Source organism: Paralichthys olivaceus, chromosome 8 (assembly GCF_024713975.1).
Source record: "Paralichthys olivaceus isolate ysfri-2021 chromosome 8, ASM2471397v2, whole genome shotgun sequence".
Taxonomy (NCBI): Eukaryota; Metazoa; Chordata; class Actinopteri; order Pleuronectiformes; family Paralichthyidae; genus Paralichthys; species Paralichthys olivaceus.
Window position 1 is genome coordinate 7,188,140 of NC_091100.1, and position 288,358 is coordinate 7,476,497.

The 288,358-nt window shown below is 40.5% G+C and overlaps 6 protein-coding genes and 1 long non-coding RNA gene across 11 annotated transcripts in view; 3 read left to right on the forward strand and 4 right to left on the reverse strand.

The window, feature by feature from the left end:
- The first annotated feature begins 1,684 nt into the window (after nt 1–1,684).
- nr3c2 (nuclear receptor subfamily 3, group C, member 2) lies at nt 1,685–69,882 on the forward strand. 3 transcript variants are annotated; one of them, XM_069530130.1, is made up of 10 exons: nt 2,100–2,228; nt 2,812–2,893; nt 3,871–5,679; nt 40,037–40,164; nt 47,841–47,957; nt 52,011–52,355; nt 53,973–54,117; nt 59,480–59,610; nt 67,513–67,670; nt 68,477–69,882. In XM_069530130.1, exons 3-10 carry the CDS (start codon nt 3,890–3,892, stop codon nt 68,630–68,632), a joined length of 2,970 nt encoding a protein of 989 aa, XP_069386231.1. In that variant the 5' UTR covers nt 2,100–2,228; nt 2,812–2,893; nt 3,871–3,889; the 3' UTR covers nt 68,633–69,882. The 3 variants fall into 3 exon arrangements, with proteins under 3 accessions (XP_069386230.1, XP_069386231.1, XP_069386232.1); XM_069530129.1 differs by lacking the exon at nt 2,812–2,893 and having other exon boundaries at nt 1,685–2,228; XM_069530131.1 differs by lacking the exons at nt 2,100–2,228; nt 2,812–2,893 and adding an exon at nt 3,187–3,324.
- Nucleotides 69,883–76,034: 6,152 nt separating this feature from the next.
- Nucleotides 76,035–116,736, reverse strand: arhgap10 (Rho GTPase activating protein 10). Its single transcript, XM_020101341.2, has 23 exons — nt 116,048–116,736; nt 105,996–106,091; nt 105,741–105,802; nt 104,574–104,645; nt 104,274–104,375; nt 103,274–103,384; nt 102,972–103,076; nt 102,298–102,427; nt 101,817–101,923; nt 101,581–101,675; nt 100,859–100,940; nt 100,664–100,706; nt 100,497–100,565; nt 99,910–99,984; nt 96,899–96,983; nt 95,257–95,315; nt 93,508–93,613; nt 91,445–91,604; nt 88,919–89,060; nt 86,526–86,694; nt 81,323–81,418; nt 79,929–80,020; nt 76,035–77,499 (listed from the first exon to the last, which is right to left on the reverse strand). Exons 1-23 carry the CDS (start codon nt 116,199–116,201, stop codon nt 77,411–77,413), a joined length of 2,301 nt encoding a protein of 766 aa, XP_019956900.1. The 5' UTR covers nt 116,202–116,736; the 3' UTR covers nt 76,035–77,410.
- Nucleotides 116,737–118,899: 2,163 nt separating this feature from the next.
- Nucleotides 118,900–129,484, forward strand: prmt9 (protein arginine methyltransferase 9). Its single transcript, XM_020101247.2, has 13 exons — nt 118,900–119,238; nt 119,981–120,180; nt 120,579–120,727; nt 120,875–121,111; nt 121,222–121,389; nt 121,512–121,614; nt 121,975–122,084; nt 122,204–122,396; nt 123,228–123,411; nt 125,529–126,219; nt 126,344–126,497; nt 128,168–128,290; nt 128,807–129,484. The coding sequence occupies exons 2-13, from the start codon at nt 119,983–119,985 to the stop codon at nt 129,038–129,040; spliced, it is 2,544 nt and encodes an 847-aa protein (XP_019956806.1). The 5' UTR covers nt 118,900–119,238; nt 119,981–119,982; the 3' UTR covers nt 129,041–129,484.
- A 1-nt stretch (nt 129,485) lies between these two features.
- Nucleotides 129,486–135,853, reverse strand: tmem184c (transmembrane protein 184C). Its single transcript, XM_020101248.2, has 10 exons — nt 135,239–135,853; nt 134,383–134,513; nt 134,248–134,284; nt 133,872–134,077; nt 133,010–133,084; nt 132,804–132,897; nt 132,307–132,419; nt 132,091–132,190; nt 131,776–131,947; nt 129,486–131,665 (listed from the first exon to the last, which is right to left on the reverse strand). Exons 1-10 carry the CDS (start codon nt 135,362–135,364, stop codon nt 131,355–131,357), a joined length of 1,365 nt encoding a protein of 454 aa, XP_019956807.1. The 5' UTR covers nt 135,365–135,853; the 3' UTR covers nt 129,486–131,354.
- A 4,003-nt stretch (nt 135,854–139,856) lies between these two features.
- Nucleotides 139,857–151,329, reverse strand: ednraa (endothelin receptor type Aa). Of its 2 annotated transcripts, none has more exons than XM_020101129.2 (8): nt 150,999–151,329; nt 149,559–150,047; nt 147,264–147,391; nt 144,912–145,110; nt 143,388–143,540; nt 142,515–142,648; nt 142,304–142,412; nt 139,857–141,838 (listed from the first exon to the last, which is right to left on the reverse strand). In XM_020101129.2, exons 2-8 carry the CDS (start codon nt 149,988–149,990, stop codon nt 141,701–141,703), a joined length of 1,293 nt encoding a protein of 430 aa, XP_019956688.1. In that variant the 5' UTR covers nt 149,991–150,047; nt 150,999–151,329; the 3' UTR covers nt 139,857–141,700. The 2 variants fall into 2 exon arrangements, with proteins under 2 accessions (XP_019956688.1, XP_019956689.1); XM_020101130.2 differs by lacking the exon at nt 150,999–151,329 and adding an exon at nt 150,670–150,693.
- A 27,869-nt stretch (nt 151,330–179,198) lies between these two features.
- The window catches only part of LOC109638256 (uncharacterized), a 178,336-nt gene continuing 69,176 nt past the window's right edge, over nt 179,199–288,358 (forward strand). The window contains exons 1-5 of one of the 2 annotated variants that reach the window (XR_011243928.1): nt 179,199–179,558; nt 180,710–180,910; nt 250,773–250,870; nt 281,852–282,161; nt 285,568–285,670. This is a non-coding gene — a long non-coding RNA (uncharacterized lncRNA). Of the gene's footprint in view, nt 179,559–180,709; nt 180,911–250,772; nt 250,871–256,923; nt 257,846–281,851; nt 282,162–285,567; nt 285,671–288,358 lie in introns of those variants that run through there. The other variant, XR_011243927.1, reaches the window with a different exon arrangement.
- Nucleotides 232,256–236,460, reverse strand: pou4f2 (POU class 4 homeobox 2). Its single transcript, XM_020101156.2, has 2 exons — nt 234,961–236,460; nt 232,256–234,640 (listed from the first exon to the last, which is right to left on the reverse strand). Exons 1-2 carry the CDS (start codon nt 235,174–235,176, stop codon nt 233,714–233,716), a joined length of 1,143 nt encoding a protein of 380 aa, XP_019956715.1. The 5' UTR covers nt 235,177–236,460; the 3' UTR covers nt 232,256–233,713.

Consider the following 288,358-nt stretch of genomic DNA (forward strand, 5'->3'; position numbering starts at 1 on the left):
TTGCTCATGATGTGTTTGACGGGCAGCCATGGACAAGTGGGAGCTGCGTGAGTAAGGGTGGGAAACATGGGATATATCTCAATTCTGCTGCTTTTTATGAAGCAGGTCCCCGTTCATGGGTGATTAGCAGGCAGATCAGGGAGGTGGGCAGTGTTGCTTGGATGGCTTTGACTAATTTAACTGCTGCTGCCTCACTTAGCTACAGGCTGGCTCGCAAAACCCAGACAAGCAATGAAGAGTAGCAGGCATACAGCCAAGCAGAGATCCGCTCTAGATGTCCACAAGTCCTGCGTGCATCTCACTAAGCCACGTGAAACACTGCAGAATGGGACTCGACTGACTGACAACTCCACAGATTAAACTGATTATTGGACATTGCTGGAGTAAAACCAAAGCCTACACCCACATCAACGCCATGAGCTGTCGACAGTAAAATGTAAACACCTTAATCCGAATGTTGGAGTCACAATCATCTTTGTGGTTGTCACAGATAAACACGCGCACATTGTACTTTTCTCACATCCAAGCATATCTCAGAACTACACTGATATCACAGAATGACAGTTTGACTGTTGTCTGAGCAAAATGTGTATGAACATCAATTTTAGAATTGTTTCACTTCCGCCAAGGAGGTGATGTTTTCACCCCTGTCTATTTGTTTGTTACTACTCCACCAATTTCCATGAAGTTTTGTGGAGGGTGATCCAAGAACGACCCATAAACCTTTTGCTGGATCCAGATCAGGGGGCAGATCTGGGTTTGTTTGTTTTTTCACGTTCTTTGACATTGAAATATTGAGTGTTTTAAGACATTTACACTAATTTTGCAGGGAATAATTTACAGATCTTGATTTAATCATGCATATTTAGGGAACTGATGTCTGTAGGTGTGCACACTTTGGTGCAGATTGGATGAATTTAAGGGGACTGTTGGCTGAGCTCTGAGTGCTCCTCTAATCTATCCTTTTAAACAGTATTCATTTTAATGGTGTGTTTCATCAGCTCACAACACATGAATGTGTTTTCGCTTCACCTTATAGATATGAGCATCATCATCCTCCAAGTAATTTTGTGTTTGATGGTTGATCATGTTAGTTATTTGTACATTATTGTATGTATTCATATGAGTTTATTTGAGTAGTTGTGTTGTGAGTGGTGTGAAGTGAAGTAGTTTATCTCAGTTTGATGTTAACTAAAGTGACATCTCCAAACCTTTAATACATTTTCTTTTTGGGAACAGCAATAGAAATATTGCTCCACCTGGTGGAGGCAGTCGTCACAGTGACAGGGCTCCGTCGTGGCTGATCTCAGTCTTCGACAGCAGAGTGTTTGCAGGGGTCTACATGCTCCTGCGTGTTGCTGGTTGTAAAGTGACGACCCCCCCCCCCCACCGTCCCCTCACTCACACACACACACACACACACACACCCTTATGCAACTTGTTAGGGGGGTGCGCGTGCACGTGGCCCACATGGAGGAGGGCTTGTCAGAAAATGAAATGAAGTGAGAGATTTGCAGGAGAAAGTTGCAGAAGATGTTTTATTCAAAGCCCGAGCAGAGTCTGAGACTTTTTTATTTTTTTTATTTCCATGCCCTATTTCCAGACTGTACCTGCGCCCTGAGCCCCTCCCCTCTGCCTCCCCTCCCTCCCTCCCTCACCCACCTCCCCCCGCCCCCTTCCTGGGAGTTTGTGTTGCACTCGTTGCAGTGAGGAGAAGAAGAAGAAGAAGGGTCCATGTGCACACGATGACGTCGCACTGACTCCTGCGCCTCTTTCTTTTCTTTTCGTTTTTAAAAATCATCACTTTTTCTTTTATTTTCATTTTCCCTCCTCCTCCTCCTCCTCCCCCCCCCCCCCCCAGAGATAATCCCAGAGAGCCGCGCGCTGTGCAGAATCCTGCGGCCATAATGTGAGATGATCCGCCGCTGTCGTCCGAGCCCGTCGCTGCCTGCTCGTCCTGTCAGGAGCAGCGGCTGCGCTGCCGAGGATTACACCGGTGATAATACGCAGCTAAGACTTCTCTCCTCCTCCTCTTCCTCCTCTTCCTCCTCTCCCAGCTGTCAAGCCGAAAACTATGAATTAGACTGACGCGTGTCTCCCTTCTGACATCCACTGACTTTTTTTTATTTTTTTTGGTTGCTCTGCGTGTTTTTTCCTCCTTGTTCTTCTCTGGAATACCGCTGCCCAGCAACACACCCACCTGACAACTCTGAATGTCGTTATCAAAGGTAAGGAAGCTCCATGTGTGCCAAACTGTGCGTCTTTTTTCACGCAAACTCCTCAGGTCCCGTGGCTCAATACTTTGCATCCTCCTCCGTGTCTATTTGCAGCGGAAGAGAAATGCAATAACTTTCAACCGGGATCTGCTCCACGATCAAACTTTGTGCAGACTGGGTAACGCACAAACAATAATTACGCACGACAGTTTATTAACAAAAGCGACAGATCTACATTTCTCTGCGCACCTGCGATGTGCGGAGAGATCCAGTGCGACCAGTTATTTAAAAAAAAAACACCACTCAATATGTATTTTCTTCCCGTTGCACTTCTTCCCAATCATAAATCCGCTAAATGTTTTGATTTGCACCCAGAAAAAAAAATACTTCAACTGCAGCGTCTTTAGTTTTAATTCTGCGCAAAGGCAAAATGGAGAGAGATGCGGAGAGTTGCATGTCCAGACAGACAGAGGCAGGACAATCACGGCAGGAGCGCAGGAGCAATCGAGCTTTTTAATATATCATCATTTTACATTCAAGCATGTGCACGTATTCAGGCCTGTGTGGTTTTTGACAGTGCGTAACTTTAACGCAGATGTCCAGGGAGGAGAAAAACAAACACTGGAACATGATCTGAAGAAGACGCCTGATCGTCCTAACTGCTTCAGTCAAACGTGGTAATTATCGGCTGTACATATATGTGTATTATTGCCTCTGCACATGACGGGGCTGCTCCGGCTGCTAAAACAACATTTCAAGTTATGTCGCAGCTATGTTGTGGCTGCAAGAGCAATAACTATTGAGCGACAGCTGTCCGACCAATCCACGCGTGGCCTGCTGGAGCCTGCTGGGTCTCTGGCTCAGCTGACCAATAGGAGCGCAGCAGAGGTGGGACGTTAACGCAACAACAAAAAAAAAAAAAGTCGACGTCACACAGACACATTAACTCTTACGATGCGTCTTTCCTCAAGTTGTCACTGTACGTCCCCTGTGGAGCAGCGAGCAGAGCTTCACTTGAGACAGAGGAGATACTGTACTGGACTTTTGAGAGAGAACAACTCATTTAACACACCGTTGTTGTCAGTTTTTTGTCATGTGTTCTGAAAAGGTAAGTCATCTGATATCCAGATCATTTAAAATATGTTTAAAAGAAAGATTTCTACTTCTTAACTCTTGCTTTTTTTTCTGTCCTGCCTCCTTTGACTCATCAGTTTTGCCTTGCAGCTTTGCCGTGAAATTAAAATGCTAAATTCTCACTGTAGATTTAAAAATAGATTTTCACATTATCGAACACATGATTTAATCTTACTCTGAAAAAAATGTTTAACAACTTGAAATACTTCAATTGGAAACAAGCAAATAGTTATTTTTGAACTTGTGAATTGTGTTAACATAATTTAATAAAACTTAACTTAACTCTAACTTCAATTTAAACTACAGCAACTTAATTCATTTGTGTTATTTTTATAAGTTGGTACAACAGTTTTCTTTTTTCAGTGTACATAAGACCTGCCTAAAGGCAAACTGCCTACATCTCATACACCTGCCACTAAACTCATTATTGTCATTAATCCAATGTTGTTGAACATTAAATAATGTATGGTGTACTTTTCTCATTCTTTTCTCTTTTTTTTCATCTGCCTTATTTTACCAGGTGAATCAATGAGCCAGCAATGGAGACCAAAAGATACCAAAGTTTCTTTGATGGAAGCGATACAGAGAACAGATGGTCTCAGGTCCCCGGCACCATGGAGTACTGCTGCAGCACAGAAGATTTGAGTCTGACGAGCACCGATATTCTGATGGACATAGTCAATGTCAGCTGCCCGGCTGGAAGTGCAGCCACCGACAGCAAAGACACCAACACAAAGAAGCAGGAGCAGCCAATGCTTCGGCTTGGCCAGAACCAGCCATTTGTTGTCCCACACTTCAACAACTCTCTCCACGGTCATAAGCAGGAAATGGACTCCAAGGAGCTTTCCAAGACTGTGGCTGAGTCCATGGGTCTGTATATGAATGCTGCCAGGGAGGCAGACTTTGCTTTCAGTCAGCATGGGGGCAGTACCAGCCCTGGGAAGATGTACCCAGTGTGTGGACGGTCTCTAGATGAGACCCAGAGTGGTACCACTAAGAGCCCCAAGATAAAGCCATTTGGTTTTCAGCAGTCCAACGCCACTCCCAGAGAGTGCACCACTGGGACTCCTGTTAGCTCAGCATCTATGCTGGTCTCATCTCTGTCCTGCAGCCCCCAGACCCCCGGCTCCATCTCCAGCCCCGGGGGCAGCAACAACATGGTGTCATCAACCACCAGTCCTCCTACATGCTTTGGAGCAGGGTGTTCATCCGTCAGTAGTCCTGTTAGCCAGACTTCTTGTGCTGCAACTCTGGCCAACATCAAGCGTAGGAATTCAGCCACATGTAGCCCTGTAGAGTCCACCACTGTGGGCTCACCACCACTAACCAGCCCACTTAATGTCATGAGGTCTCCGATGTCCAGCCCCCAGAGTATGAGCAGTGTGAGATCGCCTCCGTCCTGCAGCACTACGTGTAACATTAGGTCGTCCGTCTCGAGCCCCACAGGTGGCAGCTGCACCAGCACTGCACACAACTGCAACACAGCACGGCCTTCCATCTCCAGTCCAGCCACAGGAAGCACTATGACTGTCAGCAGCCCACAGAACCCGTCCTCTGGTGGGTTTCCCGTGTCCAGTCCTGCAGGTGGACTGGGTTTGGTACAGAACGACACCAACAGCCCAGAAGAAACAGCTCTGACCAGAGACACAGACTTCAAGAACTTTGAGTTCCCCAAAGTAGAGATGGTTGACGGGGAGGTGTTCAACGTCGGCTTAGACCAGATGGGCATGGTTAAGTACATTAAGAACGAGCCAGGAACTGACTTCAGGAGCATGTGCTTAGGTAGCTCTAAATGTAATGTGAGTAGCACACCCTTTATTACGCAGATTAAGAATGAGCCAAACAAAAATGAGGGATGTATGAATCCACAGCCCTATGGCGAGCAGTCACCTTCTCTTGGACTCTTCTCTGCGTCTGAGACCACCTATTTGTCCCTGAGGAATAACATCGATGAATACAGTCTTTCTGGTATCTTAGGACCCCCTGTCTCTATGAATGGGAACTATGAGCCTGATGTGTTCTCCAACAATGTCCTGTCTAAAGGGGTTAAGCAGGAGCCTACTGATGGCAGCTATTACCAAGAGAATAACAGCATGCCCACATCGGCCATTGTTGGAGTTAATTCCGGTGGACACTCATTCCATTACCAGATTGGAGCCCAAGGAACAATGTCTTTCACGCGGCATGATGTGAGGGACCAGTCCAACCCTTTGTTGAACCTAATTTCACCCGTAACGGCGTTAATGGAATCGTGGAAATCTCGACCAGGCATGTCAGCCCGAGGTGAAGGATACCCAGGTCAAAACTGCATCACAGACAACATGTCAAGGTAAGGACAATGAAGACGTCTCCATACTGTCTGACTTTCAGTGTATCTCCGCCAGATGTCCCGCTGAAAAACTGTGATGTTTTTTATGAGTTGTGATAAGCGTGCAAGCTTAGCTTTACAGAGAGCAGGAGGTTTCAATTTTCCTTCATGTTTTCTTTCTATGACTGTACCTGTAGAATATCCAGCAGCCTGCCTCTTTAAAGGATCAGATAAATGAAGAGCCAGTTTGTTACAGTTAGACTCATATTACAAAAGGGATTTAGGGCGTTTGCTTTGAGAAGTGCTAAATAACAACAACAGCAGAGCTTGGGAAAGGCAGCGGGATGCTGGCTGGGGGGAACAGGAATTAAAAGACGAGGCCCAGGTCATTGTTATAGTAGCATGTGATCAAAACATCATCTCTGCTAGCCCTGCCCTGTGTCCTACTGTAATACAGATACAAAGTTTACCTCTTATCAGTGGCTTGTGTGTATGAACAGCCACACAATTAATTGGTCCGTAAGACCTTGTGTAACGCAAATATCTGTTTTTATGGGCCCTGGGCCACTGGCAGCAACATAAATTATGAATGATTGATCACATGCTTTTGTTGCCAAACTGATTAAATAAACAGTTGCTTTTGGTGAGGGTGGGGGCTGAAAGAAAACAAACAGGCCGAAGGGAGAAAAATCTATAATAGCCGCCAATCTGGCGAAGGGCAACTTTGACACAGTTGTGCTTCTAATGTATTCTGGTGTCCTAGTTGCATGTGAAGTTGAATTATTGTCAGCGTGATTAATAACGCTGAATATCAAAGCCACGATCTGAAGATACGTGTGTGCCTGTGTGTGCACTGTATTCACCCGACAGTGAGAGACGCTGCTGTTTGTTTACAGTAAATCAGAAGAAAGGTTTGTGGTCCTGTAATTTGGATGTGATGTGATATTTATGTTTTTAAATAACAGCGGCTGTCTATTGGGGTTCTTCTGAAATACATTGCTATCATCTATTTATGCATGGGACGTCATAAATTCGCAGCTTTTATGAGCTGGAGCAAAGAAGCACTAAACAAAGTCATAAATGACTCCCTGCTTACTCGGCTTTGATAAGAGTCAGACGCTCGCTGTATGAGAAGTATTATACAGCACTATTTTTGACATTGGCGGGACATTGGTGTACGTTTGACTGTGTCTCGACCATGACAAGTCCAGACTGAGTTTGGGCAGTGATGTTGCGCAGGATCTTAAAATGGAGATTTATTAGATAAAAAAGTTTTCCTGATTGAATTTGTAGAAACTGACTTTGCTCTGATTGCGCTGCCATTTTCAGTAGTCTGTCGATTTCTTCAGCTCAGCTGTGACAGACAGCCGGGACATGTTGGGAAGGTTTTGGGGATGTCTTTTCAACACTGCATATTCGCACAGCTCATCAACATCTTATTTACTGAAGTGCACAAATGCAACGGAAATTTGAGTATATCTAAATTTGTTCTTGAGCCAATCTGTGTATTTTTCTTATTCTGCATCTCATTTGACCCAATTATCTTATCATCAGTCATTTATTGTGTCTCCTGCGTTCGACATATTAAATCAGGTTTATGTGTATGGTACACACTCTTCTAGAGAGTAGATACTGTGTGTGTGTGTTTGTCTGTGTGTGTGTGTGTGTGTGTGTGCTATAACAAGGGTTGCAGCTCTGAGGAGACTGATACAGCCGTTACCTTGGAGGCGACCCATATGGCAGGAGCCAAAGCGATGTTGACGGGATCACTGCCACCTTGGTCCTAATGAGATCCAGCTTAGCCCTAATGTCAGACAGGATGACAGTTAGAGATGGGCCACATGGCAGCCAGCCAGGCCGGCAGAGCAGCAGACAGGCACAAACACACATATAAATACATACAGTACATACAATTAATGCTAACACACACACACAAACACACATACAGGGATGTCTTGGCTCGAATGTAGGAATGTAACATTTTTGTAGAGGTTGCTGCCTACTTAGAGTGTCCAGTTACACCAGTACTATTGTATTGATTGACAGCTATACTGAGACATAAACAGAAACTTATTGTATCCTGCCTGAAATCTGAAAGTGCCCTGCAGGGGCAATCTCTGATCGTGTCGCGCCTTGGGCCAACTGCACGGTGCTCAGGCCCAATATCTCATATGCAAAAAAAAAAAAAAGGATTATGTAACCAAAACCATTAAAAAGCACAACCAAAAACTCTTTGATCCACTGGAGCCTTGGATGACGGAGAGTAAAATCCCATGGCTCCTTTTTTCCCTTTCACTTTGGTTTCCTCTGTAAATGGTTTTAATTAAAAGTGGCTGCTCATCTGAGCAGTCTGGATTATTTTTTGCAAAATCGTTTTGACTCTGACTTACGAGAGAGGAAAAAGAAGTAAAACTAAAGACTCATTCCAACCAGAATTACAATGTTTATTTATTTGACCTTATCGTTTATTTAAACCAGGCGGCCAGTATGGTTGACTGTAAAATTCAGTCTTGTTTTCTTTTCAAAACAAATAGATTTAATGCCTATATTTTATATCTTGACTCTGTAAGACCCTTATAGAGAAAATCGAATTCATATTAAATTTATAAATGTGGATATTATTATAAAATGACCTACATTAGTGAGCTGGATTATATTTGCTTGCTGCCTAAATCTCCAAATCTCTTTTCATCCTACTTAGGGCATTTTTTGTGCTGGTTTTCAAAGTACTGTTTCACCAAATAGAATTAATCTAAAACTTTTCAGTCCTCTGACCTCATAATTTCATAATCTAGCAAATGGTGGAAGTCAACAATGCAGACATTTGAACCTTTCCTATAGCCAGTACAAAAGTAATGTATTCCTATAGTTGGGCATTTTCCTCACGTTAAGCTTGTAGCCAGTTTCTATAGATGGACAGAATTGCCGTCGACTCACGAGGAAGCACCAGATTTAAGCGGGGAGAAGGCTTTGCACTGGACTCTGGCCAACTCTCAATGTTCTGCAGAGGGATGAAAAGGCATACTCCTGAGAGCACACTAATAAGGCTGTAATTGTATGTTCCTCCACTAAATTAATGGATGAAAATGATTTGATTAATTCAGACACTGCTGGATACTAATATCCAATTAAATCCCAACACCAGGCATGCACAGGGGCTCCTAGTGCATTATGGGCTCCTGACTGTATGAGGCGGGCAGCTGCTTCTCTAGGTTGTTAAAAGGAAGTTACAGGTGAAGCTGTTGGGGAATGGTTGTGTGTCTCGTCTTTCTATGCATTAATTGGTGCGTTCTCCTGTGTAACGTCGTTACAGTAAGAATTTAATGAAGAATTTAATAATTTAATTCTGCTACATTTTTAACGAACACTGATACAAACTTGCAGGTTTGTGTTTTTCTACCATTAGTGTAAACAAAATGTATTGAATGTCAGGTAGCCATCATGTGCTCAGTCAGTGTACAGCAACATCCACAAAGAAATTAGAATGGACTTTAATAAGAAAAAATATATTTTATCAATAATCACTATCACTGTGTTTAAAAAGGCATTTATGATACATCCAAACTGTTTTAGAATGAATAGATCATGTTTTCCACTGAACGATAAATGATCGTCCAGTGAAGGATGCTGGGAAAAGTAGACAAGTGTGCAGCACATAACATCAGAGAACCTTTCCCGTACGATTGTGACATTAAAAAGTTGTAATTGGAAATGAAAAAGGTCAATATAAAGACAGGTGAAAATGATACCCTTGTCCTAGATACAATAACAGTATCAAAGTTTTATAGTTTTTAGGTCATGCATATTTCATGTGCACTGAAATATACTGAGATGTACTTCTGAACTGTTGTTAGAGCACTTTGGATTAAGGAATGAATGAATCAATGTCTATGTATGGGGGTCAAACAGTGATTAATGATAATAGTGTAATAATAATAAAAATGATAGTGAACTTTATACAATATACATAAAAATCATATGATAAATTAAGAGTCTGAGGAATAAGAACACTGAGTAATGTTGATTATTTGAGGTGAAGTTGGCTTATATGTATATGAAGTTAAAATCTGTAAATAAATACAAGTCAAAAACATTATGAAACAAGAAAAATGTAGTGAATCAAACTCACAATTAAGAGAATAAGTCGCAGTTGTGCTCAAAAACAGGCTTTAAGAAGCCACCCCACCGACTATTATAGAGACGGAGAGAATGGAAATAATTGAATAATATTTTTTGAATTAAATAATCTTTCTGATATTTTTCTCAATATTTCCCCTATTTTGTGAATTGGTCTGAATATTTATTCACAGCAGGATAAAACAACTAATGTCTGCTGGAAAAAAAACTAAATGAATAAAACACCTGAATGGAAAAAGAAAATAATATTAACAGAGCCTTTGAGATTCCAGTTCTTTTTATCTTCTGGGCATTTCATCACTTGTTGGTGTGGGTGGATTGGAGGCCGTGTAAAGAAAGAGCGGAGAGGAGGTTTCAAGGTTTGAGAAGCAAGAGTGAAATCTTACTTCCAAAAAAAATCCTTAAAATGAAGATGGGAGCTCTTTTTGAGGCATTTTATATCTTGACTGCAAAGTAAAAAAACCTGTAAAGAGAAGCATTCGTGGAGATGTTCAGGGAGTTAGAGAACCATTTAGATGGTGCACCATTAGTGTGAAGACCTTGTAGCTTCATGGCTCCATTGTGATTATATTTTTGAATGTTGCTGGCCTTTGCTGCATGGCTGACAAATCAACATTGAGTGGCTCGATAATTGTAGTTCTTGCTATTTGTTTGTCTTTCACAAAAAAAGAGGATCTAAAATGACTGCCTCACGTTTGTACGCCTCTTCCCACCTGTCAAGTTGTAGTTTACATCCATGTCCAGTGTCTCCCACAGAATAAGATCCTTGTAGCCAGTAACTGAATAATATATACAGCTCTATATCTGTGTTTGCTGTCAATCTCAGCTGTTGCTTCTGCCCGACCTGGCTCTCCCACAGCAGCGTGTTGGCTGCAGTCCTCCTCCTCTTCCTCTTCTAGGTCTGAGCTACAGATATCTCTTCTGGACCTGCTCAGTTTCTGCCACAGCAGCAAAAGATGAAGCTGGGATATATTCAAAACATATTCATTGGATGAAATGCGCTTTTTTTTTCTCCGTGTGTTTAGTTTTTAGTAACCTGCTTTGGACTGCCTTCATGCCTCCCCACAATTAGCACTTTCCAGTCTATGTCAATATTTTTCATTTATCCATCTGGATAAAGAGGGTAAATAATCAGTTTGAGAAATAAAGATTTAACGTTATCTACTTGCAAGACAATAGATATTGTGCAGTGGCTATGCTAGCTGGCCTCTCAGAAAAGCTAACAATAATCCTTCCTGCTGTGCATGATCAGTTTTGATTCTGAGTGTCCACTATTCATAGATGAGCTGTCGGGAAGACTGAAACATTTTTCATGAAAGATAAATAAACCTCAAGTGCGGAACTTTAGTATCTAGTGTCCCCCTTCTGGCTGTTAAAGGCATTACAGAAAAAAATTCCATGGTTCCAAAACGATAACCGATTATTATAAAAGTAAAATGTACACATTATTCCTCAAACATTTAGCAATATTAATTAATAAATACCAACCCTGACGTTCATATATACACCAGAATACATTTGATGAAATTCCTCCAAGGCATTCATGAGATGTTACATTTACAAGAAATCAATATTAAATCAACATTTTAGGCAATAAAACATTTTAAATACAGAGCAAGAGGAAGTTGCAGATCTAATCTGAATGTCCAGTAATGTGATCTTAAAAATTAAAGCCATGTGGGCACATGAATGGATGTTTTACCTTGTGCTACGAGAGCGTAGGAGACAAAACGCCTGCAGTGGCTGTAATCTTTTTAAAAGAACCAGGATGATACAGCGTGGCACAACGATCGGATGCTTTTGTTACACAGAGGAGAAACCCTGCAAAAGTCTCCACTCTGCGTCTCCCACGCAGAGCCGTGCACACACACACAAGCGCACAACACCTCCGCCATGGCCGCCAACAACAACAACAGCACACATTCTAGGCCAGACTTGACACCCCAATAAAAGTGTGGTTACTGCTGGCCGGGGCTCCTGGGATCTGAATGCTTGTCTTGTCCTCATTTGAACTTCTTCATGAAACACAGTCTGGTGACAGAGGGCCAGATTTCCGCTAGGCCAGGCCTGGAGTTGGAGATCTACTCTCAATTACCTACCGCTGACATTCCCTTCTGTTGTTGAGGTCATTACCAAACTGCATAAAGGAGGCGGAAACTGAATACCAGAGCTGCAACAAAGCATACTGGATGCTTCTTTGTAGTGATGAATGCCCTGATTTTTTATAGCGTGCTGCTTTGTGAGGTACTGTAGCTGAATGGCGGTCTTTTGTGGACAGGCTACTTTGTTTACCTAACAGGCAAGAAGTCTTGAACATTTCACACAAGTGGTCTAAAAGATCTCATGAGTCATGATGCTTGTTGGTTGCTTTTTGTGTGAAGGAGAGCTCGAATGAAACGCACCCTCATCCGAGAGGATACAACAGCACACCGGGATCAATAATATACAGTAGAGTGATTACACGGAAACATGTGCATAATAAATCAGAAATTACAAAGATTAACTAGTCATAAGAGCCTATTTCCACTGTCATAAATAAAAAAGGATTGTTTGTTGGGCTAAATACAGGCGGATGTCTAATTCATTGGGTGGATATTATTCATTCTGAGCTATAAAAAGCAATGAGATCTATATTTCAGGTTTGGTGGAGAGGATGCAGACAGAAACTACTGTATCTCCACTCACACACTCAGCTCATGATTGTTTTCCTCCGGTATTCGGACACATCTGACCGAGCAAACAAGGCATGCTTTAATCATTCATGTTTAATTAGGGTTTGCCAAAGTATTCATGCCAAAGTGCTTACATTTGAAAACCCTCTGTTTGTCTTGTCAATGCCTCCACGGAACGGACGCCATAAAAGAAGACCCTTGGAAAAGAAATGTAAATTCTTCAGCTTGATAGGTTCCCAAAGTAGGTCATACATATTTGGCAAAACTAAAATGAAGGGTGTGAGTTTGTGTGTAACTCAGGTCCCTTTTACATAACACACACACACTGCACATCCATGAACACTTGTATGTCAACAGAGCCTGCGATTCAGAAAATTGCTGCCGCCCACAGCGACTTTAAACCTCAATAACTTAACGTTTTTAACTTAATTCGTGGCACAAACGACCAAACAGCAGAGTGAACAGTGAGAAATGAGCCGTGTAGCGGATGGAAAAACTATGAAGACTTTTTATAGGTTTTCTAAAACGTTTAGAGCCCTCTAACGCACTGACTTTCATAATTATTTTTTCAGTGATGTTCTTTTTTCAGTAAATGCATCTATTTGGTCTGCTGTCGTTTTTAATTATTAGGTCCAATTATAAGATAGGTTCATCTAAATTGAGTATGCCTTTAAAAGGACACACGATTCAATAGTATTTGAAGCACAAATACTCTTTTTATTATTCTATGTTCCACCTAACACTGTGTAGAGCCTTGTCCATATTAATGTTTAATGTAACATGTATCTGACATTTACTCATATCCCAGAAATATACATCACTTATGTGTTAGCTTTTTAAATGTTTAATATTTAATACATGTTATAATAAATAATATGCACAGTCATTTTATGTGGGAATTATTTCATTGACTTAGAGAATACATGTTTATTAGGTGTCCCCTCAGCTCTGGATACTATGGGGAGAAAATAAATGATTTGCAATCTTTGTCAAACATAAAAAACACGTTCCTATGGAATCCCTGTGATTTAGGATATGGCCTCTACAAGTGCACAAATCATGTATGTAGCTCCGTGGCAGCCGGTGACACACTGACCCAGCAGGTAAACGGAGGCTCCCAAGGATCAAGTGGCAAGTCGAAGAAAAAGACACCATCACTGCATATCACACTGAACCTGTTGGAGGAGATCAGTTTGGTGGCTTGACGCTGCAAAAGTGTAAACCTGTTTGGCAGGAAATGCAATATGTTTTCTGTTTTCCAGAAAAGAGACAATAAATTCATAATTGAAGGGGGATATGAAAGGGTCAGCATTCTCAAATTACACACACACACACACACACACACACACATGCATGCACATGCACAAACAAAACACTTGTTCCTGCGTTACCTCAGGTTGTGTCTGGTCATGCAGATAGTTTTGGTTTCAATTGTCGAGTTTTTGAAATGTCTGTCTTCTTAACAATGGAGGCGGATGGAGTTTTACTTGTGGGACTTAGAGGTAGAACAGATGTCTCCATTACTCTGAACAATCATCGTGAACAGTTTTCATTGAAAATTCTTTCTAGGCCCTATAAAAAAACTTTTGGCAGTATCTTTTGTGGATTGGCAACAGTGAGATTTTATTCACTTACAATGTGTTAGTGAGGCGGCAGAAATCTCAAAGACTGGTGGGGCTGGACTTCCTGACAACATATTTAGGTGCCAACCAAAATCCAACTGTAGTATCGAAAACTGTCAAGTACTCAGAGCTGAGACTGGGACTGCAGGGTTAAAAGTACTTGGACTTGGTTTATTTTAGAGATCTTGTGATACTATTTTTCCTTCCTGATATTGACTCAGCTGATTCAGAGTACTGATCCAATACCAGTGCATTAAAAAAAAACATATTTTCTTCTCACCCTGTATGGAAGTGATGATTTATGTTATTGTTGTATGGTAAAGCTCAGGTTAAATTCTATAAAATACAAATACATACAAAGAAGGTAGAACTTCTTTACTCTCCATTTTGATAATCATACCGAAAAAAGAACAAAAATAAATAAATTTAGCAATATACAACATTATTTACTTCAAATAGAATCGAAACTTCATTCTGACATATGGTACACGTCGCTGTTTTACTTGAGGATCATTGTAGCTTGTTCTGGCTAATGCTGCACCGCTGGAAATTTCTCATGATGAAGAAGTAATTTACAGTAAAAAGAAAACTGCAGTTTTATGTGGGTGAACCTGGTACGCTTAAAAGGCGTGGTATTGTTTCAGTATGACATGTGCACTTGCCAATACCCGACCCAGCATTCTCAGAAGTATCAGAGGCATTTCTGATGCTGGTATCAGTTCCCTTAACACGTCAGATTTTCTTTTTATTAAGATCAAGGAACTATTTTGTGAATAGTGAAAAAAACAGTTGCTGGATTTGCCCCTTTTATGGATCCACATCGAAATTGAACGTATTCTTTCCCGACCCATACTGCATTCTTCCACCATAATCCTGTAAACTGACAACGACCAGGGGTAACAACAAAACCTCAGTGGAGGTAATTAGCCCGTTTCAGCAGAAAGACACTGACTTTTGATGGGTCACAGTAAAGGCATCACCTCAGTACTGTCTGCAGTTCTGGGAAATGCACAAGCAAACACTCTCCTTTTCAGTGTGTGCTGTTTGTTTCGTCTGCCTGTTCAACTTTGTTCTGAAAGGGACAAAGTCTGGGGCTTCTTTTATTTTGTAGACTGTTACAAAGGAGCTTTCTCTTTTATCCACAGTCATGCTCAGCTGCTGGGCCTTGGAGGAAAATCAAAAATCGAATGCACCAATGTGCTGTAATATTAGACTGTGAGCAGAGGAGTGGATGAACACGTTCATACCTTGATTCATTTGTTGTGTTGAGCCACACATGAAGAAATGATCACAGAGTGTATCGGCCTCCTGTTGCTCTACTCTCAGAGTTAGGTTGGGGAGGATGGTGAGAAAATGTAATGTAGGTTAAGATTGAGATTAATCAGGTTCCATTGTTTCTCAGCAGCTCAATTATCTTAAATTTCAAATCAACCAGATGTGATATCTTAATGCTTTAGCCTATAAACAGTTACATGCCATTGTTACTTTAATGACATGATGCTTCAACATAATGCAGCAGGTAAACCTGCTTTCCCAAGAGCGTTACATCCTGCCGACCTAGATTCCTGCCTGATTAAGTTGTGCATTATTTGGGTTGATTCACCTCGATAGACTTGTGCCAACTGGTGAGAAGACAAGGCCGGAGGTTGGGCCTCCTCCCCGGGGGCGAACAACATCTCAGCCAAGTTACATCAATCCGGATTTACTTCTCAATCTGGAAACTAAACACCTTGTTGTTCCAGAGAGGTGATCTTCTCCAACACCTTTTCCCCGTCACACCATGAAGTCTATGGATATGATGCAGAATTTTAATTGTTTATATTTATTGTTGATATATATGAATCAGGTGTAGTGGGCGTATGGGCTTAAAATTACGTTGTTTTCTCTAGCGTTCGTTTTTCTGTGGTTAGACTACCTCGCAATTTTCCTACGGAATAATTGATAGACCTAGATGAAATGAATCAGCCATCAGTCGACTGGTGTCTATGAGTGTGTACAGCTTGATTGAAGGGGACAGTTGGGCCTTGGCAGCAGTCTGCATTCTACTGAGTGCAGATCTTGTTTTTGTTAAACTTGGTTTTGGAAAGTCTTGTTTCTGCAGCCTGAGAGGAGAACCAACCCTCCGCATCTCGTTTCCCCTGAGTTGGTGGAATGCGGCTGACATGCCTTAAGATCTTCTTCCATTCCAGTGCAATTACACCCACTCGCACAAGTTTCAGTGACATGTGCACCTTGTGGTATAATCTGGCTCACCAGGAGGATGTTCCTTATTCAGGTGTGATGCCAACACGCTTGAGTGGATGGGTTGACAGTCGGAGTCTAATTGGGAGTGATGACCTACTTATGCATATAACCTACATTGCATTGGTCCGCCACGGTGGCGATGTAGGTGACTTTATTATCCACACGGATGCACATGGAGATCCCGTTCATTATTAATATATCCGTATTACATAAGACACATGACTACACCTCAATGCATCTCTTTAAACAGTTAACATTGTACCAGGGATTTCCAGTGTTTGAACACGTAATGTTTAAAATAGTTTTTCTGCCTGTTGAGAAGGTTGTTTTCTGAATATACAACATAGAACATAAAACTTCAGTTTGACTTTCTAAGTGTTTTGAATTCATCATCAGGTTAGTATTTATTTTTAGACTCTTATGCATAATTGACAACAGGAACATTAACAACGTCAATGTAAATGTGTTGCAGTTAGCACCTCAGCTAATTCACACCCATTGTCCCGTCACATTCAAAGCTTATGATTATGTCTTGCCCTCTTATTTTGATGCTTGATTACTGTGAGGGAACATGTCAGGTGGTTGACAGTAAAGAAACTTTGATTGACATCAGACAGGTACCTCCCTCATTAGAAGTATTCTTGCAGGAAAGGATTCTCACAGGATATTTCTCAGACGTAAGTCTGTTGTCGGATACGAGCACTGGTGGTTTCAGATTGTCGTCATCATGGTAACATTAACAAACGCATGTGAAACATTGTGGTATGATTGCGTCAGGCCAGCCTCACCCAACTCCCCCCCTTGCTGCCACTATTATTACAAACACGCGATTCAATAATTTCAGTGTAATAGCCGAGGGATTAAAAAAGGTATTTCTGTGAGGATTACAGTATCAGCAGGTGCAGCTGCCCCATTTACTGAAATGTTCCATGTCACTAGTTCACTAAGTGTCTCTTACTGAAAGTATCCGTCGTATATACGGTAGAGGTCCCATTTTGTCGTCATCTTGTTCTCTTGGCCGTGGCGTTAGTTATTAAAGGACCCATCTGTGGGTTGTATTAGATAAGCTCTGCTGACAACAAGTCATTTCTTCCATCCTCTGTGAAACAAAGCTGCATGCTCATTTCATGCAATATGAATTAAGGGACAAACACTCACGAGTGTTGGAAGGGGGGATTTCCCTTCAGTGATTACACTGGAGGGGCTATTAGACTAGAGTATAGAAGAGCAGTCGCTGAAAGTAAACTAATAGTGATAGATTAATGTATTTTAGAGGGCTGAAGATTGTGAACTTCTAGTCACACAATTCTTAGAGAGAGTGGGACTAAACCTTTAAACGTTTCTCTGTAAAAGAGCTCTTGGAATATTTGAGATAATTGGCATGGAATCACATTTCTGAGTAGTTGCTCTTGTGATCTGCACTGTTTTTAGTTTTCTTCTCAGAGAATGTGGCATTAGATGGGGTAGCCTACTTTGCATTTGTGTGTGTGCCAAAGAACTATTCAGTGTTTTGGTTCTGACACGTCAGGAACCAGCAACAATTCAAGACTGGTTCTTGCGTAAGTGTCTCTACTTTGGCATCTACAGTCGGACTTGTTTGGGTATGAATACTTTGTATTAACTTACTGATATAAAGGAACTTTTTGAAAGTGACCTGGTTACTTTGGTTCTTTTTACAGGTGACTTTTGTCACATTTACTTTTTAGAGAGTTCAGGGAAAAGAACTGCATCTCACAATAGGACATTAGGTCTAGTTAAACTTGATCTTAATTTATTTATTAAAGTGGTACTACTCACTTTCCAAAGAAGTCCACACTGGCTATTATGCAGCAGAATAACGTAGGTTGCTTTAGTTTAATTGTAGCAGGCTACAGTTGTTAAGTTATAATTATTGTGTAATATCTCTGCAATCTTCTACAAAAAATCTGAGAGGAATTAAATTGGCTGTGCCCCAGTTCATAAGTAGTGGTGTAAGTGTGAGAAGGTGCATCTTCACTTCTTCACCCGGCGATGCCCACGCAATTTACGCAGCCTCTATAGGTGAAAGGAAACACAAAATGCTGAGTCAAATGCTCAGTCTACACATTTCACACGCGAGCCCCCTGTCCCCCCCACCCCTCCCCATCCCCCGCGACAGATTAATGGGGTTGAAAATGAGAGCGTCACATGTGCAGACGCAATGGGAGAGGCAGTGGTCTCAGCAGAGCTGTAGCCCGGAGGCTCAGTCGCTGTACAAGCTGCTGTATGTGCTCTCTCATCATGACGCACCGTCCTGCTGGTAATAGATGTGAATAAATATTCACTTTATGGTCCAAACCCACTATGAAGGAGCTTTTTATGAGGACTGACAGCTGTTTGCAGAAATAGTCAAAGGCACCAACACTTGTGAGGATAACCCACTGGTTTTAACACTTGACTTTCTGTACAGATCCTCACCTTTGTGAAATGTAGAGCAGTTTGCAGAAAAGGTATTTGAATCATTTTATTTCTGTTTGTAAACCCCTTATCGTCTATTGAGCAGCATCACAGTCAACTTTTCTCCATAACGTCCGTGCCAAACGTTTCATTGTGGTGTTTGTGTAAAGCTTACTGTCCTCCTGCTGCTTAGTTTACATCGAAACGCAGACTGACACGGATTCAAAGATTAAAATCCACATTTGTCTGATGCATGCTCACGAGTGGTCAGACAGAATTTCACAAATACCACGTCCACACAACACTTACTGCCCCGTCTTTTCTGTCTCGTGGTATTTTACAAACATCTGTGGGCTGCGTGATTTAGTTATTCCTCCTCAGTTGGCTTCCCTTTGGTTTTTCAGTTCCCTTTGCGGTGAACACACTACACACACACACACACATTCACTATTTTAAGTGTATTGTGTATTTGTGTATGTTAAATAGAGCACCCCTGAATAATATCCCAATAATAATACTTTTATATATCTGCACTAAAGGGGCTAAACCTAATCACATACCTTTTGTAAGTGTGTACCTTCAATGACCATATTAATGGTCAATGATATTTGGAGGATACATGGAAAATAAAATTTCACACAAAATTAGAGTAAAACCGACAATTAAGCCCCTCTTGGACTGAGGGCTCAGAACTCCACTGTGCATGACAACAGATTTCTTTTTTTAGGTGGCTTCGATCTATTTTGAGATGGGTAATGATACAGGACAGACACTGAAGGACATTCAAACCTGTCAACTCGTCTTTCTTCACACCTCATTGGTCAGGGGGAAGATGGCATTGATGAAAGGTCGTGGGGGGCTGTGATTAAAAGAGAATATATTCAGCTAATCCACACCACCAGTGCAGTGCCGGGTGGCTCCTGCTCGCAACTTATCGATGGATCGGGTAATTGATCTGATCTGTCCCTCGCAGAGTGTGGAGCTCGCTGGCCTCCAGCGTCTGTTAACCCTGCAGTGTATGCAAATCAGGTTAGAGTGTCCACAGAGACAAGCATGCCCAGAGGAGAGTTGATGTTTGTCAGTTTTATGAAGTTGTGTTGACACTGTCACCACACCTCTACAGGTGTGTTGACCTAGTTATTGAGGTGCAATACTGACAAAGAATAAAGAAAACCCTTGTTCCTTTGTTTCAGTGCTCACTAAGTATTTCCTCTGTGTAAATAAAGGCTGTAGAGGCCAATAAATATCAGACAACGTAATAATTTCTGTTATATATCACTATGATCAAATTATAAGCTAGTTTAACTGGAGATTGTGGTTGAAAAAATATATTTTTTACCTGCTTATAACAATACCGATCCATTTCTCCACAATTCAACAGCTAATTTAGTTTGCTAAACTTTTTCACCCATGTTAAGTGACATTATAGCGTTTGTGACTGCGAGAAAGGACGTGCAAAGCAAGTGGAAAGTTTTAAATGACAGTATAACATCACCTTGCAATGCATGACACAGTATACATGCAACAAATCCCCAAAATCCTCACTTAAGATTACAAAAATGCTCGAGCAGAGTTTATGTTCCATAGTCGTAAGCAATGATAGTATTATGTGTGTCCTTGACAAACAAAGTACTGTGTATGTAGATCTGTTTCTTGGAGCTACTGCAACCAAAGGATTTTCCAACATGATAAAATGATGGAAGACTTTCTTTGGAATTGCTGTGGTCCAGTATTTATTTTACAGTATCTCTCATTCACTTGATATAATCAGATTCAAAGGCCTTATAAAGGCAGCATTGTAAAGTATAGAGTTCTACCGTACAGTATCTATATGCACACCACTTGAATAAGCAGTCATTGTCATGTTGTACTGAGGCTAAACTAAAGCACTGAAGTCCTTCTGAGAATCTGAGTTTTACAGTGAAAATAAAATAAAAGGAAAAGAGACAAGTGAGGCAGAGACAGATAAAGAGCTGCACAGCGGATGGACAGATGGAGGGAGAGCTGATGATCAGAGATAAGCAGAGAGAGGAACAAAAGGGCAGAGGGAAGAGGCATGTCTAAGTACCCTTTCAATTTATTCTATATTGTTCATCGCAGATGACAGATTTCCGAGTGGAACGTCTCAATAAAGGGCTACATGACCACAATTAATCCCCACACATCAACCCACACCTCATTAACTTATGCTCTCCTTTTTTAATGATAGAAAAATGAGTTTATTGTTTGAAAAATAGTTTTTTTCTCTGAGTATGAATGATTGCATTTGTTTTAATGGGATAAGGTTATATTCAAATTGTCTGAAAGAATTGTTGGTTTGTTCTCTGGGTGCTTGTGTAGAACCAATACAAACTATGTACACAATGCCTGAAGGGAGGACGCAATGTAAGGTAAACACTCTCGTGCTCACTGTCATATTTTCCTTTTGGCCGGGAGCCATTAACTTTAGAGACTTTGTCCTTAAGTTACTGCATCAGACTCGGCCTTAACGTGTTTTAACCAAAGTCTGGTTTTCAGTCGCTCCAGCTGAGGCAGAGCAGGAAAATATTTAGTTATACAGCAAAAAAAAAAAAAAAAACACCCCTCCAGAGCAATTGTTAAAATGCTAGATATTTAATTTAACTACTTTTTATCTGGGTCTGACCTCCTCTAATATCATTACAAAGAGACAATAAAATAGAGTGATACACAGAGCAATCGCAGCTCTGCACATTGAACAAAGAGCCCAGAGAAGTGACTCCGCTTCTTGGAAAGGAAGAGTGAGTAGACAGACCAGACAAACTTGGCAGGAAGACGACGCTCACACAAGCACGTAGAAATTTGTTCCAAAATCAATGCAGCCTACTAATATTTGATTCTCCTAAAAAAATGAAGGCCTCCATTGGCAGACACTGCACACTCACACCAACTGGAAATGCTCCTGTGTATATATATTGGCATTTGCATTAAAGTGTCCAGATGAAATCACTTCAATTCAAATGATCTTAAAACCAAATTTATTTGTCCAACTACTCCTTCGGGAGAATAAGCAGGTGTGGAACCTGTGGAGGTTTATTAAAAGGAAGAAGTAATGCCACCTCTTAAAATAACATGTCAGTTTCTGGAGTACAGTCATGAATGTGAAGATCCTTCTTTTGTCTCACTGAAGAACTGAAACAGTGCTTCCTCATTCACCATCATATGTTAATGGATTCAGAAATAAATGATGTGTTGATTGTAGCTTTCATTTAGTCCCTGAATAAGAGAACTGTTCAATGAAACAAGATTTTTTTTGGTTCGGGTACAAAAATGTTTCATGGTAATATTTCCTGTAGTTTAATCCTGCTTACTAACAGAGAAGCAGCCAAAGACATAACTTCCTTGGTGGAGGTGTTAAATAATACTGATATAATAATGTAAACGTTGACCCATTTCCTTCTAGCTCTAAATTCCTCCCTACAGAAATCGTGTCACTCTTAAACATTCCCTGACTTCTTCCTTTGCTTCACTGCGCCAGAGGGCTTTTCTACTTTTACATAAACAAATGTCCTTTTGGTAACTTTCTGGGACACTGCATCAGATGAGGGGTTTCCTCATCAGACCGAGACATCATTCTGAAGTGTGCCACATCGTTCACCTATCAGACAGAGCAGGAACACAGTTCTTCCTCGTTTTTGTGAAAGAAGAGGAAAAGTCAGCTGGTTCCCGACAGCCAACGAACATGCATAGCTGCAGTGGAGTCACCAGTCACACCTGGCTCAACCTGCAGCATTATGCAACAACACTGAGTTGGCTGAGTTCTTGATAATTGCCACTGTGATTCAGCATCAAACTGTCTCTAGTGGTGGAAAGAAACATCAGTATCACCTGTTGTTTGCTATTTCTAAGACGTCTTTCCTTTGACAAACGTGGTTTCTACCCAGGACTTGGTAGGGTGGTGATAAAATGGCAGCATTTACAAGACAAGAGGTTTGAATATGTCCTCTTGGCACCACCACTCCATGATAGATAGATAGATGGATGGATAGATGGATAAATAGATAGAAAGATACTTTGTTGATCCCAGTACTTCAGTAGTAACCTGCAAAATACATAGTGATTTCTGACATTATATCTAAAAGTCTTAATTTTTAACATTCTGTTGATGCTTTCAGTTAATTCATAGCTACAACTAAAATAAACTTGAATGAATAAAACAGACTAAAATAAAAGGTAAAATTCTGTATGAAGCTAGAATGTATTTGGCTGTCTGTCTGTGGCGTGTAGTCGCCAGTAAGCCACAGAAAATGATAAGAAAATTACTGCTTTTAAGATTCCTTGAGACTGCCTTCATTATGGCTAATTGGATTGAATGGTGCCCACTCATTGGCCTACATTTATACATTTACATCGTATTTAAGGCGCTTAATCTGAGTGGCACTGATATCATGAGACTGACATTTAAGCTGTTAAATCCGGAGGATGTTATAAGGGTTTTAGAGAGGGAGAAAGGGTGAGGCGGGGGGGGGGGGGGGGAAGCAGAAGAAAGACACCAGCGAGAGGGTCTCAGTGACTGTGAGCTCACAGAGACAGTAAAGCAGAATGACAGTGCAGGGCTTTTGTTGGAAAGACTGCCAGCATGTCAGTTCCGATGTAACATTTTTATCGACACCCTCCTCGCCGCAACCTGACAGGCGGGCAGGAGCTCAACTTTTACATTCCACACCAGAAGTTCAGGGTTAGTGAAACAGGTTGCCTTGGCAAACTTTGGAGGAAATCTTTCTTTTCTTTTTCCCTGTTGTTTTCTGCTGCTCATAAAAAAAAGTATGCACGAATGGCAATGTTTATTCACTTGACCTAGAAAAAGCTCTTGGTATAACAGCGCAGATATTCTGAATTCACAAGTCACTTCTGATTTTATAGTGGAGCGGTATACTTTGTGTGGATGCATCATGTACTGTATAGGGTGTTTACTGCTGGTGTTTCACTGAATCAGGAGGGAACTTGTTTGTGCTTGTTGGGTTTGCAGACTACATCAGACTGAAATATGTAGTGAAAGGATGATGCTTCCAAACTATGAATTAATAATAATCTTTAACTTCCCATTATTATTTCCTCTGACCGATGCATCAGCCCAGTAGCAGATCTAGGATTTTTCTTAATCAGGGGCCATAAAGGGGCCACAGTTCCTTATTCAGTAAGTTGCATATTGAAGTCGATGCTTGTAAACTGTTAGCTCCATAGTTTTGAGCAAAGAAACACATTATTGAATCACAAACTTAAAAAAACGTAGAAAACTACAACAATTGTCACATTTTTTGTTAGTACTGTTATTATGTGACTAGTTTATAAAGAAAAAAAGACTACTGACAAGACAGGGGCATCTCAGGGACCAATAGAACCACCCCTGCATGAGCCAAATAGCAACTTTTACATCACAACATTTTGTGTTGAAATTTCTCTCAGTATTTTACATCATTTTATTCGCAAAAATGTTATCTGAGATGAATACAAACTGAGATAATAGTCATTTGGGTGCTAACATGAAAATACATTCACACAGTGTACCTAAAAGGTGTTTGTACGAGCAGCGACTGTTCACAGACAGTTCTTCTATTGTGAACCAGTTTACTCTCATATAACAGTGGAGGATTAAAAGTGGATTTTGCAGCACAACTGTATAATAAACTACAATCTGGCTCTCTGCTCCCTCAAAGGTCAGCGCTGTCTAGACAGTTTACACAGATTTACTTTGCCCCCCCATGAGAGAATCCAACAGTTGCTGTGACTCAATGGAAATTAACAGTTTTTTTTTGCAGAATTGCAGAATTTTGCAAAACACAACCTTTATTTTTTTTAAGATAGTGTGATGGGCCTTCAGTCTTTTATGGTAACAATAAATGAGTAAATATGTATGTCTCTATAGTTTTGGACTGTTGTTGATAATGAAAATATCTTAAGTTGAAGTCATATTAAAAATAAGTCACTTTACTCAGTCTTTCACTTCAGTAGTTCCACGAACTGGTTTCACGCTCTCTTTAAATGTACCGTTTTATAGCTCTACCTAGCCATGAACAGGAAGTGCAGCAGATTACTACACAACTGTCCATCTGGACATTAATACACAACAGAAACCCAAATCTATTTCACTGGCCAGACAGACTGTGTTGTTCACTGCAGAGCTCAGTCTAAGCCTCGCCGCATAAATTCATCCAAATTCACCAGACTGAGCAGGACCCAGAGAGTCTGTGTGGAGGAGAGATTCTTTTGATGTCTAATAAACTTGTATTGACATCTTCCCACAATTTCCCCTTAAACTCACTAATCCTGAACAGTAAGTTGTTTTGACGACTTTATTCACCGCTCGTGCTTTGATTGCCTTTGACCACCTCAAATGATGCTACCGTTCCGTATTGATCGGCCGCTTTGTGTCTCATGTTTGTTTGCCGATTGCTCAATAATCCAATTATTGCAGCACAGCCTTCTCTGAGCCCCCGTGATGTGGAGAGACACTTCCTTAGCGGTGCGGGGGAAAAAAGAGAGTGAGAAAACAGAGGAAGGAGAGAGAGAGAGAGAGGGAAGGAAAGTGAGAAAGAGAGACAACTCGGAAAGCAAGACAGACTGTGTGCGATGAACTTTATGTGGGAGAGGGACAGAAGAGATGAGAGGCAGAAGGGAGGAGTGAACGAGCAAAGTAGAAGGAAAGCGCTGAGGGACTGTGTGGCTGTGTGTGTGTTCATGTGAGAGAAAGGAAAAGACAGAGGGGGGAAAACACAGGAGAGAAGGTCGCAGGCGAAGCCAAAGTTACCTTTCTGAATTCACTGACCCTGTGCACTTCACATTAACCTCCTCCTCCAAGAGAATTAGTCTCTATCATTTACACTCTGCTGTTTCTAACTGCACCAATTGATTTCAGTGGACCAGAAAAGGGTGAACTGAATCTCCTGTTACCCTGACCAAAGACCGAGGGGAATTCATGCTAATGCTGCTCGGACAGACTTGAAATAACAGTCTATGGACTCTAAGTCCTCAGTTTCACTCTCTGGGTAGATCTGGTTGAGCTAGAATGGCTCTCTGAGGTGTGAGACTGTTGGAACGACTTCACAAAGGGGATGGCTAAACTCTTGTGTTCTAAATGCAGGTAAGAAAAGAGGTCACAAGAATACAGAATGGGGAACAAATATTTTTGCAGTGACTGACATGTAACATTATGGTATTGTACCGCAGCCATTCTAGCCCTATTAAATCAGCAGTGAGCATATTACTTCTGATTGATGGCCGAGGGCGAGGAGCTCAGACAGATTCATTTACACAGCATTTGCTCCTCGTTAATAACAACTGATGTTATCGCAACAAAAACAAGTTTTCAAATCGTCCTCTGTATGGTTAACCCAGGCACGAAAGGCTTTGGGGTGCAGTGGGTTTTAAAACGCACAGTTCAACTAAGCATGTATGGATTTTTTATTTAATTCCTCTGCTACATAAAAGAAGCTGCAAGTCTCCAGCATGAGGCTGATGTTGATGTTTGGCTCCACGATGGCTCCTCTTTGCCTTCTGCAGTGAACGGCTCTAATCCACATAATTTGAAGACGTTTCTCAGCAGGAGGCAAAGATTACAGGGATAATGCACACAGTTTGTACATCTCAGAAAATAAGGGTGATGTGCAGATGTAGAAGCTCCGACGAAATCTGGCTGAGGAAGCAGAAGTGTTTACAGAGGCCCGGTGAAAGATCAGCAGCCGGGGTAAGGACCCGTCAGCAGTACACCAGAGTTAGGTGGCACAAGAGGAAGGTTGAATCAAATCAGTAGAAACTAGAATGACACTGTAAAGAGCATACCTCCTCCAAGGCACCACATTTCAGTCCCTCAATTGGCCTGAAAAATAAAATCTAACAATCCATTAAAATCAAAATGCAGAATTATTCCCTGGGAAATTGGTGGAAATGTAAAAACTCGTAGATATCAGTCCCTTAAATATGCTTGTTTTAAAAAAAACAAAACAAACAAGATCCATCAGTTATTACCTGGGAAATTAGTGAAAATTCTTGACCCATCCTATCACCAAGTTTCGATACATAAGCTTTAACTTCTAAAAATGTATTGTAAAATATGGTTACATCTTTTCAGACCAGGAAATCATTTTTGCTTTGCTGGGGAGGATCACAAGTCAGACACAGTGGAGTCACAGGGACACAAATGAAATCCAGACACATGAAAAATACCAAATAAACACAGCACACAAATCCTCGTTTCTTTGTACGTCCAACAGAGTCAACACAGTCACTGATTTATTTAGAACCGCCGAGTGTCATCTAAAACCTCAATGGCGACATAACTGCAGCACTGCAACAGGCCGTCAGGTTTGGGCCTTTTTTGGATTTATAGGGCTTCATTATGTTTGTCTATAAAACACAGAGAAATATGCTGCTTCGAGATGCGGCACTTTAGCCAAGTCAGGCTATAAACCGTGACATGTATGTGCAGGAGCAGTAGGTGTTAAGTGGAAATTATGACCTCTGTTTCCCAAGGGGATTTGGTGGTGACAGATCTATTCAGGGCGACATGGCACTGTGAATTTACAGTAACCAGGGTTTGTATGCTTTGGCCATGGATCCCAGTGAAAATGGGCGTACTTCACACTCAAACATGGCTGTTATGACAGGCTTTCTCCCATAAAGTCTGTGTGGACTGACAGACCCCGGGGGTAGAGTACATAAAGAGGAGTCAGTGGCACATTGAGAGCCCATCAACGTGCTCACACTGTTCACAGTGTCAGAAATCTAGATGTTTTGTGCCACTCAGGTCTCGGTAGAGAAAGTCGATGCTTGATGTGAGATTGACAGATGTCTTTCAACATCCCACCCCTTGCATCCCTCGGAAAAAAAACTCAATTATGCTCTATTTCCTCAGATGTAGCCGCTCATTAGCGCTGACAGGTTTTGCGTCATGAAGCAGAACAGTGAGTAGATAGAAAATGTGGAGCTACAAGCTGCTTTTCTGCCGCACATATCCGTTGTTTCAATGGGGAATATCCTTTGTTCACAGTATGAATCCCAATGGCCTCCCTTTTAAAAACGCTGTACATCACATGAGACTAAACTCCTGAGCAAAAAGTAATTAGAATATATTTTTAAAAACTCCACTCAGGATGGACCACGAGTCGTCTCCTTTAAGAAGGACGTGATTCGCGGATCATGTGGTGTTTTCAAGCATCATAATAAAACCTGCTTAGAAAAGATGCTGTACATACACTAGACGTGCCCCCTCCCCTCCCCGCCTCAGACCTCGCTCCCATTCTTAAATATTTATGCGATGAGCTGTAGATGTCATGTGTTTACCCTAAAATCTTCAGAGTCTCACACACCTCAAACAACGAGACGTATTGTGTACACGAGGCAGCGAGGGGACGAGCAGCAGAGAGAGAGAGAGAGAGAGAAGAAGAAGAAGAGGAGAAAACCTCAGAATCGACAGCGTTTCCCTCGGAAAATGTGGAAGATATTCTGAGCCTCAGGAGTATTTGGTTGGGCGAATGTTTTATTTGAACAGGGCGTCTTAGTGGCAAAGCCCGATGTTATTATTTATTAAAAGTGCAGCGTGAAGGGAATTACAACGTTGTGGGAAATGTGTGTGTGTGTGTTTGTGTGTGTCTGTGTGTGTGTGTGTGTGCGCGCGCTGATGAATATATTTGTGCACATGTGACCGCTAGCCTGAAGAAAGAGGACAAGGACAGTTCAGTCAGATGACTGTGTGTGCAAAACATTAATGTCTCCCTCGCCGTAAAGCAAATAACATTTATGAGTAGAAACATGTGGAAGTTTGACAATAATCAATCCAAAATATTATTCATCTTATTTCTATGGAATTATATTGTGATGATATGATCTATGGACACGGGACTGAACCAATAAGTCTACAAAACAATAAGCCAACTGATGGAAAGTTATATTGTTTCAGTTTTAATATATTAATAATTTGGTAATTGTTAGATTAATGGTTCCTTCTGTGACTTTTTCCTGCCATTGTCTTTTGTTAAAACTAATTTATTTAATGTACTTACAGCTGGGATTGATGGTTGGATCAAACAAGTGACCCAAATAAGTCAAATTGGGTTCAAGGAAATTGTCATCAGCATTATTCATCATTTGGTCAATTCTGACATTTTATACACTAAGAAATACAATAATTATTCAACAAAATAATTAGATTTCAAAGAATCAATAATGAGCTGGTTTGAAGTATTGATTATTCAGTTAGATTAATGATGAATGATGATTATTTTAATAGAGTTAATACTAATGAATAAACAAGGTCAAATGCCCATCACAAGTTCTCAGGCCCCACGATGTAACCCATCATTTTTTATCCTATCATATTCATGTTTCTTCATTATTTTTCTTTTACTTGAAAGTTTTCAGTTCAGACACAGACAGGGAACACAGGGACACTGAGATCCCTGAACGCAGCTCGGTGCAGCTCTTTGACATTTCTGTGTGCGTGTGTATTTGGCAGAATTGAGCCTTGGGTGGTGCGGTTGCATCATGCGCATCTTAACCGCTAATCCACTAGGACGCTCGTCAATTCCTTATTTTGTCTAAGCTTATTTAAAAAAGCCCAGAGGGATTTAGATTTTAATATGAGATGGAGAAAAATGACAAATTCTCTTAGTTAGAAACTACAAATGTTTGTAAAACAAATTAGGTAAAACAATGAATCCGTTATTACAGTTGTCGATTAATGTTCCGCTAATTAACAAATTGGTTAATCCATTTTTTTAAGCATTCATATAATCCTTTGTGCTAACAGTCTGAATCATGACAGAACTACAAATAAATCGGTATCTGTGGATGAGAGAATTCAATTTAAACATTTCATTTCTTTCACTCCTGTCTCACTCCCTCTATTGTCTGTGCTCGTCCCGTCTGCGTCACCACTGCTGACATCCCTGGAAGTTGCCGGCCCAAAAGGTGACATGGGCGCCCGCTGTGAAAGGGCAGCCACATGCACCACTGCGAAACTTTCACCCTATTAAATATACATCAATAGTCAGCCATAGTCTCCCCTGAGCCAAGGTTGCGATGACTGATGGTATTTTAAACCTGGTGTTTAGAACAGGAAACTGTTCATGAATTGTGGAGAAAAACCTGTCTATATCTATTTTCATAAAAGTAGTACTCACTGATTTCATTGTGTTTCATTTCCTTTTTGGTAAAGCCAGTCTGGTCAAATTTCATGGGATATATGTTTTGTCTGAAATGAAAAACTGTAGAAAAGCCGATCAGGTTTGTTGGGTCTCCTCAGATGGCGCTGCCAGAGCTGGCTGACTTTTTCAGTTTAGAATAGTATTATTTTTAATAAAACCGGTTGCAGAGGTTTTTCCACAGTTTCCCACATTTCTCATCTTTACCATCAGTCTCTAAAATGTCCGTCCAGGAGCCATCTGAGATTATTGATGCTCCTTCATCAGTGACATTAATGAGTGGTCATACAGAGACGGAGCTGGTTCCAGACTCCAGATGAATCCATGTTGTGCTAGCCGCCCTTGCCAATTCAAACAGGTTGGGAGGTGCCTCACCATTGTAGCACCGCAACACACAAGGACAGGAACGACAAGTGTAAACAAGGCTGCATCTGTGTTTCTTGACTTCACAAAACCTTTTTTCATAAGAGAGAAGAAAACATGCAATGAGAAATTTCAGAAAACCGCTGATATCCATCGTGTCCTTAAAACAGCAGAATTTGATGTGATATGGATTAAAGGTTTGGGTTAAACTTTGCTGAAATTAGTCGGCACATACGTGTTTTATTCTGAATCATTGTGTAGACTGGTGTTTTCCTTTTTGCAGTGTTTTTTTTAAGGAGAACTTAATTGCGCTATGTCTCTCAGCAGGTGTTGCATTGTTCATCCAGTGGCCATCTGGGCCTGTAATCCTTTGGAGGTGAACACACTGAATTTGAAAAAGGTCATTGCACAGATATTTAGTTTGGCCCGACATTTTGTGATGTGTGTACGTGTACGTGTGCATGTCCTTGCCCTCTAACCTTTTTTCTCTTTTGCATTTAGTGACGCATGTGTGGGACCTTTTGTACTTGTGAGGTCAGAATCTTAAAGTTCACCTTTTAGGAAATTGCCGGACAAACCACAGTCATCATCCTTACTGTTAATCAAATGTTTGTCATTCTGTGTTTACAAGGAAGAGTTTAAAACCACACGTTTCACTCAGGAGCAAAAATCAGTCTTTAAACTTACAAGAAATAAAAATGTGACATTTATTGTGATAACTATTGATATTGACTGATATGATCATTTTTATATTGATGTAATTATTGACCGTCGACCCGAAGTTTTTATCAATTTCTGTTTGCTACTGCTTCTGGGATTTTTGTGCAGATTTGCAAAATAAAATGAGCAAAGACACAATGCAGAAACCTTCTAAATGTCCATATTCCCATAGTTGATACATCATCAACTTGTTTTTGTTCATTGGTTGGATCCTGATAGACGCTGTCAGCAGCACTCTAAGCGAAGTGGGTGAGCGCAGGCAGGACTTCTAGCTGGGGATACGCCTGCTCTTCTGCTGTTGAACCTGTCAAATACTATAGAGAGGCTGACTGGAGAGCAGCTCTCAGCAGTTCTGGAGCGAACATGCAGAATGTGCTGCTGTGGTGCTAACCACCTGGCTCTCAGCCAGCCACAGACTTGGCTTTGGCTCCTCTGCACAGCCCACTTCTTGGGGTTGTGGTTTCAGTCCTTCTGACTTTAGTGAGCCACTTAACTATATACTATATTAACTATACAGTACATACAATAAACACCCCGAGCAGGTCCACTTGGCTGCCCTATAGCTAACTTTAGATCTCACTATGCATGTTAATGGACCATGGTTAGTGTGTGCAGCATTCCCACTTTGCTCACGCTGGATTCCCAGCCCGCTCTTCCTCCATGTTGGTCCCAGCAGAATTGTAAATGACTGGTGGGTGTTGAAGATAATCGCATGTGACAGCTAATGCGTGGGGTTGCTGGCAACATGTGTCAGCGTCAGTGTACATTAACCTACATTCAGAGTGAGGCCTTTTTGAATAACATGGAAATGGAAAAGGTCGCTTTTTGAATAAGATATTTTTTGGCACGTTTAATTTCTCTGGATCCTCAAGCTTAGCTTATTTTGTTTGTACGGTTTGAGCATTTACATGTTAACCTCCTGTACATCTTAATCTTATTGACCAGACCCTTCTTCTACCTAAGCAGGTAAGTATAAACAGGAGTTGGCTGTGTGCTAACTGTTGCTAGAAAGTGGAGAACAGAGGTAAGGAGTGTGTGGCATGGAGGTGGCTCAGGTCAGGGCTGATCCCTGAAAGATAATCTCCGTCTCCAGGGATTTGTTTTTCTCATTTGTCCTAGGGCCTCTAAGCTGAGATTGGAGGTCACCTGCTGCACAGGCAACCAGACACATTTGTAAGGAGCGTGGTATTGCATGGAGTTAGTGGGAGAAAGCATAGTAAGCAATAAATGGAGCTGAAATATGAACACGAGGGGAGGCCAGGTCCAGAGTTCATCCATGCCACTGAAATCAAAGGATTTGGGTCTATAACAAAACCAGCGTTAGCCGCGTAGCTTTGAAGTGGTCCGTTTGTGTTGACGTTCGTGGCAGTAAGCTAGATTCGAGCACATTTTGAGCCATGTCTCACAAAGGTGGTGAAAACAAGCTCCATTTTTGTGTATTTAGTTAGATTTGAGCCAGCTACCATGCTTGCTTTTGTTGTCATCATGTAGGTTTATGTTCAGGGGGGAAATGTGATTTAAGTCACTGAACTGGTATTTCATGTTTTTTCATGTGTTGGAACATTTGCTGTAGAACACCAGCCTCTTGTTTGCATTGTTTCTCTCATTCCCAGGCCTGGAAATCAAGCCCACGATGCCCAACAATGGATTTCTCAAACATGTCAGCTGAATTTTGTTCCCAGCTGTTGTTTGGGCCACTGCTGTTTTTAGCACAGGATTTTTTGGAAACTCTGCTCTAAAATCAGAAACTTTGGGGATCAGTCACAGATCAGTGTGAGGAGCACGTGAGAACTTCTTCTCCTGAAGGCAGTAAAGGCACTTTTGTACAGTCGATTAAAACTGTGCTGCAGGACTTGGGAGATTTGTCGAGGCTGCTACTGAGCTGCATAAATGAATAGTAGGCTTGTTTTATGGGGATGAATAAGGAACAGTAATTACTACAGTAACTACTGTTGTAGTGTTGTTTTATATGTTTTATGTGTTACATAAAAATCATACAAGACTGTAGCATTTCTTTACATCTTGAGCTGGTTTTCCCATTTCCATGTCTTCCAGTTATGGAAAATCTGTAAAGGCTGTGGAAGTAATCAAGCTAACTTGTGGGATGTTGCACCCATAAACCTACTTCTCAGCCTTGTACAGATATGTTATTTCAAAAGTGTGCCCCTTGGTATCGCAGATCTTTGGCCTTGCTTATGCTTTGTGTGTATATTAACTCTGTGGACTGGATATAGTCAGACACGAATGAGTGGGTGTGTTGACCTCATAAACTGTATAGGCAATGTTTCTTGTTTTGCAAAAAGCTTGAATGTTAATATGGCTGAATTTGAGTTTCTTGAGTTTTTTTATGCAGTTTGCAAAGCATGAAAAATCTGCATACCAGCAATCAAGTAGCACATGAGCACCCGCACAGACTTCAAGTATGTTGCGCTGCATAGAAACCATGGAAAAAGCTTTTGGCACGCCGTGGTCTAATTTCTACACTGTATAGAGGTGATTGGCCCCTTGCTGCCTTTGACAGGCATGAATAATGGGAGTTTCCAACCGCGATTAACTTATTACCTAACAAATAACAACACCATTGCTCAGATTACAGTGCTGTGATTCATGCCTGCATACTTCCGCTTAGCCAACACTTCTCAGGAGATAGACATTGAATAACGAGGTGAAGTTAAGATGGTCAAACAGCTCGGCTGGTTATAAGCACCTGAGTCACACACCTGCTGCACTGAAGTGTTTCAAAAAAGCCCCTGAGCCATCCGGCTGCCGGAAAAAAACAGTAACAGCAAAGTTGAGGTTTATAAGTGTTTGTGGAATTTAAAGACGGGTACAGCTTCAGACATTTTGAATAAAAGCTAAATGCTGTGTGTAGATCTGAATGATACTTTACCTGCCCAGAGATTTAGGCCCCCATCAACTCGAGCGTGTGCGTGCTTTTCTCAACTCGCCTCGCTTCTTTTGTTTACACTGAAAACAGTGGATTTATAGAAAGATAATCATGATTCGCTGTCATGGGGAAGGTCAGTCAAAGTTTGGCGTAATAAGCCTTGGAGGGGAGACAACACAACAGCTTGGAATTTAAAACAAGGAATGCAATCGCAGCTGGGACACCAGACTCCATCAGATGGCAAATTTGTCATTTCTGTGGTGAAATGCATTTAATTTGATGGCGGGGACGCCTCATTTGCCCCTTTGCTTTAATACCAGAAAAGAAGAAGAGGAGCAAATTATGAAAGTTTGATTGCAAATGACCATTCGTCCACTCTGGACTGTTTAAAACGTTAACACAAAAATGTTTTTAAGCTATTTTTTTACAGCAATATGAGACCGCCAGGCGGTTGATTATAGGCTAACCTTAACACAAGTGTAACACAAAGCTGCCAAAGAGGAAATCTCATATTTCTGTATGCTCAGGTACTCTTCCCAATGCCAGGGTCACCTTCACCAGGAAAAATAAATCCCCGGTGGCTCTCTAACACTACCCATAAGACCTCTCTCCCTTTGAGAGGCGGTGAGTGGGTGTCAACCTAATGTTTATACTGTCTGCTCATGGTTATGTAAGCCATTTTGTCCTCTTTCTCCCTCTGTCTATGTCTGTGTCTATCTCTCCCTTAAACTAATCTACCTTTACTTTCCCCAAATGCCAACTTGTGCGTTACATAAATATTCTTTGAGCTGGTCAAGCTTTGAGTTTTTTTTCTTCCTCAGCATGCCAAGGTGTGTATTACATAAATATTGTAGGCCAGACTGTGGAGAAGTACTGTACCGTGGAAGCTGTGTTTTTCCCCCAGAGTCAAGGATGCTTCTCTTTTATGAAGGGCAGGTTCAGGGAGGCTGTGGTACTTGTCTGAACTATCCGTGTGATAACAGCCTCTAGAATGAACGAGTCAGTGTGCCTACTCGGGCACACACACAAACACACACACACTTATCTTTGCAGCGGGCAGCTCTACAGCAGTGTAAATACAGCACACTAAAGCACACAGATGTGTGTAGGGCCGACTGTGCTTGACGCCGCATGATGAGGACATTGTTTTTCTGTTAGGAGAAAATAAAGCGTATCTATACTGTGCTTCAGCTGCTCGCTCACAGACTCTGTCATACTAATGTACTTATGCGGGTCACAGGGTTCAGTCGCACCACGTGGGCCCTGCTGTCCTCCATCATACAGACATCTCACGGCCCATTATTCACCCATAATGATGTTATCTTGATAACCTCGGAATAGCTACCCCCCCCCCCACCCCCCGACTTCCTTTGTGTCCCTAATTCATCAGTTCTCTTCAACTTCACGCTCTGTTCCTATGGCAACTGATTGTTGTAGTTATGTCACACTCAGATGACTTCTGACCTTTTCCTGTGACCCACATTGACTTGTTTACAGTCCAAGGATTAAGAGAGAGAGAGAAAGAGGGAGAGAGCAGCTTCAATTGACTGTGATTATAAAGTGTTTCCTGATTCTGATAAATCTTTGGCTTAAAGAACCGTCCCTTCTGGTCTTATCGCCGGCTGATTTAGCATTCCTTCCGCAGCTGAGAGAGGGCGGAGATACTTGAACCATTCGGAGAATGCTCCCAGTGTGACATCCAAATTAGTCGTAGAAAAGTATGAGGCCAATTTGAGCCCAAACATCTGTCCTGCGGTTTGTCCTCAAACATTTTTAGAGGGCACAGTGGGCTTCGTCTGGCTGTACAAGCTCTCACATTTCCCTCTCCACTTTGTCATTTCATTAATACCTTCCCGAAAGCAGCACGTCGTTCCGCAGAACCAGGACAGTCGGGCAGAGATACAAGTTTCTGGCTTGTGCATTTCGGTGGGAAGAATCAGGGACTGTGTACCCGCACTCATCTGCGTCCTCATGGGAAATAAACAGCGACTAAATCTAGTTGTTGGCTTTGCGTGTTATCTTTAAAGATGAAAGGACACTGAAAACAATGAAACCGCTGCCCTGGGGTTTTCTGTAGGAAGGAAAAAAAGCAACAACTGGAGCGAAGAATGAAACCTTTGATCTGAGCAGTCCCATTGAGTTCGTCTGAGACTGGACCCAGAAATAGAGGAGACAGGGGTCAGGAAGAAAAGCCACAGACCCTGTTCACAGAAGTCGCCTCAAACACTAGCTGCACAACTTTTTTCACAACAGTCAGCTGTTACTGTGGAGACATTTGCGGGAATATTATATTGTTCATTGCATATCAATGAGTCAAACTTTATTTATATACCAACTTTCAAACAAATCAAATGCAAAGCAAAGCGCAAGTGAGTCACAAAACATAGGACATTAAAAATAAATTAAAATGAGTTGATAAACCAGGGGATCCAATTAATTCAAAATACATTCAATCATGGGTGGCTTTGCTCAAAGCTATATACATTAAATGACTTAAATGTGCATCATATTGGATCAGCAGCTGAGCATGGATGTTTCTCATAGAATTGGCCCCTCTGTGTAAATTGTGGCCCGTGATCAAGACAAAAACCAAAATCCGTCACTGAAGCAAACATCCAGATTAAGAGACTAATGCATACCAAAGACAACAATAAAAGCAAGTTCGAAAACAACAGTGCTAACTAACACACCATCGTGCTGCCCATTACACAAAAACAGAATAGAGTAAATGTTAATAAGATATGAATATGACTCATAAAGCACTAAAAAATGGTTTTTAATTTCAATGTTTTCAGTTCCTCGCAGATGGTTCATTAACTGATATAAGTCTGTGTCCTGCCTCATTAACTAATCAATAGGAAAACTAATAGGTAACCAGTGTAAAGGTTTTTAAATAGTATACTTTAATAAAGTATTGTCTTTCAATCTTAAGCAGATCAGCAATGTTTGCATTAATAATATATAATAATATCAAGCTTATCCCTTAAAAAAATATCTGTCAGCAATATCTCTTGTAAATGTGCTTCTTGTGCTCTGCGGCTGTGTGTTTTCAGTGTGTGATGAAAGGTGACACTTGGTACTGCAGGCAGGTATTAACAGTTTGAACTGCCGGCCTTAACAAGATGTTACTTGCAGCGGTGCATTATCATTTCAGCCATCACTGAAACAGGCATGAATTACGTCCGGGAGAATATTTCAAGCCATAGAAATAAGAGCAAGAGAAGGAAATTCATTTAATGTGTCCTTTTGTACAGTGGGTTCAAAACGCACACAGCTTAACCAGTGTCCAAATTCTGATTTTCAATTGGTCTTTCAACCTCATTAAAACATATTCTCAACATTATTTTTGCACGTAGTGCGCTGATAAGCTAATAAGGGAGAAATCTGTGCTGAACCAGCAGGATTTTGATAATGATGTCTGTTCGCTTGTGTTTAGTTTTGGGCGACTGGCAGCCATTGGTGCACAGTCACTGCAGCCTGGCCCGTCTGCTCTGGTTTCATAAGCAGAGAGAGTGAATGACCTATATACTCCTCTGAGGGAGGGGAAGTCACCTTGTTGGTGGACAGGCAGGCAGGCCCACTGGTACACAGCGACAAGGTTTTAATGTGCAGCACTGTTAAAGGGTTTACCACTGCCTCGGTATTAAAGCTTTACACTGAGTTGTTCTTGGCCTTAAACTTTCCAGGGCTGTTTTGCTTGGCTTGGATTGTATAACTTATTCGAACTGATGTGAATAGGCCGATGCATAGGACGAATATTTAGTAGATTAACAGGCTGAACACAATAAACACACCCTCTGGACACACAAACACACACAGACACACACGCTGGTGCTTGCATTAAATGAAACCGTGGGGCCCGGTGCCAGAAAGATCCAGTCAGACAAACACCTCACCAGAGACTCCTCTAAGCGTCCTAACAAATTGAATGTGTGTGTAGATGGACAAGAGGGAATTAGATCAGTGGTCCTGATTGTATCTGAGTGTGCCGCTGCTGTACCCCTTTCCAGCAAGTCCCCTGGAGGAAATGTGTGTGCATGAGAGCGAGCGAGGCAGAGAGACACGGAGGCGGCAGGAGAGAGAGGGAGCGCTTGGCAGCTGGTTTGATGAAGGATGTAAGGAGAATGTTAACCAGACAATCACCTTGCGTGTTATTGATTGAGATGGGAGCGAGGTAATTAGCACAGAAAAGAGGGGGAAGCTGAGGCCACTTTTAATGTTTTGATACAAGGTGTTCTGTCTTTGTACCCGTCTACACGTTGTGTTCTTTTTGTTTGTGCGCACGTTTTAGGAAAAATTTAATACGTGCGTCCTGATTTGTGCATCGCCCGGGCCGCACACATCTTTGAGTCGGCTCTAGATGTAAATGTAAATTTTTCTGACATGTGAGAGGCAACTGATTCTGTGTCATTCCACGAACAAGTAGCATAAATAAATAGCATACCCAAACATAATGAGCCTATTTATTCACACCATCAAGTGACATGTGATGTGTCCTCCTCCACACTACAAACTTGTTCTATACAATCATCAAACCATGTCAGGTTTCACACTGAACTGTATTTCATGGCCCGTTCAAACGTCCCACTTTGCCCTTCTTTTGCTTTACATCTCCATTAACTCGAGTTTGGTTTGAGAGATAGATTTGGTCGCAGTGTCCTCGGGGCGCGCACTGGACATAAATCCTAAAAAGCTTAAAGAGACACGATGGAAAGTTTGCTGAGCAACAGCAGCCTCTTCAGCCAGGAGCAGAGATTCAATCTCCGAGTCTGAGCGGTCAAGTGGTTTTCATGTACAGGAAACAAAAAAGACTGGAACTCCGATTGTGGGTTTGCGTCTCGGAAGAACAAACCGAACGGTGTTTTCTTTCTCACGATTCCTGGCTCCTGAACCAGGAGGTTGTGCCACCGAACTGCAACGCTTCATTACTAATCAACCTGGGCCTGATTCCAGTGGTTTTAGCCACTAACTATCTCTTAGTAGCCCGCTTCTCACAAGAGATTATTTGTGGTGACTGTTTTTTAGATGACATAACGTAGATGACATAACATATCTTTGACATTTCTTTCATGCGATATGATTCATTGGCCGACATCAACACTGACACACATATCTCGGAGACACAAGCATTTGTCTGATTACGTTGACCTGTTAATTTCAGGGCCGTGCTCTAAACACCGATAATACATCTGCCGTGGTTTACGCACAATAAACCACGTTATCAAAATCTTTCCTCCTTGTGTTTTGCTAATAAAAATGAACGTCTTAACAAAACAAGCCGTGAACCAGAAGTGTGACACCAACACAACAGGTATTCAGGCGATCCCACTGTAACTAAAACAAACATATTATCATCGTCAAGGTTAAACTGATAATTTTCCATGATTTAGATTTCAGGTCATATTATCCCTCAATGTTTTACATATCTTTTTGCTTCATAGTTAATTCTTAACTCTCAAGTACCTGAATTCATAATTAGACAAAGACATCATTCATTCTTTTTGCCCTTTAACACTCATTAACCTGACCCACACGCACGGTTGCGTTTCCAGAAAGAGGTGAACCTTAACCGATTCCCTCATTAAGTGCTGCATGAGTAGGAGCGTACTGTACATCCCGAGCTGTAATGGTCACTGTAGAAATCAGTCAGTGGTGAAAGGAGGAGATGAAGATGCCAGAGTAAACAGCGGACACTTGTCATTTCTGCTGACTGTTGGTTACTCAGAGTAAATCACGACAGCAGTGCAGCACACGTCAGGGCCGATTCTCACTTTTGCATTTTTTACACCGTTACAGGAAAAAAGTTTTTTTTTAGTCCAACGTTTAATCTCACTTTTCTAATGCCAGTGTTCAAGGTTCTGCTTCAATTTAGATGCTGCTATACGTCTCTGTGCTTATTAAGTTCAAATGATCTTCTGTCATGCCTGTAAAGCTGGTGAAGCTGTAAATTTCTCCTGGTTGGCAGACATCTTTATGGCTCGCCACATTGCGCTGCTACTGTACTGAGGCTCATAAAAGAACCAAAGAATGTTTCCCAGCGTGTATCAGGCTGTAACACGGGGAGAGAAGGGACACTCTGCTCTCCCTGGCTTTCTTGTTGACTTTTTAAAATTCTTTGTGTTTGGTAAAAAAACTAAAAAATGTGTCTGTTTGTCGTTTCAGTTCGCCGCTGAGACAGCCGTCGTCCACAGTCAAAGTGTGCCTGGTTTGCGGGGACGAGGCGTCGGGATGCCACTACGGCGTCGTCACGTGCGGAAGCTGCAAAGTCTTCTTCAAAAGAGCTGTGGAAGGTACGGCACTAACCCACTCTCAAGCAGGATGTCACTGTTTAGGGTTTTGTTTTTTCCACGAGCCAACGTAACGCGCTGCATGTTCAGAAAATACGTCATCACCACTTTGAGGAGACGTGGAGTCTGTGAGTAAATAGGACACAAGCAAATCAAGACAAATCAACAGCGCCCAGGCTGCACCGCAAACACAGAAAACACAAGCAAATAGAGAAAAGCTGCAAGTTTTACACAGTTACAACACAATCAATGTTTTTCTTTTGGCGGCAAAAGGAATTCTGCACATGCTAGGAATTATTGCAATGTCCAAATATCCTGTAGAATCATAATCATGCAATCTGGGTGTCAGAACTAAAATAAACATCAGCTTTCTGCAGGTTTTCTGTATTTGCAGAATGTTTATGTTTTGAGATTGGGTGAATTTGTTGCTTAGTGTCCTGTTTATTCTGTAAATGCTACAAATGTGTTGTGGTCAAGATGTTTTCTTTCATCGTTCTCACAATGAACATTATTATTCTTTAGAGAACAATGACATTCAGTTGTTGTGTTTCAAACATTTAAACATTAATCTTATGTCTGGCCGCCACTGTGCCAGAGTTATTCTGTCATTCAGCAAGTTTCAAATCACATTACGCCAAAATTAATACTTGCAGTCGGTTGAGTGAGTATCAAATGATTTCAAACAATATCATCTTCACTGACAACTGCAGCCTCCTCCAGAGCTGTTGGCAGACGTTCTGCTCAATTCATTAACAGTTGTTCAGGGGGAAGAACTTTGTGCCAAGCAAGTTTAAATTTGTGGTAAAAGCTTCCAGCTTTTCCAGCTGGGGAAATGTGTGTAAATACAATAACTTCTTACAATCATTTTCAGATAATCAGCCTTTTCTTGATACAAGCATGGTGAAAACCACTGAAGCAGCTTGTTCCTGTTCCATTCACACAGTATACAGATATATTTCTGAAGAATTATCAATCAAATTGTTGAAGCTGGTTTTATTTGCACTACACTGTTTGTTTTTTTCAACTACTACTGTTCAATCTCAATATATCCTTTGCATATTTATCATTTCCAGAAGATAATTACCAAAAGCATCACATTTATAGACTGTGGCCAAGTTAAGTGGCACATGAGAAAAAAACAACAACATTCAGAAGGTAATTCTCCTGCAGCCGCCATTTATGTTATATTTAGCTGAGGGAAAATCAGCTGCACCATAATGTGCTTTTCATTTTGTGGCTGTAGCCCGAGGCGTGCGTCTAACTCATTTAGATGAATGTTGCATAGATGAATGTGAAACACACTCTTTATAGACCCAAAGCAAAAACAAACCCACCAGCCAGCCAGCAACTAGACCGGCCCCCCCTCCAGATATTTTCCTGACCATTGGAGTTGGAATTGCACTTGTCCCCCCCCCCAATCAAATCATGCCTTAATTTGATGATATTTACACACCATCATTGTGGAGACCAGAAACCAGATTATGTGTCTGGGGTTATCAAATCAGACGCGCCGCTGTTCTTGCTTCAAGCGAGGCCGGCAGAGAGCTGGTGGCTGATGCTGGAGATGTGACTTTGTGTGAGGGGCGTTCAGGAGACGCTGTGGAAAACTCTTGATGATTAAACTGCTGAAACCCTGCCCCTCATATGATATACAGTATAATCACCCTGACTCATTGACTGTGTAATAGCCTTCAAATCTAATGCAGCTTTACTTTTTATACCTCTGAAATATCACTCTTTTTTTATTGGCGTTTCCTCTCAATTGTGCAAACAACCAAACAGCTGCGACTAAAAGCGTAACACACTGTATCGGCCATACAGTGTTTTGATGCCACTGGGGTTGCGTGTGACACGTGCACTCTTCCTCTGATGTGCACAGCGAGCCGTTACCTTACTCGACCCCCACCTCTACAGCTCCTGCCGAGGTGAAAAAAGAGAGAGGCAAGGGTGGAAGGGAGGCGAGGGATGAAAATAGTGAGAGGAGGATTTTGCAAAGTGAAGAGAGATAGAGGACAGTGAAACAGATACAGCGAGGGAGGAGGGGGGGGAGGAGGAAGGACAAAGAAAAAGTCAGATGCAGACAGAGAGATAAAGAGAGGAGGAGCGGAGAGAGGGGAGCAAGACAGGGAGAGAGGGATGGAAAGTGATGTGTCAGCAGCGAGCCCCTGAGATGTGTAAGTCGGGACGTGAGGAGACGTATTACTCCTCCCCTCCACCAGTATTTCCTCCTCCTTCCCCCTCCCTCTTTTCTCTCAAAGTTAAAAACTTCGACTCAGTGTGTGATATATAAAAGCAGACTGCAGAGAGTGGGCATCTGTACAAGGGGAATAATCCAGCCCATGCTTAATTTCTTTTGGCACCGCCTGCCTCGGGGGACACAACTTTTTGGTCGGCTGTAGCTCATTAGACGACTAACTGGCTCACAGCCCTTTACTACAGAGCTAGTTAGCATTCTGCAGCCATCAACAAATCAGAAGGAGTCCTCTGACTGTGGAGGGTCTGATCCCACCCCCCCCCACACACAACTCAATCCAAGTCACTGCTAGGTAGCTTTTTTTTACATCACCGGAGCTTGGCACAGTGTTTCTTCAGAGTCTACATTTCAACGTTTACGTGCAGACCATCTGTTTGGAGAAGCTTTTGGCCACAGGAGCCATTTACTTTCCAAATCTGTTCACTTACAGTCCTCCTCAAGTGGGCGAATATTCATTCCACTTAATTCTCGTCATATCTACCAGAAGGCACGGCCAACTGTACACTATAAACTTTATCACCACGGTCTCTGGAAAAATGTAGAAGTATTAAATTAATTGCAGAGTATATGCTACTGCAAATACACTTTTTCCGTGGAAGAAATATTCGTCTTCCGGCTCCTCCTATGCACTTTATCTTACACCGTATGGCAACGCTTAGCGTCAACAGTAACAGTATTATCGTGATGGCTCGCTCTGATTGAAGGTTGTGGGGGGGGGGTTACACAGTTGAGAACCAAACCAATAATCTTGGTCCCGCTTTCTTCTACGTGAGCTCGCCACAACATTAACTGACACGTTTTTAGATGTCATCCAATATTGAACAAACACTGAAGAGTCACAAGAACACGTATGAAGTTTTGCTGTTGTGTAGCTACTGTCGAAAACTTTCACGTGCAAACATGTCGCTAATTTTTATACTCTAATGAAATATATACAAATTCCTCAATCGGCAGAAAAACGCCTTCTGAGACGCAAAACTTCATAAATGTGTTTTATCGTCTCTAATGAGAAGTGGAAATAGCTGCATGCTGCATACATGCAGTTATGTGCTTCTCCCCTGAATCCACTAAAGACTCGTCTGTTGATACAACACAGCTGCACTCAATAAACGACTCCATGTGCAGCGCATTTGAAGAGCTGAGCGCCAGCTTATTATTCACATGTCATCAGTGGCTTGGCATGTCTGCTCTTTGTAATAATACGAGGCGCTCCTTTTAGCTCACTAGCTGTGTTTTCGCCGGTTTCTTATTGAAGCGAGAGGTTTCCAAAGACTTAAGTCAACCTTGACGTGGCCTCACTCTGCTGTTCAATGTGACTGGGTCGCAGTTGCCATGACGTTCGCGTCAATCTAAAAACCTGTTCTTGCAGCGCTCCCTCTGTGGGAGAGGTCACCCGAGGACATGTCTTGCGCTGCTTCTGCTTGACTGGCAGCCCCGACGTCCAATCACATCGCGCTCAGATTAGGTCGGAGGAATAAAGGCGTCCCTCCAGCGCTGGAGTGAATGCTTCGACTTGCGTGTGTGTGTGTGAGAGCCGTGTAACAAAAGGCGGGAGAGGAGCAGTGTTGTCCTGATCCCAGCTCCTCGGCACATGTCTCACATCAGATGCTCTTTGATCAGAAAAACTATGCAAAACATACAAACACAATCGCAGGCTCATGCTCACTATGCACACACATGCACATGCACATGCACTCACTGTAGATAGAAATTAAATCTGCAAAGCTTACTGTAAGCATGTGTGTGACCCACATTGCTAATAGGCATTTAGGCTGCAGCGTGAGGAGGGGTCTCTTTCTAATGCAACCTAGATACATTTACTGTTACAGTGTGTGTGTGTGTGTGTGTTTGTGCCTTTTACATTCATACATATGTATTTCTATTGATTCATGTATCATTTGTGGCTTCATTGATGACTTAAGTACTTAATAATTCCAGTGCCATACACGTTGGGATTTCTCAACATGTGCAGCCTCTTTTTACAGTAACAGGTTAGTTTGGTGCGTGATGATGTAAGTCACACACTACGCACACTACTTCCTCACTTCACCTGACCCCGGCCACCCTGTTGGCCTGACGGATCTCCAATGGAAATAATCTGACCTTCATCTCTATCTCCACCCTGGTAACACAAAAAAGTGGGTTAAACCGTTCACGTTCACCCAAAGAAACGGTGCCAATGCACAGGGTTTTATCGGTGTCTGCACTGATGATTGATCTGTTTGAGTGACAGAGTGTTGTGGCATTGCATTTTAACCTAAGTAGACTGTAAATGTGCATATCAGATGCCTCTAGAATGTATTATCAGCAGATACGAAACTAAAGTTACGCAGACGATGCTGTACCAATCAAAATACCTCGTATTCCATCTAAATGTGAGTTAGAGGTAACGTGTCTCTATAGAGACTTCAAACACTGGATATTTTAATGTCTAATCGGTGTTATAATGAATTGTATGAGATCATTGTAAGATAGATTTATAAACACTTCCACAGCTGACTGCTTTTATACCTGAGATACATTCAAATACAATACTACAGGCTAGCAACAACTAAATGCCAAATAATGACTAAACACACTATGTCTAGTACAAAGGAATCAGGAGGAAAATGCACAGGACAACTGTTTGCAACAGAGCACATTATTATTGTAGAAGTGGAGACATTAGTAAGCAAAATAACAGCTTCTATTTACATCCTATTTGATCTCCGGCAGCCTCTCTTTATAATGATCCTGACAGGGAAACTTAATTGAGTGGATTTCCATCCAGCACAGCTGTTTGTGTGTCGTCCAAAGCACAGGCGTGGCCAAGCCTTTGCAAGGCAGTGATTTGCATATTGCTGGCAAAGTGTTTACAGCAATTACATCTCAGAGAGGCCGGACTTTTGGTTGTCTGGATATTTTTGGTTATGCAATTTTGGTTTGCATAAATACCAATGAATGGCGATCAGAGAATTCACCAAATGCTACGCTAGTGGATAATTAAATGGCGTTAATCCATGAGACAGACACAGATTTCGGCTCGTTCCTTTAGTTATATTCCATCTTCTGTGTCCAGTGCTGGCTTGAAATGAAGAAATGTGTTTCCTCTGCCAAATGCCTTTCAGACAGTGACAGTGGGATTATTGATGTGGGGCAGCGACTGTATCTGCGAGGGTCTGATCACTGTGGGGTGGGTATTTAAATATGTCAGGGTAAAAAGCCTGCGGTCTGTCTGTGTGTCGTCTGGGAAGCACATGCACCATATTTGTGGCAGTAGCAGGAGGTCCGCAGGGCAGACCGCTCTCGTTTAAGTGGGGGTCCCCACAGGAAAACAGTGTTTCCTCTCTGAAGAATTCCCTCATAACTGATGTATGCTGGAGCTGACAGACAACAGAGACAACTCAGCGGGTTGTTGCCAGTTTGTGAGATCATTAGCTCAATGTAGACGTGAGTGGACTCCATTAAAGAGCTCAGAGGGTTGCCATGTACAGAATGATGTAATGATTAGGCGAGTTCAGAACACGCATTGATGCTTTTCATACTATTATATGTTAAAATATCTGCTGTGAAAAAGGCCCCTGCATCCAATTCACACAATCTGAGGAATCTTTATCTGTTTTGTGGATTATTATATGAAAATATGATAGGATTTGGCGTTAGTGACCTATTTTGACTGTAAAAAATCAGACATGAAAAGTAAAGTTACGTTTTTCAAGGTAACATTGAAAAAGGGACATTTATCAGTATGGCCGCCACGCGACGTGGTTGATAAGCACATGCACATATTCAGGGGAAAACACGGTGTGCGAGTCCATGTGAGCACATACACACATGGGTGCATTAATAAACAACTTCTCCCCCCCTTCACACACACACACACACACACACACACACACACACACACACACACACAGTTTGGCTGTCTCATAAAGTGAATTTCACTCCAACAATTATTAACAAGATTCAAGGGAACGAGCAAAACAGTTGACAGGAAAGCTCCAGAGTTTTTTTTTTAAATAGCCATTTGATCCGGGCCTATCCAAGTGAGAGCGTGTGTGTATAAGTGTTAGTGTGCAGTAGGGGGGTGGGGTGGGGAAGGGGATGGCTGTGTTGTGTTTCCTGTGTCGCAGTTTACTGTTTTTTAGAGCAAGAAAAATGGGCTTATGTAACGGTCATGTGATTTAGCCAGAAATAGTGGTGGGGCTACAGCTGCTGCCTCTCCTCCTGCAGCTCGGTTCCTTGGCTTTTGGCAGCAGCCAGACAGACACACTGCGCACTACTCCTGCTAGCTCAGAAAACAACTTCTGCTCAGTGCTGCACAAACACAAATACTGTACCGTGGATGCAACAAAGCCGATGCACAGAATGTACGTGTGCGAGCAAAATGCAGGGAAACACGATGCACGAGCTTACTCTCGACAACACGTAAAAAGTCTGTTCCACAAATCTCCCTAAAGCAACAAATATTAAAGGATGAACATTTACAGAAACATGCGCATACAAGCCAACATGTATGGACAGTTAACACCAACCCTAATAGAACATATCCATATACCGGGGTCACTGGGATCACAATACCTCACAATATAGCTCTCCAGCTGGGTTGTGTATCCCTTGTTTATTTGTTTGTGGAAGCAAATACAACATTTGCAGTTTTATTTAAAATTGTCAAGTGGAGCAGCTTTGGCTGTGTGTGTGTGTGTGTGTGTGTGTGTGTGTGTGTGTGTGTGTGTGTGTGTGTGCGTGTGTTTGTGTGTGTGTGTGCGTGTCTGTGTCTGTGTGTGTGCATGCAAATGTGTATGTATATGTGAGCTAGCGAGTGAATGACTGTATGTGTGCACGAGCATGAGCCGGTCTGTGTGTGGGCGTATGGCACTCTGAGGCTGGCGGACGTGTGGAAAAAGGGAAAAAAAGAGGGATAGAGATGCAGGCGAGGAGGAGGAGAAGAGTGGAGGAGGAGAGGAGCTGTACAGTGAAGAGCTAGTGGAGCGGAAGGAAGCGCTCTGAAATGGGAGATCATTGGGTTTAGCTGAGGGCTAGGCAGGAGGCAGGAGGCAGGAGGGATTCTCGCCATGTTAGCATCACTGTCAGGAGAAGTCTAGCTGCAGCCAGTGTCCTAATTCCAGAGAATTCTACTACCCTCTTGCCATATACTCTATAATACACCGTAAGTCATGCGTTATCCAATGAGCGAGAGGAATAATCACAATTTCAAACATTTTCTCAGTGGCAATCATGAAATGTAGATCCAGGATATCGCCTGACATTTCACTGGTGTCTGCGTTGACCTACATTATGATATAAGAATAAGTGGAAAGTCGAATTCTCAATCACCTTCCTTTCTCTCCTCCATTTTCATCTATTTGCTGCACATCACTTTAAAATCGTCAAACTGTTCATGCATGTTTCACCATTAAACTGACGTTGTGCTTCTCCTCCGTAGGTCAGCACAACTACCTGTGCGCCGGGAGGAACGACTGCATCATCGACAAGATCCGGAGGAAAAACTGCCCGGCGTGCCGCGTACGGAAGTGTCTCCAGGCCGGGATGAACCTCGGCGGTGAGGAGTCACACTCTCGTTAGAGATTTGCTCAGTCATGTGTTTCAGATTTGACATTTGAGTCAACCTCCGCTCTGCTTATTAAAAAAAAGTAGGTCTGGCTGTAGTCATAAGAGGCGCAGGGATGCTGAGTCATTGGATGTTTGTGTGCTGTCATGCATATGTGTTCTCATATACGGGGCCTAATATTGACAATGCATACAGTAGGTGTAGATCGACTGTGCTCCAGTGAGGCTCTCTCAGGGCGAGCCAAGAAAACAATGCTTGATGAGTTCAGACATATATATGAACAATATATAGAAGAACAAAACTAACCTCTCCTTATTTCTCAGTGTTCTGTCCAATACACGATTAAATATATTCCCTGTTTGCTTTCATCCTGTAATTTAGTGACCTCTTATGGCCATAGTCGGCTATTGTCTGGAATCTGGGTTTATAACCAGCCGACAAATCTGTCGTTTCTGTCATTCTGCGTGGGTATGGCCCCGGCCTGGTCAAGCAGAGCAGGCAACGTCCAAAAAACATCTAACATCTAATGAACATTTCCACAAAAACGTTGTGAATAATCCTGGGATCTCTGACGGGTGCCTAGCTATGGCTGCAGGCGGATGAGATCGTAAAGCTGCCCTCGCCCCTTAATTCTGCGAGCATACGATATGATATTGCACAGATTATTATACACATGCACAGACGGGTGTGGAAACTGTACTTTTGACACAGTAGCAAGTTAACAAGGAACTTACACTGTAATTATCTCATTGCAACATCGATAGTAAAGTGCGACATTTGAGGCAGCATATTGTTGCGCAAGTAGCGTAGCTGCTTTAGCTCAGTGTGTGGGTTGTGTGCGTAGCAGACGTGGGTGTGTGACAGTGAGGCTGCAGTGTGAGAAGCAGAAAGTTAACATAACATATATAAAATATTGAGTCAGACAATAATGGGGTTTTACATTGTCTGCATTTACATCATGTTGGTATTTAGTCTGTATTTTTGCATGTTAAAATATTATATTATGAGGAAAGACGACGATGTAGTTCATAGTGATGTGGGCGATTTAAGGAAAATGTGAGTTATTTATATTTTAAATATATTGATCATGATGCCATACACAGGGCAGAAAGACAACGTTCGGCTTTCAGTCCTTTGGAGACATTTGAATTACAAATGTTTTTCAATTCTATGAAAAAATTTACAAATTCTACTTGTAGATAAAAGCAATGGACAGAGGAACACAGTACAGGCCATCAGGAAATCTTAACAAATTAAAATTTGATGTATCTTGTTCCACTGTGAAGAATAATTAATGAATGCACATAGAAATCCACTAAATCTGACGTATAGAATACAGCAACCCTGATATGACCTTATCTAAAGTACTGCACTGGTTTATGAAAACTGTCACTTGGAAACGCAGTAGAACTGTCCGCTGTCATCTCAAATAAACTTTATTTATAGCCCAGTATCACATAAAAGATCTAAATGGGCTTTACAGGCTCGAAACAGCAACAGCTCCCACCCTGGCTCAAAGCTCTCCATGGCTCGAGTCCTTCATCAACCTTGCGGTGGTTCAGAAAATGGCTGCTGGAAAAAGGAATTTAGTAACATGAGAATAATAAAACACGTGTTATTATGCACAGAGAGAAACACTGTTAAGATATTCCTTAAAAATAGAAATATTTATGAGGTGACATGGACTCCATTTATAAAGCGCTTTCCTAGTGTTAACAACCACTCAGCGTTTTACATTGCAGTTCACATCCACCCATTCACACACATTCATCAGTGCTTCTATATCTAGCACCTTGTCCACCACACACACATCCAATTCACACACTACCAGTACAGCAGTCAGGGGTAATTTGTGGTTCAGGGCAAGAGCCAGGAATCGAACCCCCGACCTTCTCATTTGCAGACTACTTGCTTTAATTCCTGACAGCCACCCTGTAAGAAAGCCCCGTACGAGGGAGGACTGCTTATTGCAGCAGTATGAAATGAATTTAATTTAAAAGGGTCTAGAACAGAGGTAAGATTGTCAGCAATCAAATAAATTATACTACAAATGTGGGCACTAAAAATGAACCACACAGAATGAAGGCAAAACGAGTCAACTTTAAAATGTGAGAGGTGAGGATAATCTTTTTTCTTTGGCTCCATGACTGTCTTTAAACGTTAACATGTGGGGAATGATAAAATAATACAATATTAAAGAAATGAATAGGAAAATGAATCCCAGAAACACAACTAAAGACATGTGAAAGTATCAGTGTATACAGTACATCCCAAGCAACAAGACAATATTATTATATAATTATAAGTAGTAGTATTAAATTGATTCATTATTGAGTGAACAGGGTAATTTTTCTGCTTTTTCATCGTTGCCCTCTAAAACACTAATAATGCTCATGCACAGAGGAGACAGGTTTGAAATAGACTCGTCACAGGGGAACAGGAGTCTGCATGATGAACACTGGGGTGAAGGTGGGTCCTGTGACGTGCTGCATGAACAGCAGCAGAGTCGAGCTGGTGTCTGCAGATCTATAGCACAGAGGTCGCAGACGTGCAGCAGCAGAGCAGAAGAGTCAACAGGAACATTTGAAGAGGCTGTCCTGTGTTACTCATTCATGTTGAACTAAAGTATTATGCAAGTATAAACTATATAGTGTGGCTACATCGCCGGCCTGTGGTGATGCCGGATGTAGCTTTCTTTCTGAAAGCTGAACGTAAATGAGTCCCATCTGCTGCTGCCACAGAGCTCTGGTTGTCTGTTTATGCAAATTTGATGAATATTGAACGTATCACGTGTCCAAATCACTGACACTTCACTTCATTGGGTCCCTTATAATACACAGGGCGAGTGTGAAGATGAAAAGATGAACGGTGCTCGAGATATGCGAGCCACAGACAAACAGATGTTTCTTGAATTATTAGACAGATTATCATTCCTCCCAAATACAAGAAGCATAAATACACAGTGATTGACTCCAAACATGCTCCAAGCACAGATGAGATTGGGGAGTGAAGCTTTGAAAACCCCATTAGATACATCAGCTATTCAAATGTTAGTGTGAGGTGGACCTGGGCAGAGATACAGTGTGTTTCCCAGCAGATAATTTCCAACTGATACACATTCAACCCAGAAAAAACACAACTTGAAGTGAATGCATCTCTGTTGAGTAAAACAAACAGCAGATCAGACAAGTCACAAGTCATGAGTAAATACACAAGTCATGAGTAAATACTTGAAGGTGTCAGGAGTCTGATATAGACATGGAGACGAGTGAAGAAAGCTGACAGACGTCCGATCGTAAAAGACTAAAAATATTTTTCATTGCTTGCCACATAGGAAATATGTGGAAAAATGTGTGACTGTGACCACCGACGCTCAGCTACCATTGGATCTAATAGTAGGAGAAAATCATTTCATGCATCACAGTTTGATAAAACCAGTGCAAATAACAGCAGCCTGAGAAAATACTACTTTAGCACAGGAGCTGTTACAGTTCGAGTTTCTTTGTGCAGCAAAACACCTGAGTTGATTTTTCCCTTGAATGGCATGGGCATGTACACCCAGTTGATGGTCTGTTAGGTTGTGCTACATCCACTGCACAGTCTAATGCAACAGTGATGCAATGACTCTTATCTCCACTCTTTACTGAGCCTGTTTTATCGAGGTGTTGATTCATCTTCATGGTCGTTTTTGAGATTGTGGTGCTGCTGGACTGTGTTGTGTTGTATGACAGTTGTTTCTGTTTTGTCCACCCTATTTATATGGCTTCTGGGGTCATAAACATCTTTATGTTTATTGCAATACAGTTCATGTAATATTCATAAAGGGAGGTTTATTGTGATTATTGCAGAACTGCAGTAGATGGATCTTGTTTTTACTTGTTTGTCAACGCTCAATCCTGATTTTGCTGGACTTTTGTCAAAAAAAGACACTGATCCACATCCCAACATGTACAGTAACAACCTCTGCAGTCTCTGTCCGATGATGACTGTAAAGAATGCTCCCATCACTGATGTGTTAATAAGAGCCGGTTCTGTTCCCCACAGCACGAAAGTCCAAAAAGTTGGGAAAGCTGAAGGGAGTCAGCGAGGACCTGCAGGGCTCTAAGGACGGCCAAACTGCCACAGGTGGCGTTGGAGGCGGTTACCTGTCCTCAGAGAAGGAGCTGAACGCCAGCGTTGCCAATGCCCTGGTGCCCCACGGGCCCGGGGTGGTCACGCCTTTTCTGCCGCCCTCCATCTGCAGCGTGTTGGAGCTGATCGAGCCCGAGGAGGTGTACTCTGGCTACGACAACACACAGCCTGACACCACCGACCACCTGCTGTCCAGTCTCAACCGCCTGGCCGGAAAGCAGATGGTGCGCATGGTGAAGTGGGCCAAAGTACTTCCAGGTTAGTGACCACCGGAGCGATGGACTGAGGCCTATATGCTCTTTATGAGTGTGTATTTGAAAAGGGGTTGAAGCGGCGACCTCAGAAATATGTCTAAAGGTGTGTAAATCACGGTTTTTAAAGGTTTTAATTTAATGGAGACAGCTGCAGTATATAAGGTTGTACTGTGGATGAAATATCTTTTTCTTTTGCTTTTAAAAGTCAATAAAAAAAACTGCAGTTAGTTAATTAAAGTATCTTAAAAATCCAGTAAATTTCCAGTGCGATATGTCTTTGACCAGGCAGATTTAAATCATAGAGCGTCACATTTATAATGCTATATAAAAAGTTTTTAATTTAATCAGTTTTATTCATGGCTCAGTCAAAGAATATTAAAGTTATCAGTCTAATAAATATTAGGGTGTCTGTTCTGTGATTATTGACTGGTTTTAGTAAAGATAACTTGGCATCTTTACCTTTGATCTTGCATAACACCCGACACACAATTTAAATTTATGAATATTAGGTCAGGAAATTATTCTGCAAAGCTTCAAGAGGATTAGCAACGAATCCTGTTTTACCATTAAATAGAATCGAGATTAATATTTCCCAAACAGAACTCATTTACATCAGCATCAACAGAAGATCTAATGTCTATCTCGTTCATGTTTGTGCCGAGAAGAAAATAAGATAAAATGGTTGAGAAGGGGTAAAGAAGTTCCCCTAAAATGTCCGTCAGTGAGAGACATGTGGAGAGATACCTCACAGGTAGCTCTTTGAGGCCGTTTAATTTGCTGTATTGCAAATATTTGATACCTCCTCGGTGTCTGCTTGCCATATCCGGACGTATAAATAGAAGGGGAGCCAGACAGAAGGGTCAAAATGAGTACCATCGACTTTCAGATATGCCACCGCCTGCATTCAGCTCTGGATGTGGCGGGGCTGACACGCAGGGCCGCGTGAACCAATATTGTCAATATCAACGAAATGTTAAAAAAAACGTCTATGATCCTTCCTGTGTCGGTCAATAAAAGTGAGGTTTATGGAACATCATTTTCCGACGACTAGTTACCTTTGAGGTGACAAATAAAAAAGTATTGAATATGTCATCTACAGAAGACTCTCCTAAATGAATAGAAACAGCGCTAATCCAGGCTTTTGACGTACCTTTGCTACAAAGTATGTTTTAAAATGACTGTTTTTGGCAGACTGACATGCATACAGACAGAAATAGTCCCTAAGCCTTGATAAGTCACTTGTGTGTCCTCAGTTGGCCCATGTTTTTGCATGAGAAGTTTCTTGCCAGAGTATGATTGAGAGTTTGGCAAGTTTCCTATTCCACTCTATTTCTGGTGCTCCGTAGACAACACACCAATAACTGCAGGCCTTGTGGGATTTGCATAAAAGAAGAGCGCATGAATACTTTTCATTCTAAACAAATATTGGCACGAAAAAGTAAACCATGACGTACGATCACGAACGAGATGTGCACAGGTGCACAGTGACTCACACACAAGCATGAAAGTAGTTAAATAAATTCCTCCTAAATTGATGTGTAAGAGTAACGTCAGCCACATTTAAATGGTGCTTTATTTCCCCCCTTTCATCTGTGTGTGTCTGTGTCTGTGTGTCTGTTAGGTTTCCGGGGCCTGCCCATCGAGGACCAAATCACCCTGATCCAGTACTCATGGATGTGTCTGTCCTCCTTTTGCCTCAGCTGGCGCTCGTACAAACACACCAATGGACAGATGCTCTACTTTGCCCCTGACCTCATCTTTAACGAGTAGGTACACACACACACACACACACACACACACACACACACACACACACACACACACACACACACACACACACACTCATATCTGCAGAACACGGCACATACTTCTAACATTAAAGTCACCGGTGACATTTAGCAATGGTCCTGATATCAAATATTATTTCGTTATCTGGACATAATTTATACAATTTCATCTTTGAAGACAAAAAACGTATAGTTTGAAGCAAAACATTTTTCATCAACTGATGTAAAATACATCTGATGTGTGTGGCGTCTTCTACACACATGCATTTCTATTACATATGTGAGTGTAAATACTTTCTGTGAGTAGATAATTAGCAGATACAGTAATTGGCTGTACAGTTACTCTTTGACTACTAACGCTTACTGGCTTCTGCTTGTTTCAGGCTCTCATTAAATGCAAATTTATGCACAAACATTAGTTTTGCTAGTGGACGTTGGAGAGTGTATTTTCCCCGCTGCTCTATTTTAGGCGTTCCATTAACATGCCTGAAAACCACTGAGAGGGACAAACTTGAGCTTTTGTGGTGATGACGTTGCGTGTGCGCTTGACACAAGGTCAGATTTCTTGCACCTGATTTCTGCCACTTCACGAGGAGACGCGGGCCATGGAAGACGAGCAGGGGGCAGCTCGCCGTCCCACTTAATCTGCGTTAATGTATTTGAACAGGAGAGCAAGTGGTGAGGAGGTGCATGTGAGCCGCGGTGCATGGCTGGTGATGAATGGAATGTTGTAGAATGAATCAAAGAGGAGAACAGCAGCCTCTGTAGGCAGCCGAGAGGAGGGGAGAGGAGCAGGGTCATGCAGGGGCGGGTTTAAAAGCTCCGACTAATAGCTTGTGTAAGTCAATGTTAGTGGGTCAGTCTGTCCCAAATAAATAAATAAACAGCCGCACAAATGACATTGTTCAACGCAGCGGGGACGTCAGTGTGTGTGTGTTGTGTATGTGTTGTGAGGTTTACTCAGTCGGTGGAGCAACAGTGGGCCACACCACAGATCCCCTGATCCCCTAATCTGTTTAGTGCCAAGTGGCTTACAGTTTTATTAAGAATTATGTGTTTCTCTTTGAGACAGAACAGTTTCTGGAGAAAATCTCATTTTGTGATCAAGACTTAATTGTTTTGTTATTTGGCGAGTCCAGTTAAAGGCCTAAAGCTTCTACAGTTAACAAAATGGGGCGACAGAGACAATTTAAGGCCTTTACTCAAAGCGGAGCCTACCCACTCCCACTATGTCATGAAGTGTAACTCTCAGATATAAATACAGTGGAAAGCTTCAGAATGAGCTTCCCTCTCTCTGGCCAAAACGGGCACTGTCGTAACTTTTAGTAACCAAATAAAACACACTGTGTTTTTGTAAACATCCTCTGGTTTTGTAACTCTGGCTTTCATAAACTGTTTGGGTTTTACAACCAATTCATTAAAATGTTACAGTACGGAGCCAAACCCCAACATACATCTCAAGGTGCTACACAAAGAGAGGTCGAGACGAGACCAAGAGTTCCCACAACGAGCAAACACTTGGAAACTGTGGAGAGAAACCTCCAGCAGAACCAGACTCAACCATTTGCCTCGACTGGTTGGGGTGAGAAAAGGGGGAGACAGGAGAGAGGGGGTGTAGACCAGTGTTACGTCCCCAATAGTTATGTAACCGTCATATTTAAGTAATTTAAGCTCCACCAGACTAATAACAATGATAATGATGATGATACCATTAGATGTAATTATGTTATTGATGATAGCACATACTATCTATGTAACATAAGGGTGTGTATTTGTGTGTGTGTGTGAATGTGGGGGAGAGATTAGTCTCTGTTTGCGTGAGAAGAGCCGAGAGGGGTTAATTATTCCTATAAGAGGAATTATGAGGTTGAAGGCAAATATTTATTGGCTGACAGTTGGTATGATTTTAAGAGGAAATAGTGTCTAGCATCAGAAGCCAAGAGAGGGTGTCGCCAAGTTCAGAAATCTTTTCTAATGAGATGGTTCTTCAGATAATAAGCAGTTTCAATCACTGGAGTTGAAAGGTTGAAGAAAACAATCAAACCTGCTCTTCTCGTTTGCAGTTAATGGCCCTAATAGAATCCACTAAAAGTGTAATTGTTATGACTTAACATAAATGCAAATTAAAACCGGTTCGGCTTTTTGGATTTTGGCTCAAACACTTCCAGGTCATGCCACTCTTCCCCTGCTTTGTGTCAGCCTTCATCTCACGCTCACGCTCACACACACACACACACGCACACGCACACATACGTGTCAGTAATTATCACCCTCTCCTCTGCTGTGCCACACCCACTCCCTCGCAGGTGTTAGCCAATCACACCCTATTCTGTGGAAAGGAGGAGTCTGCTGCATCTGTTTTGAATCGATGCTGCAAGAATAAGGTTCAGACTCAGGCCACTTTATCAATATATTACATATACATATGTACTGAGTAACATACAGTATACCACGGACGTAGAAATATACTGAAAAACTGCTTTCAGTTCCACCTGTTCATGGATAAAACATGTCCCTGATCTTTTTTAACAATGACATCTTCACTGCATTTGTTCTTGACAAATTCCCCAAAATGTCATGATTTCTGAATCTGACCCCTTAAATCAAACCAGTCCAAACTTTTACCGAGTTTCAAGAAAACCTGTTCTGTAGTTATTGTGTAAAAACAGACAAGTACCTGATGGAAACTTTTCAATCTATAGTCTAAACTGCAGTTGCAGTGACGGCTGCATCGCTGGCTGCCATCGACACAGACAGGAACCACATGTGAGCAGTGAGTTTGGAGGCTGGACAGCTGAATTCTCTCAGTCAGCTGTGGCAAATTAAACAGCCTCAGATTTTCTTTTTACCAGAAAATGTCAATGTCACTTATTTCAGATGCTTTGTGGTCTAGTCTTCATTTGTCAATAACACCGTCTGTCCTTGTCTCCAAACTACAGTTAATTCCATTCAGTTAAATTCAATTTTCTTTGTGTAGCGTCTAATCCCAACATGCATTTCTGCTGCAGTACAATTTATGTCGTGTCACTGTTCCCCTGTCAGTTCAGCTGTCAATCAAACACATGCGCTGGACCACCCACCAAAAGGCTGAGAGCTGAAAGTGCATTTTTGATGAATCTGTGAAGATGTTTTTCCTTTTATCGCTTAATATTATAAAACATTATTATTTTTAAATGCTGTAAAATAGGAAATAAGTGATTTTTATTTCAGATTTGTTTGGACACACTTTCCTTACCAAATAAAACCGCATCAGCTTCTGGTTTCCCTCAGCCAAAGGTGAACCTGAACCTTTTCCTCCCCTCGCTCCTCGCTCCCTCCTGAATCTTTTACCATAGAAACAGACAGAGAGGGAGAGAGAGAGAGACAGAGTTCAACACTGAGAGAGAGAAAGATGGAAGGAGAACCAGAGTGAGGGAGCGAGATAGAGAGATGTAGAGAAGATGAGAAGGAGAGAGCGAGAAGGAAGGAAGGAGAGAGACTGCTGCCAGTTTTTTTTTTTTTTTCTTGCCCTCCCCAAACCAGCAGCTCATTTTGGGAAGTGATTCAGCAAAATTGATTTCAGGAAGAGAGTGCGAGAGGTGGAGGGAGAGAGGGAGAGAGAGAGAGAGAGAGAGAGAGAGAGAGAGAGAAAACGTGTGGAGACTTTAGAAACTCTAGCTCAAAGTTGCATTGGATGATGTTATGCTGCACTTTGTGAAACTGCTCACATACTCTGCTGAGGACACAGGTCCACTCAGACGTCGTCACCGTTTGTCACTTATTTATCGAGCTGACAGCTGCACAGTAAATACTGTAAATCTTTATCCTGTGCTTTGATGGGAACATTATGCACTTGATTTCAATCCCCTGCTCCTCACCACCTTTTACAAAATGTTTAGTCTTGTTGTTGTTGTTGTTGTTGTTATCGGACTGAAGTCTCCGGCTCCAGCGCATGCGTGTAATGATGCATGTTGTTGCTGTTTCTGTCTGTGAAACTCCCCACCTCTTTCAAGTCGAGCCACGCCACTTGCATCCAATTACTGTGGACTTGAAGTTGTGGTGATTTATGGGAGGGAAGATGGCACCTAATGCCAGAGATTCCCTGGAATCGGTGCCATCTGCAGAGCACATTCCTGATTGGTTCGTACCATGTAACCGCGCCAGTGTTTCTTTCATGTCTTGCAACCGAGAGATTGTTTCGCTGATAGAAATGTGAGAGACAAACGGGCGGAGCAAGAACGTGTTGAGTCACTAGAGTTTGGTAAACGTGTTCATATGGTAACATGCGCTCATGCACGTGTCATTTCTGTCAACGTGAATATAAAGAAAATTGCACGTTCTTCTTAGACTGGTTTCTGTGGGGACTGGAGTCGGATATGAGGGTCTTTGGTTTGCCTCAGTCTTGGAGAAGTGGTGCATCTGTGCTGTGATACTGTACGCAGCACTCTGCAATCTGGGGGGATTTTGTATTCTGCTCTCAGCCCAGATTCGCAGGATCCTCCTCTGCACTCTGTGGAAATATTGTTTCACTGGGCTGAACTCGTGTGATAGGAATAGAGTTGGGGAAGTCAGTGAGGGTTTGTGGTTTGAACTGGGAGAATACTGAGCATGGATTAGAGCTGGAGGATAAATCAATGTCAATAAAATGTGATTTGCATCATTAGCAATATAACAATAGTCCAACATGTGTTGATATATTGCTTCTGTGTTGTGTAGAGCAGTGGGGAGACACTGCTCTACGTTATTTTATAAAATGAAACTGAATTTGCTTTATCACTGTTCATGTATGTGGCCTATATGAAAGTTTGATTGATTGACTGCTGTTTTTTATACATTAAATGTCGATTTCAGAGGTTTTTTATTAAGAAAGTCACCTTCAGGCCCAAGTTCAAAACGTTTCAAAATAAAAGCTTTGTAATTCAGCTCAATATAAAGCAGAACATCTTGAAAATTAACATTCTTCTTTTACTCTGAAGACAAATTAAGAATCCAGAAGTGATTCTATGAATCCTGTTGCCATGACGGAGATCAGCACCCACGACTCCCGTTCGTGTCTTAGTCAGTCCGATTAAAAAATACCAAAAAATTAAATTAAATAAAGTCTCCAATCTGGTGCCAGATTTAACCAAGTTACCGACCACTGCTGTAGTTTATCCGAGGACTTAGAAGAAGATTCTACACTGTGCACAGACTGAAGGCACATCGCCACGCCCACACTGACTGCTACAGACCTCTGGTGATCATATCGCTCTGTGCAAGCATAGATTTGACCAATTACTAACACAATCTAATAAAAAGCCTCTGGAAGAAATTGTTATTTTTGTTAATTCTAAAAATTATCGCCTCTCCTATCTTTCTCCAGGGACCGCATGCAGCAGTCGGCCATGTACGACCTGTGTCTGGGCATGAGGCAGGTGAGCCAGGAGTTCTTGCGGCTGCAGCTCAGCTACGACGAGTTCCTCTCCATGAAGGTCCTTCTGCTTCTCAGCACAGGTAGGCAGCGAGCTCCGGGCCTGCACTACATCTAACAACCCGCTCACTCCGATTACGTTTTGTGCAGAATTACTTGCACCTCGTGCCAAAACCTGCCTGCAAGCACAATTAACTAACTATAATGAAATGTCATTTGAAAACCATTTATTGAAAAACATTGAAAACTAAGTGAAATTGCAAAGTGTTACTGTTCGGTAACACTGTGTATTATCACAGCACCAGATAACAGCTGTCACATTTTATATAAGAGACGCAACAAGGGACCAGTGGTGCCCTAGTTCAATCTGACCATCACACACCACTGCTTTCGGTAAACGCTGATGGTTGATGAGTCGATTAATGATTCTTTGTATTATCCTACATGCAGTTTCAGGTGGATGATTATCACGTATGTTCTCTCCAAGCCACCTTCTAGTTTTCTTCGCCAGGGATTTTGTTTTCATCTGCAGTTGTGTGTTAATGTACGCAAATAATTTGTGGATGGACTTGATAACAATTTTTTTAGGGGACTGATATGAATGAATGTGTGTAACTTGGTGCAGATCCAAATAAAGATCTGGATCTAGAGAATTTAAAGTTGGTTTCATATGTGGACTGTTGGCGGATATATGTGCCCTGCCATTCTAGTTTTTCTGATTTCTATGAAATTTTGTTGAAGCCTAAACCAGGTTTCAAGGAAGAACCCTTTCAATTTAAGAGCGGATCAGTATAAACGGGTGGAACCAGGTTGAGCTTGGGCGTTAACTTTGGTGGAGGTGTGCACAGAGGCAGGTTGTTGATGTGATTTCATCAGATTGTTCCTCTGTTGAGTGATCGACTGCTTTATCTGAACATGTCGCCCATTAACAGAGTCACCAGAGCCACACTGGCTTCTATTTCAATAAGCTTCAAATCTGTGCTTTGTGACTGTGATGCTTACGCTGCACCATGAATCATCCATTACAGCGGCACCGTCGGACGCAGGATTCACCAGAATCCACGGTGCTGATGTTTACAGGTCACTGATAATTGGATAATTGGAGGCGTCTCTGTGTTTGTCTGCTCTTACAATATGATGCCTTTTATATTCCCAATCTCCCACATGAAAAAGTATTGAGAGGGTGTCTCTTCCATGTCCCTTCCACGTTTTCTCTCACATACATGCCTTTTTAAAGTCTGTTAGATTATGCGTTAAGCTCATTCTTAATAATCCATTAACGTGCATAACAGGCGTGGAGACAGAGTTGATGTAGCATGCACCTGCATAGTAAATCTCCCAGTGTTAAATATTCAGTGTCAAAGTATTTGGACTCAGAGTTAATACAACAACAGCAAGAGTAAGACGCCCCCCAGAGCCTCCCAGTGATAAAAGATATTCAGAGTTAAAAGATGTGGTGTACAAAATATTCTTCTGGTGTAAACTATTCGGTGTCAAAGTACGCAAACTCTATGACAATAATGAAAAAGGTGAAAGGCTCCGCCCACCTCCTCCTCATTTCAAGCGAAGCAGAAGTTTCCAGACGCCATTTTCTCCTGGAGGAAAATGCGGTAAGTCTCCTCTCCTACTCACATTTTAAACATTTCCTGCCAGTTTAAAAAAAAAAGCACCATTTTAGACCAACTGCATTTTGTTGTTTCACTCCAGCTGGTTTTGTGTTATGAAATAGAGAAATTACAAAAGGGCCGAGTTAATCGCAAGCAAGACTTTGCTAATTCAAACTAAGTAGGTCAAACTAGATGATGTCAACAAGAAGTAGCGTTAACTGCTTGAAGATTGAAATGGGAAATTGCTTGTTGGAAGTTTAGTTAATTACAAATGTTTTTTCCTTTTGGAGAAAAATGGAAAGTTGGAAGAACTCTTCCTTTATCTCAGTTGTCTCCCATGTATGAAATTATTGTGGTGCAAAAATATTTTCCTGCAAAATTGAATCAACTGATACTCGTATATGTTTTAATCCTGCTCCTTTTATCCTCAGAGTGACACAAACATCCAGGAGCCAGTTGACGCCATCAAAAACAAAAAGAGGAGCACAATCCACAGGTTCTTCAGCTCGCACCATGCAAGTCAAGAGCAGAGTTGCTTGATGTTTTCAATTCTTTATAATAAATTAAGAAATGGATAAAATGGTGTTTGTTGTTTTTTGAAGTTGTATTTGTTTTACATGTAAGTGGAAAAGTAAAAACTTGCAAATCACTACATTTCATTTAGTTAAGTTCAAAATCAACTGGAGGTTGGAGAAATATCTTTAAACCCAGTTTAGTTAAAGGGATAGTTCACCAAAAAGCAGTATATTCACTCATTATCTACTCACCACTGTGACGATGGAGGAGTGGGTGAAGGGTTTGAGTCTCAGGGAACCCTCCCTTTAAATGGGTTTAGCACTCACCGTGAGTAAATAAGTAAGAATGAACACAATGGATGTTATTTTGCTCACAATGTAAAACTCGATCACCACTTTGCATTGTTGTGTCGTGTAAATAATAGTAACACAATGTTCAGTCTAACTTTAACACTATGTAGACAGGGACCATATATATTCACTGACAAACCATTGACTCTTAAAGTGTTACATGAACACTGTGCAGCCACCTGCTGTGACTTCATTTTCCCATATTCTCTGAATGAAGACTAATCTGTTTTTATGTTTTATTGTATTTTACTTCCTACAGCCCATGGATAAACAGAATACTTCTATCACTCACTACAGAAGGTCTCACACTGTTGCCACTCTCAGCCAAACTTCGCCTGCAGGCACTGCAGCCTCACAAGTTGCTCAAACTGAAACTGAAAAGCACTTTTTTTTTTGCCAGCACCACAATGCACTATGAGCTGCTACGATTAGGATTCTGTGATGGCAGCCGCGTCATAACTTTACTTTCCACATCCCGAATTACTGACAACCAATCAAAACCATAACCACGACACTTAAAGAGCCACAGGGACATCAAACCTGCCGCAGGGGTTTGATGTCCCCGCTTGTATTTTTGTTTACATGGGGCCTGGTTTGTGTCGATAGAAGTTCAATAGTTAGACAGAGACGGAGAGGTGAGGATGGGGGGGGGGGGGGTGTTGTGGAAAGGTATTTGAGGAGTCTGCACCCTGGCCAGACTTCTCTCTCTCTGAACCTCAGCACCAGTGCCAATCAGTGGAAATATTCATTGGCAGAGTTTTTATTTTTCAGTAAGTGAGGCCTCTGAAAGCGGTGCATGAAAGCTGGACTCATGAGGGGGCTCGGAAAACTTAATTCCTTCGTGCATGATAGTTTTAACCTTTTTTATTGTTTTTATTGTTATTGTTTGTAAGATTTTTTTATATGGGCTCAAATTAGGGTCTCTTTATATAATAATATATTTTCTACACATTTAAAAATATAAATTTATCATACAGACTTATTTCAGCGGTTTAGAAATTCTGATTTGATTTATATTTTGAAATTTCCCCAGTGTGGGATGAATAAAGTCGATCTTATCTTATCTTATCTTAAAACCTTTGACTTATTTGGACATAGCTCTAATTTGAGACCATAGTCACCTGTCAAAACTGTCAAAACTGATTTGTTTCCTTGACTTTTAACTAATCATGTGTTTTAATGAATACAAATTCACTTGAAATTATACTTGAAATCAGACGGAATAATGAAACTGTTTTTATTTTATTTTCATTTCATTTACTCCACTTTCAAATTAGAATTTATCCCACTAAGAATGTTACGTTGGCTCTTATTCTGATTCAATTCTGATTTATATAGAAAAATTGAATCACAGTTTCCTTAGAAAAAGCAAAGGAAAGAAATAGCTGAATAGCAAAAAACTGCCCCACAACATTGTTTGACAAGTAGTTTCTAATTAATTTGAGAGTAGATTATACATAAAAACAAATTATGTCAAGAGAGATTAAACCGTTGGCTCCACACTTTTTTGGTTCATTAATCCTGCAAAGAAACAAGGTTCCTCTTGTGTTGTACTAACTGTAGTACATACAGTATACAGGGAAGTAAATATATAACATCTATGAGTAGAGATTTCCCATAGCGATGGTATCAGGTTGGTTTTGGCTTTGTAGTACAGTGACATATGGAGGAGGTGGTGTGAAAGCATGATATAGAGTAACCTCAGTGTTGTTGAGTCATCTGGAAACAGGGGAGCTCCAGCTGGACTTCAGCTATTGGATGCTGGGAGAGATGAGGAGAGATGAGGGGAGAGAAGATGAGAAACCAACGGGGGAAAAGGGAGATTTAAAGAGTGAAATCAGACAAATGTTGACAGTGAGAGCTGGTGTTAGTGAGAAAGAGACAGGTGCATAGCTGTAGGGAGAAAGAAAGAGGAGACAAAGGGGTGGGGGGTGGGGGTCAGAGCTGGTCCTTCTGTTGCTGTGGCCTCGCTCTCCTCCTCTGGAGGTTTTCCAGAGAGCCCTGCTGTACTTAATAAAGGCCAGTCAAGCACCAGGCAGCGCTCCAAGACCTGATATTTTTCTCCACTTCCTTCAAAACCCCGAGCTGGAATTTCAAAGGGGAGGTGGTGGATAAAAGAAGCAGGTATAGAAACAGGGAACTCGAGGTACTTCAATCTGCTCTGGTTATTGGATTTAGTCAAAGTATATAGCAGTGAAATGTGAAGGAAGGTTGGTTTGTAATGTGTAGCAGAGAAGTTCCTGCAGTGCCTGGCCTTTCCAACGTCACACGATGGAGCAGGCGCGCTGTATGGAGGCTCAGAGACGCTTCAGAGAAAAAGCACTCGTGATTCAACACAACAAGCCGCACCGTCTGTGGGTTTTCTGCAGCGCTGTAGGAAGCTCTTTTAGTTACAGTCATTCAGTGATAATGTCAGGGCCTCGTGGAGCAAGCAGCATCAGAAATGTTTACATAGGAGTTGTCAGGACTTGTCAGCTGAGCAAGTACTACAGTGTGTGTGTGTGTGTGTGTGTGTGTGTGTGTGTGTGTGTGTGTGTGTGTGTGTTACACAGAGAGAGGGGGAACATGTGAAAGAGAGAAAAAGGAAGGAGGGATAAAGAGAAAAGAGAGAAGGGCTGTTATTCCTCTCTGACCTTGGCTAAGGTTTCACTGAGCCTGCGGCGTCTCATGACCCTGTTTGGATTTGGCACAGGAGCGGTGGCCTGCTCAAACCAGTTGCACTCCTCACCTCTGCACAGAAAGTCAACAGTGTTCATTTGATACTTTACCCGCTTTACGCCGGCGAGCCTCTTTCTGATTGGGCCCGACTGAAATGCTGTGATGATGGGCGCGTGTTTCCGTGAAACATCTTACACTTAATTAGGCAATTAAATTCAACTCCAACTGATCATTAGTCTTTTTTGATCATGTTTAAATTACAGTTTCCTGTTTGCCAACACCCTAAAGCTTCGCTCACTCCACTCGTCACTGTTCGTCTTAGTATTCCCCAAAGAGTAGAATCAGATATTAAATCAAACCAGACTGAGCCATCCTGTCAGTCAGGTATGCAGCAGCACTCCGAGCAGGAGGCTGCATGTGCTTCAACAACACACGCTAATAGCATCTCCTGGCTGCGTGAGCTATGTTTGCCTCTTTATTATATGTGCATTCTGAAAAAATAGAGCTCTCATGGCCTTGTGGTGCACATAATAATGCAGGTGCACGCCACAATAATAAATATGGCCTAGTTAAAAGGACTCCATACCTGCAGCAGAAGATCCTTTCGACACTGATTACGGGTGTTTAAATGCCCTATTTTTTGGGGTTATGGTAAAACCGGTAAATGCCAGGTTAAATTCTATACAGGACGCATGTGGGTCAGTGGGAGAAAAACAAAAGGTCCGTACACGGGTGTGGATTTTAACACGTTCTCATCATGTCAGCTATGAAATAAAGCAAAAGAACTCGTGCCCCACACACAAGGGTCCAATCTGTTTTCATATCTGTTTTTCCTCGGCACGTTGTGTCACGCCCGAAGGTGTTTTGCATAAAACTACAATGAAGAAAATGAAATGGAAAGAGGCAGATAAACACACACACACACACACACACACACACACACACACACACACACACACACACACACACACACACACACACACACACACACACACACACACACACACACACACACACACACACACACACACTCCGAGTTATTGACCTATGCTCTCTTCTCAAAACGATGCAATCCTAACTGACATGAATTAGGCTTTTGCTCGCAGCTATTTGTTCTATACAACTCAAACAGGTCCTGTCACTTACTGTTTTTTTACACTGGTGTTACGAGTGGTTTCTGTATCTGAGTATTTGAGGCATCATGGCCTCACAAGTCCTGGAGAAGGAGTTTTTTTAAGAGCTGATTAAAATATTCTGCTGTAAACTGTATTTTTGAAAGTGTGAACAGTAGCTTCTCTAGCTTCTCTGTTGTAACAAGCTGTTTTTCAAAAACAAGCCCATACTGGATAGATGGATAGACAGATAGACAAATATATAGATGGATGGATGGACGGACAGATAGACAGATAGATAGATGGATGGATGGATGTCGTCATATCTTGAATATGTTTGTTGAAGGACAGTTGAAGGCCTTCCCTGATTATGATTGGAGGAGCGTTGTCTCTCTTTTCTCCCTCAGAGAGGTGAGGTTTCTTAATCTGGTTGCCAGCAGCTGAATGTCATTGTCAAGAGCGTTGGCAGATTTGCAAATCTGTGACTTTGTTCTCCTGCACAGGGAGAAAGATGTTGTAGACATTTTGTCGCACACTCGCCGTATCTCATCCCTCGCATCTGTCTGTTTCCCCACCTTTACTCTGCCTTTTATCAGAATAACACGAGTGAGGATCGCAGTTACTTAACAGCTCTGGTCATCGAACAAACTTCTTGATGAATGAGCTCTGGTTGACAAAATGATTAAGCTCTCTGTCACACAGAAGCACTTTCCTTCCCCGTTTTTTTCCACTGTCACTGCTGCTGAGATAACTTTTAATCGAGGCCTTTCAGCATATCAGTCGTCTTTAATGAAACTGTGGCCATATGAAAACTAATCACCACTTGAAACAGTGAAAGTGGCTGTAATGAGCTGCTAAATAGGCTAACATGGGAAAAAAGTCCAAAACAGGCAACAGTGTGGGAGTGTAAACCACAGAGTAGCTTTAATTACCATCTACTCACGTTTGTACATTTAAGAAACATACAAGTGGTTGTACTTTTCATAGCCATTAACTTTTAATCAGAATTTGCATTTGTCAGCCATTTTTTAAAAGATACCATAAAGCTTCAGACTAATTACCTTCATTACAGGTGAACATTTAACTCAGAGGGGCTTGAAACTTTTGTTATCAATGCTTAAATGTCTTTTTGAGCAACTCATGTGATGTGATCTGATGTTGATTTATAATATTTGTGGAAACTAGACGAGAATGTCTGTTTAGTTCATTCAAATACCCATGCAACAAATCAAAGTACTTCATGACATTGAAATCTCTCTGTGGTTAACATATCTCGAGTACCGTTCATATTATCGGCTTCACGCTTGACATGCGTGCTGTTAAGAGCCCATTTAAGTGCAGTGTCAAATATGATGTGATTTTGACACATGGTTCATTAATGTTAATAAACTTTGAAACAGTCGCCCAGCAGCAATTTACAGTTTCAGAACGAAAACTGCAACTAGCAACACCACGGGCTAACAAACAGCACAGTCCAAACAGACGAGATTATACTGCTCACTGTACTAGTACTATTAAAGTGATAACTACATCAGTATAAAAAGTACAGTATATTTCTCTATGTGAATTGTAGACTTTGTTTTTTCCTCCCTGACGATCATGTCACTAAAACAGTTTCTGGTAATCTCCAATAAACCTGTTCATTAAGCATGAAATCCATTTTTAAATCAGTACCCTGACCAGTTCATCCTCTCATTCAATCCAGCCGATGACAGTGCAGTTTGTCTGTATTTGTTTTACAGTTCCAAAGGAGGGTCTGAAGAACCAGGCAGCGTTCGAGGAGATGAGAGTTAATTACATCAAGGAGCTCCGGCGTTCAGTGGGAAAAGCAACCAACAACTCTGGCCAAACCTGGCAGCGCTTCTTCCAGCTCACCAAGCTACTGGACGCCATGCATGATGTAAGTACCCTCGCCCAACTGCCTCTCATGTGCCAACTGCCTACAGTACAGCACAGGCTTCCCTTGGCAGCATCTCCGCATGCCATGCCTTCACACACAGAGCGAGGTGTCCAGTGGCACTTTGGGGATCTAATATCACTGGAAATGTTTTCAGTAAAATGTCAGCATAGTGGATTTGGATGAGGCATGTACTTAGAGATTCAATGGTGCTGTGGCTTGGAATATAGGGATTACTGCATTCCACTCCCTCCCTGGGGGGGGCTGTTATTTTGGAAGAGGCGGTGACCAGGCTGCATCGGTGAATGGAACAGAAAGGGATCGATGCCATTTTGGAGTTTATTGGATCAGAGCACACAGTGGTCACTGTGGCAAATGTGCTGCATCACTGTTAGTTTTACTTATGCATGGGTCAACTGGAATATGGCATCAAGACAAAGTAGGCAAAGCCCCAAGAGGTGAGCATCAGCAAGCGAGAGGTCACAGAGATAAATGGCCAGAATTCATTGACCCCAATGACTGAGTGAATGGGGTTAGTGCTGAATGGATGACCCTTCTTTAAAGGAGGTTTGCCCTGAAAAACATCTGTGGTGCCCCCAAGTGGTGAACTGAAAAAGAATTAAAAATAAAGTGTAAACGCACTCATATGAATACACAGAACTGAATTTAAATCTTCTAACTTTCGTATTCAAGTGTGAATATGACTACCACTGTAGAGAGAAAATATGACTAACCCTTTTGACAGCCTTGAAATGAATCTCAGAAAACTGTGTTTCTCATTGTATCTTGTGTGTGTGTGTGTTGTCCAGCTGGTGGGGAACCTGTTGGACTTCTGTTTCTACACCTTTCGCGAGTCCCAGGCGCTAAAGGTGGAGTTCCCCGAAATGTTGGTGGAGATCATCAGCGACCAGATACCAAAGGTGGAATCGGGCCTCACTCACACAATCTACTTCCACAAGAAGTGACTCGCTGACAAACAGTTGGGACAGAAGCGACATTTGAGAACTGGAAGGTGGTGAGAGAAGAGAAAACGTGCACAGAGGGCCTGAGCAGTTGGCCTGCGCCCTGTCACCTAGTACGCCAGCGTCCTCGTCTCGGAATGGGAAAGTTAAGTGACGTTGTGGCGGAAGTGGAAAAAGGGGGAGACGGATCCGCAGTCACCAAGTGCAGGTCGGAGCTGTGAATAGTCGTGGAGCCAGCGTGACGCGCTGAATAGCACTTGTGACAAAGCATCCCGAAGTACCACCCATGTCCCCTCCCCCCCCCTGCTCCCTGCCCCAAAGACAATAACAGTATTTTCTATGGAGATGAAGCCATACATTTCTTAGGATGCGCTAGATATAGTCACCACGTGCACACACACCCACCCACACACATAGAGGGAAATTGATACACATGTTGTCCACATGCATTCACGCAAACGCACAGATGCACTCCACATGCACTAAAATCAGATTACCTGACGAATAAAAAAAACTTTTTAGCAAATTTTTTGCATATATTAACTGTGGCTTATGCAGTCTTTCACAAATAATAGCACTATTAAAAAAACATGCCAATACTTAGATTTTGCTTTGCAGTGGAGCAACAGACTGCAAGACAACAGGAACATTACGACGAGGCACAGAAATTATAAGACTGTACGGCAAAATGTCTATTTGAATATATTCCAAGGGCTATACAAGCGTCATCACAAGCTTAATAATTACATTCAATCCAACAAGTCCAAGTTTGAAGCTTGATCGGTGTCATAACAGCCATCATCAACATCCACATACTGAGTTTTTAAATTACAATATGTAGGAAAACAATCAAAACTAATATGCAAAGGTCCAAAGCTAACTCTGTTTTGAAATGAAAAAATGTCTCTCTTTGTAAAAGAAAAGCTTGCACGTGAAGCTCCCATGTCATGAAATCACTATTTTTGGCATTGTGTGGAATTAAGACGATATTGACGAGCAATTTTACCGTAGTGCAGAAATGGTCAGGAGTGCTGCAGGACGGGAAAACATGGCGCATTAAAGGAAATGATTTTGGTCGAGTCCGCTGGTAATGGATTTGACTGAGGTGCATCCATAGTAATTGCTGTCATTTGTGTTATCTCCAGAGCAGCTGTCCAAATGTCTGTTTTTACTCGCAATGAAGCAAAACCAGCCCTTTGTGAATCAATACTTATCTACTCTTCCCAGAAATAATAAAAAAGCATTTTATAAAAGTGTGTTGCAAAAGGTTTAGTTTTTGACAAGCCAGTCATTTTACATTAAGGTGCTTCATTTCTACAAAAGCCAGACAAAACATAACATGTACAGTAACTTGTAGAGCAGTCCATTCAATTCACTATATGGATGGACACACAGTTTAAAGACACATACTATGTAAAGTTGATATAATCCAAAATGGAGCATTACTCTACGCAGTGCTTACGGCAAACGGCTAATGTATCAAAACCAGGCAAAGGTGTACAGGTATTAACTTCTTAAACACGTTCTCTTCAGCAGATGTTGTACAGATGTTTCGAAGTACATGTTGATGAATGCTTGATGAAGAACTGTCGGTATAATCACCCCTTTCGAATTTAGTTTATTTCCTTTCTCTTAGCCTCGGGCCAAGTACTTCTATTTTAGGTATAGACCCAGTCATCTGGACCATTAACTCTGTCTCGCACCCCACTGGTTTCTGGGTGGTTGAGGAACACTACTATGATGCTACTGAAAGCGATAGAGCCGCTGGGGGAAGACAAACAGTGTGTGTGTGTGTGTTTGTGTTTGTGTGTTTGTGTGTGTTTGTGTGTGTGTGTGTGTGTGTGTGTGTGTGTTATTTTCTTCTTTCTGTGCCCTGTGAGTGTGTATTTACATGCGAGTATGGAGCGAGAGTGTGTTTGTGGGTGTGTGGTTTATTCAGTTTTTTTTCATGGCAAGCATGTGCATAGTTGATCTGCTCTTTCAGCGTGGGTATTATGCATTTATGTTATAGGATTAGCCACATCCTATTTCCACATTTAGATTTGCACAGAGGAGATACAATGTGAAATGAGGCATTAATGCAGCTAGCAGAAATTGTCTGTGTTGATAAGCAACTGTGATGATCTGGGGAAAAGACTTTCTGCATGGTCAACCAGCCTGAAGTTAAACAACGTGACATCATTGGCGGAGCAGGGTGGGATGTTTGTTTTTGCGGCCTCGGCAGTCGAAAAGACGACACTGTGCTAAACTGTGAGGTCTCTCCTGTCGGGGGGGTAACCGCGTGACGGTTGATGTACGAAACCAGGATCACAACTATCATTCGGGACTGTGTGACAATTATTAGGAGGGAGCTGGGGGCGAGAGAGGGGGCAATGTTTTGCGGTTTGATTTTTTTGTGCAGGGGAGGGTAGTGAGGGCGACTTTTTTTCTCATTCCAAATTCAATTTTTCTGAATTAATTCTGGTGTGAAAAAAACAGACTTATGCTTCATCTTTTAGCAGACTTGCTGTATTTTCATAGGTTTTTTTTCTATATTATTTTTCAGATACCGGGGCAGGGTATTGCAGATATTTTCTAACTACAAAATTAATATCACATTCCACCATAATAATTTTCATACAGTCCTTTATCAGAAGGGCCTCATTTTACAATCCGTCTATGTCATGCATTATTGTGTTCAAGTTGTGAAGGACCCTTAAGCTAATCTCTCACTGTTTCTTTATTTTGCCCATTTTTTTTTTGTCCTTTTTAAAGGATAAAAACTGTCTAAAGGTTCATAGGATGACTGGGAAAGTATTTTTGAGAGAATTATATTTTGCTGGAAAACAATATTTAAGTACTTTGTCTAAAAATGATATCCTTTTTGTAAAATGAAATGTTAATGCATGCTTTTTGATGAGATGTTTACATTGTATTTAAAAAAGGGAAACTTGTGCCTTTTTATCTCACATGATTTACAATTTTACAGTATATATATTGTAAATAATACAGCAAGTCCTTATGTTGAGTATAGTATAAGACATTTCTACTTTAACCATCTTGTTGGAATATTGGAAGTTTCCCACTCGCCATGTTCTGTGTGTTGCGTCACAGAGAAGAATTTACAATGAGGGTTGGTGGCTGAAAGGGCCAAACGGAGAAATGAATGTATCATACATTGTGAGAGACTTATGGAACTTACTACCTGAATGTTACAGAGAGTAAAAACAGTAAAAAATTAAATAAATACATGGATAAATAAAAAAAAATAACAATAATCAAAAAGTATTTCTTATTTTGTAACAAGATGTAAGTGATGGATCATTGAGTTCTTGCTGTTGAAATTATTTCCTAACCCATGACGGTATTGTTGTTGAGCACCACAATAAAATCGAGAAGTCACAAACTATTGAAACTGGGATACGTGATAGAAAGTTCTTGACTTTTCAGTGTGAAAACACAAAACAATGGATTCATACATTGTCATATTTTACTGTTTTTGACCAGTTGGACCAATTTCACTTACTGACAAAATAAATTTCAATCTCAAAGGTCACAAAATTCTCCCAAATGTAAAAAAACAATAAATCTTAAACAGTAAATAATGATCCAAATACAAACATTACAATCTCCTGTTTGATCCTATGCCCTCCACAAACTGATGGATAATTCAAGGAATAGTTCAATATTTTGGGAAATACATCTTTTTATTTTTTTGCTGATGTTTGTTGGATAATCGTAAAGACTGGTCGCTCAATGAAACAGCTGAGAGCTGCACAAAATCAGATTGGCTGCAAGTGACGTCACCTGAGTCAGCGTTCTTGGATGAAGATGAAAAATAAATGTGAAAGAATGAAGTCACAAATGAAATTCACCCCCCCACCCTGTTCTTATTAGTGGCTACAAACACAACACAAATAAATCACAAACTGAATGGTTGGTGGCATTGACTGTATAAAAAGATGGACAGCATGACTGCTGGCCACAAGTCGAGGAAAGTCACCTTGATCGCCACCTGGTGGTTGGCTGCAGTGCCTGGCATACACCGCACCTCCTTCACGTCAATGATGGGACATGGGTCAAATTTAAGAGTCAAACAAGTGTCATGATTGACAGCTCATGACTCTGGCTGCAAATGCGCAAGATGGCGGCATTTGAGTCTGGGGTATGCAGCTTCATTTCTGGATAGAGGGAGGAAGTGGTCTTTATAAACCGTCTGTTGTTAGGTCAGTTGATCTGAGGGGAATGTAGACACCACAAGAAAGATGAATACAAACAATGTGACCGTTCTGCTGGCTTGCTGCATCAATGTAGATTTTCTTTGTCCATTGTGAGTTTAAAGATATTATAAAAGTGAAATGCTAAATCGGTGGCGTACTCTTACTCTTCTCATCTTACCTTCAGTAAAAAGCGGACACCTGTTCAGTGTATCTCCCAAAACATTGAACCAACCCTTTACTGGAATAATCAACAGTTTATTTAATGGTCATTCTAATGAACCATCTACTGTAAACATACATAAAATAAAGTCCACTACTTGAGGAAGCAATGTTATCTCCTTGTAAATGAATTCTCCCATAAGCATGAATGACTCAGAACGTGTCTAACTGCTGTTTGACAGGACACTACTGCGTCACCGTGTACGGACTCACGTCATTGTCATTTTTCTGTTCACAATGATGAATCGGGTGCAGAGAGACTAAGCCATATCTTAAAAATATAGATTCAAATGCTTTTTTTCCAGTTCCAAAAATGACTTTCTACTAAGATGCTTTGTACAATATTTCTCGATCCAGCGAACATGCAGTAGACACCCCTCAACATGAACCAGTGAAACATCTTTGAAACCAGTTACTACTGTATATCTTGATGCAGATATTGCCATACGTGTGTTTGCAAAACAATTGCAAGATTCTAATAAAATTGTTAAAAATTTGATGTGATCTATCTGTGTGTGTCTGTGTGTGTGTGTGTGTGTGTGTGTGTGTACGGGCTTGTATATGTGTGATGAAAATTACACCCTGAGACAGAAGCGAGGAATGGTGCCCCAAAAAACGCTGTTTGATCTGGATGGATTCGAAACAGCTGCATTTGGTGTCTGGGGAAGATAATGAGCCAAGAAACACATGGAAAAACAGAGATGATGTGGAGCAGCAGCAGGTAGAGCAGTCACAGGGAGCAGAGATGAAGAGAACTACGAGGGGTAAAAAGTGAGGAGAGTGAAAATGACAATGAGAATAAGCATGTGAGGATGAGACTTTTACAGTAAAACGGTGCCTGTGGAGAAAAATCACCATTAACCTTGTTAAAGGCTGATCTGAAAACACGCCAGACTGTAGAGCAGACAGTATTACTCTTTTGCTCTTTTTTTCCCCCTCCGAATCCACAGCCCTCTCCAAATCTCCCCCAGATTTCCAATTGCTTTCACTTGTAGTCGTGCCAGATAAACAGAATCTATTGGATCAGGCTGATTTCACGGCTGCGCCCGCGCACATGGCGGCTTCTGTGGCCCACTTTCTGGGCTGAGTTTTCTTTCTTTTTTTCCCCCTCCACTCTCTCTTTTCATTTGAAATTCACATTTCTCCAGATTCCCACTCAGCTCTCAGCCCAACTACTACATCAAGTCTTATTATGGTTCGTTTTCAGAAGCTTTGCCCTCCGAAGGAACCAGATGAGGAATCAGGAAAGAATGAAGTCAGTGTAACCTCTGCTTTGGGAAATTCAGACACATTCAGGCACTTAGTTGTGTCATTATTTCATAGTTATATCTGCTGCGCTGCGTAGATCGAAGCTGAGTCATGGTGTGGGACAATGTTTTGGGGCTGAAGGACACTGCGTCATGGGATTTAGAGGACAGCTGGCGCACAGCCAGGATTCTGGGAAATATGACATCAACACATCTGTCTGGGTTTTATTAAAAAAACACCCACATCTAGTCTGAACTGACACAGTGACACTAATGTAACTCAGTGTGATGTACAATGATGCATGCAGAGACAGAAATCACCACAAGTGATGCAACATGTATCTCAAGTGATATAAAGGCTGCACACAATCCTCAAATATGAGTCTGACCCGCCCAGATTACCGCTGGGGTTCGTTACGTCACATTCCAAAGCTTAGGAGGGGCAAAATAAATGCAAAGAGCTTAACTGATTTCATGAACAAACTACTATTAGGGCAGCAGAGTAGAACTGGAGCAGCGAGTGATGATTGGAAGAGGAAGAGAAACAGGAAGGAAGGTGAGGAGGAGATAGACAGAGATTTAAATACTCCAGAGACAGACAGGTAGGCTGAGCAACATGGCACGTTTTCTGACAGACAGTCCAAAGCAGAGTGAGAGGCAGGCCGGGCGGATGTCTCTATGATTCAGCAGCGTTTTTTGGCAGAGGGGCGATGATGAAGGGCCCCCGGGGGCGGGTGGTGGAAGTGACAGTGGAGGGGGTATCTCAGCCCAACGCATCAACGCTGCCCCATTTAATTATGTAATCACCACGTCTCTGGCCGCTTCGGGGAACCGGTGGACATACGTGTTTCACTGAAACCACAGCACCAACCTTTATTTATTTATTTCTTTTCTTTAAAGTGGACAAAGTGTGTTTACTTTTAAATGGTGCATCTGCCCACTTACACTGCAGGTCTGCATGTGGCGGAGGACTGGTGGTAATTATGTAGCTGAGGCCAAAGCAGCGGGTCTGGAGGCCATTCGGTGAATTAATTACACAGACGTGCTCTCAGAATTAACATGCGTGAGGCGGAGATGTTAATGGATCAGGAAGGTGGAGGTGGATTAGCGCGTGTTTTCCTCTGTGAAAGATTACCATCTATTTTTAATCCCCTTTTGGAAAAAAGTTATTTCGGAAGTAGCTTTTAGTCAGATGGACCCGTGCAGGTCAATATGAAGAGGAAGGCTTACATTACACTACACGGCTCAGTGTGGCTGTGGAATGAATCCTCATTTTACCAGTAACTTTATTCTTAGTCTGTGAGAAACTGTGGGCCTTCTTCAGTGACACAATGAATGAGTCATCAAAATGTAGAAATAGTGCTGGATTTCATCGAGGTAAAACTTATCCTGAAATATAAACGTAAACAGTAGACACCTGTTATAACTCAGAACATGGTCGTAAATGCTTCTCTTCATTTTCTGTGCTCCAAAGTGTTAATATTTATCAGATATGAACCAGAGATGTTTGTAAGATTTTCTCGATCAGGCTTCATACGTCCATTATCTTTATGTTCTTATCTGAATGACTCGAAGAAAAACCAACGCAGAAACACGAGAACATTAAAACTCTAAACATGCTGGGATTCAAACCAGGAACCTTGAGGCATAAGTACTAACCACTGCATCCTGAAATCCCAGGTTTTCAAGCTTTAAGAATTATTTATCACATTTATTTCATGACAAGAATGCACAGTATAGTAAAGAACAAAAAGAATCTTTATTTGTTTAACATTGATCAAGAGGATACCCAAAGGTATAAAAATGAAAGAAGTCAAGGCCCTTTACAAATGGCTTTAAATTATTGCAACCGCAACTGGAAACACAAACAATGTACTGAACCACAGCTCTCAGGAAAAGTAAAGTGTCTCGTTGAAGAGCTGAGGGATGAAATATAATGTGATGTGCGTACATGCGAGAACTAATCACAGTGAAAACTTAACGGAGATTTTTTAGAACTTACTCGGCAGTCATGACTCTTTTAGGATATATATGTAGATATTTGATGATAAAACTTCTGATCAACTTCTTCCACAAAAGTTGAAGATAAAATTGTGGTAAAATTCAAACAGAAATTCCAACTCTGTGAGAGTGTCTCATTCCTGGGCTCAGAGAAAACTGAGCAGCGTTAAAAAAACAAAAAAAACAAGCTTTAAAACAACAGATCATTCTGACATGAAAAATACTTGGTTTTCATCAATACAATCTTTTGAAATCTACCTCTGTAGAATGTGTCAGACGCTACTGTTCAACACAAAAGGCTTCATCGGGCATCAAAGAGGCATTTCACTGTATTTCTGTAAAGGAGTGCACCAAGAACAAAACAGCACAAAGTGAATTTAAAATTCAAAAAAACATGCAATCATTGTGCCAATTACATAAAATAAAATTGCAGTAGCAATGTGCCTCATTCTTGAATATCTAAATAATCTTAAAATAAATGCAGCATTTTTATAAGTGAAAGCAGTAACACTCTCATTCAGTTTCATACACACCTGTACATTTACAGGCGGGGCTGCGGTGGTGAAGGCACGTAGGTATGGCTTATCTCTCAACTAATGTGTGTGCATCATTTGTCAAAAAGGGTGAAAAGCTACAGTGACTTGAGTGCTGACAGTGTCTGAGAATCACTCTTTGACTTGAGAGCTCATGGATACCATGTATAATGGGGCAGAGGGGAGAGCGAGGCCTTCGACAGAGAGAGGCGTCTCCGGTGCTGCTACAAAGTTACCTGGATTTGTAGAAGCGACAGCATCTTTGTATACAGCAGAACATCGTAAGTGCAAGCCCATTTTAGAACTACGAAGCTGAAATTCATGTGAATATTAAACTGCAGGGAATTCAAACAGAGAAACACGCTTGCGCACATGCATCACAAAGTCAACTTGCCAGCGAAACACAGAGTAATGAGTTGTCTGCCAATGATAAACATCACTTGCAGGGAGAATTCAGGGTTTCAGAGGGTTTTTGGATAAACAACGCTCTACTGTGAATGTCAGAGTTGAGGCACATGCATACGTCTGCATACTTTTCCCAGTGAAGGTGATAACTTGTCCATAAATATTTCCATGTGGGGGCTACAGCATCTCCACATAGTTTTCCGGGATGAGGCCCCTCTTTCCCTCCAGCTCCCCCTCCAGCCAGCCCGGCTCTCTCGACTGGGTCACTGCAGGAGAGGACACAGCGTCACCGGGAGGACAGCGCCACAGGGAGGGAGAGGGTGGGGGACACACAGAGGACACAGAGCGGCCAGTGAGTGTATGTGCATGTGTCAGGGTGAACAGAGCAGAGGGTTTAAGGGAGGATGCGGTAACTATGCGGTTTCACCAAACCACAACGTCTCTCATTTTTATTTCTGCTGTAAATCTACAGCCTGTTTCTGAATCCAGCTTCTCTAGAGTTTCACCAGGAGCTGAATCTCAGAGCTCTCACTAACTGTTTAGTATGAAATGTGTCAGTGCACTAAACATTTCTGAGATGTTCCTTTTCAAAATCCTCCATTGTCTAAAAACCGAGCCAATATGAAAATTTCTGTGCATCCGCAAGTCAATAGATTTGTGGTTAAATAGTCAGTGAGAACTTCGAAGGACACAGTCAAGACATCAACAGACTGAATACATAGTTTTCCAGTTTTTATGAGTCATTTTGGCTGAACACTGAATATATGAATGAAGCTTTCAAGTGGGAGCAAAAGAAAATTCACTGCAAAGGATTTGAACCTGCTGTCACTTCCAAGTTGACTGGTACTTCACCATGAAACAAATACATCTGAGTTATTAATGTTTTCTGATGATGTTAAAGGCTTTAGGTGAATATATTTTTATATCTGCAACATTTAGCCTCAATATAATATTATTAAATACAGCTCAATACATTTTAAATGATGACAAACAAACTAACTGCTCGTGTACAATAACACACAAAATGTTTTATACCTTTCAGGTATAGGATAAAATTGTAAGTATTTTTTCAAGATCCCTATTGGAAAGAGTAGCTTTTACCGATTTTATGCATTAGTCAATACGTAGTAGAAAACCAGTGCACATCCTTAGATGAAACGACAAAGTTTCTCAACATTCATTGCACTTTAAGTAGAAGCACAACCCGAAACCTTTTTGGTATTTTATTTTGTACCTGCTTTTTAATGTTTATTTTAGAGGCCGACCAATTTATCAGTTGGTTGATAAACATCAGCCAATATAAGCTTTTCACAGACATATCTGCATTTATGTTTGGCAAAATAAACTTTAGATTTGCAGAATAGACAATACAGAAAATATGCCCCCCCCCCCTCCATTCAAATACTATATATTAACTGTGAATAAATAAGTGAGCCAGAGTTGCTCTCTCAATGTTAAAGGTGAGAAAACATCAACATATATTGAATTCCTCTTTTTTCCTACCATAGTACATAGTAAATATTCAGACCTCTTGACATTTTGCACATTTGTGATGCACAGAACTCAGACTAAAAAACAATTTTGAGATAACTGGCTTGTGTAGCAAAATGTGCAAAGTGTCGAGGGTCTCCGGGATACTGTAGATGTTTAGTTATTGAGAATCTCGTCACGTAACATTTGTAACATGTCAATCACGCAATTTGGAATGTGATCACGTGCTGAAGGACAAACAGTATTTAAGCAGAACTATACCGAACCCAGGTAACTGGAGACTCAAGCTGGGATCCAAAAGAAACACGTCATTGTGCGATAATAATACTTCTAATAAACAAAACGCTTCAGCTCCAAATGAAATACCAGAATGAGAAAATGGGCTTTAGAACATGATTTAATTTCATTTATGAAAATGTGATACTTAATTCATTTAATGTTTATTATTTCAGATACGAGTTCATCTTTATGAGGTGGAAATCAAGCTTCTATTAAATTCACTTAAATCGTAAGGCATTTATCCTGACACGAACTCATCCAACACTTAAGTTGTGATACTGATGTTATTAATTTTAAAATTCTGCTTTTCTCTCTCTCTCTCTCTCTCTCTCTTTTCCGCATTTTAATAATGATATTATATATAAATTTGTGCCCCTGTTAAATAAATGAATAAATTTAAATGCTAAAATATGATTAAGGTAATGCATCAGTCATCCAATATAATCTATATATATTGATAACAGCTTTCAGATCACAACTTTAAATGATAATATCTGTGATGGGAGTTAGAATGCGAAAGAGATATGAACTTTTTAAGTTCTAATAATATGATGCTTGATCATAATGACAAATAAACTGGGATTCATGCAGGATATTATCAAAAATGTCACGACATATCCCTGTGTAAAGACTACACAATATCTATAGTGTCTGTGTCTCACAAAAGAGGATTTTGACAAAAAATAGGAACTACAAAATCCTCATTTCCTCTGAGAGCGATTAAAGCTTAGTCAAGCCTCTTCCCAGACACATGGAAGAGCAAATCTGTGTCTCCTGCTTCCCTCCCTCCCTCCCTCCCTCCCTCCCTCTCCTCGTCTCATCTCTCTGTTCGATTGAAGATCAGATTGGGTGTTCAGTTTTCCTCCAAATCCAATATGCCAAGGCTGGTTCTGAGTGAGCGACTGGTGTAGGCGATAACACTTACCGGCATTGAATATTGCGCCGACCTGGAAGGAGAGCTCAGAGTCGTGCTCAGCCTCACATGGGTACACAGCCTTGGCTTTCCTGCTGGTGACACTGAAAAATGAAGGCAATCAGTGAGCTGGCTGAGCTTTGAGGAGGATTACTGCATAGTTCAATCTGGACCCAGGGCCTGCTTGTTCATTCACTCACTAGCCTGAAACAGCAGAAATGGGCCAGGCTGGAAAATAAGCAGAAGTACTGAGACAGGAGCCGGGCCACTACACACTCTTGTCTCGCTCTATCTCCAGTCTAGACAGACGAGCGAGCGAGTCAAAACACACCCACACGCGTTTGTGTGCGCGCACCAACAAAATGAGATGCAACGCTGTTTGTAGCAGTTTTTGTGCAGCACAAAAAGGCAGGGACACATCAGGTTTGCATAGCAGACAACCATCTATGGTGAGATAATTAAAAAGTGGTGGGGGGGATTGTGAAGTAGGTCTGCACACAAACAGAGGTAGAAAAGAATTCTCCCTCAACTGTGCTTCAGCTTGTAAATTCACATTTGAGAGCTAAGAGGCTGCATTTTAAATCAGTTTGATGTGAAAGAGTGGCGTCAAAGGAACCACGTCTAGCGCTCTGCAAAGGTTAGTAAAAAGCCGTATTTATGCCACTCCATTCCAGAAAACATAAAAACTGCTTCCACAGAAAAGGTTGTTTTGCCCACCGTTGCAAACGGTTATCTCGAATGCCAGCAACATTACCATGTAGAAATTGTGCCTTCAACACATGATGCCCTGATAAATATTTCATATTCTTTCTGCCAAGCAGCAACAATGTAGGATGAGAGGAGAAAGAAGACATACAAACTGGGAAAAAAAGTTTGTGGTCACAGAGTTGTCAATACTACAATGTTCAGCCGAGTTCTTGAATTCAGAAATTTGGAAGAATGCAGTCTTGTGGAACGGCATTCGGGGAAAATAAGGGTTTGTATTTATATGAAAATAACATTAATGGATTGCCAATAGAATGAACAGGCTGCTTGCAATTACTTTAGCAACATCTGAAAATGATGGAAATGAATTCATCATTTATTCTGAAAGGAGCAGAGCAATAGCTCAGTGTAATGGACAGATCGTCTACACAATTACATCCAGTTCACCCACATATTTGTGCGTATCTGGTGTTTGAGGTTTGCTTCTCCTGCCGAAGCCAAAAGTTGTGCTTCGCGTGAATACACTGAATTAAAAAGTGAGGAGAAACTATTGATGTGAAGGTTTGCATGTAGATATTAGACAAAGGAATGTGTGGGATTCAGTTGAGCAAACATGCAAGATAACATGTAACTAACGGAATAAGGGTATGAAAGGAAAACAGTAAAAGTAAGGGAAAACAAAGAAGGGGATGCTGCCTTACTTCTCCTCTGGCTTGTCTTTGTCCGAAGCAGTTGTGGTGGCTGAAGACTGATTCTCTCCAGATGCTCCAGGTGTGGGCCACGAAGCTGCTAAAGCTCTGAAAACAGAAAAAAAAACAAAATACTAAGTCAAACTAGATTCTATGTTGGTTTCTATTCCTCTTAAACATGTATACAGTAAACTCTGGTAGGAAATGCTAAAGTAATCAGCAGATTTCCCTCAGTTTAAGTGTTAATGTTAAGGTATTTTTCCCCAACTGACAGTGCTTTTAGAAAATGTCAAAATAACTACACAGAGTAAAGGGTGAGCTAAAGCGAGCAACCTGTTGTTATGGAGACAGTGAGAGAAAAGTCTTTGTCTTCCAGTCGAGTGTTTCACAAGAGCAAGAAGACAACCTAAACGTTATTAATATCTAAATGCAGAAAAACAATTAAACCAGACTTATATATCACACACCACATTTGAGTCACCTTGAAAAATGTCCATCTTTTTTCATTCTACGACACAGCAGCTACATAGTACTTTTTATCTACAGACGTCTACAGCCTGCACACATGGGAATTCAAAGAGAAACAGGTTTTCATAAATTAAATCATCCCCTCTACCCCATCTGCCAAAAAGCCTCTCGAAGAGAAGTGACTCTCAATCACTGCCCACATGAAGCTGAGAGGTAAATTTTAAAGAGCAGCTTTGATTCATTTCTTTGAAGGTCTGATGTTTCAACTAATGCAAATAAACTTATCTGCCCCTTATGAACTTGTGCTGCAGTTTGGTTTCAGGTGCAGCCATCTTGCATCGCGCTGTTGTTGTAATCGATGACAATGGTTCACGAGAACAGGACAGGATGAGCAATTGTGGAGAAAGAAACAAAGAAACTAAGAAATGAAGAAAGAAAACTCCATTTACACCTACGATTTTTTAATTTAAATCTAATTTCAGCCGACATTTTGCTGAAAATTTCTGTAAAGAGTGGATGTGAGAATGCAAAGATCTGAGTCAGCTGCTCCAGACATTTTCAGGAACTTTTCCTACCAGCCCCCTCATAAAATTTTGGAAAACTGACGCCAAACAGAGGAAAACCAAAAGAACACAAAATCTCACGTGGAAAGAAAACAAGATTTGAGAGATTTTGGTGATTTGTACCAATGTCCTTAAACAGGGCTCTTCACCATTCTTAACAAAACGCCAACACTGAGGGAATATCGCTGGGGGAAAAAAAGGTGTTCATGTTCCAAAGAGTAGAATCGATGCCAAGGACCATTGAGGCTGTTCTGCCAGATTTCACTGGCGCACTTCATGTTGATTTTTACTTTAATTTGTCACCCATACATGTAGATTCAGAGCTTCCACAGCAATGTATGTAACTGCTCTATGTGTAAAGTCAGAAAAACACTTCAACCACGAGCTCTATCTGTTAACAGTCAGAGCTGTGCTTTACACTTGCTGTTGTCAAGGCCAACAAGTCTATGGTCGACCTACAGCATAGAGGTAGGGGTCCTGGTAAAGGCAGAGTGGAGCAGAGGAGAACAAGAGTCTTAGCCAGGCATCCCTCTGTGTTCCATGCCTGCCCCAAGGCCAGTGCTAATACAGCACATAATGAGCAAATTGCTCCTAGCTGCCGCTCCCATAGAGACGTTAATAAAGGCAATTAGAGGGAGCAGCTGGGGAGGGGCTGGAGGTTGAGAGGATGTTGTGAATAGTGGTTACTGGTGGAAGAGAGAGAGAGAGATGGAGAGAGAGAGAGACATTGCCTTAAGGGAGAACATGGTGGGATCTTATGTGGACATAGGTGGAGGTGAGCACACAGCACTGCGCTCATGTTTTAATTCCCCCTCTCTGCATTGGTTCTTCCCTCGATTTCTTTCCCTGCCTCCCTCTCAGAGCGCTTGTCCATCCCCAGCAGTGGCTGTTCTGTTTGGGCCTGGCCTGACTGTGGGTGATTTATAGCTCTGCAGCAGTGTGGGGCCACTGTGGTGCTCAGCTGCTCCACATCAGCATGGGGGGACAGTGCGCTGCAGTGCAGCAAATCCACTCATTAACCTGGGCCCAGGCACAAACACTGTCTGCCTGGGTCGCAGCCAGGAGGAAGGAGAGCAGAGGAGCACCAACACTTCACCCACCTGCAGGTGAACCCACTTACACACAAATCCCCTAAATAAGATGACAAAACAAAAAAATGCACACGCACACACAAACCCACACTTGAGAAAAGTTATCAACAGTCATCTAACTGCTTTCAGTTGGATGAGGATTACACGGATCATTTAAGATTTTCTAGACAAACAGATCTAAATAATTATATTAAAGAAAGACAGAAAATCAGTGAATGCCACACGCCTGCCCTAGAAACTTGTTAAATGTACCAGAGGTAAATGGATTCATCCCAGAATTGCTCTCACAATTACAGCTAAGCCAAACCGAGGGAAATCGTTTGCCATTTCTCTCCAACAAAAATAGCATCAAGCTTTGAATTGCTCATCCGTTGTTTTCACCCATCAACGGCCCAGCTAAGCTTCTTCTGTAAATATGATTAAATACAGTAAATGGGGACTCGAGTGAAAATGCATGTATGTGGAGCCTGAATTAAGATCCCAATCCAGATGTTGGTTAAATATATAACAAGTTCTTAAGAATTTTAAGTCTGGAGCTGTCAGAATTTTTCATAGGCATAAACACGTTTGTAATACACTTGAGAAATTATACCTTATTGAATAAAAACTATGAAAAACTATCAAACAACACCATGAACACCCAATTTCAAAGTAAATGCAACTGGAGGTCTTTTGGTTTATTATTTTAATGACGAGATTTATCGCAAATTATCATACACTGCCAAGTTAGTAGCAGGGAGAAATTCATCAACAGAAGCAGACTGCTGTTTCTCATTATTGCAGGAATTTCACCCTGCAGCATCCAGGCCTTGTTGATCCTGGCGTGGAGCTGACAAAGGGATGAGCAGGACTATCAACTGTCTTTCTACGAGAGGAAGAAGGGCTGCAGTGGGATTTAGTAGTGTTTCTAGTAGGAGGTGGGATCAATCCTACAGCCAAGCTGCCCGCTTAGCCACCACCAGTTTGGGTGGGCAGGAAATAAGATCTGATCCACCATTTTATGATCCACAGCTGTCTGCCAGAAAGAGACATTGAGGACTGGGGTTGGAGCTGGGGGGGAGAGGAAGGAAAAGAGGCCAAAAAAACAATGTAACCTCACTGGGCAGGACATGGGGCAACAGCGCCACTGGGAGAAGCTGTGACTGAATTTACGGAGAGGAGGAGTAATGAGGCGAGACATCAAGGATGAGGTAGATGATAAATCATGCCACAGTCCACATAGTGTTGTTACATGACATGGTGACTCAGGATGCATTTGTGTGTGACCAGGCAGATTCCGCTGCAGCTATGCTGCAAAAAAGGACTAAGATATGCTGTTTTCCAGGTGCACCTCCGAGCTCACCATAGTGCAGATAACATATTTCTGAGAGAAGCTGGAAATAATCTGGCCAACGCCACTCCTACTGCTCTTTTTGGCCAGGATTGAACCCAAATCCCTGGGTCACAGGCCAGAGAGGTGCTGTGCTAACAGGTCTCCACCATCTCACATGCTAAGATTTATGAGTGAACAAAGCCAGGGCGACACCCTGTGACATATGGCACAAGTCTTCATAAAGGGACAGCGGCTATAAGGGTAAACAAGACGAATATCTCCCCAACGTCAATACGATTTACACGGCCAATGCGTGGCCACCTGTCTCCCAAACAAATAAGAGCTGAGATTTACGACCTCCTCCTGATTACTCCTTCCGTCCTCCAACATGATGCCACATATGTGGGAAAACAGAGAAAGAGTTGGTTACATAACTATCGTAGAGCTGTGTCTGTCTAATCCTGCAACTCAGGGAAAAAAAGCTTGGTACCAACAAGCCTACACACACAGGCGGGCAGGCACCCACAGAGGTCAGTGTGAGAGAATCACATTGTCCTTCCTCAAGTTGTGAGGTAGATTTGCTTTTATTTCACAGCTCCTTTCAGCTGATGGAGAAGGAGAAAGGGACAGTGAATGAGAAAGAAAAGTCGATTTCAAGGTGAATGTGCAGACATGACATAGCAGAGTCTAACATCTGCAGCATAACACAATAATTCATCTCTCACATCAGCATTCAAGACAAGTCATGGGTTGGAAACAACAAAAAGGACCAAGGACTTAGCAGATAAAGTAAGGACAGAGAGGAGAAGCCAGGGAGAAGTACAGCAAAGCATCCCACTCTCAAATCATGTTCCATCTTTTATCATTTCAAAGACAGAGAAAGAAGTAAAAACAGTAGATGACACAAAAAATCAATTTCAATATAAAACCCAATTAACACTATAAATAAGAATTGTGAATCTTATTTTCTACATGTATCCATCCACAATGTTGAAAAACATGATTTTTGCTGCATTTACCTTTTACTGAGTGGAAAACACAGACCTGAGCTGCAACTACAGTGTAACTGCTCCCTATGATGCTATTCAGGAGTACAAACTTACTGCCTCCACCACACCCATTTACATACATATCTATCCAGACCCATAAAATATATGAGTGAAAGAATAAGCATATGAACTATTGAGATATGGCCAAAAATGGAGATATTGTAACGGTTGTGAGGTCAGTGACCTTGACCACTGAACTCTGACTTCTAAAGTCAAATCTCAAGTCCAAGTGAAAGTTTGTACCAAATATGAAGAAACGGCCTCAAGCATTCTAGAGATATTCCATTCACGAGGCAAAGATCGTATTTTTTAAAGTCACAGTGATCTTGACAACCCAATTCTAATAATATCCTTCTCAGGTCTAAGTTATTGTTGTCCCAAATGTAATGAGATTTACTTTGGGTGTTTCTGATAAATCATGTTCACAATATGTGAAGTGTGAGGACTATAAAGTTAATTTTTAAGTCTGTGTGAATGTATCTGCCAGACGCTCAAGAGAGTGGGTCAGACGGACAGATGGACAGCTATGCTTTCCTCTGGTGTGGAAACAAAATGAATCGTATTTGGATGCATTTCTGTGGGGGAAGAAACGTGACTCAAAATGTGTGAGCCACAGTTTTCAGCCTCCTATTGCAGTGTGCCGCTTCGAACTTCACTACACAACCAATGCTTTTCATTTTGAGTGGTGCAGTCATATACACATTTGGGAGTAAAGCATAGTGAACAACTCACCTGGAGTTGCTGCCTGAGCTAAAGCTGGACTTGGGTGGGGGATGGTCACTCCGCTCTGTAGGCGTCTCTGAGGCCGACGCTGACGATGACTGGGACGACACTGACTCATTGCTGCCCATTGAAGTCTCATCTGTAGCTAGGTTGGAACTGTCTCCAACTGCAACTGACGCTTTGATTAAAAACACAAAAAGAAACACACGTTAGTTTATTTTACATATAATTCTACTGTTGAAGATTCAGCCTATTCCAGCTCACTGATGGTAGCCTGCTTGGTAAAACAGCCAAATAATTTATCAATATATAAGAAGATGCTGCATCAACAAGGGACTTTATAAATCAACTGGCTGTCAAAACAGGCGAGATTCACAACCAAGTTTTTATTGTTCATAATAATACACTCCTGCACTCACAGACAGGGACCTGAGATACACAGTCTTTTATTTCAATTTTACAGACAAATACAGATCATGCTTTTAGGAGAAAAGCAATGTAGTGTTGCTGTGTTAAAATAAGTTTGTTTGGACCAGTTCTTCTATCTTGTCAAACATACATCAAAGCACTTAAACCGCAAGTCCTTGATTGATTAAGGCTGAATTAAATTGGTGATCTGATCTGTGTATATTTTATAAAACAGTTTTATGTCACCAAACTTCATGTCCAAAGTGTTATTTGTTCCACCCTTACAAATACAAGTGAGTGGAAGAGACGTCAATCAAGCACATCTGTTTAGCTGTCCACTGCAACCCTGCTGCATTTAATAATATTGTATAATAATATCTATAATAATATCTATATGTTGTTTTCTTTTTAAGTAAAAATGCTCTTAAACTGACTGAGCTTGATGTGTTCAGCACCAATCATATAATAGATAATAACAAAACAACTAAGAGGATGAGTTGGTGGAGATGAAAAACAGAGCTAAAAGAGGATGACTGTTGGACTTTACCCGGTGGCTAGAAACACTACTCCAAATAAATGATAATAATGTTGCTGTGTAAGCACTGAATGTGAACATGTAATTGGAATTGTTAGCTTTGCCATATGAACATAAAGATTAAGATTAGGTCAATATTGTGTTCACAACTTGCTTCCGTCTGCCCTCAAGCAGCAAAAGCAAAAAGCTACTGTAGTTCACTCGGATTAATGCACTTTCCTACGCAGGGTATACTGTTACATACTGTCAGGTCTGCAGGGGTATTAGACAGTGTGTGTCACACAAGAGTCACAGGTTCACATAAATACTCGCCTCTCTCCTCCACTGCGTCATCCTAAATTTTGCATTTACCCTGTAAATGCTGAGACAATTTACTTTAAATCCATTATAGGGCCATGTAAAAGACACAAAGGTTAAAAAAGGATTACGCCTTTCATCCCTGATATTAAAATACTCCACGGTAAAAGCTGGTGCAAGGGAGGCAAAGAGAGGCAATCTGGTAAGCAGATTTAGACTCCTTTGGTATTGTGGAAGGGACGGGATTTGACTGGCTGCAGATCAGAACTTGCTGGAGCCAGATTTATTTGGGTCAAAAGGTCACATGATCAACTTGCCTGATGCGCAGGACTTCTAAGTATTTGAAAATAAGTACACAAAGGATACACAAAATCACCAGAGTAGCATTTTACATCAGCATATTTAATGTGCCTCAGTGTGTGGTATTGCTGGAAGAATTTGTCTAATAAGGGTAATGGGCTCTTTTTTACAAACTTACAAAGAAAAATGATATTGTCATTTCACCCCATCAGTGACTAAAAGTGAGTTCAGTTAAAAACACAAAACTTTCCCACTGATGATGCACTTCCACTGGTTTTCAGCAAAAACAACAGCAAGTTAGAAGTGAATTGCATGAGAAGGATTTAGTATAGTAGGATAAGGTGTACCTAATAAACTGGTTGTGTTTTTTGTATTTTAACTAATTCAAATATTGTGCACAGAAAGTAGCGATTTATATCTCGGAATTATCCTAAATTTGTTATGTCAGTAAACTTTAAACCACTGTGTAGGATTTAAAAATATGACGGTGCCCCAAAATGGTTGTATGACAAAAGCCACAATAGTCTCAAACCACCTGATGAGCAGATGCATCTAATATATAATAATTTAACACAAACCTTTTTTTTTTAATGATAGATGGACAAGTGTATATACTTTTGACCTTTTTCAAGCAAGTTACCTAATTATAGCTTCTTAACTACATCTTTAAAAAAAAGAACCACCTGATACATGTTCGGGTCTGTCAATGAATGAATAGATATGAAGTTAATTCCTGGGAAACTTAAGTACTTTACATTTAAGAGGGAAGAACAGTCTTATTTCTAAAGCTCCAAAATTGTATTTTAGGTACATATAATCATTTTATTGAAAATAAACAGATATATACTTGTACGTCTCTTACCATTCTGAATGTCTAGTGCTTGTGGATTGTAGACAGCCAGGGGCCGATTCTGTCGATTCTGTTTCTTGGACAGCCTTGTGGGAGCGGAGAATACTGGGGCAGCAGGTGAAAGAGGGCATGACTCGGGTGCATCTGCAAAGATCTGAATACAGGGTGAGTGAGTTAGTCTCCACCAGGAATAAATGCACAGACTCCAAGACTGTTGAGCAGCAGCAGAATGTCCTCAACTGACCTCACTCTAGTGAACAGGTTTTGAAACTCACAGGCTTGTGTAGCAGTAGATGAATGGAAAAGGGCCATTTGCAGCCACAGCATGTGCTCCTCGGAAAAGCCGAGCAGCTCATTGATTGGACCTTAAAAACTGCATGTGAGAAGATTATGTTTGTGCCAAAATAAACAAGAGCAGCTCCACATGTAACGCAATCACATCCCATCCAGAAATGTGGGTCTAAGTTAAGGTGACACCTCTCCTTAGAAATTGACCTAGTCTCTAAAAGAGTGGAGAGTAAAATAAACAGAGTTTGGGCTGGAGGAGGGCTGGCCAACTGGCGCAGCCTGTTTACACTGGGCCGTGTTTACATATAAACTTCAGATGTGGAGTTAAAAGAGAATAGGGCTACAGAGGAGAGGAAGTCTCAGCAGAGACTCCGAAAGGATCACAGAAAAGAAGAGGAGGGAGGTAGGGAAGGGAAGGGAGGAGGGAGAGAGAGGGAGCGAGAGAGAGAGATAAAGTGGTAGAGTAAGTGAGACAGAGTGTGAACAGGAGAGAAAGACAGAGGAGGGGGCATGAGAGAGAAAGTTTTTAGGAGAAAGGGAGATAGAAAAAGTGAGAAATCTGATATGGCTGAGAGTTTCTGCTCTCGCTCTCACTCTCACTCTCTCTCCTCTCTCTGCAGATGGAGGTGAATGTAAAACAGAGTCTACTGTTGGTATCTGGGGGTATCAACAGTCTGGAATGGGACTCAGCTGTGAGGAAAGTTAATGCCTGTCTGTCTGTCTGCTCAACTTTTCCCCTCTAACACGCTGTACTTTCCAAAACGCTCGTGCTGCATTCTAACACTACATCCTTTATCACCTGGACGGTGTTGGATACCTCTGGGTAGTCTCCGACACTAGAAGCATACACTGTGCTGCTGCTGTTGTTGTTTTAGCACATTTGTATACCCTGTAGGTTTTCACTCCTGCCTCTGTATTCTCTCACACCCTATTTTAGATTTGCGAGCATGGGTGGGGATATTATTCACAACACACATCATCTTCCATTAATGAAGCTGGAGGAGGGAAAAAAAAAATCACTAAAAGCTCCCAGTTTCATCTGATTCTACGCAGAGTGCAGTGCTGCGCCAAACAGATTAGGAAACTAATCTCAAACCTTTTTTGCTTTTGACACGGAGAATTATCCCCCTTTGAGGACTGATACCGATTAATGACATTCTGTGGAGATTACATGATCTCATGAACTACAGGTTATGAAACAACTCATAAGCAAAATTAATATATTGAGGCAGTCAAAAGACCTCCCAAAATTATAAAAACCTATATGGTAATCTGCACAATAACCAACCTGGTGAAAATGAAGAGCATACCATGTGTTGAGAGCTGGTATGAGCACTAAGGGTGCCCCCTACTGGCCAGATTAAAAAACTCTGGAAATGAAAAAAAGTTTGAATCCTCTGCACCATAAAAAATAGGTGAAGTCTATGCTTGTATCATCTCATTATCTGAGAACTTTATATCTGCTTTTTATTTTTGCAGAGCATGTAATTAATACAATATATGTTTATGTCCAAATCTACCATAAAGGACCCACTATTTCATGTGACACATTTTCATCACTAGAATATTTGTTCAGAGAAGCTGACTTCTTGGCTTGGCAGGGTTTAAATGTGAATAAAAAGACATCTGAGCTGAACTGCCTTAACAGGACCCACAGAGAGGAAGAGCATTCACCCTAATTGAGACTCTCGCTCAAGTCCTGGTGTCAGGTACAGCACAGTATGTGCACTCCTCTGCCAACAGGAACTACCTAATTAAATCTTAAGAAACAGAAAATTCAAAAAATTCAAAACAATAGTGGGAAAACACTCTTTGCCAAGTAAGCAGGATCATATGCTTCACTTGCACATTTATTATCCTTCATTTTCAAGTTATTACATGCTACCTAGGGTTTGCAACCATAAAGGCGCTGCGTGCGGCTCGCTGTTGTCATGTCACCTGGTTCAGATTTAATTTGGCGCTATCACTGTACCTTCTGTTGCTTAGTGTGTCTAGCATTTAGTAAATGGCTTTGGATGGTGAGATGAAGCATACTGTATGAGCAAATGATACACGAAATGTTGCAGTGACAATGAATCATATTCTAAAATCATTGCAATTAAGATTTGACCAACAGAAACAAATACCTGGGGGGAGAATGTAATGGAATACAATAGAGAATGTTTTTCTCTGTTTCTAAAGACATTGTGCTGATTATCTCTGCTGAAAGATGTAGTGTTATGAGTTGGGAACCACAGTTTGGAGTGTTACCTTTTCATTGTGTTCAATGAGGATTTCCACCACGATGTTCTGGAACTTGAGATCCATGATGGCAGCGACCGTGTCCTCCTGTGGCCTCATTAATGTGGGGCCAAACACCACGCCCAGGTTCGCCACGGTCATCAGATTGTGTTTGCTGTGAGCCGCCACACTGACAAAAATAACAACACACCTTATAAATATTTTACAACAACTTACTAATGCAACTCCACCGATGTGAACTTTTGAAAGAGGGTACTATAACTGTATAATATTGTCATTTTTTCATTTTTCCTTTAAGTTATATAAGGAAAAAAGAAACATAAATAATGGAAAATGTCAGACGTGACCACTGCCTGAAAAACACCCTGAACTCACAACAGATTTTAAGTGAAGAGTTGGTATTGGTTACTCATCTAGATCTATACAAAACTCATCTTGTGACCTAAACATTGTCCATACTCGTTTATGTCAGGCCTTTTCTAATGTAAAACTGTTTTGTTTCATAAAAGTGTAATAACTTTATAAACTACAGACAGCTGTGGCTCAGGAGGTAGAGCTAGTTGAGCTAGTTAGAGGTTAAATTTCCAGCTTCACATTCCAAAGTGTCCCTGGGAGAGACAGCCACTGAGCTTGGAAGTGCCTGATGTGTATAAAGGGCTGAATGAAATTAGAAAATTGTAATCTGCTTTAGATAAAAGAAACAATATAAACAATATAAATTTTAATAGCTCAACCCTTAAAATTTTTACAATAAGCAAGAATTCAAAATTGCTCTAAAACTACAAAGAGATATTAAAATCTTGATGAATTACTTTGTAGCCTCAATTAGTTATGAAGTCTTTGTGTAATGCTTATTTGTTTTTCTCATTTTGCACGATCCTTGTTGATATTTATTTAAGTTTCCCAATAATATTTGATAAAAAATGAAATAACTTGAAAGTTTTCCTTCCTTCAAATACCACAATTAATGATCCTGACAGTGGCTTTTCTACAAATGGGTCAGGGCTGATCTAACTCACCAGATAATGTTTAAACTGAGGAGCCATCAGTGCTTTATTAAATGTCTTCTCGTTCCATTTTTAAAACTGGGACACCTTCCGCAGATTAAACTTTATATTAAGGGGTCAAAAAAGTGTAGAAAAACCATTTATTTGAAGAGAAAGTTTTACGGACAGGTGATGAGATTTCACTCTCAAAATATGATGATACGCAGTGCATCTGCAGAGAGACAGCTTAAATAGCTTCAAAGGATGCCTTTGAAGACAAAAACATTGGTGACAACTCACATTTATAACATCTCTCAAACCATTTCAGATAGGAGTGTGAAATTCTGGCGTTGCTTCCTTCCCCTGCAGGACATGCACACACGCCAGCTTCAGAAAAATATTCAAGTCTCTCCAGTCTGGAGAATTTCACGCTGGATAATCCAAATTCAATTTCAATAGCACTGCCTTTTTACCAGAGCCTGATTCTGCTGTGGGTTTCTATGAAATAAGATCCACCAGACTTTCACTGCCTCGGGGAAGAGGGATTATTTACTTATCTTCAATTTGCTCATATTTAGTTTATAAAAAGCTTGCTGAGGTAAAACCCTGTAATGTTAGCTAACATTATTTAAATCTTTTCTCCTATCTAATCTCACAAATGGAGTGATGCACAATAGTGGTCTATCCAAGGAGTGTGTAATCTCAAGAGAGAGCTTAATTTGAGTGGTCCATTTTCATTTCACTTCACTGGTGGGCTGCAGAACCGTATGCAGGTACGGAAGGCTCCACAGTCCTCCTCCAACCAATTTAAATATATGCCAAAATGACCGAGGAAAAGGCGAAAAAGAAAATGTTGCGATGCTGGCAGCATCAATTTTCTTACCCAGCAGTCACTGAATAGACAGAGAGGAGATGGAGTGACAGCAGGGAAGGGGGAGTGAAGAGAGTGGGAGTGAGGGAGAGCGAGAGAGAGAAAAAGCATGTGGAGTGAGAATGAGGAGACAGACAGGAAGAGTAGAAAGAACTGAGAGGAAGAGAGGGGGTGGAGATTGGGTGAACTATGACCAAGGAAGTATGAACACTCACTTGGCCAGATGCTTCATAAGCAGCCCGAGGACTAGTCGATTCTTCTCTGGTAGTTTGTGGACCAGGCAGTGGACAGCTTGGATGCGAGACTCTGGACTACCACCCTCTGTTTAAATGCAGAAGCAGCCATAAACTTGTGTTAAATTACAAAGATACCTCTGTGCTGCTAAAGTGGCAAAGACACAATACAACCCGGGACAGAAAAAGGAGATACAGACACACCAAATCATTCATTTCGAAGAATATCCCCCTCTTTTTGGACGATCAGAGACTATGATTCTCAAGCACAAGGGGTTAAACATTTGAGGACGATAGATCACAGTTGAAACAAGTGAAGAGGTGTGAGGGTGATATGTGATCCGAAGCCTCCCAGAATTTGGCAGCAGGGACCACTATGCTGGCAGAGGAGATAGCTTTACGTTACAGTTGCTACCATATAAAGGGGTTGTGTTAAAACCCCCAAGATCATCTCTTAAACATTTCCTCACACATGGGCATCTGGCCGCCCACACGAGAAACCACATACACACTTCCACACAGACACACAAAATATCATTACTATGGGAATGACAAGGATTTAAACATGGAAAAAGCTTCTTATGGATGCTGTCACCCATCAAAAAATATTCACTGCTAATCCACTTTTTCCCCCCCTTGTTATGAGGGCATTGCGAGCGCCTGATAAAAATGTCAACCTGATCCAATTATAGCACTTGTTGTAATAAGATTCAAGTTTGGCTTGCTTTGAAAACATTTCATACAGAAATTATGTTATGTGGGTGAAACACTTTTTAGCTTATTTTGCTGTTTAAGGTAACTGGACCATTTGAGGGCATGCAAATTATAGCATATTTGGCATTTTAAATCTCTTAGCCCCAACTTTTAATTGCTTATTTGGCCACATTTTTTTTGTAGCACTTAAAAAACAGACGTAACTTGTAAAACATGAGCAGTAAGCTCACGCGTTATTCTTAAATGTCTGATAAATGTCAGAAAGATTTATATAAAACAAAAATTTCAAGGGAGACTGTCTGAGCCAAAGTCAGCTGAAAGGCTCTTTGGTAAACTAGAAATCAACAACACATATATTTAGTGCAGAAAGTAACAAGTTCCTGAAACCAAGTAAGAAATCATAAAGCTACAGCATAAAGAAATATAAAAAGTACCACGTAATGACTATGAATGCCTTACCCCTGCAAGATGGTTGACTATTATTACCCCCACAACCTTAAAGAAAACTTATTGTACTTTTTTCAGTGTTTCCCTTTCTACTTTTTTGTGTTTGTAAAAGTTCTGTAAAGTTATAAATACCAAATTCTGTGGTAAAATGGAGTTTCTCTCCTGTACAGAAAACACAGAAGCTCCTGAAATGCCTTATCAGTTTCCAACGGGAACATGTGACATCAATACCCTCTATTTGAATAAAGACAGGTAAAGTGTGAGTGGAGGCCGGCATTTCCTACATGCGGTTGACCAATCACAACAGAGTGAGCCGACTGGCCAATCAGAGCAGACTGGGCTTTATCAGGAGGGGGGCCTTAAAGAGACGGGAGCTAGTTTTATACAGAGACTGTTAAGAGGAGCCGCGGCAATGACAGTATGAGAAAAAAGTTATGTTCAGTAGCTCATTGAAGAAGAACAAACTGTTAATATTCCACTGCCTAAAGCTGATGAAATGTTCATTCCTGGCTGATTTGTTTGTTTTTGTCCTGTACTCCGATGTTTGGTATAAAGGGTGGTCAGACTTACTCGCGGGGCTGATGAACTCTTTGTAAAGTCCATAGGTCATCAATGGCTCAGGAAGGCTCCTTCACAGAGAGATAGTGAGAGAAAGAGACATGGGTGAGGTGGGTGGAGAAGGAGAGTAGAAGTGAGCGAGGGGGGACAGAAATAGCCGGCGCACTGTTTTATAGGGTCTACACACAGCAATGATTAATGTGGCTGGGCCAGGGGGATGGAATTAGATGGTGCACGCATTGAGATAACCAAGTTCATCTGAAGGTACTTTCACACTGCAGCTGGCCAGTGGCCAAAAGGTACTTAGCATCAGAGAAAACCGAGGAGACTGAACTTGCTTTACTCCAGCAGACCAGACAGAAAGTAAAAGACAGTAAGCATTGTTTTATATTGCATAACAACAGCGATATGCCATGTTAGATTCAATAGTATGTTGAAAGTGGTGACTGAATGAAAACTGTAGAAGCTCAAATAGAAAATCCTGTGTGTAGCAGAATCCCACAGCTGTGAACCAATTACATCAAAGTGCTTCCTGCAAAGCTTAAAATGAGTTAATCACAACACAATCTTGATCTGAAGGACTTGTCATGTATATCTTGATACGAATACTGAATAGATAATAGTGCAGTTCCCACGCAGCAGTGGACAGTGAACAACATCAAAAAACACAGATTCGTATTACATAGTAGCACTTTATCTTATCATTGTGAAAGTAAAAACTAAGAAGAAATGTTAAAGTCATTAATCCTTGATAATCTTTTGGTGCAGTCAAATTATATATAATTCAACAAAACAGTGGAGGTTAAAAAACTGAAAAATGAGAGAGACTCACAAATGTAACGGTTCACATTTACCGCAGGTCAGTATCAATTTTTTGTGAATATTCTTACTGTGTATTTTAAGGAAAAACAAGCACATTCAAAATTTGTGTTTCAGACTTTGCTTTCATTTAAATAACCAAAGCCAATTTAATCTGCTGCTAACAGCTCGCTTATTAAAAAAAAACCCTGGCCTTTAAATGAAACTGCATCAGCGTCTTGCAGTCAAACTTAATTTTAAATCTTTGAACTTTACCCTCACTATATCCGTCAACCTGGAAGGAGCCAGTGGAAGTGGGAAGCAATGTGACCTTGCGAGGAGTTAATTATGCAAAGTGCATAATGAATCCTGTAGCTATTTTATAAATGACAAGAGTTGACAATGGGAGGGGGGGTATGTTTCATATTCAAGTCAACAGAAAGTCTCTGTCATGGCCAAGTTTTTTTGAATTTTGTGACAATAAACATTGCAATTGAGGGTTAAACATTTATTAGTGGTTTCTTTTTTAACACGGTTCTTGTGGTCTTGAGCATTAAATGACTGAAATGTATTTTGAAAAAATAATAGTTTCCAACAGTTCTAAACATCATCTATGAGACAGTGAAGATTTAAAAACTTGCATCTGAAATTTGCGGGACTAATAAAGGACTTCTTATTTTTACATCTGAGAAGCAGAAAATATGGAGATTTTGCTTTAAAAATAACAAAAACTACTAATTAGCTTCTAATTAACTGTCAATGGACAGGTGATTAATACAATTATGCAGCTTTAAATGGTTGACAATGTGTTTGTGTGTCTCAGTGTGTGTGTCTCTTTAATCACATCGCTTCTTACCTCAGATACAGCTTCAGTGCACTTGTTATTGTCTTAACGTCCCAGTCTTCGCTGGCGGACAGATCCACCTCGTTGCTCTTCTCATCTGCATGAATCCCAATCATGCAACATATCATTACAATAACATTCACTGACTAAGGAATTAACACAAAGGCACCGACTAACTGTTCTTCAGTTATTATGAAAAGAGAAGGACTGTGTGTGATTTTGTGTGCAGCCTGGAAAGCTTAAATGTGCAATATAAATATGTAACTTGTAATTAGCCATATGAGGATAAAAGCATTGTTACTAGCTGTGGGATTGAGCCTGGCCCCAGTGGATTTGGAAGGAAGTTACAGCTTCTGTAGACGGTGGCTGGTTCTATACTCATTACAAGTTTAATTAATCCCTTACTACCTCACTGGCTCCACAGGGACTCCAGGGCTGTGTTGTGCTGGAAATTCAGGGGGCTTTAGTCACACCTTGAGTAACCTCTGATGAATTATAGAGAATGTAGAGGTGCAACGTGCCAGTGAAGTTTTTTTTTTTTAGTCAGACACGTACTGTACAGTGTCAGGGTCACCACACAGACTTCAGCTTCGTGGGTGGCAGGTTGTCTGTTACTGGGAATTTATTTTTTTGATTTCTTCAATGCACTGCAGCCAGGATGACTGTTTTTCTCTGTCTGCTCTCGTCCACAAAATGGCCTGTCCAATATCAACTTCTGAGGGCAAATGTTTTTGTAATGTTTTTGTAGCCAAAGGTGTGCTTCTGTGTGAGCAAAAGACTGACTGGGTCTGCACAGGCTCTGTGGTCTGCTTTAGGAAGACAGGCCTGGCATAATTTAAACCAAAGGTGTAACTCTTAATTATTTTACCTGTGTTATCTAAATAAAGCCCTTGGAGACATTACAGCAGTGTGGTGACTTGAGCATAGTGTTTAAAGCAGGAACTGCAGCAGAAAAGAAAGAACGTGTTGCTATACAAATTCATAACCACAGAAATATCTATTAAAATTAAAAAAAACAGATCCAAAACATGAGTTGCGTGGATTTACAAACAGTCCAATGGTAGTATCAGAAAGTAAACACAACAGATATACTCCAAATGTCACAAATTAAACGTAGCCCAAATAAAAAGTAGACATTTAGAAATTTGCAAAGACATTCATGAAAGGCATGTTAGAGTACCAGTTAAACTGCATGTCTCTGAACTGTGGGAGGACGCCAGAGTACCAGGAGAAAACCCACTCAGACACGGAGAGAACATGCAAAGCCAGATCTTCTTGCCGACAGGCAACAGTGCAAACCACTGAACCCCCATGACATTATAACAGGTTTTAACTGAATCTTTTTGTAGAGGTTAAAAAATACCTTGAATTATTTCAACTAGCAGAAATCAAAGGAATGGGCTTTCTTTACTAGCTCAATAGTGATCCACTGGCCTATGGGACCATTGCTGACCATTAGCATTAGATCTTCTCTAATTTGGATTTTGAACAAAAAAACACAATCAATCTGTCCCTGGACTTTAACTATATTTCAATGTGCAATTTAGTTTTCCCTGGTTACACTTTACATATAATTGCTGCTATTAAACGTACTTGTGTTTATGTGTATAATGTATGTCTACTTATTAATTACTTTGTTTTCACTGAAGCTTCTATTTTGCCATACCCTTTTGTTGCAATACAGCAAACTTTTCTCTTGTGGGACTTACAAAAGAATATACCATCTACAAGCACAGACTGGGAAGCTATATTTTTGTAATCTCAGTGACATAAACTTTAAATGAATCAATAACTGATATGAATAATCCAGTAGAAAAAAGACACAACATTCATGGTCATTTCAGCCAGAAACCATGAAAATGCAGTAGCTCTCATATATCTCATAGCATTCCTCAAATTTATCTCACTCTGCAATTATATGTATAGAACTAAAAACTCTAGTTCAGCAACTTTCGTTGTCAGATTCCCACCTACACCAAATACAAATTCCTTTATAGGTCAGAGTGAAAGTTGAGCTCACTTTTACACTCTTATTCATTATATTTTCGCCTGACACCCAATGGGTGACGCTGCCATTGTTTCTTCTGTACTAAGATGGGAGAATCATTTTCTATCCCTCTGTCCTCTCTGATTGGACCGTAGCCACGTTGGCGGGTGAGAAATGAAAAGGAGGAGGAGTGGGAGGATCCGAACTCTCTCTTCAGGGTTTAAAGCTTGCTTCACCCACACATAGTGAACTGTTGTATGCAAGACATGTTTGTGAATGCTTAGTGGAAGTACAACTATCGGCATATCAGTAATTTTCAAGATAGAATATAAATAATAATAAAGCCAAAGTATTCTATGTGGTCAATCGGTAAACTAACATTTACTTCAGCTTCTTAAGAGAACTGCAGCAGAGTGTGTTTGGAGTCTATAACATGAGTCAGCAGGTTGGGTGGCTGGAAGGTTTCGGAGAGGAAGCTGAGAAAGGCTGGTGGCTGCCTGAGTTTGTTGTCATTCTGAACACAGATTGGAGAGCGAGCTGCTGTCTGCTGGAGACGACAGGAAACCAAAGAGCAGACAGGGAGCTTTGGAAAGCAGAGAGGACAAGATCTATAGAAAAAAGGAGTTGAGTGAAAGGGTTCCAAGACAAGTGAGAGGCAAAGGAAATTGAGAAAGGCAAATGACAGCCAACAGCCAGCTGTGAGCATTTGAGGGGCCGTCTTTGTCGTCAAAAAGTGCAAGCATGTGGATGGGAGGGGCCCCTTCAGGTTGTCTGGCGGATATAAAACTGAATGGAGACAAATATTCACACTGCAGGCACTTGTTGCACTGTAGCGAGTCTTTGTACAGATAAGCTGAGTCATGGGCTGATTGCCAGTCACTATCTTTTTAATATCGCCCCAGCAGATACATCCATTACATCAGCACATTCAACTAACCGGCAAATATCACAAACGAGAGTGCAGTAGCATATAAATAAAAACTTAATCCAGATTTTACCAGGAAACTTGTTCAGAAAAGGATGAACTTTAACTTACCGATCATTAATGAGAGGAGCTTCTGGACCCTGGAGCTCACACCAACAACTCTATACAGTCCCTGGTCATTAATACCTGATAAGTAATAATAGTAATTATTAAAATTAATTTATAGCATTTTCGTCATTCAAGTTGCAAAACACGTTACAGGGACAACAACACACAACACAGGCAATAAAAATGAAATCAATGAAAAACTAACAATGGAAGAGTCTACAATGACATCCCTGCATGTAAAAAAATATATGCAGTCCAAACTGACATGAGTATAATAGGTAACAATTTACATAGAGAAATACTTTTATTTTATTTTATTTATATCTTTTGACTGAAGATGTCAGACAACCAAGTGAAGAATGGGGATTTTAGTGCAGTGCAATGGCAGCCATTAATATCAACATAATGTTAATATGCTGCCTGCACTACCTACCACTCAGCCCTGCGTCAATATTGGAGCATGACTGCCACCTTGAGTGCATATAAAGCACCTGCACCCAAGTGAGTCATTTCTTCATTCATTTCTCAAATTAAACAACTTTAAAGTTCTCTTCACTGAGATTTTATATATTTATATATCTGAAGCTCACCTCTCGTCTCTATGGCGCTGATGGAGTTCTTCACAAAATCCAAACCCACGTCATCCAGCTGGGCATCAACTGCAAAGTGTAAGGAAAAAAAAAAAATGTTTTTAAATATGATGAAGCACATTATATGTGTTTTGTGGACACAAAGTCTGGTATCATTATATACTTACTTCCTCTTTCTTTAGAATAAGTTCTTCCAAGGTAGTGTCCAATCTGTTAAAAGAAGAAAAAAAAGCATGTTTACAGGTTTCTAAAAGTGAATCAATCCTTATTAAAACACGGGTAGTCTATATGGAAGTATAAGAAATGAAAATATTATTTTTCAAAGAATGGCAGTGATGACACATTAGAGGAAGTTGACTCACAGGTTCCTTCCCACCCATGGCCTGCATCCAGAACTTGTGGTCATCCTCTGACAGGGCTTGTACTGTTAGCACCGTCCCAGGCCTGTGAGAGAGTCATACCGCATTAGCAGTCGGCAAAGCCTTAAGGTCAATTCAGTAATGAATTGGTAATGTCTGTCAATATAAAAAATGAAACGTGCTCAGCAGTCTTTGAAACAAAAATCCCCGTCTGACAAGGACACATGCACCTTTTGATTTCCAGTTACAGATATCAGCCCTATTTGTCATCCCAGTTGGTTTATGAGAGCGACAATCATGTGGCACCAGATGGATATCAAGTTACTCATCACAGTCCGAATAGGATGTGTGGACTCGAATTTCCATACTAAATCTGGGGTATTGCTTTTCTATTAATACTACAGAAAAGGGGCAGGGCAGAGTTAAGATGTGTGACAAAATGAGGTATCTATTACAGGAGGGCAGAGCAGGGTGTGTGAGGGCAGTGCTCCAAGACAAATCCTGCTGTCCTGCCCCCTGCGATCAGCAACACGGAGAAACAAACTTTATGGGGCGAAGATCTATAGCCAAACTGTTCAATGAGGAATATCAGATCAGTATTACTATTGTGATACATGAAGAAAATTCTCATATACAGTAACTGTATCAATTTTGGGCACAATGTAAAGTGATACCTGCACCTCACGCTCAATTTCAACACAGTGTCTGAGTGTGAGGTGACGTACCGATCGGTTATGTCGAGGTCTAAGCAGAACCTCCTGTCCAACATGTCCGTTGTTTTACGGAGGCAGGATTTGAGCGTGACGGACTCTGTTTCACCCTGCGAAAAAAAAAAAAAAAAACATTATTAAAAAAGTTGTAGAGATTAAAAATCTTTAAAAGTAGTCAAAATGAAAAAAGAAAGACTGCAAAAAATATATAAAACTGTGTGGCAACTGCACTGTGTTCTATGACTACTCACAATCTTCCCACCAGATCTGTGGTCGAAGGTCACCATGTGCAGGATCTTCTGCTCTTTGACAAATGTGCAGTAGCGTTTGACCCAACTTGAACCAAAGGGAGGTGGCCCTAAAACAACAAGACACACATGTGACACAGGCATTCACTCTATCAGGGTTAGAACAATTACTCATACTCATCCAGGAAATATACTGACAGACAATGTTGTGAAAGAGCAAAATGTGGAGATATGCACAGGAATTGAGGATAACTCATCCGTCTAAACTTTCCTGCTGTAGCAACACATTACAGAACATCACTGATGACCTTCGTATACGATTCTGAAATAATTTGTATATTAAGGAAAAAGTGTAAAAGTTCTTTTAGAGTACGCTTTTATATTTGCGGAGTTTTCCATGTTTTTCTTGCATTGACTCTGTGTAATGAATGGGTGTATATTAAAACCCATAGTACAACACATTTAAACCATACAAAGGTCTTACGTTTTTCCTGTACATAGAGGTAGCCTTCACAGCTGATCGGGCTGGTCTGTCTGTATTCTTGGGGTGTGTCCTTGATCCTCTTCATTAGCTCAAACACCTCTGACCGTGCACCCTCAAATCGATTCCTTGTCTGGGAGGAGAAAAATAAGCAAATGCACATTCCAGGAAGTCACTTCCTGATCCTCAATCACTGGGTAGGACGACCCTTCTAAAGAGAGGCCACTGCCAATTAAAGTTGATGAGCTTCCCCCCGAATCGCTGCAGTATCTACGTGAAATCAGCCAGACTGAAACAAGGCTAAGACTGCAATAGCATTACAGAATAGGGGGAACGACATAGGAGGAGCAATGAAATTACAAGTAGATGAAGTAAACAGAACATAAGGCAGTGCTTTTGTTTTGTAATATGTTGGTAGATAATTCAAGACATAAAGACCAGAAAATGTTGGACTATGAAATGATCGGATAACAAGTCAGACACAAGAGGAGTTAACTGTGGGGCTTTTCTGCCACTTAGTGGCCAAATTATTTAGAATTTACATCTGGAAACAATTATAAAATCTTTTCTGTTCGAAGGGAAGAACAAGAAGACACAAATACAAGTGTTTGTTGTTGTGGTTAGAGTTGTCACTATCCCAATTTTAAATATAATAATAAAACTTAAGTATTGCTTACATTCTGAATATTGATCTGCAGTGCCCTTTTATAATGGTCAAAGTCCTTGGCAAGCTCAAAGCCCTGGTGATAAAAAGTGAAGACTGTCTGAAAGAAGGCCAGCATCTAAAAGAAAAATCACAAAACAGTAAGAAGCAGATTAGAAATCTTAATTTAAAGAGTCAGCAGGCGGAAGAGAATCTCATTGCAAAACATTTGTCACTTTAGTTAGTCACTTTCCACTAAGACAGAAACTAAAGCCCTTGTGATATCTTATATCCAGCCACATCGCTGCTGACATGCCCTGGAGGCCAGTCACTCACCGGCTCCACACACTCAAACTTCTTTCTCTCCTGAATCTCCTGCAGTTTGCACACATAGTCCAGTGACTCGTCCTGAAAGTGCTGCCTCATGCCTTCCACCTGGCAGTCTGCCTAGAGAGGTGGAGAGCACACAGCATGATGATTATAGTGACACAAAGATGCATGGAAGCAAAGAAATAACCATCATGATCTTTATGATACAGGGCAATTTAGGAGGCCAGAGGTTTTTCTGGGTATAGCATTAAATTCTTACAGACTGCATACTGCAGTTGGTGAATAAAAAAGAAATGATGATACTCAAGCTAAGTTCATTTACAGTAAATAGATCCAAATGACAAGTTTTTCTCAGAAATTAAAAAAATATATATATATATAAAATGTAAATACAACTTTGCAAATAATCTTTAAGTGTAATATGCTGCTTTTCATTGAGCTGAATTAACAAGCGATGCAGTGTTGATGAAGTTCATGACTGCTGTGAACGAACCCTGCAGTACATTTATTAAAGTCTGACAGTAATCGGTGTTTGTAACAAAGACCCTTGTGTCACAAGAGACACAGAGAACACACTGAGCAGAACTGCATTCATAATGTCAACATTTTCAAGTGCCTTTTCTGCCTGGTGTATACAATGTATGGGTAAGCCTTACATGGCCACATGAAACATGTGAGACAAGAAGACAGAAACAAATTTTAAATGTTCATGTCATCGTACTGCAGCGTGGCTTATTCTACAAACGACCGCAGTCAGGGCTGACCTTGGTAGTACAGTACAAGTGAGCACACATTTCCTTTACAAGCACGCCAGGAAAACTGTTACTGCAAGGCACGTCAGTGGAAACTCACATGGTCCAAGAGGCTTTGCAGTAAGGCTCTTCCCCGTGGCACAGAAGAGAAAACCCAAAACAGGGATTCTCATACTAAACAAAAATATCTGTTTCTATCATTTTTGCTGTCACAGCTGTACATATCTGTCAAGAGTTCAGACAAGGATAAATACCTCTTGTAGCTGTGGCTCTTTCTTCCTCGCTGACATGTTCAGAAGCTTCTCCAGAGAGCTGTAGTATTTCTCTGTCTCTTTCTCGTACTTCTTTCTTTCCGCCTTGAGAGTGCAGTGGAGTGAAGCAGAAGCACACAAGAAAAATGAAATATTTGATAATAAGTAGTGTAGCCTCAGTGCTTAGTACAATCAGTTTTCTATTAGCAGCTATCTGTAAAATATATGTTTTTTTACAACCATTATATTAAACCAGATCTGCTAAACGCTATTGGGTAGAGGAAATAAACCATTATACATTACCCTTACTGTACCGAGATGGTCTTTCCTAAACTTCTCCAGGGGTTTCATTAAAGTTTCTGTGATGTTTCTCATCTAGGAAGAAACAGAAGCCATAACATATCATATAATAATTGCACTTTTACCTTTTGACCTACATGTGTTTATATGCAAAATTACATAACTATTTAACTTACAGTATCTTATTGCTCCAATAACATATTAATAGTAAAGTCAAGTCAATCCACTCCTGCTGTGTTTCTGCAATGCTAACTGCAGGGCATGTCTGTACCTGCATGTCTGCCCTTCTTCCCCTTACTTTGCACTATGATGTCATACCAGCATGCTGAGCAGCGTGTTTAATATTATGGTCTGAGTCTATCACTAAAACAGTCATCCACTGGTGTCCACTCCCTAACCTCAGACACTACAGACAGATATTACATGGCAACTACTGTTTATAAGAAAGTCACACACACAAAGGAAAATGGGCATCCCTGTGCAAAGGAGAGAAATGTATCAGATATATTTCTCAGGACGAGACTGTGCTCTATCTCCAGTTTATTACATAGTGTGACACTTTAACATTTAGGGGAGCAGTTTATATAGAGCAATCACTGTCCTTTAAATATGTTGTTACTTTCTTTATAGTCACATTCTGCTTGTGAGGTTTGTGGTTTATAAATGAGCAACTTTAACAACAGAAGCTAGATGTGTGGCTGAATGAGCTGATAGTAGTCGGTAGTAGCTTATGCAATCAGTCTTGGTATTTAAGGCTTGGGTGTAATAACGTGGATATGCACTCTTGCCCTCTCTGTGGCCACTCCCAGGCAGGCACTGTGACAGTGACCCTTAGACAGGTACAAGAGGAGCAGCAATTCAGACACTATCAACACTAATACACCCACACAGAAACTGGTTTGCGCTGTCTACTGGATGCTGGAGAAAATTATATTACAAATGTCTGTCTGGATCCCGGGTGGATGACGGCGTCAGACATTAATAGATGAGAGTACCAAATATGGGCAGTGATAGGTGTGGGCTGGAGGAAGGAGGTTAGAAAAAAGCAAGCGTATAAGCATAGTACAGTTAAACAATTTGAGTGCAATACACCACACACACACACAGACACACACACACACTCAGGTATTTTCCCTGGCTTTCAAGCAGGTTCTGACTGGTTGTTCTCACCATCAGCTCTCTTTGGTCTTCTAGGTTCTTAAGGAATACGGAGAACTCTTGCAAAGACTCATCTGAAAAAAGGAATAGAATAAATTAAATAAGTATAATTCTCAGTTGTTCCCACCATGGGTGCAAACTAAAAACTGGTTTTAATTTGCTGGTAGAGAAAGAACCATAAACAAACATTTATGGTGCATGTCTGTTTAGTGGTAACAAAACTAGTGGTTAGTTTCCATTATGCAGGGAGGCTGAAACCACACTTACCAATACATTTCTCATCGTCTGTCTTTGCATCTCCGATGTACTCAAACTGAAACTCTCCCAGGCACTGGGCAAATTTTCTCTGTGCCATCCCAAGCTCTGAAAGAACATTTGACAAATAAAATGATTAATAATGATAAATCTAAAAAACTTTTAGACTACTATACAATTAATCTTTTATTACAAATGTCCAAAGAACGGATTTATTAAAAACCCACACAATACTGCTGTCCTAAAAACTAGGTCTGATGCAGCGCACACACTTAACCACGTTTTTAACATCCTGTTCGTCTGCAGCCTGTTACATCCTGTTGCACATTCAAACCCTGTCTAACAAGAGGGCAGGTCCCAATTTAGAGGTGAGAAAAAAAGAGTGCAAACCTTATTTAATTGTGTGAGTATTAAGTCATAGCTTAACCAAACAGAATAAAAATAAACAGAATAATGCAAACAATGAATTGTTCAAATACTGAAGAGCAAGAGAAAGAAAGGTTGTAAGGTCATACAATTAAAACATCTTTTCTTTATTTTCAAAGCAGCATCTATTGCACTTCTGTCCGTCCTGAGAGAGGGATCCCTCTAGTTCTTTACATAATACAGGCTATTATCACTTATCTTGTAACAAATTCATTCATATTGCCAGTGCAATATCTAATTTTGTGCATGAATATCTATTTGTAGCACTGGTGATGATACTCTGATATGAATCTGGATCTGAATTAAAACCATTTGATATTTTGAGAAGTGGATAAGTGCAGACTGCTACACCCCTGCACGTCAGATAAAAAACACAGCAGACCAAATCTCTTTCCAAACAGTGAGGAGATTCCCAAAGGTGGGATCTCTGACCCATGACCGTCCCTTAGGGAAACATTACAGAATGCAGCAGCCTGGCTATTTTTAGACTGCAGCTATAAGCAGTGCACTGAGGAGCAGTGTCATCAGCTCGGGCAGATTGCTGCGACTCTATAGGAAACTATTATCTGAGCTACACTACTGAGTAGAGGCCTGCACTGAGCATCTGAAGCTGCTACAAGACGTCAAGTCACAATGAAGAACTGCAAATTATTATTTGTTCCATTAATGTGGACTCTTAGTTTTTTAAATACTAAAACTCGTGAAAAACAGGCATCACAATTACACCAGACAAATCTATGGTTTCCTGTTAGTGATATTAATAGATTAACTGATTTTTTTCCACTGTGTGAAAAACAAGCGTGGTTTATAGCATAAATAATGGCTGTATCCTAAGAAGAAAAACAGTGGGAGAAAGAGGGGAGATATGTGACAAAGATCACTAACAGGATTTAAAGATGTTGCAGTAACGTGATATTCTTCTTAGTCCTCAAGGCTACAGTATCCATGACCCCCAAAATAGGTTTTTGCTATTAATGACTCAGCAGAAGTCTCCAAATATTCTCTAAAATGAAAAAGGCTGAATGTTTGAAAGCTTTAGAATTACCTAGACAAAATAAAGCACACTCTTATAGCACAGATTATAATAAAATATTAGAAAAACAATCCAACACTTTCACCTTCTAACATCAATTATTTTTGCTGTACTGTTTCTCCTCATTGGTAACCTGCTGCGTACGCACCTCCACATTCTCTGTGCAGTTTGTGTGTGTGTGTGTGTGTATACTTCGAAAACAAATCGTGAGGTGTTGGACAATGTCTGCATTGTACAAAGAGTATTAGCTTCTGTCTTGTCTTGTTTATTTCCTACAGCTTGAAATCCACTGCTTGGTTGCTCTTCAGCTCAATCTTACATCTTTACATTACACAAAGAAAATATGGCTCAAACAAAACATTTGTCATTGACTTCTTTGGCCAATTTGTCCGAAGTACTGAACTACAGGAAGCTAAGGGATTCACACCAACAATGGGGCAGCTTGAGTATTGCAGTATTTATAATTGTTTGTTCTTTGAGAAGGTCTTTAAATAGAACCTGGAGGAAATGGGATTTTACTTGTGGATGAGGTAATTGTTAAAGAAATCAAAAATGAAAACACAAGACATGTACTTAAGAACATAAAAAGTAATCTCTAACCTATACACATGAATTCAGCAAATATATTCTAATGGTAAAATAATTATTGGTTAATAGCTAATTTCTTGGTTCTTGAAGACAATGCAGAGGCCAAACTTTAGCCCATTAATCAAGTCAAGAGAGGCTCTTTGTTTACTCTGTCTTTTCTTCAGACACCAAATACGCCACTGCACAAGTAACATTAAGAAGCTAACAAACAATAGCATTGAAGTGTCAAAGGCAGGATGAGTCATTATTGCCAGTGTATAATCAGTTGTGTGTTACTGTATGAATGTATTACACAATAGTTTAGAGTAGAGAAGTTTTATTGTAAACTTGCATCAACCAGAGAATATGAATCTTTAGCTCATATTATTAATACACTGAAAAGCTTTCCACGTTTTGGCCAAAATGTTTCTGTCACACTCTGTCTAACTGATGTAAACACAACCTGATGAACTGAGTGAGTGTGGGCTACAGGTGATATTTCCAAAATACAGGTATAGCAAATATAAGCTTGTCAGACCATTATTTTGGTCGCAAACACTTGTATGCTTAACATAGCCAGTTTCTGTGCAGTGACTGTAAAATCTAGAGGAAACCTAAGCCACAGTCCAGCACAAGTCCATAAAAGGTGACTCTGGTCACTCTGGTTTAGCCCATAGTTTCCTTTCTGCAGCAATGTGAGTGACATCAGACAACACAGGTAATCCTAAATGTGTGTACATTACAACAATATCTTTGATTTTTAGTCTATATGTCCTGTTAGCAGAATGGGACAAGACATAACGTACACAGATTTAATTGAATGCTGAACCTTACTTGTATTGTTTTTTTTTGTTTTTTGGGGGGGGGGGGGGCTTTATTTGACATAACGGAGTTAAACGTGAAAGGGGGTGAGAGAGTGGGGAAGACATAATACAGCAAAGGGCCAGGTGAGGAGGTGCCCGCTCAACAGGGTAAGCTACATGGATGCTTCATCTCTCTGGTTTTTAACCTGCCCTGTTTTAATGTCCAATTTTAATGTCGAAAGTGTAATAGGATACAGGCATAGACTTGTACATAAAGATGGATGACGTGTCTGCACTTCCTCCCCTAATCCACAAATGAAGCTTCAATAGTCTTGTCAGAATCCGTGCAATAGCGAGCGCAGGGGATTGAGCGGCAGTATCAATAGTTTGGTCGATAAACGTGCTCGAACAATCACGAGTCGGTCTCAGCTGTCAGTCATGATGTTTCACCTCATTTTTTTTGCATTAAAATAATATTAAAAAACAAACTTATCAGAAAGTCTATGGTCTACTCTCACCATGAATGAAGCTCTGTATCTTTACTAGCTGCTTGTTTGCATGGAAACTGTTTCACCTGCATAAAAGCCTCCTTATAACTAGAGAGGGGCCTTTCAAACAAAAATACAGTTTCATAATCACTGAACTATTGAGCCATTATCTGAAGAGCCTCTACGCTTTGAACAATCTGCCAGAGGAATGTAGGTAAGATGACTGGCGTTATTTTCAAATCCCATTTTAAACCCTTTCATAGAAAAGCTGTTTTACAGGTTGTACCTTTTCACCTGCACATTAGACTGAAGCTCCATTGTGTTTGGAGCGCTATAGTAGTTTTGTAATTTGTAATATTTTGTCAAAAAATAGAGGTCACAGCCTAATCCTGACTCCTATACGCCTGTTGGGTAATCAGTGACCCTTATGGAGTCTTTGTTGGTCAACTGCAGGACTCACATTAAAACTAAATACACATGGATGTAGAGTGGAAAGTTCAGCTCCCCTCCAGATAGTAAAAAAAACATGTTTTGACAACATAACTCTGAACCTTGACACACCTTAACAGAGCTTGAACACACCATAGTGTGTCTGACATAAGCTGGAGTCAGTATCTAATGTCATTGTATTGTAAAAGATAAGGGCCGTTGATGCTATTGTAACAAAAATCTATGTCATTCAAGCATTCCTTAAGGCTTTTTTTTTTTTTTTACACAATATAATCAACATGTATATTTTTCTTTACATTGATTTGGTTGAGATGTTATTTTGGGGAGGAAGATATGGTTGTGGAGTATTTTACTAGGAGTATGTCAAACACATTCTTTATTTTGTTAAGACAAAGATCAAGGCCCTGGTCACTATGAACACTAATGTGTACTCCATGAACAGTGATGTCAATAGATAGATTTGCAGTCTCTTTATTAGAGCCACATGTGAGCCTGGCGCACAAATCACACCCATCCACAATCTGATTACAAAGCCTGTGTGCATGTTCAACTCACTGCAGGGTGGACAGCTAATATGAGAATATATGGGGCCAAGCTGTGCGGACTTCATTACATAAAACATGAAGAATGAATGTTATCCAGTTACATGAAGCTCCAGTGTTAATCAATGTCAGACAACATTCAGAGGAAGGAAAAACAAAGCGGCAGCATTTGTGTTCCTGTGCTGTGTCAGTTGAAGTTTTAGCAGCATAGATCAACTGGATACAATCAGTCGAGCAATAAACAAAAGTGTCAGATGAGAGGTCTGCACAGCAGATTGAAATGATAGCGGATGTCCAAGGGGAAAGAACTGTCACAAACTACAAATACCACACACACCAGGGCACATACGGGTCCAAGACGAAGGCTTCTCCTGCTTTTTGCCTTTTAAAGAAAGGCATTTCAGAGCAAACCTGGGAACTGTCAAACTTGGCTAGTTTCTCTGCAGAAAGCCAGAGACCCCAGTCCACTGGATTCTGAGTATGAGTCATACAATCCCCATCTCACATCTATCTGATCTAACAGGCCAGCAAAGGAAAATGCAGAGCTGTGTGTGGCACAAACACGAGGGCCCTGTTCAAAAGAGGTGGGAAAACAAAGATGGAAGAAAAACAAAGATGACAGTTGGGAGGTTACTGAATAACAGAGCACTGGCAACTGGGCAGCGCTATAGATCATGGCAGAAATAAAGTATAACAAGTGTTAACTGTAGTGTAGGTCATAATTAGGACAGTCGTTAATAATTTCACTATTTACAGACACAATGATTTTTTGTCTTTTATTTGTTGAAAGGATAAAATGTGAAAAATTAGAAGAAATGTTGCAAGGTTTCAAAATGCATTTGTCTGAGCAATTCTCTAAACAACCAATAGGTGTTTGATTTAATAACAGCAGCAGCAAACCATCATATTATAAATCTCAAGGCACCAACTATGGATCAGAGAGCAAAGCTTATAAACTGGGTGGAGAGCCCACACATTTAAATATGGATGTTTTTTGGTTTTTTTATCGCCCACCCTTCGTAGCTCTGTATGCTCGGCATGTTTTGGGAAACACACAGGACCAATGATGGCCAAACAATGAGCCTGTACCAACAGGCTTCTCCCTTGTGCTTCTAATTTACAGTAGGAGTATACATAGTTTTGCAGTTTTATTCATGTTACGCAGCAACAGCAATGGTCACTGGCTAACTGGCCAGCAATCTGTTTATCTGGGTTTGATTATTGTAGGAAACAAGTCAACAAAATCTACATATAGGTGTTGTTGTTTTTAGCTATTTAATTAAAGAATTGTGACATATCATACTTTAAACAACCAAATCCTGAACTTGTTTTCAACTTCCTGTGCGCCTTAAAGCAGGAAACTTCACACTGCATGTCTGAGCAGCTGCAAAAAAAGTTTTCCCCGAAACAAGCCACAAAAGGTATGTATGTGTCAAGGTTCAGCTGCTGAAGATGTCCACAGTGTATTCATTGGCAGCTGTCGGAGTGTTGTTTGTTATGATTTCTACATTTTCATCAAATGTGCCACTTAGGTCACAAGTTGCCTGGTCCAGGCCCCTCACAGAGCAGCAGGGTTTACATGGCGCGCCTTTCCACAGTCCTTCCTGTTCCACTCTCCCATCTTTTCCAGTCTGGATCCCTGCTCCACACTCAGCTTCCACCTTTGCCCTCAACACTGCCTGCCTACCCATCCCCTCCCACAACTTCTCACCCCACTCTGCTCCCAGCCCACAAAGCATTACTTCATTCATGACATCCTGGTCTTCAAAACAAACCTGTAGGTTAAAGCAGCGGTGAAAGAAATCGGTATATTATTTTGTGAAAAACGTACAGTTATAATGCAATGTTTTGAATGGTTCTCTACCTTTGCCTGCACCAAAAAGCCCCAATAGCACTACCACCAGGCAATAATGCAGTATCACTTTTACAGCGGGCCTTGTTCTTTCTGGAGTGAGACATGTAAAAGCGTTCCTCCCACATGACTTCACGTCTTGCGCTAATGCGATTTTAATGAGAGATTGTGGCTCTTTGGCAGAATCAGTAATGTGATTACAGAGAGCAGCGGTGAGCCAAAGCACACCGTGCCAGACTACTCTTAAACCTGTCTGCCAATGAGAAAAAGACCTTCACATGGCTGGAGTTTTCAAAGTGAAGCTGAAAGTGAAGGAGAAATCTATGCAAAACATTTGGTTTTATGAGTCAATTCAGAAGAAGTAAACCTGTGTACGTGACTGCGATTGACCCCAGCAAATCTCTGTCCAACTTCACTTTTCCGATGATTGAAGTAATAGCAGAACATGCATGGTATTAACACTGATAAACCAAAATCTGTCTGACAGACAATAACTATATCACACTCTTCCGAGTCCAACATTTCTGCTCCAAACAAGGAATAAATAGGTTGCTAGGGACAACAGGGGTGGTAGAGAGGGTACAGACAGGACACAGTTCCTGTGGAGGAAGCCCTCTGAAACAGAAGCACATCTGCATGTTGCTCTTCTAGTGGGCACTTCCATGTCATGGCTCTCTGGCCCAGGGCCCTGCTTTTAAAAGTTTCCTCTCAGAACCAAGGACTTTCCGTAGAGGGACATCCTCCTAGTCGTAGGAGTGGAGGGAGTTACTGAAAGGATGGACTGGGAGTTGGAGATCACCAGTTGTCCTCACAACACAGGAGATCACCATGAGGTCAAACTTCAAGTAAACCCCCTTCATCATGAAACTTTTGAATTCTTTATGTTTTCACTGCATCACAATTCTGTGAATGTTTTGGATGGTGAATATCCCTTGGATGTTTGACGGTATACTTTGTTTGTACTTTTGTATGAAATGCAATTATTTGCAAATAGATTTCAATCCCTATAAGGCCATCTATTGTTGTATCAAATATCCAGGTTAAAGTTCTGCAACTAAAAATAGAACATTTGTAATTAAAATCACAAAAGGAAAGCTCAATCTGTGTGTTTTACCATTCATAGATACACAGCTGCTCAGATCACCTTGGCTTAATTAGCTTTGCCCTGAATTAAACATTAATAGGAAACACCTTTTGTAAACAGCAATGTATTATTTTTAACCACCTGGCCATTGTACATATAATTTTGATATATTGCTGCGGCCGAGCAACTCCTGATTACAGTGACAATGTGAAAAACAGTCATTTGACATCAGTAAGGGAAAGGGAACAAACACGTCAAAGGTGCGTGTGTCTATGAAGGGCTGCAGCAAAGTCTGAGCAAAGCAGGCCTTTCATTAACGTCACTTTAAAAATGTGACCAATAGTCACTGCAGGCCTTTTCAACTGATTTTGCAATAACCTCAGGAGTAGTGTGACCAGGGTTCCCTATTCCTTGTTATACTCTCATAAGGGAGAGGCTATTGCACAAAACAGATGGGGATTATCAGACTAGATGTTCAATACATGTGACTATGTTGGACAAACTTCTGATGTCACAATAAGTGACGTACAGTCTAACCACGGTTACATAAAGTATGACGAACAAGACACGGACCATGAATCAGTTTATGCTAACAAGCCAATGTGAGGCATGTTAGCATATTGCTATGGGATGATTCTGCAGAAACAATGGCGAGCCCTCCTCAAACTAACGACAGACCAAAAGTATGGAGGTAACAGCTCAGTACAACAATGCCGTGTAACCACAAAGCATTACTGTAAGGTGACAGTGTGAAGCAGGAGAGCAGCAGCAAAATATTTGCATGTTCCACTCACTTCAGCTAAGAGCAACACTGACTGTGCAGAAGGGCTAAAAGAATTCCATCTTCTGTTTAACATATATAAATATACGGTAGTTGAGTGGATGCAGCTAGCTTGTCTCTTGTCCAGGAAACAGGTTGAATCCTGGGTGAAATCCCTACTAGTTTGAGCCAAATCATGAAATATCCGCTGTTTGTTTAAGGGATGTTAAAATACATAGACCTGGACATAATTTCTGAAATCAATAAATAATCATAATTTCTTTAGATATTTTTCACTCATGATGAGTGTTTTTACTACAGCACAATAGCAGGGCTGGAACAAGTAAGTATTATCTTTATCACTCCATCTCCAGATTACCTACTCAACTGTAAAAAAAAAACAAACCCAAATACAATCAGTGAAACAGAAAAGGAAAGTAATAATAAAGAAAATGAAATCCAACAATCTTTACCCGCCACCCCCTCAATGCAGCTCTACAAAATGTGATTGTGTGACACAATAATAAATGAGAATATCATTTCCCAGCTCTACATATGTCACTAAAAGTCCGCAGAGCCAGCCATTCAACACAAACAAGTTGGGTATGTTTTTAATTGCAACTTGCTGAATCTCTGCCTTGAAGAGTTTAGGTTGTGCTGAAGGCAAAATGAAAGACATGCCTTCAAATATGCAACTGACTGACAGCATGGACACAGACATGTGATAAATTAATCCTGACTTAAGGTTTTAGAGTAGAAAAACAATCCAAAGCTCTAAGCACGCTGAAACCTGCATGTCAACAATACAACATTGATACTACTATTAATACGACTGTATTAGTAAACATATATCACTCACTCTTCAAACAGGACTGAAATGCTTTGCTGTTTTCATGTTGCCAAATATTATTAGCCTAAATTCTAGGGGTTTCCTCAGGGATTTTCCAACGAGGGGCATACTGAAAGCATTGTGTGTGTGTGTGTGTGTGTGTGTGTGTGTGTGTGTGTGTGTGTGTGTGTGTGTGTGTGTCACCTTACTAACAAGCCCAGCCCAGAGGACTAGAGTTCAAAGCGATAACAATCTAATCGCTTCAACCCAGCTGAGGTGTGTGACTTTGAGCAAATTGTGCACAGGATTATTAAAATAAAGCAGGGACACATTCACACTCACTCTGTTGGAATCAAAACATGAATAACTGTCCAGAGCATTTCAAATAACTTAAGAAAAAAGAGAATATCTTAAATCGGGTTATCATTACCCTCTTTTGGCATATATTAAAAAAATCAGCTTTCATAGAGCAGTGTCACTGATGGGCATCAATGACACTCCCATGTGATTGCCATTTAATTTCCCATCATGTCATTTCACATATATGTTCTCTGGGTGAAGTAAGGGGATTTTGAAAACCATACAAAGACCGTTGGATTTCAGTTTCTATATTATCACTTTCCTTTTCTCTTTCACTGATTGTATTGGGTTTTTTATTATTTATTTTTTTTACAGTGGAGTAGGTCATCTGGAGATCGACTGATAAAGATAATAGTAGTTTGTTCCAGCCCTGATATTGTGCTGTAATAGTTTGAATTAATCGCACTATTGAAGCTATTGAATTTTGGGGTTTTACTCATCAATCTGACGTGAATGTAAAATATCTAAAGAAATTCTGATTATTTATTGATTTCAAAAATTAATTTCGTTAATAATAATAATAATTAATAGGTCCCATGTGTTTTAATGTGTTTGCTGTGTCCTTGTTAATATCTGCAGCTTTTCTTTTTTATTATTTGACTTCCTTGCTGTCCATCTTGACCATGCAGGACTTCCAGCCCTAACAGCAGAGATCCTGTATCTCAATGGGACCTTCCTGATTACATAGAAAATAAATGTAATTAAATACTAACATGACAGTTTCCTCCAGCTCTGCCTCTAACTCACATCAGCGGAGAACCAGTGGGAAACTGCGGGAACAAGATGTTGCAACGCTGGAAGACTTGTTCCCAAGGAGAGTGCATGACTTCAGGGACAGGATCACATGAAACCCCCGACACGAACACTTACGTTTAGTTGCACTGATGAGGTTCTTTCCATCCTTGTAGAGCTCCTTGATGAACCTGTTGGTTTTGTCCAGCTCTGCCTCGTGAGCTTTGATTTTGTCCCTGAAGCAGGGGCTGTCCAGATAGCACTCACTGAACTCCAGCGGGTGTAGTCCCATTTTTTACCCGACACACTCGCTCGCAAGCACCGGAGGGAGGGAAACTAAACTGCCGCTAGCTTTTTTTTAAAAAAAACAGCTTTACAAACTCAAAGTGTCCGCTCACAAGGAGATTCCCGCTCTTACCGCTGGTGGTTTAAAGTTTAGCACTGACAACATAGCTACGTGTGGCAGCGGCGGCTAGCCGAGGTTAGCATGGTTGGTTCCCCCGCGGTGGGTGTTGTTCCCGGTGGTTGTCAGAAAAGCAGCTAACAGGTATAACGGTGCGAAGGTGGCGGCGGCTCGGTGTCGGGTGAAGTGTACACCGGAGGTCGCTTGACTGGGGGCGGTCGTCAGAATATCATGGCTCCCGTGTCTAGTGTCTCTGTCCCCCATCAAACTCCCTGCAGCTCCCGGACTGACAGATGGAGAAACTCCGCTGACATCTGCGTGCGTGTAGGACAACTTCTGACCAAGAGTGCACAGAACTCAGAGGGTTCACTCCAGTCTACTTCCGGCTTCTGTCAGCTGCGCCTCCAGGCAGGTCCACGTCTGTACTTATTTTAGTTTCTCTTATTGGTTAGCTGAGGTCACATCACGTGAGGGACTTAGTTAGTTAGTTAGTTAGTTAGTTAGTTAGTTAGTTAGTTAGTTAGTTAGTTAGTTAGTTAGTTAAATTAAACACATACCTAGTTATTTTGTTATTTAGTTAACAAACAAACCAACTAAATAACAACAAAATAAGTAGACAAACTAACAAAATAACTAAACAAACTAACAAAATAACTAAACAAACTAACAAAATAAGTAAAAAAACTAACACAATAAACTAAACAAACTAACTAAATAACTAAACAAACTAACAAAATAACTAAACAATTGAACAAAATAAGTAAACAAAATAAAAAAATAACGAAACTAACTAACTAGGTATATGTATAATTTAGTTAGTTCAACAAATAGTTACTCAGTCAGTCTGTTAGTTAGTTAGTTAGTTAGTTAATTGGTTAGTTAGTTAGTTAGTTAGTTAGTTAGTTAGTTAGTTAGTTAGTTAGTTGGTTAGTTAGTTGGTTGGTTAGTTAGTTAGTTAGTTAGTTAGTTAGTTAGTTAGTTAGTTAGTTAGTTAAACAAAAAGTAAGCCAGTCAGTTAGTTTCTTAAATTTAAAAAATAAGTTTGTTGGTTTGTTTGTATGTTTCTTAAATTAAACAAATCGTTAGTTAGTTAGTTTGCTAGTTAGTTTGTTTCTTAAATTAAACACATACTTAGTTAGTTAGTCAGTTAGTTATTTAGTTATCACACTTTAGCTCTTGGATTAAAAACATACAGACTTTTGTTCCACTGTTTCCAAAAACAAGATGAGCAGCTTGTGTCCAAGATTTAACTTTTAAAGCTTCAACAATCCTCATGATGCTGATTAGGAGGAATTCCAGTGAAGCAGTCACGTCGTATTCATATAAAATATTTATTTTTGTGTCATTAATAATAAAGCTCCCATCACGGCCGACTCCTACAAGTCAGCACAACATCTGAAAACGTTTAAAATTAATCTCAATAAGTTCATTTAGAGCAGAAAACTTTCAACCTCAGAAGTTCAGTCACTAAAAAACAACAGCTCAGGTGATCATATGCAGATCAGAGACAGAGTAGTACACAGTACAGTATCAAGGATCTGTCCACAGTTATGTTCTGCTGCACAGTCTCATTGAGATCAACACAAATAGTTTTTAGGCTTTGAAAAACATAACTTTACTTTTTTGAATGTCCTCTTTCTGTTGACATTAAGAGAAAAGAGTACGGGCAGAGGTGTGTTCCCTTCCTGTCCGAAGTTGTGGCACTTGAACCATGTTGAGCTTTTCTACTCTCTGATTGTCCCTTACTGCTTCTTTAGTTCCCTCAGAGGAAGTGACTTTCACTGTCATGCAGTTTGTGAATAAAAATGAGATCAACGCAACTCAGCAAAACTCAGATCAACTTTGTTCTTTTTAAAACCTGAGAAATAAAAAACTGAAAAACAAATAAAGTCACAGACGGAAACAGACGCGTCTCCTTCAAAGTAATGGCCCATGTCTTATTTGACGTCATAACTTCCGATACAGATTCTCACAAAGTTACGACTTTATTCTCACTGTGCTCAAACTCTAAGGAATAGAATGACTTGAAGTGATTAGTTTGTTTCTTGTTTTTCCCTGAAAGTGTTATTTTCATGTTTGTTGATCTCTGGACTCTTTACTGTTGTTTAATATCATTCAGACTTTTTCTTTTCCCACTACATTATATTGTAATTCTGTGTGTTTACAGGAGGAGCTCTTGTCTGCATGTTGATTTAATTCTTGTCAGTGCTGTCAAGCTGTCTGATTCTATTACTGCTTTGTTTCAGTTGTTAACTGCTCGGGCTTATTGTTGTAATTACGTACAATATTCATTATAAGGTCTTATAATAAATCCATGAGTGTTGGCCTCAGGTTTTCAGACAGTCTCAGTCTCAGCCTCAGCTCAGTGAATGCAGGAGATCATGCAAATCTGGGACAGTTCACAGATATTCTGTAGTTTAGATCAATTAAATTGTTTCCACCAGATACTCTGAAAAACACATTTTATATTTAGGAATTAGAAAACATCAGTAAAACAACTTTAACGTGACATTTTACAACGTGAAACAGTTGAATGATACTTCATGACCGGGGGGAACCATGTCGCTCGCTACATGTTCGTGTCGGAAGGTTTTATCGCACGGACTCGCCTGTGGTTGATCGGTAGCTGCTGCTTGTTTCTCAGCAGAGATGTGATTCATTGTTTTTAATAACCAGCCTGTGGATGCAACGTGAATATTAATCAGAAATGTTGGATTCGTGACACGCAGCTGAGTTATCGCAGCTTATTTTTTTTTGTTTTTATCATGTGAGCTAACGTTAGCTTCCTGCTGCTGGAGGAAGAACCGCTCAGTGCGATGCTAACTGCTGAAGCTCAACGTTAATGTCTGTGTTCGATGAACAACAGATAATAGATGAAAGAAAAATAAACTCGTCTTCATCCTCCAGTGATCTGACTCCTCACACAGTAAGTCCACATGCAGAGCTCCTGTCTGTCAAGGAATGTGGAGTTTCCAGTGTCTTTGTTGTGGTTTTATTTTTTTAAATGAACTTTTTAAACTGGCTTTGTGATGTTTCCTGTTCATGTTGGTGTTGTACTGATAATTAGTATGATTATGTTTGGAAGCCCATTTCCAGGAAAACATAATAATAATAATAATTGGGAATGTCAATGATAATAATAATAATTAATTGTAACATTACAAATCAACACATAACGTTTACTGAAAACTCCCAACATTTTGTTTCATACTTCTGACTTTATTTCTAGTGTTTGTGACTTATTATGTCAAAGTTTGGACATATGTTGTCTTAAACATTTGAGTGACAAATAAAGGGGTGTGTCCCAATGTCTCACAATTTGAAAACAGATGATATCCCTGAATGGATTCATGTATTTTATTTTCTTACTTCTCATTTGTTGTTGTTATTTTTTTCCCGCCAGAAGACATTTAGCTATTGATCATTTTCATAAAGTATTACTCAGCTCATTATTTTCTCTATCAGTTAATTGTTTAGTCAGAAAAAACTAGTCCTCAGATATCTTATAACACTTAATATTAAGACGAGAAAAAGCAGAGAAATTGCCTATTGGAGAAGCTGGAACTTTTATTTTTTGGAACCTTAGCTTAAGAAACTTTATGTCCTGGCTTTATTTGTCATTATCCCTTCTTATTAGACTTTACTCATTGTTTTCATTTCTACTAAAGGGATGCCTAATGCCAGTGCAAGGCCGAAGCACAGCAGGAGGAGCAGAAGGCGACGCAGAGAGGACCCCGCCAGGAACGAGCTGGTCTCGAGTTCCCTAGAAAGTGCCCAGCAGTGCCTGTTCAACCAAGACTATGGAACTGCGTTTGTTCACTACCTCCTGGTCCTCAACCTTGCACCCATGTTTAAGGACATTGCAAAGGTGATAACTGTTTGCATTACTCTGAAACCCAGTCTGTGTACACACTCACTGCACAGATAACACATAACCACATTCGCACAATCTTTTGCTGTGTGTGAATTCGCTTGTTCTTTCCTTTACTGCTTTCTCTATTATACATTTAAGCATTTATTTAACGTCATAACTCTGCATCCTTAGTAACAGCTGTAGAGTCAATTTGTATCGTAGTGAATACATTTAAAAACAGGACTGAGACACTAAAAGCAAATAGGGAGCAGTAAATTTAGGGAAATAAAGTGAGTATAGCTAATAGTGACTTAAGATATGGCGTTAGTGTTCAGATTTTCTGAACTAAGCACAACTGCGGAACATAAACTTGCTCAGTTTTGGAAAATAATTTTGGGACATCTCTCTTTCAGGAGTCCTTCAGGTTTACTCTGTTTAAATGGGCAGAGGAGCTGGACTCTGTGGGACGTATTCAGGACCTGTTTGACTGTTACGAACAAGCGCTGGAACTTTTCCCTGCGGACGAGGTCATCTTAAACAGCATGGGTGAACACTTGTTCAGGTTTGTAAATGTTATCATCATAAATATTGTTTTTCTAACACCTCAACCATTCTGTAATTCCAGGGCATAATGTAGTTTTGACATTAATAAGATAAATCATTTGCTAATTGTTTTTGTTTATATTTTGGCTCCTGATTTATGGTCCAGGATGGGATTTAGAGACGAAGCTGCAGGTCATTTCCACAAAGCCTTAAAGCTGAGACCAGATTACCCAGAAGCCAGGGAGAACTTCTACCGTGTGGCCAACTGGCTGGTGGAGCGCTGGCATTTCTTAATGCTCAATGACCACGGGAGGAACCAGAAATACCAGCAAGCCATTCAGAAGGCTGTTCAGAACGGCTGCCACACTGTACTTGACATAGGTACTGGCACTGGGATCCTCGGGTGAGAAATGTTCTATGAGAATTTGGAAGCTTTTTTTGCTACAGCCTGAATAGAACCTGTGCTTTAACATACATATATTCTTGTTCTGAATTCCTGTGCTCTCTGTAAAGGATGTGTGCTAAGAAGGCAGGGGCTGCTGAGGTGTACGCCTGTGAGCTGTCGAAGACGATGTACGAACTGGCCTGTGAGGTGGTGACTGCTAATGGCATGGAAGGCAGCATCAAGATCCTTCACATGAAATCTCTGGAGATGGAAGTGCCAAAGGACATTCCACACAGGTGCAGTTTACACTTTGATCTTACAGACACCGCCTCCGTCTTCATTTCAGCTGCTGTGAAATTCATACTCATGTAAAAATGTTTTTTCCAGCTTTTTCTATTCAATGGATTGTTTTTCTCAGGGTGTCCTTGGTGGTGACAGAGACGGTGGATGCAGGGTTGTTCGGAGAGGGCATCATAGAGAGTCTCATTCATGCCTGGCACCACCTCCTGCTGCCTCCACAGGTAACTTCAGTTTTCATGCACAAACACAGTTGTCCTCCAGTTGCCTCAGTGCAATACTAACATTTTTAGGAATTGTTCGGGTTCAAACTCTACTGCTCTTTTCAGCGATACACTTATGGTCATGAGAACCTTAAAAAGTTACTGCGAAATATAAATATATTAAAAACCTGTGGTGGGTGTGGGCTTGGAGAATCCAGAGAATAGGCAGTGTGATGTTTGGTATCACAAAGGCTAAAACGAATTATAGATTATGTTACTCCTTGTTAAAAAAAAGTGAAAGATTTCAAAGTGTTTCTGTAAAAGGCTGCTTTGCAACATTCAATGCTTAATCATTAAAAACCTTTGTTTCTCATCCTGAAGAGAGGTGAGAATGAATTCAGGGAACAGTCTGCGACAGGACGGGTCATCCCTGCTGGAGCCACTGTGTTTGGTATGGCTGTTGAGTGCACTGAGATCCGCCGGCATCACAGGTAGGCCTCGACCTCGATCTGTATTCTGTGTCAGATAAGATGTGTTTTCCTGATCAGTTGTTTTGAAGCATCAGTACAAGTTGTCTGAACCTCATATGAAATTGTTCTTCTCTGTACAGGCTGTGTGTGTCAGAGGTGGGAGGTCTGTCCATGGCTGCAGCCGGGCAGCTGCGTAGCCCAGTGAGCTGCAGCACTGAACCAGATGACTCCATGGAGCCGTACACCACAGAGAGACTGAGCCGACTGCCAGGAGGATATAAATCTCTCACTGAACCATTCACAGCCTTCAACATCGATTTCAATAATGTGCAGGTGAGCAAAATCTGTGTGGGCTGTGTGTGTATGTGTGTGTATGTGTGTGTATGTGTGTGTATGTGTGTGTGTGTGTGTGTGTATACTATCAATTTAACCTGTTTTGACTTTATTCCCTGTGTATTTGATGGCTGGTGTCAAGTATGATATTGTAATTATGAGTAAAGTATTTATTGTCCTGACCATATATCTGTTATTCCCATGAAACTATTATAACGACTGCCTCACAGGCCTAAATATCACAAACAAGTGGCCTCTCATTATTCAGCTGTAAGCCTGTACGGATTTTCTGATTTATGAATTTCAGGTTAAAACCTGGCAGATTGGAAACATTGCATTTGTCTGGTAGGCAGTACTTGCAGGAGGATTTGTTGATACTGTACATTTATTCCCTCATGTGAAGAGGGGACTTGCAGGAGAAATGTACCCTTGTTATAGAGCTGTGAAACAGTCTACTATCTGTGACCTTACCATTTAATCCAGTTTTATAGAGTGTTGGGGACATTTTCTCACCTTCCCATTACTATTTATTTTCTTCTGGTTTTGATGTAGTTTGGTTGATTTGCAAAGAGCCGCTGAGCTCCAGCCAGTGAGGTTAGATTTGATAGTGATAGTGAAGGAGATGTTTGCATTGGTCCTCTGTAACACAACATTTAAAACATCTTGATCTTATCAGGCTGAGCAGATATATTTGATGTTATTTATATAAATCTGTAAGACTGCTGTAAACATGTAAGGTTAAGAACCCCATCTAACTCTCCACGTTTGTTTATTTCATATTTTTATTGTGTCTGTAACTTTGCTGTGTTACTGTTTGATGGTGACCTGTAGGACCTGGAGGGCTTGAGCTCCAGGGAGGTTCAGCAGCTCTGCCTGCCCGTCATCCAGGAGGGGGTGCTGGATGCTCTGGCCGTGTGGTTCCAGCTCCACCTGGATGAGGAGAGCAGTTTGTCTACTGGACCTCAGGAGGACACCTGCTGGGAACAGGCCATCTATCCGGTCCACAGCGCCAAGGGTAAGATCACCAAGATACACCAACAGATACACAAGAGACCACGTTTTCAACTGTCTATATAATTGATTACAGTTTAAAACTTCTGACTACTCTGATTTAACTTTAAATTTTTGTTTACCGTGATGAGTTATTTTAAATTCTCATGAACCAATCTTGTTTATATGAGCCTGCCTGTAACTCTACTCCCATCATGCACTTCCATGTTGTATCAGATGAGGGCAGTGTGTGTCGTAGACTGGATTCTTTACCTTTTAAACCTTCGATGTCAATAATTTCAGGGATACTCTGAGAAAATATTGTAGCCCCATAAATCATCACTACTTTTTCTATTTTCTGAGTATTGTAAACTGTAATCCATGATAGCACATACAAATTTAGCTTCTTGAAAATCTGATAAAAAATGACATCATAAAAATTACAATACATTTACTTAGATTTTAAAATCAAGAAACAATTAATAATATATATAAAAAATTATTAATACTTTTCCACTTAAGTATAAAACTATTTCATGAACTATGGCAATAAAGCTATTATTTACTATATAGTTTACTTTAATCACTTTATTAATGTATACCATATTTACTACATTTACTTCACTATATTAATCTCACTATAATATTTCTATAGATTTTTAAAAGCTATAATTTACTACCAGAGTAAATACAAATATTTTTCAGTTATACTTTATTTGACCAGGAATGTCCCACTTAGGGAGTCCTGGTCAAGATGGTTTAAAATTAAATAATACAATAAATAAATACAAACAGGTAAATTAAATAGAAATAAGTCGAAACATACAGGAATCAATGGCAAAATTTAATTCTTAAAAATAAGCATGTTAAACGTAATCCATGAAACCAGAATTTAAAAAGATTTTTAAACATGCCAAGACCGGGTAATGATTCCAAGCATGTGGTGCATGAAACCAAAAGGCAGAAGTACTCAACTCTGCTCTGGTAGTTTGAATCTTAAAATTGGAATTTGTTAATCAGCATTCTTCAATTGTTTTAATAACATTAAATTAAAGTTGCCAAATTTCCTACAGAGCTCTCCTAACTCTTTACTTTGCTGTAAGACCCAGGCCTCTGTGAGCATAATAGCGGCTGACACAAGGTGACATGTTCCAGTTGGCAACGGAGTACATCATCTCGCAGACTCAGCTCAGCAGCATTTCCCCGCGCTGCTAATTGGCTCGGGCAGCGTCGGGGGAGCCGCCACCTTTCCTGGTGATCACCAACATCCGTTTCCCGGCCGCGGTGACGTGTGTGCCGTGATCGCCTGTGACACTCTTTAGTGTTCATGAAATTCTTATAGGCAATAAATATGCATTTTTCCCAAATGCCTCTGACGAGCGGCGCGCTGACATGAAGACACGAACAGATGTTATTCCTGTAGGAATCCTTTCTGTGCCTCCCCCCCTCTCCTCTCCCCAGTCCCCTGAATCTCATTTCTCCGTTGGGTCTGTTCTCCCTTCCTCTCCTCTTTGCTTTCTTTATTTTCCTTTCCCCCTCCACCTCCTCACTCTATTTCTACAACGATCTAAAAATGTTTTCAGGGATGCTTCTTTCATGCCAGTTCAAAATTCCAAATACATTACGTTACATTATGAATAACTAAATTATTATTATAATTGTTAATATTCTATTTCTGGTATAATCCCTTTAGTTCCATCCACATAACTCTAGGGTTTGATATTTGAAATATTTCGATGCATGTGCAGATACAATACCTGATATTAGGTATTTAACCCAATACAAACTTTACTTGATACTTTATGTCAGTAATATATTTGTTTAATACTGTGGTGCATTCAAGGACATTTGATTTAAATAACTTCTTTGTACTGTTGTGTTTTAGTTTTAATAAAACTTGATCACAAAAAAACTACTTTTTTATTTCAATCATGATCTCTCTATTTGAAAGATATACATCTATAACTATAAATCTGACCAAATATCCATTGTCAACTGTCAGTACTTGACAGTCTTAAGAGTTGCTGCTGTGGCCATGTGTCTTTTTCTCCGTACCAAAAAACATTTTGCTTTACATTCCACATCCTACATTGCTCTTTTAAAATCAGGCTTGGTCAATAGTTTCCTTTATTGTTTCTTCAGGTTTTGTCCTGAAACCTGGAGACAAGCTGATTGTTGAGATCTCCTGCCGAGACGCCTACCTGAGGCTCTGCAGCGTCGCCGTGCTGAGAGACGGCCATGAAATCCGTCTGGACAAGCGTCACGACTCAAGGTTCTCTGGGAATCCCGTTTCAATCCCAAACCAAGAAGCAGAACTGTGCAGCGCATTAGCGTGTCTTCAAACCAGCCAGAATCCGACTAAAGACTTCTGCATGCTGGAATGTTCAGAAATGGCCCTCGTGAACAATCAGGATTACCATCAGAGGTTTTCCAGTGCGTTTGGAAAACTCGTCTCTCGGCTGAAGATGAAATGCCGAAACGTTCAGTCGGGGCCAGCTGACCCTGCTCACCCCACAGACTGTAGTGACCTGCTGTACGTGCTGGACGTGTCAGAGGGCTTCTCTTTACTCTCCTTCATTGCTGCCAGTCAGGGTCACGTTAAGGCCTACAGCTCTGTGGAGAAGAAGAAGCAACAGGAAGTGCTGAAGACACTGGCTCACTCCAATAACATCCCAGAACAGCATCTGGAGTTCTGGCTCAACCACGTGGAGGACGAGCACGGGATGCTGCAGAGGCCGTCCAGGGAGAAGCTGTGGACTGCCATCATCCTGGACTGTGTGGAAACCTGCGGTCTGATCAGACAGAAGTTGATGGAGAAAGCGTCACTGGCCAGGTAAGAGGAAGTCGCCCAATAACCAGAAGAGAACGTGTGGACAACTTCATTTAATTATCTTGTAATTCCATTTATGGATAATATTATAGGACACTTATCTAGTACATGTAATGAACTGCAATAGGTGTCTGCTGGAGGAAGGAGGACACATTTTCCCACAGCGGATCGTGGTGCATGGGATGTTGGTGGAGTCGGACATGTTGCTGCTGGAGAGTGCCGTCCAGGGCCAGGAGCCGACACTGGGATTCAACATCGCTCCCTTCATCAACCAGTTCACTGTAAGTATACCGAGGTTGACTCATTCATGGTATTAATATATGATCAGGTACTTTGTTGGCTGAAATATTGGTGTCACTGTCATCAATGGCATGATTTGGGTTGTTGTATATCCACTATATAGAGTTAGCTTTCTTGAAATTGATAAAATATTAACATTTTAATTTTACCAGAACTCAGTTTAAGATTTTATGACTGTGGAAGGCATTTCAGGCAACAAGGTGCTCATACTTCTGTTAACCTGTTGGTAGTTGGACTTTCTATTATTATTTCAATAGCAAAATAGAATCTAATATTAAACAGTGACTTTAAATGAGATCTTGTATTTGGAGACGGCTTGCTTAATTGAAAGGGAATCACATTGCGTCCTTACACCGTTATTGTTGAGCTGAAACTTCTTCAGTCTTCAGAACACAACTTTGAAAATCTTCCTATTGTAACATCTCCGGCCACTCGTATCTCGTATTCTGTCTCATGTTCCTGATGCAACCGTCAATCTCGTGTTCCTGATGCAACCGTCAATATTGACAGTTTTCACATACACTATGCCGTGTTTGTGCGCTTGCATCATTCACTTTCAAATTCCGTGCATTAGGTGCAAATGTGTAGCCTGAGGTGTTTGTTAAATATGATTGGCACATAGTGCGATGCAATGAAAATGTCAATAAAAATCGTGGGTTGAATTTGACTTGATTTGACTTGAGATGATCAGACAGACTCTGATTCCAGCTGCTTTGTTTTCTACTGTGTGCAGTTTGTGTTGAGTTGAACAAGGTATTCACTGAGGTTCAGGCCTGTGTTTACTGCTGTTTGATGTGTTTCCCAGCTGCTTTACAGAAGCTGCAAAATCCCTTTGAATTCTTTTTCTTTATTATTTTGTCCGTATGTTTTTCTTTTTCCAGTATCATGTTTGTGATCTATTTTCACGGGCCCCACGCGGGATGGTCGTTTGCTTTAACAGATGTTGTCTTTGAAGCCCTCTGTGGAGGGCACTTTTCTAGCACAACTGTCACACAAGACACAACACGCAGCTCGGCCCAAGACATTCCTACCTGAATCCATCAGTGCACATTACATCAAGCACATCAGAAAGTGGGCGCTGAGGTCTACACAACTGTGACAGGGAGGGGGAAAGATTCTTTTGTTCTGTGGTAAAGGAAACTGTGACACTTTTCTGTGCCGTCACTTTGATTTCTTCCTCTGCGTTTTAAGTCTGTTGCCCCGCAGCCACGGCCTGTTTGTCAAGTTTGGGAGAGTTTGAGGTGGAGGATTAGTTTCTCAGCATCAATCAATGATTGAGTGATTATCCACTGACACTAGCAATTAAGAGCTAATCTGGATGAGTGCTGGCTTGTCAGTAAGTGTGCCTACATCAATTGTAAGTTGGCTTCTGCAACTTATATACATTCAAGTGTTCCTCTGCCTTTTTGTTCCTTTTTAATCTGTACTATGGGGTTTTCTCTCTTTGTTTTAAGAGTACAAATATGTTTTTCTAGAGCCCGACCAATATCGATTTGGAGGGTGGATACATATACCAGTATCTGGGAGCAATGAAATGTAATTGAGGCCTGATGTTTTACAGTTTATGTCTGAAAAGGTCGTATCAGCTGATCTTTTATCAGTTTACTGGAAAGAACTTGCTAACATTGTTCTGATGTCTCATGTACTTTAGGTCCCAGTCCATGTGTTCCTGGATTTTTCCACTCTGGAGTGCAGACATCTCAGTGAGTCTGTGGAGCTCTTTGTTCTGGACCTCATGGACGCCAATGCAAACTACACCAACAGAGAAGTTAAGGTAAGGCCTGCATTCGAGCATTGTGATTGAAATTAGTATAATCAAGATGTCGTCTGTGAAGAAGAGCTCTGGTGGAACAGTGTAGACCTGCTGCAGCTTGAACTCATGCATTGACTGCCAGTACAGTTAAAAAAACTATACTTTTTAACTTTACTTTTTTTGCTCCTTCCTGAATTCAGCCAACCAACATTTCATTAAACTTTTATGCTTTCGATCAGAAACCCTCTTCAAGGAATGAGAATTGAGTCTTCTCTCTCAGAATTCAAGAAATTCAAACTTATTGTCTGTAACTGTCTGTTTTTCTACGTCAAAATATTTTTTTAATACTAATGAGAATTACATTTTTACTTTTGGGTTTAGTTTAAGTCACTCATTAGTAAATGATGTACGTTTGGGAGTTAATGCCTCTTAACCTGATCTTAAAATAACAAGATTTAGAAGTGACTGAAATTGAGTATTAGACATTATTTACGTTCCAATAAATGTTTTATTAAAGCCCTGGTCCGTGTTGTCCAGGTCCAGGCTACATCCTCCGGCAGAATAACGGCAGTGCCCTTCTGGTACAACATCTACCTGGACCAGGAGATCAGCATCAGCACCCTGAGCCAGAACTCTCACTGGAAGCAGGCGGCCGCTGTGCTGCAGCAGCCTCTGCAGGTACAAACTGGAGACTGGGTCCTTCTGGCTGTGAAGCTTCACAAGAGCACCATCTCCATATCAGCACATGTAGTCAATGAGCAAACTCAGTAATATCCTGGTTGTAGCTTCATTTTTATATATTTCAAGTTAAATTTAGATCATTGTCAGAAGCTCTGTAGGGAAATGCATTAAATTACTATGCATTAGCTTCTGGTATTATTTAATACCACAAGAGTTCAGTTTTCCCAGTGTTTTTTTAAATAGATGTAATATCAGTCTCACATCTGGGTCTCTGTTCTGAGATTGAGTAGAAACCTGCATGACCAGAAGCTGCTTCATCACAACCATTAAGAAAGTTCATTTGTAAACTGTTACAGGTCACAGGACATTTATAATTTGTACTTATGAATATATTATTTGTAAGTATATAATATAAATATCATAGTTGTCCCTTGATAGCAGTTGGGTTTGTAAAGATTGTTTGTGGGTATACATGAAAAAAAAAAAAAGACAATAAATGTGACATTTTCTAAATAAATGGAAAAAATGAGCAAACTGTGGTTAATCTGATTTATTGACGATACAGAAGATGCATTTAAATGAATCTGTGGAACAAATAAATCTGATGTAATCCTGAAAGTTTTATTACAAAATCAAATAAAAATCACATAAGGCAATGCAACATGTTTCAGCTGGACATGGACTATACTGTCAATATCGTACATTTACGTATTTACTGACACATCAACCTGATATCCACTGTACATCAAACATGTCAGTTTCCCTGCACAGATCCATGTAAGTCACAACGTACGCAGAGTAAAATCTACAGGTAAAATAAATGGCTTAGGTGCAAAGTTATTTTAAAGGCTAAGAGGTGGATGGAGAACCTCATCACATATAAACAGATTATTAATGCTAGATGAATGTAGTGGATAGATTAGTTTCATGGCACGTAGACCAAGACGTCTGTCTATGCAGTATTTATAGGATTTTACTAGAATGTGCTTGATTGTACAGTTTCATGCTTAATTGTGTGTCGTATTAATACTTGAACTGTACTAGAATCTAATAAAACCCTCAGGAAATACACTTTATAGATACAGACACTGTAGTGATGTCACACTGTCAGTAGGGAGACATGTTTTCCAGTAAAACGCTCAAAACCTACAAATCCCAAGTTTCTTTTCCCACTGAAAGTTAATTCTCGACTGTGCATCTGAACAACTTGTTGCTTCTGCTCTTTTCACCTGGTCTCTCTGGGATACACACACACAACAGACAAATGGAATGAAAAAACAAAAAGTGTATTTGTTAGGTGATGAGCCACCAAAACAGCTTCGATAAGCCTGGACACTGATTCTACAAGTTCTACTGGAGGATGATCACCTTTCCTTTCAAGTTATTCTCCCAGGTCAGGTGGGTTTATAATCGTGTCATTGCAAAGGTTATAACAAACGTGTCACATCATTTTCATTCACATCAAAACATTCAGTACCTGCTCAGCATCTTTATACGTTCACAAAAGCATGATTGGATGTAAACTACCTAAAGGCAGGGTTGGTAAGTGGTGTCTGAAACACCTATTGTTGAAATCCTCTGTGTCTGTGGCCTTCGCAGGACTATAATAAACTTGACCTATCATTTAATTTGGACCTGCACATGCTCTCACGTCAAGTTAGCGTGTGACTCATGGAAAAATCTGCTTTGAGCAGTTGTGCTATAATGTGTTTGAAAGGCGTAGCTTTGACGGGAGGATGTATGTGTAGCCTGCTCTCGCTAATTTATTCAAATTTTTTTCTTTAACTTCTCCATCCTCAACTGGTTAAGTTAAAGAAAAGGACGTTTCTGTACACCTAATGTGCTTTAATCTTCAGAAATCACGATAAAGAAAGACAGAATGTGAAGATTTCTCTATTACAAGTTGCATATTTCGTTTTATCATCTGTCACATCTTGAGATTGTAATATGAAAGGGCTGATGCGTAAGTACATGGTGCATGCTTCACTCTGACTTCAGGAGGTTTCATGTCGACTCATCTTAAGGAGCACAACAACACACAGACTGGGTTCTTTGGGATACGTGATAAAACCGACCCCCCCCCCCCCCAAATCTTTCCCAATAAAAGTGGATAAAAACCATTCTAGCATAGCTTGCTGAGGGATATGCATAATAAAATGCAAACTGGCTAAAATGCTTGTTACCTACAATCATCATTAAGCCATAACTCCATTGAACATTCATGGACTGTCACTGGCAGAGAGGTCCATCTAGCTTTGCCTTTGCTGGCAAATGTCTACAATTACTTGGTGGATGTGCCCTTTGAATCAGTAACGTAATGTCTGCGGGAAAATGGAAAGGCGTTAATTAGGTCCTGCCCAACCATGTCTGGTAAGAGTCTGGTGACATCAGCTCTGATGTTGGGCTAAGTGATCACAATGAGATCTGCCTCCGTTGGGTCTTTGCTTTGGTCGGTCCTGTCTTCTTCCTGGGTGTCTTCAGGTCGAGCCTCATATCCTTCGTCCCATGGGGCCGAGCTGAGCCCAGCGGGGGCCGACCGAGAGTGAGGTGTGACGGTTCTCCCCAGTCCCTGGTACTGACCGTTGGGTGACACCGGGTTGGATGCTGCCTCTGTGATGGCATCTTGGGAGCCCGACGAGAGCAAGCCAGATCGCTCGCCATCATTCTGCGCCTCGCCAAAGTAAGACTTCCTTGGACGACCCAGAACTGTTCTCCCTGTCGATGACGACCAAAACAAATGTCTGTACAGTCTTCTCAATGTTGGACAACGTGCCAGATATATTTACAAAGCTGTGAAAATACACTAGTAGCCAGAAGGCACTTACCAACATTGCGGACTTGTTCAGAAATGTCTGCTCTGACATCAGATATGTCCCACATTGCCATGAAAGAGTCAAAGCACGAGCCCTCCTCCGCCTCCTGGATGTAAGGCTTATAAGTGAAGCTGAAGTGATGGGCAATAGCTGCCAGAAACATCTCCACACATATGATGAAATCCTGAAGGAACCAGGACAGTTGTAGTGTTGTAGTTAGGAAGTAAAACAGAACTCAGATATCAACTCAAGAAAGAGTTTGCATTTTCTTACAAAAGCTCACAAATGATTGTCACTTCTTTTTCAACTACATAAGAATTAGCCCACCTGCAATCCAGTAGCAACAGCCTCCACGTTATTCCATTCCCATGTGCGTTCCTCTGAAATGATGCCCACTTTCACCAGCAGAGCAATGAACACAGCTTGCCTGAGAGTTTACAATGAAGGTCATCACATCACAGCCTGACACAAAATCTGCATTTCTTTACAGAAACGATCCAGGAACAGTCGTGCCAATACGTTGTAAGAAAAACAGCGAATTACCAGAAAGAGACGAACACCACCATTTTCACACACAGGAATTTGCCCACTGGTTTGATTGGACCCAGCTCTTCTCTCAGGGCTCTGTAGAACAGCACCAGGCAGTACATGGCAAACTAGATCAAGAGATGAAAGAGAAAACTTGGTCAAATCAGACTACTCACATTTGTTATATCCATCCTCTTAATGTCGGTTCCATATATTGAGTCCCATAAAAAACTAGAATAGGCCCAACAGTCCCCTTCAATCCAAATCAAATCCTCCGAAGTTCCCCCGCACATGGAAATTGTCTCACAATATTAAAGGAAGTGATACAAAAAGTCAGATTGTCCAAATGCACAACAAAATTGTATCAATTCTTTCTTGGCCCATGTCTCATCCTTCAACCACCTTTTGTGGAAATTTGTGAAGTTCTTTTTCCATAATCCTGCTGACAAACAAAGACAGGGGTGAAAACATAACAACCTTGTCTGGAAGTAAAAAGACGGAGGCATTATTACCAGCTGTGACATATTGTTGAAGATGACCAGGTACGTCCATGCATTTTTTGAACTGAAATTTCCTTCATCATACACTCCACTCAGCTGACAGATTCTGGGAAGGAGAATAAACAGCCACAATGTATCAATACAAAAACATGAACACAAATACTTTTGTTTGTATTAAAGAGTAAAATTAGGTGCAATAAACATCAGACTTTACTTACAAGGCAATCACTGTTGTGACAGGTCTTACGACTGTGTACTGTAGCACTCCCAATTTGCATCTCAACAGTAAAACCCTGCAGAACAAACATATGACTTGAGTTAGAAAGATATAGGCTTAACAAGATATAAGTTGATATTAGTAAAGATCTATTGAATTTAAGATAAAATACATAAAACACTAGTGGTCGTAAGAAATATGGAAAATTTGAGACACATGAGGGAAATGTTGGTTAAGCTTTGAAATCCATGTGCTAAATGCAACACTACTCTAAAGGGTTAGAAATGACAGGGGATTATTAAATATATTTATTACATAGATGAGACTAATGCTGATGACCTTCAAGAAACTGTTACATGTTTGTTCTCGTTTAGTTTTTAAGAATCAAACTGATTCTTGTGTAAAAGAAGAGAAGGACTAATCTCCAGGCAAAATGAACAACGCACAGTTACGTTAACCAATTACTGATGTTGCCAGACTGTGGCTAATTTGAAGCTGTTGACTCTCATTGATTTGTTTTCTTCAAGAGAAAAAACACATTCATCTCAACATTTGAACATTTCTGTGCCTTGAGACAAAGTCGAACAAAGAAATAAAAGAATTGCCTCTTGTCTCTTAGTCACTCTCATTGTTTCTTAACTTTAAAACCAGCACCTCATATTAAAGCAAGTTATATCAAATGGGGTGATGTGGTATACCCTCAGGCATACAGAAAAACTAATAATAAAACTGATAAATCCATGATATTATTGAGAAGTCAGCCAGATCTCTTCATGTGAGCAATCTAAAAGAAAACATTTGGTGGCATCCAGTTTAGAATAACGTACCCACATGGATTGGGTTTTATTCTAAAGAGAACTTACTCTCCCATCGGCCATGGAGGGCAGCAGCAGAGAGGAGGCAGGTGTTTCTGCTGCTCCTGAACCTCCAGCATCAACACCAGGCTCGGGTACTGATTTTCCAGGTAGTTGAGCAGGAAGGTCATGAAGTTGTAGATGACGTAGGCCTCATAACACTCTCTGCATGTGTCCACATAGATCGCTATACCGGGGTATTTCAGTGCGAGCCACTGAGAAAGAAGAAGCGTTATCACAGGGAAAGAAGTGGAAATATTACATTTTCAAGTAGCGCAGCATTGCATAAAGCAAGATTCTCTCAGGGTTGCTACTTCAGGTCAAGTCTCATCCAAAATGATTGATGATTTGGTGAATGGATTTGAGCATATAATAAACAACTTACACTGTCCAAGCTGTAGATTGGGACCATCCACAATATTCTAGAAAAACCATGAAAACACGTGGATTAAAAAAGGCTGTTTCATACTTCTGATCATGGCAGATGTCAGATGTTAGACATGCTTGTTGACATCTTTACCTGATGATAGGTTTCTGAAGCTCTGGCTGAGTGTAGTGCACCAGATGCTGAAGAATGCCCCATAATGATATGGGTATGGTCATGAAGACAAATATCCCAGCGATGAACCATGCTTTGTTGTGTGTGCTAACCTGCCATTACAAAGAAAGAAACAGTCAACACGTTAATGTGAGACTTAGAACGTTTTAGCTACTGAGAGAAGGATGTGGTTTTAAATCTCCTTTAAAAGCAGAGAATGACAAATACTTGATAAACAGAAAACATTTCACAAATCTGAGGAAGATCAATTATGTGTTATACTTATTGTACTAATGTTAATGTTTTATTGATGATTAATGTTTTATTGATGATTATATAATAGTTATTTATAGTGTTCTATTTATGCATAGCCATGTGTATATGTGAGTCAGGGGTGGAAGTGGTACTCAGATCATTTTAATGTACACAAATATTTATTTGAGGGAATAGTGCATCCATGTTAAAATAAGTGTCCTAAAAGTTGGTTAGGCACATTAATGTTGCCCTGGAAGCCTGTGGATACAAACAAAGTGAATCAGAGAATTGAGACTATTTAAATTCAATGTCATTCAAAGCTTGTAAAGTCCTGTAGATGTGTTCCTATGAAAGAAATGCAGTGGAGTAAACATACAAATGCTTCCCTCTGAAAAATGTAAAGCAGAATCAAAATAAATCCAATCAAGTAACTTGGAAGAACCTTGAACTGTATTCAAGTAAATTCTAAGTTGCATTAAACCTTCTAAATCTCCCTCAGCATCAATAAAGTATCTGTCGGTCTGTGGAACCAACAGGACTCCCAGGAACCAGAGGAAACAACATGTACGTCTCATCCACTGACCGCAGACTTCTGCAGCTCCCAGATGCACAGTGGCAGGACCACCAGCAGCAGCAGGATGTACAGGACGACGACCAGCGGCCGGATCCACCTCCTCCAGTTCCCGCAGGAACACGGTATGTTGCACATCGAGGCCTCTGGAGCTGGCCCGAGGCTCAGCGGCACAAACAACTTCTTCTTCGCCGGTGTGGAGGGACCCTGCTAACGCTGCTCGTTAGCTTCGCATTACAGTCACACTCCCAGCAGATCACCGTGAACCACAACAACCGCTTCACCGTTAATGTGCGTCAGCTCGTCCTCTGACGTGAAGTTTCATTCATGAAGACAATTGAACAGCTCGCGTGACTCGGTCCCACTAAGCTAGGCTGCTAACGCTAGCTCGTCAGCTGACTCCATGTAAACAAACACAGAGCGAAGACCCGCGGCGGCTGAAACGTTTGAGTCTCTCGGTTTCTAACACGAAGTGATGAAACAAGAGTGTGACACATGGACTGACTTGTCAAACACGTGGTCAGTGTTTAATATTCAAGCTTTGTTTGCGTTTGAAGGTAAAAGTTTCCAGAAAACTAATTCCTGTTGAGTTGCTTCTTCCGGTTTACCGCGGAATAGCCACGCCCACTACTCGTTCTTCCGCTGCTGTTAATTGGCGGTTGGTAAAGCCCCGCCCATATCATTGAAGCTGATTGGTTTGTTTGGAGGAAGTCGACGTCATAAACAGGAAGTTAGGTTTACCTGCGTCTCCATCGAGCACAAAAACTAAGAAGTGAAAGAGCTTCAACTCTTTCCCCTGAAGCTGCTGACTTTGCACATGTGCCTCAGCTTCGTATAATTTTCTTTGTATATTTACACATATAAAAATATTTTCCCCTCATATTTTCATCATATGTTTTTATTCTATATGTACAAATACCATGTTTTACGACGTTACCCCTGATGTCAAAGTCAACTCTATGGTCAATTCTGCCATATGTGCAGGAGACAGACGGGATAAAAATGCTGTTTCCTCTGATAACCCTGCAAACCTATAGGTAGACAGAACATATAAGTACACAACATAGTAAGTACTCAAAACATAGTACACAGTAAGACATAGTATATATATACATAAGACACATGTTGGACAGGATGAGGTTGGACAGGATGAGAGTAGTGCAAACTGGAATATTGCAAAAATAGATTAAGAGTGCAAAGATACTTCATCAGAAGTAATGTAATTTATTTATGTTATAAATAGCAACAGTTGTAGTCTGATATAAGTATTTACAGGAAAAAAAGGGGGGGGGGGGGGTGGTGTCTGTGTATATATCTGTTTTTATAATTTAAAATAATGCGTTCTTACTAACCACAATGCATGCACGCCACAGAAACTGGGCTTTCGCCACCAGATGGCAATGTAAATTAACAATTATTATGAAACCAATCCAAACACTTGTGTAGTAGCAGACAGTGGGTTGAAAAACGAGGAGTAGGTTGTTTCTTAAACTGTCTCAGACCTCATGGACTTTTGTTTGGTTTGTTAATGAAGCAGAGTTTTCTCATGGCCTACATTTCATATCATTTGCTTTAACCAAGGGGCCAAAAACTTGATTTGTCTGCAAAATGCCATATTTGACTTGTCAGTGAGTGTTTATTGATATCATCCAGAGGTGTTAATTACCTCTGCAAAAGTTGTTCCATTTGTTTTTTTTGTTTGAGATTACCCAAAATCTCAGATTTTCATGAAACTTGGTGGAAGGATGGAACGTGGGCTAAGAAAAACCACATACAATTTTAATGGGGATCTGGAGAAAGGGACAGATCAAAGATTCTTTGTAAAGACTATTGGGCATTAGCGGAAGTTTGTGCTCCACTGAATGCCACTCTTGTATTTTGTTTTTAAAATTCAAAAGATATGTGTCTTTATTTACATAGACCTGTCTAAGACTGAACTACAAGGCAATAATCAATGAATCAATTTCGTGATTCTGCTGCCTTGTTTACATTTAACCTCAACAGGGATGTCCAGAAGTCTTGATCATGTTATAAATTAAAAAGATGAAGTCTATCAATAATAAGTCTGGTTTCCCAGGCATGTGCAATATTTTTCTTTCATTCAAATTAACAATTGAATTAAAAAGAATCTCACACAAGTATGTCTGTGTGTCTCCCTGCAAAATGAGGGGAGGCAGAACTTTCCTTTCTATTGCACCATGTCTCCACTGCCCCACAGTCACAGAAATCACCGGTTGTTGCAGGACAGATTGTTCATGAATTTTGAATTGATCCTTTTGGCTTTTATGAATTAGAAATGGTCTTTGCCACAAGTCGTGCAAGCGAGTGTCATGGTGGATAGCTTGGAGGGATTGCCAAGCAAAGTGGCATACAGGGTACAACCATGTTAAGGCAGGGTAGATAAACATATGCTGTGTTTGATCAGAGCCAAAACACATTTTAGAATAAAGGATGTGGCGTCCATCACTTCTGCTAAATCACAGCCAAAACCGTAGGGTGAAGCAGCTCGTACTCTACGCGCCTCACAGGAAAAGATGAGCAGAATGGATCGGTCGGAGGAACAATAATAATCAATGCACAAGAAAAGAAGAGACATACTGTCTGATTCCCGAGATATAATGTATCAGCCAAAGTGCACCTCCTTTGTCAGAGTAATACACAAGTGTGCGATTGTTCAACAATGACTTATTTATCTTAATACGTCTGCCATAGGCTTCTGTGTCAGGAAATGTTCAGACTCACTGAGGGCTGTTCACTTCAGTTCATCTGCTCCTGAACAACACCGCAAGTGAAGATGGAGTTGAAGAAGCTCCACGGAGTCAAACAGCATCGAGAGTGAACATAGGAGTCATAGTTTTACATCAGGTCACTCTGAGCCTCTTTAAAAGATCAGGCTCCTAATATTCTAGATATTTTTACTATCAACAAACCAGTATTGAATTGACATGTATTACCTGCTTATCCAAAGCTTAATAGAACTGAATCCTTTGTATAAAACACATGAGTGAGTGACTTGATTGAGATGTAATGTATACATGTAAATATAATAAGTTCATTAAGTCACACTAGGGACCTGAGCTGCTGAGCCCGGGCTGTTAACTTCACGTAACTTTGCTTAACTGGCCTGGTTTGATTAAGCAAATTGTGAATTTACTAATATGCACTACATAGGGAAAGCCCCTCAGCTTGTTTGCTGCTCTGTATTTCCTGTCTGCAGAGGCTGGACCTGATGGCCTCATGTGCACCATGTGTCAAGGCCAGAAAAGCAGCCAGCTCAGCTGAGATCTGCTCTTCTCACGCAGGCCTTTAGCTTTTCAGCTTTTGAGGCTTTTTGTTCTTACCCTCATTCATCCACTCTCTGTGTGCATCACACTATTTTTTGGCAGTTCTTGTAATTAAATTGGTGTAAACATTTATTGTTCAGCATACTTGTGAGACTAAAGTTTTTGCCAAAGTCTGAGGGTATAAGCGCTAGAATATGATAGCAAAGTCTTTAAAGAAATACTGTGAGGAAACATATCTTCCTGACAATGACTTGCAGCAGAAAGACTTTGATATTCAAGACTTTTCTTTATTTCTAAATGTAAGGATTTTAGCAAGACATCTTGTGAAGCAACCTCCATTGTCTTTGCCTCGGACACTTTAACATACTTAGAGTAAACAAATCTGAGTTAGCTCCGCATTGAGAAGCACCTTGGAGCCTTGAGAGCCTCTTATTTGTTTTCAAGCTTTATTCAATTCACTGCTGGCAAGGAAAAGCGGTTCCCACCAAATTCCACAGAAATAAAACTGCGCTGTGTTACTCTTCCTCACTTCCTCTCACACACTGGGACTGTTTACTTCCCAGAAACACATGAATGTTTTCCCATTATGTTTCATCTGAATGTTAAAATATGTTTTGCTTCATTTTCAATCCTCTGTGTCATAAAATTTTGAAATGTTGTATTTCATCAACCCATCTTTTGACCCAATCAGTGATTTCACATGAGGAATATGTTTCATGAAGTTTATGACCAGGATGAGATTTATCACCAACCAGCTGCAACAAATAACAGGCTTTAGCCAGATAAATGTGCTGTTGGTTTTGGGTGTTTCTCAGCTTTGTGAATTGAATTGGTCCCTTTTTGAGTTAGCCAATGCAAAACAAGTGTAAAATAAACACTTGTTCCAGTAAAGAAAGTTCAAATATGTTTGTGTTGCTTTAAATAAAGTTCCAATGTCATTAAAACTATTACATCAGCAATCCCTTACCTAGTGACCATTGTGTATATGACAAACATCTTGAATCTTGAATTATGACATTGTATGTAAGCAAAACATGCACATACAAACCCGTCACATCAAAGCTGAGACTTAAAACGGAGTTAAGTAACGCTCAAACTCTTGTTTCCTCGATACTCTATTAGCAACACAGATGTGAAGTGAGTTCGCATATCATATTCCCAGCGACCGAGTTGGTCACATCCTCTCCGCTGACATTAGCAACCCTGAGGGCTCAGTTGCCAAGCAGGTCACAGCGAGCGTCAAATCACTCCCAGACGCAGATGAAAAACAGAGGGGGCCCCAGTGGCTTTTCTGGAGTAACTGACGTTGGTGCGACGGTGAAATGAACCTCTTTGTTCACAGTGGATATGGAAAATGGATTTATTGGTAGAAGCAGCAGCACAAACACGAGGTTTACATGTTAAATCAAAGGCAACAAACATACGAATTCCATCTTCCACAGAGTAATGTGTATGTGTAACGTATGTATGTTGATGGATAGTGGTAAAATAATACTGTACAGATATCGCTTAGTCTTATGTACACAAATGTGTGCAAAACACCCCACAAACAAAGAAGTGGAACACACACACACACACTCGCATGTTCAAATGCACACAGGTTTACATGTATTCACATATCAAACATTATAAGGCAGTATAGTTGAACATGATTGCCACACAAAGAACACTTATAATTTCCTGTACTTACTTTCTTGGATGAGTTGAGGAGACTGACATTGTTTTCATTTCTGCGGGTTAAATATAATGCTAGAGCTAGCAGCAAGTTAGCTGTCAGCCAAGATACAGACATAAACCCCACCAATAGTGATCGGTACGTTACACAAAGCTCTAACTAATTACTATGTTATTACATTAATTAGTTACTTAAAGGTGTGTAAATTTAGTGACATCTAGTGGTAAAGTGTCATGTTGCAGCTGAATACCCCTCTCCTCCCCCTCCTCCACCAAACATGACAGAGAACAAGTGGTGGCTTCAGTTTTCATAAAAACTCAAAAGGTGTTTAGTTTGTCCAGTCTGGGCTACAGTAAAAAACATGGCTGCCTTCATAGAGAGGACCCACTCAATGTAAATATAAAGTATTTAAATATAAAGAGCCCGTTCTAGGTCAAAGAAAACAAGAATTTTTACTATCTGATGAAACATTTTATATTTATATTGAATTTCTGTCAGTAGATCCCTTTCACCTAAATCTTACACACTGGACCTTTTAGTGAACCCCCTGATACACTACCAGCCTCTACATGTGTCCCAAACTGCCAAAGTGAGATTAAACAGATCAGACTTCATCCATTAGCGTAAACCAAGAAACGCAAAGTGACAAATTGTAAGTTTACCACCACCATTAAAACTCATCCACCTCTGTCATTACATAATTGGATAAAATACTTATCATTACAGCAATATAACACTTTATAAAAGTGGACACTATACATATATATATATATTCCATGGCTTATACATGCACAATTAGCCTATTGTTGTAGTATAGTAAAATTCACAGTGCTATTAAAAGATCATTCCTGTCCATTTTTGGTGAATGGTGATACCAGACCTGTCATAATGCATTACTACATATTTATCATTTGCTTGACCTGTGCTATAAAAACACAGAGTTGAACCTTATCTGCTATACAAACAGTCCTGCACTTTTCTAATTTTGTGCCAGTGAACTGTTTTTGATCATATTCTGGCACTGACGTAGTTCCAACAAGTCTTCTAGTCAGAACAATTGTAGTTGGCCGGATGTCGTTCGTCCCAAGCAGAGGCCTCCTGGACCTTCTTACTCAAAGTCGTAATAATAAATATGCAGTCAAGCTTATGGAATGGTCACTGCATGGTTAGGTTAAAGAAAACACGATGGTTTGAGTTAAGGTTATTCCTTATGGTTGGAGGACCTTTGGCCTCATGGTTACAATAATAAACATGTGATTGAAGTTGAACAATAGTGGATAGAAGAAACAATCCTGACCAAACAAAGGTCCATCGTGTGAAGGTCTCGTGTTTTGTGGCTCCATCCGTCCAAATGTGCATAGAACTGAAAATCAATTGTTCCCATTAGGCTCATATGTTGCGTCAGTGGTGGACGTTGGCTGAAAAAGTACTTTTTCTTAACTGCTTGCGTCTTAAAAGCATCTTGGGGAAATGGAAAAGCTTGAAAACATAAAAGTCCTCAGGCAATTGAATGATTCAGTTGCTGTCTTTCCTGATGCTGCGGTCGCTGAACAGGTTGTTGGGCTCGGGGCTCTTGCACTGGATACTGGTGCCGTTCATGGGACCGATGCTGCTCTGCTGGTTGTCAGAGTAACACCAGCAGCACAAACATGACTTGAAGAAAATGCAAAGAGAAAAAAAGAAAATGCATTTTAAGGGAAAAGTTTTCCTTTTCGTGAAATACACTATTTTACATTCTTGTTGTTGTTGGGAGTTCGATGAGAAGAAGATGGATACCACTTACTCATCCATTGAAACGGTTACTTGTAGGTTTTTCTTTTGACTCCCCCCACCTCCCTCCCACAACTTGTGTAACGTGCAACAAGAGACATGGTTTATCTCCAGCTTAGGTTCTTTTGACAGATATTTGCAGTGTGTGACCTCTGCCAGTAAAGTGAATACATGAATCAAAGGGCTGCTTTTACACGGAATGCCATCACAACTTCTGAGTCATAGCCTGAGTTCACTGTTTTCTTTACAGGCCAGACTAAATCCAAAGGCTTATTAAGAGATGTGTGTGTGTGTGTGTGTGTGTGTTTGTGTTATGTCATGTCCCTCTCTTGTAGGGAAGTACTATACCTTGAAGCAGTTTTTAAACTTCTTGCTCACAAAGTAGAGGATAATGGGGTTTATGCAGGAGTTGATGGTTGCAAGGTTGATACCAAGGTAATCCAGGACCAAAAGGAAACTGTAAAAAGAAAATATTAGAAAGATTGATTATACTTATTCTTATTCTATATCAGGTGTCATATCTTGTACATTTAAGAGTGTTGTTCTACCAGGAACTCACTTAAGCAGCTCACAGCGCGAATTATCATTCTGGTAGTAAACCGTCTTCTTTAGGATCCTGCTGAGGTGCAGTGGAAACCAGCAGAGGGCAAAGATGAGGACGAGGCAGAAGACAGCTTTGGCCACTTCCCTTCTCTGGTGATGAAAAGAAAAGAGCAAATGTAATGGAGAGTTAGACAGTTATTGATTACACACTTAGCCAGTGTGTATCCATTTTACACATCGAAAATGTTAATGTCCTTTTTGTGAACTTAATACCTGACACAATTTTGGTTTTCCAGAGCTTATTTAGAAAATAGAAAATATATTGTTTTCACCTCTTGTGTGTCTGGCGTGTGTGTGTGTGTGTGTGTGTGTGTGTGTGTGTGTGTGTGTGTGTGTGTGTGTGTGTGTGTGTGTGTGTACTAAATAATTCAACAACGCTTAACAGGTTGGTGGGAATATCTCGAAGGTCAAGGTCAGGTTTAAAAAAAAAGCTTTCCAAGACAAAACATTTATCTTTAAGCTTATATCGTTCAGAAATTATTACTCATCATTTAATGTCATATAATAATCGACCTTACAATGACATTTAAGAAATTAAGCCGTTATATGTATATTTCCAGACATTTCTGCATTCAATAGGATTATAGACACAACATTAATTCTTACATAGATTGAAAAAAATTCTGATCATATGGTAGATAAGACATCATCATAACTTCCCTATGAAGTCAGAAAGTGACATCATATATGCATCAACCTTTTTAACCAATAACATTAGAGATGTGGTCTGCAGATCTACATCATTATGGCATTATTATAAAAAAGTTTCCACTGCCTGATCGTGGGGCAACAGGGTTTTCATCATCCTTGAGAAGAAGTATTGCCCCACCTGTTTGAGGTGCTCACTGAGAGCGATCCGCAGGCTGCCGTTCCTGTGGTTGAGCATCTCGCTGGTCATCAGAGTGTAAAAGATTCCAGTGCAGGCGAGCGGGACACAGAAGTAGAAGCCAAACAACCACCAGTCCTTTGCATCCTTGTAGAACTACAGGGACAAGCACATGTGACGCATTAAATCACAATAGATTGAAATAAAAACACAAATTACAGTGTGAGCAGGTCGATCACACATCCTCTGTGATCCTCTTCTCCTTCCATAAAACTCCTCCACCTGCCCTGCATCAAATTTTAAGAACTCAATAAAACCTTCTCTTAATTTTCTGTAATTGACAACTTCCCACATGTGACTCCTCTTGCACCTAAATCTGTCTATGGAGTCAGGAACTCTCTATAAAATGTGTCAACTGCTACTGATGTACGGTAAAAATGTGATGTTGGAAGTAGGCGTGAACCTGAAATGATCAGACCAAGAATCTGCTTTTGTAATTGAACCTGACCCGGACCTAAACCACTCCCAGACTACCCCTGTACTCCAGTGCGATTGAAGTGAATAGACTGGTTTTAATTGCTTTGTACGTTTGATGAGGCCATCTGGAAGGTAAGTATACGCTTTAAAAACAGCACAATTTCAAAACCACACAAAGTGACTGAACCTTTTTACACAAGATAAATGTGTAAAGCAAAAACAAAAATTCAGCTGATCAACTCTGAACTTTGGCTTCATGTGAATTGGGCCAAAAAGAGAATTGGTGAGAAAATCTAGTAAAGTAGACCAACCCCTATTTCATTTCAATCAAATAATACTGTTAGGAGGCTTATGTTTCTCAAACATGTTTATCTTATACAGAGAAATGTAAGACAGAGTGGGCCAGTGGAGTGCATATGGAATAGATATGCACATGTGGCTCAGCTCGAGGCCTCAGATTTCAGACGGGTAATTGCACGTGGCCTGCAATCAATTATGTGCTCTGAAGATGTTAAAAAGGCCACCGCCGCTAAGAGAGTAAATAGACCCAGATTATTTCTTAAAGGAACACTCCCCTCAAAATCCTCTTAGTGTCAAATTCTCATCTCCTTACTTGAAAGGTGAATTTGGGCCGGAGTGACAAGTCCTGAGGTATTCACATTTTTTTTAGTTTTAAAATATTTATGGCCCAAGCAGGAGATTTACAGGTGATTGTTTTGGCTGTCATACTGAGACTCTAAAAGTATACGGCCCTGTAACCAAAATAGCACATCAGTGCGCCATTTAAACACTCAGAACAAACAACACACGCTTTTAAGATTATGGAAAAATTCAGCTGAACGTGCACTTTCACTTTGAGTCCTCCTCATGCAGCTGGGTTTCCTATCTCAATAGTCCTGTAATGTTTTGTCTCTTTATTCCCAGAATCAACGACTGTTCTGAAGTGTACTTTGACACAATGTGCTGTACAGCACATCATGGCCTGAATACAAGCAAAACAATGACTCATAGAAAAAAAACTGGAGGAAACTTTGGAGGACGTGAGCGTACCATCATGAAGTTAGTTGTGGGGTTCATCATGCAAGTGCGTAAGGTTTGATTCCTGTAGTTGAAGGGGACAATGTCGAACACGATGGCCTCCGGTACCGCCAGGATGAGCGACAGCAGCCAGATAGACACGATCTCAATGACAGTGAACAGAGGGATGCCCACGCCCTGCACTCTGCTCCAGGAAGCCACGGCTCTGTACCTGTGAGACAGAAACATTTATATTCAGTGTTTTAGTTTATGAAAAACGGTGTGAAGATTACCACTATTAAGTCCATTATATAGAGTGAGATCGCCATAGTGCTGTTCGAATGTTCTTTTACTTCTTCAATTATTTAAAGCTGTCTCAACTTCCTGATATTACTCCGAAAGTTCAAATTTATCTTCTAAGAAGGTTTTCACACTGCAAACAAACATATCCACGGAGAGATCTGCTCTTTTGGTCGGACTAAAGTTTGGTCTGTGGGCCTACGCCATCGTCCAAGACAACTCCTTGTATAATATCCAGATTAATTCTGAAGGTCCAGACCAAACAAGACAGATGGGAAAGTGCCGTTAATGAGTCAGATGAAAATGACTGGAGGCTAATGCAGTAAATATCATTTTGTGCAGTTCTTCAGAGCTACAATTAAGACATTTTAAATTTGAAAGCATTAAACCCAATAAGTTATCACCATGATATTAATATGACGTGAATAAAGAGACCCCTCTATTAATCAGAATCAGTCTACAACAGCCACTTGCTTCCAGCTGCTTCTTTAAACAGAAACCAGTAAACTCATCATTTTCCTTGTCTCTTGACTGACAAAGCCAATAACATTTCCCGTTTGTGAGGCAGCACAAGCAAACACAGCAAACTGCTCAGTCAGCAAAGTATATCAAATGTTAAGAATTAATGACGAGAGATGATCAATTGTTTATTTTAAATATCTAATATTTATATTTCTGTGAAGCCTCCAAACAGACTGGCCCATGTTGGCAGAGAGGTCTGTGTTGGCTTGTGTTTCCCATGCACTCAGTACTTGTTTGCCTGTTTGTTTCTTTAATGGAAACCACTTGTCGAAATGTTTTAGTAAAATCCTGCATCAAGATTTTATGGCAAAAACAATATATTTTTCATGACACATTTGAATTTCTCTGTTGAACAACATGGCGGCATTTATATTTTACTAAGTGGTAATGTATCCACCTTTTTTCTCTTCCTCCAATGATGAAAAGATACAAAAGAGTCTCACAGGCAGAGATATGCTATATACACATTTCCTGGAAACGTGTGGCCTTGAACGCAGCTCTGCAGCTTTGCAGCTTTGCAGCTTTGCAGCTTTGCAGCTTTGTAACTTTGCAGCCTTCTTCTCCTCCTCTCTAATAGAGCTCATTATATCTCTGCAGGGTTAAATCTGAGCATAACAGAAGGAGCCTCTTATCTCTAAAGTTGTGTCTAGTGCATAAAGTGAGATGACACTGAACTTCAGCACTTCACCATGATTATTTATTCATTAGGGAAATTCTATTAAGGCACTATTAAAAAATTAACTTGTCATTATACTTGCTATCAAGATGGAGTTGTTGTTATCAAGTTCATATTGGTACAGCGTCCACTTTCTATTATACACTTATTGTTGTCCACAAAATAGTTCCACTCAACAATTAAGGAACAGATCTTAAAGGAGAGGCAGATACTGAGGCAACAAACAGATAAGAACTAACTTTCCAATGAACAGTCACAATGGTTATTGATCTTTGTTTCCCGGAAATAAAATATTTATTCATTCTTTTGGTATGAACCAAACTCATAAGAAAAATTATATTAGACAAAAAACTGTTGTGAGACATAACAATCTGAAGTGAGGCTCTCTCTCTGTCTCTCTCTGTCTCTCTCTGTCTCCCTCTCTTGAGACTTGATGAATTGGCAGTGCTCGTTGGCTGAATCTGACTTGTTTAATTTTCTTCCCAGCGATTTGACTGGACTGCCTCCTTTAGTGTAATCAAATTTGCTTGTGTAATATTTGTTTCCTCAAACATGCTACAAAACCATGTATCCAAGTGGAAATCTGCCGACTCGATGAGGATGGGAAAACCGATATATGGTTAGTTATGGAGAAATATTGAAATCACAAAAAAAAACTACTTTTTGTTATTAAATATTTAATACTCCTTCCTATCTGTGCAATTTCATGCCTAATGTGCATCTCAACCCAGCTCACTCTAACTGACAAACAACAAACGTGTACAAAACCCATCATAGAGTTTTGCTGGGACCTCACTTGTGTATTAAAAACCTTTATGCTGGTCCACCTCTGTTAAAGCTCTTCCTGTGACTAATGGTGAAGCAGTGTGGAGGATGTTGTCACTGACCTGTCCACGCTGAGGGCACACAGGTTGAGAACAGTGATGCCCACAGAGGCTTTCTGCAGGAAGGGCACCAGCTTACACAGACACAGGCCGACAACGCTGTCGTCAAATGGCCAACGTGACGCCAGGAGCTGGTGAGAAAACAACATAATGTTCAGGTCAACACAAATCCCAACAGAATTACTCTGTTCTTCAACATTGACCATCGATCACGTTCATATCGTTACTCTGTTTGTTGGTTTGTGATTATTGGGAAAAAGAAGAAGACATAACCTTTTGGTGTAGATTCTTTATCACTGTGAGATTCTTCAACATTTTCATAATTTTTCATTTTTTTTAACCTGGTTGGGTTAGTTGATGCATCACCTCAATGTAAATAATGATGTTATGAAAGTTTTCAGGGAGCTGATTATTAATCTCATTTTTGATACTGAATTCATGTTGACCATCGTTAAGATCTGCGTATGTAAGACGATGTTACTGTGGACTGAGGCGCTTCTCAAGGTCATCTAAACGTCATCGAGAATTTAGTTGGACATTAACTTTGAACAACTTCTGCTGAAGTTTCTCATTTCCTGCTAACTTAAAGCTCTCAGAACCTGCAACTAAACTTTAATGATAATTATTCAGCATATTGTCACTAGTATCTAAAAGCCACTTCCACAACCTCTCATTATATTACTTCCTTAGTAAAATAAGTCAAGGCCATGTGAGTAGAGGTTTTTGTTTTGCGTCAGAGCGGCCTTGGCAATTTTCCTTCAAAAGGATACAACCTGCGTTGAACAAGTGTCTCTGGGCCGAACCCAAAGGAAGAACTTTATGGTCCTTCCTGGCCCTATAATGTTTACCCGTTCAGTTTCCCAGGAGGTCAGAAGAGGAGCCCACGCCATTGTTTTTAAGTATAAGTAGCAGATTATTTTTGGAAACACTGTCACTGCCCTGTGGAAGTGCACAGGAGGCTTCAGGATGGTTGCAGCATTGTAGACGTGGCTCTTTCTTTGTTTGTGCATAAACTGTTGCCCCATGGTTTTTGTTTCCTCTTTGCACATGTGCAGCTGGAACTACAAAGTCACTGTGCCCTCAAAGTCCCCCAGTTAATTTTAACCAGGTGGCTTTATTATTGTTCCGCTGTGAAATGGAGTCCCATAATGAACTCACAACATCAGATTGACTGATCCCTATATTTAGCAATCAGTGTTGATTATTACACAAAGCGTGACACTGGATACTGGTGTGAATCAACACAAGACAGGAACCCTGAGAACAATACATCATCATTAGATAACATTTATTATTTGAAGGAAAAATCTGTGGTAAAGGAAAACAAAAGAATTTCTGATCGTGATTGAAGCTGTAAACACAGGACTGAAATAATTACCCTCCACATCAGAGGTTGGGTTTTTGTCTGCGTTTGTTTGTTTGTTACCAGGATTAAAACTACTCGATGGATTATCTTGAAACTTGGTGGAAGGTTGCGTTTTTGTTCAGGGAAGAAACCATTATATTCCGGTGTGGATCCAAAACTTTCTTTAAAATTGCAACATGTTTTTTTTTCAACATTTCACAATTTTCCCAGGGAACAATTGGAATGAATCTTGAGAAGAAAATCACACACGTTTATGGGACTGATATTTATGAAGGTGGGCAATTTGGTGAAGATCCAAATAAAAATCTGGATCTAGTGGATTTTAATGCGGTATCAAATAGGATTAGAAACCTGTAACTATCTCCAGTGTGTAGCTGAGAAACATAATGTGGCCATAGCTATAAGGTTTGGTTTAATTCAAGCGGTCTGTTGGTATACGCTCTACTGAATGCAGTCCATGTTCAAACTCAATCTTATTGACTAACTACGACGATCGATGGGGCTCCCATGAACAACTAAGTCAAAAACTCCTCACATGATTTATCACTTGAGGAGCAGTAGAGTATTTCCGAAAATAAAACTAAGATAAGCGACTAATGTCTCAGGTCAGCACAAGGCCACTGGCATGTGTGACTACAGCCTGATCCCTTTGTTTACTCAAGCCGGCCGTATCCCTGCTCCTCTCATCACTAATCTGCTCACACCCCGAAGATAACCCCGTCTGACTGATTACACTTTCCCGTCTATTTGCTCCCTCACTTACACCCCGCCCCCATTTTCCCGTCTATACTATCCCACTTTTAACTTTGCCTTTCATTTCAGTTGTTGCTGCTTTTCACTATATCAACACAGAGACCTGTCACTTAGCAGCAGGGCTGTGAAAGGAAGGTTAAAACTTCACGTAAACATGCACAATGGAGTGAAAACTGTACCTTGTAAACATTGATTGGTATATCAATGAAAATGTAGATGAGGTCACCCAGTGCTAGGCTGGCGATCAGGGCATTGGGCCCATTCCTCATGCACTTATTGCGGTAAATAATCCTCAGCAGGGTGGCGTTTCCAATCAGGCCGACTGCGAACACTATCACGGAAATCGTGGTGTTGATATACTTAAAGTAGTCCTTAATAGAAGTAATTTGCAGGCACATCGGAGGTGGTACCGGCCTCTTTACCACAGTCTCATTGGCAGAGGGGGATGAATAGGCCCCCAGGCCCCACTGATGGAGCCCTGGGTCCGTGCTCGGACTGACGGTGCTGTAGGTTCCCAGGTCCGTCTCGGCTTGAGCTCTGTTTATCTGGCACATTCCTCTGGCTGCCATACAGGCCATTAGCACCAACATATGTAGAGCTGCGTTGCCCATCGTGGAACACAGTCAGCGCTTTGATTTCACTGATTGAAATGCAGTCCCAGTATATCTCTGGTGAGGAAAGAAACAAAACAAACAAGAGGAAGAGTTGGTTATTTTTCAGAGAACACATGGAAATCCCGCAACCATCTCATCTCCACTTAAATACAACCAAAGTGGAGCATTACATGTCAGTTTAAAAAAAAGTTTGCGAGCATAACTGTCCCTTTCAAACATTGCGAGGAAGTTTAAAACTTCATCAAGACTTCAGAGCGGTTTTACGGAGGCGGCAGAGACGGGAGATGCCTGGACAGTGTGACAGCGAGGACGAAACATCAGCACAAGCACAAAGGGCATCTTCTCCGCTCTCAGCCTTTGCTGGAGGACTTCAGTTCTTTGTGTTGCTTCTCTCTCTCAATAATGTTGCAGCTATACAAAAGGCTTCATGTGTGCCCGTGCTGCTCCGACCACGAGTCCCAGCTGTGGGTTTACAACTAGATGATTTCCTCACTGTTGTATTTTCCCATCTGTTTCCAATTTAGAGAGGTTGAAACATGTTGTTTGAAAATAAAGCGCCTTTTCTTGCTTGGCTGCGGGGTCGATTTCCAGTAAAAATATGCAATGCAAGATTATAGACTACAAAAGACAAAATACTGACAATTCATCTGAATGCTTAGTTTATACATTTCTTCACCTTTTGCTGCCTCTTATCAGGAACAAAATCAACAAACTTTCTGGACGAAAATCAGAGTAACTCATTCCATAGTGAAGAACAGATAAAGTTTGAAACTGTCAGATGGATAGTGAAGCCCCTTTTCATCATGTCACAGTGCAGGCAAACTCCTATAGCCCAGAGTTCTTCCTGTTCAAAGTCCCAGCTGTCACCAAGTACACAAAGAACTATTTAGCAGCCAGCCCTTCAAGTAGCATCACAGTTTAGCATCAGCATGACACTGCTGGGATCTGTGACAGCACGCAAACCGATCTGTCCATAAATAATAAATACGTTTGGTTTTCACCTACCGCTTCTAAAATGTCTGCCTGGCCCCCTTGGAAACTGTCAGGCAAACTTTCGGCTGAAGCCCCCAGACATCTGTATCACATCACATGAGTAATTAACGCACTATCAAAGCCGCACGGTATCCCACTTGGTTTGAGCAATGCACCCGTCTGCTCTGAGGTGCCTTCGCATTATGGCTCAGAGTTTCCTGTTGAGAGTTTGCAGTATGTCTGAGTGTGTGTGTGAGTGTGGTTGTGTGTATCCTTGCATGTGTGTGTGTGTGTGTGAGTGTGTGTCAGAGCACCAGTGAGACACTTTGACTGGGTGGGATAGTAAATCTCCACCTCCCTTTGGTAACAGACTGGGCCCCCTTTGGAAACACCCCCCCCCCCACTCTCTCCTCTCACTTGGAGGCACCGCCTGCTGACAGTCATCTCCAAGGCACTGCAGCACACACACACACACACATATACATACATGTTCACACACACATCCGCAGGGGCATCTGGGAGCCCGACGGCCCCCCTTCGATCTGCCCTTTTCCCTTAAACCCTCCTACCTTCTCCTCCAGGCCCACTCACATTCTGTTTTCTATACATTACATGCAACTGTTTCCCACACGAGAGGCAGCAGAGGTTTGATCGGAAGGAGGACGACATGAGGCAGTCAAGTGTCCATGTTGTTATGTTGTGCTTCTTTTATTTTAGATGGGAGGGGAGGACCGAGACGGGAAGCAGGAGCAAACCATCAGTAGGTCTTTGCTTTTACAGACCATCCACTGCGTGGGTGGTCGAAGTGCATCACGCTCTCTCTTACGGCTGCTGAAGTTCTGATTCAGTAATGGGCTGTGAAGGGATGATAGAGCATCCCTTTAAATGACCAGATATACATTATCATTGTGAAAAATCCCAACACTAACAAAACACACTTAAAAATCGACACGTCCCTGACAGCTCAATGCTCCTTGAGATGACAAAATGCCAGAGTGAGAAGAGAAGACGGTCGAGTGTCAGGAGAGAGGAGTGCTTCTGCATCACTGTCCATTATGGATTCCAAAATGGAACATTAATCACGATGTGCACTAAGAGCAGGAAGAAGACCATCAGAGCCGCTCATCCTCGATCTTTACCACCGACAAAGAGCCGACGCAGCAGCTGCTTAAAGGGGAAAACCACTCAATTAAGATATTCATGTTCTATTCCTGGTACGTCTGACAGAAAACATATTTGTTGAGGAAAAAAATCTCTTCTGATTACATCAAACTAACGAAATGATAAAGTAACCTACATCAATGAAATTAAAGTAGAAAAGAACATTTATAGACTGCGACATTTATGGACTGGGACATTTATAGACCGGGACATTTATGGACTGGGACTTTTATGGACTGGGACATTTATGTGATGTCGGTAATCTCTGGTAGGAACGTGTTATCTCCTGTTTCTGTACAGTAAGTATATTTGTAAATGTGGGCTTTTTAGAAAATACAAAAACTAATATATGTAGAAGTACTAAAGTGAGCCTATGTTATTTCTTTATTCGTATATATGCAAAAACGTTAATAAACTTTAAACATTAATATAAAGTAGTAAGGGGTAGATTTATTTATAAGATGCTGCCAAAATCAGATTTTTATCATTGATCATCATTATATAAATGTTGTTAAAGGTGAATAATACAATAAAGAAAATTCATAAACTTGAAAATAATTATTTTTCCATTTTCCATTTTAAAGTTTAGTTATTTTAACAGAAATGTTCAAAACAAATGTACATCTATGTAACATAACATACATTTAATGCATATACATTTTACATAAAGCAGTGCCATGCCCGGTGATTTATTTTTTTATCGAACTTTAAATTAATCTGAAAATAAAGGTTGAGTGTCGATTCATTTGCAGGTTCTTTCTCCGCAGTGTGACTTAATTGGGTAATGCCAATATTTACAGCCGTTTAAAATTAAAGGGATCATGTTTTCTTTAATTGTAGTCATGAATATATTCATGGCTTCTGAATTACTTATGGTCAGCAGTGGCGAATATTTAATTTATTGGAACGTGATTTGCTGACGGCATCTGATTTTCTTACCCCCCCCTTTTTTTTATCTCCAAAGTCCCTTGATTGTTGGCAGCTTCGATGACATTTTAACTTTTGAGGGGGTAGTGGAGCCTTTGTTAGTAAATCCATTAATGTATAAATGATGAAACCTTTACCTGCTCCCAGTTGCTTTGGCTTTCATGTTGTTGTTGTGTTGTTGTTTGGATCGTAATCAGGTATTAATGCCATTCTGTCTGAACTCAAAGATGGCAGGCTGCCTGGTAATTCATATGCTTGTTCTCTGATGGCATCTGTCGAAGTGTGCTCTCTGCATATTGGTACATACCCTATGGGAAATTTCAATCCAGCCCCAGACTGAGTGGGATGTAAGCAATTTCTTAACTGGGACACTTGCACGAAAACAGAAAGAACAGAGAGGAAAAGATACAGGGAGAAAGAGGAGGAGAGAGTGAGAGAGAGAAAGAGAGAAAGAGAGAGAGAGAGAGAGGGGAGGGAAGAAATAAGTTTGAGGCCAATTCTACTGTGACAAGCAGTGACAGAGTGAAGAGGGCTCAGTATACCGCCTGGCTTTATTAATTTGGGACATATGGTTCACACAAACAAAAAAAAGTTCCAGCACGAGAGCAAAAGTAACGTGAATTGTGATGGCGGCATTTTCATAATAGCCTGATTAGTGCCAGCGCCTGACTTCATCTGAAATTAATCAATATAATATTAACAGACGCCTTTAATTAGAAGGAGGGAAACTTTGTCAGAGCATCGATGATGATATCTGATGAAAAGAGCCTGTGGAGAAGTCGGTGTTCTCCAGAAGAAAACAATCGTTGTTAAGTTCCTGCGACTTTTTTTTTCTCACTCGGGCCTCAAGCTGTTTGAAGGTGTATGTTTAACTGTGACTGACAGAAAAGGCTAAGAGGAGATGTTACCAGTATAATTATGGGAATCTTCAATTAATAGATACATATTTAATATAAACAGAACAATATTTTTTTTAATGATACAGTAATAGAATACAATTTTTATTTACTAATAAATATATATTGATAAAATGAGAATATTCTCCCCCTATAATTAAGACAAATTAATATAATACAATATAATATTGTACATGCACACATTTCTAAACACATTTCTTTGTCCAGCTTTATTCTGTTCCACACTATTCATCCACCATCAGTGGTAATTTGGGGTTCAGTATCCCTCCCCAATCACACTGTGGAATGCAGACTGGAGGTCCTGGGTATCGAACCACCGACTTTCAGCCACAATTTGGTGAAAATTGCCCAGGGTTGATTGCACCTCGTATGTTTGAGTGTGTTGTAGAAGTAACACTATGATTTACTGTGTTTACCTCAACACCACACTTCATAAAACATAGAGCAATGACAACTGTCAATTTATTTGCAGTTCTAATTCCTTCTCACCAATAATCTATGTTTCATCTTCTTTTATGTTGTGAAAAAACGTGAACAAAATCATGAGAGATTTTTAATTGATGTGCAGAACGGATCCATTCTACCAACAGAAAGTAGAATGATATTAAGTGGATTCATTATGAGTCTTTCTCTCACTTGATTCCTCAACTGAAGAGCCACAGCAACAGGGTCAGTCGTATTGATGTGCATCGTGTGGATGTCAAACCGCCTCTGCTTCGTAACTGAGACTTGCATTTATACACCTTGAATATAAACTCAACCACTTCCGCAGGATGACCCAGGCTTTCCGGCAGCAGCAGATCTAACTGACATCGGGGGGGGGGGGGGGGGGGGGGGGGGGGGGGGTTAAGGATGTGCATCCTGAAAGTGAGGGGCTGTGTGAACAAGCTGAACATCATTGTGTTGAGGAACTGTTTATAAGAAATGGCAGGAAGTGGTGCTCATTAAATTTGTTAACTTTCTGTTAAATGCAGATACATGGAATGCAACATCGACCATATTGGGAAAACTGAAGAAGTATTTGTAACAGTTATGATAGGGGAATGGATCGCAGTTCATCTGGTTAATGGAAAGACTACTTTTCTCCTATGCACTTATTGAAAGAGAGTTAGCAGTACAACACAGTAAGTGAATTGACAATTGATCAACCAACATGCACACCCATCTTCAAACCAAGTGAAAGTTCACACAGCCTTGTGTAAAAAGTAGAGGAATGCTAACACGGACACTGGAAACACAAGGAAAGTACTATTTCTATCTCGAGATGTCGAAGTCGTCTTCAGAGTTGTCATATATGTTTCCACTTTGTCTCTTGTGAATTGAACTCGTGGACGTGGAAAGCCGTGCACTGTGGTGTCATTAGCACTTAGCTTATCAGAGCTGTTTACTGTCCAGTAACAGCTGGGTCCTGTGTCTGCACAATGGCTTTTAGATCATGAAACCCAGCCGACTCATTCACTGCCCTATGCCAGGCTAAAAGAAATCTGTACCTCTACTTTAAGCAGAAAGATGCACTTGATGGTTGATGTTTTTATCTAAGGTCTGGATCGCACCACAAATTTTAGCTTGTTTCTACTCGCTTGAAAACCACAGACAAAAGCCTCTGATAAAATGGGCATTTGATTGGCAGCTGACAAATACTATATGTGAAGTCTTTAAAGATGATTTAAGAGGCTCAATGACAAGATTTCTAATTTGCTAAATGAAATTGCATATAACAGCTGAACACCCCTCACCTCACCCTCTCCTTCCAAACATGAAAAAGAACCTGTGGTGAACTTTAATTGTCATAAAAACTCAAAAGGTGTTTAGTTTGTCCAGTTTGGACTAATGTAAAAAAAACATGGCGGCCTCCATAGAGAGGGTCCCCTCGATGTAAATATAAAGTATTTGAATATAAAGGACCCTTTCTGGGGTAAAGGAAACTACAATTCATACAATTTAGATGAAATGAACTAGTGAAAACATCAGGAGGATTATTCTACATTAAATTTCTGCCAATAGTTCCCTTTCACCTAAATCTTACACACTGGACCTTTAAGTAGCACACAAGATGGGGTGAGAAGGTTTAAAGAGACGGACACTGACATAAGATTCTGGGGTTTTCTCCTGGTGAATGATCGTGTAGTGTCTGTTGTGTAGTTTGAGCTAATGGCTGCAAGACTCCAAGTAACAAGACAGCAAGTCGTAGTTAGCATGTTTCTATTGTTGAAATTAGCATGTTTGCCAAAATTAGCGATTGGTTAATAAGGGATGAAAACGATAACAGTTTTGTAGCAGCTTAACTTTACAGGTAACAATCACAGAAATGTTGCCATGTAGAATTAACATAAGTGTAAATATAGGGAGAAAGTGATTTGTAGTCTGTTACATACACAATAGAATCATTGAATAACTGTAAAGCAAGGTGCTGTTGTCCAGGAGGACGGGGATTATATTATAAAAGTATTTCTGCTAAGTAAAAGCATATTGCTAACTGTTAGTCATTTTCAAAAATGTAGCGATAACATACAATACTTGCAGTGTTCATATGCGTAACACAGAGCTCTTAGATGACAGGCTGACTGATAGTGGAGCCGGTTGCAGCCCGGACACATTCCTGCTTACAATCTGGCTCTTGTCAGACAGACCTCAAATGTGCTGATAAATGCAAGAGTCTTAGCCCATCGCACTTTTTTTGCATTCCCCATATCAGAAATCTCATGAGTGCATGTGGGAAATAATTAGGCCCAACAGACAGACCCATATTGAAACATATTTTGTGCTATGGAGGTTTTTCCTAAATGTAGATATCTGTGTGTAAGTTCTGCATAAACTTGTAATAGTAGTGTCAAGCTGCTGTGTCAGAAACTGCCACCGAGGCCGTGATCTTTGCCTCACGCAGCCCTCACTCAGAAAACATCTGTGGACAATTTGAAAGTAGTTGGCTACTTGTTAACACAGCTGTGAAGACCAAGTGGCCAAAGCTGAAGAAACCTGAGTCGATATAGACTGATGGGGTTTCCTGGTTGAACACTGAGATGTTGATCACTTGTTTGCTGATATAGACAAATCAATCTCACTATATAACTGCATCCATCTGCTCGGTGAGTGCTGAGCCCGAGAGATCCGCTTCCTTTTTAGATCGCCGTCGAGTAAATTGACATGCATGTGCCATGTGATGGTCTCCAAAGACGCGCTCTCCTGTCCACCAACCCACTGCATACTTTTCCCCTAATCTCCTCCCGACTGTCCATCATATCCAGTTTCTATTTAGACTGCACCAGCCTCCAGCCTTGCCCCCCCGAGCTCACCCCAGAACACCTAATCCCTCCACTTATTTCCCTTGATTGCGAATACTGTTGTTTTCTGTTTTGATGCAGGGCACTGGGCCCATTTGAGTTCCTCGTTCAGGCTGCCTTGTGGACGTACTGAGGGTGAAGCTTTCTTCTTTTCATGAATGCTTCACATTTCGGAAAAGTTATGAACTGGGGTTTGTTTGTAAAAGTCCAGGTTGTGGTCTGGTGCAAACCATTACATAAAAAATGTATCTACAAATCTTATTATCGGTTCTACTACACGGCAATGTCAGCTGCACTATGAGGCCACTTTATTAGGTACATCTGTATAATCTAACACAATTCAATTCAACAGCTCTCCCATAGATTATATCATTACAAAGTCTATAATATTCACTTTTTGTTGACATTGTTGGAAATGTGTAAATTATACATATATCATTGAACTCCTAAGAGCGGAGCAGAAAATAGAAAGAGTTTTTAATATAATGCAGTCTAGAATAATATCACAAACATGAACCTATCAACAGTAACTAAAAATCTGGGGATCCTGACAGTAAAGTTTACGGCAATTGTTTAAAATTAAATAGACATTTACCAATATCCCTGGGGTTAAGGTTTTGTTATACAAAGGCTGGATCAGTCAGTTAAATAAAATAATGAGCTAAAAGCTCCTGCCAGAAATAGAGCTTCTACAGTCCCACCATACACACGAGCAATCAAGCTTCTATGATGGGTTAACATTAAGGTCATTCAAACTAAGTCTATAATTAACACATGCACTCATACATGCATGGGTTGCAGCTGTCAGACTGTAGCCGGAGAATGTATACACACTTGAGTTATAATGTATTTGCAGGATTATTGTATAGCCAATAATAACACATGAATATAATAATGATCTATAATGTATTTAAGGGATAAGATGGAAATATACATTTGCATTTGCATAATTCCATTCAAAAAATTTAACAAAAAAAGAACTAACAACAAACAAGTTGCCTATTGTTTGTGAAGCCAAACTACTGGATGGATTGTGATGCAACTTGGTGGAAGGATGTATGAGTCAGAGAAGAAGCCATCATGTTTTTGGACCAGATCCAGATCAGGGTGCAGATCCAGAAACATTTTTTATCATTGCGGGAGAAAGGTCACTTTTAAACACATTTGTTGATGTCTGTATAATTTGGTGCGGACAAACAAAAATCCAGATCTGGTAAATTCAAATGTGATTTCTGTTTCTGACTGTTGGGCCTTGGGCGACAGATAAGCTCTCTGAGTGCCTTTCTAGTGTGCGGCAGTTACAGTGATATATTGAAAGTAATTACTTTGGTTTTAAGGAATTTTACACTGAGCAGGAACCAATGGTCTGTGTGATATACACAGGACAGAGGAATCAGAAAGCAATGACAGACTAAAACACTTTTGGTTTTTGTCTTTTCATGGAATGATATATAATATTTCTCTTTAACGCTGTTCAACTACAGCACAGAGAATATATATATTCATCACAATTTCTTGTATGAAAACCCTGAGATGACATCAGAAACTGTACTGTTATCATAATCAGTGTTTCTAAATGTTTATTGATCTCACGTCATCCCGCAGTCAAACAACTGCACTGTTGCAAGCTGTGGTTGGAAAACCTTCATGCATGATGCATTACCTTCCCTGGGCATATTCTGTTTATCTTTCATGTTGATTAACAGACCACAGGGATTTGCTGGGCCTCCGTACTGTACGACCTTCTGAGTTATATTCCTCCAGCTCACTGGGCTGCAACTCCCCAGACCTGATCATTCTCTCCTGTGTGCATGAGAAAGAGAGAAGGAGAGAGGGGAGTGTCAAAGGTTAGAGAGGAGGGGGCTGACACCATCTGGCAGTGATTGTGTCCCCGATGAGAGGCTGCATCATGTGTGATGTGCCTCGAATGTGTATTTGTCTGTTTGTGGTCTGAATGTCTCCAGAACAACCCTTAAATGCTGGATTTTATTCGGATAATTTACTTGTGCTAAGAGAAAAGTCTCAAACAAATCAACTATTACAATTTCCATAATATCCCGAAGTTTAATGCGTAAACACAAGGATTAAAAAAACAGTTCACTTAAAATTCTATGATGCGAAAGAAACCATTATATATTTGATGCCCTCTTGTGTTTTAATACATGGATAATCACACTGATTAGATGAAAAGGCTGTGATTCATGGGATATGCATATTTAAACGTCACTCAAATCAATTAGCCTCGAGCAATAAGCTGACCTTTGACTTTCCTAATGGGGTCCTTATTCTGCCTCCAGGGTCAAAGGATATTCAGAGGCCCACCTGTGTAGACAATTAAAAGCAGGAAGCTTGATTCTAAACTGAAACACAACACTAACAAGATTAACACGCAGAAGAAGTTAACAGGCAAAACTAAGATTTTATCACGACGTAGTGTGAAGCATCTAAAATATTTAATAATGTTTTAATTGTCTCTTCAATGACTGAGTTATAGTTTATTTAATCTGTTTATATGCATTACAGATGTGCATTCATGCAAAATAGAATATTCAACGTTTCAATGAAAGCCTCGGGGCCTGGAGAGTGTTGGCTCTCACTAACTTTAAAAACGTATGAATATTTATCACTTACAAACAGACCTGCAAACCTGAGGCTTGTTGTAAAAGGTTGTTTTCAATAACTTATCAAGTCTGTAATGTTAGAACACCCGAAAGAATGAGTTGTTTCCATGTCATCAAAACTTGTAATAGGTCATCAAGTAATGTTTTTGATTGACATGAGGTATATTTTTACTGCCATTGATTTAAAGACAACATTGACCATGTAAAATTGTTTTATTAAACATGTCGCCAATAGTTGCACATTCAGCAGATGTGGAGCAACATTAGCATTATTTTTGAGTCTTGTGTCTGTTCACCAAATTCATTTCATATCTGTTTAGATGCTAAACACTCGACTGTGTTTGTCCAGAGTTTGGTGCTGGAAAAGTTGTGGACAATGGGTTTATCAAATCTGCCAGCAGCGACTGTAAACAACATGGATGAGAGGGGAGGGGCTGAATCATAACAGTAAAACTGATTTGAAAGCCCAAAACAAAAAAACAAAAACAATTAACCTAAAGATGCCTGAAGGTCTGAGGGCTAAACGTCACTGAACAGTCACGGTGGTCGTTTCATGTGAGGGACCAGCGACTGTACATAATCTATCTAGAAATTAAGCCACAATATCCTGGATGCCAGAGCTACCATCTTCTGCATTTGCAGCAGGAGTCTGCACAGTGGCGATCAGAGGATGGAGGCACGATACCGAGGTCCCGCCAAAACAGCAACTCGACCAATCCCGAGTTCGTCTCAGCTGTCAATCATGATGTTTCTATGACATCAAATCACGATTTAAATATAAAGTTATCATTAAAAAAAGTCTTGAGGAAACATCAGTGTGATAAGAACTACCTAAAATGACACAAACCATCTTTGAGAAATCAATTTTGACGTGTATTTTTTTAGTTTGGACCATGTCCCATCCACCAACATGGAGGAGACTGGGTTTATGACTTGTCAGGCATCAGGGGGCAATCAAGATGCTCCCTGAAGTTTATGCTCATAACCTTCGAACCCCAAAGGTAAAAATGAATATGTATAATGTAAAAGCTAGTCTTAAATATTTCTAACCATAATGCAAGAAATGCCTCTTTCCTTTTCCCATGCAGTGTTGAAGAGTCGGTTCATTTATTCTAACCTTATCGCTCATTTAATCAAACTGTGACCCGGCCTTTCACACTGATCGCTGTTTCCTGCTCTCGACGATCAAAGTGGAGGAAGTGGGCAGTGCCAGACGAGCCGGGGCAGGGCTGCCCAGAAACTCACTGTGAGGCTGGAAATACAGACCATTAACTGCAGCCACGGCCATTTTATAAATCTGGCTTTTTTATGTTATGTGGGCGTCTCTGAGAAGTTGTTTGAGGTCGCTGGGTTGGAGGAGCTGATGAAGTACGAGCTGTGATGAATGTGCACAACTCAAACCTTTATTTTGAGAGAAAATATCCCAAAACACCATTTAGCAGCTGGACTTTGTCACATTTATCTAGAGGTATCATTGTTTGATGGAAATGTGATGAAGACATTGTTGCATGTTTATCTCACTGACGTCTCCACAAAAAGCCTAAGATGATATTATAGTGGCCAAAGGTCCATAAGATACTAAGATTACTACTACTACTACTACTACTACTGTAACTACTACTGTAACTACTACTCTAACCACTACTGCTACTACAACTATGACTACTACTACTTCTACTTATAATATTAATGATACAAATAATAATAATTATTATCATTTAGTCTATATAGCATCTTTTAAAACAGAGTTTACAAGGCATTCAAATTTGCACGATCTCAAAAGTAATTCAAACAAATAAAAACAATGAATTAATAAAGCAATGAGAATCATGTAAAAGCAGTGAGTACAAATAAACTGAACAATAGCATTTAAAGGAAAAAGACGACGTTGCATAAAAGCAAACAAAAGCAATCAAACATAAAATCGATAAATAGATGAGGTCCAGTGTATTTTCCCAACTGTCAGACTGAAACATTATTTGTTTTTATTCGAGCCGCGATGATTCAGCCAGGCAGCAGATGTGTCAACACTTGTACAACTTGCAAAGGGACTAACATCTGTTCACTTTATTTCTGCAGAACTATGCTTGGACTTCATTCTTATCATCATCATCATCATCATCATCATTTCCTGTGCTTGTTTACACTGAATGTTCTGACAAACGCCTGGGCTGCTGCTGTGTGTGAATCTGCGATTATCAGAAATGTTAAAGACCACAAGAAAAATGTCAGTTAATGGCTTATATACAGTAACTTATACATGTCTGTGCCAGGACAAATCTATTGTGAAATAGAGCATTTCTTCTTTATCTTGTTGTATCCACAAAACTCCAATAGTTGAACGACAAAGACATTTCTCTGGGGAAAAAGAAAATTGCTTTTGCAAAAAAAAAAAGGGCCTATATCTGGAAATCATAATTCTAAAAGACACCAGCATTGAATTAGAACAAAAAGGAGTTATAGCAAAAACTGCTTTGCAATAAAAACAGTTTTTAGGTGTAACAAAGTTTTTAATGCATTAGCACAATCTGGACAATATACAAATCCTGATCTTATAAAACGTAAACATAGCCAACATAAATATGCTCGGACCCAACACATACTGTCAGACCACTACAAGCTCAGTATACATTATGCATGTGTTATGGTGACTGAGTCCGTCCAGCCATTATCATCTAACTCAATTATCACCATCCACCAGTTGCTTTATGAGAGACTCTTCATGAGCGTTTAAAAGTTTGATGGGATAAAAGATTATTGAGTTTCTGACCTGACGCGCCCACAATAGAAAAAGATTATCTGGCAAAGTATGAAGACTAATTTAATCATAATGTGTGAGTAACAATAACCTTTGTTTTCTCCTCCCACATCACGTTACTGTGTCCAACTCTGAAATCAGTACTGAAACCTATGTACTGGGAAAGTCAATTGAACCTAAACTTAATTTCAAAGGTGCGTTTGATATATACAATTTTAATCTGGTTATTTATTTATTTTAGTTTTCATTTAATTGTAAGTATATTCATTTCCATATACTTCAGTCTGTTGGGATAGTGGAGGCAGTGGTCAGCTCCCATTGGAAACAGCTGGTAGATTCTGACTATTTCAGTCTCCTCATTGAACTGTCCCTACAACGAGCAGGTTCATCCCACACATTTGAAGCTCTGTGATGTAACGTTGCTCACTGAGATCTACTGGAAGAGAGGTTGTTGCAGAAAGAAGCGGAGCATGGACACAAGAACAATCACGTCCACAGAGGAGATCATTTGGTCCGAGGTCTTCTTCTTCTTCTCCTTCTTCTCCTCCTCCCTCTTTTTATTTCTTTTTAGAAGCTGTAAAAAACAACAACACATCAATACAAAGAAGTAAACAACAAATCAACAGTGAGAAGTGTCTTCAAGTGAAAGATAACTAGACCTTTGCTTTTGTTCTCTTCACAAGTACAGAGAAGCTCATGGGCAAAGACGCAGAAACTTTTTGAAATGAGAGGATTCTTCTGTTTTCAGGTCAGTTAGTGAAGAAAAGGAAGGAGAAAAAAAAGCCTTTGGATCAAGAGAGCTCATCATGCAGCCTCCAGACTGGAACTGAACATCTGTCGTCTTATCCTTCAGATCTGTACATTACATGTGTACGTTCAGTGTGATCTCAAAGATTATGAATCCAACGTACAAACATCCTTATCTTTGCAGAAGCCACAGAAGCTGTTTCCCTGTAGTCTCACCCACTTCTTCTATCTCATCAGTTGTATTTTGGGGATGAGGTGGAGAGGACATCCTGGCAGCTTCACATCCTCCAGCTCTGCAGCAACATCCTCCAGCTCTGCAGTGGAGGACGTTGTTGGAGGAGAAACCTTGGCTTTGATGTGAGGACTTGGATCATTTTTCTTCTTCACACACTTTTATTTACTTTGGTGTTACGTCTTGTTGTTTTGTAATTTTCTCATCATTATTAGGCATCAATGCTTTTTGTGTCATAATCGTGCCTCGTCCTGTGAAGGAGGATATCATAGTTGAACTACAGCCCCTGCTAAAGTCCTGAGCCGGTTTCAGACTTGAGTTCCGGATGATGTTCGGAGAATTGGGTCCAGACTTTCATCTGGGTTAACCTTCTCAACTCAGACACATTCACAACAACATGGAAATCCTCGGAGAGTTCAAGCGAGGGGTTGTGCAGCAAGCAGAGACAGGACATCCCATTTCAATTCCACTGTAATTCCGAGATCTTGTGTTTTTGTTTACACAGATCTTCAAACGCTCTCTTGACATCCTTCCCTTTTTCATCAAAAAACGTCATCAACACGCCCATGTACTTCTGTTGAGTCCTGCTGAGGTGGTGTTATTACTTGGGGGCTGGCCAAGAAACCCAGCAGAAAGTCTGTAGCAGGCTCTCACTCCAACATTTACATTCGAACATGCAGCCCCTCCTGAGAATGTCTGGGGCTTCTCTGGAGTTCAGTGCATGTCTTAAAGCAGCTTTAGTTTCTCTATTCTTTAACACCAGGAAACTAGCAGGATTAGTGGGACTTGATTATTCCACATCTATGGCCACAGTAAAGGCACACATCAGTTTCCCTTGTCCCTGTGGGGAGAGAGACGAGAGACGTCATAGTTCAAAATTCTTGCTTTATCTCGTCCTTCTCTTGTTTCTCTATCAGTTGCTCAGAGGAAATTGTGCATTTCAGAATTGAGGTGCCAGATGTGGTGGATTACTGCCCAATTAAGTGTGATATGATTTTAACGACCAAGTCTAAGGTGAACTTCAGCACATCCACGCACACGTTAGCATCATCATCACATCTCGACAGACCAATGTGAAACACAGAAATAATGCACACATATTTTAAATGTATTCAAGTATCCACTGGAGTTGGGAAAGTAAATGACTCCTCAGTGAGACTCTGGAAAAACCTCCTGATTATGAGACATGGTGGAAAAATTCAGGACGAGTTTCTGCTCTGCTGCTGCTTCATTTCCTCTCCTGGGAAAACCCAGAACATTCATCCTCCTCTGAGGGTCTTGATGGTAAATTTATCTCCATGACCCGGTCACCCTCAGCCTCTGCAGGTCTCTGTTATTAAATGTTGCCAAAGAATCATGCAAAACTGTATAAAACGATCCTGATACACTGTCATTTAGTTCTGTTTCAATACTTGTATTTATGGAAGAGAGGGGAAATACACATGAAACATACTATTACATTTGAATTTTCAGATTGGGTCAAAAGCAAAAGCAAAAAAAAAAGATAATGGTCGACAGTGGGGAGAAAAAAACTCCCTTTCTACAGAAAGACACTTTAAAGAGGACTGGACTGTACATGGGCGTCGTCTGCCTTGACCGGTTAGGACGAGAGGGGAGAGAAGAGGGATAGAGGAGAGGTGGATGGAGAGGGGGAGAGAAGATAGAGAGAGAGGAAGAGAAGAGTGGAGGAGAGGAGAGAGAGGGAAAAGAGAGAGACATCAGGAACAATAAAAGTGGACGGGCGGTGTGTGGGAAAACATGGCAAATTATTTAGATATCAATCAACACACCTGAGTTTTACAAATCAGAGAGATATTTACATTTTGTATTATCTTCATAATTGTACCCTTTAGTATTGTATCATGTTAATTAAGTTGGCTCAAGGATTTAAACTGTAGGAGAAATATCCAGTTATTATTCTAATCAGCTGTGTTCATGTAAAGTCTCAAAACATCACATTAACATATAATATATTGCGAAATAAAAGAACCTGTGACATTGAAATAATTATAACATCAAGAGTACTTGGAGGAAATAGGAACTGTCTCTCTTTAAGTAATTGTTGCTCATGATTGAGATCCAACTTCTCAAATCTTCTCTTAACCTCATGATTCTCTCGTGTTACATAGTCTCACTGAAGACAATTTGATTTGATCATTTCTTGTTGAACTAACAGCATCAAAAAAATCCATACACTGTCTCCAGTCTTTCATATTAAACAAACAACACAGACATCATAAACAACAAAGGCGGATCAATACTTTGGAAGTCGCCTCACCGTACCGCTACTGCCGTATAAAACATCACGCCACATGTGTATTTATCGGTGAGAGCGGGTGAAACGTGTGAAGGTGCACCGAGGCCACGAGGTAGAGATCAGTGGAGCAGCACGAGCGGCTTCCTGTGGTTGGAGACCCTCAGAGGAGAGTGGATTACACGTTTAGAAGTTGTGGATCACAGCACAGCCTACAGCCATAGACCCCCACCTCCATCTGGTGTCAGAGCCACAGCAGCCAAGCTAATGACCCAAGCCTGCTGGTACTCCACTCAAAATGGGCTGGTCGTCAATATGTCTAACCTGAGGAGGGACCTGAAGCCGCACAGTGGCAGGGGGTCCACTGTTCTTCAAATCCCCTTTCAAAGCTTTTCTTACAATAGATACCATTTCTAATGGGTAATCACAAATTTAAAGTACTTCTCTTGACAAACTGTTCATTAAAGTCCAGCCTGGTGCCTCACTTGGTGATTGATGATCTAAGCATTTCATTTTTAAATTCATTTATTTTATTTGATAGGGATAGTGCTCATTGATCAACAGACAAAATACTTTAAGCAAGCCAGAGTTAGCTTTACGAGCTAATCACCATCTCTGGTACCCAGACCACTGCAGTGAACGTACTGAGGTTATTTTAATAATAAAGTCTGACATGATCAGACCCCAATCACATTTCATAGTTTACTCACTCTTGTAGTGCTCTGTGAGCTGACCAATCTCGTGTGCTCATCAAGGTCATTGACGGAGGAGAGATGTGAGTCGAAGTGACTCAGCAGTGACCCATCGATGAAACACAACTTACTCCAGTGGGATCTTTTATTTGACGTATACAAGGTGGTGAACACTTTTTTTCCCTCTCTGTCTGACTGTTTGGTGGCATAGCACTTGATTCTGGCTCTAGTGGCTGGAGGCTGTATAACAACATTGTTTTGAAGGGGCAAAGGCTGGTGCAGTACAGCGTAGTCTGCAGCAGGGTGTGTAGAAAGACTGAAAATCAGAAATGCTGCACTCTATCACATTTTGATTATATGCCTGCTATGTAGTTTTATAAATGCTGAGTTTTACCTTAAGCTTTAAGACCTTTACTTTATCTCAGTTTATCATAAACAGGAACAAGCTGCCTGCCCCCCATGTGATGCAGACATGGAGTGAGAGGGAGACAAATTCAAAAGGTCCTGTCATCTAAAACTCAGCCTGTCCTGCAAATCCAGCCTGTGCGAGTTCCTTCATAAAATATAAACAGAGCAAACATGAGAAGACCCAAGATGACCTCCAGCATGTTGTGAATGTGAGGCCACCTACTGGGAGCCTCTTCAATCAAAGACCTGGGTAGCTTGTGGTGTTAGGGTGCAGGGCTGAGATGAGTCTGTGGCTCGACATCGTTCTGATGCCCAGAATCCACAGCTCCATCACTGCGCCCTGCTTTTTTTTCTAAAGGATCTAATTCCCAGAGAGAACACATACAGTCTCATGAAACATGTCCAAGGAAAACAGCTACCCCTGTGACCTGCGGGGACGGTCAGCATGGGCCCCTAAATCCTCCAGGGAGATCCCATGGGTCGAGCATGGGATGATTTAATTACGCTAGGAAAACACTGTCTGTGTGTAGGTGTATATATATATATATTTTGTGTGTTTCTTAGGAAGTGCGTGTGTGTTTGTGTATGTGTGTATGTGTAGTGTGTGTATGTATAGCCATGTATTTCTTTCCGCGATTCAAGTAGTCCACTGGAATACATGCTTGATGGCTTCATATCAGATATACACTTTTTAAAAGTTATGTACAAGCCACCAATAATTCAACGTGAGGTTTTGAAATGAAAACACGCAACTTTTATTTTTTCGTGAGATTCTACACTTGGTTTAAATGATGTATGATCATCAAAAAGCTACATGCTACAAACTGTAACCATTAAAACTGAAAACAAGAACCTATGGGAGTAGTGTGAGGGATAAAAAAGAATAACACAACTTGGCAAGGACACGGCTGAAGGAAAGTTCACTGACCAGTAAGACGAGAAACAGGGTGATTCAAGAGACTGTTGTGATTTATTATGCATATGGTGAGTCCCAGAGCCTCTAAATCTGAAAACAGGCTGCCACAGTTGAGGAGAGTAGACTCTGATAAACTTATTGTCTGAGAAACAATTTCTTTCACTAATCACAAACAAACTCACAAAGTTTGTTTTGTTTTCAGCTTTAACATCAATTTGAAATACAATCGTTTTCACATTTCCTCAGCTTCAACTTTTGTTTTGTTGTTTCACGTGTGATAACATGATGCTAATGCCTTTGTGATTGCTTCTGTGGTGCATAATTGCAAACATGTGACCGCCTCAGTAGAACCCTCTACCCTGCATGTGGTAGCACTTCATTGGTAATGGCTCAAAGGCCGGAGAGGTTCCTCTGCATCTTGATGTAATGACTGAGTTTGGTCAAAGAGAGAAGGATTAAAGATAAAAGATTACGTTGCAATAAAAAGTAAGAAAATACTCGTCTGAAGTCGTGCAATTAAATACACATATGCCAGCATTGTGCTTCCTAAACAGGGACGCATGTCCCATCAGAGAATAATGAGGCAGCTATTACATAAACAACTTGTGAGAATAACTTCTGTTAAAGTTTCCGTGGCGACCAAATATTTAAATTCAGCTGAAATTAGTTTATTCGTCTTGTTAATTTAGAGATTGACGCATGTCAAATGTCAGCAAATATTTCCCGTATTGTTATTTTTTAAGTTTTGAAAAAGAAATAATCACATCACTCGGCAGAGGGAAGTTGCCTGTGAAGATCATGACGCTTCAGAAAACGTATGAGAAAGCTAAAAGAAAAAAATGACAAACTAATTTTCTACCAACAATTCTCCTTTCAGACTCGGGTCACATCCTCATGCATATCGTGTAACTCATGCATGAACACATGAACTCCTGCATGTGTTTGTGTTGCTCCTCTAAACTGCATGGAAGCTGGGATCCGTTAGTTTCTCTGTATACAATCTAGATTTAAACCAGCAAAGCGAGGTAAACGGGCCTGATTATATAATGACACTGACTCTGTCTATATATGGAACTGAGGTATTTGTTATTTGAACCCCTCTTTAATCAGAGACGAACAGCTGATGTGTATAATGACACTACCAGGGAGACAGATCCCTCACATGTGCCACTATGTGTAAAAGGACAAAAATGTTCAAAGCATACTTAGAATCATGTCTATCATCATGTTTATATAAGTCATATCGTGGCAATTGTGTGACCGTACTTTTGGTAATCCTCACAGAGGCTGTCCTCCAGGACCTTGAACTTCCCCAAGAGCTTTTTGCTAATGCTCTCGTGGCACAACGTGTTATTGGCAATAAATTACCGAAGCGCAGACCTTGAGCAAAAAACATGTTTCGCAGAGCAGCTCGAGATGTGCGTGAGAAATTTCTAACCTTTCCCAGAGTTCAGTGGGCTTTGGCTCTCTGCCTGGAATCGCCAGGCTCTGGATGACGTTTGGGGCCTTTTGATTTCTGGAGTATCAAAGGTCAGCAGCGTCTACAAACAGCAATAAAACTAATGATAGACGTAAGAAGTCATAGTGCTTTAGATCTTTGACACGTTTCTTAAATTTGAATTGTATAAATATCTAAAGCAGAGGTTATTTTGAGTTTGTTGTGTTGTCTTGACGTGAAAGAAATGTAAGAAAATAAACTAGAGGGGTTTTTTTAATCTTTCCTTTCTTGTTAACGATCCTGTGACCCCTTGAAGTTTGTTGTCCACCCAACTACTCCTCTGATCATTAGACATGTGAGGTCACTTTCAAGTGCTTCTCATTAATTATTATTTTAGTTTATTTGTTGTAAAGAATAAACATTTTATTATTTAACTTAATCGTCCACACATATCTACATTCGTTCATGATGTTTTTTTATGTTGAATGGAAAATGGTCTATATTTATAAATCACTTTTCAAGTCTTGCGACGACCACTTAGAGCGCTCATCGCTCCAGTTTTAGCAATTCATCCATTCACAGACATTCAGTGCAAGCCAACCTTCTGTTTAGAGGACGACCCTCTCTACCCCCTGAACCACAGTCACCCCAAACACACAAAATAGAATTGGATTCCTATCCCATCAGTCCTGGCTGTGGTATTCAGACGACCAGGCCTCCTTTGAACACTCTAATTTTATCATTTTTATCCTACTATGCTTGGGGGATATTACTTTTTTTGTCATAAAATATTTTTGGACTTTAGCCCGGAGGAGAATGTAATATCTCACAACTTCATGTTTCTGAGCTCTGTAATCTGACAAGATGTTTACTGGTGCACAGGGATTTTTTCCAACATTTTACTCCAGAGCTGTGTTTTATGACTATGTGTCCACTAGATGTCACAGTTGCTTGGTTTTCTGGATCGTCCCTCACTGGTTACAGTCACAGACCTTTATACACTTTCCTATCCTGAGCAAAAGCCTGATCAAGACATGAGATTGTTTCATTGAGTTTTTCTACTTTTTTATAATGGGCATCTAAAATTGAAATAAAATATTTTTCCACTAACACCTTGTATGTTTATTAGACTTAGACAACACTTTACAATGTGTCGAGTGTATCAATGCTTCAAAACTAATTCAACATGACCTTTCTGATTATTTTAACATTTAGTGTATTTAAAGACACAAATGTGATGAATCTTATCAAGGATTTTTTTTTTTTTTTTTAATAAAATAGTGATAACGTTTAACCTCTAACAGAAACTTAAAAATATATAAATTATTAGTGAAAATTGTTTAAAATTCATAGCAAATTAAATTCCCCAGCAGTTAATCACTTGTGCACAAAGATCCTGCATTAATGGCTGAATAAAAACAGGGGTAAAGTCTACCTTTAACATTTTCACTTTCCTTCTGCACAGTCAGAACAAAAGGAGAGCATCAGCTCCAACATCAACCCCCCGCCCGCTGTCTGGCTTCTTCAATTTCTCCCCTCTCTAAATTTCTCTCACTGTGCATCTCTCCATCTTTCCTATTCAAGTCAGACAGATGCCTCTCCGGAACTTCAGAGCCGTGGAGTGGAAGTGATGAAAGCCACAAGCCGGGTCCCACTGCAAGACCCCAGCTCCTCGTCTGCCAGCGCAAACTCCCTCATTTAGAAGCACATCCTGGAACTGGGGCTGCTTTTTAATTAAAGCCTTGGTGGATTGGGCGAGACCCAGTAGAGGTTGCGAGGGAAACTTTAAAGTTGCACTTGACAGGTATATTTAAGTTCACCAAGTTTGACCAGATGGAACATGTATATTGTATAAGTCTTTGAATATGGTGGTGGTGGGGTGGAAAGAAATATATCAAACAAGCAAAAAAGAAGAAAAAAATCATGGAGGGGGAAAAAGGAAAAAGGAAGAGTGGAAGGGTGGGTGCTAGTTGAGGGATGCAGGCATGAGGGGGGCGTACAGGGAGCCCAGAGCAACTAGCATGGAGCAAGCAGAGCACAGCCTTCTGGGTAAATCTTAGATGTTTCCGCGAGCAGGAACTCAGGAATTAATTCAGTAAGAGCAGCAGTCTTTATCTGGCGTCAGATAAAATACGACATTTGAAAGACTTAATTGTTAATATTCATCAATACGTCTAATTATGCAGAGAAAAAGTGAAAAATGCATTATGGGTTGCTTATCAGATGAATGGAAGTGTCCCTCAGAGAAGACACTTCTAACGTGTCTTTTTATGATTCATTAATCCATCTCCACTAATCAGCCACATCACAACATCAGACAAACAAACACGGCTAAGTCAACTGATCAAAAAGATCCCAGCATGCAGTATTGAGCCGCACTTCCTCTGCGAAATCATCTCTGGGAGGCACAAACATTCAGCGGCTGCGCTTCGGAGGGAACCTTGTTCCTCCTGCTGCCATTTGTGAATGTTCTTCATCCAAAATGAAAAGTTTTCAAAGTGTGGCAGTCTCCCAGTGTGAACTATTTGTCTAATGGAAACTATAGCACTGGAGGAAAGTAAAGTATGAGAAGTGACTTTCTATAATAGACAGAGTTTGAAATGTCATTTGCACAGTTCTCATTGCTCAGTGTTTGATTAAATGCAGAACTTGATATTGAATGAATAAGTGCAAACAATCAATGTAGTGTTTTCTGAGTGTGGGAGAATTAAGAGCTTTGTTTTTGCTCCCTCTAGTGAATAATGTTTGAAATGACAAACTGGACACTTGATCATGAAAACAGGAAAAGATCAGCCACCATAAAACACTGAATTCTCTCAATGTGAAAAACCTTTTAAAACTTTCATTCAGCTGGAGAACATTTGAATTCTTCAGAGCCCAGTTGGTCCGTTGGTTACTCAGCACCCACCAGCATTTACACTTTAGTTTCATCATCATACTGGAAGCTTGAGGAAATTAAGTCTACGGCCACAGACAAGAATTTATCTAAACGTTGTTGGGTGTAACTAAGTACATTGATTTTAAGTTGTTACTGTACTTAAGTACATTTTTTATGTATCCTCACTTTAAGGTGTTATTCGCTTTTACTCAACCATTTATATTGGAAATTATCTGTACTTTCTACTTTACTACATGTTTACAGAACTTTACATTTTATGTTGAAATTGTTAAAATAATCAAATGAGTGGAATTAGTTCACTGAACCAATCAGAGTGTGCAGGCAACATTCAACCCCACGTTCTCCTGCAGGTTTAACATGTCTGGTGAAGAAACACAGAGAGGATTTGGCAGAGGCCAGTGTTTTCAGAAGCATAATGTATATGTGTCTGTTTTTCTTGGATTAAACTGAGTATACAGGAAGGACGGTTCTTGATGTAGGGAATAGGCGACTCTCTGCAAGTGCTTGAACATTTAATACTTAAAAAGCAAGTATTTACTTTTACTCAAGATGAAAAGTAAATATGGAACTTTTCATTTTTACTTGAGTGCATTTTTGTTTTTGTATTTGTACTTTTACTTAAGAACAATGTTTGAGTACTCTCTTCACCACTGTCCTCCACTTTATCTTAATTTTTTTATTTTAGTTTCAAATAGTGTAATTTATGTAATGCTAATGAGTATAACGATAAGATAGATATGGGAGGGGGGGGGGGGGGGTTATAACGCTATATTTCTCCTTAATGCTGCCCCTTTATTATTGATTGTCTGCATCAAACACCTATGTACTCACTGCAGGGCACATATTTCCTATAGATGTTACTTCAGTGAGCAGTTAAGATTTAAAAGCACCGGGCAGTTCTCTTTTGCTTCTGTGAATTAATAATCAAAGAAAAAGGGGAAGAAGGAGTGAGGCCTTCAAAAATCAATGGACCCATTAACAAGGCTGGGTGTTGTGTGTGTCTTCTCTTACCTGGGTGGCTGAGCGTGCACTTGAGGTGTGTGTGTGTGTGTGTGCCCGTACCCGCATTAGCACATCCATGGCAGCAAGTCTTTTGCACAAAGCCAGGCCGTCATTTCCAGCATAGCAAGTTGTACTGTACGTCTAAATCAGCGGTGAGCAGAGAGCTGAGTTAACTTGTTCGGAGACGGAGCACTCTTTTGGGTTTGTTCCTTCTAAACGCCAGTTGTCTCCTCCAATCAGTGTGGTCATGTCTGCATTATTGATACCGCGAGAGCCTGGGGGGCCCAGGCTCAGATGGTGCACAGCCTCACAATGTTCTCCTGTGTGTCTGGAGAGAGTCTGGATCTGGGGAGAGCTCAGAGGTAAGGTAGGACAAAAGTAAAATTAGGCCTAGAGCTGAAAACCTGCGCCAACTTATTCTGGTTTAAGTGAAAATAAATGGAAGCAAGGACTCTCCAGGGAGAGAAGATGGTCAGGGGTGCACCAGCATCTCACTGTATATGTGGCGAACACACAGGAAGGATATAGAGAAGGAAAAGAGAGAGAAGGCTGTTTGAAGATCAACACATCAACAGAGGCAATGTTGAATGACAGAGATTCACATGTTTATTGTCCACTGAGAGTCTCTGTCACCGACTTTTACCTCCATCAAGGAGGTTATGTTTTCACCCCTGTCCTCTTCTTTGTTGGTTTATTAGTTAGTTAGTTAATTAGTTCGTTAGTTAGTAACCAAGATTACACAAAAACAACAAGACAGATTTCTATGAAATTTTGTGAAGGTGACCCAAGCAAGGACTGGATCAGGGGTCAGATCCAGGAAGGAGTTTTTCAACTTTTTCATCAATTTCCCAGAAAATAATTCATGGATTTTGATGAAAAAAATCATGGAACTGATATTTATGATTGTGGGTAATTGAACGCAGCTTGTAGCGGCCTTGGTGGTGGTACGGTTCCACTGAGTGTCACTGTAGTAATGTGATGATTATGTAGATCTCCATATGTTATTTGATTTCATTCAAATTCATTTGATGCAGATCCAGTACAGTAGTTACAATATCATCAGATTCTCAAAAGAAAAGTGATGCTTTACCGTTTTTAAACTTAAATTATTCAAATCACTCTTGATTTCTATTTTCTTTTGCCATTTGACCTCTGCAGAGTCTGTATTAATTCAGTGCTGCACAACCATTTTAGACGTGAGTTTAAAAAGTGCATCAATTGATGGAATAAAAATATAAACTTCTTCTCATGGTCTTCCACAGTTACACAGTAAAACACTCTAAATTAGGAGCGTTATATGGGTGATTGGTTAAATGCTCTGAGAGTGTGGCTTTTAGCTCTGGTGTAGCGCAAAGGCCATGTTTTATTTCCTCTGATGAGGGTTAATGTGAAGGACTGTATCTGGCTCAAAGATCTGGCTGATTTACATTTAACACAACATCAGTTTTACTCATTCAGCTGGAAAAAATGTCAAAAATTAAATAAGGTGTCATATTTAATTAGACATTAAACCAGAGTGGGTCTGGATCAAACTGCAAGCAACAAACAATTTGTGGTGCCCAAATAATAAGATTGAATAGTGTAATTGATTTTCAAATAATTAATTGACAATAATTGAAAATATATATAAAATTTTAAACACAGAAAGGAAAGTGGATATTTGCTATCATGTCAAATAAATATCACAAATTTTCAATTTTTTAGTCACAAAAACATTTTTAATTGTTGATTATTTCAAGCGATGTGTCTTAAATTGATGAATTGCATTTTTTAATCTATTTTATACGTTTAAACACAAGAATAAATCAGTGTTCACTGTTTGAAGCATAAAGACCTAATCAAAGCTGGTGTTAAAATATAAAAGACTTTTATATGAATATGAAACAGTTCACTGCGACCATAACAGCATGAATGCTAAGTTTTAGTTTTAATATTTTAAATTACAGGGCAATATTCATTCACATCTGTCATAAAGGAATTGGGAATGTGGTTTACCTTGATGTGTTTTGATTTATTCTGCAGGCCCTGAGGTTATACCCGTGAATTAGAGAGCATCAATAAGGAAAGAGCATCTCCCCTATCCCAAAAGTGATAATTACCAACATCACTATTGATCTGAGTATTGATGCATTGCTAATTGTTTCTTGCAGTTATTTATTTAATTCCATCTCGGGCCATGTGAATGTGCTGACCTTGTGCAGCAGGAAACATCAGGGTTGCTCAGTGGAGCAAAAACACACATTAAGATTCCACTTAAAACCTTAAAACAGCAAGGACTTGTCTTTTTTTCATCCAAAGGAGACAACTTGGTTATGATCTGTTCATGAGGATGAAAAGCACGGACAGAATGACAATTTGAGTAGAGACATCGGACGATACTTTAGTCGTTTCTTCGGTGCAGCCTTGAAGAGTGATGCTCCTCAGAGTCTCCGTGGATACAACTGAAGGTTCAAGGTGGCATCGCATCGATCGATCACAACACGACATTTTCTGTGATACAGAATAATAATAATAAAAGATTATTCATCATTAAATGCGAATTGGATTTTACACATTAAAAATGCAGTCATGTCTCATAAATTAGCTTCGACACAGAAACTCAAGGTCTAACTTCATGGAGTGTGTAATTATAGTTGGGATAAATATTGAAAGATGAGATTTATAAATTGTTTTAGAATTTAACATTTATTCAAACACATTTCTTTTACAGCTGTGGCCAAATCCATAACACAAGTTAAAAAGTCTGTATATATGTATATAAAAGACCTCTGTTTTGTATTGTTAGTGCAGAAAAGGTTCTGCTTATAATGAACTGACATTTGTTATTCAGAATAATCAATGTGTTGCATGCTTGCAGGGATAATGAACTGACTCGATGTAGAACAAACAGAGACTACGTCAACTTGAAGAAACTTTGAAAAAGTAAGAGCATTATTAAGTCACATGAAGTTTTTTTTATTAGAAGAAAAGTGCATTTAAAGAACTCAAATTTTTTTTCTCAAAGACCATTTTTACTTTTCAAGCATGTTCATTCACTTATTAGACGACACGACCAAGGTGTGGACACAAACAGTGGATGAAAATGTCACTAAAACAAATAATTCCTTCTAATGGTTTACTGCCTTTACACCTGACGCCAGGAGGAGGTGAAGGCATCTCCAGGAGTGTGAGAGTTATCAGAGCTGACTTTTGTGATTGGGTCATGTCTGTATTACAGAGAAGATGCTCTGTGGTGTTCATGTCAGGGTGTCACATATGGTGTGAGGTAATAAAACATTGTTATCGACTTCAAGGGAATTTGTTTTTTCATCATGAGGTTGACCAAACCTTCAAAATACTTTGTTCTGCTTGGGTTTGAAGCTAAATGTGTGTTGCAGGGTATTAGTGTGACAGCAGAGTGGACAATCCATTCATGAGCCAGACCACGGGTGCTGAGGGACACACACTGCATGGAATTTGTTTTAGGGCCAGCGCATTGTGTGTGTGCAGCATGTGTGTGTGGGAAGTGCACGGCCCTGGAGACAGCTGGCCTTTGCCAGGACATCTGGTACCTGTCACAACACGTTGTGTGTGCACAAACACTTTATTGGTGCGCCCTGCCCAGCTCTGCCCACCCATCAGGTACCTGTTTAGACCTTTAGTCAGAGCTGTAACGGAACATCAGCGAGGGCCATGTAGGTGTCTAGTGCAAGGAGTGTGTCGGGCTCGTGTCCCAGCATGGAGGCAGGAAGTCCTTGAAGAGGATTGGCGTCGCTCCCCTCGTCACACACATGCAGGGTATTTTGGGCGTCATCCAAGAGTGAGGCAGTGATGTGAGTAGATACAACATCGACTGGCCCGAGGACCAGTCTGCCTGAGTGGTGACCTCAGTGCCTCCACCGTTAAATCCCATCGGGTGAGCTATTGTTTTGACACAACAGTGGCTGATGCGTTGAGCACATACGCACATGCACATATTTACAATGGATGTCAGCGGTTGATGATTTTGAAGATAATTACAGTGTATTTATTTTCTCCTGCTCTCCCCTCTGCCTCTCCCCTTCAACTCCCGCCCCACCAGATTGTGAAGCCGAGCCTCTAGCAGTGTAGTGCTGAAGGTGTGTTTGTGCTGTTATGCCCTCTGGCTTGGCTGCCAGCTTACTCCCACTGATCTGAGCCAGAAGGCAGACTGCCGAGGAATACCGATCACCTTGCCCAGACCGAATCCTTTGAGCTCTCTCTGGCATCTTTCCCCCTTCTGCCAGTTTCCTCCTCTGCTGCTCTCTTCCCCCTTCTGAAGTTGACAACAAAGACATCCTCAGGGTCCTCCTTGATGTGAGACCCACTCTTGATCTTTTTTCCCTATGTTTTTGTACCTTATAGTTGCACTACTTTCATATTCCGCTAGCACAATATTTACACACCAGAAGACAAAGAAACAGGGGTCTTTTCATGTAGGAACCCCTGCCAACATGTTAATCACCTGAGGACTTGCAGTGGTTATGTTGGCCCAGCAGAGGCAGGACATTAGTGAGACACCTCAGCGCATCACCTCCGATTTGACCAAAGCCACAAGACAGGCTGGACTGTATACAGTATGTATCCATCCATCTGTCCATCCATCCATCCATCCGTAACACTAACCCTCCTCCATCTATCTATCTATCTATCCATCTATCTATCCATCTATCTATCTATCTATCTATCGATCTAGGTGTTGGACTCTGTAGGTCTGTTGGTCTGAATCAGAGGACTATCATTTGAACCATGATATCCAATAAGAGTCACCCCCCACCACAGACACACACAAACACATACACGCACACACACACACACACGAACACACTCTTCACTCCATCCTTCTGCCTCTTCCCTCCTTAGCCCTACCCGCCCCTCAAGCCCCCTACCCTTCACCACCAGCCCCCTGCCTCCATGAAGAGAAATCTCTGAAGAGCTAATTAGTGGTGGAATGGAGTCCAGGAACAGCCGACGGAGGCGAAGAAGGGAGATTGGCACTGGTGCAAGCTTTATCGGTCAGGGCCTGACAGAGGGGTGACAGTGAGTGGAGGCAAACCACTGGCTCACAACTGACAGAGACAATAAAGTGAGCCTCTGAGCCCGGGAGAAACAGAGTGACAGACAGGCAGGCGGGGCGAAAAAGCCGGCTTCTAGGGGGCTGTCCTGTGGCCTGTGAGCAAGCTGCACAGTCCCAGCCACTGAGGCGAGTTTTACACTGTCCCTGGTTGAGTGTTGTTAGTGTATCATCCCATCTGAAGGTGTGTCAGGGAAAAATGGACACAGGGTTCAGGAAGCCATTCCAGTTCACAATCCTGACTCTAGTTCACCAAAATATACTATATGTTACTCAAGCTTTTGAATCGCTTTTGAAAGTGGCACGGCATCACAACTTGTGGAAGTGCATGATATTTTTTTAAACTTAAAAACCCTTTACGTAGCTGCTATTGCACTTTGTTTGTTTTGTAACACATGAGCAGGTGTTGTAGGAAGCTTTGCAGTTGTTACAGGTTGTAATTCATCTTCATTGGAATAATTAACACATTTTTTTCTGTTGTATTTTGTTGAATATAAATAAAGATGTCCGGTGGTGTGATAAATGTACCAAACTTCATTCTGTATATGGTTCTTAGGCCTCTGTCATGGGACATTTCATTATGGTCCTAAAGGGCAAACAGCAGCCTAGAGGCCAAATATTTGACCCCGGCCCTAATATGTTTTTTGATAGAATCTACTGGAAACGTAAAAAAAGACAGACTATTTCAATTTTGCAAGGTGCAGTTTAATAAAATTTATGAGACAAAAACAAGTTTATAACTAAAATCACCAATTTAAATACAAAAAACTATTATCTGTCTCATGGTGCAACACAAAACATACGGTCACACTTTGACATTTGAGGATTTAAAAAAAAATCTATAACTGTCAATCAAAATTGTTAATTATAGAAATAAAAATACAAGAACAGACAACATGCTTAAAAACTTATTAATTCCCACCCACAATCAAAACTTGTCAGCAACCATACAATAACTGAAGAGGAAGAAGAAGATAAACAGGGGGAAAAGAAGCAGAGGAAGAGGAGGCGGAAGCGGAAGCGGAAGCGAAGCAGAAGAAGAGACAAAAAATAGGACCACCTTAAAAGGAGGAGTTGACGAGCAGCTCAGGTGTTTTGTGTGTGTGTGTGTGTGTGTGTATGTGTGTGTGTGTGTGTGTGTGTGTGTGTGTGTGTGTGTGTGTGTGTGTGTGTGTGTGTGTGTGTGTGTGTGTGTGTGTGTGTGAGTGTGTGTGTGTGTGTGTGTGTCATTGCTGCTGCTGCTTCAGGACTCGTGACGACGTTTAAAAGGTAGTGACTTTAGCAGTTCGCGTTGTTAGCATAGCTTTCAGGTAATTAGCAGCATGCTAACGTGTGTTGTGTGAAAGATTTATAGCTTGCGGTTATATGAGACCTAATGACAGAGTCAAATATATATATATATATATATATATATACATCCTTAAAGTTTGATATAGTGGCTCAAACAGTGGGAAGCTAATGGTCTGGTTCATTGTAGCTTCATTACCTCTTAGCTAAGTGATAATAATGATTATGATATTCGTGTAGCACCTTTCATACTAGGTGCGTCACTCGAGTGCTGTGTTTAAGTTATCAACTGAGGTACTTGTACTTTTCTTCGTTATATCTTTTTTATGCTGTTATACTTCACTACATTTCTGAGCGTAGTATTTAAGCTCCACTACATCTGACTGCTTGTTCTCGTACCCTTTCTATTCACTGATAAACATAAACCTCCTAATTTGGTGATTTTGAATTGTGTTTTTTAATGGCTTGAGGCAATTCTACTTCGTAAACTAAAATATATTTAGAAAAATCCATTGGATTAGCTGGACAATTAGCAATCACAAAGCTTAAAGTAAGGCTGTTCTCCATATTTTATATTTATGTTTTTATAGAGGTAATGTGTGGTTCTCAAGTAATGCCCACAACCACAGCATGAAAATAAAATGTATCATTAGTATCAGTAATATTTATTCAAGGACACAGTATATAGTAAAATAGTACTATTACAATGCTGACAGGGTTTACTTGGGGTATTTTTTTCTTGTTGCCTGCTTCCTAAATTAGGGTTTGATTGTGTATTTTCACAGTATGGCATTTGTACTTTTACTTAAGTAAAGAGTTTGAATACTTTTCCACCACTTTCCAATGCTTCATGTCCAATGTAAAATTTCTTTTGATCCTCTCTGTAAAAATGTAGTATATTTCTGGATATCATACATTAAAATGGCCATGGTGATTTTTGCAGTGATCATTAAATGAATTACTTACTGTGGGATAAACCTGTATTCTATCGAGAGTACGCTATGTGTTTGCTGGTAAGCTTTCATTTAGAACATGCAGAGCAGCTTGATCCAGATCTCACCAAAAGTTTAGTCAGATTGTCAGTGACTTAAACTTCCTTGTTTATGACCTGTTGTTTTCTGTCTGCCTTTCAGTGTGGTGTGTGGCACTAGATACTGACATCACTACAGGACCTCAACGCCGTGTTCCAGCTGATTTAATGGGCTGAAGACGTTGTTGTGTGTCCATGACATGGTAGACCAAGAAGCTCTCCTTGGATCCTTGAAGGAATGGATGGATTATGCTGCCATTGCTTAAGCCCTCCGCATCTTCCCACTGTGACCTGACATCAGCTTGTGAGTACTACCACAGTGGACTTATTTGCTACTATGCTTTATCATGTCAAGCAGCCATCTGATGGCCTCCATGCTCCCAAGCAACAGCTTTGGCTTGCAGCATGTTTTACCACAGCAGAAAATCATAGGAAAAGAGTACATGTTTCATTAATGCAATTTTCTGGGACGTTCTGGCTCACTGAAACAATGCAATGTCTCATTGCAGCACTTGAAGGGAACTCAGCCATCGTTAATAATCATCATAATTTGGATTGTATTTTGAAAGGTTGTAACATGTTTTAGTATTGGTTCGATCCCACTTGCCACATAGTATGCTGAGTAAATAAGAACATATCTTTTTACAGCAACCTTCCAAGTCCACAGGGGCTGAGTTTAAGAGACTCAAAAAATCAATTTTCTGCACTTTAAGATCATATAATCTATATTCTTTATTAACAACATAGATTCTTAGCTAAAAGTTTATAGTACTGATGATGAACCCACAAACCAGGCTATGCAATTGGTCCCCTTCATAGTGACTTTTAGCTTATTGTTTCAGTTGCACTGCCCATAACTCACCACTCTTACAGTGTCATTTTCAGCCAAATAAAACCTACTGTACTAGTAGAGACTAGTAGACACATTGAAGCTTGAAGCAGAGCTTGATCGAAGTGATAATCGGATTTAACTGTAAAAAAAACTAATCCTCAAATGATTTTCCTCTGTATCTGTTTTTTGTGAAAGCAGTCAAATGTTTGTTAACAAGTTTGTAATGTCCACTTAAAGAATCTATATGGGGATATGCCAGTGTTTAGTTAATCGCTCATTTCTGCTGCCCTCAATTTACTACAGGGTTAAATATTCTCAGTTAAATACAGTAGTGGTCAATACTACACGTAGTGCTGTGGTCTGTGACCACTCACAAGCTCTCAACCAAGTTTACTCTTGTATACACAGTGTGTCTTATATGTTATCTTAAATGTAGTGTATCTTACCACTGTTGACTGTAATCAAAGACAGAAACGTTAACAAGAGGCAGCTGGCAAAATCTCTGCGAGGAACACACACAAACTTCTCCCTGGCAGGTTTCAAGAATGGTTTAAGAGTGAGAAAGTATCTAACATAAGAACAAAAGATTCTAATGATGTTTGCTCCACTATACCTTTGCTAACATGGCCTGAGTGTTGGGAAAGGTCAGATAGGTGGCATTATACTTTTATGATGATCATTTATTTATCTTGTCAAGTAAATCCAATCAGAATGCCTGGGAGCTACCCAGATAGCAAACAGGGATAATTAGCATCACTGGGAGAGGTGGTGTCTCCTTGTACTCTGGCCTCCACTTGCTTTTATCTGTAGTAGGTGGTGGAGAAGCTAAATATTGATGGAGCTGCCCATACTCACTGAAACTCAAACAACACTGTCCAGCTTTGTGAAGGGCTGTGTTTCAATGCTGGACTCTCTCACATAGACTAAGGATGACAAACTGCACTCATTAGTACTTCTTTGACACTCTCTTGCCAGTAAATGCTTAACTTGTAATTACTCTCACCTTAAAACTTTTTTTTTATCAGATAAAATGGGTTTGTTTTTCTTGGGTTACTTTTAGACCTTTAGTTTGGTTTCCTTGGTCCAGTTGCTGTAAGTGACCACAGGGGAAAATCCAACTGAGGTTCATTCTGTTGACTGACAGGAAATCATGCTGCACATCACTGTGTCTTGGTTTCGAGTTTTTGTTGGAGACTGCAACTTGAACTACTCTTTTTAGAGATGATGAAAAACAGAAAGAGAGGTTGAACAAAACTTGCACCATGCCATATGTTTGGGGTAATTTAAGTCTGTCAGGCCTTGGCTGTGACAAAAGTTGAAGTTTTATGCAGTCTAAGGAGTTTGGTTTCTAGATTGAGAAGTTTGTAGCTATTTAATTATTAAGAAGTCAGACCTGAGCCATCTTCTCAACTCAACTTTATTCATAGAGCATTTTTCATACAAACATGCAGCCCAAAGTGCATCACAGGGCAAGTTTTAACAGATTACAACAATCAAACAAAAATAATACAAATATATAAAAAAGTATGTAAAAATGATTTAGACTTTTTGTTTAAATCCTTACAACTAGGAGGCCAGAGGATCTGAGGGATCTGCTAGATGCACAACTAAAGAACTTCTCTGAGAATCACTAATTTAAAAACTACTAAAATCAATTCTTAAACTGATGCAATAACTTTTTGCTATACTCCCTACTGGATCTTCATCTGTACTGTGCGGTGTGATTTTATAAAAAAGTTATCGGTGGCTGACCACTCAAGAGCATTCCAATAGTCAAGCCTACAGGTTATAAAATCATGTATTAATTTCTCTTAGATTAAAATCCCATTTCTGCTCCTTTGTAGGCATGTTTATGTGAGCTAATTAGTTCTCATGCTCTGACTTTATATATATTATATCCTCATTTTGAAAAATGAATATTATGCTGTCTGTTCAAGTGTACACCAGGGAATGCTGCTGACATCCCTTGTGTGTTCAAGCTCTGCACCTCTGAAATGTCCCCGCTCCAATTCCCCAAAAGAGTCCAGTTTAATACTAATTAAGTTATGTTTTTTCAGGATGTACTGATGAGAAAAAAATTATGCAGGATGTAGAATTATCTGTCCAAATAGTCCAACCCCAAGACACTGGTTAAAGCACAAAAGCATGGAAGTTGTCACCGTTTCAATTTTACAATTGTTTGCAGAAGAAGAAGAAGAATACTGTGAAGATCGAGATTTATGGTATTTGTAAGCCCTGTAACCTTCATGACAGTGGAACTGTGTGTTTCATCCTTTGAAACAACAGTGAAAAAAGTAAGGTTGCTCTGTGTTGCCTTTTAATCACCTCTATCAATTACAGATTGCTGATTCTGAGGCAAGACTAGTTGTTACATGGTTTAACTTACCTTATTGTTATCATTGATAGCTCTGCTACAGAGATGGAAAGTCTAATGCTTGCACTGATGTTAGGCCTGAATGTGGAGGGAGTTTGTGAATGATGATCCGATAAGCTGTAATGCAGTATTCAATTGAACTGGCGTGTAAGCATTGCAGCTACATTATGCAGAGGCCTGATGAGCTCTATGACCCGTACCCATTATAATGTAGGTCCTCCTGCAGTGTTCTCAAAGATGCTAATCATAATGCCTATCAAGCCCCTCAGGGCATTTCTAAAGGCACCCCGATCAGCAATATTGACTAGATATTGTCTCCTGAGTTCTAGAGGTCAATCTGAATTGCTGAAGTCTGTTTACATCCATTTGGGTTATTACAGATTATAACTGAAAAGGCATTAGCTAAAAAAGGACAGCAGACGTAAGTGGTCAAACTGGGGAATTGTTTTGTCCTCCAAACAATGATTGATAGTTGTCCAAATTAGAGCAACTGGCAAGTGAAATTCAGTCCTTCATTCCTTCCTCTGGTGAATGGTATTGTCCTGTTTTTGTGCTTTACTGTTACTGCTCAAGACATTCTGTGTATACCTTGGGGTATGCTGAATAATTAATGGTGCCCTAATGACAACTGCAGTCCCAGATATACGAATGACCTTAAAAAGATTGATCTTTTTTGATGTTGCGTAGTACTTTGAACTATAAATCTGTTTACCCTATTGACCCAGGCGGACTGATCTAGAGCCAAACTGGTGACAGTGTATCAGAATAAAGGTTTTTTCTTTATCTACTGTTAGATACAGCTCCATAAAAAACATTTTCTGTATAAGATTTCAATGTGAAGGGGGCTGCTCGTTGAGTTTTACTGTATCATATGTATTTTTTTACCCTTTTGTAAGTGACTTAGAATGACTTTAGTCATTACATACCTCTAAGGTATGTAAGCAACATTTAGCGACATTATGCAGATTAAAAAACTTAGAAACTTTAGTTATTTATTTTTTTAACAATTAGCCACCTAAAAGTAGAATTACATGAAAGCAAACAAATAATTAAATGGATTAATAAACAGTGGTATTGGTATAAGCTTGTGGAATTTTTTTAAATCTATTTACGGTACTGGTATCATCCTAGAATTTCAGAGTTGTACAATAGTCAGAAAATTCTGACTTGTCAGTCTGTCTATCTTTTGTAGGTAAATAGTAAATATCATGCAGTTCACCATCATTATATGTTGGCATAATGTGCAGCATTCATTTAGCATAGCATCTGTGAAAGGTTAGGAGGAAGCTACACTGACAAGTCGGCTGCTTTGCCTGTCTTTAAGTGGAGGTGACAGCATTCAAACATGGTGACCTTGCAAAGGGGACAGATGACGGGCTTCCCTGTGACTAAAGGGACATTTCTGGAGGCACCCTGCAAGGCTTTTTGGTTTGCAAGGGCCCATCATCAAGGGAGCCTGCATGGCAGCAGAAAGAGTGGTTTTTTTATTATTTTAGTTTTTACGTGCTGCCAACGGCACCACATCAACAAACTCACTTCAACTTTACAGCCCTACAACTAGCTTTGACTGGCCAGGCTTTGATGGGCATGGGTGAATACTGACTTGTGAAGGAACTGTATATTGATATGATAAAACATATGTAATCTTGAAAGTGCAGAGTGTATTGATTTTGGAAAGTTGTGCTACATAAAAGTAACATAAGGTGTGTTTAAAAAAATATGAAAGCTTGCAGATGAGGTGGTACTCTTAAGTTTGAGTGCTTTTATTCATCCTTGGATCAGTGATTATTCACAAGATTATACGCAGTCGATACTTCAAAAATGACTTCAAATTCATAAAATGCTAAATTTATACAGGTTGGGAAAAGCATGCAGAGGACTGTCAAGGTTTTTAAAGGTTTACTTACCAAGAGTAATGGATGAGATATGTCAATTTCACAGTTTATAAGCCCTCTGTGTCCCTGGAGGGCTGCCGTAGCCTCTGGCCATTCTCCCCTTACCTAAGGCATCATCTGGAAAAAAAACTGATGCTGCGAGTCATTCTGCATCCCTGCATCTGTCTAAAAATAATTGGTCAGGAACCTTCTCTCCAAAAAAAGGCCATGAAAGAGTAATAGCTTGCAGCAAAAAACAGGTATATCTGACAGATCACATTTAAAACTAAAAATGTATAGACCTACACTTTGTGCACTGCAAACCTCATAGCTAGTTTAAACAAAGTTTCTTTTACTTTATCAACACCGCTTAGGAGAAAACAATAGGGTTGAAATAGTAAAACATAAGCTTTGCACTGGATAGACACTGCCATGTAAACATGTTCTAGTCACTTCCTGGTCACCCAAATAAGGTCATACTAGGAATAAGAAATTATTGAATTATGACATGTGCAGTATTCCTTAGTCGTAAACATGTTTATGTCTTAATTGCATTATAGTTTATATATATGATATAATATTGGAGTTGTCACAGCATTTTGCGACACTGAGATATGGTCATTCTGTTTGACAACTCATGATGTGGGTTTGAGTGTTAACAAGTAGTTTAACATAATTCTGACTTGAGTCATAATAAGACTGTACTCTGTATCACATTAAAAGCAATATGAATGGAATGCTCAATCAGCAACTCATGTAAACGTAATACAATACCCACTAATTGAAGTTTGAAGAGTTTGTCACAATAGGCTCTGATTTTGTAGGTTTGTAGTATTTTTGTAGATTTCCTTTGCAGATCCAGTGAGCTTGCTGGTTGATCAGCTGAGGTTTAGTGGTGCTCTGTTCTTATTCAGCTGTCGTGACCTTTGATTTTGCACATTTGATGTGGAAAACCTCAGTCTACAAAGAGACAAAGGAGCGAATAAGAGTGAAATTTAAATTACTGGTAATTGATGGTCAAAAGGAGCTTCTCCAAGTGGAAGTATTCACATAATGATTCTTTAAAACTTCTCCTATTTGAGTATTTGTGCTTTCTATAGCTGCAAAGTTACAGAGGACGTCTTGTTGAGGCCATAATCTAAATAAGGGCTTTTCTCAAATGGATGCATTTCTTTCTTCTCACCACTGTGTTGTCTGTTATTCCTCTGAACAGCAACAATAGATATTTGACATTCAGCCACATCCTCATATGCATGGGAACATATGCACAAAAGGAAGACTGTTTTCTGTTTTCTTCCCCATTTCAAACAAAAATATATAAAAAATACATGTTTATTTACTTGCAATCCTGGGTTGGAAGGGACCTGAAATGCATTCATTGGATTGGGCCTGAATCTTCACTCTGTAGCCAACCGCTAATAATGTGGCACATCTACATTTGCCATTCTTTTTGGCCATGTCTAATCCGGCAGAAGAAAGACTCCTGTGTTCAAGTACTGGAGGGAAAACAATACCACTGGGCTTTGCTCTACCTGTAAGCTCACAGATGAGACAGAAACAGAGAAAATTAAGGGTAAAAATCATTATTCTCTGAATGAGATGCCTAGGGTTTGATCAGAGTGTGAATCAAAGCTCAACTCTTAGACTACTTAAACATTCACTTTTAAAATTCCAACCTGATTGTACTTTTATGGAAATTTCCTGCCATCAGTGGCTGCATTCTCTCCTATCTCCAGGTCCTCTTGTATCCCAGTAGATATCTGACTCTGCCCTTCATTAGAATTCTCTTGGTAAGAAAGCAGCAGAAATGAGGAGAAGATGTAAATTCAGTAGAAAAGAAAAGGTTTAGATCTTTTCCCTTTTTTGTCCAGGGAATAGACAAAAAAGAAGAAAATCATGGATACATCACATCGAGTCAAACCTGACACCAGGACAGAAAACTTTAGAATTTCATTAAGAACGTGCTGCAACGCATCACGATCACAAAAATATACTCTATCTGCATCGGTATTTTATTATGTGATGTGTCTGTTAAACAGAAAAAAATGTGAAAATTACAAATTTAAACATCACAACCAACAATGAAGGTAAGCTTCTATAGCATACATTTGATAATGTATAAGTATTTTATACATTTTTAAATTTATACTAAAGAACAGCAAAAACTAAACATCTCAATCTGCTGTTGTTCTCTTGTTCAGTAACCATGACTTACACTGCCATCTTGTAATTATAGAATTTTCAAACAACAAAAGTATGTATTTTTTATAAAACATATACATATACGTGATATGTCTTGGTTATTATAGACAGGTGACTGTCTCTGGAGAGGCCCAGTGGGTAGGATTTAGTGGCATCGAGTGGTTACAGATTGCAACTAATTGAATATCTGATATTTAAATGGTTCCTTATAATAATGGTCATAGATTTTTTTTAATGGAAGGAAGAGAGCCATTCTCTTAATCTACACTTTGGATATTTTATGTCTAAGCTGCTGTATATATGCACTGGAGCATCTTTTAATCTTAAGGGAGAAACACTTCTTCTCACATCTCCACTCTGGTGACACGATTGTTAGAAATTAACAAAGCTTTCAAGTGGAAAGTTCTTTGAATGGCTGCCTGCCAAGATGGACACAGAGAAAATGTAGGCTGTAATAATTCCTGTCCGATCAGGGAAATGGCATCAAGGCCGATGCGAGTCACATGGCAGCCAACCAGCACTTTTTATTACCAAGAAGCCATGCACCGGCTCCCTGATGCTAATCAGTCTCCAAGAGACCTCAGCGCTGTGTGGTTAGTACAGATTTACAGCTCCTCTCAGTCCTTCACTTTTATTAAAGATGATCTTTCACACAGAAAGAAGAGGATGTTCTCCAGACAAATGTTAAAATGCAATGCAAAGTTTCAGGCATGAAAGGCGAAAACTGTAGGATTATTCCTCAGCTATTCCAGGGAGGATGAAAAAGGAGGAAAGAATGTGGAACAAAAACATCAAAGGGGCCATAGAAGAAGGGCTAAAAAGGGAGAAAGGCTGTGAAATATTTAGTATGAGGTCCCAACAGGTGGTCAAGAGTGCAATGCAAGGCTATGGTTTCATTATCAATGAATATTGGATGATGCTTGTTACTTTAAATAAATTTAGCATTTAGTCATTTGTTTTCTTCTAACTGAAAAAGAAAATCTTTTAACATATATAACAAAAATACAATATTAGTGTTTCAGGGTGTAATTAAATGACAGTCAGGCTACAGGAATTAAGCACAGAAAGTATGTCATTGCTAGAAAATATTAAAAACTGTTAAATAACATTTGAAGTTAATTGTTAAAAAAAAATACTTATTATAAAAGTGGCTTTAAATTTAGTGTAATTGCAAACAACAGAAGATGTTATGTAAGATCTAGTGGCCACAGCCTGTTCATTTAACAAAAGTCCATGAAGAATTTAATCTTTATGATTGTATTTTTCTTTCCTCTAAGCAAAGAGATGGTTTTGTTATTTTAAATAAGCATTGCACTATCTTCAGTGACACTTATACTGACAGTATGAGAAACCATTTCCACTCTGACATTCCACTCGTACTGCGGCGTACCAGACTATTGGTTTGTACATGATACTACTTCATTCTGTAACTACAAAAATCTGTGGTGCTTCAGAAGCAAACACTGATGGAATACTGTTCCAGAGAGCCAAACTTGATTTTTAAAATGCAATCAATTCAAATAGTGTCTGAACAGTGTTTGAAAAATATTGCCTGTCTGATTTTTTGGGAACAGAATGGATAAATTATAAACTGATGAACATTAGGGACATGGATTGCTCGCTGCAAAGGGACTGGAATGTTTCTGTGAATACACTTGAATATGATTATGCTCCCTGTCATCTGGGTTCAGCATATTAATGATACGCAGTCATTCTACACAAACCCGTATTCATTTTGTGATGCAACTCTGTGGTGAAAACACCTCAAAATTACCTTTTTTTAATTTAAAATTAACATTTTTCTGCAATTGTCCATGTACTGTTACCGATTAAGAGTTTTAATTAAGTTGGTGATTGAGGAGATTTTTTAAAGTAGTGATTCTTGTATCCCACTACCTATTCACATTTAATGATAATTTTCGTTTTTCAAAAAGTTGTTATTGTAGATTCATATTTCTCTCTTATAAGGACATTTCTGCTACTAACATATTGTATGTGACCAGTAGTAAACTTAGGTATTAATGTTAATTTATTTAAAAAGGACAATTCACATTAATTAACATGCATACTTGAGTCCAACATGTAAATGTGCCAGATTTAGAGGGATGGACATGTGTGTAAATACACAGGAGTACATGCACAGACACAAACAAAGGCATGTAGGTCATGGAAAGCACAAAACTCAAATGACCAGTGAAAGCGATATAAAGAAATCAAGCAAAATAACAAAATGGCACTGAGATTGTAGAGAAATGCAAAAGGAGGAAAAACTCAGGTAAGATAAGGGATTTTGAAATAAGCCATATAAAGTAACCTTACACTAAGTACAGTCATGACCACCAGTAATTTAGTTAGCTATTGTCCAAAAGAGTAGTCAATGAACTTCCCTATTCCAGATTTTGGATGTAGAAAAACACTGGTCTCCAGCTGGGAAACAAACACTTTCCCACTTTTTGTTGTGCTCCATTCTTAAATTAGTTCATGGTGAAAGCCACAGGATGTCTCTGTATTTGAAGCTGCCGTATTAGCTTCCCGCTCTTTTCCTTCCTCATCCATCCCTCTCTACTATATGTCTTAATATAGAACTACATTGCCTCAACATCACTTCCTTGCTGGTCTCTCATCTACAGGCCATTTTGTTAGCAGTTTAGTCTACCAGGCCGACAGTACAGTATTTTATACTGTAAAGACAGACTCTCTTTTAACATTTAATCTGCATGAATCTAACAGTAAATTATAGACGACAAGTAACAGCAGCACATCAGTGATCTCTTAAGACAAGCCTTTTAAGTTTTGTCGGTCTTTCACAAGGGCAGATCTCCACAGATGAACCTTGTATCTCGAAGATTATTAATACAACCCTTAGGGAGAACAAACTGCAAGTCTAGCAACTACTTTATTAATCTCTCCTTAAATTAAGGAGCAGTGGTGGGCATCCTTTTCCTGTGGTTTTCCTTTTGCGGGTTTTACACACAGTAGAAGCCTGAATAGGTTCATAAACCCAAATGTCCCGTGGCGATTATTAGACACACTAACGACAGTGCAATTAAGATGCTCGCCTAACTAAAAACAACTGAGTATGCAAAAAAAGTAAACTGTGCATGAGTGTTTTTATTTGCCTTAATTCATAGACAGGTCCTTAGTCTGCCTTACAGGTAAGTTTGAATTTCATTTGGCTCTGCTCTCTCTTAACAAACGAGATGAAGAAAAGGGCTTAATTAACATATATTTACAAATTATACTATTCAAACTAATTTAGCTGCTGCAAAATGAATCTAAATTACAAAGGAAATTGAAATGGAGCATTAAAATGGATGAGTATTGTTTTATGCGAGTCTTTTGCATCGCAGATCTTTTCTTAAAGTTATTCAGTAGCCCTATGCAGTATTTGAATCTATCACAAGACAGTGTGATCCTCTATAAGTGTTGTACATTTTTCCAAATTATGTATGAATTCATATTCGTGTGTGGCGTTAATGGAGAAATGGACGGAAAAAACTGTCATTTTGTGATACTTGTTGACTATTTGCAACCCTGATATTACATTAAATTGTTGTCTGGAGTTGAATTATTTGTCAACCAGATGAACAGAGTAGAATTTCTCATGGAAGAGAGAGAGGGACTATAATTACTCAAAAAATTGCAGTGTTTTAATATTTAAGATGTTTTTGGTCCAAATAAAGAGAGACTATAATCTGTATTGATATGTTTTATTAGATATATATTTATTGGCATTTGTGTTAAATCAGATTTGATCAAAAAACACTCATTCTGAGATATGACTGTTTTACACACATTTTACATGGTAATGTTACACATGTCATCAGTTAATATCAATTAAACAAATTCATGTGTGAATATAATGACAAGCATATATAAAATAAGCTCTTTAGAGTTTAAGTCACTTAAATTGTTTTGTTAAATGGTTCATTCATGAAATACCTCTTGTGCTACATACATTCTTAATCGTCAATGTTCTTAGTAGTGACTCAAATTAAAAGATTAAAACCTTAACTTCATTAAATATTGGTAATACTCCTGACTAATATTTAGATGCATATCGACATTCATTTCTTACAATGTCGGCAGTACATGACTGAGATGTAGCTGTATCCATGAGCCACATGATTTTCAACTATATACACAATTCGACATCCACAAAGTGAGCAGCGTCAGAGCGGCACAATTATAAAGCCGTCACAGCAGATAGCAGGCTCACAGTTATTTTTGTTCTACATATTTCCCCACATTTCTCCCACATTCACTCACTTATTATTATTCATTTTAACAATGAATATACATATCATGATTTGATAATGCGGCCGTAAAGAAAGATTTTCTTTCCCAACCATAAAGCAAACCATTTGTTCACGAGTTCCATTTTTTTTGTTCCTTTGACTCTGTCATATACAATTTATTATTTATTCCAGTCTTCTGTATTACAAATGGTCTCAGGATTAGGACAAATCAGGGCTCTCCAAACTATCAGGAGGGAAATGGATTCCTGAACAATATGTGTCAACGGAGAAATTGGCAAAGGAGTGACAGTGGCCCTGGAGAGGGGCCAAACAATGCCTGTATGTCGCAGGAGGAAATCGCACTGTTCCACTTGAGACAAACACAATTTCATATTAATGAATAATTGAGAAAGTTTAGAACTGGGTTGGGATAAATGTGTGCGAGCGTTACATGTATCTGTGTCACGGTAATACTTGGATTGTTTCTAGAAGTGCAGCCCTGTAGAGCAGGGTGTCTTCTGTGGGATTTAGCGCATTGATCACATAGGTTCATGAAAAGACAGGTACTGGCAATGTATTGATTGCCACACTCAAGATTTGAAATTTTATTTCAACTCCAAGACCTGAAGTTTAGGATTTATTTAAAAAAAAAAAGCCACAAACTTTATTTCAAAATGATTTAAAAAAAAAAAAAAAAAGCTTTCATTTGTTTTAATCCTGATTTAATTGACTGTAACCTGCACTAGCTGATGTTATCATGTTACATGTATTTACGGCTCATCAGCATGAACTTGTGCTGGTGCTTGTTAACCTGTGCTTCGGTAACAAGACCGTGGCTCGTTTGTTACATGAGAGGAGAAGGAGGAGAAAGGAGGGGGTGGTCGACTCGGAGCACGGTGCCTTGACTGGAGACGAGGATGCTCCATACTGCACCCCCCATCCATGCTAATGATCCGAGCTCTGCACATAATTAAAGCCCTGGTACCCCTCTCCTGTGAAACGTAAAGGGGGGATTCATGTACGTCTCCCAATGTAGCTAGAGGAGGTTTGGAAAACTTCTGAACATCTATGGTCCATTATGTATAATTTCAAAACACATCTCAAGTATGAGGAAAAGAAACTTTTCATTTTTAATGACAAAATCATGAATTATTCTATTTATTGTATACACTCACTCTTTCAAAGGTAGCTGGTCCATGAAAGGTGAAGCTGAAACAGGAGGAAAGTCTTTTTTGCCGTTAAGCAGGACTTACGGTAGCAAACGACACCTGTTGAGCACTGTGGAAATGAACTGAAGCTAAGTGCAACATTTAAAATCTATCTTTTAGTATTAATACTTTTACTGCTTTCTTTAGTTTTTTCTCTCAATGCTCCATAATTTTTTAGAAATCAAGAAATATGATAAATGACACAAACAAAAAACTGCTGCTCCCATAGTGTGAAAGAATTATTCAAACACAACTCACTGATTTATTAACCAAAATTTGGACTCAGTTAATTTTTGAATGGTGTCCTCTAAAATTCGAAGATGCATCTGTGGTGACTGAAATAAAAAATATCATCTACAGTTTTCATTGTGAAGCTTAAAACTCATGTCTTCTTTGACGTTTTAAAAGGACTCAGAGTTTTTCACCACTTCTGCGTATCATGTCGTTGAGTGATGCTGTAATATTGTGTTATTTGAAGTCTGAGAATTTCAGCCATGTTTCCAGTTTTAATTACAATATTACTCGTTGTTGCATATCCTGGGACTGAACTATGTGCTCGTGGCTTGTGAGACGCTTGCGTTTATAAACCAATAATGATTATCTTTTATACATGATTTATTAGTATGTCCTAAGGAAGAAGTGCTTTTTTTCATTCCTAACAGGCTGACTTGACTGCTCAGTGTGTAACTCTATTTAAAAATCGGAAAAATACAACGCCGGCTTTTTTTTTCTTCTGTTTTTAAGGAAAGAAATTAAAAATATGCCTTGTACTTTAATTGCTATCCATTATGTATGACAAGTCTTGTTTGTTATTCAATGTTAATGAACTACACAAATTAAAAGCAATGCACTCTTGATTGGTGGGACATTTTCTTCTGCAGGACACTGTGTAGTACCCACATTTAGCCAATAGGTGTCCCTGCAAACCATATAAACATTGCACCGTGCTGGTCCTGCCTGCAGCGTGGCACAGTTGTAACTGCAAACATAACAATCATCACCATCTCTTTCACTGTTACAGAACCAGAGGCCACAGGGACAAAAAAGTGATGATTAGAAAGTAATTTACGTGTCGTGTACATTCCTTAAAATTTGTCGAACATAATGACACCATATAGCCTTTTTATGATTTCTATGTGAATATATTATATAAAATGTTCCAATGTACAATTACATCATGACAACTCCAACTGATTTGATCACATATCTTCAAAGATTATATTAAAATATTGATTTATTATATTTACAAGACACGACAGTGACTCAAGAACGTGAAACAAATGTGGATGCTCTCAACAATTTTTCATCTTATAAAGTAATGTGTTATTAATAAAGCAAAAGGTGGTGGCAATGTCTTGGTTCTGTTGGTAACTCCTCGACTGACTAAGATGGACACTAGCCAAGTTTGTATACTCGTGAAATGAAACTCTTTTGGGTGTAAAATGTTCAAGGAACTATATTGTGAGTACACAAAGTGATTTTCTTATACATTGGTGATAAAACAGCCCCTGATAGTGTCATTTGATGACAGCAGAGATTAGATTACAAACCTAAGCTTGCAACAAATCTCGTCTGTCAGTTATAATACCCGCTTTGCCCGTCAGTTAACAGTCCCAAGAGCTAACGCCTCCATCAGGCTCTCCTCATTACAATTTACTGTTCCCAGCAACTGGAATGAGCTGCAGAGGAACACCGAAGTGGACATTTTTATGTCAACAGCTCCATGCTTTTACTGATGTTCTCGCTGATAATTGCTTTTTGCCTCCAAAGCCGGCAATAACCCAGCAATAACTGAAACCTGATGTTCCTCCATGTGCTGTCTCCTTTGTTCTTTGATAGCTTTTAACTGTCTTGAGTCTGTTTTTGTCTCAGCACTGGTACATTTGGGCTGTAATTGTATTCATGATGTCTTATTGTCTAATATACTGACTGCCGAGTGGCTCTGCCTTCTTGGAATATTAGTTGACTTCCAGGTGCTTATCCTATGATTTGCTGCTGTTGACACTTGAGTGTTATGTATTAAGTGCATTGTTATAATATATTTATTTCACATTTTATGGATTAAAACATTAGATCCCTTATTTTTTAATGTAATTTTGATACTTGCGAGCTGTTGGTTATCATTGACCAAGCTACTCGTTCAAGTAAGTGGGAATAAACAAACAAAAAAACAATACAAAAAATGAATTAATAAAAATGAATAATGAATGAATAATTGCATTATATTGAGGTCAAATACCCAAATTTAATTATTTGAATCTTGTTGGTTATGTATACTTTTAATGATATTTTGTAATTATTCAGAAATATACACCTAAATCATGAATTTTTAAGAATCAATCCTTGTAAAACACAATTTCTTCAAGTTTAATCACATATTGCTCACACTTCCATAAGCAGCCCTGAAGTACTCAAACATGTAAATGACATCTTCATATTCCCACAGGCGACCTGTGCACATGGCACATGAACACAAATTAGATAACAAGGTAGCCACAACAAGGCCTTTGTAGGTCTTTGATAGCAAAGCACTATACTACAGAGGATTCTAATAGGTCGGCTTTTTCTGCCTGTTGTTTATACACCATCTGGCCTGTGCAACAACTACATCCCTTTAGGCCTGCAAATAATGACTTTCCATACCCTTGCATCTAACCTGTGCATGGCTCATTGTGCTCTAGGCGAATATGTGACACGTCACATCCCTCCCCTATGCTTTCCTCGTCTTTTACTACACCTCTGCTGTTGATGTTTTTGACTATGGAGAGAGGCAGACCTTCGCTTGCAGGATAAAAGACTGGGGTAGCGCCCCTCAATCATTCTGCCCTCCAGGAGGCGAGAGGAACGAGGGATGAGAGGGATGGGGGTGCCGGCAGGGTGCAGAGATGTAAGACATATTTAGATACAGCTTTGGCTGGTGTAAAAACTGCTGACTTTTTCCCTCCCATTTCTTCTCTTTCCTCTTTTGTTGCCTTTGGTGACAAAAGACATGCAAATATTGGAGCAGGACCATTGAAACCACTGGTGAAAGCACATTTAAAATGTCAGGGCACTGCCTAGAAAAGTGAAACAGCTGGAATGTGCATCTCCCACAGGGTGCTGTGAGTGTCGTGGTCAATACTGCCAGAGGAAGAGCATTCTTTTCATTTGCCAATCAAGTTGCAACTTGATTCTCCTCAACTCTTTTTCTGTAATTTTTTTACTGAGTACTGAAACAGAAAAACTCTCTAACTGATATCTGGTATCAACTTGGAAATGAGACAAAGAAGAGATGCTGCATCCAAATTCACCTGCATATTGCCCGACTATGTTTTCAGCAATTTCGTTAAACAACATCTGTGGAGTCATGCTGGTGGTAGTGGGGTCAGGTGGAGAGCCGTAAACTCTGAATCGTTACTCAAATCCAGGCGCGAATCACCCCTGGGGAGGCTGCAGGGCCTGGGTCAGCCATATGGTGGCAGAAGCCCCTGGTGGAGCCACCCCGATGAGCTGGATCAGCTTCAGCACTTCCTGACCGAGGCTTGGGCCGCACCACCAAGCAGGTAAAGAGGGGGGTGGTGGCAGCTACCCCTTAGCAACAGGAACCACAGCAGCACCATTAGCAGCCTGAGGGCAGAGACATGGAAATGGTTTCATCCATGGCATCTGCAATGCTAAGGGAAATTAAAGTTAAAGCAGCAAAAACACCAAATCTGCTGATCCTCTATGTACAATGTTCTGTAAGTGAAATCTTGTTGAATGGTGAGGCTGTTATTGCTTTCAAAATAAAAAGGTTATGGTTAATTATCTAAACTCTGACATAACTTTACAGAGATGGATTACACTAAGAAAAAGTTATATTTATCTGCTACTGTAAACTGAAAACACTTAGATATCAAATCTGAATAGAGTTCAAGGATACATATTTGGGGCCGGTGAACATTTTGTACAGAAATAAGTGAAAATAAGTTTAAGGAAGTATGATGAATGATAAATCCATAATTATTTATTCTTTAGCATAACAATTACACCAAATGTGTGGTTATATGTCACATAACATTTTTAGATTAATGAGGAGAATTGAGTTGTGAACCGGTAGCTCACTGCCTAAAGCAGTGTCCTTTCCACAGTGGACCGGGTTTGAATCCAGCCTGGTCCCTGGTCCCACCTCCCTGCCTGTCCTATCTCTTGTCTCAGTGACCATTCAAATAAAAGAAGAAATGCTTAAAATGTTTTTTTTTTTTAAAAGGGCATTGAGATTCTGTTAAAGCATCAAAAACTCAAATGCTAATTAAGTCTTTTATAGCATTCGGCCTAATAAATGTGTTGTCAATAAAATGACCAGGAGCTTATTGAAGCCTGAACAGTTATATCAGGCAACTGGTTTATGAGGCCAGTGTAACATAACTGTAAGCCCTCAGGACTTGTGCATGGTGAGATACATTTGTCTGCTGGCATGTCTCCTCTGTCAGAGTGGACCATTCTGAGTGACAAAGTTTGCAGTCCAGCTATAGTGTTGCACCGTATCTGCTGAAAACATGAAAGCATCCTGGTTTGATCATATTAAATGTAGAACATTAGGAATTATAGGTATTTTTAGGCTGAAGATGGTTTTCTGTGTTTAAAGGTTCAGTGTTTAAAATTTAGGTGAAATGGATCTATTGGCAAAAGTTAAATATAAGAACAATCCTAGTGATGTTTAAACTAGTGTGTTTCATCTAAATTGTATGAACAGTTTTTTACTTTACCCCAGAATGGGGTTACATTGGGAGCAGGTACTCTCTATGGAGGCCGCCATGTTTTTTACAGGAGCCCAAAGTGGACAACCTAAACACCTTTAGAGTTTTTTATGACAACTGAAGGCTTCCACAGGTTCTCTTTCACGTTTGGAAGTGGAGGGTGAGGTGACGGGGTATTCAGCTGCAACATGACACTTCACCACTATATCACTAAATTCTACAAACTGAACATTCAAGCAATACGTCTTTAGAGTGTTTGATTTTGTTTGTGAGTTTGTTTGATTTTTAGAGAATAATATGATTTTCCAGGGTTCTGTATGTCGATTGATATTCACAGTAACCTATAGGATGAAGCATTTTGCATTGTGGCTTTTCTGCGGCTCAGAACATCATGCTGAGTGGCCTCTTCTAAATGTGCTTTCCCTTCAACATTTCTGACTGCAAGGCTTTCCTCCTTCTGCTGCTGCACTGGTGTCAGCTAAGAAAAAGAACACAGAACATGTGTGAAGCAACTGAACCTCATGTAAGATCCCAGTAACACGAGTAAGAGATACTAAAGCTTCTCAGTTTGTTTCCATTGAGCTATAAGTGGTAATTCAGATGAAGTAAGTTATATTATCATTCTCTGACTCCCTTTTCAACCAGCACTTCCAAATTAAATAGAAAAAAATTAAAAGCACCTATCTGTTTATCTGGACCTTCCAAAGCTGTTATGAATCAACCTTTAGAAATAAATCTGTTTAATGATATGGCCTAGGGTTAAGGCACAAAAACATCTTCAGTGTTTCCCACAAAATTAGATGGAATCTGTGGTTGTATCGGCTCTGGGAATGGATGCAGGCCAGTGGGGGTGGATTGTTGTGAATGTGCAGTGAACGTGCAAGCAGAGTGCTCACATGCGCAACCAAACCCACAAGTGGCAGTTAGACAGAGAAGGCAGGTGTTAAGCCTGCTGAGAACCCATTGCAGGAACACACACAGTTAAAGCAGAAAGTACTAGTACTGTAACAAATTCTGTTTGCCTGCCGAGGACATTTAAAACTTAATGGATGGTATGACAGCCCACATATGCTGTGGGATTTATCCCAGTGCTGCCAATGGCCTGTCCGATTATGACAGACGGGTCAATATGTTTAAGAGAAAGAGAACAATAGAGAGAGAGAGGCACTGGAGCAACTAAAACTAGCTGATATAATAGTGGCGTAAGAGAAATAATGGTGTCCCTCGTCTTCCCATCATCTATCCAACACCTGCATCTCATCATCATCACATTGCATCCCACTCTCCATATTACGTTATAAATGAATCAGGCCCAAATAGAGGGTGTCTGTATTCCTTAAAACAAAGATAGGATAACAAAATAGTCAAGTTGTTTTTAAAAAATATCTTTTTCAGAATGTCCTGTCTCAAGGTTTGGGTTTCTATTCATTGATGTGAGAAACTTACAACTTTGCACATTTTTCAAATTAAGCCACTTTTAGAGATACAACCCTGTACAGCTGAGCTAGTATAATTTATATCTTCATCTTATGTTATTGAGAATAAGTAGTTCTAAAAAAACTCTAAATGTCATAGTTTGAATATACCAATAAATAACGCTGTACATGTAGTAGCCAGACCATTTACTGTTCACATCAGTCTTCATATAACATTTTCAAATATATCCTGAATGTTAACTCTGACCCAGCCATGTTCGTCTACACACACACACACACCTACAGCAATGCTTGATCTCTGTTTCCATTCACTAATTGCAATCTCATGAAATGATGTAAAATTACAATATCATAAGTTATATCACAAGCCTGACACAACAAAAAGCCTTTCTCCTCCCAGTGAACTATATAGATAGATGAGCCGCAATTTACTGTCAAAGTGTAAAAAGAGACAACTTGGTCCTTTGAGAGAAGCATTGTTCAAAGTTTTCACTCAGTGCCAAGTTTCTGAGCCGTGGCATGTCATTTTCATTTTGTTTGGCATTTTTGAGATGTCTGAGGGAGTTGGTGTGCACTTTAAGAGATGCTGACATGTTATTGTCTGAGTGCCTTTTGGTCTTCATCTCTAATAGAGAATGGCTTGGCTTTTGTATTTATAATGCATGGTCTCTTTGAGGTTGTTACAGGTGCCACTGAGAGACTCCTTATCAGTCTCTCCTTGTTGATATTCACACCAATGTAATTACTTTCCCTTCTTAACAATATATTCTGAGTAGTGTATGTAACATATTAGCTAATTATGGATTCTCTCAGCAGTGTGGCCTCACCCAGCCTCACCTGGTTTCTAATTAATTAGCTATGTTTATGCTAGCCATTATAACCTTGACAGCTCGTTACCTTCATCCCAGGAAAGGGTTCTTTCATGACAAATTACTAGGCTGGATGTCTGACACCTCTCTGACTTGCCTGTGGTGTCCCGTGCTGGGGACAAAAGCCCAGATGACTCTAACTGAGCTGTGTCTTGAAGATATGAGATATTCAAATGAGATGCTAACAGAGAGGGACTTTGTGATGCCGGATGTCTAATGTTAATGTTCTCATTTGAATATAAAAGAATCTTTGCCATTTTCTGTGGATCAAAAAGTGAGAATAAGAGATGTGAATGTGAGTTCTCCAGGCATGACTGACAAGACAATAGGAAAGTTTTACAGTGTCGCTGCCTTTGTCAAACTGGTGTTCAGATGGCACTCAAACAGGAAGATTATGGGTTAAATGTGGGGCACGTAATGGGAAAATTCAAGTGTTTATATCTTGTTTGGATGCAGCACAAAAAGACCCAATCGTGCACACACCCAGACATAAACATACTGAGGGAACTGTTTACACAAAATCCAAAACATTTGCATTCAATTTCCAGCCCAACTGATGTAGTTTATATTACCTTACATGATGCACTGCCTGATAAATATAAAAGTAATTGCAGTACAGCAAACCAAAGAAAATGTATGTTTAATGTTATTAGAAATAATTCTACAGTTACACTTGACTGTATCCACAATATGTCTCTATTTTGCAGTTGTCTATCCAGAAATGAAGCCTGCTTACAAACGCTGCCATCTTGTGGCAATGGCGTCATTTGGGGCCCGATTCTGCACAGTAGCGATCAGCAGCATGGTCCTGCTGATACACTTGTTTGACCATTCGAGAGTCAGTCTCAGCTTTCAGTCATAATCTTTCATCCCATTTTTATCATATCAGAAACATTCATTGTAATAAGAATAAACTAAAATGACCAAAACCATCTTTGAGAAAAATGTCCCATCCACTAACATGGAAGGGGCAGGGTTTATGACGTTTATCGCAGCTTACCACCAGGCGGCGATCAAGACACTTTTCCTTCACCTTTGGGGAATCATGTTGTCTATAGTGACTATTTTATTATGTTTTTCAGCTTGGTCTGTACTTATCTAGAGCACAATTCTCGGAAAATAATGAAATTAATTTATCCTTATCAGAAAATCTTGTTATATATGACTTAAGTTATTACTTTTCAAGACTTTAAAATGAAAAAATCCAGGTTTGGTCACTCTACAATTTAATTACTATCCTTATGAGTAGTCCCTTAATTATCATTTGATTTTAAAATTGTGCTGCTGTCCATCAATGAACACAACTGCTGTCGAACAACGTGTAGCTGACATTTATATAGAAAGAAATGTGTACAACCTCTATTTACAAAGGCTTTACAATATTGCTTAAACTATTGTTTTGCATGTCCTGAGATAGTAATTACAACTTACTTAAACAAATAGGTCTATTCAGGAGGGGTTCAAGTGTCCTTCAATGAGACATAGATAATAATTCATGCTCAGGGGCTCTATATATGCCAACAGGTCTTATCAACTACTCCTTATTCAACACCACTGCGTAGTATACTGTATTGTCGAAGGCAAATTGAGGATGTATAATTCAATAAGCAATGCAATAAAGAATTAATATATTCAAGTTAATTATGGCACTGTGTGAGGGAACTGTTGTACATTGGATTCCCAAAAATGATTTTTACTTTTGACCTTGGTCTCTGCGGATCAGCTTCATTATGAGGTTTTAGTTATAGCTTAACATTTTAAAACTATTGGCACTATTTATGATTCAAGGATTGATGTCCTTTGTTTAAATAAAATATGGCTGAGAGGTGGGAGTGTGAATGAATCTTCTCCACTGAGTGATTAGATGGGAAATTTATTTATTCATGTTTATGTTTCGCTATTCTTAAGACACCTGCTCCACTGAGCAAAAGCTGCCAAGGAGATGGGAAGGAAGTGGCTGGTGTGAGGTGTTGATGAAAGAACTAATGATATCTGAGGGTTTTAATGAGAAGTTCTGCTTCTCTCAACCTTCACTGTGCCGATATGCAAACCACCCTGCAGGTCCTGTACCTGCTCTGAGCTGAACAAGTTGTTCAGCGCAAGAAAATGAGTGGCCTCATTGCGTGTCCTCCCAACTTTGACAGCTGGGAGTCGCCTAAGGCTCATCCTGAAGCTACTACCTCTTTATTTTTTAGAGCAGAGCTGCCTTGGGTTTTTGCAATCTTCCATTAATTGCATTGTAATGTCAGTGACTGTGTTTGTCCTGAAACTGCGTGCCTTTATAGTCCTGATTGACAGTATGATTGTAACAATGAAGAGGGCTCTGCTGAAACACTGTTAGTTATTCATTCACTGGCAAATGACAGCTAATAATGATGATTTAAAGAAAGAGAAAAGGTTCTGGTGAGGTTGAGGTCTTAACGTCAGCCTCAGAGGATCACAGCAACTTCTGTAAATTGCATTAACTTTTTACAATGTGGGCTTGGTTTTTTTGTGTCTGCTAGCCTCATCTCATTAGTTTTTCCAATTATTATTCCTTTTCACTGTGTTACTACCGGGCAAAAATGCACACCCCTGACACAGTAAAAATAATTAGCTACTCCCAATAATGTGTTTGGAGCAGAGTGGGGTCTCAGGGTTTTTTTCTTGGGATCACAACACTCTGAATTACCTGAAGAATACCTGGAGCAATCCATGAACCTAATTAACTTCCCACAGAGATCAAATCTACCCATCATTTTGAAATATATGTGAAATCAAAACGAGCGTTTGCCAAGGTTGTCCGTCCCTTTCGCTGCTCCGTTGTCTGGCAGATGCGGCTTTCTCTGGAATCTATTGCATCTAAGCATAGAAGAATGTTGGGAGAATGCAGTGCATGGAAAGGACCCATTTATTCCATCAAGTAATCAATGTGCAGTTTGAATTCATTTGAATGCACTCAATCATGCCCCTAATGTTGATAGCTCACGGGTGTGAGCATCAGTTATGCAGGAGTGTTGTGTAGCTTTGGTTTGGACCCATTTCATCAATTATTTATGGGGTAAAAAAGTGAATCAAAATAGGAGTGAACAGAATTACACTTAAGTTTCTCATGTGTCGAGAGCCCTCGACTTGTATTGTTCTGAATACTGAGAGTTCTTTTGTCCAGGTTTCTTTGTTTTTTGGGTTGTAAAGGGTATTGGAGGAATCAGACATGTCACGAAACTTTTTTTTCTATCACTTTTTTTGCTTATTTACTTAGATGAACTCATCAAACCCTCACTTTCATGCCATAAAAGGCTCTTGTCTGCATGGACATATAGTACAAAAGCAAGTGATGCAAAAAGGTGAAATAGGGGTATATCTCTCCAGCTCAATTGAGCCTGCCTTTTCTCCTCACTCTTCATCAGCCCTGCCTGCCTCTTGCCTTTGTCTGCCAGTGTGTGTGGCTTTTAGATGTGATGTGAGCATAGTATTCTCTCAGACACAGGCAGTTACTTTGTGAACAGCCGCTGCCTGCACCACACTGATGGTATTTCACTGCTGCATCCCCCCAGTTATATTAAATTTGCAACTGGCCCTCTTTAAGTCTTTTTCATGAGATGTATGTTTTAAAGAGTGTGTCAATTCTTAAAGATGCCCTTGGCTTTTATCAGTCGTTTTTAAGATGGCTTTCAATAAAGCGTGAGGCGAGAACTCAATGTGGCGCTGGCCCATTTTGCTTGCATAAACTGCATATAAAATCTTAAAGTCAGATCTTAAAGGCTGATACGATCTGACTTAAAACCGTCTCAACAAAGCCGGGGCTTCAATATTAATGAATTTAACTTAACATCGTTTTAACAATGATTCAATGTTTGCACTTTTCTTGTTTTTAAGCTGTATCTATGCATTCCTTTTCACACATGGCTTCAGCTGCTCGGTTCCAACTGTAATTAGACTTTTAAAGCCGGGACTTTTTTTCTGTGAAGCCCTGCGAGAAATCAGCAAGGTCTTTTATTATATGTTGGAGATGATCTACAAATAAACTCTAAACAGCCATGTTTGTTTTTAACAATCTCAGAGCTCCAGCTGTTCTGTTGACCTCTATCCCTCGTAGGGTGCCAGGGTAAAGCAAAGGGCACAATTACTTCTTATTAGAGCTCTGACTCCTGATACACCTCCACTAGGCGGTGCGAGCCATCAATTCTAGACATGCTAAACCTCCTGTAGCAGGAGACAGGGGAGGCCAGCAAATGTGAGTTTATGTCTACGGCTGATATGATTGTGGAGTCAGTGGTAGCGTCCTGCTGAGTTCCCGCACAGATCAGAGATCCACAGTGTTCACTCGTGAGACTCTGGCCTTCTGCAATATTTACCCACTACACGGGCTGATCGAGTTGTCATTCATACTCTGGAGCGCATACACACATACAGGTGCACACACACAGTAGACAGGAATTACAGTATGTCTTAATTATGGATTTATATCAGCCTGAAACAAATCAGGTCTTTTGACAGGCCTACATTAAGAAATTATTAACTGTTTACTCAGTAGCTTGAATTAATTATGTCTTGGTTTGCATTTTTGACTCTTTCAATTTTTGACTTATTATGAGTAAACTCTGAGACAGTTGAGAATGTGACTGCTTCACCTTCCCTTAAACCTGTTGTCTTCACTCATAGAGTATTGGTGTGTTACTCAATATGAATCTCAAACATAGCGGTTTCCAACCTATGTGTCAAGAAACAGCTAAAAGGGTGAGCAGAAAACCAGAGGGGTCGCCAATTCATTCAAGAAATGAGAAAACAAAACCACATTTTGGCCATGAAAATGTTTGGTATTAATTTGTTTTCAGTTTTAATACTAAAATCAGCCTTACTTTTTTTTATTTTTAGTTTGCCGTCTTTGGGGTAGAACACAAAACATTTCCACACTCCGTTTCTCAGATGCTTACTTTACTCATAGGTGAAAAGGGGAATGCGATAGGTCAAGCGGACAGTGATCGCCCTCTGCTGGATTTTAGACCTTATATATTGAATTCGGAACAGGTCATTACTGTTAGAATGTGAATTTCCCCCTCCCACTTTTGAATGAATGTTCGAATTTTGAATAATAAGGAAAAGCCTTATTATTTATAGCCCATTAACACATGCTACCCTCCAAAAGACGTCACATAGTATTTTACATAGATTTATACAGTTTTATGCTTTGTACAATGTTTAATTTCAAGGTGTCCCCAAAAAATATTGCCATTAAAACACCATTGCACTTTTCACACAAATTTTCCAAAGAAAGAATTTGGCACTCAAAGGTCGTACACCACTGCACTATAATTATTTTCATTAATTTTATCATTATGTATTTCTAACCGGCTCAGGATTGTTGTCTATAAGTGCTGTTTATTCACACAACACAAAAGAATATCGATCCACTTTCATTTCACCATAGATACTCTGAATCTTCTGCATAAGGTTGAACTGCACTTGACTTGTCACATTGATCCGCACACAGTCCATTCTGACCAGAGAGAGAGGCCAAGACCGTCGATACAAAACAGGGTCCCTGCTGACTTTACCAGCAGCTAATTATACCTAAACTTTTGGCATATTGTGGGTTTTTTCATCTGCTAATTAGTTATTTCACCAATCGATTTTAGCTGTTATTCAAACAACGCTAGGTTTTTCTTTCCATGATCTGAACCTTCAAAGGATGTCAGAGGTGAGATTTGTTTAAAGATGATAACGGAGCAAAGAGAGAGAGTTATATATTCCAGTTTTTAATCAAAATGGCAGAAATAAATTCACTTTTTACCACGTCTACGTCTCCAAGATTTGGGGGTACAGAGACTTCCATTAGTAGTATGTAGAATATTTGAACAATAATCATTTGGTTGGTGTGAGGAGCCTCTCATTCGTGGTCTGATGTACAAAACGAATAGAAGATTTAGCTTTACAATGTAGATATACAGATACTAAATGAATTGCTGACACTGGTTACAATTGTGTCAATTGGATGGAAGAGTCCCATTAATATAAACTCAGCATGTTGGTATATAATGTCCAGAACACTCATGCTAAAGACTAAATGAAAGAACACTGAGTTACTCAATCAGATATAAATAGTCCACCTCTTTTATCAGAATCTCTTTTATCATCTTAGCTAAAGGTCGTTAAATATACACGTTCTTGCTTGACTGACTACACAAATATTAAAGCTATGAAAAAAAAATCTTTCATCCTTAACGTTGAATATGAGTTACCTTCATCTATTAGCAGTATCTCATTTTCAGATCTGGAATCTATACCAGTATACGGTGGCTGATTTAAGGTTCAGGGATCTGATCGCCTCAGGCAAGTTATTCTAAGAGCCCCCTGATGTCAGTGGGACTGCCTGGCAGAATAAAAGGCAAGGCAATAAACTGGGGGAAAAAGTAGCACACACGCATTGAAATGGGGGCCTCCCCGAGGCGATGGCCCAACTGGCCCGTGGTTAAATCCTCCACTGAAAGTGTAATAATCACACCAGAGCCCCACAGAGGGAAGGCAAGAGAACGAGTGGGGGAAGACACAGAGGTACCAAAACAAAAAACCCCCCTCTCTGTCCTGTTCTCTTTGTGCCTTCTATCTAAAGGAAAGAAAGACAGAAAAATCTTGGCACTAAGAAAGGGAATTATGGGAGCTATGATGACGACTGATGGCAAAGTGGAACAAGATCAGAACCAGATCACAGGGGTTTATTGTAGCTGTGGCAGTTATTCTGATGTGTTTGCAGATATAAGCATTAGACTTGTACTCTAATCCTGTCCATAAGCTGTAATAAGCTCACCCTGGCTACAGATAAATGCTCAACATTACTTTGGGTAGCCTAAGCAATGGGTTTTACACTTGTAAGATTACTTAACACACATGCATTTGTATCCAAGCAGAATATATTAGCGACCATTGTTATCTCTGTGCTTACAAGCTTTTTTTTTTAGCCTTGCCTATGGTGAATTTATTTTTCTGCTACTCCTTAAAAAAAAAAAGCAACCAAACACAGGCAAAAAGCACTTGTTTATAGCAATATTAACCCCCCCGCGCGCACGCTACTTGCACTCTTGAATGCCTCTCAATTCTTTCCCCTTTTAGAGTGCCCAGCAGGAGCTCCCACTATAAATCACATTTAGTACCACTGACATGTTAGAAGAAGTGAAATAGCTGCCAGTGCTCTAATTGCCTCGCCCTGCGCGTCTTGTCTTTTGTGCTCCTCTCCTACATTTTAAGACACTTGCCCGACTTTAGCACTTCCTAGCACGTGTGTTTTAGATCTGCGTCCGTTTTAGGAATTGTGCAAATGAGGGGCATACTGAACAAAACGCGGTGTCATGTATTGTCTGACAACATCAATTAAAAGAATGTTTCCTATCCGAAAACACAGCTGGAGTGCTTCCTCTTTTGTTCTCGTGGGTGGATTGTGGGAGGTTGACTGGGCGTGCTAATTATGACAGGAAAGGTCAAACTAATTACCTGATCTCTTTGAACTTGCCACTGAAAGTTCCTGATATGTCCATGCAGACTTGACAGAGTTCAAATTAATTAAGTGTTGACCTAATTGCAGAAAAAAGCATACGTTTTTTAAGCATATTTGAATAGCTTTTTTTAATTGTGTATTCTCAAGGTGTTCTAATCAATATGCAGAAATAGCTGAACAAGAGGCTTTTATTTGCAAAAGGGTTGATAACAAGACATTCACATGTGCAAACAGGCCTCTTTATCAAGTGGAAAGAGAACACTTTGTGCACCATTAAACCTGCACAATGCTGTAATCGTCTTTGTTTAGATATGTTAAATAAAGCCCATCATTATGCTCTACTGGGTGCTAAGTGGTATTTTAAAGGTCCATAAATTCAATTAGACATTATTTAATGCTGCCCCTAGAACGCGTTAGTGCAGTGACGCACGTGATCAGGGGGAGGGTCGAGTCAACATTTTTAAGAATTATTACTTAGGATTTACATTTATATTGTCATTTTAATAGCACGCCCCTCTTCAACCGATAGGGGCCTCAGATGCTTCCAGGGCCTCAGCTCATCCCCCCCCCCCCCTCCCTCAGGACTGCATCCCATTTGTCATTATACATAGCGAGGAGGAAGAAAAAAAAAAACTCTTCTCAGTCTCGGTCTGTCATTAGAGCGGTCCCGTTAGCCTGGTGCTAATGCACAGTTTAGCAGCCACCACGGAAAATGCTAAAGAGGTCCTGACAACTCCTGGGGGTTGGCTAAGTGTGGGCCAAGGGTTTCTGTGTGTGCGAGTGCGCACTCGCATTAGTGTTTGAAGGGGGTAGGAAGGGGTCCCAGTGGTTGTTTGCCTGTTTTCCATCAAGAGCCCTCATCTCCTTTATCCCCTTTGTGGCGGAGGCCCTCCTCGGGCAGTTCCCTCTGAGGGGGATCTAAAAAGAGCAGCTGCTGGGGAATGAGTGCCATTTCCTCCTGCTGTCACCAGCACACTGGCAACCCTTAGTCCTCCTGTCCCCCTCCACTCGCAAACCCCCTATTAATATGCATATGAACTTGTTTCTCTTAGTTCTGAACTCCAATGACAAAGTGGGAAAGCATATGTCTGAAATATTCATGATCGCACGCAGTAATTAAGCAGTGGAGAAGGGAACTCTACGAGGGAGAGTCACTACCCCTCTGCTCGAGTTGAAAATTGCCTTTTTTTTCTCCAGCACTAAAAAGCATGTTATCCTCTGCTTTCTTAGTGATTCTTCGAAGCTTCTCCCTGGTTGTGTGTGCGCCGTTGTGCAGCACAGTCATTTACCATGTAAGAGTTAATGAGGCTTCAAAGAAGAGCAGTTTTGTTTAGTGAGTTAACTCAAGTTAAGTGCCAGAGAGGACCCTTATTGTGACATCCAGCCTGTTTTTCTCAGTTTTTCTCTGCACCACGTCCATCATTAACTTCCCCTTTACTATTTTTTTCCATATAAACACTGATACTCGGAAATGAGATTGTTCATATGACTGAAATAGGATGAAACAATCTCCTGCCTCACACTTTTCATAAGCAACTTGCTGAATAACATATTAAGTGTGGGTTTAGATAAGAATATTTTCCCTAGGATTTAATTATTGGGTTGAAACTTAAGTCACGTATAACTTTAATATTTAACAACTTTTTCTTAGGAATAAAATGTTAAGTGATATAATGTAAATTTACACAATTAGAATAACATATTCATGTTAGTATTTGCACATGTTTTGTTTTGTGTTTTGTCAGAATCACTTAAACATGGATGCTTTCCATCTTTTGATGCAGTATTTGAAAATGCCTTGTAGTACACAACATTAAATTTTGAAATTGTAAAATTTTCTTCCATCACTACAATTCATTTTGCATAAGGGTTTTTCTTTTCAATATACACTTATGGTTTGAAAAAGACAAAGACTTTGAAGTCAGAGAATAAAGCATGCCGCAGACCATTCAGTGATTTAGCCAGAAGAATCAGAGGACACAGAGGTGGACGCCTCCGTACAGCCACCAGAGAGATGGAGAGAGAGAGAGAGAGAGAGAGAGAGAGAGAGAGAGAGAGAGAGAGAGAGAGAGAGGGAGGGGGGGTATTTAGTTATAGGAGGTGAGAGGGAGGAAGAGAGGGCTGGGAGACGGTTGCTGTGGCTTGACAGCCAGGTAGATTGTATCTGACATAAAGCCCAGAGATGAAAGAGGAGCGGACAGCTGGCCTACTGCACACTCTATGCAGTTTGCACTCACCTCGCCATGCCGCTCGCCGCACCCCCTCCTCGTTTCTCCCCCCCCCTTTCACTCTCATTCTCCTCATGTTTATGCTCTCCTGATGGCTCTGTGCGGGTGTGTCCACCACTTCCACCAGGGGATGATCTCTCGCTCTCCGGGCCCTCCCTGGGCCCCGTCTGGCCCCTGCTGGCCCCTGCTGGCCCATCTGAGGATCAGTGGTCCAGAGTTCAGCCTCCCTCTCGTACATCCCGCCTTCGTCTCCACGCTTCTCCACTCCGCCCTGCGCTTGTCATCTCACAGCCCACTCAGTGCCACACTGGCTTGTTTTGTCAATAACCATTTATTTGTTGCTGGAATGGCAGCAGCCATTACATCTGACCTCTCTGTTTCATCAATTATGGATAGATTATTGGATGTGAACATCTGCAAGAGCTTGCTGTTGGACTCACCTCCTGGCAGGGATTAGATAAAGTATTAAACTGTTGTTTATTGTCAGGCCAAAACTCTACTGGGAAGCCCGAGAATTTCTACAACCCCACAGCAAAAAATAACTCCCATCAACAAGGCACCTTAAATAGTTTAGCAGCGCTGCCGAGGCCCCCTCATGGTAAGATATGGGCCATTTATTATTTACACTTATTACTGGTTGTTATAACACTCATGGTAAAAGCTCCTGGCAGGTGGGGCTTAGTCATTGTTTGTCACATTTGTAAATTGTGTGAAGAGACGCCAAATACACACACATACACACAAATACACACACATACACACTGATGTTTGTCTCTGAAGCAACTTTCTACTGGGACAGGTGTTTCTGGTGCTTAGGGAAAAAATGACCACTCATGACCAGGCCACACATACACAGGACAGGATACACACACATCCACACACGCAAAAATCCATGCAAACACACACTCAGGGGTTCTAGAAATATTGGTTTAATTTTAAAACATGCCAGAACATGTGAATTATAGACTTAGATTATCGTATTAAAGTAATAGTCAGAAACTCTTGTGCTAAACTAGGTTTGGTGTCATGATCTGTGGCTCAAGTTGTCACATCACTGCTTTGCCTTTTTAACGTTTCTTATTTTTATATCTGATGTTTGAAAACAAGATCTTGTAGTTAAATTGTAGTTGAGGATTTAGCTTTTGATATAATTCAGTATTTATTTCAAACATGGGAGAGATAGTTAAAATTAGTTACCGGAATAGTGATGTATTAGTTCAGGCAGCATATACAGAAAAAATATCCAATTGGTGAAAAGTTTGTTACCTTTATAATTGCCATGATGTTTGCATATTCCTCAATGAAAGAATAATAGAGCTGGGAGATCTGGTTGATATAATATGCCCTTAAAAATCACGGTATGGGAAATTGTTGCAAAATTATAATTTTCATCGAACAATCCTTTTTATTCTGAGAGATAACCGAACCTAACTATTAAGTCATTAATCAATGTTTGTATTGAATCATTAATTAGAGGAGCAGAGTTTTATTTTGTGAAACAACAATATCATGTTATCATATCAATGTTTTAAATTCCCTAAAATGTACACACCTTAAAAAGTGATATGTCTTTTGCTCAAAACTTTGTATAGAAAAATTCCTTGTGCAACACAGCCAAACCTGATCTTTCCTTTCAAAAACTGAAATCAGACATTTTTATTCATACAGGTGACCTGAAGTTATACTAACAAGCTCTTCTTGGCTGCTTAGCATCCTCCCCATACTGTAGTGTGGGGGAGATACTGAGTGTGGGGAAGATCCAGTGTGAGCTGCCTTTTTAGTCCCCTGTCAAAGCCTCTCACAGTTCACCTTCAAGGCATCTGCTCAGCTGTCAACGCGAGTTGTCAAACCGACGCTTAGCATTCACATTGTTTCTGTGAAAATGAAGATATGTTTTTCCACAGTGTATCCCAAAAACGGCGCGTGGCCTCGGCATTTTCGTTAATGTCTTTAGGAGGTTTAGGCAGTGATGTAACCTCTGTCAAACAGGAAGTGTATTTTTTTTTCCAGGCTTTGAACAAAGAGCGTGAAAACCTCCTGTGTGCTCTGAGTAGCGGGGCACTGTGCATCAAAATATCAGTGCAGGTTGAAAGGCACAAAATAAGGTCAGTGTCACCGCACTGCATTATTAATACCACACTGTTTATCTCCTTGCCCATTGAATCTGTGCACAAGAAAATGCTGCCTTCTATGAAATATTGATGCAATTTCCTAGCTTTACATGTAGAACAAAAATAATTGAAAAACTAGGTGTTACACACTGGCAGCAGGTTGCTGAATGGCACGTAGCCTGGTAACATAAACTGTCAAACACAGCAAAACACTGGTGAAACGCAGGTACAAGTTGTCATACTGTTAGCTGCAGGTCAGGTCCACATGTTGTGGTTATTGTAAGGCATATTTTTATTTTAATACCGGCCACTGTGGGAATTGGAATAAAATCGGTGAATAGTATTTATTTTAAGGATGTAAATTCTTAGAGGTGTTGCTGAAAAGCACATTCATCAAAAAAAATAGACAATATGATAAATCACTGCAGAGTGATAATTGATCTAGTAATTGCTAATGTATTGTGTGTAAATTTGAGGCTTATAAGCAAATATTACTTGTTGTATTAATTTGTTTGAGCTTGAATGTTTAGTAGAAACTAAATTAAATCCTACATCTATATCTCAAGTCTGCATTTATTTCAGTTTCAGTTTCTAGCACACTAATTTAGATATGAAGATATGAAGTGTGCTTCATATCATATTGGAGAAATTGTGTCGTAGGATAATTTAAATGAAACGTTTTCCTGTTTGACTTTAAACCCACGCAGTTAAAAACAAACACTTGATTTGAAATAGTAGCAGGTTTTTCTTTGCACTTCACACACTCTGTCAATATAGCACCTGCAATCACACACACAGGTATTAGCGGTAAACACTGCACCACTACAAAGCCCAACACGCTCTCTCCCTTTCGTCTTTTGTCTCTTTCATGTTAAAATCGCTTACTAATTAAGCCAAATGCCACTGCACCCAGAGTGCATGCTTCCACACACACACAAAGGGAGAGAGAGTGAGGGAGAGAGAGAGCTCTCTAATGATCAACACATGCCAGTGTCTTTATTATCCCAGCCAGCCGGCCTGTGTCTCTATAGCCGGCTCATGTGCTGTTTAAGTGATTGTAAATCATCCTACAGTAATGGCTGAGATTAGCATACTATCAAAAAGCTTTCTTCATGCATGATCTGGTAGCATCTCGGGGCCCTAAGTGTTTTATGGCGAGTGAGACCGCATCACCCACTGTCATTAACAATCTAGCGGTGGCCAGGCAGGCAGCTGTACTCAGGCTGCTGCTGTTAGTGTTATCAGATGCGTGAGGAAGATGCAGGCTTGGACTGCAGCCCATTATGGGCGCTGCCTGTCAGGAGCCATTAGGCACATGCTTTCTGATTAATGCTCTAAGTGATGGTGTGAGTACTACTCAGAGACTGGCGCAGGGAAAGAAAAGGTTATCGTCTCACAGAGGAATGCCTGAACGAGGGGTTGTAGTTAAGTGATGATGATGATCCTGAATACCATCTACCTTTTGCTGTAATTGTCGGTGGGTGTGAGAAGGGAACCACTGGGATGTTTTTTTTCTTCCTTGGTTTTAGGCTCTGATTTCTCCTTCCTGTGTTTGAGGGGATCCAACTTAGGGACAGGATCTCAGGGTGTCCCTCCCCCCCGACTCGCACTGCCTGCTATTGTGACCCATGAATTATTGATTAACCTTGGTAATAGAAAAGATATAACTGTGGCATGCTTTGACCTGCCTCCTCTGTGGTGAATAAGTGTTAATGCCAAATAGATATGCATATGTATGCAGATGATTACATAAGATTTCTTTAAGACAGGGCAAAGATTAGCACTTATCTGTGTGATTGCTGGTAGAATAGGGAATACATTGAACAACTCTCCTGTTATAATCAATAAAACAACACATTTTACCTGTTTTAGAGTCAGGTGTCAATAGTCTAAGATTTTAGTTAACTTTTTTACATTTTTATAACAGAATAAATCATCATATGAACTGTACACAATGTGCAGAATCGTGCACAGAGAACTTCTGAGAAATATGTGAGGCAAAAGTATTTATCTGATCACTACATTTAAAATGACATCCTGGCTGCCATCCCTGTGTAACAATTTATTCTCTGGAGCAACAAGACCCATGTGTTCTTGTGACATGTTCAAATGAATCCATCTGCTCAGGTCCTGTTCCTGTGATGATCTCACCTTCCACAGCCGATCAATAAACGAAACGCTATGTTTAAACTGAATCAAATTTTCCAGTTGTGGGGTTAGGCTTTCATCCGCAACAAGCCGCTACAGTCCTCACTCTTTGCTTTACCGTATATACAATTAAACGCCCCAGTAACCTGCGCGTTTTCATTAGATTGGACCTGCAGGGATGTCGCTGCACGTTTACCCCCATCACAACCTAAAAGAGATGACCAGCCGCAGTAATTGCACGGCAATGTGTTTACATTTATTCATGAAACGGAGGACCGCCTTCTCATCCCCGTTTCCACCTGTCACCCATTCCATTTGCCTCGTCAGGAGGGAACCGTCCCCACCCACACCCCGTCGAACTTGGAGCCACAATCACTAATCAGTCCCTCCCCTCGTGAAGAACCACTGCCTACTTGTTCCCTACCGATATTTGATTCCCCACCAGCCTGAGCGAATGATTAAGTTTTCATGCATTTGGTTTCACCAAAATGTATGTGCACTCAGCCACGTCCTTTATTGATTACTTCTAGTGCAAACAGTAGGCAGGGTGTGATATACATAATTGGACAGTTGTCAGGGGAGGTCGAGCAGTGATAACCAGCGTCTTATTTCCCCTCCCTGATGGATATAGGGACACACCTTGAGAGCGATCACTTGTTCCTTATGTAGCAAAGACATAAATATATGAGATAACTGTCTCTAACAATGTAAAGCAACAAGCACATTGAGCACATGCTGACAATGTGCTAAAGGCCTGATGTTGTCGTACTGGTTGCTTAGATGATCAAATAAACAAGTTTTATTCTGACGTTGAAGTGATGATTTAGTCATCACCATAGTGTAGAGTAGAGCCCTATTTCTTTAAAAAAACAAGACTCCAGAGAGCGGATAGAGATTCCTTATACTTGATATACACATAACATGTGTTTGGATGATTATTTTCTTGAAGGCTTATAACTACAATAAACTGGCAGCATATTGTTGGAGCCGACACGCCTAGAAAAAATACTCTCTAAAATTACATTTTCAGAGGCATGGTAGAAATAATAACGTCGTAATCATCGCCAGAGTAAACACTGTTCTGTTAAGAAAAGCAAAAAGACATCCTTTAAGTTTGTATTTTAGTAATGAAAAGCAAACAGTGGCTGCTGCAATTGCCTGACCCGTGACCACGAGGTGATGAAATGTCTCGGCAGAATCTCAGCTTAGCCCTGTCTCTGTCATGATAATAGATTCAGCCACACAAATGTTAGAAGCACAGATGTGTAATAACTCTATGAAACTCACGCCTCTGTGTTTTCACAAGGTTAGACACACACAGAGACACCCGCTGGAATTTCACATTTTACTCCTCTTCACCCTTCCTCTGTTCCAAACAATAATTTCGTGCGGTCAAGGTTACAACCACTGTTAGTGTTTGTTGGGTAATCATACAGCATTTCCAAGGTAAGCCGCCCTCCACTCCGGAGCCTCCACATTCCAAAAACATCCACTTACATGGATTCATACATGGAGACATTGACACTGGTTGGGAGTTTGGCGGGAGCAGGGAGACAGCTGAAGTAGGACCCAAACAGAATCCATATTTAATAATGTGTTCTCACTTGGACATGTACTCTTTCAAGTCAGCATAAAAGAAGCTACAGAGACTTTGCTCTCTTTGACCAAGGCATTGTGGCATCAGAGATGAGCTGGCAGTCTTTATAAGAAAATGTAAATCAGCTGTGGAAACCTAATTATTATACACACATGCACATGCACACACTGGTGCCTGCACACGCACGTACAGACCCACACAGAGACAAAACAAACACGGCCCTATGATAACTTGGCACACGGTGCTCACACAGATATGTCCAAACGTTTCACTGTACCTGCAGCGTGCTAACGTGCGAGTGTAGTGGAAATGACATGTGTAGTGATCCACACTCATCTAAACAGTCCTCGGTCACCGAACACATTAGTTCTACTCCTTACTGCCTATAGAGCTTCAGTTTGATGTTGTTTATGAAAGAAAAGAATAGATATAGTTTCTGATATGTTTATATTTGTAGTTTGGGTCACCAGTGTTATTGCTGGGCAGGAAATGGTTAGACAGTCATACAGGTTCTAAAATTTGGAAAAAGGCAGTAGATACACATCAGGGCTGGTTGAGCTTTCACCTGGTGTGCTTGAGGTGCAGTCGTTAGTATTTCTCTCATTATCAGCAATATTTTGGTTGCAGTCACTGTTGATTTTATCTCTAAACCCTCCTCAATGAAATAATCCTTTAAGGCACCAGCTAACCACTCGTCCACCTGCCTAATATGCTATGTATCTGATTTTAGTCATGTCCATCTCACTGTGAATGTGCATCTAAGTGAAAAAGCTCTACTACCCTTGATGTTCACTATCTGCAAAGGTATTCTAAACTGCAGATTTAGTCAAGTCCTGATATAAAAGTCTAAGTTTGTCTTATGTTTGTTTAAGTCATAATTAGTCAACCTCACAATTTACTTTATTCATTTTTTTAGATGATTTAATTTGGACATTTTCGTCTAATCTTCTTTGGTCTGTTATCCGTCCAGACCAAGAATGAAATTGCTTTCAAATAAGATTGTATCCACCTGATTTTAACTATTAATTCTGGAATAATACGACCTAACTCTTGCAATATGAGTAAATCACAAATTAATCAGAAAAAGAAAATGCATCCTATACAAAAGCCTTGACATGAATCCTACCCTTACGAGTACCAAATATTAGACCTAAAATGGGTCTGACAATTAAGTTGTGTGTATAAACCATATCTACCAACAAAAGGTTGTCGTAGCTGACTTGGCGTAGCTAAATCTCCATCTGGAAACAACGCAGCAGTGTCCTTTTGTTGTAAAATGTTAATAGACACTGTTATGCTGCTGCTGTTAGTAGTTAGCTTGATAAGGCTTTTAAAGTAAAACAATTCTATTCAACATCTTAATGTTGGGTTACCTCAGTCTCTCTGTGGTGTGCCTTAAGGTGTCTCTTTAGGTTTGTGGTTTTCTTCCCAGCGATTTTGTAGCTGCAGGGCTTCTCCTGACAATACCACACGCTCACTTCTTCTCTCAGTGGTGTAATATTTGAAGTGGATCCAAATGTCATGTTCTTTTTCCTTACGTGTATATTATCCAATCTCCTACAGCTACAATGTTTACGTGCATAGCTACGTCAAAGCCTAGCACGGCTGTCACTGTGTTGCACAAGCATTCACTGTGCATTTTCGCCTCCCTTTTGTTTAAACAAAAATATATAGACATTTAAGCTTTTTTTTTTCTACATTGATTGTGATATTGTCACAGTTAGAGTTTATTTATTGATGTTGGTGTCATCTCATCTTAATCTTGGAACAAAGGTCGTTGTCGACTATATTTGGTAAAAAAAATGTCATTAAAGAAATTAGTAAAAGATTAAAACTAGGAGGAAACAGAAAGACTTGTTCGCCACATGCCTTTATTCACAGCATCTCTTTTTTTTCACTTGCACTGCTAAGCTTCTCTGACCTGCCCTGTGTCGTCTTGACTGCATGTAATTATCCAGCCATCAAAGCAAAGCTACTGTGCCAATCAGCCTATCAAGGGTTAAGGGGACACACTTGTCTGCAGCAGTACCCTGCCTACCCACGTCTCTGGCCCCAGCGCATCTCAGCAGTCTTTGCTAATGACTTGTAGCCGACAAATTCCTTACACTCTCAGGTGGCTTCCTCCAACCAGGCTCTGTGTGATGATGAAAAGCCTGAGATAAAATAAACTGACAGTTGCAACTCATTGCGAGGAGCAGGCAGCACCCTAGCAGCAGCTGAGACCCCGGGAGCCCAGCACTCCCCTCTTTTTTTTTTTTTTTTTCATCCTTCCCTCCATCACCCCCTCCATTCTCCTCTGCCCTCCTCCTGTGTGTCTCAGTGTGTGTTAGTGTGGGTGTGCATGGGTGGTAGACTGCAAGTGTGTGTGTGTTTGTTTGTGTATGTGTGAATGCACTGGTAGTGGAATTGTGCGAGTGCGTTTGTACGTATCTGCGTGTAAAGATTCATGGGTAGATGAGTGTGTTCTGCAGAGGGTGCAACTACAGGGAGGGGAAACTAGATGCCCCCACCACTGCTCCCTAATTAAAGCCCATTCCCGCCTCTTTTATTTCAGTCCATTAAGCAAAAAACTTCGGCCACCCCTCTCTCGCTTCCACACATGACACATTCCAATCAATACACTCCCACTGGCTGCCTCACTGGGTGCCTCAAATGAATAGATTGCAGTGCAACATTATCTCTAATTGAATTTTGCAGAGGATGCCATGCAGTGCGCTGTTGAAGGGTTTCAGTTTTTTTAATGTTAAAACAAAAGCTTTTCAAAAAAATATTATTAAGAGATTAAAAAGAAATCTGAGCTTTAGTGGTTTTCCCTGAATCAGATACAAGATCATAATGATACACAGATATTGTTTGATGTTTTTGGGCTTGACCTTAATCAAAGCTGAATTAAAACCTGATCAGAAATACACCATAGCTAAGCTATAGACACAGTTCAACCACCTAGCCATGCACTTGGCTCAGCACCACAAAGGTTCACATTAGCACATCAGGCCCCGAGAGAGAGCCTTCTTCTGGCTGGTGGCTGTGGGGGTTCAGGGAGGGATGGGGGAGGCTGGCAGATGGTTCAGTGGTATGTCTGACGGATGGACTGACTGATGGATGGATGTTGCTGACTCTGTCATTCCTCTGTTGCATGTATGGTCACCATCTCTACGGTTTCATATGACATTTACATGGATTGCAATAGAGCAGTGTGATATGACGATATATATTGTTTGACAAGAGAAAAACTAGTTTTATATTATACAATCTTATTTGTTTAGTTGTGTGGCAGATCACGCTCTTTGTAAATCATCTAATTGACAGAAATATTGCTGTAGTCTTTCGCATGACATGGATGCAGGCAGGAAATTTGCATGAAAGCAACACAAGCAAAAATGGAGAAAAAACGTGATGTAGAATGTGGCCATTTTGATATTTTATGCCTTTATGTATTTTTTTAGCAAGTATAGCTGAAAGTAGTTTCTCTGTTTTATATTTTCTACAATATTATTACATTGTACACATGTTCTAAACAAAAGGACAATAATAATAATATGAGTATTTATGGAGTATGGAGTATTTTATTCAGTGACAAATAGGCTTTTCCATGTGGTAAATGTATACAAATCAAATATTAATTGAATTTACAAAAATAATGATATAAAGCCGGTTAGTACCAAAATAGGTTAAGGTTTGATTCCCTGTTCCACACAGCTCATTTAAAAAGCCTACGGAGGGTGGACTTTTACTAAAATGAGAGTAGATTTAAATTTCATACTATGTGTGTAATAACTTTCAAAATGAGACAATATCCAGATTTTAACAGCCACCAGTGGAATCCTGTGGAAGTCACATCTTCATCTCTCTAATTGATTTGAGTTTTTTGCGCGAACATCTCAATGTGTGTGTGTGTGTGTCTTCGGTGACCACTGCAGCTGTTCCCATGCCAATTAGCATGGTGGCTCAAAGCAGGTGCCAAGGCAAATATTTAGCTAATTATCATTTTTTAATAGCATTTCTACACTGGCTCCTTTCCTAAGGTCCAGCAGATGCTATTAAAACCCACCCCATAGATACAGTCATGACATGTAATAACTACTTGAATATAAAAGAGATTAATAATTTAGAGTGAGCCAACAAATTAGGACCATCATTAAAAAACTAGGCTTGAAACCATTTTGCATAAAACCAGCCCGGTTCAAGGTAATGCCAAGGCTCTCCTGATAAAGAATTACAGCATTAATTCAGCAAAGTGAACTTATTGCTCCTACTCCTTCACACAGATCCCCGGAGCATTCAGAGTAGAGGAATGAAATGATAGCATTCATAGGCACAGAGGCGCTTATTTCCATTCCCCCCATCAAACCAAGTTGGTTTTCAGTGTGTGTGTGTGTGTGTGTGTGTGTGTGTGTTGTGGTTAAGGGGGAAGGATTGGTCCCTTTCTCCTTGTACAATTGCTGAGGTCCCTGTGAATAGCATGCTTTTATACTGAAGGTTCTCTCCCAAGAGGGGCTGAGGTGGCCTGTCTCTACTAGAGGTCTATTGTGTGTACACACCAACAGAAACAGACACACAAACACCCACACTGTGACCTCTCTGGGTCATCGCTGGAATTACATAGACATATCCCATCTTTTCATGTGGAGATCTTGACCGCCATGATGATTGACTCTCCGAGCTGTGTCACATGAATGCGATCAACAGGACTTATTTGGTCTTTACTCTAAAAATCCACCTCTGGTTACAAATTGAGCTTTTGCTGTCTGTGTAATTGTGCTTTGATGATGTGATACAACACATGTATGTACATCTGATATCTGCAACACCATGACAGACACATAATATGATTATTTTTACCTTTGTATTGTACATGGAGAGGGTGTTGTGAGACTTTCAACATTAAAGTGCCTTTTCAGAATTCCTGTTCAAATCCCACTGAGCAAACACTTCAGTTTGTGCACAGAGCTGCAGCACCTTCCGCGGCAAACTCTTTTAATAGAGCGTGTAGCTGGAGGCACAGTTGCTTGCTTGTGTGATATTAGCATTTACCTGCTGTTTTGAATTTTATTTGAATTGGGATGAAAAGATCAGGAAAAGATTCAGCAGGCACTGGCAGACATATCTTAACCCCAGTTTTTTTCTACATCCACCTTCTAATTTCAGACATACAAAAAGACTTGACATAATGTTTTATACTTCTGGCTGCCTTCTGGGAGTTAAACAGCTTTCGAAGAAAGGGTGAGATTCGACGGTATTTCCCCAAGGATATGCATGCAGAGGGCAGAAAACATCAATAAGCCAGCTGATGCCTTACACATTGGATCTTTGTTGATATGACAAGCTCCTGTCAAATGTTTAGAATCGGAGGTGAATTAAATGACATGAAGCATTCTCTAGAATAGAATAGTTCGGTTAGGATCAAATATCATGACATCAAAAAGATGCATTTATGAAGAAAAGGATTGATTCCTTTTTGTCAGTTAATAATAATTTAAATTCAGAATAATCATCATTAAATGTTTTGTCTGTATCATTAGAGAAGCTCCAAACTGGTGATCTCAACCTTGTTTAATCCTTGAACATGTTTCGATGATAGGATGCTTTAGAAACATTATCACACTAGAACCTTTACAAATATTTCATCCTGCTCGTATCACTTAAAACTGAATCATGTTGTTTTTGGGAGTTGACCTATAGGTAGAGATCGTTGTTTCACCAAAATATCGGATTCTTCAACACCATATAGACTTTCGGTTTTGCTTGGGGCCTCATACCTCTTGGTTGGGGTAAGGGAAATAGACAATGTATCCCCCAGCTTTAATGAGAATATTTTTTGCCTCAGTGTAACCACAGAGGGATCTGTGGATGCATCTCTGGTGTGACACACTTTGTCTCGTGCTTTGTGCGCCTGCTGTCTACCCCAACCACCTCCTGATGACCCCTCTGCTGTTAGTAGACGTAGTGCTTCATTCATTAAAGAAAACATTTCCTCTCAACGTGATCCAGTCAGTGATTACGTTGCCGCCACAATGTAATTGGGGAAGCAGTTTAGTTGTGTACGAACATAATTTCTGGGAGACTGGGTTCAGTCTGAGGTGAGTTAAAAGGTGATATTCTAAATCTTTGATAAAAAGGTAGAATATTATCTTCCAGAAGACATCACTGTTAACCAGAGTTTTGCCATTTATTTTTTCTTGACATGAGCAATAAACGTGACAATTACCTGCTTGATAGTCCACTAACACATACTGTGGCACTTTTGTTTGTCACCTACAGGGAGAATTAGAAGTCTGTGTTTAAGGAAATAAACATTCCATCACCAGTTTCAATAATTAAATCTTTAACATGGTCAAGTTTGTCTGAACAAGCAAAAGTGAGTAGATGTTAAAATATGCATATAAATACATATATAAACACACGGTATTGGTAAATTGGGTTTTCTTATTTTGGAATTCTCCTTGTAGGCTGCCCCACAACCAGTTTCCAACCTAGGGTGAAGTTGTGGTCCTTGAACAGTAAAAATACTTGAAACACAAGGGCATCAAAAAAGACCTTTCCAAGGACACGCATCTACAGGTAAAAAGATTTTTAAAAAATGTTTTGAATTTAAGTATGAACATGAAATGTGTTTGAGACCTTAATGAGAAAGAGGGGAAAAAAATCACACAAGGTCGTCGTCAGTAAGAACAGAAATTCCATCCCTGTGGGGTGGAAAAGACAGAACTTTTTGTTTTAGCAAACTGCCCATCAAATAAGCATAATCACCATCAGAATTCATACGGTGTTCTGAGACTCCTGGAGGCAAGCGGCCCCACTCAAATTAGCAGCTCTGATAAATCACCATTAATTAGCTAATAAAAGCCAGCAGGTGGTTCAGAGCCCAAAGACATTCCCCAGTTGTCTGAATTATGTATATTACAGGAGTGCACTGATAAAGTAAATGAGCAGGGGGAACAACAGATAGCAGTTCTGGAGGGCCCTCGTGTAGGGATAATGCTCCAATCAAATCTCCTGCAATTCCACGATCCCACCCACAGGAATACAGGTGGCTCTGACCCCCACTCACATCACATAACACACAGGGCTCCAGTGTGAGGCATATTTATACACAGGATTATGCATTCAGAATACAAAGGTTGCCTCGACCCATGCCTGAACGAAGAGCTTGTAAAGATGTTATACTTTGATTATAGAAACATAAGGCAATTATATGGCGAGCGGAGGAGCGTGGATTGATTGAGGCGTGATGACCTCCTTGTATCGAGGTGGCAAGGGCAGCGTGTTATCATCTTCATCATCATACATATTTAAAAGAAACCTCTTTTAGGACCCAAATATATGGAAATGGTTAATTAATGTGCTCTCGCTCTTTAAACATCCAGCATGCAACATGGTCATTAGCATAATCTGTCAACAAGCTTGACGTTACGAGCACAATAAAGTAGATAAAGATATGTTTTACACATTTACAGTTTATAAACACGCATTATATACGTGGATTTAAGCAAAACTGCAAATACAATTAAGACTTAAGATAAAGGTGAATAAAAATAAGACAGGAACTATTTATTGTAGTTAGTTTAATATAAATTTCTTTAATGATACCAACATTTTACATTTGTCATTTAAGAAAATCAAACAAAAGAACCTGTGATATTTTCTGGTAAAGAAAATTCTGAACAAATGTAAAAATAAACCTGTATTGGATGAATCTACATCAGCTTGTTTTTTTTTTAGCTGCCTTCACTGATTCACCTCTTTGGTTCTTTTTGCATGTTACCCCCATCAACTGTCGATTTGTTGAAAAGCATGAAGGAGTGTGTGTCCTTGTAGTCATGCACAACACAAATAAAACAGGGACTCTCTTGGGGACACGTGCGCCACTTGAGCAGCAGTCACATCACTTACCTTTGGAGTGTATGCAGCTTAGCTACCCTCTTCATATAATCCCTGTGAAGCATCATTAGCCTGAATAGGGGTTAATAGAGGTTAAATCAACATGTAATAGCTGCCTGGATAGCTGGTTATTCACAAGATCATTGTCGATCACTGTTTTTTTACTGGGTTTAATGGACCGTTGTTGATTTTTACATATTTCATGTTGTAACCTGTCTATCGCGGTTGATGGCTGCCACGACCAAGTTTCCCTGTCAGCAGACACACACTCAGAAATCTAGTTTGCTTCTTTCCTCCTTGGGTAAATGAGCTCTTTTCTGTGGGTTAGATGTCCTGAGGCATCCACTTGGCAGAGGGTGAAAGAAATGGCAAAAAGGCATCCACACAAGTGGGACATGGGAGCAGATGGGACACTGATTGCAGTGTTGTTTACAGCTGTTGAGGTCCTTCCATGCTGCTATATAGAGGTCAGAAACTATGTCTGCCTGCCACATTTCACAGCACCGCCACTGAGATCTCCCCGGCAAAGCTCACTGTCAATATTAGCAATTTTAAAGAAACATGTTAATGGGCTGCATTTTTGGGTCTTTTTCACAACGGGGTTGTTTCTTGGGGATGTGTCTTATTCGTCTAGTTGATATCGGGGTAATTATTTTCTTCAAAATACTCCCATGGGGTAAAAAAACCTGCACACTGGCACCGTCTGTGCTCATGGAAATCAAATAGAACAGCAGAGAGTGAGGAAAGAGAGAGGAACTGGAAGCAAAGCCATTCAACACAAAGGTCTTTGATGATCATTAACATTTCTTTATGTTCGCATTGAATCACTTTATATGGTTTTACCAGCGACGTTTCCCATTCAGGATCGCTCCATCAGGGTTTTGACTGTAGCCTGTATCTCAAGCAATAATAGCCCAGAGCGGTAGAAGAAATATATCCATGGTAATCAACCTTTTACAAAGGCACCTCAGAAACACGCATTTCAACAGCACAGTGTAACCTGATATAGTGGCTCGCATCAACCTGCTTTGCTGAGACATTACTTCCAACTGAATATTTGCGTGACAAGATCATGTAACTTTTGTGACTGGCAATTAAAATGTGATATACCTCTCATTTCATTACAGTAAATGGCATACTGACCTGAAATGTCCTCTTGGTGGTCCAGCATTTGTTTTTTTTTACACAATATGTACTTTGAAATAATTTCAGTACAGTAAATCCTATCCATACTCACTGCACATTTGCATGAAGTCCATATTTTTTGGGTAGCAGTCCTTCGATGGGAATGTCTGGCTGAAATTCTTCCGATGGCTCATTCCCAGCATGATTGGCAGTTAACAATCTGAACCGAGGATGAGGCTAGTAAAGGCTGTATTCAAGTGTTGTCCAGAATACTGGAATTACAATTTTAAATGAAACAAAAAAACCATGTCATAAATGTGAGACTGGACAAAAACTGGACATTTTCTGCAAGTATGTGGGTAAAGAGCTGGTATGCCTGTGACGTGACGTGAATTTCCTCCTGAATGAAAACAGTTGTTTGAAAAAACACTGATGTCACTTTTTCTCACAGTTGCAAACCCAGGGATTGAAGTAAATTGACTATGGTTATTTCTATCCATTAAAAGTATTCTAATTGAATTTGCAGGAAATGTACAAAACTTGTGAGACACCTCAAAAAACTACCTGTACTACACTTGTTTCAAGATGTCTGGTTTCATTGTGTGATATCGTGATGAGTCATGGTCGCCTTGTAAAACGTAGAACCCGTGGTTTTCTTCCTGAAATCACCACCTCTAAGACGCGACCGTTATCACATGATACAAAATGCTGTTTTCCAACTCGTCAACATGACACACCAGAGTAGAGAATTAAAGTGGATGAGTAATAACACTGATACACTAGAAAAATGAACTGAAATTCCCCTTGAAGCCCAATAAAAGGATGGATTCATTTCATCACCAAAAGTTGGCTAATTTATTAATGTCTCATGTTGTTAAATATGATGGCATTCTAGTAGTTAATGTATTTTTAATAATGCAAATATTTTAATTAGCCCAACCCCCTTGCCGTGCATGTAATCTCATGTGTATAGTGTTTAGTGTTGATGTTTGCTGCGCTCGCTCTGACGCTACTCCTCTTATTCATCCGATATAAGATTCATCTTATTTTCCCAGGTTTTATTCCTCTAAATAAATGAATGAAGCACAAGTGAAAGCCTCAGTCTATACCTTGAATGAAATCAGGTATTGATTTTGCAAAACGTATTCCCATGTTGCTGGTGAGAAAAAGGACTCAATGGACACTGTTTCTATGCAGGTTGTCTACTGATCATATTGCTTAATCATAATAACAACAACAATAATAATAATGCTTTTAGATTATATGCTGTATAATGTTGAATACATTATGTAATGCTATAGATATAGTCCGAACATACAGACATGTGCGTGTGTGTGTGCGTGTGTGTGTGCGTGTGTGTGTGTGAGTGAGTGTGTGTGTCCTTATTGGTGCTTTGAGATGCATAGCCGTTGAGGCCATAATTTAGTCCATTATGTCCTCTGGTTTGCAGTAGTAGCCCCAGGCCTCTGGCACTGAACGTTGTGTCATTTGCTACCAACTGGGTTTTTGATGAGAGTGTGTGACCTAGACGCCTCATCCCTCACCACTGTCTCATTCCCTTTATTTACATCTGTCTTTAGCATTCTAATTACTCTCTTTATTGCTTTAGCCTGGAGGAATCTGTTATACTGGAGAGAAAAAAGAGAGACTAAGGACACTGGAGTTTTAACCAATAATAAAGCAGCATAACTCCCATTACCCATAGGCAAAGATTGGGCCTGTGAGGGTCTCCTGTTATGGGCTGTGGGCAAGACAACTATGGAGAGACGACTGAGTTTATATGCAGAGGTCCGTTTGATTTTTCTGATGTGTACATTAAAAACAAATTGTTCTCACTTTTAAGTGGCATTAGACAATTGGCCTTCCTGATGATAAGCAGTTGATATTTCAGTAGGTAAAATCATATTGTGAGCAAACATTTCATTAGACTCTGGTCAATTGATAATTTTGCCTAAATGTATTAAGAGTTTAAAATTTTACACATTTTCCAAAGATAAAACTGTGAATCTCGAAATCATAGCAGGATGCACATGCTCTGTATTGTCATTTCTGTTTTTGGACAATGTCATTGGAAGAAAAAGAAAAACTTTTAAATGGTCTGTCCCTTCCCACAGAATTTTATGAAATAGCATCAAGAGCAGGCACAGCAGTCTTTAATGAGCTCTCAACTTTAAAGACTTGAAGGATATTAACAAGCTGCTTGACAAATGGTGCTTAGAAGCACATTAAAGACGCAGCTAATGGTGCGCATAATGACGGCTAATTTTCGATCAGATATAAATTAGAGCCCCCAACAGTTATTTGCCTTAAGGACTTTATGTAAATGATTCTGTTCTGTATAAACTGAAAACTGAGGGAGTGAGTGAGTGAGGGAGAGGGAGAGGGAGAGAGAGAGAGACTTGCACTCCTTGTGGGTATGATTAATAGATCTGCAACAGAGCACGGCTGTCAAAGCCCAATGAACACACATCCACTAGACAGCTCTACCACCTTCTCATTAAGGTCCAATCTCTACAAGGTCTACAACTTACTCATTCGGAACACCAAACCAGCCTGTGAGAACATGTCTGACTCTCCATGGCTGCAAAAAGAAGATCAGGTGAAAATAAAATGAGAGGAAGAGACTAGGCTGTTTATAAAGGTGTATATTTTTCAGATGGTGTTAAATATTTGATAGCTGAAGGCACTCTGATGCCATCAATTTACACATTAGGTCATAATACATTACCGAGTGAGGCGGAATTAAATGATGAACACATTTAGTTAATAGCTTACGTATTAAAACACATTGTAAAGACCTAACAACTTAAGATCTGCTTCTGTTGTCAAAGTTGCTGGGGTGTGCCCATGTGCATGTACTGTTAGAAACAGAATGAGTGAAGGGATATTTGATTGAGCTGTGATCCATTGTTTATTTATCAGTACAAGGTTTTAAAAGCTTCATTACATCTATGTTTATGGTAAATGGAATCACATGATTCTATCACCTAGGTTAGGTTTTTTTGAACATTTGATTTTTACATTTTGTTAGGTTTTTTTTTTATTATCTCTGCATATAACCGGATTTGCAAAGAAAGAACAAAAGTTTAAGATAAGAGTGAAAAATGAATTATTCGGCGGTGTTGATCGTATTTACGAACTCGGGCAGCATCTTCTTCATTCGTGGTAAAAGTCTGGAGATGCTACCTGACTCAATTCCTTGTTTTCAGGTGAGTCATGTCATCTGTCTCGTTGGAAACGTGTGGGTAAATTCACGATACATATAAAGTTATGTCACCAAAATACTTCCTTCATGTTCACTATAACAATGAAGTTTTCCTCTTCTTTTTCTTTTTCTTATGTGCCTCACAATCCCCCTAGCTGTAAGAAGACGTATTGCAGAAAGTTAATAACAATGGCATATTAGGAAGGGGTAGAGAGGTCACTTCACAATGTTCAGAAATAATCATAATTAAATACATGTTATGTCTTCTCTGTGCGGATTTAATTAGTTATCAATATCTGTACTGATAAATTCCACTGGCTTCCAGATGGCTGGATTTACTGAACACAGTCAGATTAATTCTTAAATCTCGACATGAACTCCATGTTGGAGATCATTGTATTGCTTCAGATTAGGCTGGGTACAGACAGTATTCCCCTGAAGCACAAGCATTTCAATATTAATTCAGTGTCATGTTAGAAAATAAAATGCACGAATTCTCAAAACTGTCATCAACTGTATATGGCCAGTTAACACCAATCTACAAAACCAAGAATTATAATACAGGATCTTAAAGAAATTAAACATATGCCTAGTGTTTCTATTAGGAACAAACATATGAAAGAGATGAAAACGCTCCGAGGAAAAGGCGAAACATCGTTTTGCATCCAAATCATTATTTTGGGGGCAGCCACATGTCAAGGGGTGACTGTGGCCTCCCAGCAGCCACCCTCTAATCACGCCCCTGAGCTATTTTACTTATGAAGGCTGTGAACGTTTCCAGTGGCATAAATTTAACAGACACTTTTTTCAGATTGTAGTTTTTCTTTTTTCTTAAATTGAGAATATTATTAATTCACATTTTTATATAGCTTATTTAATTAATTTATTTTTATGTTTATGTATTTGAATGTAATGTCATTGAGTGCAGAGATTAGACATAAAAGAAAACCTTGCCTTTATTTTCTCTGATATATAAAAAAATATATGAATTGACTTAAAGTAAAGGTGATGTGTTTAAACACATCGTCCTGATGAATTTTTAATCAAGAGCTCTACGCATGTCTAGACAGCTTCTAGCATGTGTAACACATCCACAGCTCTGCTCTCAGATTTCAAAATAAAGGTAACACAGCACAGGCCTTCCTCACAATCATTCTCTATTTCTCACTTAAATTCATAACTCACTTGTTTCTGGGCCACAGTGCATTTGATTTTTTTTTAAACAACACATTGCAGAAAATATCTTATGTGATGCAACCTCAACCTCAGATTCATATATATAAAAAATAGTGTTTCATGACTTGGATCAGGAACAGAACATTTCCCAACTTTCATTTTTCCTGAATTTGTCCTCCAATGTGATGAAGAACAATTTAGTCAGAATTAAATTTGCGGATTTAAAAAATGTTTTTAATGGATCAAAACGAAGATCCAGCATTTGGACAAAATAATATGAGCACGTGTGTCCAACTGATATCAACTCTGCTGTTTATGAAGATGTGTGTCCGCGTGGCTTACACGTGTGCGCGCGCGTATGATCACCCGGAGTGCGAGCAAAGAGAGAGAGAGAGGGAGATGGATGGAGCAGTTTCATTGGCGGAGAGGCTGCAGTGTGCGCGGTCCTAGATCCAAATAAAGTATCCCACCACCAACCTCCGCCTCCATCCAACGCTGCCCCATCGATTAGTTTCTGGAAAACACTTAACAAACTAATGACTATTGATGGCTGATTAATATTGCATCAACAACAACTGATTGGCGACAGTATCAAATGGCGATGGCCGCTCCGCACCACACAGCAGCAGCAGCATCTGACGGCTGCAGCCCAACATCCTCTGCAGCCAGCACATGATAAATAAAGCGCTGATGTATGGCGGCGGAGCGTTGCTCGATTTATGGCTCGTGCACTTCGTCTAATTCTCGAGCAGTCGCGTCTTTGAATTCAGACACTTGGCGTAAATGTACAGTTAAAATATTCTACTCCCGCGTCCCCAGGCGCAGCTCCGACGGTCCCTGGCTTCATTAAAATTTCATCAGTATCCCTGTGAAAGGGGGGAAATGTTCAGGGGAGAAAGAGAGAAAAATAAAACAAGAGAGGGCGTAATTATAACAAAAGGAAACAGCGCTGCCCTTTTTCGTTTTGTACACAGCTCCCACCGTGTTTTCTCTGTTTCAGTGTATGGGGCCCGTGCAGCATGGTGGCTGCACATGTGGCTCTAAGGTAAACTTCACATATTTATTATATATTAGAAAATAGACCTTCGATTTTCCTCTTTGTGCTCAGGCCTTGTTTTTTTTCTATGTGGGATTTTTTTTTATTTTTGGTGCTGGTGCAACATTGATTCGCTATCAAAGAATCTAGATTGATTTTTTCCAATATGTTCACGTGAAGGCAGCAGCAGCACCAGTCTAAACTGTCTGTCTGCTCCCTGTCTGTCTGTCTGTCTGTGCTTGTCAAGCAGCAGCGAGGCTCCACTGCATAAAGTTAATTTCAATTCCCGATGAGACCCTCACTCGGCAGCCCTCCCTGACCAGCAGTAATTAACAGGGATGGCTAATGACTCCTTAACTCGCTCCTCATAATTATCTGCTTTTCATAATTCGATGTGTAATTTAATAATTCGCTCTTATTAACGCATTAAGTGAATGGCTCATTTAGGGGAAATTAGAAGCACTCACCAGGAGCATCTTTTAATTGATGAAACATCATGGCTGTCCCATTAATAAGGGTCGTTTTGATTCTCTTAATTTGTCACGAAGATGGCGGTGGGAGATGTTTGGTTTGAGGGTTGATGAAATCGAGTCGTTGTTTTACAGTTGGCACTCAATTTTATAATTTTGTCATGTGGTTGTGTGTGTGTGTGAATATTGAGTAACTGAATAAAAATAAAACATTCATATGTATTTGGGGAGAAATCAAACCAACCCTTTGGTCATGTGACACTTTTTTTAAAAGCCTGTAAATGCATGATAATAATTGAATGGGTGACAAAAATTTAAATCAACTCATGCAGAATTGTTGAAGGTCAAAACTCTAAATGGCTAATTATTAAGTATTTCAATGTTGTTTTTTTTTGTATTGCACGGATAACAAATTCACCTGGGGTAAAATGCACTGTTATAATCGATTCTAAATGATCCCTCACACACACTAAACTAGAAAACCAGCCCCAGCACGTGGATTGCAGGAGCTGTAAATATTCAGGTTTCAGGGATGCTCGTGTTTGGCTGGTGCTCAGGTATCTGTCCATGGTGCTGAAACGCTTGCTCAGCTCCCCACCTGCCCCTGAAGCCCCCGAACTAACAACTCTGCCCCGGCCATTGAAAAAGCCTCCCTCCCTCTTTGTTTTCACCCTCTCGCTCCCTGTGAGCAACTTAGAACCACAGCTTTTTGCTTCAAAGCCCGCGTGCATGCAAGTCTATGCACGGAGCATGTTTGAGTGTGTATTTAAATAGAGACGGGCACGTTGGCAGGCGAGCTGTTTTTCTGGCGGGCTGACATCTGGCAAGGCTGCGCTCCAGGGACCCATCCAGCTCTCCACAGACCCCCTGATTAGACTCTAATAGAATATTAGCATTTGCTCTCAGGTAAGGCAACAGTGAGCTGCATAAGCTGGCAGCAAGTCGGTGAGGAAGCCACGTGTCTTTAACATTGATGGGACCGAGAGAAGGGGGCTCTTGCAAGGCCTGCGTTATATGGCGAGGCCTGGAGGAGCCTGGTGCAGTCACACGTTAAAGGCACAAACATAAAGCTGCCTATAGTTACACTTCACATTTTCCTCTTAGTTCTTCATCTCTTGGCCAGACAGTGGCAGAGCAGATTGGTTGGGGGAGGGGGTTGCATGGTGGTGTCTTGCTCATGAGCACTCTGACAGGGCTCACGGCTGCTTTTAAGATCAAACCTGAAACCTTTTAGTATCTGCAAAGTCACGTTACCTTCTTTTTTTTAATTGCAGTATTTTTTTTGTCAAAATAACCTTAAAGAATCCATAAAATGTATTTTACAAGCTCTGCAGCCCACAGCTTAAACCGTTTCCCTCCTCATCATCAATAAATAAACAGATGAATAAATAAAAAGAATATTAGTCTGGATGAGCCACGTTACACAAGTGTATTCATGCAAAACGTCCGATTAAATGTTAAAGTTTGTTCTTTAATGAAACACATATTGCAGTTCAATAATTAAATAAATTAAAATTACATGGATGTAATAAATTAATAGAATTATTTAACCAGGAACCTAAAGCAACATACATTACAGAAATAAGTTACCTCAGCTAAAACAGCAATACAGCAAAAACCTGTACGGATATATTTATGTGCATCGACTGATTCCAATGAAATATTTACATTGTACACGTATACTTCCATGAAGCTGTTTCTTTTCAAGAAAAAACATTACTTAAACAAGGTGATTTTAACAAGCAACGACTTCATAATAATGATGCGCGTATTTAGCCTATTTATACAAATAAATAGCAGGAAAACATACATAAAATAATTTCAAAAGAGAATACTATCTCATATATATCTCGATTGTACCATCTCAAACGTTAGAAATCGTGAAATTAAAATTTGTGACTGCACATTTCGCAGTCGTTTCCCTTTTAAAACCAGAACAACACGGTTAACTCGCTGTCAGAATTTGATTTTCTCAAGCAAAACGAGGAGGGGGGAATCCCAATAAATATATAATGAAGTAAACATGACCTCACTCAATAAATAGTTCATAAGATACAGGCCCACGCTGAATTGTAAACTTATTGCAGCCGGCAAGAAATCCTGTTTTTTTTTCAATGGGAAATCTACGAAATCCTTACAAGTGAATCCCTATTTCGATTATTTCCGATACTGAGGCCTTATAATAAACAACCTGCTTCCTCAATCCAAACCCCAGGTATCACGAAAATATATCCCTGACTTCGATCACACACATGGTAACAAAATAAGTGGAATTAATTACACATTTAGACACAACATGAAGTGTGTGACTGGTAAATTATTCATTTACAGAGGGGTTATTTGGCAGTAATCTAATATTAGCTCTCAAGACCTAGTCGTGTGTTGTTCTCTCAATCCCCTCATGGACCCTGAATAAATGTCAGACTGCATCGTCATGAACTCGGAGGAGGGGAGGGGAGGGGGGGCAACGTAGCTTATCCTATAAGCCTAAAAAATAGCAGTCACCAAACCAAGTGCTTTGAGTTAAACTATAGTCCCAGTAACAATGCTGTTTGCATCAGGGTCTAAGGAAAACCACAGTCCTCATCTGAAATGGATCATTAAATAAAAAGGAAAGCATATGTAGAGTCCTGTTAAGTCATTAAAAAGGTGAAGAGTGGAAACAGTGGTCTTACTTGCTCTGTCACACGAGGCTTTACTGGACTCCACAGCTCAGCGAGTAAAAGATGTGACTGCATGTGGGGTCATTTTTTTTTTCAGTCATTGTTCAGTTTTTAGGAATTTTTCGAAGTTCAAAGCACAAAGTCATCGATGATTGAAAAAAGGTGTGAGATAGGAAATATGATACAAATCGTCTCTAAACAGTTCCAAGTCTGTTTTTCTGTGGGTGGTGATTTCAAAGCGGTTTTCAGACGCATGCAGAGTATTTCATTCGTTTCTGTTTCTGCCGCTGGTTGCAAAACCAGACCCGCACCACGTTCTTTTTCAGGTCCAGCTTTTCCGCGATTGCTGCGATTTTCTCCGAGGAGGGACGCGGCTGGATGGCGAAATAGGCCTCCAGTGATCTCTTCTCCGGCGCCGCTATCGACGTGCGCTTCCTCTTTTTCTCCGCACCGTTGAACAACTCGGGTTTATTAAGTTTCTCCCTGTGTGATTTCTCGGCTTCTTCTAGCCACGCTTGCAGGATGGGCTTCAACGCGATCATGTTGTTGTGAGACAGCGTGAGGGACTCGAATCGGCAAATGGTGCTTTGGCTGAGGGAGCCCACTCCAGGAATCTTCAGGCTGGCTAAAGCTGACCCTACATCCGCCTGGGTAACCCCGAGTTTGATCCGTCTTTGCTTAAACCTCTCTGCGAAGGCTTCCAAGTCCCTGGGATCGGCGTCCACGTCGTTCATGCCCATGTGCGGTGGTAGCCCGTGGGCATGAGCCATGTTGATGGCTGCCTGGTGCATGTGGTTCATGCCCGCCATGTGGGCAGGGTGCGCAGCCGTGGAAACCACCGAGCCATCCGGCCCAGCCATGGCTCCTAGTGCCAGTCCCGGGGTGATGTGGTCCAGCAGGTCCCCCTCCAGTGCCTGGTGGGGCTGGTGGTGGTGGTGATGGTGGTGGTGATGGTGGTGGCCGGACAAGGCGGAGGGATGAGAAATAGGCACCGAGGAGGAGGACGACGAGGTGCAGGGGAGCGTGTTCATGGTGTGGTAGGTTGCGTCCGGCTTGAAGGGACTGTGATGTGGAGGGTGGTGGTGGCTCTTGGTCTGCGAGACTATATCCACCGCCGCTAGAGCTTCAGCCCGGGCCAACAAACTCTCATCCAAGCCTCCGAATATATTGCTCTGCAATTGCAAATAGAATGCACACATAGCTGTCAGCAGGGAATTCTCCCTCCACTCCTCGGTTTAAAACATTTCCAGAATGTGAAAAAAGAAATCCTAAAAAAAAAAAGAGGAGCGCACAAAACAAGACGCATGCAACATCCCAGGTCATAAAAATTAATACGAAAGGCAAAGCCGACTGAATACATAAGTTGAGCAGAGGAAAAAAAAATATGGAGGTGTTGGGTGATTTGCTGTGCAGACATGAAAAAAACATCAAGCAAAAAAAAAAGTGGGCTGTCAAAATGTGCCTTTAAGCTGTGATTATGCAGAATACGTACCGGTGGGGTTGGGAGACAGGCTCGGCGCATCGCCTCCGAGCTGCTGCCGCCGCTGCTGCTGATGATGGTGTTGCTGTGTCGGGAGGACGAGCATGAGGAAGGTGCATTGGAAGTCAGGGTGGATGAAGAGGAGGAATGCAACGAGTACTTGGGTTCGGGCAAGCTGCTGTGGGCCATGGCAAAAGCCTGCTTGCTGTTCAGAGACATCATCATCATATTTGCTGCCGTCCGAGCCTCAGCAAGTTCCTTTTAATAAGTTAAGACTCCGCCTCCTCGCTCGGGAGTCGAAGCCCCAATTGCTTCGCAGGAATCTGGAGTCGCCGTCGAATAAAGTGCGGGCTGAAGACGATGGTCCAACACTGAAGTTATCACATCTATTTATTATTACGCGCGGAGGTCTTGTCTTTTTTGGCGAGTGAGAAATCGCAGGTGCCAACGAGCCATGCAACTGCAGCCGACACCTTTTCCTTTGTGGACTTGTGGCTGCTGTCTCCTTCTCCTTGTATTACATGAATCTATTTTTCTTTTCTTTTCGTTTTTTTTTTTTTTTTTTTTTTTACCTTGGATTATTTGGCAGATCTCCTCATGGACGACGCCAAAAAAAAAAGAAAGAAAGAGCAACAAAAAAAAAGATGTGAAAAAGTTTTTCTCTTCTCTCCGTCTCTTAGGATTTCCCGAGATGCTCGAAGTTTCAGACAGTTGCTTCTTCCCTTGACCTGTTTGTTTGGTTTAGCTTTTTTCTTTTTCTCTTTTTTTGCTCAAAAGTTTCCGTCTCGAAATGACCGTGAGTGAGAAGTAATGGCGGTGACAGTCTCTGTATTGGAGGCTACCTCTTCCACTACGTTCAATGCTGCGGGGACCCGAACTGCCTCTGCTCTGAGGCGAAGGGCAGACTGAGTCTCTCTCCGCCTCTCTCTCTCTCTCTCTCCCTCCACCCCTCTCTCTCTCACACACACCCTCTCTCTCTCTGCAGCTCTCCCACCCACCCTCTCTCTCTCTCACACACACACACACACACACACACACTCTCTTTGCAGCTGCACCTGAAAAACCCTTTTCATGATTTATTATTCTTCATTAGCCTCAGCAGCAGCAGCAGCTCCACCACCACCACCGCCGCCGCTGGGGACTTTGCGCATGGGCAGTGCGCGACAGGGCATTTATTTCAAATGACTCTTTACTTCTCGCCACCAACACCTCGTTACCAACACCACATCTTGTGAAGTTCAGACTTTCTGAATTTCCCATTTTATTGCACCTGCATTTTTTTCTTCTATTCTTGAATATATATTCTTGAATATTACAAAAAAAACTAAATTCAACTTGTGCCAAAGAGACAGTTGCGCGCAGAGGAGGAGGTGAATGAACACCATGGACAGCTCCTCGTCACCTAAAGTAAAGCAAACTTGTTATTGTAATGTAAAGATGTATATATAGGATTTTATTATGACACTTGAGGTAAAGTAATATTTATTATAACAATACAAACTCATTTTAATTGTTAACTGCTAGTATTTCTATTTAATTTCTATAGAAATATAAGGTTTCACGTTACCTCCTGTAATCCTTTGTTGCTGTCACAATTTTCTCAATCTCAATAAATCAGTGCAAAAAACTGGAAAAAATGTACAAACCATATGAGTATATCATCATTTTGTTGTGCTATTTTTTTAATCGTCGTGCCTTAGGTTTTACACGCAAAAAAGGACACTAGTTAAATGCTACTTAATGGATGACGATAAAAGTGGAGTTTTAAAATAATTAGCACCATTTAATTGCAAATCTATGTACTTGTCATAGCAGGCTATTATCTTATCTCCCCCTCCTCTAATTAAGCCACATCATTGGTAATGTAATTAAAACATTCAGCCACGTCGTAATTAAGGAGGGGGTGTCTCGTTTGTTTAATGTGGTCACGTCTATATAGGAAGAGATAATTGTTATGATGTAACGAAACACTTCGAGGTTAAAGACTCGTGGAGAACAATGCGTGTTGGATTTTGTTTTGTTTTTCCTTCTCCTGTGTGGCTGTAATTGTTCTGAACACCTCCCTGTATTTCTCCACACACACACACACTCACACACACACACACACACACACACACGTAGCAGGTGTAACAACGGTCATCGTCTTTGACAGATTGTGAAATTATCCCTCAGTCTCTTTCAACATGTTAATAATATATCATCTTAAGAAATCTACATTAATTTCTCCCCCGGATCTCTTGTGATTATTAAGTGTGGTCTTATCCTAATTATACTCCACACCTCCTCACCCTGGTGTGTGGCCACAGCTTGTGTCTCGCTCCGTTCGGGTCTGAGAGCATTTGAACGGAGGTTACAGATGTTCCAGCTGCGTGCAGGCGTGAGAGGCGCTGCTCTGTTCGTGAAGGACCGTACATGTCAGCTCCTGTTTTGTTGTTGTGATGCACAGAGACATTTACTATGTCCCCACGGCGGCTACACAACAACAAAAAATTCTTTTTTTTTTTGCTTTACATCGCAAGAGAGCCATCAAGCTGCAGCAACGTGTGTGTCTCCCCCCAGCGGGACAACAGGCGCTGCTGGAGCCACCTCCAGACACCGGGAGACAGGGATCAGGCTGCAGGAGACATCAAGGAGTAATCAGTGTCTGCTCATATATACCGACAGACTGATTTATGATGAAACTTTAAAGAAATCATTTATATTTCACCACCTCTAAATCGGCGTATGAAATTTTCATCCACAATGAAACACACACACACACACACACACACACACACACACACACACACAAAAGTATATCTTAAGTCAAATAAATCAGCCCAGCGCTTCACCCAACTTATTAACTTTGAAGTGCGTTTTCAACACTTTAGCAAGTGTGTCCACGTACCTGAGACTCTGACTTCCTATGGCAGCAGCTTTTAGAGGGAGGACACAGTGTCAGGAAAGTGTTTGACCTAATGACTTTTGACAATGAAGTGTCAATACCAGCTATTTGATTTAAATCCTTAACGGTGTGTAATAGTTTTATATATGCAACATTTATTTTCAGGCACATATTGGCAACAATGGCACAGTTTATATGCTGCATTATAATTTCATCCTGAATAATTTAACAGTAAAAAATAAATAAATAAATAAGTATGACTCTTAGCCAGGCTTTATTGGGGAAAGAGAATGCACGGGTTGTAATTTCATTTCAGAATTATTTTTGAATTATTTGAAATCTGAAAAAGGCCACAAAATTAGAAAAATTGTTACACCCTCGATGTTGAGCATTTTTGATTGTGTCACCTCTTTAAATTTCAGCCAGATGCTCTTCCTGTTTAGAATTTATTTTTTATTTTTTTGCTTTTAAATTTGTGTCATCACACTCATACAGTAATTGGAGGCAATGTTGCCATCATAAAAAGACTTGTCTCACTGCTGGAAGGTGCAGTCACATACCTTGCCTTGAAAAACACAACACCTCAGTGGGATTGTGCAAGAGCAATATATTTCTCACTTCAAGGAGCTCTAATACGTATAAATTAATCTGTAGCGCCTAAAAATAAAAGTAACGCCAAAGTAAAATAAAGGAGCACATGCAGCGAGGCTTGATATAACTCAGGTGACTTGTTCGCTTTTTTTCCCTCCTTCTCCTCCTCCTCACTATCTTACTTACATCCGAATCAAGGAGTGCTGCAGAGGTGTCTGTGTGCTTTACACAAAGACATACTCTTCTCAGCCTCCCTCAGGAGCTCTTCACGTTAACAATCCCAATTACACCGAGACCACCAGAGACAGCTGTTTTTTATTACAGAACCGCTCCTTTGTGCCGCCAACAAGGTATCTCCGCTCCTAGACTGAACACAGAGATAAAGCTACACTGAGGAGAGGGAGAGGGGAGCGGAGTGCGGAGTGAAGTGGATGAAGTCTCTTGGCTGCTGCTGGTGATGCCTTTATTCACAGCTTCCCCCTCCCCTTTCTGATCTCGTGGAGCTCTTTACATGTCGGAGCAGAAGGTCAATGCTTGTTGGGAGAGGGGCCTCCAAAGAGATCTGGATCTAACTCAAGGCAACAGCAAATCACACAAAGGAGGAGGGGGAGTGTTTCAACCACTAACGGTGGTGCTTTATTTATTCATCTCCTTTACCTGGGAAATGTGACAGGTTCCATGAGGAAAACACTGACTTTAATGTGTTGTTTAAATGCATCCAACCAAAGCTGGAAGCCTTCAGGATTTTACTAAATGTCACATGCTCTGCTGTAGCTCTCAGCGGGAACAAGTGGCCCACCACTTGAGATAATGAAAGAGGGTTCAAACCTCTTTATATACAGTCTATGGTTCAAACACTGCATTTGAATTGCGGCACATGCGAAATAAGGGCTAATAAAATGTTTTGACCTCTAGTGTGAAGGAGAATTATGACGACACACTCCCAGTTTGGCTTAGTGGTAGTAATTCAATTTTTAAAATAACAATTTTAAGCACAGAAATCTTTAACAAACTGTTCGTCCCGACTGTAGTGACATGTATGAGAGGGAGGTCAAGTTCACCAGTGGGAAACATAATAATCAACAACACAGTGTAAGTGATAATTTGAACGCCTCTATGATACATAACCTCTGCACAGATAACATTCACATTGTACAGTTCTGTTGTGCATAGTGAAGTGAAAAGAGGTTGATATAGGGGATTTGTGTCGACCACATCCCAGCTTCACCATGAGGAATTTATTTGTCTTTACCAAATCTTAAAGCTTGATTTATATTTTTGTTGGCCACTTGGGGGCAGTGAAAGAAGACGTATAGCGACGACTTCTAAATTTACACAGCAAATGTGTTAGCAAACAGCATTTATTTGAAATTATATTGATGTCCACATGACATTAGTAAGTCCAAGATTTACCTCTGCATGTAGCTCTGTTTTGGTCATCACCATTGCTGGAGGGAAGTTTTGGGCTTTCAACTTTGGCAGAACGGTTTAAAAGCGTTTTATTGGCTTAACCTATTGATTGTGTATAAAGATGGACAATGCGTCTCCACTTCTTATCATGGTACAAAAATGAAGCTTAAATATCCTGGGTACGGCTAATTTGGAGCCAGAGTCTGCACAGTACTGATCATGGTGTTTATCCAGGTCCCACTTGCTCAGCCAACCGTGAGTCAATTTCAGTTGTCAGTCAAGACGTACAACCCAATTTTTCATAGCTTCAAATAACTAATGAGTAACGAATTAAAAACAAACATACTGAAAAATTTGAGCCTTTTAAAATGACCATCTTTGAGATTGAGATTTTCTTCGGTTGGGTCCCTGTCCAATCCACTAACATGGAGAAACAGGATTTATGACCTATACACCGGGGTGGATGAAGATGGTTTGGCTTCACTTTTGGAAGCTGGTGCATCATCTTAACTGTAAACACAACAAATTAAGCACATTTGACCACAATCCTTCTCTAAACATAAACATACTGCAATTGCCATCTGCAGAAAGTATAATAATCCATTTTAAAATACTTGCGGTGGAAGTTGAAGAGCACCAATAAACTTAATCTGCATTTCTGTAGAATCGCCCATCAATGTTCTGATTATCACGTATCTTTTTTTCTCTAACTCATCATTTCCAGTATCATCACTCATGTTGACTATAGTACAGAAAGCAAAAGCAAGACTGGCTAACCTGGTCGAGTAGTGAAGTCTCAGTCAGGCCGTGACTGGTTAGAGGCCTCGAGAGTGAGGTTTGCCATGAGGTCAGGAAAACAAATAACACCGCCACCAATTTCCCTACTACGCACCAGGTACCAACCTTTGGGGGGGTGGAATTAGATTCTGGCCCTGTCCTGCCCATAGGCTGCAGGGCAGCAAATGATAAGGTCAAGCCTCATAATGATGTCACATACCTTTAGGTACTTCAGATCAATATCGAGAGAGGAGCTTTATACCTGACAGCCAGTCAAATAAAGCCTGTCTCGCAAAGAGGGGAAAAAAATACTCGCTTTGAGATCTGATAAAATGAGATCTTCTCTCTCGTGCTGCTTTTGGCAAAGATATTGGTGGAAGCCTTTATGATCTTTAAGATGTCCCACAGTTCTGAACAGATCTGACTAATCGTCCTCGAGTAACAGGACAAAAACAACCAAAAGTTCAAGATTAACCTCCTAGTAAAGCACAAGCTACTGTTGACTGCATCCGTGTGATGTAACATTGATGCATGTGGCTCAGCATGATAACGTTTGACATGACATCAAGTTCCTTTGAGCAAATCTGACCTCATATGACAACAAACGTAATGGTGAGGAAGGTGGCGTGTATATATATATGAGCAGCAGCGCTTCAGAGCGTGACTATAAGGGATGCGTATGTCATGTGCTATACAAGTGATTAATGTAGCGGGATGAACGCAGGATTCTGTCCAACCTGGATGAACATCCCCGCTGTCTCTCTCATTAGTTTGACTGTCCCACATGGTAATATATTGCTTGTCATTGGGTTGTCTAATGGTTGATGCTAATTGACCTCCTTTCCCCCTTTCTTCTGCACAAATGAAAAGATTTCCTCCGTCCTGTGATGGAGCATGTCACAATCTGATCCGACAAATTAAAAAGCTCTCTGCTGTCACGCTGTCATCATTCGGAGCCCTTGCCTCATCAGCTATAATGATCATTTTTCTTCACTGGAACCACCGCGCTGCACTGCCAAACACAATACTTAAAGGGGCCTCGCTGCTGCAGATGCACGGTGCGTGTGTGACATATCTGATTGTGTGTCATCTGTGAAATCTTCTGTACAGTTCATCTTGAACTGTCCTTCAACCTATAGATTAGGATTTTCTTTTTTATTATTTCATGCTAGGTTGAGGATTGGAATCCATTTCTTTGTTCATGTTAAATTTCCCAGCAAGTTTAATGTGTGCAGACATTTTGAGGAGCTCTATCCATATGTGGAAAACAAGCAACATTTATTATTTATCACAAATTCAAATTTACACTAGATTATATTTTATTTAAAGGTTTAAAAACTACACCAGTGTAACCTGTTCCTGAACAGATTATTTACAATTCGTCACATTTACCTGCATCACGGTGTCAAACTGTAAAAGCATAGTCATCCAAAACAAGTTTATTAAATATTCACATATCAGACACACATAATTTCTGCTCTCATAGAAATCTGATTATCCCATATCTTTTCTGAGCATTTTTATTTTTTGCACTTGAAACATGTGAGTGCCATTCTTTGAAGCCATTGGCCTGAACAAGAGAGCAACACGAGAGCTCGGCCACCGCACATTATTGGCTGCGGAGTGATGATGACACTCATTACTTGCAATCAGCTGCCCCATCCGTGGCCGAAACAGAAATTGAGTGTGGCGTTTTACCTGCTGACTTTGTGTGTATAACTTTATAATTTATGCGGTGTACCCATACTATTGACAAAAACGCGGCACGGTGATCAAAGCGAGTCATTCAGGAGGTTGGACAGGGCCACGAAGACAGGGGCTGTAACACTAATGATCTTCAAACGCTCGTCTATTTCACTGGGAGCTTTGCGCAACTCCCTAGCAAGTCCCCTGTCCTCCCCCTGGAGGTAATTGTGCCTGGCTGGTTAGGTGACAGGTGTCAAGTGGCCCCTCCTCAACTGATTCATCATGCTAAGCAGAGAGGAAAAGCCGATCTCGGTCTCTCCTTCTCTCTCCCTCTCTCTCGATCTTTCTTTGTATTTTTCTGCTTGTCTGTCTCTTTCTTATATCCTCATATAACTACTTTGTCATTACCTCAGGGTTCCGCATCACGTCAGCTATTATTTATGACAGTGTTTAGAATGAATCAGATCTTAGGCCACTGTTTGGTTCTGCTCATGTTGCATCATGTGCTTATCGAGCACAAATGAATGTACAGTGTGTGTAAGTGCAGAACAGAGAGAGTAGGGGCTGCAGATAATTGATATTTTTGTTGTGGTTTAAACTGCCTGCTATATTCCTGAGTTTAAAGGGCCCATCAGAATCATCTAAAGCTTATGGAAATGTCTTGATGTTGCTTGGTTTGTCCCAAAGAACATTCCAAAATAAAAATAAATCAGTCTACTAAAACATTAGGGACATAAATCCTGAATCTGTTGATTTTTTAACAGATTAATTTTCAATACATATTCGATATTAGAAGTTTGTGCAATTGAATCAATACTTCACGTCACAAATTTTGATTATGGATTATTTTTTAATATATGCTATTGTACAAGCATAACATTTATGGTGATTTGAAACAGAAGAGCAACACATTCTCATGTTTTAAGGCTTGAAACTGTGATATTTTGTTGTAAATGATATTGTAATGATATTCCTGTTCGATAAATGACCAAAAGGACCTAATCGGTCTCAAAATCATTACATTTTTAGGTAATTCATATTTAAGAGCACTTACTAATTCTAAAACAGAGCAATTTTGAGTTTGGTTGTTCTCTTTATGTGCAGAGTAACTAGTAAGAGTTAAGTGAGTCTACAGATTAATGCAATCACAGAGGTACTGGCAGGCAGGTAAGCACACTGACCAAAATTGCTGCAGTCCAGCAGTGAACATAGAAAAAACACAGTCTATATTGTGTCTGTGTGTGTGTGTGTGTGTGTGAGAGAGAGAGAGAGACAGAGAGAGACCACACCCTCACCATGCCCGCCTGTCTAAGCAGAATCCCACAGGGACCTGCCATACACACGCTCTCACACACACCCCAGTCATTAATTCCTGCTTTGCATCTCGGCACCATGTAATATTTATGGGTCACCGCAGCTTTGTATTCACAAATGGAAACGCCAAGAGAAAAAAAGGGAGAAGACACGATACCTCAATCAATCCTGTGAATAAGGTTCAGATTGTCACATCATGGATTTTTTTCCTCCCCTCCACTAAGCCAGTGCTTAGGCAGCATTCTTTTCTTTGACCTCTAAACAAGTGTTTTGTATGATGGATTGTCAGACACAACCTTTGAGATGGAGTCATATTGAACTCCCTTACAGTTAACACAGCTCAAGGCAAAGGTATCATGAACGTGACAGAAACTTTCATAGCAGCAGAAATCGAAGAACAAAAAAACTGCATTAGTCTGTAAAAAAACGATTGCAGACATGATGCATTTCTGCCTGATATGACACGATGAACATTAACGACACACAAACACTTGCTGCTACTCAGGATCTCCAAACTAATCAAGGGAAGTCTTTGGTGCATTTCCCCCCTTCTGCATCTGACAGATCATAATTGGGAGGCCTTTTTTCCACTTCCCAAGATGTTCCCTGAAACCCGTGATGCAGCAGTGGGAGCCGAACCCTCGCTGCCTTTCAAATGAACAGTGGTGTCAGAACAGAGCCCTGAGGAACCCCCAGTAGAGCATGGCTCACCAGACCCCTGTAGAGATTTGAAGACCACTTTGGAACTCTAATCCACTCAAAATGTGCTGATAATTTTCCTTGCCAGGACACTCTCTGCCTGGTGTCACAAGAGTGGCCTCCCGGGAGCAGATCAGCCAATGATAACAAAGTAGCCAGATGTCTGGTGCTGGCAGAATCCCAGAAGCCAGACAGCAGCACGCAGCAGCATCCGCTGTGGGCCACAGATCAAAGATACCTGAGAATTACTTATGGGCACAAAATATGTGTTGCTTACTCTACAGTTCCCATTAATAACAATCTGGGAGAATTTGTATTTCTAATTAACTCTTTTCTTTCGGCATACAAAGTGCTGTAGGTTGTCTTAGGCTGCAGCAGCAATTTTTCCGTGGCAAGTGCGAGTCGACAACAGGAAGTCGGATGCGGCGCTGTCTGAAGGAGCCAGATCAGCTTTAACTGCAGTTCTGAGGCTCCGAACAGCCCCTGAATTGCCTCAATAAACAAACAAACATTGCGAGAGTCAGCGTATTTAGATTTAACCGTGCTGCACGGTACCTCCTTAGACTGGCCCTTGATGCGTACCTCGAAAGCTTTTGACGCGGAATTGATTCAACTGAGGTTTAATATTTTAATTCTAAACACTTGTGTCTTTTTTGGCTCTTTTTTCATGTCTTAACAATACAAGAGAGGAGATGGTGCCAGTTGGGACCAGACCGGTTACACCACAATAACCAGTTCACTGAGGTACCGGCCAGGAAACTTCTAGATTGCAGCGATTCACTACATTTGCAGCCTTGGCTTGTTTTTCACTGTGGTTGTTTGTGTTCTAGTCAGACTGACATTAAGAAGCATTACAGTTCCATGGTGTTTTCTCCTGCAGGCCCTGAACTTCTTTTAGAGTCCTCCCATTTATTCCATCTTATGTGTTATGTCTAATACACAAATATTTAGAGTAGACCCCTGACTTTGAACTGAGAAGAATAGTTAAGATTTCTCTGCCTAGGGAAGGCGTTTGTTGCTTTTTTTTTTTTCTTCTTCTATCTTTATATGGGGAAGAGGAGTATTTCATCTCACACACATTTGTGCATATTTTTGTCAGGCTCACTCTGTTCCAGTGCACTTAAAAGTCACTGTTCAACCGATGGATGATATGCATCCAATGCAATGTGTGTGTGCACTGCTTTATATTAATAATTAAGCATAGGAAGTTTTGCTCTGTGTCCGTATTTGATGGAAACCCCACCCCCCCCTTCCCTCATCATATCCCCCACCCCTTCCCCCAATTATGTATATTACCTTTGCTAGTGCACGGTTCATGCAAATTCTCATTTGCATCGCTCTCTTGAATGTGCTATCTGCTGGCTGGAATCCCTTAAAGCTGATCGTCAGCACTGCCCTTCATCAGATCTTGGTTGTGACCTTTTCTCTTTTTATCTGTTATTCCTCTATGAGTTACTGTTTGAAGTGCACAGATGAACAACCGACAAAAAAGAGAATTTTCTATAGAGCAATACTGAGCTTTTATTGTTTTTGGCTCAAGTTATGGAGTATAGTCTTTCTCTTCCTGAGCCATTCAACCTTTTCATGCTCAAAACCACTGAATATTCTCATTTCTGAGGATGATAACTATCCCATACATGAGCCCATCTCTGGTTCATTGAAGCTGAACTTTATGGTGGTGGCTAACATATCCCAACAAACCAAGAATATTCATCTGTTTTTATTAAACAAGAAATTTCTGTTGATATTGAACTTTTGAGGGAGAAGTTGTTCAACAGAAAGACATCTCTGATGAGTTTATTTACCGTCCTGCACCAACATCCAGTCCCAGCACCTCTCAGGGTTACTCCAGGTCTTTTTATTTATTTTTTTCTCAAGTCGTTCACTTGAAAATCTAACTTTAAAACAAGGCTTAAAACTGCCGTAGTGAGATCCCGTCTCGCAGCTCCGGCAGCTCATCACTCCTAAAACAAGGCGCTCTCGTCCATCCCGGCCCCGACCGTTATTAATGTGCGCTGAATAATTTAGCAGGGTAAAATTACCATGCTCTTTTGAAAAGATTTTTGCCTACACAATTAAAGAGCATTATAGTGATTTTTAGTTGAACAAGAATTATGACTGTTTTCCCTCCTCTCTGCTGCACTCTCTGGCTTCGTTATTATGAGCCGTGGGTGAGCGGTGTTGTTAAGGCCTGCTCTGCTCTACTGATGTCTGACTGCTAGGAGAGGTTGTGCTCCAGCTTTGACCTATACCACAATGAGCGGCTAATGGATAATGGATGAAGTATATGTCCAACTTCCGCTGAAAAGACCCCATAATGGTCCTCTAAATGAGCTATATTTGGGCTGTTAAGCAGTTTAGTTTGATTTTAAAGAAGCCTGGCGTGAAATTGCTGTTTCTCCATCCCGGGGCTGCTGGTGTTGAGTCATGTATTGTAATTTCTTTCTGTTTTTCATGAATTATCACTGAATCAACGCGTTAAATCTAGAAAGATTTTTCTAAAAAAAGGATCGTCACAGCTTATTTTCTGAAAGTTTGTGGGCTAACAGTGCCATATTATATTGCTGTTGTACAATAACAGCATCAGCAGGAGCGTTTGCCAGGCCTTCACTCTTATTCCTTGTGGACAACTGTCCACATCTCAACCACAGGCCAACAATTGGCAGTAATTGGCACGTTGCCTTGGCTGTCCTCGGAGAGATCTGAGAGCGCATACGGCCACGGACAGGCTGCCCTTTCCACCAATTACAGAGTTGTCTCCTTGTGGGGCGGGGGCTGGGGGAGGTCTACCTCACTGCTACCTTGTCTCTTGATCAAAATGATTTGTGGAGATCCCTTTTCTCTTCACTCCTCTCTTCGTCTCGCCTGCCTCCCCATCGCCACTGAGGTACTACTGTGTGTGAACTGCTAGTGAAAGTCTTCAGTCAAGGACCCCAACCAGCGACTGACAGCCTTACAGTAGCAGTCAGTGGGACATTCACATTAGAGGTGCTCTGACAGTCAGGCTGTGCTAGACAGGCCTCCCAATGAAAACCCTCCATACAGGCCTTTGCTGCTGGTTTCCTTATACATCACTTGCTGGCTCTCTTCTTCATATGAACGTCATTTTTTCTATCGGAGGATGTGGTGATGAATCGATCCTGGCAGAAGCTGAAGTTTCTACCAAACAGCTGAACTTGAGTCTCTCTTTTTTTTTCCCTCACTTGTTCTCTTGTTGCTGGTGTGTTGGCTTTTTTTGTTGTCGTGTCTCCAGGCACAAGCAGCGCGTTATAGCGGCATGGCTTCATTATTACGTCTTTGACGCAATGATAGCGAGTGTCTCATGTGGTTAAGGATGTGCAGGCCACACAAGGTACCAGGGGACCCCAGTGCAAAGGATCAGAGGCCTGCTAACACTACCCCAGTTTATGCCACGGGGAAGGATGCGGAACCAACACCCAACCCCCTTATTTTCTCCCCTCTCGGTCTCTCTTGTCCTCAAAGCCTGTGTCTCTGCGTTTCACTTCAGTAAATATGAGGAGGCGAGGAGATGCTTCCTATACTCAGAAATATGTGTCAGGCTACTGGGTTATGTTGTGTTGCAGTGCAAGTTTAGAAGGCAACAAAGCAAGTGCGCACAGAGAGGAAGAGAAAGAAACAGCTTTTCTCATTCTCTTTAATCCGTCGTGAGATTTTCAGAACTAGGTTAAGTTACACCTCACATTACCCAACACTTAGCCTTTTTCAGCATTTTACAAGATCTCTATTTACACATGTGGGGCGGGAAGTGCCTGGTGTGTCTTTTTTATTTTCTTTCTCCGTTCAACAATTAGCCCAGGTAAATCTTCGGCGTCGCCACAGGTTGACAGGCTCACGCTAAAGCCGCTTTACTTTTATGCGAGGACCCTCGTAAGGAGGTGGGGGTGGTGGGGCGGCCTACCTAATATGCTGTCTGGCCCCGGGGCCTGTGGGAGTGTGGTTGGGATTATTATGTTAATGCATGTGCCTCCTGCCCTCTCCTCAGTCCCAGCTGGCCTCCCTGTCGTTAGGAAGTGCTTTGCTCTGACAGAGGAGTAATATGCTCCCTGATTGAGGGGCCAAAAGATCGAGCTCTATAAGAGAGCGGGGCCAGTGCTGATAAGCATATGATAAAAGTGCCATTGTATGTGAATGCCTCAGAGACACGGAAGGGGACTGAGCAATTCCTATGGATTTGGGTGGAAGAGTGAATATGTATAAGAGCTGTGTGGTCCCCGCTTTTTGTGTGTGGCTAGATTTAATTGCCCATAGCATTATACTGTATCTCTCCTGTATTTTATTGTACTTTTATTGCATGGACTCGTTCATTATGTGCATATAACACATCCACCTGTAAATATGACGACTCCCACCGAACAAGCAAGGTGCGAGGTTTTTAATCATCCTGTAGGAATCGATATGAAACTAAGACGAGATTTTGTTTAATGGAGTTCATCATGTAAACAAAGCAATTAGGCGAATTTGTATTTTGAGTGCTGTCAGTGAAAACACACACACACACACACCGAGGATATCAGAAATGTGGCGCAGCATCTTAAGTGTGTGTTTGTGTGTCGTTTAGGCGTTGTAACGCGTAACACCATCAGAAAAAGAATGATGACACTGTTCTTCCAGATGACTTTACCCTGCAGATCTGTGTCGCACACTCTCATTTAATCAACCTGACATGAAAGTAAAAAGGAAGGTGAGGAAAATAAAATAAAAAAAGAAACGACTAAACTTCTCGCGACTTGTCGAGAAGGAGAAACGCCGGTTGCGCTGCGATGGATCCTGCATATAATTGTGTAAATATGTCAGCCAAACAGGGGAAAATATCTCCTTTTAAACACTCGTCTTTTTCATCTCGCCTCCTCAGGAGTGCTCGGGTATGGCTCCGCATTAGCTTTGTGCGGGGCTCCATTCACAAAGTGTGTGGGCTGTTTGTGTTTTGTTAGGGGGTTTGTTTTGTTTGCTTTTTAATCAAGTTCAATTTTATCTCCATCAATGCCAGCTCCTTCTACACCCCTCTCTCTTTCTCACGTCTGCCCTGTTTATAAAGTGTCTCTTGTTCGCTGAGGAGCCTTCACTGTTGTTATTGTTTGTTTCCTTTTATGGGGCCCCTGCTGTAACGAGAGGAGGGGTATCTGTGGGTAATTGGTGGGTAAATACTTTGCTGCGACTAAACATCAGGGAAAGAGAAGGTGTAACATGAGCAGGTATTGTGCTGCTTTTTAGGAGAAAGCAAAGAAAACAAAAGATTAAATGGAGATGTTCTTTGAGATGTGTTTTCATTTTTTTTAATCTAAATCATCAGACAAAGTGTTTTGGTTTTCTGGTTTGTTTTATATCAAGATGTGACTGTGTGGAGTTTGAAGTTAACAGAACATCTTGTAATGCCCTGCTCGTGATTCAGAGCTGATTCAGGCTTTGTCAACTAAACTGAAATAATTAGGCAATTAGTTGGTTGTAACAGAAAATGATCTTCTTTATGATATTCATCATTTAGTAACTTTAAGTATAAAGTCCAAACATTATTCAGATTTATCCATCAAATCTAAGGAGTTGGTGCTTTTTATTGCTAAGAACATTTATTTTCATTATCAGTCAGTTGTGTGTCCATGATATGCCAAAAAGTTGAGAACAGCACCCATCCCAGTCTCCCACAGTCCAAGCAAAACTGTAATCTGGGTTTTGGACTGTTCAACAAAATAAAACATCTGAAGTCAAATTTGACTCTAGCCTCGAGATGTCCAGAAGCATCACGTAGGTCGACCTCCGAGTCTGAAGGTGCAACAGTTTAAAACAATAAAGGAAAACTGTGATCTGCATTTTTAATTAACCAAACCTTAATCCAGAAAATAAATATACAAATAAATAAATATATATTTTCCCCAAGTCAAGTTTTTTGACTACAATTAAATAGAAATACAAAAACCCCTCACAGGGCTGAATATTGAAGAACCAGTTAAACCTTGTGTTTATGTTACGTTACATTGAATCTGTAACATGCCTTTACTTTACTGAATCCACTGAGGCACAATTATGTTGCCTTCACTTTCCACTTATATCCGTTTACTGCCTTTTGGGATTCTCTGGGTTGTCATGTGAAACGTCATTTTTTTTATGAGCTGGCGACTTTTCACTCAAGTTTGGCAAAAGTGGAACAAGGGCACTTTGTTTGTTACCCTCTCCTTTGTTGTTTGTTAAAGGCCCTGAGGTTTTAGGCAGCCATAGTCTTTATAAACTCAAAGCTGTGTTAAATGCAGCCCCAGCCCCAACTAATGAGGGGGAGCCTTCAAAACCGCCATGAGATGATGCTGTCAAATGGGTGACATAAAAACGTTGCCTGTAATCCCCCTGTGCAGACCCTGGGTGTAAATATGCCAGCTCCACCATTTTCACAGCGTTTACTCACAGTTCAAACAATCTCTCTCCCTCTTCTCCCCCTCATTCCCTGAAAACACAGTGACAGCTCTGCGATATTCTCCGCCAGAATCCTTGGCTGCCTGCGACCAATGAAACAACCAGGAACGGCTCTGATAATCCTCTTCATCTGCATTGTGGGTAAGACACCTCTCTCTTCTCCTTTGTTTCCGTGCGCTGAAACTTGTGCCACTCACACAGTTTGTACTGAGCGTGCTCAGAATCTGGGTGTGATGTCTGGAAATTAATCCAGTGATTTTTGAGCTGTGACTTGGTGATGTTTGTTTGCACTGTTGTTTGTTTGTTCATGTATAAAGTATTAGATCCATACTGTTGAACTTGAGGGTGAAATCAAATTAGTAGTATGACCACATATAGGCCAATGCAAGGCTTACAGCATTTTACAGTTTATCTTTAATGTCATGAATTGAATTTTGCCGGAAAAATAAGAATTTAACACAGAATTTATACAAAATATTATGTTTTTGGTGTCATTTTGCCCTGATAGCTGAGTTCCCCCCCTGAAGGGAAAGGACATGGTGATAAATGAATGCCATTCATCTCCTTCATCCTACAGAGAAACATACGGTAATGTTCCCTACACATGGTGGAACTGGCCTCTAATCTCACGTGACAAAGTCAGCAACTAAGTTTAAGAAGTTGAAAAGAGGAAGTCTCCTCAAGAGGTCAATCAATGGCATCGATAAGTAGTTTTATTATATTGTGCACAGACATGATGATGCACATGTCTGTATTGAATCACATCTTGATGTCAGTTTAACATTGTTGTCCTGTGGCATTGCAGTGTGTCATAATGTGCCAGCAAAGGCAATGAAGAAGACTGGTTGTAAATGTGGAAATTAAATAGCAGGTTTAAAAAACGAAATAAAATCCACTTTACAAGGCAGGAACATTCATTCAGCATGTTTAGGGTACACCTGTCCAGGGTGTAGCCCCTGTAATGAATAGAAAAAAACACAAATGTGAAATAAATACTTTCACTGATGTTTTCCAGTCGTTAACACGCCCCCGAACACAAGGCACACTCTTGCCTTTTCCTGTCCTTGGAGATGTGACCCACACATGTTCCTCATCCATCCCTTGTCTCCGTCTAGTTTGGCTGCTCATCACGCAGTAATCCATACTGTGGCTTCTCATTTGTAGGCTCCGTGTTTTGTGTGGTCCCTCCTTTGCTTCCCATGGATCTCTCTGCGGGGAGCTGAGCTGACAGACTCGTCTGATTGATGTACTGGTGGGCGTCTCGTCAGCTATTGTTTTCCTCGCAAGCATTCGGTGGCTTCACTCACCAGCCCTCTCTGTCCCTTCTACAGTATGTGGATACAGATCTGTCAGATTCACTCGTACAGCAGGGACAAATGGGTCACATGTCAACCTAAGAATTTCCGTAACATATAGTCACCAAAGCGCAGTTTACTTTTCTTTTGTCTGACGTGAAGTTTTCTTTTAGTTAAATCCTGACGTGCTGTGAATTTGTTGGGTTTGAGTTTCAGCCGCTGCACAACTTTGCCCTGTGCAACTTTTGTTCGGATGACTTTCTCCGCTTCCATATCAAGATGGTCATGACTCCATTCAAGCACAGTACTCACCTTAAGACCATGAATAGTTTTCTTCTAGTTTGAGTGTGTACCTGAAAACTTTTCCTGGATATCAGTGTTCGCTCCATTGTCTGCTCCTGCACCCTTTGATAATCCTGCCCAAAACACCTTAAATTCACAAGAGAATTCATAAGAATCCTCGAAAAACTCCTCTCTGGCAGTAGATGTAGTGTTACTGCCCACCCGCCCGACTGGTGTGGTGGTCAGGGGTAGAGGGGAAAACCAAGCCAGGTATGCGGACACCGGGCGCTCGCACCCTCCCTCATAGCATCACAAACCAGGCCGACACATCCCCCAGTAATGAGCAGGGGCCCAGACTATGGGGTCAATTATTCATGGCCAGTCAGCTGGGAGAGATGGAGCCAGAGAGGAGGGGTGTTGAAGCCTTATTGAATCCTACAATTCTACCACAATCCACACTGATTTTTTTTTTGTTGCAGTGCTGCCTCCATCCACATAACTAAATCTAAGCCCAAGTCTTGTCTGGATGGATGGAGTGTAACTTTAAAAGGCATACATGAGTGACCACTCACTCTAGTGGCCATCCTGCAGCAGCCTCGGCTACTCTGCCATTCTCTGGCCTCACAATTACTGTGTTGAAAGGACAGACATTGATCGTCAACACACTACAGCTGTTTCCATGTACTGCCATTATGCATACAGTAGAGCACAGTGTTGGTCAGTTATCAAAGAGAATTACTCAACATGGGCATCCTCAGTGTCAAGTATTGGTCCTGCCTGTTTGTACCGCTCATGGATTATGTTACTGAATTAGCATTGTAGCTGCTTGTGTAGGTCGAGGCTCTGCCAGAAATAAGGGGGAGGTCCAACACGACAGGAAAACGTATCTTAACACACAACATCCTTCACAAGAGCAGAGGCTCCACAGGGAGTTGTAATTTTCTCATGTTTGTCAAAAACAAAAAAGAAATGGCAGAAATTTCCATGTCTCCATGTTTAGTGGCAATATCTCTGACATCAGGATAATCCATTTAGGTGACAGATTGCTGAGCTTTTCATTCACAAGTTGCACATGAGTCTGCATTTTAATAGTTCACCAGCTCAAGGGGAACGAATAAATCTCGTACTTGCATACTTTATCCACACCAGTGGTCAGAGTATCATTGCAGTGATGTACCAAACAATTTGCATCATCAGATACTCAACTATGTGTGTGTGTAGGTTTCAAATGTGGCTGTTAAAAGTCTGTTATAGCTTCTTGATTGAAGCAGTTTTAGTCAGTTTAAATTCACATCAGTTACTCCAGAGAGAACTGTAGTGATGACACACGATGGAATGAATAAACTATTAAAACTAAAGTTCAACCGAGGTTGGATGATATAAACGGCCAGTAGTCTTTAGAATATCAAGCGTCACTTATATGTTTAAAGGAATCAACTCTTTTCTTCTTCGTTATCTTTTGGCTGATATGTATCGTATGTTTTTTACTCCTCATTGTGCATCGGCCCCATATTGGTTAGACTCCACATTTCCACTGTCAACCCATCTGTTTAGCCTTTTCCGAGCATTTAGTAAGATATATTCTACTCATCAAAAAGATCATCATGAGAGATTATCATGAGTTTCTACCTCAGTTGAGTTGCATTTGGACATTAATAATATAATTCAAGTTGTCCTGAACTGCATAAACTCGGAGTTCTTCGGTGTGTTGATTCAACAACAAGATTCAACATTTAATGGGAATTTTTGTATACCATCTGTTTAAAATCATATTATCACTGACTCACAATTGCCAATGAATAAGTAATGCCCAAAGGTTGAATGGATAAGATTCTTGGTACCTTCATATACGAATGCATAATAATGAACCAAATCAAATCCTGCAATAAAAATAAACATTACAGTACCATTACTGTACCTCTCTATTAAAATAGGTTTCCCTTGAAACTTAATGGTATTGTATATCTCTCTGCTCATACTGGAGGGCATGCTGTGTAGGTTATGCTGCCAGTGACTGCAGTGAGTATGGAGAGACATCTATCAAAATCGCATAATGGCCACCATCAAGATGCACCGTGATGTAAAAACACATGGAGAGAAGATTCCCCTCTTTATTAGCTGTCATCATTCCCATGAATATATGTGCAAATAAATGGCTAGTATCACACGGGGAGCAAATGTGTCCCAGATGAAGCCGTGGAAATGGGAGGGCGGAGGGAGGTGAGAAAGGGTGTGTGAGAGAGAGAGATAGAGAAAGAGAGAGGGAAGAAAGAAAGAAACAGGATGGTGGGGGGGGGTTCATGGATGAAAAATCATCACCAGTCCAAATGCAGATATTGTGGCAGCCTTGCACTCTTGCCGGTGTCACCCTCCATTCGTCACTGTCCACAAGCCTGCCTCTCATTAAGTGGCCCCGCTCCCTCCACAACTTAATTTCCTTAAGAGGACCAGACACCTGATTCAATTGTGCGCCCATTACAGATTTGTTTTCCCCGTCTCGGTCTTGCTGGGACCACATGGCTCTGAGCAGAAACACACTATTAAATGTTGTGGACGTAATTCCCTGACATATGATTCATGTCTGCCTCCCAGGGTACATCCCTCACGACGCCCTTAGCTCAAATGGTGGTGGGGCTCCAGTCAGCTGGACCGGTTCAGCTGTGTGTCTGCGGCGTAGATATTATCTCATCAGTTGTGTTTTATTTCATATGATCTTTTGATAGTGCTTTGTGGACTGCCTGAAGAGTTAGTTTGTCCTAAGTCAAGAGGAGGCCTATTTGTTTTTCCTCCTCAGATTTTTGTGTTTTGAATACACGGAACAGGTTTGAAATCTATTTTCCTCACCTGATTATCGAGCTCAATGGTTTGTTATCACGTCATCACAAGACCCAGGGCTCTTCAATAATTCAGCGCCGCTTTTTTAAACTGTTTCAACACGACTGCTCCTCAGTCCTCTGTCTTTGAAGATCAGACGGCGTAAGATGTTTTTATCTGTACGTCAGCGCAGGTGAGACCTCCATTGTCCATTTGACTGCTGGTCTCCATAGCTTACCTCTCACCTACAGCTGTCAGTCAAACTGCTTTTCCTCTCGTACAGGCTTTAACTGATTGTTGCTGTAATTTTTCTGTCATAGCTTTTATCTGCGAGGTGTGAGTATGTTTGATACCAGGTGCTCACCCATAAACCACACAAAAGCCTCATGTATTCATTTATTTATGGTCCTCTTTCTTTTTTTTACAAGCATCCTGTCAATTACCCCAAAAAGTTATCCTTTGAGGAGTCATTTTTGATCTCCCAATTGTCCAAATAGAATTGTACGTCTCTGTGCTTTGTCTGGTGTCGGTGTTGAGCTGAATTCAAACTAGAACCAGAGATTAACACCCACCATCCTCACATCCACACACACACAAAGAAAGAATGCAGGTTTTGCAAAGACACCTCGAAGATATGAAACTGCTGAGTATGAGTCTGTTTTCAACAGCCACTAAAACATAGAGAAAAACTCAAAGTTATCGAATGCATTCACTCCCCCCCCTTACAGCTCCCTTCCTGTGATGCTTTCCCTCTGATCCTGCTGCGTGTGCATCTGTGTGTGTGTGTGTGTGTGTGTGTGTGTGTGTGTGTGTGTGTGTGTGTGTGTGTGTGTGCATGTATGCATGTGCATCCTTTGCTCATATTGGTAGCATTGGCAGCCAAGGGAATCCTGTTTTATATTTTAAATGTAAAATGTATTCTTCTTTCTTTTATTAGATATTTAGATGAGATCTGAAGGGATTAATCAATTAAGTGATCCTCACTGTGGAGATTTACTGTTTGGTCAAACATAATCGTAAACCTAGCATGCCTGAGTTTTGGATGGTTGACTCACCACATTACTAAGTCATATATTTGTATAATTTTTTATAATATGTAATAAATTATGCATTTTTGTGGGAAAGTATAATGGGCTTTTTTCCCAGTCTGTCATCACTTTTAATCAACAAAACAATTAAATGAGAATATAATCAACAAATAATCGAAAAAGAGAAATAATAGTGACTTGCAGATTTACTATAATTTAAACTACTTAGCTATAGATATGTGAAACTTATCCCAATTTAGTTTAAGTGTTATCATACCACAAATATACACATTAAATATATCATCCTCTCTCTGGAACAAGTTGCTGATAAACTCATGGTATCTGCAAATACTGAGAACCACTTCCACACCAGTGCTGCTTTCCCTAAATGTATAAACTATATGCCACGTTATGTGGAACTCATTGAAATCATGCAGCTTTATGGGAGATTAACATGAGGGCAGGGTTTATGGTGCAAAATCGGAGAGGAGGGAACCGTATACAGTGTGGACCTGTTATGTTTGACCGATATGAATCCCCTTCAGGTGGTTTTATGCTCAGATTCTCACCTACAAGCATTTTAAAGTGCACACCCAGGACCCTGCATGTTCTTGAACTGTGGGAGTAAGATCTAGAGATGGAAAATGAAAAGATGAAATTTTGGACCTGCTTCCAACACAAACTGTCATCTGATTCTATAAATTTCCATTTCAGTTTTCCTCTCCCTCTTTATTTCCTACATTTCTCCCCCCCCCCCCCCCATATGGTCCAATAGAGCTCAACAGCGTGTGTGGAGGAGTGTCTCCTGTTCCCCCTGTCCTCTCCCTCTCCAGGAGCATCAAAAGGAGGAGGACCCACGCAGGGTGTTTGAAGAGCCCACCGACACTCCCCTATGGGTGGTGAACTGGCAGATGCTCAAACCACGCAACTCTATCTAGGCGGGAGGAGCATCCTTCTCATCTGCTTTTGTAGCCCTGCCATTGGTTTTCCTTGCAGCCATGTACCAGACATTAGTCAACTGTATTGTCGTTTGTAGATTTGTATTTTAACCCATTACATTGTGTGATCAATTAATGCAGAGCACCTTTCAGTTTTAAGAGTTATGACCATTTGTTGTTGGTTTTGTTTATTTATAGTTAATTGCTGTCCTCTTGTATTTCATGGATTGGCATGAAACTTTGTTGACATTCATAGTCCCCAGAGGATGAAACCCACTGAGCTCTGGTGACTGTAAAAACCCGTTTTTATTAGTCATTGATTTTTTTCAGCAAAACAAGTTGCAATGACCCACAGAAGCTAACCAACCTTCATCAGGGGGAATAACTCTGTCACTGTCAACGTTAAACACTTGCTAGCCTAAAGCATAATTGAGGCTAAAAACAACTAAATGACTCCAGTTACAATCGTGCTCGCTCCATTCAAAATGAACGTCTATTGTTTAGTTTTGAAATATGAGACAACACACAAAAAGTAATGTTTATTCCTATGGTTTATATGGTATCCTCTAGCATTGTTTATTCCATTTATTTGGAATTCAAAAATGCGTAGGAGCTGTGCCACTGTTAGAGCAAACCCAGCTTTACCACCAGAAGAGAGGATAAACCACTGTGACTGCTCGTTTTTCTGTCTTCAGCCCCTTTCAGCCTGTTCAAGGCAGGAATGTTGCAATTTTATTGTGCCTCGCTGTTCTGAATAAAAGGTGCAAAGTTTGAATGAAGGGGCTTTGGTGTTCCACCTCTATGCACAATGGAGGTAGTCAAATCAAAGTTTATGTAAAATGGAGAGCCAGAAATGGCCGGGCAGGATGCCAAGGCTGTGGTAACATAAATCATGACTCTCATAGTGGTACACCATCATACGTCTAAGATCACACACCAGTCTGCTTGGTAAGTTCAGTGTAAACAAGCAAAGGTGGTATTATGAGTAAAATCCCTGTCGCAAATTATCTGTATAATGAAATTATATATCCCAGAGAAGGCTTTAAAACCTGGAAAAATGACCCGTCTAATTTCATACTCTCAACCAGTACCACAACCTACTGCCATCCAACGGAATTGATTATTCATTAATCAAGGTGGAAACAGGCGTCAGGGTGAGACGCTTTAACAAGAGCCATGTTTGTATGTTACTGAGTGTATCTGGTGGAAACACATGTAGACCTAAATGAGGTTTCCTCTCCCAGTACCTGTGTGTCACACTGGCATTTTCCCCATCACGAACATGAACTGCAATGCTGTCTGCTGCCAACTCGTAGACGTACAGTGTGTTGTCAGAACCTTTCCAGTAGCGTAGCCATCATAGCTTCACACAGCTGTGGTCCCTGCCATGCTGATTGTCTGGCCTTTAGCTTCCTGGGTGGCAGCGTTGAGGCTTTGACCTGCTTTGTCTCCCTCTCCCTCACCCGCTCGCTCAGTCTGCCTCTATCTGCTCGACAGCACTCACCTCCTCCGACAGGCCTCCCAGAACGTCGGCTCCTGACAGACAGGCCTCTCCCCCTCCCTCTCTTTAATTCTTCATCTCTTTCCCTCTCCCAGTTTTTCCATTGCCTCCTCTGAATCTCTTTCCTTCTGCCTGTGCGTCTATCACAGCTAACTCCTCACCCAACTCCTCTGCTCTCATGTCAGCGAGAGGTGAAAGAGGTGTCTTACAGTAAAGAAGAACCTGCAGCTTTGTTTCATATTACACCTCACAGAGTGCTGTAGCTGTCTGTGGCTATCAGCCTCTACTCCTGCCTCCCACAAAACCTTTTCTCCACTTTACACAAATACTTTTCTTCTTCTCGTTGGCTTCTATCTACTCAGTAATCTGAAAATGCAGTAGAAATATGACTTGAATATATCATTAACAGTTTTTATTCACTCTTCACACCTCTGTTTTGGTCTCCTCCAGCTCCACTATGTTGACCCGATAATTGCTTTTTTATATTTGTAGACATATATACTATTGCTTGCTGCCTGATGGGTTGATCTAATCAATGATCCGACAGACATTCAAACACACATAGAGCTCAGGTTCACTGCCTAATCTTTACTAGCCATAAGCGTCCATTTTTACATATGCAGTCATTTAATTCATCGTTGATATAAAATCATTGGTTTGTACAGTTTAAAGCCCGTCACAGGATCCCCCTTTTTTTCCACCAGCCTTAATATAATACTTAAACATTTATTGTTCTTCAACCCTTGTGATCACAGTCGTAACCCTGGTCTCCTTTGAAAGGTCACGTATTGAATTTTACAGCCAAAAAGTAAGAAAGAATATCAGAGATACTGAACTTTGGCAGAAGTTGATAGAAATATACTTTTTCTTTTTGCCTCCCTTTTGTTTATTCCCATAACACAGTAAAAGGCCTGTAGATCAGCCTATAATTCCTGCCCTGCTCCTACCTGAATAGTCACATCCTCTCATTGAAAACAAGCATGCTACATTAGCATTTCTCCTAAGTAGTGTGTCTGTGAATGAACATGCCCTTAATCAGCTGAGGGATGCACTACAAATACGGACGCTTTGCATCATGTTTGTCTTGCAATTCATCAGGGAAACAGAAAACACAACTCTTTTTGTACCCTCTGCATTTACAGTCATCCTACTTCCCCCGAGCAAGCTATTACAACTCCGTGGTCATATTTCATTAAAGAACTGTTTAAAATGCAACATTCTTAATAGGCTTGTTGGAACTTTGTGTGTGTGTGTGTGTGCACGACAGCACGTGCACATTATACCAGTGTGTGATTCCTGCATTTGTTCAATTCCTTTATCTCGTGATCTGAAAGGGGCCTTCAGCACGGGCACACGCTGAAGGGGGCTGGTCCAATGAAGGAGGGGAGAGGGTCTCTACACATGTAATCCTTGTCATTGAATTTAGATAAATCTTTTTTTTATTAATGAATATTTCAGTAGTTATTGCAACGAGCTAATCGTGCAAGTCTCTCTTTTCACTGCTCCCTTTGCTCATAAGCGAGTCACTCATATAATGATTTAATTAATAGCATTGTATCCACAGATGAAAAGCTTATATTTAATCAGCAAAATGGAGTGAACTGAGATCAGGGGCCTCGACTGTCATGAAAACGTGCTTGAGGTCCCACTTGCTCACTAAGCCACTCTAAGCCCTGGGACACCCATACTTAATTGAGAGTTAATAAATAAATGTGGTTAGAGTAATCCCTGGATCCAGCCCCTCAGAGCCCCCGATCTAGCTGTGTGTGTGTGTGTGTGTGTGTGTGTGTGTGTGTGTGTGTGTGTGTGTGTGTGTGTGTGTGTGTGTGTGTGTGTGTGTGTGTGTGTGTGTGTGTGTGTGTGGATACATGCATACCCTGGCCAAGTTCTCTGTGTCACTACAGCCGTGCCAAGGCAGACTCTACTGTGTTGTGCCAGATACTGGTTTATTTACCTGAGATGCCCCCTGTGTCACTGTGAGTGCCATATGTTATATCCCAGAATGATTGGTCCCAGAATGCACCTTCTCTTTTCCTTTTGAAATTTAGTCATATTTTGAAACATGAATTCAAATCCATTCTAACAGAACTTTTTTTTTTTTTTTAGAAAAGTTAGTGTTAGTGGTTAACAGCAGGCACAAACATAGATACAAACCAGGTTAGTCGACAAAGAGTGCAGCAAAGACTGTTAAACAAGACATTGAAAAGTAAATTTGTGATTAATTTATCAGGTGTGGGTAAAACTGTCTTCTCATATTATTTTTTCAACTTTTTTATGCTCCATTTGTTGTACAGTTTGTGTCCAACATTTATAAAGATGCCCAAGCAAGAAGAAGGATTTAAATAATTAATAAAAAACATGTGAAAAAAGGTTTAAGACACATTAGCTTTGTATCAACTATCTTTCACACTCTTAGGGAAGCCCTTTGTTAGTCCACAGAGAAGAAGAAGAAAAATCTCCCCTTTAAAATATGGAAATTGTATAAGGCCTTGAAAATCATCAAAGGCATATAATCCATGTTTTAGGTTTTCATCAACTTTAAAGAAAAAGTTTGTTCAAAGTAACTAAATAAATAAATATAAGTAAAATAATGTTCACATACAAAAATTATAAACGTTAACAATGACATGAAAAGAAAATCTTTCACTTTCTGTGTCTAAGATAAGATAAGATAAGATCGACTTTATTCTGTGCTCTGACTGAAATATAAACATGCATTTCAAGTATATATGAATAGAAGAAAGACATTAGATGTTATGGTAATAACAAAGTGCTGATAAAATATATAATATAACATAATTCCATAAAATATGGACCCTTGACATGGGTTGAGTTTTGACTTCTAGTAAAGATCAGTCTTTACATTGGATATTTTAAAGTTGTCATGGTATGATAAACACAAATGTTACTACTTATAAACAGTTTTGTTCATGTGTCTCAAAACAGCAACATACAAACTTACCTGGCTCAATGGAATTTAACCATATTATTTACAACTAAGTTTTTCCTCAAGTGACATCTGTATCAAAAGAAAAAAACTTTTACTCATGACCTCTGTGTAAACTGTATCTGTACAACAGAAGATACAAGTTCATTCTGAGTTTGGGGCGAGGTCCCTCCTTTTTTCCAACATACTATACAAATACTCATTTGCTCCTATGAAAACGAAGGAAAAGGGGAAAAAAGAAAAGGGGAGAGGGAGAAGTGTGTGTTTAGCTAAGCAGGGGCAGCCCCTGGTCCATTGCCCATCATTTATTGATAAAGGCCCTGGAAAATGCGCGGGAAAAAAAACTAATGAAATTATCAACGTTCTTGAATTAATGATGAATGGGAATAAGAAAAGGCTGGGCTCTCTGTGGAGCCAGAGAGGAGCGCTGCTTCATTAGCCATGCAGTCTCATCACATCCTCTTTTGGAGCTGCAGACACTGGGGCTCTCCACTCTCTCCTCTCCTCAACATCAGGACCTGCCATTGGATTCCATTCAAAAAAAAATAAAAAATACGTCCTCATTCCCTCCACCCCTTCAGCTCCTGCTCGCTCTTTTTTTGTCTTTCCTATTACTTCACCTGTCACCTTCCACCCCCACCAACCCTCATCGCTTTCAGAAGAAAGGAACCCTTTGGTGGCTATTTTCATTTATCACTTCTTTCCCTTTACCTGAGGATGAAGAAAGAAAAACCTGACCCACTTCTGGAAGCATTTGGTGGCCAGAGAGCACACCTCTCTCCCTCTGCCTTCTCTTCTTTCTTTTTTTTTTGTTCTTCATTCATCCCTCCTGACTTGTTCTCTGTGGATATCATTCCTGATTCTGCACATGCAAATGATATGGGAGGGAACGGGAGAAGGGAGGGGAGTTGCGTTTCCCCCTACTCCTCCTCCGCCTCCTCCTTTTACTTCTCGTCTTCTTCTCCTTTTCCCTGGGTGGAGCAGGAGTGGGCTGGTGAGCCGGAGCACGCTGAGAAATCACGGGCATGGGGTCTCATTAGGTAAGCAGAGGCCAGGGCAGCAGGGCTTCAGCCAGACACTGATTATTCTGCGAGCAAATATCTGGAGGATCACCTCAGCTATATACACCTGATTAGAGCTACTGTCTCTCACAGTTCAGCCCTCTTTGACTTGGGAAAATGAATTAATCTTGCCTGTTGTGTGGGGTCATGTTGAAGCTTTGAAATTTGCTGCTTTTAAAGAAATTGTTTTTGACAGATTTCAGCATTTTCTGCAAATTTATATTTCGTATTTATAAGACAATTTGACTTTCATTTTTTTTCTCCACCTACTCGTCCTCTTGAATCTCAGCTGCTGTCGTCGTTATGAGGCCTTCGTGTTTCATTAATCTGCAGATAAATGCACCAAATGATTGTTATGTCACTCTGATAGACACAGTAATCATCTGTCAGCGCTGTATTCATCCGAATTCAGGTTATAACAACACCAGAGTAACTTTACTGTGATTTTTAGAGCTAAATAAGACCGTGAGTATAGATCACCCATATATGCATGTAGCCCACTCATAAAAATTGATGACACCAAGCGGCGTGCATGACAGACAGCGGTGACACACATAATATAACGTGCAGTCCTTTACATGGTAATCTGATCTGAGAGGGATTCAATTATTTAATAACAACACGACAGGCTATCATTAAAACAAATTGTGTGTGTCAAGCAAACACACAGTCAGAGCTGCGAGGTCACAGGTGTGATGTTGTGTTTTAAAGTCTTGAGCCCTCACACACACAGACACACACATACACACTCACAGACACACAGCCCCCCCCCCCCTTCGTCCACTGGTTCTTTTCTTATGAATTGGCTAAATTGATCCTCATACAAATTAGGTCTGTCCTCAAAGGGCTCCATCAATACATTGACTTCTTTTATGAGGGTCATCAAACAGCCATTACTGGGCATCAGGGGGTCCCGTTGGGGGAGAGACTGCCCAGGGTGACTGATGAGCTGTGTGGGGATGGTAGCTCGCCTAGGGGCCTCGGAGCTCTGGGCCTGTGGCAAAGAAAAGAAGAGAAGAAGGAAGGGGGTTCTTATTGAGTGTTAGATTCATTACTTAAGCAAAAGCATATTAATTTGCTGTGCAACAGAGCTGTAACCAATAAGTTCTGTTTGCTGCCCATGTGATAGGAAATAGCTCAAATTATTTATGCCACTACAGAAGAATAATCTTTTTCAGGGAAGACTGAGGCAAATAAAACTGAAGCTGTAGCAAATTATTTTTTACATTTGATGATTTTATTCCCAGTTAATTGTATAGTTTATACAAGTGGACCTCTTCAAACACTACAGGCCCAAAAAGAAAATTATGTGATTGATTATATAATACAAAAAAAAGCAAACACAGACTGTTTGGCATTTTTTACTAAAATAATTTATTGAATAAGATATCACAAATAGGTACCAATTAATTTCCTGTTGATCCATTATTCAATAGTTTCAACTCTAGTCTGAATATTTGTACAAAAATTCCTCCTTAAATGTGGTTAAGATGATTCAGATTACTCGTACAAAGGGAGTTACACATGTTCTGAGTTTATTGTTGTTCGTTAATCAGTAATTTGTCTGCACAAATGACCAGACAAGTAGAAATACAACCAATTATCTATTGAGTCTTAAATTGCATTATTTAAAGGCCCATTCATTCATCTGGCCTGCTTCTGCTCCTTGAATGGCTTTGTCCAAGCTTTTGCCTTGTATATGTCTTCATTATGTTTGTGACAGTCCCAGTGCATCCCTGCAATCATGACCGAAGGTGTCAGTGTAGTTGATTGTTACGTCAAAAGCAACCAAACTATCCTTTCCTTTCCTCTATACCCCCCTTAAATAGAGAAGGGAAAAAAATCAAACACATTTTAAAACGAGTGTTTAAAATGTGCGACAAGAAACAATTATGTTGAAGTAGCAACAATAGACAAGCAGAAGAGAAAAAGCCCTGGAGTATTCTCACAGGTATTACGAGAGAATCTTTGAAACTGAACACAAACACAGCAGGATGTAAACAAACTGTCACTGCTGTCAAACACCTGCTTCAAGATGTGTCAAAAGTTCACACTTTTCGATTACAGCAGTTTTAATATGCACGCGCCTCCCCCGACTGATTAAAATGCAGCATTTTAGGTCTAATTGTTCAAGAAAACTGTGTCTTATGTTGCTGCAATGGTAATAACTAATGATAGATGCATAAAATTAGCATACATTTCCCAGACCAAGAGAATATCTGATCATTGTGCCATGGAGAATTGCTCTAAGTTAGGAAGTTAATTTCATTATCTCCTCCTCCTCATTTAAAGCCCGCCACTTTACAATAATTGGAAAACAGAATAAAAGATTAGCTCCTGACTGGATGACGGGCGTTAATAAAGTGTGATGGAATGTGAGTGTTAGAGAGTGGGTACCAATTACAGAAGCCAATCTCAGACAGGCAACCATTGATGGTGGTGGTTCAATCTCTTCATCTGCCGTACAGTACATCAGGGACCCACTGCAGAGACCTCTGCTCCAGCTAGCAGGCTAATTGTCAATTCTGCTTAAGTCATAAGGAGGGCCATTTTACCCGAGCTTTGGAGAGGAAGTGAACTGTAAAATTAAAGTTAAAGTACAGTGTAAACGTAGGAATAAAGTTCAAGGAGAAGCACATGGAGATTTTTTAGGGGTAATTTGGGTTAGAAAAGTCTCCAGGAAATAATATTGCAAAAAGTAGAATAGCCTATAATCAATCATCTTTATGAAATGTGGCAAAACCTGGTTTATTCACATTAGTAAAGTTCATATTAATGGTTTTTGTAGAAAGAAAATGAAAATTGTCTGCATAATGGTTTGAAATATGAAGACTTTCTGTTGTATTACAATGGTCATAGTCCAGTGTAGGTCTAAAATCCATGACTCCAGTGTCCTCCTGATTCTCAAGGGTCACCCTCATCCCTCATCATGTCACCGCTGCAGTTGCATTACCCACATCAGTCACAGTGTCCTCACACATCATCACTCATGGGCCGTTTCAGCTGTTCCAAACAAATGAATGCAATTTTGTTTAAAATTCAAATGCATTTTGTTAAATTAAAGATTCAATCAAAGGCTTAAGAGTTACGAAACAGTGTGACCTGCTTAAATTAAATATTTGTTGTACAGAAATCTGTAAATGTCACCATTAATGTTAAATCCATACAATGTAAGCTTTACATGTTCAGTGCATTTAAATATATGGTAAAAACATTGTCCTAACAGTGTAGGTACTACTTTATAATAAGTCTCCATATAGTATTTGTGACTAATTGGTTTATCAGTGTAACAAATCATTTACAAATGCTTTATTAAGGAGAACAGCTGTTGGGAAACCAGGTTATTAAAGATATATTAAAAACTTTAAAGTTAAATCCATGATAGAGTCAGTAAAGGTTCGAGTTTCTCACTTTTAACAAGTCGCATACAAAAGTTATTAAGTCAGCTGTAATTATGAACATTGCTAAGAGCAGTAAAGTATGAAATAATTCATCAGTGTGTAACTAAGTAGTTAATAAATGGAATTTGTTTCACACATCTGCAGCACTTTTAAGGAGACAGTGGGTCAAACGGTCCATTGAAGAGCTACAATCTGAAAACCCCCTATTATTGGCTCAATGCTGAACAATTAATCTTAAAAAGGAATCTTAATTGTTAGAGATTTATTACCCGCTAATAAAACCAACTTACAAACCCCTTCAAATGTGTTCTTATTAAAAAGTGCTGTCATACATTATTATTAAGATGATTACTACCACAGTTCATTTTCTTTATCAAGGCCATGTGGCTATTGTTTTCAGGAGGAAAGATTTTTTAACAGAATGTCATTTATTTAGGAAGTTAGTTCTCAATGATTTTTTTGTAAGATTTCCGACCATGTTAAAGGTTGTGTAAAAACTAATCTGTTCTAAAACCCTTTTTTTCTGCCTTGTTTTGCGTTATCTGAGTAAGTAGGACAAATTGGTAGAAACCTGCCTATCTGTACACGTACACACACACACACACACACACACACACACACACACACACACACACACACACACTCACAAACACAATCCAATCCCATCAGAAATGATGTGGTGGCCCTTTTGTTGTCAAGCTCTTCATGCAGAAATTGCATATCCATGCAGGTATATTTAAGCCATTTCTGCTGGCATAAGCACGCAGTGCAGCAGCGGCTTTCTGAAATGACTGCTGTTTTCTGCCATTCTTTGCCACTTAACCTACCTCTGTGTTTGAGAACATGGCACCTTGTGTTTTTGATGCCTCGCACACTGAATCGCTGGTTTAATAGTGGCTCCGAGGCCTGAGATAACACAGGGCACCTTCTGATTATACAGTAAACAGCAAGATTTGCAGTTATTCAATTGACACCGTTTGGTTGTGGAGTGGCAGTGGACAAACAGAGCTGCTTTGAATTAGTGGAGAACTGGTGTTCACTGCCTCTTCTTACAGATGTTTGATGCAGCTGTTTTCTCTCTTTAACAATGGAGAGAAAGGTTGAGGAGGTTGTGATAATGTGCCTCTTAAGGAAGACAAAATCGGTTGTGTTGTAAACAAGGAGGCAGTTTCCTCAGTGAAATGACAAAAACGTCCCGTCATGTAGGATGCACCAACAAATCTCTGTTGACCATCAGAGCCGGAGTTTTGTTTTCTCAGGTGGAGAATGTGTCTGCTGCTGTCAAGCCTCCATGATCCTCAGTAGGTTCAACATTTAACCTTTTCCATTAAATCTTTTCTTCCTGTGAGCTGCCGTTATAAGGACAGGGCTTTACAGAAGTGATGTCACTGACCTGCCAGAGGGGGGCCTTAACATCCAACACAAATACACTTCTGTCTTGTCTTGACTTTGTCGGCCGAACTGAAATGAGGCGGTCTGGTCTTCCTATTGCGTTACCAGCTTGTCCCTGCCCTTTAAACATTCTTCGGTTGAATAAAAATGTTGAAAATTATTTTTTTAATGTGTACCATTAGCTGTCCGGTTGAGTACTTACTTATTTGAAAATAAATTCTCCCAATGTTTTCTTGTTGCTTGATGACACCATTTTAAGAACAGTGAAGCGCAATGAATCATGGGATATGTTGGCCAGGCTAGCTGTTTCCTTCTGTCTCCAGGCTTTATGCTAAGCTAAGCTAACAGTTTCCTGGCTTTGGCGTTACTAATAATAGACAGACATAAGAGTGTCGTTAATGTTTTGGCCCACCTCTTGACAAGAAAGAAGTTGAGCATATCCCATGCTATGTGAAAAAATTAAGATGAGAGAACAAGTGGTTAGATTAAGACAATCGGGTGTCGAGATGCGGCATAGAAAAATCGGACCCTGATTCTTAGTATCACACAATCCTTAATCCACCAATAATAGTTGAATCATGCAAGTTACAGCTTAATTTATCTTTTTAGTTCAATAATCAAGATAAACTGACCAGACTGAGAGGACAGTCAGTCCTGCCCTTTAAATTTCAAGTTCCGATACAGGAAACATAAAACCAGCAATCTCAACTTAATTGATGAGACTTTCACACAATGTCTAAATGTGCAAAAGCAATCTGTAATTTACCCATATCAGCCACACCATGAATTACCTTAATTAGAAACACCACCTCCAGCTCTTTTTATTGATCGCCCAGTGCGCTAAATCAAAAGTAATGTTGGACAGTTACCCGAGAAAGCCATCACCGATTAATCAGGCGCTGCTCAATCACTGCACTTTTGAAGAATTTCCTCTTCTTTTCACACGTCTTCCATTTCACGCCAGCGTTTTGTATTTTTAATTTTCTTTTCCCAGTGCCTTATTTGATGTGTTGTAACTTTTCATGTGTTGCCAGTGGATTTCAGTCTTTAAAAAGGAGACGCTTCCCTTCGAGGGTGGCAGGGGTGCATATGCATATGAATATTTTCAATTGATGAATACGATACACCGCCCCGGCGCCTTTGAACGTCTCCTGCTCGGGTCCTGAGTGATGTCATAATGGTGGGACGCCGACCCTGGGCAAAACATCCCAATACACTGTTGAGGGGCGCAAACATTAGAGCCTTTTGACGTCCTGTGTGTTGAATATTACAGGACTGTTTACTGAGGAGGGAGTTGGCTCTCGCGTCCATCAGGGAGACCAAGTATGTTTAAGGTCAAGCCATCTCAGTTCCTGTTCAGTCAACTTCCACATCTTTGATCACTTGTTGTTTTTGACTGCGCTGTTTTCAATCGTGGCCAGGTCTTTATAATGCATGAGGACATTACATAGTTATGAACAGCTTGGCAGCAAAGTCAGGGCAGAGATGGAACTTATCAGACACTTTGAGAGAGAACTTTAAGTTCTTCACCGTACCTTATGCTTAAGAAAGAAATAGTTTGACATTTTTGGACGGAATTCTATTCACAGTGAGAGTTGGAATAGATGATAGATCCAAAAAGTCAGTTCAAATAGTCCCATATTACAAAAAAACATAACTTTTTACATTTTTGGTTTTGTACAAACTAAACTGAATTTGATATCTTAATTATTGCACTAGCCTAGTGGATAATATCTTGAACGTTGGACAAAGCCCCCTATTTTCCAGCTATATGCTAATCTGTCTTCTCATTTAACTCACAATAAAGATAAATTATTGTTTTTCGAAGATATCAAACAAAACAAAATGACAGAAAATTGCTTTTAATTGAATTTTAATCTATTTCATTTACGGGTTTGGGTTATGATCTTTGAATTTTAAATATGATGTAATTTCTTACAGATAAATGTCATATCTTCACTGTTCATTGTCTTATAAGCTATAACATAATTAGTTGCAAACTTATTCAAAGTTAAACTGGATATCTCGAGTCACATTTGTACTTGATAGAGAAAAAACAGATGCAGGAAGCAGTTTTGAAAGATAAAGTATATATTTGATTCTATATCATCTGAACAAATCTTGAAGAAGTTACTGCATAGTAAAAGAGGAAAATCTAAAATATGGAGGTGGAAAAAAAGGACAGATTTTCAAATTGTTTAAAAGGGATTTCTGTGAAAAGGTTTATTCAGGAGACAAGATAAGAGGATGGACCTCACACTTAAAAACCAAATGACCCCAAGTTGGTTCGGTGCACTTTTTAAATCCCTGAATGTATAATGCATGTGGACTCAATTGGACTTATCGCTTATTCAGGGGTTTCCTCTTTTCAGGACGTGTAAAAACATGGAGGGAAAGTATTAAAGTCAAAAGCATAAGCTCCTTTTGAAGGGTTTTCTCTTCTCGTCACTTTTTTAAAAGCTGAAACGCGGCTCCCTCACTTCTGAAACATGTCACTGTGTTAACATGCTTAACGATCATTTGCTGTAGCTCACGTGCAGATGTTTGTCTGGGATGTTTTTATACATTAAATCATCTATCTTCTTGCTTTGCATCACATCATACTGTTTATTTAACCTCTTTAGAAGATAGAAGAGATAGATCCATCCCAGGTCTCTTATTACAGTCTGGAAACTATCATCAGGATAACTGTGTTACAAAATAATGTGGTTTTCTGACCAAAGACATACACACAGTGCTGTATCTGGTATATAAGAAGATAAGGGTGAACTCACTTATTCATCTACATAATCAAATGAACTGTACTTCTCTCAGTCACAGTAGAGCCTGGTTCTCTCTGCAGTGACAATACACTTTAACACATTTTAGCAAGAAAATGTCCAATTTATAAAAAGTAACTAGTTCCACAAATAGCAGATTTATCATTCTCAGTCGGTGGGGCGGTCATCCACTACCCAGAAAGTTGGTGGTTCGATCCCCTGCTCCTCCGGTCTGCATTCCTAAGTGTCCTTGGGCAAGACGCTGGCCATAACTTGTGAGTGTGAGTGGTGTGTGAATGAGTGAATGTGAAATGCTTGAGTAGTCTAGATGAGAAGAGCCCATTCACAATATTAACTTAACTTACCTCTTTTAAAAGTGCACATGCAATGACAATTAATGCATTATGTAACTTTTGGGTGTGTTTTTCATCAATGGGAAGTTATTTTTACCTGTAATAGCACTTTTAACATCTCATGTTTAGACTTGAAATACACCTCGCCATTTTTTCACAACAAAGGTGCGAAACCTTTGTGAAGGCAAAGCCTCTTTTTCTATTTTGAAGAATGTTGCAGGTGTTGAAATGATCTAACAAAGGTTACAGCCGATGGAGGTGAGAGGAAAGAGGGAAGCTATCAAACTTGTGTCCTGGTTTCCCTACTAGATAATGATCTCTTGAAAGTGTGTGTTTTTTCCGTCTTCTACCAGTAACAGTGTGTGCCAGATGAAAGATAGTTCCGGGGCTAGTGCACCAGCACACATCTGACTGAGGCAGGTGTTAGAAATGTAGATGGCTGGCGGAGACTAAAGACAATACAAATTTGAAGTGAAAACGCTACTGGCACGCCTCCTCTGTTCTTAACACGTAAGCCCCAGGCCGATCAATTATTCATCCTATTGTGCGTGCACGTGGCATAGTGTTAGTTCTGTAGTCGGAGAGGAGGTGTCTGTTGCACTTAAAGAGTGAGCGCCACGTCGCATGGCAGGCCCAGGTCTGTCAGCCTGTCTCTGTCTGTCTCTGGGCCTTTCTTACACACACACACACACACACACACATGCACGCGCATAAAAAAGCCCTTGTTCTGCCTGAGCCTTTTTAATGATGGGATCAGGGGCGAGAATTGGTGGCTAAAGTGCAGCTCCAGTTATTTGAAAGAAAAAAAAAAAGGAGAAAAGAAAGAGAAACAGAGCAAGAAGAGTGTGAAAGAGAGAAAGATTGGGTGGGTGAGGAAAAAAAAGGCAGGGAGGAGGTGGTGGGGAGGGGGATGCTTTGTACACTGGGGGTATTTTTCAAAGCAGTGCAGACTTGAAGCCATTGGGAGACTCCTTTGACTTTAATCTTGGCAGCTTCTTTGAAAATTATGACCGAGGACCACGGTTGCTTCATTAAAAGACATGTTCTGTTTCTTGTGTAGTTTCAGCCAGATTTTTCTTTTTGTGCATGTGGTGCTGATTTCAGCTTTCCACCCCCGATGCTTCCAGCAGCCTCCTGAGCACCTTGCTGTGTTAAGGGCCACTCACTTTGGATGTGTGTATGTAAATAGACCGGCGAATGTTAATTGGGCGGACACACTCGATTTCCTCTCGCCTCTCACCTCCTGAAGAAACCGGTTGACTGTGCTGCGCTCCATATAATGCCCTTTCTAAACTCTGGTGTCATTTGTTAGCGACATTTTTCCATTTAGGTAAGGTAGCAAATGAGGCAGACGCATTTTTGGTTTTGAATATCGTCCTCTCGATAAAAACTGAGCTAAAAGTCTTCTGATGAAAGTTGGGGTGGGTGGATGGGTATGTGGCAAAGCATTTGACTTGGTGACCTGCGTTTATGTCCCTCAGAGTCGTCTCATGCCTGAAAAGAACTAGTTTGCAATACGTGTTGTCCGACCGCGTGTGAGAGCGAGACTCTTTATAGTTGTTGTGAGTGGCCTCAGTCAAAAATCTGCGTGAATTGCAGAGGAGATGTGATATGGAGTATAAAGGCTCACATTTCCTGACAGTCTTCCCAGGTATTCATGGTGCAACACTCTTTTGTTCCCTCAAAGTGACAAAAATAGCTGCAACGAGAATAAAAGGTGAGAGCTAGAGAGAATTCAATACCTGGCCCCTGCCTCTCTTCAGTACAGCAGCCAATCACAGTGTGAGAAGGATGTAATGTCAGATTATTTTGGGAATAATCAGACAATTGGTCACAGACATTCAGTCACATTTATATCTTAACCACAGGTGGCAAAATGCTTTTTGCTATTTTCTGCCATTTTCTTTCCATTTCGTTATGTAGCCGACAAACTCTTAGAGGACATTAGACCTGTACAGTACTTTCTGCCCTGTGGCGTCATTAACTTTTGTATGAGAAGATGGATGTTTTTGCTAGAGAAGAATAAAACAACTATACATTTATAAGATTACAATAATGTCAAATTCCCTAAACACGATGGTGGGGCAGCATTTGTTCACACCTCCCATCAAAAAGAATTTGGTGCTAAGTGTGGAAATCTATTTCATTGTTTTTAAAATGGTTTGAATATATCCTGAGTTATCGTCATCATTGCACTGCACTTTAAAGTAGGCTAACCCTAATGCTTTAAAATAACAACATTTACATTTGTGGAAAGATTCCATATTTGGTTTTGTGCAAAAGGTTAATGCATCTCTCCCTCAAACACCACACACACACACACACACACACACACACACACAGTATAAACTTTAGATTTGATCCAGTGGCAGAAGGAAATGAAGGCAGAGAGATGAGACTTGTGTGAAATGCCACACAAAGTACTAATCGATCCCTTGCTGTGTTCACATACTGTGAATGCACAAATCAGGGCACAGCAAGTTGCCTCTAATGACCTGGACTAGGACACACACACACACACACACACGCACACACAGAGAGAGAGAGAGAGCAACACAGAGAGAGCTACAACAACAAAATACAAGACTGAATAAATGGATAATAAACTAATAACCGAAGTCAGCTGAGCCAGTATCTTCTGTCCTCTGCTTATACCCCTCTAACTGTTCTGTCCATCTATTTAATCTCTCTCTCTCTCTCTCTCTCTCTCTCTCTCTCTCTCTCCCTGTGAGTACAGTAAACACTTCACATGGATGTTGACTGCTAAATGCTTTATGAAGAGCCAGTTGTACAAACCACACCAGTGCAGTTCCCCAAAGCCCTGACAGCAGGAAGCATCTGTAGGTTGTAATCCTCTGTAAACTGTGTTTTAAACATACTGTATACATGCAGTATTCATGGTATACGAGTACAACTGTCTGTTGCCTATGTGTGTGTGTGCGTGTGCACTTCAGAGACAGACACTGACATGTGGTCTACATCCTTGCTCAAACATGTTTGTTTGGTTGTGTGTATTATATACGTAAGTGATGACCATGAGCTAAGATCTGGTGATAAAATATATTCTCTTGATGGTCAATGAGTGCATGCAGAGTTTACCCAGAGTTGGCCTTTCACACATGCATAAAGCAGAAAGTTTCTCTGCACTGACGCGTTCACATCAGCCAAAAAATCCTCTGCATTTTGTTGCTGAGCAGCCGGGGGCAGCAGAGTGAGGCAGGATGCGATGTATTAACGCTGCTGCCGATATCACATGATTTTTTTGATAACACACCGACGTCAGCTTTTATCACTACGCACTCTCTTGACCTCTTTGTCGGTGTCTTCTACGTGTGTGACGCCGCTGAGATGTTTCTCATTTTTGTTTTCATCACATCAACTTCTCCTGGATTTCTACTGACTTTATACTCGGAGGTCTGGGAGAGAGAGTCAAAAGAGACTGCGGAGGCCCTCACTCTGACATTTGAGTTGACACGTTCCTCCTCCGAAGAAAATATGGAGGAGCTGCGGAGTTCAGCTCACGTCTGAAAGCAGATTTGCTGATCCCTCACGACCGACCTGCTGTATAGTAGAGCAGCCAATCTGCAGCTGAAAATAGTGATTAACTGTTAAGATATTTCCCAGATTCACCCGTGTCTGGATCCCCGTCAAGAATCAAAGATTTTTATGCTCATCTCCCATCCTTCCACCAAGTTTTGTGGAAATCCGTTGGTGTAATACTGCTGACAAACAAACAGACAATTAAACCCACGGACAGGGGTGAAAACATAACCTCCTTGGCAGTCATAAAGCTATAGCCGCATCCTTTCGTGGAAGTTGTTGCAACTCTTAAAAAGATAATCCTGCTTTATCACAACCTCGAATGATGTTTTTGAGCATCATTGCTGGAGTTTGTGTGTCTATTGTTCACTCTGAACTTGATTTTCTTTGAGATTAAAACACACATGATGAGCGCACTGTGTAAACTAACACACTGTACAGTGCAGAAAGTCAAGCTCAGTCCTCTCACAAAGCAAGGTGTTTTCTAAATCAATTCAGAGCTTATCAAATGGACTGAGAAATTACACTTTTTGCAGTATGGTAATAAAAGCCAAACTGTCCCTCTGTATGCATACATGAAACAAACAAAGAGACATGCGGGGGCTCTTTGATCAATCAATCCGTAAACAAACCCCCGATGCCGAAGCCCTGCAATTGGGTATGTGCAGATCAAACTGTGTCAAATCATCAACGAGCGAATAATAAGCTCTTGTTCTCTGAAGGGCAGCAGTCACAGCAGCACCATCAATTAGACTCCAGAGTTTGTGTCTCTTTCCTTTCTCTTCATCGTGAGCTGAGCGAGTCAGACTCTGGCTTTGTCTCGTACCGCACCTTCAAACTTTGCTGTTTGCATTACTGTGAAGATGACGGAAAAGTGATCCTTGGTTGTTTTGAAAAATGTCTAACTCTGAAGGGGTTAAATCACAAAAATACTGCCGTGGTGATGGGAGGAATTTGTGCCTTATTTTTGTTTTTATTCCTACTTTTTTTGTATTATTATACCTGAAGTTTGCGACTGTGTTGTTGGCAATTGGCCTCTCTTGGTGTGACGATTCGGCAAAGCATATTTTAAGATACGGCTGTCCTGTCATTGTGTGAATTGTTTATATTTTGTCCCTGACTGTGCGGCCACATAGGTAGAAGCTTCACAACTATGGATAAAGTTTGCAACATCTTGTTTTTTTTCCAGTCTGCTCCTTCTTGTTAGTGCATGCCTCACGCTGTGCACAAGAGTATTACCCTCAAACAAGTCTGTCCTCTTTGTTTTGAGCTCTATGGGGACCCCCCTTGCAAAAAAATAATCTTTTGGAAGGCAAGCCAAACCAATGTGTGGGAGAGAGCATGGAATCAATAGTGTCTTCTTTTCTTACTTGATTTAAATGAGGGCTACCAGCTCTGAAGTTCCTTCTTGCCATGTTCATCTTGAAAGAATGTGCGCTGGTTGCACCAACTCCAAAGCCCAGCACAGTTACCATTGGCATATTAATAATTTAATGCAAATAATCATTGAGTATGCAGTTTGTGTGTGAATTTGAGCTGAAAGACAAAAGTAGAAAGTGGGGCCTCACATTGCGTTGAGGAAAATAAAGTGAGATGTTACATAGGCCTCTTTCTAGCGTCTCCGCGGGCGAATGCTGGAATGAATCCCCTCAAGAGCTATACCATCTCATCTAGTGTTCTCTGATTTAGATCCCATCAACCCTTCTCGTTTCAGGCTGCTGTAATATGAGACGTCAAAGTGTAATTTGACAAGGTTTCTGAGAGTAAACAGGCACAGAGTTTCACTCACTGTTTTAATTGTGCCCTCCAAGTCCCGTGGCCAGCTAACTCAACCTGCAGTGATTTACATTTATGGCGAGGCTGCTCGCTGGATTTCCGAGGTGCTGGCGTGTTTCCATGCTAGTTATTGTGGATGGAGAGGTGATCGCTGTGATGCCGGTTCGTCAGGGACTGTGTGGAGGTTGGTTGGAGGGGGAAGGTTACACGTCAGACACAGAAATAGATATTATATTAAAGCTTCTCACCACGGTTGCTCTCAGGCTTCAACTCCAGCACCATTCTCTCAGTCCCATTAGACTGTCAATAATTCATGTCAGGGATTTCATGGGATTCAGCAGATACTTCTGCCCGTATTGATGACGAATTTCTTTTATTTACATAGTGCCTATAATGAAATAAGATGCCTCTCATAACTCTGTACTTAGTCTGGAGGCTAATTTCTGAGGGAGACAACAGGGGAGTGGTGGAGTGGGGGGGGGGGGGGGGGGGGTTGCTGGTGGGGCTTGGTTGTACTAAGGGTCCCAGAGCTGCTTTCAACAGCCCCCCCTGCTTATCACTGCTTATCTCACTGCAGGTCGCTCTTCTCCTCTTGAATCCTAAGGTAAAAAAGATAAAAATATCTACTTTAGCCTACATTGACATATCCTCACATATATATATATATATATATATATGTCTTCTTGTGCTCAAGTATGCAGTGTAGCTATTTGGGTTAGGAGAGATTGTGGTTTGGGTTGTTCTAGTGCAGTTCCGGTTTTAAACATGCCTGTTTGCTTGGCCCGTGGTGATACTGCTGAAGCTGCACCACCACTGCTGCACAGAGAGCTGTTCACCTGTTCATTCAAAGTTCAGTGAGGCTTGACTCAGTACTCAACTGGAGAATCCGTTGTCATAAATTTGCTGGTGTCACATACGTTGATGAGTTCTAATCCAATCGAATCAATGCTAGGTACCGATATTGTAGAAATATTTACATTTTAGAAACATGTTGCAGATACTTTCACTTTAAACATTGATTTTGCAGGTAACATTTAGCAGAAATAAAAAACTCTCAATATAAACATTTCATCATGATTTTTACGAATGTAGCAAAGTTGCTAAATGTTTGCACTGAATGGAAAATAGAACGACAAATAATTGGTTAACAACGCACATTTGCTTTTGCAACAATATCTGCTTGTAGCAACTGTGTGTTTGTATGGATTTGACCCCTCAAAGCACATTTGTTTAAAGATCCTGGTTGTGGCAAATGTTAAAAAAATTAAGTCTGATTTGAAGCACCAGATACAATTAGTTTAATATTTAACTCAAGTCACAATCTTTTTATAACCTTGAACAAATTATTTTAAGCTTTTGTGGAACAATAAAAACCGACTTTATTATGGATGAAACATTTTACAATATCTAATGTTTTTCACTGAGCTTCTCCTCGTCTGGTTGAGGACATTGTAATTCTTCTCATGGAAAAAGCAACATTATGGGCTCATAAAACCATCATTAAGTCTTTCTTTGGGTACCAAGGTTAAATTGCTCTGTGTTTTGCACCTTTCTACAACACTAAGTAAAAATAATTAAAATGCAAATGTGTGAGCCCTCATGAGTCTGCATGAGCAAAAAGGTGCTCAGAACCAAGCACAAAAACACTCGTGAAGTGGTTTCATCACCTGCTATAACAATCAATTAAAACACACTATGCAAAGAACATGTGTGTGGGTGTGTGTGTGCCCGCCACGATTGTGTGGAATGAATCAGTGAGTGCCCGTGGACATTGTCATATGGACATATTAGCAGCAGCACCGGATTCTTGGTGTTTTATGTGTATAATTTCCCCCTGATAGTGGTGCTGTTTTGTGTGTGTGTGTAACAGAGAGAAATAGAAGGAGAGAGAGAGAGTGAGAGAGAGCATGAGAGAGTAGGAGAGGTGATGTGGAAGGATGAGGGAGGCTGAGACAGGAGAGCTGCCCCCAGTAATGAGGCCCTTTTATGGGCTTTAATTTGTCCCGCTCCCCTGGGAGACTGATGGATGGCTCTCTTTATGCTCACTCTCTTTCTTTCCCCCATCTGTGATACAGAGGATTTATTTATACCCTGATATTACCTCTCTAACAAGTGCTGCCTTGCCATTACAAGCACCTAGCTCTTCCTGCACAGACATACAAATAGATAGATGGATAAATAGATAGATAGAGGGAGGGAGGTAGGTAGGTAGGTAGGTAGGTAGGTAGGTAGGTAGGCAGGTAGGTAGACAGATACATAGATAGATTTTGCTTTGTGTGAGTCTGCTTTGTGTGTAGCATGCACCATGTGTTTGTGTTTGAATGTCTGTAGGCTCGGCCCCAATGTCTGTGTAGAATTCTTCCCCTATTTTTTTTCTTTCCACTTTGTTTGTTTCTTTTCTGTGTGCGTGGGTGTGGTGGGGGAAAAAAACAAAACATTATTGCCCCTGGGCAATTCATTGCAAATTCTGGCTGACTCGTGCTCGGTGTGACTCTAGGGAAATGAAATTTAAAAACTAACTTAAAAGTTTATCACGAGCTGACAGCTTTGGCAAGTGATAAAAATGACCAGTTGGGGAGGCAGATTTAGGTTGACAGCCACGGAGGGATGGAAATAGCGCGGTGCATACGTTTACCTTGGCTGTTTCAAAGGAATGGGCACCACGCTGGCAGGGCTGCCGATGCCCATGTTCATCCATTCATCCACAGCTCAGGGGCTTGTCACCGCACACACTTCAAAGGGGAGTTTCAAGTCACAACAGTCATTCTGCATCAACAAACAATACACCAATACACACATATGCATATATACAGGATATATAGTGTGTTTCTGGCAAGTGTTGGGTATTGATCATTCAGCTGCTCACCAACATTAAGGAGTGGAGAACATTAGGGTTACACATAATATTACACAAGTAAACTCAATGAGTTGATGTCACATTAATCTGGGATCTGATTTTTTTAGATTTATTTACATATATTTATCATTATTATTATCATTATTATTTGTATTTTTTGGGGGGTGATGGCCTGCAGATATTAATGAATAGAACATTCCCATTACTATACAGTAAAAATAAAATACACTTGTTGTCTAACCTTCGATGATGTTTCATATCAAAGCATTGGGGATTGATATGTTACAGTTTAACTTTAAACTTTAAACTTTTTCACATTGTCTTTCTATCCATCGACCAATCCATGAGTCAAACAGTTCTCTCAGCTCTTTCTTTTTAGCATTGCTGCTTCATTTGCCTTAGTTGGGTTGTATTGGGGCAGTGTGGACAACTTGTAGTTCTAAAATCCTAACTGTAAGTGTATCCAGTCCATTTTATTTTATCCTTGTAGCATGTTGTTGTTCTGTGTGAATCTTGTCTTCGGTTTATCAAGAGGCACACTGCAAGCCACCAAGTCTCCGGTAGTGATCGTTTGTGGATGCATAGTAAAACAGATAAAATACTAAATTAGAGCTACAATAGAAACCTATAGATGATAATACAATCTAGTATACAACAGTGCGATTTAAAGAAAAAATAATCTGCACTATTTTATTTGTGCCACACTACCTTTTAAACAAAAAAAAACATTCTTTACAGTCCCAGCTCAGTTTCCTTGAAGATGAATAACTGCTTTTCACCTGTTTCTCTCCATCTTTCATTCATCCCACCTCCCTTCAACTCACATAAATGAAACTGCAACACGGGAGAAGAAGGAGAGCGCTGAGAGCAAACAGAACAAAAATACCGGTTTGCTTTCTTTTCTCGCCTGCTCTACCCCTCTGGATATGTGATCACTAACGTCTATTGCATATATTGAGGGCTGGGTGATGGTTCGGCACGTAGATTGTCAAATCACACCTCTGAGTAACTCTCAGCACACTTAGCTCAAGGCCCCTCCAGCTTACATAATCCTCTGATCTGTCTGCTGCTGGAGCAGGGCCAGTTGAGGATTGACAAACACACTGAGCGAGAAACGAGACATGCCATGCGATGCTATCTTACAGGGCTGAGAGAGAGCAGTGACGACAGTGGAAACACTGTTTACACGGAGGCCTGAAAATCCCACAGCACCCTGAGCTCCCTGGTCAGACATTTAGACAAGACAACATCAGACTTGTTCTTCTTCATGTTTGGGATGTCTTTTTTTTACTCCATACATTTTATCATCAATCCTCACGACAGGTTCGTTTTTCAGGGTGGTCTCCTTTTTTATGCCTCACCCTTCTCACTTATCATCCCCCGTTTCCATCCTCCCCTCGACCCCTCTCCCATTTGGCTGGGGAAGAGGAAAGCCCACTCACAGTGCCCCCTTTGGCAGTTCTTTTCAACTCCACAGTGTCCCGTGGTTGAGCTTGGATCCACTACAGAAAGCCATCTGCCCACTGTGATCGCTCACTAAAGTGTCTTAATTAAGCTTCATTGCCTTTGTGTTGCATGCCCCCTTTGAAATGAACCTCAGAAAGGAACCCGGACGACGTTTCCAGGCAAAAGAAAAGAGTGCGAGAGGAAGGAAAGTGAGAAACGGACTAAACATTTACACACCGAGCCATGTGATGCATCTCAGGGTGTCACGTCACTCTCTCTGACAGATATTGTCATCGTATGATATGGCTGTGCTTAAGGGATTTTTCTTTTTGTTCACTTGCTCACAGCAGAGTGCAGACAGCGGCCGGCCTCACTGATCCGCTATCATTTGCATGTTGAACTCACCCACGGCTCCTTGATGTCGACGCAGAACACTGCCTCTGCGATGTGCCACAGCTGCAAGGTCCACAGTGCCAACGTTGCCCTGCGCACCAACACGCACAGATGTAGCACACACACACCCACACACATGCATACACATACCGAGGGAGCTTCTGTCATCCGGTGTCCTGTTCCATGTCTTCATTTTGGGGCTGCTGATGAGACGTGTTGTGTCGGGGATACTCTCAGGACCATCGGATCTGTCAGCAGTTGTTCAGCCTTTGTCACCTTTTGATCCACTGGAGGAGGACGAGCTGCTGGCTGCTGTTGTCTTAACATACTCACTCACAGCAAGTCCAGCTTGGCAGAAACACAGCACACACCGTGCATTTCCTCCCAGGCTGCCGCTGGTTCCAGTTCACATCGATATAAAAATCTCTTCTAGAAAGAGGTGATCCATCAGAGTGAATGTTAACTTGCCCCTGTTTCTATTCAAGGATTTATACAGTATTTGTAAAGTAACGATAGTGATAATAATTTGTTTCTCTCCGTGTTGCTGCAGGAAGTGCAGTGTTTAAAATAACTCACAGTTTTGAACCTTCACTGAAAAACCTTTGTACGACTTAGATTAGCTTCAGGCTCAACTATTAGAAGACAACGTCAAATCCCTTTATTATCTCGGATCTTTAAGACAACGAACAAGCTCCCTTAAACCTTACAAAGACTGTAGATCTCCAAACTTTTTTCCATGATGCTGAGGAACAGTTGTATGTGTGTTGGATGTAAGGATTAAAATAATTATTCATGATTTGATCTATAGAATTGTGATTAATGTTCAGAATGTTTTTTTTATTTGCATTAGTTATATGAGTGTTTGTGTCTACCTGCCCGTGGGCTGCAGATGCAAGTCAACTAAACTAAACTTAACATTAACATTTTAGTTGTGGAACAGTAACCTTATTTATTTGCTAAAACCTCAATATTTAAAATGACCATAACCTTACCAATGCAATTTGCTGATATTTGAGAAACCAAGAATTTAACAAAAATCCTTGTCACTGAATGCTGACCAAACAAATGGAAACTGACAGTATGCTGTGAATAATGGTTAACAATAAACAAAGTGCACAGGGTTTGTTGTTTCTGATTCACAGATGTTTTCTATCTATTTTTGAAGACAGATGCTCTGCTTTCATCTTATGTGTAATGTCTCAAGGCCCGATTGATCCCTCGTTTGTCACAGTCACAGAAAAACACTCAAAAGTGCATCTGACTGTTCTTTTTTCTCACTTCCTCCCCCTTTCTTTTCTTCACAGTCCTTCTTTCACCATCCATTACATGTGTGTGACAGGTTTCAGACGGGCTGAGAGGGGAGAACAATGTGTTGTGACCCTCAGCACCGCCCTCCAGCTCAGCGCCTGGCTCCAGCTCCTTCTCCCAGCAGGCCGTGGGGGGCCTGGCCGCCGCCCCTTTGCCCGCTACCCCTCCCTCCTCTCATCCACCACCTCCGCCACCACCACCAGAATCAATCCCTCTGCGACACCATACAAACGATCCACTGGAGTCCATGCATCACAGTACAGTGCACCACCAACAATGACTGGCCGTGTGGCTCGGGACTGAGAGAGATGGAGTGAGGAAAAGATGGAGAATTATTACAGGTAGAAAAAGTAGATCAAAAACTTTTTACCTATCGCCAATATTAAATACATTTTAAAAATAATTATAATTGATAATAACATCTGTCCAGTAATGGCAATACTCAATATGCCAGTTGTGTTGATATTACTTTGACACAAAAAGAAGCTTAAATTACTATAGCATGCGGTTGAAAGTCTTATGACCTTCCGCTTCTGGTCTTCGCCCGTGTGACGGTTGCACTCCACGACTACCAAGCTATCTGCTAGCTACCTGTCCAAACCTGAGGAGGAGGCAATCACCTGAATCATTTATTTTGTGCAAGACTGACCACTCTGTTTGTGTTTCTGAAAGTACAAAGCACACAGCCCGATGGCTATTTTTACAAACATTAAAGTTACAGAGAGTCGTATATCCTCTGTGATGTTACTTTGGTTTCTCTCAGCTCTTGTCCTCTTTGACATAAACTAAAAGAAGTTCAGCATTTCTTGAAAATATGAGACTATTCTCTTGTTATTCCATTAAATATAATGCTTCAGCGACCGACTGGTTCGCTTAGTTGAACAGAAAGACTGGAAAAGGGGGAACAGCTATTTCTGGTTCAAAGGTAATAAAACCAATTAACCAGGATCTTCAAGCTAACTAATTAAAATATTATAGTGTATTTGTTTTAATCTGTAGAAAATTCAAAGTAAAAGCAACAGTTTTACCAGACTACTTCTTGGCTGAGAACCTTCTGTGGTCTCCAGCTGTGCCACAATTGAGAGGCTGCATCCTTTAAAAGGACTCGCAGTCTACGAAGCCTAACTGAAATGCGACAGTCTGGTCTATGGAGGATTTCCTATACGCCTCAACAGCTTGTCATGCTAGCTCCTTACCAGTCCATCTTTAGCTATTTTGAGCAGGGACGCTCATTGCAGTTAAGCAGAGCCAAGCCACCTGATTCGTGGGCATGGCTAGCTTACCACAGAACAGTGAATTGTCTGGTTGGGAATAGAAGGCAACATTTGTCGGACATTTTTGATGAGCCTTGACATGGGACGGCCTAGTGTGGTCTTCAAAATGCATCCTCTGAAGAATGGAGCATCTGAATTGGAACATGGCTCCTGTTGTTTACCTGGAAACTACTCACTGTTGTTTGTTCTCTTTCTCTATGCTAACAATGAAACAAAAGTGATATAATATAATAATTAAAGATGCCGAAACTTTGTTAACCTTAGTTCACAACCAGGCTAACCGTTTTTCTGTGTCCATTTTGTGTTACATATTGGTAGCACTCAGAGACAAATACAAAATAACTGTCACACAAAAAAAGAAAGTCATTATTGGAGACAACTGGACTGGTTGAAGTGGACACACAGTTATGGTACGTTATTTATTTCACCACCAGATGAGTTAATGATGTATGCTGGCAAAAATCAAGGTTCACAGACTAAACCTTTCACCTCCTATAGATTCTGATGATTATTCAAGTTACGATTTAAAATTTCACTTTTTTGGGGGGGATCTAAAACATGATTGTTTCTTTGGTTCTTGCACAATGTGTAGAACAAGTGCAAATGTGTCTGAGCTTTAATTGTAACCTACTAGATTCAGTGAGCATCTGAGGTCCTCTCTGGTCAGCCACTGCTATTGTTTACTTCAAGTGTTGTATTACTCTGACTCCCAGAAGTCCCTTGGGTGCCGAGAAGTGCCCTCCCTCAAACCTCCCCCTTACCCTCACACACACACGCACAGACACACTCTAGTCTACTCTGGCAAAATTGTGTTAATTTACCCAGCCAGTAGTATTAACTATATTATATCAAATAACTGCCACAGACAATTGGGCAGCCGGCTCCGTGACTTCATTTTAATTGATTTTCTTACATGCTCTCAGCTGCGGATGATTTGGTTTCCCTCTGACACTATGTTTATTAAAGGCATATTGCATAAAGGAATAAATAGATATTGTTGGCTGGATTTATGAGCTTTGAGGGAATGCAGAGATTCACCCCTTGTTTTAATATAAGCCTGACTTTAAGTGTTTAGTTTGATTAAAGTCAATATGTTTGCTTAACCTCCGGGCCAAAGGGACACCTCAGTGAGTGTGTAGATAATGGCGTGGACGTAAATGTGCGTGTTTGTGATGGAGAAAGTGAAGGAAACAGAGATGTGTTTACATTTACCTCCAGCTGTCCATCACAGCGATCACGCTCAGCTACCTGGGTGAGCTGGCTTCATCGGAATATGTAGCGCAGCACATGAATAGAGCGGCTGCACGTCGGCCAGAGACAGTTTTTATTTTCTGTCTTTTCTTCAAGTGGAATGGCTGCGAGGAGACCCCAGGACCATTTCATCTTGAACATCCTTTACCAGCTGTCTCAGTCTTAAAGGCATGCTGTTCAGCCCACAGAAAATCCCACTAATCATCTTTTTGTGTTTGAGGGCACAATATGCTGAAGCAGGCAGGGAGCACACACACACGCACACACACACACGTGCACACACACACACGTGCACACACACACACACACACACACATAAACACACACATGCATTCACTCACACATGCAGACACTGCCAGCCTGCTGCTCTCTTGTCCCCATGCCCTAAGGGGGAGAGAAGCAGGGGGGTGCGTTCGGTATAATCACTTGTTAGAGGTCTGGCTCTGTCCCCCACTTTCTCTCCTCCTCTCTCAGGAACCTCCTTACTCCCCCTCCACCACCAGTTCTGTCCATCCACCAATCTGGACTGAATCCCCCCCTCTCTGTTTACCCCATGACTTCCTCCTCTGTGTCTGCTCTTCTTCCTCCTTTGTCTGTAAATGCCTCTTCCCTCTCCCCGACCGTCTGCAACTTTCTACATTGGCTGTAACTCTCTGCTTCATCTTTGAATACAGTTTGACAGTAGCAGTTTCTACACAATGGGGACATTAGGTGTTTGTAATCAGATTTCAAACGATTTGTGTTTTATTACTGAAAGAAAGCATTTTATTTCTCAAGGCAGATGTAATCAAAGTTTGATGAAGGGCCAATAAACAAAATAACAGTTAATGACTGTACGATTGAGCTGAATGTGACAGATTTAGATCAACACACTTTCCAGTTGGATTTAAAGAGAATATAAAATATAGTTTTAGGGCTGCAACCAACAATTATTATCATTATTGATTATTGTAATATCTAGAATTTGATGTGTGAGCTCTCCTGGCCTAATCGTGGTTAGAGGGGGGATTTGTGAAATAATCTATACTTTTGAACATGTCACCTGTATTTATATTTTTGTGTTTGATAAAAAAAATATTTGCATAATTTGCATCATGTTCTACTGCACATTTTCCATTGTTTTCATTTTTTCCCACATTCAGCAATATTCTTCAACTAAGAATTTAAAATCAAGGTTTATTTATGTGGCCTGTATTGACCAACGGTATTACTGTATTTTCAGTCACAGATGGAGAAGACCATGAACTTGGATGGAGGATCCCACATCTTCTGACGATAGATGGAGTCTGTAAACGGTTGACGTGTTTGTTCACTCTGAGTCAGAGGTAAGTTTATGTTTTAATTCTTGATTAAAAATGTTAATGTCAGCAATTCATATTTATTTGATGGGAACTATTGAGTTATTTTTATCACTGTTCAAACACTAAAAACTCACAGTGGAAAATTTTCCAAAAATTCTCAATCACATGTTTCAGAAAATCATATTAAAGAAAAGAAGTATTTGGATTCTAAGTTTCTGCCGAGTGTAGAAGTAGCAAAAAAAGGCCATTTGTATCTGACTGTCTTTTTTTTGTTCTGTAGTTTAACGCTCACACAGGGAGTCTAAGTCATGTGAACAATAAGTCCTTTCTCTAATTTGCCCACTCAATGACTTTATGAGCGAACAGGTAATGCATCATTCTTCTCGTTGACTAATGTCCTGGTTCATTTTGTCCTTTCTGCTTTGCCGTCGCCCGCCGTGCAACACTGATTAATGCCATCACAGCAAATTAGATAGCCAAGGAACAACATGTTTATCATTTTCAAGCATTAAGAGAACTACTTTCTTGCTTCATTTCCTTCAGTGCATTCAAAGCACCGGGTACATCAAGGTGATGTATGTATGTAGAGTGTAGAGGGGGAAATATTAATTGGAGCATAGCCAGTGATGTGACCTTTCTTCTAAAGGTTGTGAGACAGAGGACAAGTGCTGAGGGTGAGGGGCCTGCATGTAATGATGCCATTCTTTACTGTACACAGTGAAAGTGACTTGAAATGTGCAAGGCCTGTTAAAACATGCAGACCAAGGTTTTCATAAAATCTCTGTTTAAGTCCCCAAGAATCTCACAATCATAAGTTTGCACTACGATAGCAGAGGACATTTAAATGATGACTGAACATCTCAGGTTGTGTTTGTGACATTGTTACTTTAACAAACTTGCTGATAAAAAGCCTCAATATAGTTTGTTTAGTGACCTTGTATCAGGACGTTAGCTGTAAGATACATTGAAATGATCACAACATTACTTATCCGAGCAGTCACTTAAAGTATGTTAACTAAATTGTGCAATCATTTTTAAATGGCTTATCTTTCTTGATAATTTTACCTTGTGAAGATTACTGAAACAAGTTTTCACTGCTGTCCCCTCAGTCACTCTTTTGATTTTTGTTTGCATGTTGTCAACTTATAAGTTTTGGTGGCAAACATTTGCCTCTTTACACATCCAGCAGTCGTTTATTTGGAGTTGTACCACTGGCTACTTGGGAAACGGATTAAAGTGGCTCTGTTTTGGTCTCCACCACCCCCTGAGGAAACTATCTGGCCTTTAAGCTGCTAAATGCTCCACTGTGTTCAACAGCAGGTCTCTAACTTTGCTGTATGGAAATGAGATTGATGAGAATGGTGAAACTGCACCAAAACCAAAACAGTGAGCTGAAAGACAGTAAAACATTTTGTTGGAACTGGAGAGTCATGGTGATGATGTTCTGTTTGTAACTAAAATCAATGCCTTTCACATTTCTCAAAGATTTATAATTATTGTAACAATTATAATAAATTGTGGACTAGTGCAACTTTAAAATCTTTTTGTTTCAAAAAGTATTCACTCACTGAACCCAAAAATGGTACCCACTTATGCTTTAGCTTGTTTTGTGGATGTTGTTTTTTGTTGTTATTTTTTTTTTACTAAACAAGCAAATCAGAAAATATGCGATATCACCTTGAAAATGTCAATAGCCCGCCGAGGTACAATAGCAGCTTCAGGTACTGACAGAAAGAGAGCAAGCGCTCAGATACTCTCATATCATTTTCATCCTCATATCATGCTGTGAACGTAGCCTGGCATTGGTATGTTCTTACCCAATGTTCCCTCTCCCAGGCTGTATATCACATCATAAAGAATACATAAACCCCCTCTCCAAAAAAAACTACCCAGTCTCCAAGGCATCACTGCCTAGCCCTGTTCTCTAACTCTGAATAGAAAAAGAGCAGAAACAAAGAACTTTCCTTGGAAAGAAGAAGAAGAAAAACAATCGCTCAAAAATAGAAGAAAAAAAACGAGAGACAATGCTAATAACTGTAAAATATGAATGGTGACTTGACATATTTACAAATGCGCTCAGAGGCGCCCTACTAAATGCGATGAAATGAGAAACCAATGGCATGGAAGAAAGCGGTTGTGGGCCCCCATCTCTTGCCATTAGATGTTCAGTGGAAGCTGTCAACAGAAGGCACATTTGCCTGCCAAGCTCCCTCTCTGACTGAGCTCTCTGCCTGCAGCATGCCCCAAGCCCCTCTTTGACTCAAAGGGTTCATTTCACTTCTTTTAGCCTCATTCGCATGTGGCGCTACACAAAAACCCGGCTTGCTTGCTTGCAGCCTGTGTGTGTGTGTGTGTGTGTGTGTGTGTGTGTGTGTGTGTGTGTGTGTATGTCTGAGTAATCCTGAGTGTGTTTGCGTGTTTCAAATTCTTCTTATTTGCTTGCATATGTTTGTGTGCCTATGTGTGGGTGGGTGAATGTGGTTTTGCACAAGCGCACGTGTACATGCACGTGTATAAATCACAAGGTGATGCCAGGAACCTACCTCTTGTACTGATGGGTCAGAAAGCAACAATGACAGGAATAAGAAAAGAGACCAGAGCAATGAGTTCATCATCACACAGTGTGTTTAGCATCAAGCTCAAAGAGGCCTATTTACTGAAGACACTCCTGTTCACTATAATATCTTCAGGAGATGAATATGGAATATCTAT

What these genes read in the sequence shown, in the direction of transcription:
- nr3c2 (XM_069530129.1), top strand. Translation starts at nt 3,890, where the DNA reads ATGGAGACCAAAAGATACCAAAGTTTCTTTGATGGAAGCGATACAGAG. An exon ending in CTTCAAAAGAGCTGTGGAAG is followed by an intron (nt 40,165 to 47,840) that starts GTACGGCACTAA and finishes TCTCCTCCGTAG; the next exon opens with GTCAGCACAACTACCTGTGC. An exon ending in CCTGACCTCATCTTTAACGA is followed by an intron (nt 54,118 to 59,479) that starts GTAGGTACACAC and finishes ATCTTTCTCCAG; the next exon opens with GGACCGCATGCAGCAGTCGG.
- arhgap10 (XM_020101341.2), bottom strand. Translation starts at nt 116,201, where the DNA reads ATGGGACTACACCCGCTGGAGTTCAGTGAGTGCTATCTGGACAGCCCC. An exon ending in GACCTCGACATAACCGATCG is followed by an intron (nt 100,941 to 101,580) that starts GTACGTCACCTC and finishes ACTCTCTCACAG; the next exon opens with GCCTGGGACGGTGCTAACAG. An exon ending in AGCTCAGGCAGCAACTCCAG is followed by an intron (nt 81,419 to 86,525) that starts GTGAGTTGTTCA and finishes TTCTGTTTTCAG; the next exon opens with AGCTTTAGCAGCTTCGTGGC.
- prmt9 (XM_020101247.2), top strand. Translation starts at nt 119,983, where the DNA reads ATGCCTAATGCCAGTGCAAGGCCGAAGCACAGCAGGAGGAGCAGAAGG. An exon ending in TGTTTAAGGACATTGCAAAG is followed by an intron (nt 120,181 to 120,578) that starts GTGATAACTGTT and finishes TCTCTCTTTCAG; the next exon opens with GAGTCCTTCAGGTTTACTCT. An exon ending in CCTTCATCAACCAGTTCACT is followed by an intron (nt 126,498 to 128,167) that starts GTAAGTATACCG and finishes CATGTACTTTAG; the next exon opens with GTCCCAGTCCATGTGTTCCT.
- tmem184c (XM_020101248.2), bottom strand. Translation starts at nt 135,364, where the DNA reads ATGTGCAACATACCGTGTTCCTGCGGGAACTGGAGGAGGTGGATCCGG. An exon ending in GTCACAACAGTGATTGCCTT is followed by an intron (nt 132,898 to 133,009) that starts GTAAGTAAAGTC and finishes TCTCCTTCCCAG; the next exon opens with AATCTGTCAGCTGAGTGGAG. An exon ending in GTGGTGTTCGTCTCTTTCTG is followed by an intron (nt 132,191 to 132,306) that starts GTAATTCGCTGT and finishes GTAAACTCTCAG; the next exon opens with GCAAGCTGTGTTCATTGCTC.
- ednraa (XM_020101129.2), bottom strand. Translation starts at nt 149,990, where the DNA reads ATGGGCAACGCAGCTCTACATATGTTGGTGCTAATGGCCTGTATGGCA. An exon ending in TACCAATCAATGTTTACAAG is followed by an intron (nt 147,392 to 149,558) that starts GTACAGTTTTCA and finishes TTTTCTCACCAG; the next exon opens with CTCCTGGCGTCACGTTGGCC. An exon ending in TGTGCCCTCAGCGTGGACAG is followed by an intron (nt 145,111 to 147,263) that starts GTCAGTGACAAC and finishes TCTGTCTCACAG; the next exon opens with GTACAGAGCCGTGGCTTCCT.
- pou4f2 (XM_020101156.2), bottom strand. Translation starts at nt 235,176, where the DNA reads ATGATGATGATGTCTCTGAACAGCAAGCAGGCTTTTGCCATGGCCCAC. An exon ending in CCTGTCTCCCAACCCCACCG is followed by an intron (nt 234,641 to 234,960) that starts GTACGTATTCTG and finishes TTGCAATTGCAG; the next exon opens with AGCAATATATTCGGAGGCTT.